The following is a 255,699-nucleotide window of genomic DNA, read 5'->3' as shown; positions in this document are numbered from 1 at the left end:
GTACTTTAAATATATCCTGCCATTGCCTTCTGGCCTGCAGAGTTTCTGCTGAAAGATCAGCCATTAAATGTATGGGGTTTCCTATGTATGTTACTTGTTGCTTTTCCCTTGCTGCTTTTAATATTCTTTCTTTGTGTTTAATTTTTGTTAGTTTGATTAGTATGTGTCTTGGCATGTTTCTCCTTGGGTTTATCCTGTATAGTACTCTCTAAACTTCTTGGACTTTATTGACTATTTCCTTTCCGATGTTGGGAAAATTTTCTACTATGAGCGCTTCAAAAATTTTCTCATACCCTTTCTTTTTCTCTTCTTCTAGGACCCCTATAATTTGAATGTTTGTGTTTAATATTGTCCCAGAGGTCTCTGAGATTATCCTCAGTTCTTTTCATTCTTTTTACTTTATACTGCTCTTCAGCGGTTATTTCCACCAGTCTATCTTCCAGCTCACTTATCCATTCTTCTGCCTTGGATATTCTGCTATTGATTCCCTCTAGAGTATTTAAAATTTCAGTAATTGTGTTGTTTGTCTCTATTTATTTATTCCAGGTCTTTGTTAAATGTGTTTATTGATTCTTGCATTTTCTCCATTCTATTTTCGATGTCTTTGGATCATTCATACTATCATTACTTTGAATTCTTTTACAGGTAGTTTGCCTATCAGTTCAGTTCAGTTCAGTCGCTCAGTCGTGTCTGACTATTTGCAACCCCATGAATCGCAGCACGCCAAGCCTCCCTGTCCATCACCAACTCCTGGAGTTCACTCAGACTCACGTTCATCGAGTCCGTGATGCCATCCAGCCATCTCATCCTCTGTCGCTCCCTTCTCCTCCTGCCCCCAATCCCTCCCAGCATCAGAGTCTTTTCCAATGAGTCAACTCTTCGCATGAGGTGTCCAAAGTACCAGAGTTTCAGCTTTAGCATCATTCCTTCCAAAGAAATCCCAGGGTTGATCTCCTTCAGAAGGGACTGGTTGGATCTCCTTGCAGTCCAAGGGACTCTCAAGAGTCTTCTCCAACACCACAGTTCAAAAGCCTCAATTCTTCGGCGCTCAGCCTTCTTCACAGTCCAACTCTCACATCCATACATGACCACTGGAAAAACCATAGCCTTGACTATATGGACCTTAGTCGGCAGAGTAATGTCTCTGCTTTTGAATATGCTATCTAGGTTGGTCATAACTTTTCTTCCAAGGAGTAAGTGTCTTTTAATTTCATGGCTGCAATCACCATCTGCAGTGATTTTGGAGCCCAAAAAAATAAAGTCTGACACTGTTTCTGCTGCTTCCCCATCTATTTCCCATGAAGTGATGGGACCGGATGCCATGATCTTCGTTTTCTGAATGTTGAGCTTTAAGCCAACTTTTTCATTCTCCTCTTTCACTTTCATCAAGAGGCTTTTTAGTTCCTCTTCACTTTCTGCCATAAGGGTGGTGTCATCTGCATATCTGAAGAAAGCCTTCTTCAGCGATCAATGCAAAGAAATAGAGGAAAAGAACAGAATGGGAAAGACTAGAGATCTCTTCAAGATAATTAGAGATACCAAGGGAACATTTCATGCAAAGATGGGCTTGATAAAGGACAGAAATGGTATGGACCTAACAGAAGCAGAAGATATTAAGAAGAGATGGCAAGAATACACAGAAGAACTGTACAAAAAGTATCTTCATGACCCAGATAATCATGATGGTGTGATCACTCATCTAGAGCCAGACATCCTGGAACGTGAAGTCAAGTGGGCCTTAGAAAGCATCACTACGAACAAAGCTAGTGGAGGTGATGGAATTCCAGTTGAGCTATTTCAAATCCTGAAAGATGATGCTGTGAATGTGCTGCACTCAATATGCCAGCAAATTTGGAAAACTCAGTAGTGGCCACAGGACTGGAAAAGGTCAGTTTTCATTCCAATCCCAAAGAAAGCCAATGCCAAAGAATGCTCAAACTACCACACAATTGCACTCATCTCACACACTAGTAAAGTAATGCTCAAAATTCTCCAAGCCAGGCTTCAGCAACTTCCTGATGTTCAAGCTGGTTTTAGAAAAGCAGAGGAACCACAGATCAAATTGCCAACATCCACTGGATCATGGAAAAAGCAAGAGAGTTCCAGAAAAACATCTAGTTCTGCTTTATTGATTATGCCAAAGCCTTTGACAGTGTGGATCACAATAAACTGTGGAAAATTCTGAAAGAGATGGGAATACCAGGCCACCTAACCTGCCTCTTGAGAAATCTGTATGCAGGTCAGGAAGCAACAGTTAGATCTGGACATGGAACAACAGACTGGTTCCAAATAGGAAAAGGAGTACGTCAAGGCTGTATATTGTCACCCTGCTTATTTAACTTATATGCAGAGTACATCATGAGAAATGCTGGACTGGAAGAAACACAAGCTGGAGTCAAGATTGCCAGGAGAAATATCAATAACCTCAGTTTGCCTATATCCTTCATTTATTTGGACTTGTGTGTTTCTAGGTTGTTCCTTCATTTACACAACATTTCTCTGTCTTTTTTTTTTTTTTTTTTTTAATGTACTGTGTTTGAGGTCTCCTTTTCTTAGGCTTCAAGGTTGAATCCTTTCTTCCTTTTGGTTTCTGCCCTCAGTGAGTATGGTTGGTCCAGTTTTGTGGTTGGACAAGTTTTGTGGTCCAGCTTTTTTTGTGGTCCAGTTTTGTGTAGGATGTGACTTGTGTTTGCATTCTGGTGGGAGGAAGTGAGTTTTTCTCTGATGTGCATGTCTGTGTGAGGTTGTAGTCCTGTCTGCTGATGATTTGGTTTGTATTTTTGTCTTGTTTGTTGTTTGGATGAGGCATCCTGCACAGGATGCTGCTGGCAGTTGGGTGATGCCAAGTCTTGTATATAGATGGTTGCCTGTGTGGGAGTTCTCACTAATTAATACTTCCTAGGGTTAGGAATTCTCTGGTCGTCTAGGGTCTTGGCATCAGCGCTCCCACTCCACAGGCTCAGAGTTTGATCTCGAGTTTCGCATGGTTCTGTGTATTCTTTCCCAGTGCTCAGGTATTCCTGCCTGCTCTCAGCTGGTGTTCTGCAAGATCTTCTGTGTCTGACGGTGTATTCCTGATGTACCCATGGAGAGAGATGTACTCCATGTTCACCTACTCCCCCGCCATTCTGTTCTCCATTATTTCTCTTTTCTTCCTTTGACAGCTGTATGGTATTTGAAGTTACGATATAGCAAGTCAAGGTGCTGATTTGCTGTTGCTGCTGTGACAAATCACCACGAATGTTGCGCCTTAAGATAGCATCCATTTATTCTTGAAATTTAGAGATCAAAAGTCTGAAATGAGTCTTGATGCACTGAAATAAAGGTGTCGATGGGGCTGATTCCTTCTAGAGGTTTCACAGAAGAACCCATTTCTTACCTCTTCCAGCTCTAGAGGCTTCCAGTATTTCTTGGTTTACAGCCACCTCATTCAATCTTTGCTTCCATCATCACATTGTCTTTTCTCTCTGACCTCTTTCCTCTCTTGTGTAAAAACTCTTGTGATGACATTGGGTCCACCTGGATAATCTAGAATCACCTCATCTTAAAATCATTGTTAATCATATCTGCAAATTCCGTTTTTCCACGTAAGGTTAACATTCAGGGGATTAGGACATGAACCTCTTTGGGGAATCATAATTCAGCCTACCATGGTATATAGTATGTATTTGTAAAATAATATAGCTTAATTCATATTTGTAATTAGGTAAGTACATGCCACACCAACCAACCAGAAAATTAATCATCTCTTGTTGATATTATTTATCTACTGCTTACTTTCACTGTCTTATCACCTGAATACTTAGCAGTTAAGAGAAGATGTGAACTTAAAAGCAAGAGGTCAATTTCCAGTACAGAATCCTGTGTTGATTCATGATATCTGCTCAAGTAAGTGCTTTTGACTCCATTGGAAAGGAGGAAAGTTGAGTGTAGCCTGGTATCTGGCATTTTTCTGAGAGGCATCATGACCACTTCTTGAGTAATAATGTGGATCAGCTCTAAACAGGGTAAAACCACTGTCAAGGGACATCCAAGTCATAGCTGTGGGGTTATGTCTAAAAAACTGTAGACTCTCATGCAGTTCTATGAAATAAAAGAACCTGTGTGCCTTTTACCCAATTTCTCCCAATAGTAACATTTTACAGAACAATATTACAACCAGCATATTGATACTGATACAGTTAAGATAGGAGACATTTCCATCACCCTCAGAAGCCTTCCTGTTGCCCTTTTGATGCCACATGCTTAATCCCTGGCAAATGGTTATATGTTCTCCATTTCTGGAAGCCTGTCATTGTAAGAGTGCTACACAAATGGAATCATACAGAATGTAACCTTTTGGGACTGGCTTTCTTCTCACAGCATAATTCTCTGGAGATTGATCTAGGTTGTTCTATATATTTAAAATATGTTCCTTTTTGAGTGCTGAGGAGTATTCTCTAGTATGATTCCAAATTTGGCTTGGTTAACCATTCATCTGTTAATATCTTGGTTGTTTCCATTTGAGACCTATTACAAATGGAGCTCATGTGAACTGAACACTTGTGTACAACCTTGTGTGTAAATTTAAGTTGTCGCTTAAATTCAGGAGTGCAAGTATTGAATTGTTTAGTAGTTGCACGTTTAGTTTTTGCCAAGTTAGTTTCCAGAGTAGTTGCACCATTTTTTGTTCCCATGAGGAGGGTATGAGTGATCTTGTTTCTTGCTCTACTTGCCAGTATTTGGGGTTCTGATAGGTGTTCAGTGATACCTCATGGTTTTCACCTGAATTTCCTTAATGGTTAGTGATGGTGAGCATCTTTGAATATGCTTATTTTAGCAGCTGTCTTCAGAGCATACTTGGTGTCACTATGGGGTGGACATGACAGATAAGAGAGCTAGGCGCAGGCCCCCCTCCTCTGCTTCTGCCAAAGCTGCTCCATTTTTTAAAAAACTCATTTTATTCATAGGGCTTTTAAGAAAGATTTTATTTAAATAAGGTTTCCTTTGTTAAAGAAAAAAAGTGTGAAATCAACTTCACTTCAGTTCAGTTCAGTCGCTCAGTCGTGTCCGACTCTTTGCGACCGCACGAATAGCAGCATGCCAGGCCTCCCTGTCCACCACCAACTCCTGGAATTCACTCAGACTCACGTCCATTGAGTCCGTGATGCCATCCAGCCATCTCATCCTCTGTTGTCCCCTTCTTCTCCTGCCCCCAATCCCTCCCAGCATCAAAGTCTTTTCCAATGAGTCAACTCTTCGCATGAGGTGGCCAAAGTACTGGAGTTTCAGCTTTAGCATCATTCCTTCCAAAGAAATCCCAGGGTTGATCTCCTTCAGAATGGACTGGTTGGATCTCCTTGCAGTCCAAGGGACTCTCAAGAGTCTTCTCCAACACCACAGTTCAAAAGCCTCAATTCTTTGGCGCTCAGCCTTCTTCACAGTCCAACTCTCACATCCATACATGACTACTGGAAAAACCATAGCCTTGACTAGATGGACCTTAGTCAGCAGAGTAATGTCTCTGCTTTTGAATATGCTATCTAGGATGGTCATAACTTTTCTTCCAAGGAGTAAGCATCTTGTAATTTCATGGCTGCCTTCATCGATTTTACTGATTATTTTGTAGAAAATAACTTGACTTCCCACTATCCTAGGCAAAATTTAAATTCAGAATTAGAAATAAATTTGTTCAAATACATAAAATATATTCAGAAGCCAACCATTTAAGCCAATATGTACTCTTTTTGAACTTTCTAGTGAATCATTGCAAGCTGACACTAATTTTTTAAAATGAATATTGTGTCTTTCACTAATTTAAAAAAGGCTAAAACATCTCTCATTAATAGTTTGGAAGACAATTTCCTTTCCTGCAGGAGCAGCATATTAATTATCTTTCTACATGTCAGGCAGGAAGGGCACTAGTATGGAAGAATGAAAAGTGAAGGCTCTCATAGTTTGGTTGTAATATCTTAGATAAAATATACTTATAACACCTAACGATGATGGCAAATGCATGCAAAATGCTTGCATGTGGTCTGACTTTGTGATTCTATAGATTTGTTCTTAGAAAATAAAACATCCCAGAGAGTGTGAGTCATGCTCACTGTGTTCTTCTGGAGGAAAGTTTCTCTGGACATAGTATATTTTAGCCTGCCTTTGCATATTCAGGTCCTCTTGCTTTTTCCTCAAGGGGAGATCTCTTTTGAGCAAGGCCAAAAAACTTGTCACGTTAAGACAAACAAGCACAAAAACAGCGCTCTCCCTGCCCCACTTTTCCTAGTAATTTCACAGCCCTGTCGTGGGAGTGTCAAGAGTTGGCCTTCTTGGAAGGAGGCACAAGAGGGCATTATGTAGCCAGCTGATGCTAATTGGCAGGAACTTGGCTGGCCTCAGTGAGGCCATGTGAGGTGACAGGCTGCACTGGACAGAGGCCAGAATGAGCTGCATCCTCCTGGAGGATGGAGAGACAGAGGTCACTCCATCCCCACTCCTGGGGAGCAGCACGACCTCCCCAGCCACTGTGGGAGGCAACTGAGTCTCTTGGCTGCCTGTCCATGTGCATGTGAATGGCTCTCTGGAGGAACAGGAACTGGCCACAGTGGAGCATTTTTCTCTCATGTCATCATCCACCCTGATCTTCTGCTGGGAAATCTGTGAAAAGTCAAGGATAGGCCTGGTGAAAAGAAAATTGAAACAAAACACATTCATGCATCTTTCTTCTGCGCCCGTACCTTCCCCAAATACTGAGGTCCCCATGGCTCTATTTGAGGCCTGCACACATGGTGGTCAGAAGGCTCTCTGGAGAAGTTCCATGCTGTTGGCTTGATTTTCCTTGTCTCTGTGTGTGGTAGAAGGAATTAGTTGAGGGGTGGGAATAATCTCTTTTGGAATAATGTTTTATGACCCCATTGGACCTTGCATTCCCTAGCACAAGTTAAATGTTGAGTGCTTGCATCAAGGTAGAACAGAGGCCTGTTGGCTACTACACTTTGTGGAAAAACTGCAACCTCAGCTCATGCCTCATTGGATTCTCCTGCCCAGGCCCAGTCAGAACCCCAGCAAAACTGGGAGGTAGAAACTGGGTGCTGGCCAATTCCACCTCTCCCATGAAGAAGTTAATGGTGTTCCCACCAAACTGACTTTAGCACCAGCCAGAGGACCCAGGACTGGCGACTGGCAAAGCATTCATTCTCTTTCCTAGAGAAAGTAGAAGGCCCTAGTGCCTAAGAGAATGTGAAACTTGAGCCCATCCCTAAATACCTTTGGAATCAAGGCAGTTACAGTACCTGTCTGGTCCTGGCCTTTCCAAGTAAATGTGGTTGTAAGTTTTAGCATAAGAGCGTTGTTATTCTTTAGTAGTACACTACCAGTTTCTGTCTTGGTTTCAAAATAATCTACATGTATCAACAGTCAGAAGTGAGATACTTTGAAAAGAATGATTGAAAACTAAGAATGAGCTTTTATAACTATTATCTCATTTAATCTTCATAACCATCTGTCAGGAAGGTACTATTACAGGCTCCAGTTTACATATGTGGGAACTGAGGGCTGTTAAGCTTGAATGATTTTTCCCAGAGTCACAGACAGCAAGATGAAGTGATAGAAACTGAATATGGAGTTGGCTCCAGTGGGCTCAAGTTTAACCTTTCCGTAACACCACCAAGAAGCATGCCGGGAAGGGTTACGAGGGCTCATGGGAGAGACAGCAACAGACTAGGGGGGTGAGCGTGGGGGCTGAGACTGGGAGAATTCTCCTAGGACTCAGCACCTTGCTCAGTCCTGAAGGATGGAAAGAAGTTAGAAAGGCAAGAAGGGTCAGAGGTGGGAAATATGATTAACCAGAAAGGGGAAGGGGATGTTCAAGTGCTCAAAGGCCAGGGGGATCACAGCCGGGCATAGGAATGCAGAGTGGTACTGTACACGCGGGTCCTTGAATTCTGGTTGGACTGAGGGGTAAGGTGGTGGGCAGAAGTCGAGATGAGAATTAAAACAGGAGAGCTTTCTAATGCATGCCAGAGAGCGTTTCATTTAGAAGGTTAAGGGTAGCCAGTAAAGGATTTTAAGCAGAGGTCAGGGTGGTAAGCTGTGCATTTCAGAAAGACCACTGTTTGTTTAGGGAATCTGCAGCGAATGAGAGCCCAGGGTGTGGCAACAGGGTCAAATGTGAGACGTAGGACTAGTTCTGTGAAAAGCGAAACTGTTAGTCACTCAATCCTGTCAGACTCTTTGCAAGCCCATGGATTGCAGCCCGCCAGGCTCCTCTGTTCATGGAATGCTCCAGACAAGAATACTGGAGTGGGTAGCCATTCCCTTCTCCAAGGGATCTTCCCAATCCAAAGATCGAATCTGGGTCTCCTGCATTGCAGGTGAATTCTTTACCATCTGAGCCACGAGACTAGTTAGGAGACAGTGCTTGATAATCCAGTAAGAAACGAGGGCACAGGTGAAGAATGGCCAATGGAGGTGGAGAGGAGGGAATGGATTTGAGAGCTGTTACAGTGAGTGGAAGGACTGACTGAGTCGGGAGAGTGAAGGACAGGGAGTGTAGGGAGTGCTCATGGTGAAATTATACTTACACGTATCATTACGATGTGGTGGGGCAGGGGAAAAGGGGGCAGGGCTGGGAAGGAGATGGAGAAGGGTAATGAGAGCAACTTAGAACATCATAGAGTTTGAAGTAACAATGGGACATCCAGATAAACGTTCCAGTAGGGAGAGAGGATTGGCTAAATGAGTCTATGGCTCTAGAGAGAGGCTTGGGGTGGGGAAATAGGTTTTATATTTTAATCCCCCTGTGGTATTTGAGGCTCTGGGGTCATGCCAGTTTTCCTCTCTTGATCCAAATTCACTCTCTCCGCCCATTTTCAGATGCTGAAGTTGGGACTCTGCAAACCACGTTTCTGCTTTGCCAGTTGCCTTTTCTGCAGACTTTGCCACCAGAGGGCAGCTGTGGGGCTGAGAAGGGAGAGCTGAGGCTCCCTTCTTCACTCCAGCAGTTGCAGTTCATGCCAGGAGTTGTCGGGCCCGTATACAGTTTTTCTAACACTTGCAGAACCAGCTTCCTGTCGCTTGCCTTTGAGGCATTCCAGCCCCCAGCTCTGACCCTTTCCCCATAGTCCAAGTCCCACCTCATGGGGCCTCTTCTCTAAATGCTACCTCTTCCTTTTGTACTTTCAGTCCTAGAGGTAGGATTTCTTCCTGCTATACCATTAGAGTTCTCTTTTTACCCTTTCGGTTAACTAGTTAACAACTTTATGCCTAGTTAACAACTCTATATATTAATGTATCTCAGTTAAAGTAACCGATGTGGTTCTGTCTCCTCACTGGACCCTGACTTTGTAGGTGAATATGGGGAAACCCTAGGAAAGTGTGGAAGGTAATGAAGAGAGCTTTGCAAAGGACCCTGGAGCCACCTATATTTAAGGGCTGCCAGCCCTTAAGGAGTGGACCAGGGAGATGCTGGAGAACCCAGAAGATTCTGTGTCTAATGGGAAAAAATCAACCAAGGAAAGAGAGAACATTCAGACTAAGAGAATTATTAATGGGGCAAGGTTCCTGAGAAGGTGGAGGGAGTAGGCTTTTTCCTGGAAGGGAAAGGAAAGGAATGAAGGCGAGTGAAGGGCGGATGGGGAGGTCATGGACTGAGAGTGCAGGATGTGGAGAGGAGGTTTGCAATAGCCTCTGAAGAGGATGGAAAAGAGGGCCAAGGATTTCCTGGGGGACAGCGCCGAGGGTCGGTGGGAGGGGGGGTAGTCAGAGAACAGGAAGTTGACATGATTCTAATCCACATCACTGTGTGTGTGTGTGCTGTTAGGACATAGCAGCCTTTTGTAGGGTGTTAACAGTGAGATTAACTCAAGGGAAGGAGTTTGCGCCCGGTGCTCAAGAGATGTGGGTACGAGCATGAGGGGGATTGCGTGAAAGACCCTGGGCCTTGGCTGGCTGGAAAACAAAGTGAAGCTCACGGGGGCTGATGCACAAAACCACAACTGTGTTTGAGCTTGTGAGCGTGTGCATAGGGTTGAACTCCCTTTAAAGCCATAAAAGGAAAAGTTTCCAAATATACTCTGGCCAGGCAGAAGAAAATCCCCCACAGAGACGGGACACTAGTTTTAATAAAACGTGGTGGTTCATTTTTAGTTCCAACCTAATTTACAAATTACCCAAGTCAAACAGCTTATAAATCTGTATATTTAAAGTCCTTATTTATTTAGGAAAGGAGCTGTTTTTGAGAAGTAGTGTAATAAAAAGCTTAGAAAACTTTAGAACACCTCAAATATGAAGAACCAGGGATATTGTTGGAATGAACACTACTTTTTCTTTTACTATTTAAACTTTCTTGTGGCTGAGATCAAGTCCGATAAGCACTTTAACTCGGGCAAATAACGACAGTAATAAAATACTATGTCACTGCAAAATATACTAAATGCCTAGGCTTCCGAACTTTTCCAATAATTTTCTTGTAAATGCATTTGTATGGGGATAGTTTCCCCCTAGGACAGACTATAATTTAAAAAGCTTGAATTCACTACAGCCCAATAAATTACTATTTCCCCTTAATGTTGGCAACTAGTGATTTATTTTAGTCAAATTGCAGACCTCACTAGGCATGCTTTACTGTATATGTACTTAGGGAAGTACATATAAAAGGAAGACTTTATAGTGTATTATTTGGAGGAAACATAAAAGCTATTAAATTCATAAATTAATTTGCACTTGAATTCCTAGTTGCTCTGATTTGTAGAATGTTTTGTACAAAATGGCTGTTATACTTGCATTATCCACAAGCAACTAAAATATACAACTATTAGTAATTCTTACTTTCTTAGAACTTTGTCGTTGCTAAATATTTTCAAACGTGTCTTCTTCATTTTTGCAATCCTGATTATGGAAAGCTATTTATATAATTTATATCTGAGATTCACTTTTTCATTGACACAAAATCTATTTTAATGCTTCTCTTATCACAGGTTTATCTAAGAAGGGTGTAGGAAAAACATTTAAGCCGAAAAAGGTGTAGTTTTCTTTCATTCAGTCATAGAGGCACTTGAGAATAAAATGTATCCAGAAAAATGTATGAAAAGGTGAATGTAGTTTAAAATGATGGAATACTAAACAATTTAGGGTAGGGAGGATCCAATGCCAGGAAGCACAGCTATGCCATCACCTAGACAGTATGAGTATTACTGCATTGGGGACCACGGTGGTGAACAGTGTAGGGATCTTCACACACCTGACAGAAAAGAAATTACTTACAAGAAAAAACACGAGTTCGATAAATATACGTTCAGCTTATAGCTCAGCCACTAAGTAGCCTTTGACTTTGGTCAGCTTTAACTTAGTCACCATTTGTTTGTCTGAAAATTGGAGACAAAGGATCTCACAAGGATCTCTCAAGGTCCTTGTGAAAAACCATTGTGATTACAGGAGTTGAGTGCTAGCAGCTGGAAAACTTGAGGGCACAGTGGCCTCCTGTCTTTCTGGGCCCTACCCCCCTCTAGCCTCAGGTTCTGACCAAATGAATCTGGGGAGACATGGAGTAAGATTTTGCTAGAAATTAAAAGGCAGATGGTGATTGCAGCCATGAAATTAAAAGACGCTTACTCCTTGGAAGGAAAGTTATGACCAACCTAGATAGCATATTCAAAAGCAGAGACATTACTTTGCCGACTAAGGTCCATCTAGTCAAGGCTATGGTTTTTCCTGTGGTCATGTATGGATGTGAGAGTTGGACTGTGAAGAAGGCTGAGCACTGAAGAATTGATGCTTTTGAACTGTGGTGTTGGAGAAGACTCTTGAGAGTCCCTTGGACTGCAAGGAGATGCAACCAGTCCATTCTGAAGGAGGTCAACCCTGGGATTTCTTTGGAAGGAATGATGCTAAAGCTGAAACTCCAGTACTTTGGCTACCTCATGCGAAGAGTTGACTCATTGGAAAAGACTCTGATGCTGGGAGGGATTGGGGGCAGGAGAAGAAGGGGACGACAGAGGATGAGATGGCTGGATGGCATCACTGACTCGATGGACGTGAGTTTGAGTGAACTCCGGGAATTGGTGTTGGACAGGGAGGCCTGGTGTGCTGTGATTCATGGGGTCGCAAAGAGTCGGTCATGACTGAGCGACTGAACTGAAAAGGCAGATGTCACCAACAGACCATCATCCTTTGACTGACTGCAAACTTTCAAATGTGGAACTATTTATATTTTGAAGATGTGATGCAAAATGTGTGATGGAGAAAAGTTTGTTCTAGAAATTGTCTCCTTCAAAGGGACAGTGGATGGCACTCTCGATTCCTCCACCAGTGCCTTGTCATAGAAGCCCCCCAAGAATTGTCACTCTAATTTGGAAGCATGACTGAAAATGCAGACTTAAAATGCAGTTGGAATAATCAGGAAAGTTGGACCGATCAACCTGGTTATTTGAGGCATAGAGGAGAAAATCTCTTGTCAAAAATAGCTTGGCTTAATGGCTCCTTTGTTACCGTATCCTTTCCAAGGACTAGCAGTGTGATTATTTCATTTGACTGTTTCTCAGAACCATCAAAAACTCAATCCCACTTGCACCACTGGTTGACCTTCTCCACAGCAGCTGTTCATTCTTCTGTTTCTCATCAATTTGAGTCTTTGCAGAACTTGACAGCTGGAAAGGATTTCCCTGTTAGCAACCTCCTTAGGCATGTGAGACAGGTTTCATCCATCTCTCCTCAGTTCTTGTCCTTCGCTTCTTGATGGCAATTTCAACCCTCCCATGAAGGTCTGTCACCTACCGAGTCCCCCACATTCTTGGCAGGTACTGATACCTCCAGAACCTCTCGCCTGCACCCTTTCATGGTTAGTCCCCATTTCTACTTGTCTGCTCAACACCTTCACACTCGTGTCTCACAGGTGCCTCTGACCCCTCTGAGCCAAAGATGAACTTATCTTTTCTCTTAACCGTTTTTCCTTGTTAATGACATCACTGTTCTCTTGGGTATAGGCTTAAAAGCTTCAGCTTCTCTTTTGCCTTCAAAATTTAAGCAGTCTCTGTGTTCTATATAGGCTGCCTTTATAGAAAGACTTCCAAATAGGCTCCTCACTTAAATGTTTATGCTTTCTGCTTTATCTCAGACCCTTATTACCTTCTCCCAGGACTCCTGCGATAGCCTTCTGAAGAGCAGCCCAACTTTATCCCCTTCTACAGGCTCTTGCCAACACTCAGCTCTAACGCTGGTGCTCCCCTACACCAGCATCTTTGTGATTCCTTACTGCTTAGAGATCTAACATTCAACTTCTCATTGCCCACATGACGTCTCTATGCATTATGAGTCCAACTTACCTTCTGCTCCCTATCTCTACTTGTATTCCAACCAAACCACTTGAAAGCAGCTTTTTATTGATCACTTACTATGTTTTAGATACAATGATAAACGTTTAAAAATACTTCATTTAATCCATGTACTGTATGGTGATATTATTTTGTCCATATTACAAATGAGGAAATTGAGAATGCCTAAAGTGTTATGGTTAGTAAGGAACATTGAGAAAATTTAAATCTGAACTCCCCAAATAGACCCTATCCTTTCTTGTCTTTCTATAAGTCAAAGATGAGTTATTACTCAGTTCTTATCTTGGCCAGAGAATTATGTAGTGATATTGGTAAAAAAGTGGACTGTTTCCTGTGTGCATGGACACAGCATTAACCAGTATCTTCCCCTCTGTTAATTAGTTATGAAATCTGAGAGTGTTCAACATGGAAAAGCACTCAAAATGATAGAACCTAGCAATTGGACGCCATAGAAAATGTATGAAAACACATGTTCATACAAAACCTTGTGCAGTATTATTCATAACAGCCAAAATGTGGAAACAGTTCAATGTCTGTCAACCAGTGAATGGATAAGCAAAATAGGTGTATAAATACCTATACAATTGAGTTCCTCAGAAATAGGAATGAAATTCTGATGCATACTATAACATGGATGGACTCTGAAAATATGCTAAGTAAAAGAAGCCAGTCATGGAGGACTGTATATTGTATAATTCCATTGATAGAAAACGTCAAGAACAGGAAAATCCATAAACACAGAGTTGATTAGTGGTTGCCTAGGGCTGGAGGGGAGAGAATGAGGGGAAATAGGGAGTGACAGTTAAAGGGTGTGGGGTTTCTTTTTGGAATAATGAAAATATTCTAAAATTGATTGTGGTGATGGTTACACAATCTAGTAAATATACTAAAAGCCATTGAATTGTACACTTCAACTGAGTGGATTATGTTGTGTGAATTACATTTCAATAATGATATTATTTTAAAAGGCTGCTGCTGCTGCTAGTAAGTCACTTCAGTCATGTCCAACTATGTGGGACCCCATAGACAGCAGCCCAGTAGGCTCCCCCGTCCCTGGGATTCTCCAGGCAAGAACACTGGAGTGGGTTGCCATTTCCTTCTCCAATGCATGAAAGTGAAAAGTCAAAGTGAAGTCGCTCAGTCGTGTCCGACTCTTCGCGACGCCATGGACTGCAGCCCACCAGGCTCCTCCGTCCGTGGGATCTTCCAGGCAAGAGTACTGGAGTGGGGTGCCATTGCCTTCTCCTTAAAAGGCTGCTAAATGATATAAAAGATTATTATGGAATTAAGAGATATGCTAGTCAATTTTTAAATAAGGTATTAAAAATTCTGTATGGAAAAGAAATTCAACATTTGAATAGGCAACTACCAAACTTCGTTATTCTTGAAGTAGATTATAAGGAAGCAGAAGAGATGAAAGGGAAAAGGTATTTGGTTCTTTGCACAGAGCCCTAGGATATTTTACTTTGAGCAAAGATTATGCTTTGGTTTAGATCAGACAGGAAATACATTTTCAGAAATACTTTTTACTCTTCTATACTTGAAAAGGCAAAAATGAATATTTTACCATTTGGATAATGATGAACTTTTATTTTTAGCTTTGGTATTTTAATTTTAAAAGACGCTTAACACAAATGAGCATTTTTACCCAGCTAGATATGTGTTTTAACACAGTTTTAAACTTATCTAAGAATATTTAACAACTGAGCTATACATGGAAGCTATTAAAAAGAAAAAAAAACCAGCTGTGGTGTTAATGACTATTGCGTACTCCTAGCCAACTGAGATTTGACAGAACATTGGACTCCAGAAGCTCTATAAGTGAATAACATGGGAAATAGTTATAAATAGGAAGAGTATCAGATATTCGCCAAAACACACAGATTCTGGTGTGACCACACAGAAAGGAGTAGGAACAGCATCAGAGTTTCTGACAAGCTGACTGAACCTTGGACACACAGACAGCAATAAAGATATTATGTTCTCCTGAGCAGATGTTAGGGGCTAGCTCAGTCCTCCTCTCTTACTTGGCTCCTTTCCATCTCCCCAGAAGGGAAAGCCAAGCGTGGGAAGATGAAATGGGGGACTTGGGTTCTGATGCTGGCCTCCCTGTATTCTTAAAAGCCCAGGCACTAGAGCTGGAATCGCAGGGCCCATCCGCGTGCTGCAGACATGCTGAAAGAGTCTGGGGGCCTGGAGGACCCCGGACCAATGTGCTCACAGCCAAGTGGTTTTGTCCTGCCCACCATCCTGGCGATGGTGCCTGTGGCCCTTTGGGTTTCTCCCAACAATCTTATTTATACTCCAGCTCTGCTGAGGTTCTCATCATTTCCAAACGCACTTGATCTGATACTGCTGCGTCTGGACACATACCATTCCATTTAGTCAGAATTTCCTTCTTCTTCATCTGCAAACCTCCTACTCATCCTTTCAAACTCACCTTCTCTTTGGAGCCTCCTCAGCTCCCTCAAGCAAAATTCGTCATCTCCACCTCTGTCCTCCCAAAGCTCGTTCCATCACAGCCCTTAGACCGAGCATCATTCTCCCTCCCCAGACAGTCAGTGTCTCAAATACCAGGGTCACATCTATATTTTACAGTATTTATCACTTAGCTTGTCTGGCATATAGTTAGTACTTAATAAATGTTTTTTGAATTCCACTAGATTGAGACTCTGATATGCAGTCTGAGAATAGAGATGAGTAAACCAGCTGCCTGGCTCAGAAGGAGCTACAAGTGTGTGTGTTTAATGTTGAGAGATTACTAAACTGAATAGCCAAAGCCAGAGGACCAACTGCCTCTCATGGTAATATTCTGGGTATCAAGAGGAGAGAGAGTTGTTCAAATCATACTATAGTGAGCGTATCAGTTTGCCAGGATTGCCCCAACCAAGTACTACAGACTACAGTCACTTAAACAACAGAACCAGTTTTTCCTTCTGATTTTAGAGGTCAGGAGTCCGAGACCCCAGCCTCCACAGGGTTCATTTCATTCTGAGGCCTCTTCTAGGCAGCTGTCTTCTCTCTCCGTCTTCACAGGGCCTTTCCTCCATGCGCATCTGTGTCCTAATTGCCTCTTCTTACCAATCATATTGGATTAGGGCCCACCCTAGTGACGTCATCTAACCTCAGTTACCTCTTACTCTTTAAAGATCGTATTTCCAAAGGTAGTCATACTCTGAGGTGCCAGGGATGGGGTCTCCCACATATGAATTTTGTTGTTCAGCCCCTCAGTCGTATCTGAATCTTTGTGACCCCATGGACTGCAGCACGCCAGGCTTCCCTGTCCATCACCATCTCCCGGAGCTTGCTCAAACTCATGTCCATTGAGTCGTGATGCCATCCAGCCATCTCATCCTCTGTCATCCCCTTGTCCTCCTGCCTTCAATCTTTCCCAGCAGCAGTGTCTTCTCCAATGAGTTGGCTCTTTGCATCAGGTGGTCAAAGTATTGGAGCTTCAGCTTCAGCATCAGTCCTTCCAATGTATATTCAGGGTTGATTACCTTTAGGATTGACTGGTTTGATCTCCTTGTTGTCCAAGGGACTCCTGTGAATTTTGAAGGGATGCAATTCAGCCCACAGATGTGGGTAACCACCTACTTTGCCTGAGGTTAAGGTGTACCTGTACTTCAGATCTGCAAACTCTTTTTATCTCCCTTGAACTTGAATTCAGATCTAAGCAGTATTGACAGAGACCCTTCAAGCACACATTGAGATGGTAACTGGAACTGGCAAATGGGAATCCTGGATGCTAATGCAGATTTTCTCCTCACTGTTGTCCAGGCTGAGGTGCTTTGCCTCAGAGCCCTTTCCTGGGATGGCGGGAGGTTCCTGGGCTATGACTCTACTACAGCCTTTATTTCACAAGCTGCTTTTACGCCACAGAGGGTTGTGCCATCACAAGTGTTTGCCTGCATTTGCTCTCATTTCTTTCTGGCGAGCACTACTCAGCACCAAACCAGCTTTAGTTCAGTTCAGTTCAGTCGCTCAGTCGTGTCTGACTCTTTGCGACCCCATGAATCGTGGCACATCAGGCCTCCCTGTCCATCACCAACTCCCGGAGTTCGCTCAGACTCACGTCCATCGAGTCCGTGATGCCATCCAGCCATCTCATCCTCTGTCATCCCCTTCTCCTCCTGCCCCCAATCCCTCCCAGCATCAGAGTCTTTTCCAATGAGTCAACTCTTCACATGAGGTGGCCAAAGTACTGGAGTTTCAGCTTTAGCAAACCAGCTTAGTCTCAGGAATGAGGCTGGAGGAGGAAAGATGACCTGATAAGCTACCTCTGTAATAGTTAAAGACACTGAGCCCTGGGGGTGGACCGAAAGCTAGGTGAGTTGGAGTAGCACATCATTCAAGGACAGGTGTCTCTTTTAATGTAGAGCAGGGGTCCCCAACGCCCAGGCCACAGTGCACCACGTAGCAGGAGGTAAGTGGCAGGTGAGCAAGTGAAGCTTCATCTGTATTTACAGCTGCTCATCACCTACATTACCAGCTGGGCTAGTTCAGCAGCCACAGAGTATGTGTAATGCACTTGAATCATCCCCAAGCCCTCTACCCCTGCCCTCCACCTTTGGTCGATGGGAAAATTGCCTTCTGTGAAACTGGTCCCTGGTACCAAAAACACTGGGGCCCTCTGATACAGAGCAAAAGAATCATCATAATATTGTGAAGCTGCTCGGAATGGATTCCTCTTGGAAAGAACAATACTGGAATGATTTCCTGAGATAAGTTTGTGTTTATACGGTTGGCCCTCCAGAGATGATCTTCCCCTCCTTTAGTTAAATATTTCTCCAAGTGAGGTGCCAGGCCCACTGATGGTAGACTCACATCGGGATCATAACAAAACAGTTTCCTCTGTACCTCGTGATGACTGAATTGGGATCTCTGGGTGGATGTAGGAAATTCTAATTTTGCCAGTGTTATTCTTACCCAAACATGTGCGGACCACTGATTAACTGCCTGGAAATGTAGGAGAGGCACTGCCAGGTGAGTGGTTCTGCTTGGCTTGTGGCCTTAGGATCCATTCAGCCTTCCTATGGGTGTGGTTCACAGAGAGACTCAGACAGACTGACAGTCGCAAAGTCCAGGTTCCAAGGCCCCAGCTCCTGAATCACACTCTGGGACTCTGCCCACAGCTCCAATTGATCTCTCTTCCTTATCCCCTTATTCTTTGAAGTCACAGCTTGGATCATCCCTCATTTAAAAAAAGAAAAGTGACTGAAAGTTTCCTAATCCTGAAATGACTCAATATTGGTGGTGGTGCAGTCAGTAGAAGGGAACTATCACACCCAGCCTCTGGGAACGTTAACTGGTACGATTTCTTCCAGAGGGCATTTTGGCAGTGTGCAGTGAGAAACTCTGAATTCTATTTCCAGAAATGAATCCCAAGGGCAAGCAGAGAGATTCTGTCAAAGACTATATACAAGAATATTCACCACAGCCTTATTTGTGATGGTGACACGTGTTCAACAGATAGGAAACTTGTCAAAAAACTTGTCATAAAATTAAAATATTAAGTAATCACTTAAAATTCTATTGTCACAAAATACTTAACAGGTTGGAAAATACATTTGATTAAGTTTTTTAAAGTAGGGCAAAAATCTCTCCACGTATATAATTCCAGTTCTCCCGCCCCCTGCCATAGACACACACACACACACAATTGTCTAGCTCCACCTGAAAAGAAATATACACAGTTGTTAAAAATGATTATCAGGGGCTTTCACAGGTAGATAAGAGGGCAGGAACCCTGAGGATTCCATCACCCAAGTATTCCATAAACTTACATTAATCTTTTGCTGTCATCTACACTTGAGCTGAGAGCAGTGAGCTGGAGTGAACAGAAACTTGGATTTGGGGTGGAGGTGAAAGTAGGCAGTTGGAAAGCAAAACACTCAGGACAGCAGGTCTCAAACCTCAGTGTGCCAAATGATCAGCTGGGGAGCCAGTTAAAATGCAGAGACCTTCTAGGAATTCACTCATAGACATTTCTGTGTAAGAGATAGGGCTTAGTAATTTTCATTTTAATAAGCCTCTGGTGTAATTTTGCTGCAGGTGACCTGAGGGTAGTAGCACCTGGAGGAAGTATAAAGCCAGAGAGAGGGCCCCAGAGGAGATTTAGGGAAGCAAAGGGTGCTGGGAAGCTAGGGTGAGGGGTAAAGAAAGAGGTATCAGGTTTCAGCAAGTTCCTCTCTGTACCATGTGAACCAGGACTATTTACTGTAGTGTCAGGACTCAGGATAGTCTGAAAGCCCTTTGTAGGATAACTTTTAGGCTACAGTTATCATTTTAAATATGATTTCCAATGGAAAATATGTTTCAAGTTTTAAAAACAAACTTCCATCTGAACTTTTGGAATTCAATTTGTTCCTGTCCTGAGGACTATGTATTCCAACCACCATTGCCATAAACCTCCCAACCCTGATATAGCTCTTTAGATGCCCTTCAATTGTTCACATTGCTTTTTAGCTCATTTATAAAAATAGAAAAGAGGAGAAATCTATTTTTGACCAAAAAACCCCAGATATTCACTGCTAAACATAAGATTGCATTTCATCTCAAGCCAAAAAAACTGAATTAGGTTTGAGCCTCTGTTTTTCTCTTTTCACAAGGAGCTTTAGATTTTTGCCTTTTTGGAAAGTGATAGTATGAAGAATAGGGAGAAACGTAGCTTAAAAATTCTGATCAACTTCTTTAGATTTGGTCTTGTATTTGGAAGGTCCCTTAAAATTTTATAAATTTCAGATTCAATAGCTCTAAAGAAGAAATTATTGAGCAAATCTCTTTTGACAGGCATGGAGTAGGAAATAAGAAAAACTGCCAACATTGAATGTGTATACAAAGAATGTGCTGTCGTACAGTTTGCTGGTTATAATAAGTCGTTTAAAGGAAAGTTCAGACGTGATTTGGAAGCAAGTTTGAAAGTGTTGGCAGCGGGGTGTGTTGGGGCAGCAGTTGTTCCCGTCTGTCTTGACTGTGTACAGAGGATGGTGAGATTAAAGGGGCTCCTAAGGTGCCACCCTCTCCTTATGTATTTTTTTTCTTTTGCAATTTATTTTTTAATTTTAATATAAATTTATTTATTTTAATTGGAGGCTAATTACAATACTGCATTGGTTTTGCCATACATCACCATGAATCTGCCATGGGTGTACATGTGTTCCCCATCCTAAACCCCCCTCCCACCTCCCTCCCTATACCGTCCCTCTGGGTCATCCCAGTGCACTAGCCCCGAGCATCCTGTATCCTGCATCGAACCTGGACTGGCGATTCATTTCACATATGATACTCATTTGTAAAATGTGCTGTGTGTTCAGTCACTCAGTCCTGTTCCCGTATTTTTGGCCCCGTGAACTGTATCCCACCAGGCTCCTCTGCCCACGGAATTTCCCAGGCAAGAATACTGGAGCGGGTTGCTCTTTCCTACTCCAGGGGATATCCCAGGGATAGACCCCTGGTCTCTTGCATTGGCAGGTATATCTTTTATCACTAGTGCCGCCTGGGAAGCCCCCATTTGCAAAATAAAAATTACAGGCCCCAAGAACTGAGCTAGACGGTCACAGTTTAAACTGTCAAGGACAAAGGGTACAGAAGCAGAGTCTGGCCCCTCAGTCCTTTGAACACCCCAGATTAGACATTTGTAGGATCCTTCAGTTCCAAGCAGCAGAATCTGACTCTGGCCCATACTCAGAATTGCTGGGAAAGCTGAAGAGCTAAGCTTCAGAAAGGACTAGAAGCTCCTGAGTTCTGGACAGCAAGAGCTAATGGCAGTCTCTTCAGGGCCTGTCACTGGAACCAGATTTGGCGTCCCTCAGCTCTGTGTGCCTTGCTTGGGTCACTTGTCCGTTCTTTGATTTAGGAGTGTGGGAACCTTCTGATTGACCCCACACTGATGGCAGAGGACGGTTAGCAGAGGAAAGAGGAGGTGATAGGAAACTGAACCTTGTGTGTTTGCTACAGTAGCCCTTTGATGTCTCCCCAGCCTCCAGATTCCAGGATTACTGTTCTACCATCAGAAAATGCCCACTTGCAACAGTGAGTCAAAATGGCCTCAAGCTCTGTTCTAGTTTCAATTTTTAATCTCAGAGAATAGCATCATCAACATAGAAGTGAAAAGAAGTATTAGGTGGGCAGTTCAGTGTCTTTTGCAAATTTTTAAGATTGAATATTTATAAGGGCTCAGACTTTTTGGTCAGATTATGTTTGAAATTTGTGTGCCCTTGGGTAAATTTTTCTTACTTTTCCTGAGCCTCAGTTTCCTCCTCTGCAAAATATGAGTCACTGGGTTTTTATTGGGTTGTTTTATGACAAATGCTTATTGTAGTGCCTAGCCTTATTAAATGATACTTATTATTCTAAAATGAAATTGCCTCTGAAATGTTAAGCATGCAAATTTATACAGCCATATTTTAATGAGTTCATTTTCATAAATTTATTAAAACTTGAAGATAGGGTAAACAGATAGTTCTTGATTCTCAACTACCAAGCCCAGAGGGATTAAGGAAGTGAATGGTAGCAATTCACTGATTCACTAAAGCTGCAGATCTGAGGTCTATGAGCACAGACATGCCAGAGGGATTATGTCCAGGTACACAGCTGGTATTTATATTTGACAGCAACTGAGGCAACATGATGGAAATATTACAAATCCTCACCCCAAAGACTCACCTGGCTTTTCCTGAAAAGGTTTCCTCCCCAGTGCCTTCCACATAGTGGCATGGATACCATATTTCTATAGAATATTATAGAATCAAAATCCCATACATCCTCTGTCCTTTGGCAAATGGGAGAGGTTGCTGTGACTCTTTGAAACATCATTGTGATGACTAAACTACAGATGTGTTCCAGGCCAACACTGCATCTTGGGAGTTACGAAACCACAGGCTTCCGGCAGCAGCTCACTAAAGGATTTTAAAACAAAGAGGGGCTGAAGTCTGGGGAGAGAATTCCACTCACTTAGTTCATCACAAGCACCTTATTAGGAATGGGAAATGGGGAAAGGAACTGCTTCTAATGCAGATTTACAAATTATCCTGGTGTGACCAGAATTATGTCAGAGAAAGAGAGAGGGATTCCGTCCCCTCCACTGAACACACTTCCTTCCCGTGGAGAGTGTGAGTTGGAAAGTTACCCCTTCCCTCTCACAAATGCTCGTGTTCAAAAGTTCAGTGTTAACCCTCCACGCTGCCGCCTTGAGCTCTCAGAAGAAACAGGTGATTCAGCACCTGTAGTCTCCTTGGGGGGCCATGGAAACCCAAGAAATACTAAGACCAAGCAGGAATCGGTATGAGATAAAAACTCATTTCTGCAGCTCGCAGGCCCATGGGGATGGACAGCTTTGTGAACTTTCTGCACATGTGGCCAAACCCCTTGCTCAGCTAGAGGAGATTTCAATCAACAAGCTTATCTGCACTTAATGGAACTGTGTCCAAATTTGTCACCAGGCCATGTTCGAAGGAACAAGCAATTGGTTGAAGTCATTTCGGATGCAGGAAATCCTGTGTTTACTACCTAGGAAATGCTACATAAAGGTTGGGATTTTTTTCCCGTTGTAATGTTCTTTCGAACTGAAATTTTACAGCAGGGCCACCACTGATAAGAAGAATATGGCTTGGGAAATGACCATATGGTGATAACCAATCATACACAATAGGCCTTACTTCTTTGTCCCCATCCTGGTTCTCAAAGTTGGTTGATACAATTGTTTCCTTCAGGGAGTCCAGTCACTTACAGGTGCATGTGTTGAGTGCCCATGCCATCAGGGAGGTGTTGCCATCTCCCTGTTGTAGTTCAGTCACTAAGTCATGTCCGACTCTTTGCAACCCTGTGGACTGCACTGCACCGGGCTCCTCTGTCCCTCACTATTTCCTGGAGTTTGCTCAGACTCATGTCCATTGCGTTGATAGTGCTATCTAACCATCTCATCCTGAATGTGTCTAAAAGGATGTAGCAGAGAAATGCCTTGAAAATACTGAACTCATCTGTAGAGATAATGATGGAGAGAGACAATGAGAATCACTCAATCTCAGTTAATCCAACTGAATCAACTAAATGGACACAAAGTAGGCCTTTTCTGAAGTCACCAGGTTATGCAATGATGTCCATACTTGTGACTAAAGAGCTTCCTCTAGTCAAAAGATCAAATGCTGCAGATAAAATCTTACGGACATTACATAGCACAGCAAAGACATGTGGTTGTATATCTAAAGAAAAAAGATACCAACAGAAGACAGAGATAGGGCACCCAGAAAAGGGCTGAGTAGATGTAGAGTCATCAGAATGTATTCAGCACTCCCCAAGAATCCAGTGTCTCCAAGTATTAGTCTTACCGTCAAGGCTGTAACTAGAGTGGGCAAGAGTTCCTCTTTCAATTAACTTAGCTGTGAGACATTCCTTTATATTACTAATTTTGTTTTCTTTCAGTTTATTTTGTGCTTTTCTCATTGTTTAAACTTTTAGTTAATTTTTAGTCATTTCTCTTGTTAAGAAATGAAAGCATCGACATACATAACTTTGCCTTTGAATTTGGGCTGTACTATATATTGTAGCTGTATTTTTTTAGGTAACAACGTATATACTCATTATTTTATAGAGTTGCCACATTTAGCAAGTAACATATCAAACTCTGCAGTTAAATTTCAATTTCAGATAAACAACAGATAAATTTTTTGGTGTAAATGTGTCTGAAATATTGCATGGGACATACTTACACTAAAAAATTATTATCTGAAATTATAATTTAATTGGGTATCCTGTATTTTATCTGGCAACCCTATTTAAACAGATCTTAGATGTAGTTTTGGTTAACTTTTGACCCAGTATTTCTTGGAAAATCTTCTTCCCAAATGATGGTGATATTTTTTGTTTAAACTTTTATTATTAAGTTCTGCTCTTTTTGTGCATGTATGGCTTAATTTTAGGAACATAAGCATAGATGGAAGGGTGTCAACTGGGAGAGATACTACTCCCCAGGGGACCCTTAGCAGTGTCTGGAAACATTTTTGGTTGTTACAACTTGGGAAGGTAGAGGCCAGAGCCACTGCTAAATATCCTATGATGCACACAATAGTCCCTACAACAAAGATTTATTTTGTAGAAAATGTATTGGTAATTGCCTCATCGTTGGGAGCCAGCGTGAGGAACTCCGCCCATGGCAAAGGTCATGAGGAAGGAAGCTTGGCATACGCAAAGTCATGATCAAGCCTCAGGAAACCCCCTGTTCCCGAGCATCTACCCCCAAACCAGAGTACTTTATGGGGAGCTCTCCCCCATAACCATTTCTCTCAGAGAAGGTGTTAACTTGCAGCTCCAGTTAATAAAAATTCCTGGGTGTGACAAGAGTGTTTCAACTTACGAACTCTGAAGGTTCTCTGGCCTGCCTGATCAGGCTCGTCCGGCCGCATGTGATTGTTTACAGCCTCCCAACTGTGAAAGGCACGGGATGTTTTAAAACTTTCTAAATACAGACTCTTTTGAGAAGTTAGAAGATCATTAGTATAGTATAGTGGGTTGATTAGGAATTATATTGGTGAAGGGTTTTTTCATTTGTCCTGCCAATAATTACTGCTAATTCCCTGCCCTGGGAGTGACAAGGATGTCTTAGGTCAAACCCCTCTGCTGACAGACTAGCTCGTGTGTGTGTGACAACCTCTCAACCATAAACAGCACAGAGAGTTTGGAGTATTAGCATAGGGCTGTTTTCATTGATGAGTCAATGATTGCCATCAGGCCTCCATATCCTTAGGCACCTGGGAATATATTAATCAATGATTTGGAATATAGAAAAGGAAATATAGTAGTTTTTGATGTTAGCAATACTAGACTTTTTGAGTTAATGAATTCTCTCTTTTATTATAGATCACTGTACTTTGTTATAAATCACTATGCTATGTAACTTTATCACTATCTTAAAACAAAATAGATCTTAAGGGGAACATTGGTGAAGGGTTTACATTTGTTGAGCCAATATTTGCTGCTAAATCTCCATATTCCTGCCCTTATAATGAATATAACTAGCATATAGGAGAAATAAGTATTAACCTTTAAGATTAATCATGTTAAACCTTAGGTTAAGTAAATTCCTTTCTTGATTGTAGCTCACTACACCCTCACCCTATAGGAATGCAACTTTATTTGGAGGGTGGCGCCTGATTTAAGAAAAAATCATCCCTGGAAAAATAAGTTTTCTGGTTAACTGACCAGTATCAGAAAGGGCCATAAAATGTCAGCAGACCTCATGGCTAAAAGATGATGAAACTCATAAGACCTTTATATAATTTTATATGAAGCACCTGATTGTGACAAGGGTCAGGTCTGCTGACCCCCACGTGACTCTGTATTCGTCCCCATGTATAACAAAAAGGTATATAAACAAACCTGAAAAATAAAGAAATCGGATCAGTTTCTGGAAAGACTGATTCCCCCGTGTCGTTTCTTCCTCGCTCCCCGTTTTCCTGGCTGAATTCCCATCTGAAATGTGGGTACTCACCAAGCCTGCTAATTCTGCCTGGGCTTCTGAGATCGGACCAGGGAGGCCTCAGTTCCTCCTCTCCTTTGGGAGAATGGAAAGACGCCTGTGGCCTACATAGGTGGTGATTGGTATTCCATGTAAACCAGTTGTTCAGCCTCTTTTCTCCACTAATTCTCCTACTACACTATCTGTTTCTAATCTCCCTCTATATCTGTAATTAAATAAGTTTTTTCCAGGATGCCGACTCCGTCCCCACCTTCGAATCACCCTGGATCCACCGGGGCTGGACCCCGGCACCTCATCAATTGCATTAATCACAAAATCATCTCTGTTTTTTGCATATTTGATCTATCAAAGAGAATGGGATATTGAAGTCAGTCACTCAATTTAACACACACTGTGAGATCCTCTAGTATGTCAGACCTTGTTTCAGGTGCTGGGAATCCTCAGTGAACAAAGCAGAGTAATATCGCTGACTTCATGGAGCTTTTATTTTAATGGGTGGGGTTGGAGCAGGAGACATAATAAAAAAAAATAGTATGTAAAATATGTGATAAGTGTTATGAAGGAGAGCAGAGAGCAGGGATGGTTGCTGGGATATGTGTGGATTGTAATTGTAAATTGAGTGGCAAGAAGGTTACATTAGGAAAACCTCAGGGAATTCCATGGCGGCCCAGTGGTTAGCACTCCACATCTTTATTGCCTGGGGCCTGGACTCAATCCCTGGTCAGGGAACTAAGATCCTGCAAGCCATATGACATAGCCAAAAAAAAAGAAAATTACTCTCAAGAAGATGACAGAGAAAGTGATGTGGTAGCTTAGGGAAGTGGGTTTTAGGCAAAGGAAACAGAAGTGCAAAGACTCTGATGTAGGTCAGCATTTGGTATGATCAAGAAAGAAGAGGAAGCAAAGGAAGAAAGAGGGAAAGTAACAGGGACAGATGAAGTCAGAGGGGTGATGGAACCAGGCTGGCATCCAGACCGTTTAGGACCAAAGATACTGTTGTGAGAATTGCTGCCTTTATTCTAAGTGAGATAGCTAGGCAGGGCTTCAGCAGACTGCAGCGATTTTACATACACCTTGAAAATATCACTTTATCTGTTGTGTTGGGAATAGATTATGGAGGGAAAAGGCTGAAACAGAGAGACTACTTAGGAAGCCATTGCCATAGTCCAGAGAAGAGATGACGGTGCTTTGTTGCCGGTGAGGGCGGGTAACAGTAGAAATTGTAAGAACTGATTGAATCCATTAGGCTCACCAACACATTGCTGGAAGGCAAGCAATATGGTACAACCCCCCTGAGGGGAATTTAACGATCTTTAATAAAATGACCTAGGTATTTACTCTTCAACCTAGTGATCCCATTTCTAGGAATTTATACTGGAAATAAACCTCTAACAATAATTAATAGAGAAGCACAAGGTTATTTATTGCAATGATATATGTAACTGGAAAATTTTGGAGATTGGTTGAATAAACTATGTTTAATCAGGGGCCTCCCAGGTGGTGCTAAGGAATCGACCTGCCAAGGCAGGAGACATAAGAGATGCGGGTTTGATCCCTGGGTCAGGAAGATCCCCTGTAGGAGGGCATGGCAACCAACTCCAGTATTCTTGCTTGAAGAATCCCATGGACAGAGGAGTCTGGGAGGGTACAGTTCATACAGTCGCTGAGTCAGACATGACTGAAGCAACTTAATACACACACACACACACACATTCAGTACACACAATGGGATACAATGCAGCTGCAAACTTTAATGAAGTTGAAGATCTATGTGAATCAATATGGAGTAATTTCCAGCAGATTTTAAGTGTAAAAGGCTCACTGCAAAAGAGCATACTACCTTTTGTGCAAAAAAGAAGGAAAAATAAGTGAACACTTACATTTATCATTATAAAAGAAAGTGTTCAAGTTGAGTATCTACAGCTTTGTTGTTGTTGTTCAGTCGCTCAGTCATGTCTGACATTTGCAACCCCAAGGACTGCAACATGCAGGCTTCCCTGTCCTCCACCATCTCCTAGAGTTTGCTCAAACTCATGTCCACTGAGTTAATGATGTCATCCAACCATCTCATTCAGTGTCATTCTCTTCTCCTCCTGCCTTCAATCTTTCCCAGCATGAGGGTCTTTTCCAATGAGTCGGCTCTTTGCATCAGATGGCCAAAGTACTGGAATTTCAGCTTTAGCATCAGTCCTTCTGATGAGTATTCTGGGTTGATTTCCTTTAGGATTGACTGGTTTGATCTCCTTGCAGTCCAGTGACTCTCAAGAGTCTTCTCCCGCACTGCAGTTCAAAAGCATCAATTATTTGGCGCTTGGCCTTCTTTATAGCCCAACTCTCCTGTCCGTACATGACTACTAGAAAAACCATAGCTTTGACTAATCAGAAATCAGCAAAGTGATGTCTCTGCTTTTTATTATGCTGTCTAGGTTCGTCATAGCTTTTCTTCCAAGGAGCAAGCGTCTTTTAATTTCATGGCTGCAGTCACTGTCTGCAGTGATTTTGGAACCCCCAAAAATAAAGTCTCTCACTGTTTCCATTGTTTCCCCATATATTTGTCATGAAGTGATGGGATTGGATGGCATGATCTTAGTTTTTTGAATGTTGAATTTTAAGCCAGCTTCTTTTTCACTCTCCTCTTTCACTTTCATCAAGAGGCTCTTTAATTCCTCTTTGCTTTCTGCCATTACGGTGGTATCATCTGCATATCTGAGGTTATTGATACTTCTCCCAAAAAACTTGATTTCAGCTTGTGCTTCATCCAGCCCTATGTTTTGCATGATGTACTCTGCATATAAATTAAATGAGCAGGATGACAGCATATAGCCTCGATGTACACATTACCCAATTTTGAAACCAGTCTTTTGTTCCATGTCTAATTCTAACTGTTGCTTCTTGACTTGCATACAGGTTTCTCAGAAGGCAGGTAAGGTGGTCTGGTATTCCTGTCTCTTTTAGAATTTTCTACAGTTTGTTGTGATCCACACAATCAAAGGCTTTACCATACTCAATAAAGCAGAAGTTTTTCTGGAACTCTCTTGCTTTTTTGATGATCCGGTGGATGTTGGCAATTGGCTCTCTGGCTCCCCCCTTTTCTAAATCCAGCTTGTATATCTAGAAGTTCTCTGTTCACATCCTACTGAAGCCTAACTTGAAGGATTGTGAGCATTACCTTGCTACCATGTGAAAAACTGCAGTTGTGCGGTAGTATAAACATTCTTTGTCATTACCCTTCTTTGGGATTGGAATGAAAACTGACCTTTTCTAGTCCTGTGGCTACTGCTGACTTTTCCAAATTTGCTGGCATATTGAGGGCAGCACTTTAACAGATTCATCTTTTAGGATTTGAAATAACTCAGCTGGAATTCCGTTGTCTCCACTAGCTTTGTTTATAGAAATGCTTCCTAACACCCACTTGACTTGACACTCCAGGATGTCTGGCTCTAGGTGAGTGACCACACCATCATGGTTAACTGGGTCATTAAGATCTTTTTGTATAGTTCTTCTGTGATTCTTGCCACCTCTTCTTAATCTCTTCTGCTTCTGTTAAGTCCTTAGCACTTCTGACCTTTACTGTGCCCATCTTTGAATGAAATGTTGCCTTGGTTTCTCTGATTTTCTTGAAGAGATCTCTAGTCTTTCCCATTCTATCATTTTTCTCTATTTCTTTGCATTGTTCACTTAAGTCTTATCTCTTTTTGCTATTCTTTAGAACTCTGCATTCAGATGGGTTTATCTTTCCTTTTCTCCTGTGCCTTTCACTTCTCTTCTTTTCTCACCTATTTGTAAGGCCTCCTCAGACAACCATTTTGCCTTGTTGCATTTCTTTTTCTTGGGGTTGGTTTTGGTCACTGCTTCCTACAATGTTATGAACCTCCGTCCATAGTTGTTCAGGTACTCTCTCAGATCTAATCTCTAATCCATTTCTCACTTCCACTGTATAATCATAAGGGATTTGATTCAGGTCATACTTGAATGGCCTAGTAGTTTTCCCTACTTTCTTCAATTTAAGTCTGAATTTTGCAATAAGGAGCTGATGATCTGAGCCACAGTCAGCTCCTGGTCTTATCTTTGCTGACTGTATAGAGCTTCTCCATCTTTGGCTGCAAAGAATATAGTCAATCTGATTTCGGCGTTGACCATCTCGTTATGTACATGTGTAGAGTCATCTCTTGTGTTGTTGGAAGAGGGTGTTTCCTATGACCAGTTCGTTCTCTTGGCAAATCTCTGTTTGCCTTTGCCCTGCTTCAGTTTGTACTCTAAGGCCAGACTTGCCTGTTACTCCAGGTATCTCTGACTTCCTACTTTTGCATTCCAGTTCCCTATGATGAAAAGTGAAAAGTGAAAGTGAAGTCGCTCAGTCGTGTCCAACTCTTTATGACCCTGTGGACTGTAGCCTACCAGGCTCCTCCCGCCATGGGATTCTGCAGGCAAGAATACTGGAGTGGGTCACCATTTCCTTCTCCGGGGAATCTTTGTGATCCAGGTATCAAACCCGGGTCTTGCACATTGCAGGCAGATGCTTTAACCTCTGAGCCACCAAGGGCATCTTTTTTTTTTTTTTTTTTTGGTTTTAGTTCTAGAAGGTCTTGTAGGTCTTAGAACCATTCAGCTTCTTTGGCATTAGCGGTTGGGACATACACTTGGATTACTGTGATGCTGAATCGTTTCCTTTGTCAGTGAATCAAGATCACTCTGTCGTTTTTGAGATTGCACCCAAGTGCTGCGTTTCAGACTCTTTTGTAGACTGTGAGAATTATTCCATTTCTTTTAAGAGATTCTTTCCCACAATAGTAGATATAATGGTCATCTGAACTAAGTTCATCCATTCCTCTTCATTTTAGTTCACCGATTCCTAAAATGTCGATGTTCACTCTTGCTGTCTCCTGTTTGACCACATCCCATTTATCTTTAATCATGGACCAAACATTCCAGGTTCCTATGCAATATTGTTCTTTGTAGCATTGGACTTTACTTTCACTACCAGACACATCCACAACCAGGCATCATTTCCACTGAATGTTAGTGTTGAGTACCTACAACTTCAGAGTTGAGTGAAAGGGACACAGGAGAGTCTATGTATATCTTTTTCATAGAGTTTTGACTTTGAAAGGATGTTAGTTGACTGCATATTTAAAACATAAAATTAGTAAGATTAAGAAGGGGACAAAACCTAACCAAAACTGAAAGAAAATGGAAACAAAAAAAGTAGTGTATTTCATGGAGAAGGAAATGGCAACCCACTCCAGTATGCTTGCCCGGAGAATCGCATGGACGGAGGAGCTTACCTACAGTCCACGGGGTCACCAAGAGTCGGACACGACTTTCATGCATTGGAGAAGGAAACAGCAACCCACTCCAGTGCTCTTGCCTGGAGAATCCCAGGGACAGCGGAGCCTGGTGGGCTGCCATCTATGTGGTCGCACAGAGTCGGACACGACTGAAGCAACTTAGCAGCAGCAGCAGCAGTGTACTTCAAAACATTACTATAACCTGGTGGCTCACATAGTAAAGAATCTGCCTGCAATGCAGAGACCCGAGTTCAATTCCTGGGTCAGGAAGATCACCTGCAGAAGGGAAGGCTACGGTCCATGGAGCTGCAAAGAGTCGGACAGGACTGAGCAACTAACACGTAACACTTACGAAAGGGGGAGGAAAAAAGAGCCAATCCAAGTAATTTTATGCACACATTTTTCGATTATCTTTCTTAGTCTGGAAGAGAGTGGAATGTGGGGAGGGGAAGTAGAGAAAACTGTATACAAATTCTGTGCTCTTAAGTAGATTAATTTTCAGTAGTGTTGTGTAAGAAGCAATTCAGAAGCTCTTTTATATTCAGTATAGGAGTGAGCAAATGAGTAAATGTGTCGATGTGGTTAGGACTTGCAGTTTTCACTCTGGAAGGAGAGACATACAAATACAGAAGAGGAGACAAGAAGGACCCTGTGGGGATAGAGTAGAATTTGAGGAATTGGCGTGAGTTATCATTTCTAAAACATCTTATGGGTATGTTTGTTTTCATGCACATGTATATTTCTGTGCTTCTCTGGTGGCTCAGACAGTGAAGAATCTGCCTGCAATGCAGGAGTCCTGGGTTCAATCCCTGGGTTAGGAAGATCCCCTGGAGGAGAGTATGGCAGCCCACTCCAGTATTCTTGCCTGGAGAATCCCCATGGACAGAGGAGCCTGGTGGGCTACAGTCCATGGGGTCACACAGAGTCGGACACGACTGAGCAACTAAGCATAGCACAGATTTCTGTGTATGTGTGTTATATGGATATATACAGGTATATGTTTCCTCACTATGTGGAAAGGGTCAAGAAGCAAAATAAATCTTGATCTCTAATAACATGCCCACTGAAAGGCATCAGAAGTCCTTGGAGAGATGTCTCACTCCAAGGCTGAGGCAGGGTAGGTACAAGGTAAACCTGGAAACTTTAGTTTTGTTAGAAAATCACAATGCTTTTTAAAAATATGATATGTTACAAGGACACAGGAGCAAGCTTGAGAGGGCTCATTCTGGTCAAATCTAGAACACTCTGAGCATAAAAAAAATTACTGAGAAAACAAGACTGTATGAGCCCATATTAATCATAGATAATTAACAGTGGAAGAGGTAGGTGGAATCTTGCTTACAGTAGAACATTGAGACCAACTGGTAAATGCAGAGAGAATGTTGGAACTGAACTATATCATTACTTTGTAATTATTATAAAGATTGTTTCAGCCAAAAACCACTGATGAATGCCAAACCTATGGGGATATTTTGGTGAGGAGCAGACTGCTTATTAATTTCGAAAAAGAACAAAACCCTGTAATTAATTACACAGAGAAGAAATTGGGTGACACCTTGACTGGGTGATCAGCACTTATGTCACCTATGAGGGACAGACAAAAGTGTGTTGAGATGTGATTTCTTGACACCATGTGTGGTGTCTTCCAGCTGAGAATATATTACCTAATTCTAAACAAACAAACAAACAACAAAAAAAGTGAAAACCATGAAAGAAGTAGGTGGGGTGGGTACTTGTTTTCCTTGGCTTACGGCCCCCTTCCATCTTCAAAGGCAAAAGTCACACTACCTCTGCTTCTGTTCTCACATCTTCTCTGATCCTCCTGCATCTTTCTCGTAAGGACCCTTATAAGATTACACTGGGTCCACCTAGATGATGCTGGAAAGACTTTCTATCTCAGGATCCGTAATCACATCTGCACAGCCCTCTTTGCCATGTAAGGTAACATATTACATATTCACAGGCTCTGGGGACTAAACACGGTCATCTTTGTGGTGGCCATTCTCCATCCACAGGATTAGTGTTAAAAAATGTCAATGTCATGAAAGACAAAGGCTGATAAGAGGCTAAAGAGATATGACAACTAAATGCAATATCTGCATCTTGGACTAGATCCTTTTCTGGAGGGGTGAAATGATGTAAAGGGCATTCATTCTTATGTCAGCTGACAAAACTGGAACATGGATGGTTGATCAGACACACATATCAGTATAAATTTATAAAGTTGATAAATGTGAAATAATTTATGAATGTAGCCCTGTTCTTAGGAAATGCATACTGTGGTATTCAGGAATTAACGGCCATGATACATGCAATTGGGATTTCCTTGGTGACTCAGACAGTAAAGAATCTGTTTATAATGCAGGAGAACTGGGTTCGATCCCTGGGTTGGGAAGATCCTCTGGAGGAGGGCATGGCAACCCACTCAAGCATTCTTGCCTGGAGAATCCCCGTGGACAGAGGAGCCTGGCTGGCTAGTCCATGGGGTTGCAAAGAGTCTAAGCACAGCACACATACATGTGATTTACCCTCAAATCTTTCAGGGAAAAAAAATACATGTACACACATACATACAAGAACAAGAGAAAAAATGAGGCAAATGGGGTGAGATGTTAATAGTAAGTGAATCTGGGAAACGGAGATAGGATGTTCATGATATTTTTGCAGTTTTTTTTTTTTTAAGTTTGAAATCATTTCCCCAAAAAAGTTTTAAAAAATCCTTTATCCAACCTGCCATTTAGTCCTAAACTGCTGACTCCATCCCTGATGGGATGGATGGCCATTTTCTAGAGATTTGAATGCCTCTAAGGATGGGTGGACTCAGTGTCTTATGAGGCAGCTTGTCTAGTTGCTGTTAGTTTAAGGAGCTGGGAGCATCTCTACAGGTTAGGGTGGCTCAGTGGTAAAGAACCCGTCTGCCAACTCAAGAGCCTCAGGAGACGCCGGTTCGATCCCTGGGTCCGGAAGATCCCCTGAAGGAAGACATGTCAACCCACTCATGTATTCTTGCCTGGAGAATCCTATGGACAGAGGAGCCTGGTCTACAGTCCATGGGATCACAAAGAGTTGTACATGACTGAGCGACTTAGGTTAGGAGAAGTGAAATCAGTGTGCAGGTGATTTTAACCCATGGTTGCAGCCCTGCCTTCTAGGGAAATAGAGGATAAATCTCCCTCTTCAAATGTGTGAGGCCCACTGCCGTGTCTCCTTCATAATTTGTGAGCTAAAAGATTCTTGTCAGTGGATGCCTCTGAGAGTTTTGAAGCCTCCTCATTGGGAAGCATTTCGGTTGCATATAAAATGCAGTGTCTGCTCAAACAGCGCCTCCAGCTGTGGCCACCCAGTGATGAGAGCAGAAGGCCCATCCAGTGAGTTAGATTTTCTCCTTCCTCCTCTTACAACTTCGCTCTGCCCAGGTCACTGAAATCTGTACAGGGAAAAGCTGTGTCAGATTTTTTGACTAAATCAATGCATGCGTTTTCAGTGCAGCTCCCACTGGGCTCTGAGGATCCGTGTTACCACGGTTGCCTGGAAAACAAAAGGAAACCCAGGAATGAGCCTCTTTGCTCCTGAAACGTAATCTGCTCTAAGCAATTGTGTGACTGCTGGACAATGCCATCAGGACAGTGTGTTTAATGCAAGTTAGTCAGTGGGCTGCAGTGACTCCCTGGTACCCAGAGACCTCTGAGGCAGAACCATGACATCCTTTGATGGAAAGTGATAGAACTGCTCTGCCCAGCTCCCAAAAAGGGAAGTGAAACTACTATGGAAGCCTGCGTGGGTCCCAGTTCATGTACGCCAGAAACAGACAACTCAAGGATGAGCAGGTTCCAGTGTGCCGCATGGAAATCAGGACAAGGCAGCTTGGGAACAGTCATCTGTGGGGAGGATTTTAATGTTTTGGTTTTCATGGGGATAGTTTCAGGACTGGTCAGGGTCACCTGCGCCACATGCTCATGAGGGCAAGTCTATGCCAGTTGCCCTGGAAGCACCATTTCTCCAGATTGCGTGGTAGAGACTCCTTCCCCTTTGCGTTAACCCTTCTGCAGCACCCCAGTGAAACAGGGCCAGCCTGACCTCTCCTAGCAGTGCTGCTAGCCGACTCGGAAGGCCAAGTTCTTGGTGTGAACTCACCAGCCATAAAAATGTCAGGGCACTAAACAGCTGGTGCATTTCAGGGTCAAATATCTCACATTCAAGGCGATAGGAGAGAACTGTTTTTCTGCAAAAGGCTTTTAAGACAATTCCAAATAATGAGGTCTTTATGATGGTGGAGTAACTAATGAGGGAAGGGAGAGAGCAGGAGGGAGGGAGCGACGGGGAAACGCAGGCCCTTCCTGTGTGCCTTCCAATGACAGTCAACCTGCAGAAACTCTCAGTCTGGAAACCCTAAAAGTTTATCATCTGAACTGCCTAAGTGTCACTAGCTCACTAGTGACCAATGTTGCCTTTGTTTCTGCTTCCTCTCCTCCAGTGTCACCCCCCCCAGATAAAGTAAAGAGCTGAGACATGGAGCAAGGTCCTATTGGTCTTAGAGTTAATCCTGAGCTTTTAGAGGCTGGGCTGAAGTCTCAAAGGGTGTTGTTGTTTTTTAATACGCCCAGATGTGAATAAACTGAGAAAGTCAAAGGGCACCCTTAGTTAACAAAGAGAGTTTTAGTCAAGTGGGTGTGTGCGAGAAAGGAGGGCAGCCTCGGCCGGTTTGGTAGGGAAGTGTCTGGCCAGGCGCACACGAGCTTTTCTCTTTTAATTTTTATTGGAGTATAGCTGCTTTACAATATTGTTAGTTTCTGCTCTACAGCAAAATGAGTCAGCCATACATATCCATAAATCCCCGCCCTTTTGGACTCCCTTCCTGTTCCTGTCACCACAGAGCGCTGAGTAGAGTTCCCTGTGCCATACAGCAGGTTCTCACTAGTCACCTCTTTTATACATGGTGAGGTATATGTGTCAGTCTCAAATCTCTCAGCTCATCCCACCACCCTCCCCTTTTCCCTCTTGGTATCCATGTTTCTTCTCTACATCTGTGTCTGTATTTCTGCTTTGCAAATAAGAGCCACGAAATTAAAAGATGCTTACTCCTTGGAAGAAAAGTTATGACCAACCTTGATAGCATATTGAAAAGCAGAGACATTACTTTGCCAACAAAGGTCCATCTAGTCAAGGCTATGGTTTTTCCAATGGTCATGTATGGATGTGAGAGTTGGACTGTGAAGAAGGCTGAGCACCGAAGAATTGATGCTTTTGAACTATGGTGTTGGAGAAGACTCTTGAGAGTCCATTGGACTGCAAGGAGACCCAACCAGTCCATTCTGAAGGAGATCAGCCCTGGGATTACTTTGGAAAGAATAATGCTAAAGCTGAAACTCCAGTACTTTGGCCACCTCATGCGAAGAGTTGACTCATTGGAAAAGACTCTGATGCTGGGAGGGATTGGAGCAAGGAGGAAGAGGGAACGACAGAGGATGAGATGGCTGGATGGCATCACTGACTCAATGGGCGTGAGTTTGGGTGAACTCCAGGAGTTGATGATGGACAGGGAGGCCTGATGTGCTGCGATTCATGGGGTTGCAAAGAGCCAGACACGACTGAGCAACTGAACTGAACTGATATCATTTTATTAGATTCCAAAAATATAAGATGCTTCATGAATTTGTGTTATCATCCTTTCACAGGTCCATGATAATCTTCTCTTTATTATTCCTATTTTAGTACATGAACTGCTGAAGGAAACAGGACTTTTCTCTCTTTAAGCATCTGGTAGACACCTCCTTCTCCCTGCTACTGTCTTCCTGCATCATTGCTTGGCACCACAATCACCTCCTCTCTTGGCACTCTTCCTATCCCTGAGTCAGGGTGGCCCCTCAATCTCACTTGACTTAGGAAAGTATTTTTACATTGGAAGTGAGATGGGAGGATGGGGGTAAGGATGCTAAGAGATGCTTACCATTGATGGGGGAATTAATTGCAGCTTCCTTTGCCACAGGAATATCCACCCATGACCATAAAGGGTGTAAATTAAGTGGGAGATGGTAAGATCAATACAGAACTATTGCCTTTCTTCTTCCTCCCAATGAAAGAAACCACAGGCAGAGAAGCAGAGAGAACACATGCTTTATTTAAATGGCACGGGAAAATTTTCTTTTTCCCATAAAAAACACAAACATACCCAGGTTTGATTAAAATAACGATCTCCATTGTCAAAACCCCTTAGTGTACAATCTCCTGTTCGTGCTGTTTGTTTGATACCATGGAAACACACAGCTGATTGCAGTAGACAGAAGCATGTCAGAGAAGAGGCCAAAGGTTAGATCTGATGTTTTCCCTACAAGACAAATAAAAAGTAAGTGGTCTTTGCTATGGAAAATATACCATTTCTCTCCTTTCTTGTGCTCATTTTGCATGAAATGTTCCCTTGGTATCTCTAATTTTCTTGAAGAGATCTCTAGTCTTTTCCATTTTGTTGCTTTCCTCTATATCTTTGCATTGATCGCTGAGGAAGGCTTTCTTATCTCTCCTTGCTATTCTTTGGAACTCTGCATTCAGATGTTTATATCTTTCCTTTTTTCCTTTGCTTTTCACTTCTCTTCTTTTCACAGCTATTTGTAAGGCCTCCTCAGGCAGCCATTTTGCTTTTTTGCATTTCTTTTCCATGGGGATGGTCTTGATCTCTGTCTCCTGTACAATGTCATGAACCTCCGTCCATAGTTCATCAGGCACTCTATCTATCAGATATAGTCCCTTAAGTCTATTTCTCACTTCCACTGTATAATCATAAGGGATTTGATTTAGGTCATACCTGAATGGTCTAGTGGTTTTCCCTGCTTTCTTCAATTTAAGTCTGAATTTGGCAATGATCTGAGTCACAGTCAGCTCCTGGTCTTATTTTTGCTGACTGCATAGAGCTTCTCCATTTTTGGCTGCAAAGAATATAATCAATCTGATTTCGGTGTTGACCATCTGGTGATGCCCATGGGTAGAGTCTTCTCTTGTGTTGTTGGAAGAGGGTGTTTTCTATGACCAGTGCGTTCTCTTGGGAAAACTCTATTAGTCTTTGCCCTGCTTCACTCCGTATTCCAAGGCCAAATTTGCCTGTTACCCCAGGTGTTTCTTGACTTCCTACTTTTGCATTCCAGTCCCCTATAATAAAAAGGACATCTTTTGGGAGTGTTAGTTCTAAAAGGTCTTCTTGTAGGTCTTCATAGAACCATTCAACTTCAGCTTCTTCAGTGTTACTGGTTGGGGCCTAGACTTGGATTACTGTGATACTGAATGGTTTGCCTTGGAAATGAACAGAGGTCATTCTGTCGTTTTTGAGATTGCATTCAAGTACTGCATTTCAGACTCTTTTGTTGACCATGATGGCTACTCCATTTCTTCTGAGGGATTCCTGTCCACAGTAGTAGATATAATGGTCATCTGAGTTAAATCCACACATTCCAGTCCATTTTAGTTTGCTGATTCCTATAATGTCGACGTTCACTCTTGCCATCTCCTGTTTGACCACTTCCAATTTGCCTTGATTTGTGGACCTAATATTCCAGGTTCCTATGCAATATTGCTCTTTACAGCATCGGACCTTGCTTCTATCACCAGTCACATCCACAACTGGGTATTGTTTTTGCTTTGGCTCCATCCCTTCATTCTTTCTGGAGTTATTTCTCCACTGACCTCCAGTAGTATATTGGGCATGTACCGACCTGGGGAGTTCCTCTTTCAATATCCTATTTTGCCTTTTCATACTGTTCATGGGGTTCTCAAGGCAAGAATACTGAAGTGGTTTGCCATTCCCTTCTCCAGTGGACCACATTCTGTCAGACCTCTCCACCACGACCCACCCATCTTGGGTGGCCCCATGGGCATGGCTTAGTTTCACTGAGTTAGACAAGGCTGTGGTCCTAGTGTGATTAGATTGACTAGTTCTCTGTGATTATGGTTTCAGTGTATCTGCCCTCTGATGCCCTCTCGCAACACCTACAGTCTTACTTGGGTTTCTCTTACCTTGGACGTGGGGTATCTCTTCACAGCTGCTCCAGCAAAGCGCAGCCACTGCTCCTTACCTTGGACAAGGGGTATCTCCTCATGGCCGCCCCTCCTGATCTTAACTGTGGAGTAGCTCCTCTCGGCCCTCCTGGGCCCACACAGCTGCTCCTTGGATGTGGGGTTGCTTCTCTCAACCGCCACCCCTGACCTCGGACATGGTAATTAGAGATACCAAGGAAACATTTCATGCAAAGATGGGCTTGATAAAGGACAGAAATGGTATGGACCTAACAGAAGCAGAAGATATTAAGAAGAGATGGCAAGAATACACAGAAGAACTGTACAAAAAAGATCTTCATGACCCAGATAATCACCTTGGTGTGATCACTCACCTAGAGCCAGACATCCTGGAATGTGAAATCAAGTGGGCCTTAGGAAGCATCACTATGAACAAAGCTAGTGGAGGTGATGGAATTCCAGTTGAGCTATTTCAAATCCTGAAAGATGATGCTGTGAAAGTGCTGCACTCAATATGCCAGCAAATTTGGAAAACTCAGCAGTGGCCACAGGACTGGAAAAGATCAGTTTTCATTCCAATCCCGAAGAAAGGCAATGCCAAAGAATGCTCAAACTACCACACAATTGCACTCATCTCACACGCTAGTAAAGTAATGCTCAAAATTCTCCAAGCCAGGCTTCAGCAATACGTGAACCGTGAACTTCCAGATGTTCAAGCTGGTTTTAGAAAAGGTAGAGGAACCAGAGATCAAATTGCCAACATCTGCTGGACCATCAAAAAAGCGAGAGAGTTCCAGAAAAACATCTATTTCTGCTTTATTGGCTATGCCAAAGCCTTTGACTGTGTGGATCACAATAAACTGTGGAAAATTCTGAAAGAGATGGGAATACCAGACTACCTGACCTGCCTCTTGAGAAACCTATATGCAGGTCAGGAAGCAAATTCCCTTTTAGAACTTAATCTATTAAATAATTGTGTCCAAACTAGTTTATTAACGATTATCCATGTTATGTTATAGAAAAAGGGCATAATCCTGGAGGGTCTGAATAGCTTCATCCCCTGACAGAAGCACATTTTCCCTAGTGATGATTTTCTGGGGAAAACTGAAGACATACAAGTAGGCATAATGATCTCAAAGTTTCAGGCTTTCCCCCGTTTCTTTCAATACCCCAGGGCAGCTGAGGTTCTAGGTGGTTCTGTATGTAGCTCCACACTCAAATGTGTAAAGAGGAAATGGTATATTCTATTTGTAGGGAGGAATATAAAATTTCCCTACCATGGAGAAGGATCTCTCCCATCTGAATGCCAGTGCAAAAGAACAAAAAACTTTTGGGTATTATGCAGTATCCAGGAGCTAAATAAAAAGATAGTAATTATAAGAATATCATGAGTCCATTCCCAAGATCAGAAGTGCTTGAATTCTCAAGCAACCACTACTAGGATAATTTGTTTTCAGCTTGATTTTACATTGGGTAGAGGATGGCCAGGAAGCCAAAGTGACATGGGGCCAAGAGAGAGTCCCAGTTTTCAGAGGATATAATGCACATTCCTTCTTCTGTACAAGTGACACTTTCCATATTGACCAATATCATAAATTAATTTTTTTAAAGGAAATGCTTCAAAATGAAAAAGATTGATTCTAGAGATTAGAGATTCTTTTGTATACCTCCAGTTAAATAATTTTACCAGTAGTTAACACGGTAAAGCATCTGCCTACAATGAAGGAGACCCGGGTTAGATCCCTGGGAGGGGAAGATTCTCTGGAGAAGGAAATGGCAACCCACTCCAGTACTCTTGCCTGGAAAATCCCATGGATGGAGGAGCCTGGAAGGCTGCAGTCCATGGGGTCGCAAAGAGTCGGACACGACTGAGCGACTTCACTTTCACTATCAAACTATTTAACTCATACAGAGTTACACAAAAAGGTTAATTTCAGAAAAAGGTAGTATCTGGCGGTCTGTAGATGTGCTGAATGCTGCCACAGCAGAAAACTATAGTTTTCCAGGTCCAGTATGAACAAGTTTGTATTATTCCTAATTAACCAACAAATTGCAATATTTAAATTTAATGGTGCAAAGAAGTTTGTTTTAATAACTCAAAGCATATACATACATGTAATGAATTCATTTCTTTATTGCATATTGCTATTTAAAAAAAATGTACAGTCTCATAACACATACAACATTTTTTTCTTGGTACTATAACAAGTCTTGCACCTAAAGACTAAGTGGTTCCAACTACTAAACTAATAAGATACAAGACATATAATTAAGTTTACAAATTATAATGCTTTGTCTTTTTGGCATTAATTTAAAAAAACAAACAAAAACTTTTAAAATACACACCCAAGAGAGAAAAAGTGGCTACTTACACCAGCACCAATCTAAAAAGTAGGTGTTTTTTTTTTTCTTTTTTCCAACAATGGCACATGGAATGACCTGCACACAGCTTTCGGGGAAAGAAACAAAAAACGGAAATGGCAAAGGAGGCCTACCAGGATGGCCATATCAAAACGAGGATGATTACAAAGGGCGAGAGGAACATGCTACACAAACTTGCTCCTTTATGTGACTCCCTCCACTTGCCCATTCCTTAAACTGGAAAACAAAGCCATTTTCAAAAGTCAGTCCCAAACTCAAGCCAGATCAAATTTCTCCTGCTCTAAATAGAAAAGAATATATATAGAGGCACTTTAGTTAAGGAATAGACAAACCCCACTAGCGTACCCCACTTCTCCTCACCTCCAAGCTTTTCTGAGCGAAGTCTCAGTCTGCATCTTCAACACAGTATACTTGCAGACTTTGATACCTAGGAGCTGGGGGAGCGCGACGTCTGCTATATATTTGTGACTGTTTTATCTGCTAGTCATTTACTTCTGTGTAATATGTAGAAAGTCGCTAAGTTTGCAATGAGGGGGAAGAACGTAAAACCACGGCTCTTGCCAACTCTTAGAGCACTATTTCACAGCTTTCACATAGTGCAGAGACCTTGCCCTCTGCACTAAGCATTATAGTTTATACAAATTATTTTTAAATAGCATGATTCCTATACAGCACACACATTGGTACTCTGTTTGCCCCTTAACTGTCCCCGTTACAGCATAAGCTCCCTAGGGGCAGGGGCTCTGTCTTGCTTACCACTGTAGCCCTACAATGCCTGGCACATAGTAGGTGTTTCAATAAATATTCGTTAATTGACTGAAACTCAATTTAGTGCGTAAATAATGTTCTAGTGCAATAGGACAAACTACTCTCCACAGGAAACCCAACCACACAGGATTGATGGAAAGAAAATAGAGAACCTTAGCCCCCCTCCCCTACTACAAATAAATAAAGCAAAGCAAAAAAAAAAAAAAAAAAAAGTAACAGTCCTCTGTATATATCATATAATTTAAGGATATTAAGAGTTGGTAGGTTAATGGTAAGCATCTATATTTTATTTTCTAATGTTCATTGTTTTTATTCATTTCTCCCTGAGAGCTTTATCTTTTGGACTGAAATTTTACAGGTAGCGTTACTGACACACAATTTAAAATGACAACATATAAACAGCAAACCACTTCAAACATACTTAGAGATAAATAGATCTTGGCATCTCTGTTGGTGGTGGTGGTGACATTTTGTGCATTCACTAAGTGTTCTTTAGTTCAGAAACATTTACAGAAGATGCAGCTTGTCCTACAGAACAGAAAATACCAAAAAAAAAAAAAAAAAGGCACCCCATAAATTTTTTTTTTTTTAATCATTTTTATCCTTTCAGAGAATTCTTTCTTTTAGGTCTTGGGTGGGAAATTTGAAAGTTGATAGTTCTATACTGTTAGGAAAACAAGCACAATATGGTAATTTTGTTCTTTAACAAGAGCATGGATTGCATTTAGATAAAGTAGTGTTCTTTCCAAAAGCAATGTAAAGAAATCATCATGAGTGAGTGCTTGGCAGAGAACTCGATGAAATTAAGGAGGGAAACTGATGTCCAGGTTTTAAACATATAAAAGAACTCTGATTGACATTCTATAAAATTCAGATTGTGCGCAAGATGTTCTCCATAAACATTTACAGACTGCATCCCCACACCAACGTCAGAAATTCTAAGCTGGTCCTGTCAATTACTGATGCAATGCACCAGCATCGTACTTGTCAACTATCAAAAACCATTTGAAATCTATATTTTTCCAATACCAGTTTCACCAATGAAAATAATTTCAAAGTATATCAAGCTTGGAAACCATAAAATATTTCTCAAGCTATATTTATTTATTTTTTGTTTTTCTTTTTACTCTAGGGAATGTCTCCGTATCTCTTTCAGGAGACAGTATTGTGCTTCTGAACAGTCATGGTGTTCGGGGAAAGAAGATGAGCCACACTCAATACGAATGCACACACAAAGGGGTTCTGAGCACATACATAGACATAGACTTTTTTTCTTTTTTAACCAAACATATAGGTCTCCAGACAACACTCAGACTTCTATATACACTTCTTAATATATACACACACATACATACACACATGTTCACACATTCACCCACAGATGAAAGGAGAAATTGCCACTGTTTGGATTGCAAGGCAGTGTAATGAAAAGTTCTAGTCACTTCAAAGGGCTGCTAATGAGCTTTCTAAAAAAGTATTCAAGGGAAATTAGAAGTTAAGTTTTGTGACCGGTCTCTCCCGGCTGCTGTCCGTCATCTGATTGGTGATGCGCTTGCGATTCCGTTTCAGTTTGGAAAGGTCTTTGTCAAACACTTCTCCTGAGCGTAAAGCGGAAACCAGGTCATCAAACTCTCCGCCTTCTTCACTGTTCTCTTTTGCTTTCCTCATTTTCCGTTCCCTTTCACGTTGTTCTTTGAGCTGCAAGATGGAAAGCAACCGCTTAGAGAAGTGTCAAGATAATACTGCATTTTGTATTCAGTGGAGACGAACACTGGATAGGGCAGTGCTGCAGTCACGCATGTCTGTCAATAGCTGCCAATCCCTTGCCTGTCATAAGTGACTGGGATGTGAGGGGAATCAGGAGCAATGAAAAAAATGACCACCACTTTGTAATTAGACTCTCACTGTCTAGAATCTGGGTAAACCTCATGATATCCTAATTTAAAATATTGGTTTCTTTGATGGTATAGACAGATGAAAGCAAATGCTCATCAGGCCACATTCCTGACATCAAAGGCTTATTAGCCTCTCTCTACCATGGATGCCTAGAACCCACTATGCAAGAGTTACAATTATTAAGATCCAAATAATATGCATACATTATATAAAATGTATATATTCAGATAAAAAGGGAAAAATTATCCTAATTCTACCAAGAAATAACCATTATGAACCTTCTGGGGGTATATCTCACCACTATCAACACTTACTTTACACAAAAATGTTTCATGTGGAAACCACTCAGTAAGCTTTCTCACATGAGAAAGACATGATTTTGAGGACTGCATAAATAGTCCATTATGTAGCTATTACATCATTTAGGTTACTTTGCCAACAAAGGTCTGTTTAGTCAAAGCTTTGGTTTTTCCAGTGGTCATGTATGGATGTGAGAGTTGGACTATAAAGAAAGCTGAGTGCTGAAGAATTGATGCTTTTGAACTGTGGTGTTGGATCAGACTCTTGACTGTAAGGAGACTGGACTGTAGGAGATTCCTTACAGTCTTGGAGTGTAAGGAGATCCAACCAGTCCATCCTAAAGGAAATCAGTCCTGAATATTCACTGGAAGGACTGATGCTGAAGCTGAAACTCCAATACTTTGGTCACCTGATGTGAAGAACTGATTCATTTGAAAAGACCTTGATGCTGGGAAAGATTGAAGGTGGGAGAAGGGGACAACAGAGGATGAGATGGTTGGATGGCATCACTAACTCAATGGACATGAGTCTGAGTAAACTCTGGGAGTTGGTGATGGACTGGGAGGCCTGGTGAGCTGCGGTTCACGGGGTCACAAAGAGTCAGACATGACTGACTGAACCGTACTGAACTGAACATCATTTAGAACCAGTGCCCAGCTGGTAAACATTTAGGCTGTCCCAGGTTGAGGCTTTATTATAAAGAGTGCTGTTCTCTCTGTGGAAATGTAGAATTATTTCTTTAGAAAGACTTCTAAAAGGTGGAACTCCAGATCAAAGGATGTGAATATATATTTTTAGGCTTTGCATATAGACTGCCACGTTGCTGAAGAGAAACTTTCTACTGACTCAACTCCCAGCAGCACTCTCGAGAGGGCTTTGATGCCCTCCTCCGTGCCCGCACATCGGAGTGCTTCCTACGCACCAAGGAGATGTAGCAGGAGCACTTCCGGGAGGTGGGACTGGCCCATCACCTGCCCTCTTACCTGAGCCTCCATGCGAGCTCGGCGCTCCTCCTCCTCCTTCTTCTTTCTCATGTTTTCATTCTCTTGTTTGGCTTCTGACACAGCCTGAAGAAACTGATCAAAAATGCCAAAGAACTCATCCGGTTGTATTTTTCCAGCCTCTTCCCCAAAGTGTTTCACTGCTTTAGTAAACTGGGAAAAAGAAGGTTTTAAGAAGTTCAGTGTTTCAAGACAATGTCATGATCACATAAACATCAATCTCTCTTGAGGGGCTGAAGCTCCAACTGAGTCAAATATAACTCGCTGGATTTACCTTTGGCTGCTAAACATATCTAATCGTTTCTAAAGGAAAAAATTTAATACTCCAGCATCTTAGGAAACCATTTATTCTTGTCCACCTCATTTCAGCTTAACATCTGTGATTACATCCTATGACTTCTTATTAACTGAACAGTAGTAAAAAACAAGAAAGCAGAATACCAGAGGACAGAGAGCTCAGGATATAAAGCTAATAGCAAACTCAGCAGGGGTAAGGAAACTCACCCCTTTTAACTTTTCTTTGAAGTAGTTTAATATTTATTGATGCCATATGGTTAATATCAAAATCAGCTGCTTTTCCTAATCATAAATAATGCTGGTATTACTCTATTTCCTGGGCCTCAATTAGAAAACAATCACCGATTACAGAATCATTGAGGCAACCCAAAATTCATGACTGAGAATACAATTTTATTCCAAAACCTTTGTTTTAGTGCCCTCTTCAAGGCAAATCTTTTAGAAACAGCTAAAATGCAAAATATTAAGGGATAATTTTTTTAAAATTAAATGAAAAAATATATACAGTAACGAAACAGCACAGCCAGTGTTTAACATTTCCATTTTTAGCTCTTTTGGCACTTATCTTCGTAATTCGAGATAGTATGCTTTCAAGTGTCTTAGCGTTATTTTGGCCATCCAAATACTGTTCAGTGCCAGTCAAGTTGTTTTATAAGAACTATACCTCCTTCTCTAAGGACCTCATGCTATTAAGCCTAAGCTACAAAGGATGGTGTTTCTAGCTTCAAGGTCAAATGAATTCTCACTCCTTATGCCTTATCAACTACTAAAAAATTTCCAGCTCTTTCATTTTCTTCATAGTGGGAAACTCAGGTTGGGGAGGACTACATAAATACTTCACGGTCTAATTGCTTTTATTTTTCTTGCATTGCTTGCCTTTAATATATAAGTTTCTCTGATGTTTTGGCGATACTATCTACATAAAGGAAATATTTTCTACATTTATGCTTAAGACAATTTTCAATTATACATATATTTTGTATCTTTAAATTTATAATAATATTCACTTTTCACTGAGGCATCCTCAATCTTTTACTTATTTGGAGCTATTGTATTAGAAACTAAGCTCTTTAGGGAAAAACACAACATTCTTCACACACCACACACAGTGCTTTAGCTTGCTCCATGATTTTTACAAGCTAATTTCTTAAAGTTCTGGTATGAACAAAACAGCAATAGATAGCCTACAACTGCATTTCAAAAGCACTCAAGTTCATGCACTTCAAGCCATCCTGAATGATCTTTTTATCTAGGAATTCTAGTGATGATGAAGTCATGTATATTTTGGTCTTGGAAATCTGAAGAAAACTCGTCCCAGACTAAAGTTCCCACACTAAAACATAAAAAAAAAGTAGGGTGTGTGTAAATAAAAAATTAACTGTTCACTGGATTCTTAGGAAAATGTCTGAGCCCTTGATGAAGTAGGTACTGTACTGTCTGGTTTGGGGTGGGGGCCATCACAGTGGAGGCTGCTAACACCAGCTCACTGGTTTCAGTCAGGGGTATCAGGTAACAGCAGTCATTCAAACATATATCGTCATCTGTTTATTATTTAATAACATTGGAGGTGGGGTTTCATGCTGAAATGAGCCAGTGTATCTTAACACAGTCTGCTTCTGAACTTTAGCCAGTGTGTATGTATACTTAAAAACAAAATCATCCATATCTACAACTGAAAAATGAGAATCATTACTCAAGTTTCAAGGGCAAGAGTCAAGTTTCAAGCAAAGAGTGTTGTCACAGCTGAAAAATGGGCATTGTGGACACACTCAATACGGTAGGTGGGTAGCTGCTTGCTGTCATTTATTAACAAGAAGAGGATGAGAGAATGTGCATGTGAATATGAATGTGTGTGAATTCTGGAAAAGGAAATAACGAGAGAGAGACTGTGAGATGGGGTAGTGGGATTTTAAGGTGTTGACTTTTTGTCAATGAAAACTTTTCCTTTATAGGAAAACAAGATTTTATAATAGCAAAATTCATTTAAAAAGTCCTATTTATACCTTTTGCGATGAGGCTGTGAGTTAAAGTGCCTATCATTTAGTAAGTTCTTCTAGAGATTTAAAGAGGGAACACCCTGTTCTCCTAAGTCTCTTATCTCTCTTGTAAGGAGAGCATCTTACACGTTTCTGAAGCACAAGGCCTTGGCCCAATAATAACCAAGAAAAAGCTATCACAGTATTCACTGGTTTAACACCGTTCAGATACTCCAAGTTCTTACTAACCTAAAGACACGTAGGCCAGTTAGAAAGTGTGTGTTTCAATCGGTCACAGTCCTAGAAATGAAAGAGTAATTGTCATACCTGAAAGTACCAGCCCTGTCAAGCAATACTCAGTGCGCAAGGGAAAACTTACCAAGTCTTTAGCTTCTGCTAGAAGGTCTTCAACGTCAGAGAAGCTGAAGCTGGCTACAGTGATGAACTGACTGACAACAGACACAAACTTATCTCCGGGCTGTGAGGGCTGAGACTTCTGATATTCCAGCTCCTTAAACACAGGGAATGGATAATGTCAACGCAGGCTTCAGATGCAGATGCACCTTGTTTCATTTCCCTTATGCCTCAAATTTAATAAAAGTCAGAATGGCAAACACATCAAAATTACTGCAGAAACATCTTATGATAGTTCATGTCCTGCTCTGCTTCTGCCCACCCTGCCAGAGTCATGCCCATGTGTGCAAACACATTTGCAAAATGCAATTTAACCAGTCATCTGAGTACTTTATTGGTGTGGTTTTTGTATACTGGCTTTAGAATGTAAGTAGATTAACATTTGGATAAAATTCATAGAAGTTAAATAATGGAAAGCAAGTTGGATTAAAAGGGTTTGTGACTGAAAGCAAGAGAATTTGTAGATATTCTGTGCTCAGAACTCTGGTGTCTTGATTTTTTCCCTTTTTTCTGTATCTGCCAAGTCTACTTATTTCCTAAGCTATGCTATCTAGGTCAGTAGAATTTCAGCTGTAGCGTTTGGCACCATAATGCCATTTTTCTTCTCATCCATACCATTCGGGTTTTATGAACAGGCAGGTAGAGGTATTAGTGTCGTGTTAATTAGCCATCCTCTCCATTACCATGGTGATGGACACAGCTTATTCAAATTTCATTTCAATAATAACAACTTAAACCATTGCCAGATGCATTTTCCTATTTCATTCCACTAAACCTCTATGAGTGTTCAATTATTATGCCAATTGTATTGACACATAACTTGAGGTTCGGAGGCATTCTTTGCTCAAAGTCAAGTAGCTGATAAGTGATTCAGCCAAAATTTGAACTCAACATCTGTCTAATTCCAGGGTCTTCTGTGTATCTATTGACTTATTCTGGATCTCTATTTTCTTCCATACCTTCTATGGCAGAGAGTCTAACAAGCAGGAGAGTAGAGGTCACAAGCGGTTTCAGCTCAACCACTGACTTGATTTTTATCTATGTCAAGTAGCCTGGGCCTTAGTTTCTTTACTCATAAAAGGAGGGCAATATACATATTACCAGGGGAATCAAGTGAAATGAAAGTGGAAACTTTTATGGAACTTGCTCTGATGAAAAGAAATTGCCACAATTCTAGTACTTGGGCTGGTAAGGGAGTTTTGTGTGTGTGAGGTGCAGAGATGTGAAAGCAATTTTAACGTGTTTCATGAATATATAATTTCATGAGAATTCCACCTTTGATACCTTTCCAACAGTACGACTGACTTGTGCAAAGCACAGTTGGGACACATGAATATTTGGACAGGTTAAAGTCTGCCCCCAGTATTTCCTCCCTCTTGACATTTAAGCTGCCGGGGGTAGGGGGAAGCTGCTGTAGGCCCTTCCTATGAAGAGTGTGTTACAGTGTACATGACCCAAGGGCTAGGGAGATTTCAGCAAAATGACCTTTAATAAATCCCTCAAACACACAACTTCCTTGGGACTCCTGTCTTATGCCTTGTTCTGAGCTAGCTCAGATGCAGGGCTCGGAGCATCCATTATCAGACTTTAGGGCTGTCATAGCTGCCATGCTAGTCTCAAGAAAGCTTTCCACTGGGAGGAAATACAGCAGAGTGAAGGCTATAAACAAGCTTTGTCCCAAACCGCCCTTGTCCTGTTCGGCCTGTGAAAGCCTAGGACCATGTGCCACGTTCCTTCATAGCCTCCCAGCTGCAGGGGCTGGGAAAACAGTGCACTCAGTTCATCTCCTGCACTTTTTAAACAGTGGCCTACCCACCACGTCTTTCTTCTCCCTCCCCCCAAAAAAGGGAAAAAGAGAAAACCTCACATGCTCCTTAATTTATTAAAAACAGAAAAGATTAGCGTCGTGACTTTAATTTGTATTAGAGCTTCTTTAATGATGCCAACTACTTTCTATGGCAGTTTTACAAGCAGGAGGAGGGTCCCTTTGGTGTTACGCGTTAAGTTGATCTGTGGGGAACCTTCCCGAGCTGCCTGTAAACCAGCCTCCTGCACCAAGGGCCAGGCCAGAGCCCTGTCTGCTCTTGGGAGCGAGGCTTCCAACCCTAATCTGTCTCCATCTTGGTGACAGTCCCCGTGTGGTACCCATGGGGCACTGCACCCTCAAATCAGGGTTAAGGCCAGGGGCTCCTCTTCCTCCAGCACTCTGACCTGCTTTCCTTCTATGGAGCCCGGGCTCAGGTCATCTCGTAGACTTGGGACGGCTTCCCTCCTCTGTACCTAAACTCACTCTCTCTCCTTCTAAGCCACAGCTCGAAGTTCATCTCATCTAGAAGAGATACTTCCTCTCACACACGCCAGCTATTCCCTAAGGCCCAGGCTAACCTAAATCACCACCTTCCTTCGAAAGGCACCTTTGTCGTCACTTTACAGGAGGTAAACTGGGATGCCTGCTCCTGGCCACTGTAACATGTGGAGGGCAAGCATTCTGAGTCATTGTGATCCCCTCACCTTGAGAATGGACTGTACCCTCAAAGTGCTCACTGCATACTCCCCAAAGGGCCAACGCCAAGATGACAAAGTTCCACTGCTCTACTGAGAGTGAACATTTACCAAGAGAACAGGAGCACTGAGTAAACCCTGAGGAGTCTCTAGCCCAATCCACTGTCACAAGTCCTACGTCACAGACGGGAAAGTGGTAGAACTCTGGTCCAGGGTCCCAGCTCCCGTGATGCCCGCTGCTGTGTCGCCAGGCTGAACACAGTCTGCCTTTGCTTCTCTGTTTTTGCATTTTATTTTTAATAGTAAACGTTTATCCCGAGCATACCAGCATGCCAAGGCAACTGGCAACTCCTCCGCTGGACACCAGTAGTGACAAGACTAGGAATTAGAACAAGAAACAGGTACTCACCATCTCTACTGCTTTCAGGCCACTTCTCAACATGCTTATTTCTTTGTCCAGCTCAGTCATGCTGTTGTAAATGGCAGCATTTTAGTAACTAACATGGGACTTATACTTGTGAATTAACTGTACGATGAATTTAAATATTTCATTCTTGGTCATCCACACTATTTTAAGTGTTTTAAAATTCATTTTAAATGCTTAAAATTCTCTTCAGCATTCGGATCTCACAGAAAGACAGCAACATTTTAAACTTATATGCGATTATGTTTCTTGTTTTCCATAGCCAGCAGGTATGAGATATATATATGTATGTGTATGTGTATATATATATGTATGTATATATATGTGTGTATATACACATATATATATGTATGTATATGTATATATCGGTTAAAAAGGACAGAATAGAAATATGACGTTTTAATCTCACAAAAATCTCACTTAAGCAAATTACTGTATGTAGAAATAAATTTGCCATGTGTGACTTCCTTTGGACAAGGGAAAGAAAGAGCTGAGGCACAATCATGTGTGTGCTGTGCTCATCATTACTGTATTGCTTTTCATGAAAACTCTGATAGTATGAGGGCTTCCCATGTGGCTCAGCTGGTAAAGAATCTGCCTGCAATGCAGGAGACCTGGATTCGATCCCTGGGTTGGGAAGGTCTCCTGGAGAAGGGAAAGACTACCCACTCCAGTATTCTGGCCTGGAGAATTCCATGGACTGTATAGTTCAAGGGGTCGCAAAGAGTCAGACATGACTGAGTGACTTTCACTTTCACCGATAGTATGAATATTACAAGGTGATAGCCTACATTTCAATCAAAAATGATTTTTCTTAAAGTTTCACTAACTAGTTTTCATTTTTGTTGACTTTTTTTTTAAAACAAAGTTTCCTAGACTTTTCTCATAATGCTTTTTATTTGATGGCTTTAAACATGAGAGATTATTACCATTCTCACAGAGAATTCACATGTAACAAATTCACCAATACTTCATTTACCTTCACATTTTAATTTCATGTCTTACATCATGGTACATTTTTCCCAAACTCTAAATTAGGCTGCTCATCAGATTTTTCAAAATGTCTGCATAAAGATGCAGTTTAAAGTATTTTCTTTTAAAGTGGGGAGGGGAGCCGGGTGCAATAGGAAGAGCAGCAAGGAAAAGTGCATGCCCCTCAGGAGGTCTCTGAAAAGTGTGAAGTTTATGGGGAGAACCTGGCGACTTTCCACTTTATTTGTATTCCTTTATTTGCATAAAGACTGCTTTCCATTAAAAGGCTGCTTGGTTTCTGGGAGTGTATGCACCTGGGAAAATTGATACTAGCAACGCCCTGACCTGTAGCACTTCTATTTGCTTAACGACATATCCTTATTTAACTAAGGATGCTCCCACCTGTATTTTGAGAGAACCACCCCTTCCAACTAGTAGTGAAACCACATTTCTTCCCTGTATCTTCATAACTCAGAAAATTAGGTTTTGCAGAAGTTAAAAATTGTATCCAGGAGTATTCCAAAACAGCTAGAACAAGTATACACAACATTTGCTCACAGTATATGTTCAGCAATACCCTGAACAACACAGGTGTGAACTGTGAGGGTCGCTTATACATAATTTTTTTCCAGTGATTATGGACGAAGCGATTTGTGGCTGACTGATTCCTCAGATGTGGAACCATGGATATGGAGGACCTCGTATAGGAAGGATCAACTATAAAGTTATATGTTGTATTTTCAAAGTGTGCAGTGGGACTTAGGGAATGTGTTGACACCCTTAACTCCCTTCAAGAGTTAATCATATATTCAAAATTATGTAATATGTCTGGGTGACTTGGAAATGATGCAAACTACTTCATATACTATTCAGGGGAAAGAAAGACAGAAGGACCCTCTTAAGGTAACACTAACTATCTCAATGGCTAAAGCACAGACCAAGGGATTTGAAAAGCTGAAACAATTCACTGTTAGTACTTACTTTACTTTTGCTGCTTGAGGAATGTCCCGCAGCTCCTCGTTTAGATTGAGAACCCTGGGGTATTTATTTTCCACAATAGTGATGAGATAGTGCAAAAGTGTAATGTTCCTACAGTTAGAGGAGAGAGTATTAAACATGGTTGATATCGGCACATGATTTGCATAGTCAAGTGTCTGATTCCAAAAGAAGGCTATATCCTGCATTACTTTCAAAATTTGGAGGTTCCTGTAAAGCAGGAATTCAAGAGAAAGGGATAAGAGGAGAGTCTTCATGGGATTTACATAAATAGATGTCAAAAGAGGCACACATCTTCTGAAACAGAAGGGTAGGGGATGAGAATTACATTTTTGGCCCATAATGAGGACCCTTCCAAATCTGGGTAATGCAATGAGTGATGAAAATGAGTCTGAACCATTGCCAGTGGGGACATCCCTTCACAGTGCATCCACCCAAAGACGAGACCTGTCCTGCCAACTCAGAACAAAGCAGGGTTGGGTGGGGAGTGAGGATGTCTATATAATGCACCAAAGAAGATAGTTAATTTTGAAGTCTGAAAGTACAGAGCAGTGACCCACTGATGGGAATTACTGAGAATTCTCATTTAAAGTTTCTTTGTTCTGGGGGATAACATTTTCACCTTTCGACTCATTTGTTTTTCTCTTGCCCACTCTGACCTCATCTGTTTTGCTGCTGCAGCAAAAGGTGGCTGGAAAGTTAGGAAGCCACCCCACCATTTCAGGGCAGGGCCTGGAACTGGGCCAGGACTGTGCCATCATGGGTATGATATACTCGCAGCCTAATTTTAGCAACACTTCAGCTCCTAACTGCATAACTGGCTCCCTCTTCAGTGTTGACAGGGCTGAACCCTGACTGACCTGGGCTGAAAAGGCAGGCATCTGATAACTGTATCCATGAGGCCACGCCATAGGAGTCTGGTCCCCTTGTCCCCGACTCCAATGCACACTACAATCACGTGAACCCCAGATGCCCGGGCCAACCTGGGATTCATCAGTTGAAATGAAGCGGGAAGCCAGGCTGAGTATTTTTAAAAACTTCCCATTGAGTCTAACAGCCAAGATCAAGAACCACTTAGTCTGTTGAAAGTTACCATAATTAGGAGGACACAAATACATTACTTAAAAACTATTTCCATAATTTTTAGGCAGTTTGCTAATTCACAAGGCTAAGTCACAACAGTCTCCTCAGCAACTAAAGTGAAGCAAAGTTGGCAAACAATTTTTTTTTCCCCATCAATGCAAATCATTTCAGGTTAACCTTGTAGCTTCCTAGAAGTCAATGCAATCCTATTCCTCTGAGATAACTGGGTCACATGGAAAAAAATTTCCCCTTATTTTTCTTGCTCTCAATAATTAGAGAACCATTGTTCAGCAAAGTAAAACAGTAGCTAATAGTTCTGGTCACTTATTTTGCAGATGTTCAGCTGTATTGTTCCATTTCAATTTGGCCATTCACAGAATCTATGTGTCTGCCATGCGCTGGTTGTGTGAGGGGCAAATTCCAGAGCCCATCATGAGAAAGACTAATGCTGTTTTCCTTCATTATTTCAGAGAAATAAATATTTAATTAATCATATATACCTTTTTTTTGTGTGGAGAAAGACTTAAAACTAGATCAATTTCTATATTTGTCTGTTATCCAAATAACACCTGATTTGAATGAATATAAATTCCTGAATAATAAAAACAATAACTAGACATCACACATTGGATTATTCTTATTCTCTGCTCATTACCATAAACAAGCCTATAATGCAGAGTGAAGAGGGAAAAGAAAAAGATCAGAAATGGTTTTGTGTTTTAATATTTTGAAAAGGCTAATTGTGTACTGGAGGAATTTTTACATTAACTAGTAGATTACCATGTAGTAAGTGCCAGGTTATCAGTAAGCTGGAAGGGTGGGGTGCAAAGGGCATTAAGGGCATGTTATGTGTGCACACACCTGTGTGTGGAGAGGTCCTCCACCTGTGGCTGGTGGTGAGGGTTATCTTCTGCCCCAACCTATAAGCTCAGAGGAAGAGAACTCTCTTCCTTAAAAGATGGCTGCTTTTCACATGCAAGTAAGATGCTGCAGTTATCTACTACAACCTTCAAATAAGATCTGCCTATTGGTAGAGGAAAGCTGTGGGCAGACCACTAGAACAGTTGTCAAATACCTGTAAGGCCAAACACCTTGCTGGCTGTGACCTCAGACAAGCTAAATGAGACACCTGACCCTGACCCTTGCCTCCGTTTCTTTATCTGACAACAGGCGATACAGCACTTGCTCTGGCGATTTCACAGGCTGTTGTGACAACCAAATGTGAAAGGGCTCTGAAAGGATCGAGTGCTTACATTAAAAATAAGGTGGTGGTGATAGAGTGTATCAGCTGCCCTTTGTTAATCTATTTCTACACAATGCAAAAATAAGGCTTAGCTCTACAATTAAACACATTGCTTATTTCTTATAGGATGGATTCAAGGTTGCCATTATGCTATGCTTCACTAACCCTATAGAAAATACAGAGTAAAAAGCTCACTGGTTGGGAATAATTAGGGTGAAGAGCCGTATTTCTAAAATGAATTCAGATTACAGAGAAGTTTACCTTAGAAACAATTCCTTCCAAGACAGTGAGAACTTTAGAGAACCACAGTTCTCAGGGAAGCTAGAGTTAATATGCCTAATGCCTTGCCGGTAAATGACACCAGTGCATTTTCATATCCTGGTGTCTCTAACAAGAATCTGTTCACTTAAGACACACTTTCTAGGAAGCATTTTAATGAGTCTTGGGATGAGCAGCTGAACACCAACAGCCAGAACGCATATATACACTCATCTTTTCATATATCTGCTCGCTTCCAGGTACCAAGGAAAACACAATCTAAAAAGCCAGCAAGCTTCACATTATATCCTCAGCTGTTAGTTTATCTTTGTGGAGGAGTAGCAATTAGGAGAGGTCACGACGAGACTATTAGGAGGCTAGTAATGTTCTGTTTCTTGATCTGGGCACTACTTACACAGATGTGTCCAATTTGGGAAACCTCATCTGGCTGTATATTTCTGGTGTGTGAACTTGCCTTTCACGTATTACACGATACAAAATGTTTCCCTGACAAAACCCCAAACACAAAAGACTTGGACTAGATGATATACTTGTGGAATGAAAATGAAGGATAACTGGCCCAGTGGGAACTTGGGATTCACGTGGTCCTGAGGTAAGAGAGGATCAGTTTCGGAGGAGGACGAGAAGGAGAAAGTGCAGACCAGACACTTGAGTGTCAGGAGGCCCAGAGGTACAAAGCTGAGCCCCGACCCAAGTGCTCACAGGTCCTCCATACTTACTTGTCAATACTGGATTTGGTGTCGGCAATCTTATTTAGGCTGGATATCTTGAATCCATAGGCATTGCCTCTTTGGCCTTTATTCATGTAATTTCCAAATGCCAAAACCACTTCCAGCAACTGCTTCAGGGCACCACTCCTAAACACCTCTTCTGAGCCAGAACGAATTGCTTCAAAACAAAATACACAAAACTATTACAACCAAGACTTTTCAGTGATACTCATCCTAAATCCACACACCCGATAACAGACACCAAAGATGTAAGATGGGGTCATTAGATTAGCTGGGAGCACTTTCTGAACACCGATACCAGAAGCAAGACACAAGGGGGCCAGGAGAGTCAGCTCAGGTTGTTCAAGAGACCCAGAGGCAGCTGCACAATCCCAGCCTTTCTTTTTCTTGGTTGACTCACCAACTGTAAGCAGTTAGGAATACATAGAGCGTCAGCTGCATTTTCCATATTCATTTGCAGACCCTTTCTTGCCTGGTGTGAGTCAGATCACAGGACTATTGATCAATTTCACCAGTAGAAAAACTGGGCAAACGTGTGACATGTCACAGCTGGCAGGTGTCATTAGGGCCCCAAGGCCAGCCTGCACTCTGTGCTGTGCTCATAAGTTGCCCACATTTCAAACAGCTAAAAATTGAACAGCCTCAAAATCAAACCAACTACCAGCCTCAAATCTTCCTTTAGAAAAATCCAGTAAGAATCAAATCAACAAAATTAGAAATGAAAATGGAGAGATCACAACAGACAACACAGAAATACAAAGGATGATAGGAGACTACTATCAGCAACTGTATGCCAATAAAATGGACAACTTGGAAGAAATGGACAAATTCTTAGAAAAGTACAACTTTCCAAAACTGAACCAGGAAGAAATGGAAAATCTTAACAGACCCATCACAAACACAGAAATTGAAACTGTAATCAGAAATCATCCAGCAAAAAAAAGCCTAGGACCAGACAGCTGCACAGCTGAATTCTACCAAAAATTTAGAGAAGAGCTAACACCTATCCTACTCAAACTCTTCCAGAAAATTGCAGAGGAAGGTAAACTTCCAAACCCATTCTATGAGGCCATCGTTACCCTAATACCAAAACCTGACAAAGATGCCACAAAAAAGAGAAAACTGCAGGCCAATCTCACTGATGAACATAGATGCAAAAATCCTTAACAAAATTCTAGCACACAGAATCCAACAACATACTAAAAAGATCATACATCAGGACCAAGGGTGCTTTATCCCAGGGATGCAAGGATTCTTCAATATCCGCAAATCAATCAATGTAATACACCACATTAACAAATTGAAAAATAAAAACCATATGATTATCTCAATAGATGCAGAAAAAGCCTTTGAAAATATTCAACATCCATTTATGATAAAAACCCTCCAGAAAGCAGGAATAGAAGGAACATACCTCAACATAATAAAAGCTATATATGACAAACCCACAGCAAACATTATCCTCAATGGTGAAAAATTGAAAGCATTTCCCCTAAAGTCAGGAACAAGACAAGAGTGCCCACTTTCACCACTACTATTCAACATAGTTTTGGAAGTTTTGGCCACAGCAATCAGAGCAGAAAAAGAAATAAAAGGAATCCAGATAGGAAAAGAAGAAGTAAAACTCTCACTGTTTGCAGATGACATGATCCTCTACATAGAAAACCCTAAAGATTCCACCAGAAATTACTAGAGCTAACTAATGAATATAGTAAAGTTGCATGATATAAAATAAACACACAGAAATCCTTTCCATTCTTATACACTAACAATGAGAAAACAGAAAGAGAAATTAAGGAAACAATTCCATTCACCATTGCAACGAAAAGAATAAAATACTTAGGAATATATCTACCTAAAGAAACAAAAGAACTATATATAGAAAACTATAAAGCACTGGTGAAAGAAATCAAAGAGGACACAAATAGATGGAGAAATATACCATGTTCACAGATCAGAAGAATCAATATAGTGAAAATGAGTATACTACCCAAAGAATCTATAGATTCAATGCAATCCCTATCAAGCTACCAACGGTATTTTTCACAGATCAAATAATTTCATGATTTGTATGGAAATACAAAAAACCTCAAATAGCCAAAGCAATCTTGAGAAAGAAGAATGGAACTGGAGGAATCAACCTGCCTGACTTTGGGCTCTACTACAAAGCCACAGTCATCAAGACAGTATGGTACTGGCACAAAGACAGAAATATAGATCAATGGAACAAAACAGAAAGCCCAGAGATAAATCCACACACCTATGGTCACCTTATCTTTGACAAAGGAGGGGAGAATATACAATGGAGAAAAGACAATCTCTTTAACAAGTGGTGCTGGGAAAACTGGTCAACCACTTGTAAAAAAATGAAATTGGAACACTTTCTACCACCATGCAGAAAAATAAACTCAAAATGGACTGAAGATCTAAACATAAGACCAGAAACTATTAAACTCGTAGAGGAGAATATAAGCAAAACACTCTCCGACATAAATCACAGCAGGATCCTCTATGACCCACCTCCCAGAATATTGGTAAAATAAACAAATGGGACCTAATTAAACTTAAAAGCTTCTGCACAACAAAGGAGACTATAAGCAAGGTGAAAAGACAGCCTTCAGAATGGGAGAAAATAATAGCAAATGAAGCAACTGACAAAGGATTAATCTCAAAAATATACAAGCAACTCCCGCAGCTCAATTCCAGAAAAATAAACCACCCAATCAAAAAATGGGCCAAAGAACTAAACAGACATTTCTCCAAAGAAGACATACAGATGGCTAACAAACACATGAAAAGATGCTCAACATCACTCATTATTAGAGAAATGCAAATCAAAACCACAATGAGGTACCATTTCACGCCAGTCAGAATGGCTGCTATCCAGAAGTCTACAAGCAATAAATGCTGGAGAAGGTGTGGAGAAAAGGGAACCCTCTTAACACTGTTGGTGGGAATGCAAACTAATACAGCCACTATGGAGAACAGTGTGGAGATTCCTTAAAAAACTGGAAATAGAACTGCCTTATGACCCAGCAATCCCACTGCTGGGCATACACACCGAGGAAGCAGAATTGAAAGACACATGTACCCCAATGTTCATTGCAGCAATGTTTATAATAGCCAGGACATGGAAGCAACCTAGATGTCCATCAGCAGACGAATGGATAAGAAAGCTGTGGTACATGTACACAATGGAGTATTACTCAGCCATTAAAAAGAATACATTTGAATCAGTTCTAATGAGGTGGATGAAACTGGAGCCTATTATACAGAGTGAAGTAAGCCAGAAAGAAAGACACCAATACAGTATACTATTGCATATATATGGAATTTAGAAACATGGTAATGATAACCCTGTATGTAAGACAGCAAAAGAGACACAGATGTATAGAAGAGTCTTTTGGACTCTGTGGGAGAGGGCGAGGGTGAGATGATTTGGGAGAATGGCATTGAAACACGTATAATATCATATGTGAAACGGACTGCCAGTCCAGGTTCGATGCATGATACAGGATGCTCGGGGCTGGTGCACTGGGATGACCCAGAGGGATGGGATGAGGAGGGAGGTGGGAGGTGGGAGGGGGGTTCAGGATGGGGAACACATGTACACCCATGGTGGATTCATGTCAATGTATGGCAAAACCAATACAATATTGTAAAATAATTAGCCTCCAAAAAATAAATTAATTAATTAAAAAAAAAGAAAAATCCAGTAAGACCCCATTGTAAGAAAGATAACTGTAGGTTTGGTGTCAGTAGCAAGCAAATTCCTCACCAATACCCAGATAGCAAAAGCCCGGGGGTTGTGTGTGAGCTCCAGAACTCAGGCTAGGCCAGCAAGCTGAATGCAGACCTTAAATAATTATCTGCCAGAATTCCAACAGATTTCAAGGGGAAAAAAAAAATCACCAAAGGGATTCTATTGACTATATGCACTTGCATTGCACTTGTACATGAGCACTTGGGATGAATAGCATTTTCATTCTGAGGGACTTGACTTTACCTTCTACTTTGGGTTTCACTTCTGCTACACGCTCTGCAAACTTCTTTTTGAAGTACAGCGATTGCAGTCTTTGTTGATAATGATTAATTCTGCAAGAGCAAGCATCAACTAATAAACACTTAAGACACCTATATTCCCTCAAAGGTGATGGTACCTTGGAGCACCTGTGCTGCCTTCCCCCCTTCTCCTCCCTCCCACCCCCCTCCCCAGAGAGTTCCTCTCCTGGACAGAAGCACAGGGCCTGAGCACAACTATGTCTGCAGAACCCACTTCCCACTGCCCTACAGGGTGTGTTCCAGCATCCAGAAAGGGCAGCAGGTCCTCAGCTCCAATCAGCTTAGGCAGTTGCTAAAAGAAACTGAGCTAACTGCTGTTGACTAAAGCCCCTTTCTCTTCCTCAGAGTCCCAGCAGCTCTTGAGAGCAGAAAAGAGATAAAAAGGAATGAAAATGTAAAGACTCCCCTCTGCTGCTGCAGATAAGAGGCTGTTGCCTGCCCTCCTCCTGTGCTGCCTCACTTTCTACAAAGTTTGCCTTTGGCAGAACTGTAGGGTAAAACTTGTCTCCAGGCTTCTTTCCTTACACCGTCTCTCCCCACACCTTCCTCTTTCTTCACAGCTGGCTCCCTATCTGTGCCCCTCAGAACTGGAAAGCTCTGCCTTCCAGGAGAGCAACTAGCACCTTGAGATAACAGGGAACTGGGCTCCGACCGCCACCAGGACAGGCTGCCTGGTGTTTCTGAGTGGGTGAGAGTGGGCACTTCAGCCAGACCTTCTGAAATCACTGCTTGATCTGCTCTTCAGTGGAAACTTCAGTTTAGGAGGACCAGGGATCAGCTCTCATCCAAAACTATGCCATGTAATCAGACAGATGCAGCCCAGGTTCTGTTCTTATTCAGTGACCTTGAGCAGGAACCTTAACTCCTCCATTAGCTGGCAGAAAATATTTCCCTGCCTGACAGCCCTCCTGGCAGTGCTGATAGAAGGATTAAGATGCATGCAAAGACCTAGACAGTTACTAAGTGGCAGCTACTGTGGTCATGTATTTGTCCACACAATAGGACAAATGCACACCTGTCAAAATTTCAAAACCATCCTTTATTCTACAGTAATATACGAAATGGCAAGTTGAGATGACACAAAAATAAGTTCAGACACAGCAGAAACATAGAGTGAGAGGCACGTTCACCTTGGCCACCATGTAGGCCATCGGCACTCAGGGGAGGCGCTCTGTCCTGAGGTTGACTGAGAGTTTCAGGACCACTGGTTCTTGCCTAATGCAGAATCAATTCGCTAGGCCTGGGATGGCAAATCGACTCAGCTCACATGCCAAATTCAATTACGGAGCAGAGGCTGCTGCGGGGCTTTCTGGAGAAGGGCTGAGAAAGCTTGCCAAGGCTCCGTGGGAAGAGTGCCATGATTGATTAGTGATGTCTGCATGTGTCATGATTTGACATCTAGGCCCTGGCTATTTTGTTATGTGGGCTCCAGGCTGTTACCTTTGAGTCTGTCCACTGTTTTCTATTTTACAACAACCTTGAGATGTTGAAGTACAAGGAAGAGTGAGCTAGAATCCCAGGAGATCAAAATGGTGAGAAGAATGATGCTGACTGGAACCAGGAAAAGTTATGACTTGATTAGGTCAAAGTCAGAGGCCCAGAGATAGAGATAATTGTGAAGAAACCCTGACCCTGGCTTACCCATGGGCAAGAATGCACAAAAACGGAACAGTCAAGTTCCACACAACTCAGATTTGAGGAGGTGTGGGGGATTTAAAAAGACTTCAAGTTAATCCAGGTTAATTGGCCCAGATAATTCAACAGGAATCTAAAGTTTCACTTCCTTAGAAAGGCCAGGGGTGTCTTTGCTTTCGAAACATTTTCAAACTCACCTGCTCATCTCAAAAAGGAATCTGTCAGCCTTGGCCATCCGATCCAGTTCATGCTTATGTTCCTCCAACAGGTCAATATCACTTTTTTCAGGAACAAATTTCAAGAGCTAGAAAGTACACACAAATATTAAAACTGAGGTTTATAATTTAAATTATTGTCCTAATTCTTCACCCTTTCAGTTAAATTTGTCCCACGATGAAATTTCAATTTTTATTTTATAAGCTCTCCTCATAGGTGACTGTTACGATACAATAGAAGTGATAAAATCTTTCCATTTAGGTGGCCGAAAGGTACAAACTTCCAGTTACAAGATAAACCGGTACTGGGGGTGTAATGTACAACCTGATGGTTATAATTAACACTGCTTCTTGATATGTATGAAAGCTATTAACACAGTAAATCCTGAAAGTTCTCATCACAAAGGAAGAAAAACTTTCGCTTTAAAAAAATTTTGTCTATATGAAATGACAGGTGCTAACTTAACATTATGGAAACCATTTCAGATTTGTTAGTCAAACCATTATGCCATACACCTTAAATTTACAGTGATGTATATATTTCAATCAAAATGAGGGGAAAAAACCTTTCTATTTTTACTTGAAAGTAGTTAAACTGGTGTAAGATTCACTTCTGGTACCTATCTGTTCTTTAATGCCTCTCAGTCAGAATTGAGAAGTTCTTTCCCAGACTTACTTTACAGAGACCATTTAGAGGGACCTTGGAGATTCAATACTCTCATGAGAAGATGATACATCAGTGTTCCAGAGAGATTAGGCCACTTCTCCAGCATTATAAAACAAGTGCATATGATCTTCAGAAATAGAACCTGGGTCTCGACTTCCAGCTGTCTTTTTTTTTTCTTCTATACATCATGCTGGAATGAGTAATTCTATGTGTATTTTCCAATCAATTTGCTTATTTCTTTGGCTCATCTAATTCCATCTCCTTGTTTGCTCTATGTAGAGCTGGGTGAGAGGGACACAGAGGGACTTGAAGTTTTTGATTCCATATTTTATTTTGGAGGAAGAAATGAGCATGGAATGTAGAAGAGAGAGTGATAATACTTCAAGTTGAAAAAGCACTTCTGTATGTGTCTAATTTCCTTTAAAAGCACAAACATGTATGTCAATGCCCAGGCCTGTGTGTAGTGTGTGCTATTTTCTAGATCAAATATTCTCAGACTTTAAAAGAAAAAATTTACACTGAGCCTCTGGGCCCCAAGGTCCTCCCTGTAACTCAGTGCTGGCACTGGGTGGTCCACTTAGCAGACTTTCAAATGTTTGTTCGGTTTAACTAAGGGACCTCAGAAAAGGCAGTCAGTCTGGGTACTGCCAGCAGAGAAAGAGAAGTGGAACTACAGGGAAGAAGATGAATGACGTGAGGTTGGAAATATATTCCCGGCAGAGTGCTTATCTGGGGTCTGGAATGGGCTGAGGTCTGGAATGGGCAGCGTAGCATTTATAAAGGAGAAAGAGCAGCTGTCATGGCAGTCGGGGAGGGCAGGGGGGAGCAAGGGCTTCATAGGAAATTCAGTCTTTATTTTGAAGGCATGGGATGTAACATAAAATCTTAAGTAGGGGAATGAGTTTGCACTTTAAAAAGATCACTCTGCCTGCAGAATGGAGAAAATCAGACAGGATCCAGAAGTATTGGGGCTTGTTATTAGACTGTTGATGCAGTAATCTAGTGGTGTCCTGGAATAGGTGGTGGACAGGTTCTAGAGCTATTGGGGGTGGGGGGGTGGGGTTTGAATGGGCCTGACTTGTTGACTGTGGTAAACGAGGGTCAAAAGGATGCGATCCAGGCAAGGAGATACATAGAGTGGAACAGGGAGAAGGTTGGAGGAGGGTGGGTGAGGAGAAGATGAATTTAGTGTTTGAAATACTGACAAGGCAACAACGCAATGATTTCTAGTAGTGTGTACGCTCAGTCGCTAAGTCGTGCCTGACTCTTCGCAATCCCATGGACTGTAGCCCACCAGGCTCCTCTGTCCACAGGATTTTCCAGGCAAGAATACTGGACTGGGCTGCCATTTCCTTCTCCAGGGCACCCTCCAGACACCAGGATCGAACCTGCACCTCCTGCATTGGCAAGAGGATTCTTTACCACTGAACCATCTGGGAAGCCCATGATTTTTAGTAGGCAGGTGGATAGATGGTCTGAAATTCCAAAGAAATCTGGAAGACAAAGCTCTGGTGTGGGTTACAACATGCACAGATGTGAGTAAGGTAACCAGGGGTTCCATCAAGTGAAGAAAAGCAGGCCTTGAGAGAAGCCAGCATCGATGGGATGAGGACGAGAAGAAGAGTGACCTTCACAAGAGGCAGTGGAGGGACCCATGTGGAGTTACAGGGCCAATGAACGAGGCGTTTCACATGGGCCAAGCGGCCATCGCTGTGACACCCACCAGTATATCAAGGAAGATAAGGACTGCAAAGTGTCCCCTGGCTCTGGCAACAAGGAAGTACAAATCCTCAGTGAGAACAGCTTTAGGGAGGCGAGGAAAAGTGAACAGGCTTTCAAGAACTGACTGTGTCAAAAGAGAGAGAGCACAGTAGCAAATGGGGATGGGCAGTCTTAAGAGGTCTGTGCATGTGAAGGGCTGGGACTTGAACAAGTTACATGTTGAGAGGGCGAGGTGGAAGACCTCGAGGAGAGGGGCAGGGTCCTCTGATTGGAAGGAAAGGATGGGCCAGAGCAAAGGCCAGGGGTCCCCTCTCCCCTCACAGGGTGGAGGGAAGAGAGGTGGAAGCGGACGCCAGGGAGTCCATAGGTTTGGCAGCCTTAGAGCGTCTAGGCATGGGTGTCCCCTTGTTCCAGTGGTGACACTGGATGGGACACACGTCTTCTTGTGCTTCCTCCATGCAGGAGGGAAGGTGGTAGGGCAAAGGAAGGAAGGAGCAAGGGGGAGCACAAGGCTTGCTTTTTCCCCTGAGTTTGAATTTTTACCTTTTGGAATTCAGTTCTAGTATCAGGGATACCCCATACCTGCCTGCTGAGTCCACGGACACCCCTGTTCAGGATAACACAAGCATTCTCTCTCTCTCTCTCTCTTGTTATTCACAAGGGCAACAGTGAGAGGCTGAGACTAAAGGCCTGGGCCTTCTCAAGGGAGAGTTGAGAACAGACAGTGTATGGACAGTTTTGAAAAGAATGAAGAGTCAGACAAACATCTGGTGATGAGGAGAAAGGTGTGCATCCCAAGAAAGAGTGACCTCATCTGAGATCTGATCTCAGCGACTAAAAGCAGCAGGAGAGGAGGGGATGAACTTGGCTCAGATGCAGACCATATTGAGTCGTAAAGGATGCTGTGTTCAGGCACAGGAAGGAGGGTTAGAGTAAGCAGGAAAAGAAAGAGCCTGGGAGATGAGCAGAGAGCACGACACTCAGAGATCTCAGGAGAGCCAGGTCAGAAGTATCCCACTTGGCCAGAGTCTGCTTCAGTAGACTTCTTTGTCCCCCTGTATTTATCTGAAGTACATTCTATTTGCACTACAAGCTCTTTTGGCAAGCTTTAGAAATCCTTTCCCTCAAGGAGGAATTTTGCTGGATGCAATTTCACAGTAAACAGATCTGGTGGAATATTAAACATACAACCTTGTCGACAGAGGCTGAAGACCTAACGACCAAAGTGCCTTCTGCCTAGTTCTTCACGCTGGGTGAAGCAGTTTCTGGTGCCAGCATTTGCAAAGCAGGGTCACCTGGGGGCCGGGGAGGGACAGAGGGCAGTGGAGCGCCACTCTCGGGGGCAGAGGCTCTGTTTTGAGTGTTCTGAGAGGGAGAGCAGAGTAAGGAGAGGAGCTGCAAAATGCTCGACAAAGGAATTTTCAGTTTAGGAATAGTTTGAAACTATTTATGCACAGAGCATCCTAACAGACTTGGAAACATAGTCATTAACTATTTTGGGAACTAAATCAAACCTTAAAAGGACAGCAGAAAAAGTTTTTCCACTGCTGAGTGTGAGGGTTTTCACCCCGGATGACTGCAGCTGCAGAGGTTTCAGGGAGGGGCGGGCCCACGGAGGTGTGGTGACACCGCACACGTCACTCCTCCCACCTCGAGGCTGAGGCCTTGGGGGAAACCAGTGAAAACAGGAGAGAAGGCACATGCAAACAGGCGCTCCAGCTGAAGCAGCCCACCGCCACCGGATCCCTGTTAGTGGAGCAAAACAGCCTTTTCCCTTACTCCTGGGAGCTGAGGTGATACCTCAGGCTCAGCCTGGAATCGTGATCACCTGTGTCCACCCATGACCTCAGGTGGACCTGGCTCTAAGAAACAGGTGCGGCCTTGTGACCAAACCCTCTTAAAACGTGATTCTGCGGCAGGACAAGGAGACAAGGAGACAGAACAGGATTAGATCACACAGAGACATTCCCACAAAGCACAGGAAAATTTAGGCGCAGACCAAGAGATAGGTAACAATCCCTGGGGTTATCTACCAGCACAATATTACCAACAGTATCATTTGGAAGATGAATGAACCAAGCTGCTGACAACACACAACACGGCTGGAGTGGCTGCACAGAGTGTGTTATGGAAATACTGCATGAAGAGAGGCTAGGGCACCACATCTGACTTGTTGCTTGGCCATAAAAAATTACAAATTATCTCCAGATCTCATGGACAAGGATGATTACTGACTGTGTTTAAGTCTACGCTACACTTGCTAGCCCTGGCATTTGAATTTACTGCCATTTACAACACAAGAAGAGTCTGATACAATTTACAAAGACAGGACCCAGCCCCAAGAAGTGCACACCCTGCCTTATGACACATACGAGTGCCGATGACAGCGCCAGGGGGTTGACCGTGGCTTTTGCGGTTGTGGGAATGGTGAGCCAAGACCAAGACACAAATGTGTCAGGGATTAAGCAGTGATTCAGTTTCTGCAGTGCAGGCCATGATCTCACAATGCTGAGATTCTCAGTATTCCGGTGAAACAGACACTTCCTACTAAAGCCAGTGGATTTATGTGACCTGCTGAGTAGCAACTTGCTGGCAGCAGCGTGAGCGACAGACTCTGGCATCAAGGGTCCTAGGCATTTAACGCTCAGGACCGTAATTCTCACCCATCATTTTGAGGAGCAAGGGGAGGAGCAAGTCCTAGAGCCTCCTAACAGAGCCACGTGGAACCTTGACCTAACCTCCTCTCCTGAGAGGTGAGGAAATTGTGTACTAACAACAACCAGGTCTCCTTAGTATCCCTCCCCGCCGAGTCTGGCATAACCTGTGCTCTGAGTGTTACCCAGCAGCTCACCTGTTCCAACATGTCCTTGGGCAGATCCTCCTGCTCATCCATGGTTAGAATTGCTCGTTTGATTTCATCATTGGATAATTTCAACCTGGAGAAAGAATGTTTTAATTTGTTGTGACTACTCAAGCTGATATTGTTAACAATTTAATACCAGATAACTCATTTTGCTACGCCAGTTGCCAACCTTCAGGTACCATTTTTCTCAAAATCTCTCAAGGAAAAAAATTTTTATTTCCTGACTGTGTTGCACCTAAAAGTAGTATTTTGAAATGGCTTTAACATTCTTTCTGGGCTTTGTAATGCTCTGCTGACACCAAGAACAAAGCTATTAATGTTCTACCATTTAGCTTCCTTAAGCAAGGGATTGGAATATGAGAAGTAGGGAAAACACCCACGTACAACTATTTAATACATAATATTTATGAATGGCAGGTCAAAGAGGAAAATTAACTTTTTAACTTGATTATGTGTCAGGAGTGTTTAAGGTTTGCTCTCAAATTAAAAATGCACGTTGAGAATGTTATTGTTAAAAAATTGAATAGTTGATATACAAAATAACACAGAGGCATGTTCATATATGTTAGTTCGTTTTGGATTCAAAATAACTGTGAAGATTTTTTTTTAATAGAGGGAGAAACTGAGGCTCATAATGGCTGAGTGATTTGCCCAAGGTCAAACGCATACAAAGGCACAGTATCTAACACAAACCCAACACTGTTGATTGCTAATCCCAAATTTTTTTTAACAAATAATGCTTATCTAGTTAATATCTCATAGGGAAGGATTTAAGCAAAAACTCAAATCCGATTTCTGTTTTCCTGTCTACCATTAATTCCTATGATTTACTGATTTATATGAAGGATTTATGTCTTGATTACGGCAGGACAACTAAGTGTTGAATGTGGAAAAAAGATGAAATTAAAACGTGCTTGTAAAAATATGTTTTTATTAGATATAACCAAAAGTCTTAACTGGGGCAAAAAATCTTAATCAGATTATTAGCTGATACAATAGGGTCATTCTTTTGTCCTGCTTATAAGCATCAGACCCAGACATATTTAAAAATTCTTACTTCCTTATAAGCTACCACTAAGGTTTCATATTAACATTATTTGATTCATTCTTGTTTATGACCTTCAAGAAGAATCACATTTAGGACAGAGGATAAAGACATAAACACACAAATATAGAGCAAGGCATATAGCCTTCATGTGTAACATTTGAAGGAAGGGGCTCTGGCATCAGACAGGTTGTAATCATGTCTTGGCTCTGACACTTCCTGGCCAGTGTGACCTTAGAAAATTTTTTTTCTTTAGCCCCAGTTGCTTCATCTATACAACAGAGATAATAACAACTATATATTTTTTAAAAGGATATTTTTGTGTGTATAAAGTGAAATAGCACATGCAAAATGGTTAGCAGTGTCTCACTACAGAAAGAGCACAATGAACTATGTATATTCTGCAAGGCAGATTTTTCCACCCAGGGAAAAAAAAAAGCAGCAATACTTATATAACATTATTATTCAAGTGCAGCTATTTGATCAATAAGTAGGCTTATCATGAAACTTCCCAAAGTGCTCTCAGAGCCATTATTTCACTAGAGTTTTCCTCTCTGTCCATAGCACCCATTAGGCCCAGGAGTATTAAAAAAGAAGTTATGGTGCTTATTTTAAAGGTGCTTATGTTTGAGATGTTTGGATGGCATCACTGACTCAATGGACACAAGTTTGAGCAAACTCCAGGAGAAGGTGAAGGACAGGGAAGCCTGGCTTGTTGCAGTCCATGGGGCGGCAAAGAGTTGGACATGATTGAGCAACTGAAACAAATCTTTGGGAGAATCAGATGATAGGCAGAAACACTCCAAACAAAGGCTACCTATGCTCTCCCAAGAGGGCTGGATGAGTGCACGGGTGGCCACAGAGCCCATGGGGAGGAAAGGACCTGGGCAAGACACAGCTCATTCTGGACATTTCTTGTCTGTCCTTTTCTCTAGATTTTGACATGCTCTTGTTAAAGATCCATCCTGCCATTGATACTGCATGTTGTTTCATGTACCAATAAAGGCCAATAGGAAGGAACAGATTGGGGAATCCTATTGTATAAATACTACTCTATTTTGTGCTTTCAAACCCAACTAGAGCACCTAGGCAACACGCCGATTTGTTCATGTTCTAGAATGAGACCTGTTCTCTTCCCTAGTCCAAGTTGTAGCACCATCATAACTCCTGGGCTATGGACAGAGACTCTGGACCAGACAGACTTCTCCAAGTTGATTTGGTCTGGAGACAATCATTTGCCAGGAACATGGTCACTAGAATATCATGATGTAAAACCATCCAACTTAAATGGCACAAATAAGTTAATTTGGCATGGGTGAAACATACAACAGGGGAAAACTCTATCCTGGCTCAAGATCTCCATCACATGGGCCCTGGGTAGCCCTAGATTTCAGGACACTAAAGACTCTTGAGTCAAGTGAGGGCAAAGACCATGGTGTAGCCAGCAAGGCCAAAGAAGTGGGATGAGGTAAGGTTGAAACTGCCATGAATGAAAACCAGCGGGCTGTGGAAACATCTAAAATTATGAGAAAACCTCCACTTATTTAAAAAAAGATTAGTTCTGTGTCCTTTTCACACCAACTGGGAGAACCACTTTATGGTGTCTTTCTGCTGAGTCCTTCTGTTTTCCATGTAAGAGAAAAGGAGTTGAACATCAAAGTGAGAACAATACTCGACATATCAGATTTGCATTTCATTAGCTCCCCGCATGGAGTGCAGAACTTCTTGCTTTTGAAATTGTATATATTTATGCTTTTCAACCCCCTGAGGCTGTCTGGACTAAACACTGGCACTAATTCATAACAATTTTGGTTTCTCTTAATGTGGCCCACAAAGAGACTTGAGACTTTAATGGCTAGTACTTAAGAAAATCTGCCTGTCAACATCCTGCCTTGCACGTGGCCTGTGGGAGCTGACAAAGCAGCTGTACCTTTGGGGAAAGAGGAGAGGGGTCCGGGGCCCTCTGGGAGGCTTCTCTAGGTTGCCAAAGAGTTCTTAGTATCATCTATCATCCACCGAATGAGCCACTAATCTCTGTAATTGAAGGACCCTACCAATCCTAAACTTTTAATGGCTTTGAGAGCTTGGCAGTGTTCTGGCATGCAGGAGGGTGGCAACTTGTGAGACACCCACTTCAACTTGCTCTGCAAGGCAGGAAACAAACTGGCCATTTAAAACTGGTATTTAACTCCACCTTGCTCCACTCAAGTATTTCAAAAATTCGCCAAGAGACCTGGAACATCCAGGTGCAATTAAACTAAGTTAAGGATGGGTGGCAAGATCAGTCTGAGCTCTGTTTCAGTGGATTTAAGCCAAATCCCTCCACTTTAAAGTAGCTTTTTGTGGTTTACTACACCCTAGCTGTCATGTTACATGAGCATCTGGAAGAAAAAAAAAAAAAAGAATGGCAGAACACGTCATAAAAGTGTATTTTAGGTGGGTTCATTTTGCAATATAAGCCAGCTTCCGAGATTTTTTGTTTTTCTTTTTGAAAGGAGAGGAGAGGTATGTTTAGGGAATAAAGGCGAGGGAACTGTAAGTTGCCACATGTCACCTATACACACACACCAGAGCAGTTGGCTGACTCTGCCAGGGGCCTGAGGAACAATTCTCCAGCATACCACGTCTATTCCACTCACTTCTCAGGTTTATGACAGGTGGGATTTGCAGTGGCCTGAAGCACCCCATCTTCCAGACAGCCTCTTTCTGGGTGATGAGAGACCTTGGCCTCTCATGGTAAGAGCACGTGCACTTTCTCCCCTGCTTGGACCCTGAGATGAGGTGGGCTTTCCTTCCAGTTGACCTTTTTGGCTCCAGCTGAGGGCATGGAACCTATGCCTGGCCAAATGGTCCATCAACTTGTGCAGTGTGTGGGTAAGGAAGAGTTTTTAAAGATAACCAAACACTGCAGACATGTGCACATTACAATACTGCCCACAGAATATGCCATGGGCTTTCGCTGTGGTGGAATCTGGTATAATGACTACATTGCTGGAAATTAAACTCCCAGTCAGCAAGAAAAGACACAGAGAGAGGGTCGCCAGACTTTGAGAATGCAATAAGCAGAAAAGAAGAAAGGCAGTACGTGTGGAAAGGAGATCTTGACATCAGCTTGGAAACACTCCTACTCGTCCCCAGGCACAAAGTCAGTCTCCAAATGCTAGTGACAGTTTTTTTCTCCAGTCCGTTCCTCATCAGGTCTTAGCTGAGCAACAAAAAGAGCTTCCTGTCTGATGGCAGCCTGTGCCTTCAGCTCTTGACCCCTTCCAACCTATCCTGCAAACCCATGAGATCGAACTCAAAACCTTACTGAGACAGTGCTCTTCTCTGGAGCAAAAGGCTCTGGATCCCCTGGGAATATAATCGGCCAGTGACTGAGGAGCTGCCACGTGCAGGCACTCTGTTAGTGCTTCTCGCACGCTGGGTTCTCATTTTTACTAACCTACTACTTTCATTACCTCCATTCTATAGACTGACTCTGGGTGGATTCAGGTTGTTACAAAAGCACCAGACCTGGATCTCAGATGCTCCTGCCTGACCTAGTTTAATCCAAGTGAGAGACTGCAACCACAGAGCTCTCTCTACAGCTCTGCTTGAATGCGCGCCACCTACCCACCCCGCTGCCTCTGCTCCTGCGTACCCTTGGAACTGCCTCCCACCGGCCCCCCCAACCCAAGGCCCACTTTCTCAGGAAAACCCTGCTGCTGTCCCCTCTCTCCCTTGGCTGGGCTCCCCATCTCCTTCCTGCCAGACCAGTCTAAGGCCTGCATTGTTCACAAGTCATCTTGCCTGTGGCATTTTTCTTCTCCAATTAGCCATGTGCTGCCAAAGGCAACAGTGCAATCCTAAGTCTTGGGACATCCTACGGCATCCAGCACAGTGCCAGGCAATTAAACACTCCAAAGTGACAACTCTAAGACAAAAAGCATCAAAGCATCAAAAGCATCTTTCCCATCCTTGAAGCCCCTTGCTCCTTTTGTGTGTAGTCATGCATCGCTGATGAAAAGGAAGAGTGAAAGCTAGGTAAACTGCTGAGTGGTTAAACAACTAAATAAAAAACAAATTAGTTCTGCTTTATTTCTTTTACCTTTAGCTGTCCTGTGCTTTCCTGAAGAGGGAGTAAAACTACTGAGCACTGAGCAGAAAAGCACGTGGTCCCGACTCCTCTGTGGCATAGAAGGTTTTAGACCCTGATCAACAAGGCCCAATTACCATAAGGGTAACTTGGTCTCACAATCAGCTTGTCACACATAATACATTTTCAATGTTATGTGCTCATTGTAATATTTATTCATTAAATTGGATATTAACAGATAACAGACACAAGACAAGTTCTTAGAATAGTCTACTAGAGAGTTCAGGCATATTCACATTATAAGTCACCTTAGCCTTTGACATTTTTGATGTAACAAGGGAATGCTATATGACAAATATGAAACAATCCCTCCAATAATGGGATGGGAAATTTGCCAGAAAGAGTTGTAACCTTATCTATAACTAGTGTAATTACCCTCGGTGGCATCTTGTACTGAGAATGATCTGTTTACGAGGAACTGAGTCACAGTTAGAGCTCTTAAATACTATAAAAATTCAAAGTGATGGCTCTCTTTGCCAAGTTGTTTTTAAAGGGCTCTTCTAAACTGCAAAAGCACAAAATAGAGGGGGAAGTTCTAGGGTTTAAAAAAAAACTCTCTCTAAATTTTCATTTAATTTTGCTATTAAGTAGAAATGTTACTTGTAAAAAGAAGTTGTAATAAAACAAATTGTACAGTCTATAGGGAAAATGTAGACCTTCAAAACTATCTTCAATAGTGTCTTCCTGAATACAAGTGGGGATAAACACAGGGCCTGGCCATTTACACAGCTTCTAGCCAGGTGCAGAAAAGTAAGAGCTAATAGGATGTTTCATATTACCTTACTAGTTGTATTAAAACTCAGGGGGGTCTTGCTGCTGCTGCTAAGTCGCTTCAGTCGTGTCCGACTCTGTGCGACCCCAGAGACGGCAGCCCATCAGGCTCCCCCGTCCCTGGGATTCTCCAGGCAAGAACACTGGAGTGGGTTGCCATTTCCTTCTCCAATGCATGAAAGTGAAAAGTAAAAGGGAAGTCGCTCAGTCGTGTCCAACTCTTTGCGAACCCATGGATTGCAGTCTACCAGGCTCCTCCGTCCATGGGATTTTCCAGGCAAGAGTACTGGAGTGGGGTGCCATTGCCTTCTCCGAAAGTAATATACATCTACCAAGCTTCAATTTCTCTTTCTCTAAAAGAAACATTTTCTCCCTAAAGTAATATACATCTGGCTATTAACCAAGCTTCTATACTGCAAACCAAGCAGCAGTGCTTTGTGTTAAATTTACTCTTAAGGCTATGTGAAAAATAAGAGCTACTACTTTCCATCTTCACTCTTCCTGAAAGAGAAATCACCTTGCGCCAGGCTCGATACAGATTTAACCTTCTTTCCAGAGTGTAACCAATGTGACTTAGATTGTACAGAATGCCCCAAACTTCAGGGTTCTTTACATTTTCCTTCGCCTCGTTAATATTAGGTATCTCTGCCTAATGTGAAAGTCCTTTTTAGAGAAAAGATTCAGAAAAGCTACTTGAAATGCCCAAGACCAGCTGACACATTCCCTGAAGCTATTTATAGTTGGATTCCAGGCTCCCAAATTTCTTTTTTTTCAAGCTCTAGGACCATGATGGTTCATCAATTATGAAAAATACTTTTGAACAGGGCTGAACTGGATAAATTAGCATTTTACTGAAGTTTATTGACATATTTTTAGTCATAAAAATGTTCACAAAGAACATGAAATAATAGAATCTGAAGTATAAAAGGGTGACTTAAGAAGCAAAATGAAACAGAGGCTTCATGGTGGGTACTGAGTCTGTGACAGTGTTACTTCAATGGCCAAAGTATTAATAACTCTAAAGCCAAGAAGCATAAATAACAGTAAAGTCCATTTTACAGGCTCACTGGAATAATCAAGCAAAACATTGATTTGAGATGGTCTGCTTTTTAAACTTTAGGAGTCTGTGGGAATTAAACCCCAAGAAAGTAGGCCCCAACTCTGACATATCCCATGAGGGAAAGTAATCACTAAGAGCCCTCTTCACCTTGGACAGAAGAAACTCGGAGAGCTGACCCTCAGTAGAGTCCAGGTAAAAGAACGAGTCCAATTACGTGGTTTGGGGCCACATGATAGAAAAGCTGGTCCTACCAGAAATGTTGAGAGAATATCAACAATACCTCGAGAGAAGGATGTTGCAATTCTGAGCTCTCCGACCATCGATCACCGAAAGCTCTCTGACTTTAAGTTTGGAGCCCAGTGTGTCATCAATGGCATCTGCTTCTTTCTATAAAGAGCAGGAAAGAAATCCATCAAAGTCAAACAGGGACATTCCGACTTCAGACACACAGTTTTCCTTTATATTTGCTGTTTACACATACACACGCACAGCTGAGATGGTGAGGGGAATTAAGGGGGGTGGTGGGACTGAAACAAAGGCTAAAATCTAGTTGACAAAGGAAAATAACAAGAAAAGCTGACCACCCACATTTGAAAAAGCATTATTTGGAAGAACAAAGTGCTTCTAAGTTGAAGATGCATAAATTATCAATGAGCGCTACCCTCCTCTTGTCCCCCAAATCCCAGTGGAGAGCAGACAGAAGGACTGTCACTATGAATCAAGCTCAGCTGAGGCGTGCCACTGCCGTTCCAGCCATTTGCAGGGCCCATTCACCCCAGAACCATTTGCATCCCGAATACTCAGAAAGCTGAACAATAAAACCTCCCAAACGTCTTCATGTGCAATAGGAAGCTCCCAGGCCCAGATGGTACCTTTCATTACCCTGGAGCCTGACGGACAACAGGGAGTGCGCAGTTCAAGGCATTAGTTCAATTTACTTCAATTAACAATAAAACACGACTTGCACACTCTGCTGCTGTACAGAAAGCTGTGAGCAAGGAAGGCCATAATTTATGGCGGAAGAGGCATAAGGCAATTATACATACAATATCTTTTGAGTAAATAAAGCATCAAGGTAAAAACAGACTGATTTGATATACGGCAAGTCTGATTTTATGAAAGGTCAGGATCAATTTAAAAAATAGATCATGACATTTAAAAAACATAAGGAAACCAAACAGTTCTGGAACTGGATAATAGTTAAGGAAACAAAGGCAATATGGAGTCTATATTAAGAGGCAACATGTGACCAAACTATTTCATATTGTGCAGAGATTTCAGGCATACTTCTAAACATTCAGTGAAGAGTTGAAACACAATGTGGAATTAACTAGACATTGCATTACCCTATCAGAAAAAAACCCAGGAAAACCAAGACATTTTGAGCTATAGTGAACCAAGGAGTTATATTAAGCCAGGTGGAGGTTTTAGCTCACTTACCTGCTTGGAGTTACTGTTCACAAAGAAATCCTACAGCCATGGCAGAGGCATGGAAAAAGCAAATAAGATACAAGCAGTTCAGAAATCACAGCAACACACAGGAAAGTCAAGGAAATGAGTGACACCGGGTAAGAGGTAATTTATGCCCCAGGAGCAGCAATGAGAGTTGATGAAGACGAGAGTCTGGCTGAAGATACACTGACAAGCAGGGTACTAATAAGCATTCAGGTTCAAGAGAGAAGACAGCAGGTGCTATACACAATTTTCAATGGTGGCAAATCAAATTCAGATACGAAAGGACTTAAAACACCCCGAAATGAGTTCAAGTTGGGGAAGGAAAAACAATCCTCCTCTTTGAAAGTACCATTGGGCTCTATGTAGTTAACATGACAACTGAAGCAGAAAATATGGATCAATTCCATCAACTTGAGGAAACCACTTCCAGCAAAAATTTTTTTTGAGTGGATAGAATAATCTTCTGTCTTCTTGTGTCATGAGGAAGAATGAAGAAAAGAAAAAAGACAAGTTCAACAACATAAGTCAGTAAAACCAACCCTCAGTATAGCTTGAAAGTCCAAACAATGCCTGTGCATGCTCTGGGAGGTATGAGGAAAAAGAGAATTTCCAATTAAGAGACAATAAGTAATTCATGGGCTACAGAGTCATTGGTGGTCCTGTCCCCATTGCCTCAGGACTGTTGTTCATGAGACAAGGGCAACAGTCTTTGTTTAAAATAGTTCATAGAAAAGATTTGGAGTGAAGAAGAGGTAGTTGACATGTTATGAGAAAGTCACAGCTTTCTTTGCATATTTTTGCCATGATGGCATGAATAAAGCTTCGGTGTGCAAAATACACCCAGCTTTTGGGCCAACTACTTGCACAACCAGCATTTACTCAGCAGATTCCTGAAGGCCTCATTGGTCCCGGCAGCACTGCCAAGGCCAGTTTCACACAGATGAGCTGTTTCACATCGTTCTTCGAATGGGAAACAACACGTATCCTCCCCTGGCTCCACCCATACAAGGAGGGATTACTCTTATGGAATGGCATTTAAAAAAATAAATTGATAACCACACGAAACCTTTCTTTCCTCTGATGTCACAGTTTTATTTTGTCCCTGTTGTAACTGTCAAGTTTTTTACCCTGAAACTCCTCAGGACTCTTTCCCTGTAAAAGGAGTTTCTCTGTTCAAGAGCAGAAAAAACTCCAGTGTAGTGAACTCCATGAGGTCATCTTACCCTACTTTTCATTCTTAAAGAGACAGGTTGCAAGCTGGATTTATAAACCACTCTCCCTGTCTGGCCTTCAAAGAAGAAACTTGTATGAAGCCCTCTGTAACTCATTCTCCCCAAGTTCCCAATGTCAAGAAATTAAGACCTCTCACTCTACTGTAGTGGGCTACAGAACCAGGCCTCTAGCATTTGCTGGGGATGTGACTTGGGGCTCAGTTTCACTATCTGTACAACGGAGTAAACAACTGGATTACTATTGCGAGGATTAAATGTGATAACGAAGATATGGTATTTTGTATAGTACCTGTCACATATTTATGAGCTCCACACTTGGAAGCTGTCATACATTACAATTATTTTACCTTTCAAGACAAATGATCAAGTCCATGTCTTTGCCTATTGCTCTGCTTCTCAGTTGAGCTGAAGCACAGTTGGTCAAGATCTCCTGTTTATAACCAGCAGCAGCACTAAGTGTAACAGTTAATAGCAAAGTAATTTATCTTATCTTTTGCAAGGTGAGGATGAGGAATGCCATGGGAGAGTTTGGCTAATTGGAGGTCTTGAGATTCCCCCTTTTTAAGAGTCCTTTAATCATCACATTGTAAATAAAATCACAAAGTTGGAAAATGTTAAAAATAATTATGTTTCCTGGCTTATTTCAGATAAGCTGATATTCTCTTTGAAACTAAATGATTCACTAATTGGTTTGGGCCAAACATGACAGGACTGTCTACATTTGGCTCCACCTAACAGGATGCCTGATTTTTCCAGATGATTTTTGGTACAGGGATTAGGATTTGGAAACTAAATAGGAAATTGGAGCTTGTATTTTCAGGAACCAGTGCTGATAAATTCCTAGAGATAGGGTTTCACCATGTAATAATAACTTTATAGACAAGGACAACTTTTACATGAATGGTTCTTAATCTTTCTGAGGCTGAGATCCCTTTGTAATTCTGATAAAAGCTAGAGATCCCTCTCCAGAGAAATGCATGCACTAATATTTAAATAAAACCCTGTATTTGATGAACTCTTACCATGTTGTCCAGCTATAGAACTTCTACCTTCTACTGCGGAACTAAGAAAAACCACTATTTATAGTTTTTACCTTCTGCCTTCATGTGCCATGGCTAAAGATCAAGCTTATTGAATCGATGTCCTAAACCATATAATTGTTCAATGTTAGAAACTAGATATACAGAATAACAAAAAACGTCAAAAGAATAAAAAAGGAAATTTCTTTGCCCATCCATAAGATACATCAGAAGATACCATGGAATATTCCAAATGGGACCCCAAGAATGACCCCAACAACTTGTATATTACACATTAGGGGGAGAGTCAGATTCTAAGCCTAGGAGAGAGGTTATCTTTTGTTCTCTGTCAGAGCAAAAGGCTTTGAAATATTATGTGCTAATAATAGAACTATGAAGAAGGGGTGTCCCCAGGCAGAGTGAAGAAGAGGAATGGAGACAGCAGTTGCTCATTTGTTGTGACAGAAATACGTCTTCCTTTAGACGTAGTAACTTCAGTTCATTTTCACTCCACCAACTGCATAGATAGGGAGAATGAATTTATAACATCTCAAGATGAAATTTCTCACAAAAGGAAGATAAATAGTTCAAATGTATCTGAAATAGTGCAAATATGCCATGTGCTACATTATGTGTTAAAATAAGTCTTTTGTGGCTGGCTTAGAAATCATGTGTAACACAGTTTCAGTGAGGAAAAGAGGTTCTGAGATTTAGGACATTGACTTTTAAATGAACTTCTGGAATGTGAGCAGGGAAGTAACTGCATGCTATTAAATTTCATTTCGTGTGGCACATAAGCTTACATATTCAGTTTTGCACACCTTTGATATCCACACTGGAAAAAAAAAATCCTGAATAGAAATGGTCTTGTTCTTAAAATTGGAGTTAAAGACAGTATAAATATCTGTTCAGTTTTTAATGACTCAATATTTCTCATATGAACAGGGCATATCGTGTGTGTGTGTACATGTATATATATAAAATCTCTCCTATATGCCATTAATCAGTGTTCACCTAAATTATAATAAACTGAAGCTTAAATTATTTTTTCAAAATCTTACTCTGTGTAGTGTTCCTGTTACATGCACACAGACAATGGTATTCATGTACTCTTTGCCTCTCTGAGAAATTTACTTTGTCACACAACTGGCTGAAATCCTGAGAGCTTGGTCAGGGTTATATAACTCTGGAAGGAAGAAAGAGAAGATATTACAGGGAAAAAAAAAAAAAAAGGTTCCCAGTATTCATTTGGGAGTAGAAAAGAGAGCAGTTCCAGTGTGATAACAATTATACAGAGCATTGCCAAGATTAAAATGAAAATGCATAGGTTTTTGACTCTGCCATTAGTTACAAGATTAGGGGACATAATGACAGAAACCCTGTTTCCTTTATCCCGTGTGCTCCTAACTAGACTGCTTTCATCTTTCAATTTTCTGTCTTTCAACATTCAATAAATTCAATGGAATGGTTGAAATTACCTTCACTTGGGAAACACATTTATGGTTTAAAAATTCCCATCTCATATTCTTATACCAAGAGGAGAAACATAACTTGAATCAGCTGAGCAAGTGTGCTGAAAATTTTCTCTGGGAAGCACTCTTGGAAATGTCACAAATGATTCTACTTACCAGTCTACGACTTAGTGTTAACTGCAACTGAAATGTTCTGGTCTAGCCTGACTGGCATGACTACTGATTACTTAAACAGCAATTGGTTGCTAGGAAACAATTACCCAGTTGCTAGGCTTTCTGCAACCCTGTCTCTTGGAGCTCTTGAGAGCTGTCCACATATTTGTCCCAGAGCATTTTGGCAGCATCCTTCTGCACCTTCTGCTGAAAGGCAGTTAATTATGAGTCTTGTAAACTTGGGTCTTTCAACCACCTGCCTTCACAGTAAATGCGATCCACAAGCTCAGACTTGAATAGCATCATTTGAAATAGATGCTGTTTTCTCTTCCTTTTATTTACTTCTCTAAGTTCCCAAACCTTCATCTTAGGCAACCAGAATGGACCAGTATTAATGACTGAAACTGAAGTAGGGAATCAATGGAATGCACGATGAAGTCAGAAGATTTTTTGAATCTACTGGAAACTGGCTAAAATGTCCTGAAGAGCCCAGAATAAACCTTCCTGGGATAGCAGAGAGAGAGAGTGTGAGTGTGAGAGGGCAGAAGAGGCCTGTTGTGACCATTCTGCAGTGAGTCTGGTGCAAGTACCTGCCATGCAAGAGCCCTCGACACATCCTTTGTTTGGCCCTTGAAAGAAAAGGTTGCTTTCAGCTGGACAATGTCCTAGCTTCTTTTTCTTCATTTTCCTTCATTTGGCCTGTATGACATTGCACGAGTTCGCCTTCATACTTTGGTGGAGGCCAGGTTGAGAGCTCCTGTTTTGGAGTCATGCGGTCATGGCAGGCAACCGCCTGCATTTTTATACTTTATTAAAATAGCATAAAGGGTACCACAAGGAAGTGTTCACTCACCTAAGGGAAAATATTCTAGCTAAAAGCCATACTGCTTTTCCTTCTCAATTTTAGTTTCATCAAAGGCCATTTTGAAAAAGAAAACCCTCAGATGTTGTTTCTCTCCAGCCTCAGTCCCTATTCTCCCTCAGGGCTTGGCAGTTCTGTTCTGAGACACTCTTTCTTGGGAACCAGGCCAAGCCTCAGCAGACTAGGAAGTCTGCTGCTTGTCTAAGGATGCTCCACCCTGGGCGTGATTCACGCAGGAGGTAAGGGCCTCCTGGTAAAGCCTGAGGAAAGCCCCTGCACAGACGCCTGGCCTCTGCCTCTTCCTGTTCAAGATGCAGTTTGTGCTCCTCCTCAGCCTTTCTCTCCCCCACTCATTCTTAGAGCTTTTTCCCTTATGCTCTGGGACTCACTTTTCCCCTTCCCAGATCTCCCATTGACTAAGACCCCACTCCACATTTTCCTCGTTTTTCTGAGACTCTTGCTACCAAGCCACTTGGCTGTGAACTCTACTAAGATGCCCTCTCGAGGAATGAGAGGTACCACACAGATGTGACCAGGGCTCACGAAGTGACGCTGCCTACTCGGCCACATCAAATCGCACGTTCTCACAACCATCACATCGCTCACTTTTCAGAAGCACCTCAGGTCCTGTTTGTCCCATTGCCATCTCCACAGCCTTCACGGCCCCGCTTCTGAATTGATCACGCTCCTGACAGAGTAAAAATTTCCCCCTAGGTTCTATCAAGCTGCCAACTCACAGTCACTTCCCATCTCCCAGACTTTTGAAGATTCCTTCTACTCAACAGCCCTACCACAATGTCCTACTGTATAGCGCAGGGAGCATAGTCAATACCCTGTTGCAAACCATAATGGAAAGGAATATAAAAAAGAATAAATATATGCATAACTGAGTCACTCTGCTATACAGTAGAAATGAAACACAACATTGTTAAAAAAACCAAAAAGAAAACAAAAATGTCCTAGAAATAAACAAGGCAGTCCACTTCTGATAATAACCCCTTGAGATATATATGTGTAACTAAAACAGCTTCAGAAATGAACACTGGGAGGTAACACTACAAGTTAGGTGATTCTTCTACTAATATCTTCACCTGGCGACCGCTTTGACTAGCGCAAGTGACAAGAAGATCCAGACTCCTTCCACCAGTGGAGACAAGGTTTAGACACACATCAGAATATGATTCTCTCCAACAAGGAGCTTGTATGCCTTCAACATGTGCACACATGCACACGTGCATGCACACACACACACACACACACACACACACACACACACACACACAGGCACCTAGTCACACATGCAGCCCCAAGTGTTATGCTATTTACAGGAACATTTCAGGGTAGACCAAACGGCCTAGACTTAAGATGCTCATCACAGTATGGTTAAGGCAGATGGCCCAGGGATCATGCACAAGAACATGAACTTCTTAACTATTTTAGCATCTGGAGGGCACAAGCTCTTACCTGTTGTCTTTGATAAGCAGAGAAAGTTCTTTCCAGGTCTTCAAGATCTAGAACTTTGAAGACTTTTGTATCATCAATTTCGGTCCATACTGTTCCTTCCAGTTTGTTCTGCAAACATCAAGTTAATAAGTGCTGGGGTTTATAGTTAGACACAAAAAGAACAGATGCAGTTATTTTTTTAAAAAGTGCTGCGCTCCTAAATTTTTCGCTTACCAGATGCTCAGAATGAGCTGGCTTTAAATAACATGTCATTTATTTCAGAAGCTTTATCACTTAAATATCTGAGCTAGTAAGAACCTCAAGTCTGTGTGAGAAAATGAAACCATTGGACAGCCAAGGCTGTCTCCCTGTCAGGGACAACATGGTAGGCTGCTAATGCTGTCCATGAGATGGCAACTGTGAACAAATGGCTTACCTCAGGCAGCTTCGACCAATTGAAGGATTTCAGGGCATTTGTGGGCTGAGGAATGTTCTTCTTCTTGAGTGCCAGACCCAGGGGGGCACCAGGGGGTGGCATGATTCCCCCCAAAGGAGGAGGCCCTGGGGGAGGAGGGGGGCCTCCTGGGGGGAGGGGAGGAGGTGGAGGAGGAACCATTCCACCTGGCAGAGGTGGGGGTGGTGGGGGAGGGAGGAGAGACCCTGGCACAGAGGAAGGAAAGGGTCCCCCGGGGGCTCCAGGTGAGGATACACCGGGGAGTGAAGCGCAGACAGCCCTCTGAAAAATAAAAGTAGGAAAAGGCAAGATCAATGGGAGAAGTAAATTCACTGGACGATTCTGAGAGTCTGAAACTCTGCCTAACATGTATGTTATAGGGAAATTCACACATCCGAGATTGTGGGCTTTAAGGGGCAGTTGAGTCGAATGGACTTGTACGTGGTGCTCTATGTCTCTCACTACTGGTACCATCCTCCAGTTTGGTTTTCATGATAACAAGTTTTCATTTTAAGAAGCTACCATGATTTTCTCACTCTTGTGAGAGGATCTGCATTGGTGAACGAACACCCCCAACCATCTCTGCTAATGTGCAGGGTGAGCAGAGGCAGCAGGTTGTACAACCACTGTGATGGGTCAGGAGAAGGTTCAGGCTCTCTTCCTGCCCACAGAGCTGACTGCCTAAGGATGGGGCTCCAGGCGGAGTGAGGCACAGCTGCTGCCCAGCCAGGGAGACCTGGCCCTGGGCCTGGGCCTTACCCTGCTGAGCTCGTGCAGCTGGGCCGTGAGGTCCGCCACCTGCTGCTTCACTTGCTTGTGCTCGGTGGTCTCCTTCTCCAGTTTCTCTTTCATTTTATTTAAGGTCTGCATCATCTCTTCCTTCTCCTGGGTCTTGGCATCGCATTCTCGCTCCTTCTTTTCCAACTTCTGTTGTAACTCATTGTGCTCTACACAGGAAAACAATTGGACATGAAAATGGTGTACTCCTCAAAGCTGAAGCATTTTTCTCCAAACAGAAAATTGACTGAGGTTGACTGGGAGGCTCTTTATTAGGCACATATCATTCCTCTTCTCCATCGAAGGGAGCAACTCATGGGCTCAATGGTGCTCGTGCTTGGAGGGGCCTTTGCATGAACAACTTTTATCAACTGCATCTGTAAAAGGTGGAAGAGGCCCTCCAGTCACAGTGTCAAAGAGGGGACACAAGCATGGGCAACTATCTGTGGAGGTGAACACGGCCTGCTTGGTATTTAATTCAGAATTCTGTCCTAGAAATGGCCCTTTAGTCACCTCATGGAAAGTGACTATTAATAGGACTTCTTTTCACAGCTTAAAAATGGGAATGAGAGAAGGCCAGTGTTCATTAGCTAGGTTCGCTGGCTCAGGTCCAACTAGTGGAGGGGCTGAAAGGGAGGATCCTGCTCTGGGAGGAAATGTGGCTGCGGGGTTTGTCCCAATGTGAAGCCATTGCTCCCACTCCCCTCGAGGGCCCCCTGGACTTGAAGTGCCGTATGCTCTGGCATAACAATTATTAAAATTTGGGAGGGCAAATTTTATCATCTCAGCATTAAACACCTTCAGGGCAGGATTACCTGCTGAGCATGAGAAACGTAACAGAAGAAAAATTTTAGCTCTTAGCTGTGGTTCCACTGACTCTTCCAGTCCTGCTATCATGGAACAATGCATCCCATTCCGCATGTTTGCTTATGCTGCCAGCACACCTGCTGACTAGCACTGACAAGAGTGACGCTCTTTGGAAAAGAGGACTAGTGAGGTTTAGGCTGCACATTTTTATTTCAAATACTTGGTCCCAATCCCTAGTCTTTTTATATCAATAAACCCACTAGAGAGAGAACCCACTGGGACAGAGCTATACAGAGTTGGGCTCTGTTTCTGAATTTGATAACACATTTAAATACTTGCTTTCTCTGTCTCTTACTTTCTCTCTTCTGAGTCCTCCAATGTTAAGAGTTTGCAGAGAAGGGTTCAAGTCACTAAACTCCTTGGATTTTACCAGCCTTGGAGTTAAGATAACCATCAACCTACGTCTACCTCTCTACGCATGCTTCCCTAACTTCTTCAGCAACATCTAAAAACTACCCCACTGTATCTCCCTTTCCTCCTCCTATCTCCAGTTCATTCCTCGTTGACAACTGTTTAAGACCTGACTTCCTATCACTGGTCACTAGCCTTTGACAAATCTGACCAAGCCTCAGAACCACTTGAGAAACTAACATTTCAGAACCCCCGGATCCCATTGCAGGAGTCTATTCTATAGATCAGGGACAGGGCTTGGGAACTTTTCTCTGACTGACCTCAGCCATTTCCCCTAGTACCACCTCAACTGCCTAAATCCTACAAAATTTTCTACCATTTATTGGTGGTGGTTTAATTGCTAAGTCATGTCCAAGTCTTCAGATGCCATGGACAGTAGTCAGCCAGGCTCCTCTGTCCATAGAATTTCCCAGGCAAGAACACTGGAGTTAGTTGTCATTTCCTTCTCCAGGGGATCTTCCTGACCCAGAAATCAAACCCGCGTCTCTTGCATTGTAGATGGTCTCCTGCATTGCAACTGTATGCTTTACTACAGAGCCATCAGGGAAGCCCTCTACCATTCATTAGGCAAGTAATAAATGCCAAGCTCTATGCTAAAGTCCTTGTATTTTTCATTTAATCTTCACAACAACCCTATTAGGTTCAAGCTTGACTTTGCAGAGACAGACTGGAGGAGTAAAGGACTTAGCCTACTCACATACCAGTCAGGGGCAGTCTGAGACTCAGACCCAGAGCCCAGTATAGCACCTGACCTGGCAGCCATTCAGGACATTCCTGCCACTTGAGTGACTCCCAAGCTTATGTCCTAAGTACTCTCTTCAACTCACACACCTGAGTCTCCAGGCTTCAGGGTATATCCCCAAAACTTCACTCATTCATTGACCATCTTCTCTGGTGTAACTCTCTCTTTACCCTACAAGTTAGGGTAAACCAGTGCCTCTATTCTTTCGGTATAAGTTTCTGGAATTAACTTATAAAAATGTATGTGCAACCCCACTTATTTAAGACCAATCTGAATTCATATGAGGAACCCATAATAAAACAGAACTTCCTATTCTGTATTTTCCAGCACCAGTGGTGAGACTGCTTTTCTGCTCAATGGACAAAATGTGATATGAGGAAAGGAAATGCTTTAGCATCTGTGGACTAGCTTTTCAACACACTGAATATCGGGGTGAGTGCTACTGTATGTCACTGGTATGAATGCATCACTTGGATAGGGAAAAGGAAGTCCATGTGCCAGCATAATGAAAGAGTAGTGGCCAGGAGTATGACTGTTTTCTCAAAGGGTCCAACTTTAACTTGCTAATTTTGAAGGAGGAGAAAAGTTCCATCCATTCTGTGAGTTGTTGTCATGGTGATGGGCATGACCCCCAAGTTACTTGATGCTAAGTGTTGATATCAAAGACATATTGAGGCACTCATCAATAGCTGGCCTGTTAACATTTCACAACATGTACGTCTACAATGGTCAGTGATTTTCTGCATGATTTCTCTTTTTATAACTGGTGCCAAATTAAGGTCAAATGGAGAATTGGACTGCTGAGACCAAGTGGCTTGAACTTTGCTTTTAAAATTCTGGGTAGTCCCTGGGTGTCCCTTATTATATTTCTTAAAATCCAGTGTGCTTTAAAGAGCAGTTATGAGGAAGGTTGGCATGAACGGTAGTTAAGAAAATCTGAATTAAGGAATACTGAACAGCACATGCTTAAAAAAATGCAGATGATTATAATAAAAGGATAAAATACTGAGGAATCAACATGACAACTAAGATAGTCTGATTCAAGAAAAACTAGGCACTGCCCTTAAGACATGATGGTGGGGAAAGGCTGTTTATGCACCAATGTCAATAAGAAGCATCAATGCAAATTTCTAAAATATACAGTAAGGAGAGCTAGCTGTCCAATAACCAGTAACACAACCTCATCATTTACCTTTTCTCATTTTTTCTGCTTGTTCTTTCCACTGCTTAACTTCATTTTCATTAACCAACCTGTATAATAGTTAAAGGAGCATTCATTACAAAAAGCACAAGACCGACTGCTAACTGCGTGCTCTCTAGGTACAAAAACTGTTTAACACAAAGCAAGTCCTCAGCATGCTTAAGACCCATTTTAACTTCAGAAGTTACACACATATATTACATGTATACATATAGGAACTCATATCTGACCTCCAGAACACTTTAGTTCTCTCAACTGCTATTTTGGAGTAAGATAAAACAAATATCTTACATTGTTGCTGTTATCTCAAGGGCAGCAAAAAGAAGCAACTTACATCCTGACGACATTCTTGATATTAAAGTTTTCCAAAGGTGTGGAGTCAGGGTCTTGACCTTTGTCATTTTGAATAACTATCTGCTGTATAATTCTATCTAGCAGTAGCCAGTACTGAACTGTGTTGCCACTTCTCTTGTCTAAAAAAGAAAAGAACAGTGGAAATACTTCAAGTGGTTTCAAAACTTTAATGAATATTTTTCAACAGGGGTCACCCACCAGAGTCACAGAACCAGACAGATGTTTCCTACCCTTCCCAAATATCTGGAATCTGACACTCAGTGATCATTGATCATTTACATGATTGAGAGGTATTTTTATCCCCTTCTACATGTGTTGCAAGGCATATATTTATTTTTAAAATCAAAGTGAGGTATAATTCATTTTATTCTGAGAGCTTTACAACACCCCTTAAACTGTGCAACAACTTTGCTGGTGTTGTTTAGTCACTAAGTCATGTCCGACTCTGAGACCCCATGGACTGTAGCCCACCAGGCTCCTCTGTCCATGAGAATTCCCAGGCAAGAATACTGGAATGGGTTGCCATTTCCCTCTCCAGGGATCTTCTGATCCAGGGATCGAACTTGTGTCTCCTGCATCGGTAGACCAGTTCTTTACCACTGAGCCACCAGGGAAGCTCGCAGACACACTGGGCTGTCACAAAACCAAGGTTTGGAAACCCTGGTGTGCACCCAACCTAAGCTCCACTGTTCAGATGACAGAGACCTCTGAATGATGTCCCAACATTCACAAACAATGTAAATCACAAACACACTCACAAGGCATTTGGAGGCAGTGGTGCAAGATGGACATGAAGTGAGGGTAAGCTTCACTGTGGGTGAGCCTCTTCCTGGTCAGCTCAAACATCTGAGTAGCACTTTTTGTGTCTATGTGAACCTGTTTCATATAAAAAAGAAATCTAAATCAAGCATTCAAGTTCTTCAATTCCTACAGGGTAAGGTAAGCAAATCCAAGGCAAACAGAACCTAATCCTGCCACTTAGGTAGCAAAACAGAAATGAGATTTTGCTCTTACATTACACAACTCTATGACACACATTACAACAGGGAAATTTATGAGCTGCTGAGTCAAAACAGAATAATTGTAAGTATACGTACCAGTTCAAATCTTTTGGCAAATTCTAGCTCATCTTCATTTCGGAGCATTTCAAAAAAATCTAAATGCCTGAAAGACAGACAGTTTACTAAAAGTAGAACATCCTATAAACACAGGTACATAGGAATCAGGACATAAATACTAAGACCTCTCCTAAAATTTCAGAGATATCTCTAAAAGAAGTATCACAACAGAATTAGAATGCCTTCCCTTAACTATGTGCTAAGGAAAAAAGACATCATGTATCTGAAATGAGATCATTACAAGAGACAAATCTAAAAGCCTAGGAGGCCTGGCATGTAGAAGACAATTCATAAAAGTTTACAATCCAAAAGCAACCAAGTCCAGATTCTACTCACAGAATCTCTTCATGGAAAAATAGATCCATATAAGTAACTTGCTTGACCACTGAATTAAAGATTACAAAGCAATGGTCATGCCTTTCACTTACTCATACAAATATTTACTGAGCCCCTAACTATTGATACTGGGGATGATTAGTTCTGTGGAGACATATACAAGCAGGTAAAGGGAGTGGAGAATACTGGAGGTGCAGTAAGGTAAAGAATGTGAGCACAGCGACTGGAAAAGATCTCGCTGCACTGGAACAAGCAATTTGGACATCTGTGGGACAATGTTTTAATGCTGAGGAAACAGCAGGTGCAAATGCCCTGCGGCAAGTCTACATGATTGTAGCCTATTAAGCAAAGAAGCATGGTGGCGTGCACGAATGAGGGAGAAGAGTGGTAGCAGGAAAGATCTGAAAACGTGTAGGGTATGTTAGGAATCGTAAAGTTTGCAGACAAGCAAATGAACAGGGAAGTGGATATTAACATTCACAGATTGTCTATCAAAGATGCCATGTGGTTCCACATGTTTTACAGGAACATTTCAGAAGAGCCCTTGAAGATAATGTCATCATCATCATCACTATTTCTTCAGATATAGAAACAGTAAGGTTCACAAAAATTAAGTACCTTGATCAGAACCCAGAGCAAGTAGGCAGCAGCACTAGGATACGGATTCCCATTTAATCTCAAAACCTGCACTAAGTTCTCTGCACAATCCGCTGCTTCTTTCATGCAGAAAGTCTTACTAATAAAAACGTCACTACCTGGTCTAACATTCTGGTTCAACTTCCTTAGCTCACAAGTAGTTCAGACTGGCACCACACAGATGGAAAACACATGAACTGTCTCCTGTCGCAACAGTGTGACTTACCTATCTAATGTTGAATTTTCATGTTCCCTTAATTTATCTATTACAGGCTGAATTCCCAACATCAGAAATTCATAGCGAAGATGAAGTCTAAAGTCCAAACTTTCCTGAAAGTAGAAGGGTGATGGAATATATTTTTAAGCTCTTTAGAGAACATACTTGTAAGTTTTCTTTTTAATTGTTCTTTAATAATATGTTTTAGATTGTGACACAGAAGACTCTTACCACTCCTGCGCCTTGGCTTAGCACTGCATTAATGAAGGACATGATGGCAGTCTTAAGACTCACTTCATCTCGATACCGCCCCGTGCTCTTGTCCAAGTCATTAATTAACGTCTACCAAAGATACAAATGTGAAAACAAAGGACTGAATGGTTACTACCTTACACTCATTTTGTTAATTTTTTAATACTCAGAAATTAATTTTTAAAACCTTGTGTTGAGTCAAAATTACATCGATCCATAGAAAGCTATCTTTTTTTCTTAAGATTAGTCCTAAAAACTCTACTTTCAAAATTCTTACATCATATATTTTTATACATACATGTATACAAAGTATTAACACAAAAGGTTGTGCTTCGTTAATTTAACTTGCTTTTTCTGAGTATAAAAAAACGTGGTGACATAATTTCAGTGTTTATATTGATCCTAAATCAAGACTGATAATCTGTTAAATTTTCAGAGAACACCCATTTAGTGGATTGAAAAGTGTATTATATAATGTATAGAAAGGAGGGAGGGCTACATTTTTAAATTCAGTGCAACATTCTTCCCTTCTCCACAAGGGATGTGTTCTAACATCCCCATTGGATGTCTGAAGCCGTGGGTAGTGCTGAGCCCTACATATACTCCTATATAGACTTTGTTTTTTTCCTCCATTAACAGCTGGGTGGTGTATAAATTGTGCATATTCTAGACAAAGGGATGATTCACATCCTGGAAGGGATGGAGCAGGATGGCATGAGATTTCATCACATTACTCACAACAGCTGCACAATTTAAAACTTATGAATTGTTTATTTCTAGAAGTTTCCATTTAATACTTTCAAACAGCAGTTGATCACGGGTCATTAGCACTGTGGAAAGTAAAACTGCAGGTAAGAGGGGAGGACTACTGGAAATCCACAACCCCATATGACCAACTACAGAAAGAATATTCTACTCTTTACCCAAGAGGAGGGAAATACTTGAAGCCACATATGAATGCTCACTACAGGGAGAAATTTCAAGTTAGGCAGCCTCCCCCCCACCACCACCCACAGGCCAGGAAAGGCACCTGTCATGAGGCAGGAATGAAGATGTGGCATGGCAGCACCCACCTGAAAGCGGGTTCTCTCGCTGGCATACTTCTGGTAGTGCAGCATGGCCTGCAGAACCTTCTTGTGGCCCCCGGGAACCAGGCACACAGCGCCCAAGATTTCCAGCACGGCCACCTTCGTCTTAATGTTCTCTGTGCTCAGACTCTGAGCAATAACATTAATACTCTCAGAATGCGCCAGGACATGAGCCCGACCTTGAGAGTTGTTCATTAGCGCCTTTATACATCCAATGAGAGAGGTATGTATTCGAGACTCTGAGGTCTCATAGTCCATGGTCTTTAGAAAGTTGAGAATACAAGACAGGCCATCCAAGTCAATGAATCTGGTTACAAACCTGTCATGAGAAGAAGGTTAGAGTGCATCAGACTTAAGTCTCTTTGAAATTCTTTAATAGCCCTTAAGAGAAAAGTTTAGGGGGGTGGTGGTCAGGAGAAAGTAAGAAGATGTAGGTCCTAAAGTAACAGAAGGTTTACATTGATGAAGTCTTCTTAATTGGAGGCCTCTTCCTTGGCACAGACCCAATGGTCAGGTCTAACCAGAAGTGTGGAAAAAATCTCCATTTGAGTTAGAAAAGATCTTAGTTGATATAAACAACCAATTAACAGACCTTATAACTATAGGAAACGAGGAACAAGAAGACACTCAGATATCTGCCTTAGGTTAAAGTCACCTGCTGATCCTGTGTTAGGATAGCATCCAGTCTCCAGGCACGTTTAAGGGTTGACCACTGACTCAACCATGCTCCGCACCAATGAAAGTCAAAAAGCATCCCTAAACTCCAGGATATTTACTTGCCAAATGATAATCTATTTTCCTAAGGTTTCACAGCAAAGCCCTCCTTTTGTATGACATGCTATATGGAATCCCAATATATAAAACAAATAAAAGCAATACTTGATTACTATATACTAACATTTTTATATTTATAACACTTGTTTAAAGTCAGTCAATGAGAATAATTCACAATGTACATCTGCAGGTTAAGCCTTTTGAAAAGTTCAAAGTAACAAATCCTAGATTACTCCAGAAATTTCCAAACTTATTTAGCCTTGGGCATCCACTAACATTCAGAACACATATACAGAGGAAAACAGTTAGGGTAGGCTAGAAAACTTCTGTCATACAACTGTATATAACTTCTGAGAAATCAGAAGCTTCTTCTTATCATTTTCTAGTCAAATATAGGGAATCTTTATTTTCCAGTCATTTCATCCAACTGTGTGAGCAAGATCTAGCCAAGATCTAGTCAAGCTAGATCTTATTCTAATGAAATGCACCTATAGCACCCCATATCCTACCAAACCTTAACGGTGTTAATAAAGGTGTCGGAGGCATACAGTAGATGATAATCCATCTTTTATAACAGTTTTACTAAGCAAAAACTCACATGCCATAAAATCCATACTTTTAAAATTATAATTCAGTGATTTTTAATATATTCACAGGGTTGTACAATCATGTTCATTATCTGATTTTGGAACATTTTAATTACCCCAAGAAAACCATTACCCCTTCCTAATCAACCCTAGAAGAACATTTCCCTCTCTCCCTAACCCCAGGCAAACACTTATCTTTTTGTCTCTATGGATTGGCCTTTTTGGGATATTTCATGTGAATGGAATTATACAATATGTGGTCTTTTGTGTCTGGCTTCTTTCACTTTGCATAAATATTTTCAAGGCCCATCCATGTTGTAGGATGCATCAGTACTCCACTACTTTTTATGGCTGAAAAGTATTCCATTGCACAGATATATCACATTTTACTCATGAATTCATCAGTTGATAGAATTTGGATAGCTTTCTAGCTATTATAAACAATGCTGAAATTCACATATAAGGTTTTAGGGGACATATTTTTACTTCCCTTGGCTATATATCAAGAAGGAGCAACGCTGTTTGGTTCATATGGCAACATAATGTTTAATATTCCGAGGAACTGTCTAGCTGTTTTCTAACGAGGTTGCACCATTCTATATCCCCACCATCAATGAACGAGGTCACAATTTCTGCACATCTGTACCAACACTTGTCAGACTGCCACTTTTACCTTTAGCCATCTTCATGCCTGTCTACATCTTTTTTAGTTGAAGAAAAATAATTTAGTGAATGTTCAATGTGTAAGGTCTTTCATCCATGGTTTAATTACATGGTTTTATTTTAAGACTACCCCAAAAGTTTGGCTATTACAGAAAAATTAAGAAAAAGGAAGGGAAAAAAGAAAAGAGGAAGAAAGTAGAAAAGAAGAAAAAGAAAAGAGACAGGTAGTACATGCTGCCTAGTAAACCATTACCTCATTGGTTTCGTCCTCAGTGCTGTCTTCAAACTCTCTATCGTTTTACTTCTCTCTTCCTCCTCTTCTCTCTCTAAAGCCAGCAGAGATTTTCTCTATGCAAAGAAAATTATAAAGTAACTTCTTTAAATTATATGTTTTAATTATGGCACAAGCAAAACAAGCCCACAGAGTACATGCTACTATCACTTTTAATACAAACAATCAAATGAGACTGTAACTAAGATTTACTATAAGCCAGCATGTAGAGCAAAAGCACCAAGAATTCCACAAAATCATTCTCTCTATTACAAGTTAGTTCTTTCGAATTTTTAAATAAAGTTTTAAGAAACTGTGGAGAAATCTTAGTAGAGATTAAGCTTTCCAAACACGTATATAACTAACTATTCTATAACTAGACTCTGATGAAGATATTACTGTTTATACTCGATAGAAAGATTAGACTTGTAGTTAAATATAACATTCTGACAATGAAATGATACTATCACACTATCAAACAGAGGCAGGCAGTAATCTTCCCATGCTATCTCTCATTCCTCAGCCAAAAAGTGTAATCTTTTACACTTTCTGTTACATCAAATTATTTTTAAGAAGAACGATTAAATTTGACTTGGCACAAAGGTAGACAATTCCTTCAGAGTAAATGCTTAAGTTTTAGAAATGATTCAACATCATTTGGAAATCGGGGGGGGGGGAGAGAGAGAGAGAGAGAGAGAGAGAGAGAGAGAGAGAGAGTGAGTGAGTGTGTGTTCTCTTCCTACCCAGGACTACAGCAGTACTTTTCAAACTTTAACAAGGATACAAATTTCCTGGGGAAGCTAAATGTGGGTCCTGATTTGGCATATCTGAGGTGAAGCCAAAGATGCTGAGCTCCTGACGGAGCTGATGCTGCAGTCTGTAGACCTCACTTCAAAGAGGAAGACCCTAGGAAGCAGATCTCGGTTGGTATCACAAAGTCATGAATGCTAATAAGATTCACAGACTTGTTAAAAAGTTGTTTTCATTCCTTTTACCTCATGGTCACCTACGTGTACTAAAAGTCATTGTTGTTGCGTCACTAAGTGGTGTTCAATTCTTTGCAACCCTATGGACTGTAGCCCAGCAGGCTCCTCTGTCCATGGAATTCTCCAGGCACGAATACTGGAGTGAGATGCCATTTCCTCCTCCAGGGGATCTTCCTGACCCAGGTATTGAACCCGCACCTTCTGCACTGGCAGGTGAATTCTTTATCACTGAGCCACCAGGGAAGCCTGGTACTATAAGTATCCCAAGGCTTAAGGCCCTAGGTACCTCCAGCCACAGAACCACAGGTCCCTTGCCGCCTTCCTACTTTTAACATGTGCTTGTCCAGTCTCAGTGTTTTTACCTGTTACCTGTTCTGATAAAATGCATGGTTGGGAAACAGACTGGGATATTGAAGAAAACATTTGGCTCTTATTCCTATGTCTCAATGGTACAGTCTCTCCCTTTCTTTCAGGACCACACATCATCAAGGGGTGACTTTACTTAATTTTTTTCATGTTAACAGTACAAGCATTAAGTAACTGTTAACTAAAACCTAAATTTGACTTCACACTTAGGGGGGTAAAGCTCAAAGCAAACATATATCAGTATCATTCATAGCAACTGAAATAAAAATCAGTAAAGTCTTGTTTTGTATACTTGAATTATTTCTGCTAAAGCTGTTCCCTTGTTAGAGATGTGCCCTGACAGCTGTCACCAGAGGATGGCAGGGGAAGAGGCTGTGTGTGCAAATAGCCAATGGATTTCTTCATGGCTCTGTGAGACCCATATCCTGGAAAATTTAGCACAAATCTAGCCAAGTATGTTTAATCTCCTGTGGCACAGCTGAATTTGTTTAGACTCTCAAGCAATCACTTTGAATTCACAATCCAGGATCAAGACTTTTATGAACATCATTTCTTGTTCCTAAGCTTAGTCACCCAAACCTCCCAAATTAAAGACTAAATACATTTCTTATTGTGGTTCATTAATACCATACAATGATGCATATATTTATCCTTTTAACAATCTTAGGGAAGGGGGAACTTCCAAATAAAGGCAGACTACGTTAAGTCTCTCCCTAGAGGAGTTGGGAGTTTCATGAAAAGAAATTTAAATTAGAATTTCCTTTCCCAATATAAGAACTATTACTTTCCTCTCAAAACAGAAGACATTATCCTCTTTTCTGTGCATAGTACAATTAGAGTTGAATCTAAGATTGTTTATTGTATCCAGAAAATCGATTCTATGTAGATGAACCTGATACTCTAAAGTGACTTTTCAAAATAAAATAATTTATATGAAGTCTCAAGTTTTCAAGCGTCACATTATGAAGTCTAAATTTGCAGTTTTCCATAGAAAAGGAGGATAGGCTTACATTTCCTAAGATGACTGCTATGCCAAACAGCCAGGATGCACCTTGGCATACACTGGACAGGGCTGTGGTGGCCTCCGTGGGTGTGCAAACCACTTAGGAACTCACTGCTCATCTGAGGAGCGGGCAAAGGACAGGGTCCTAGCAGATGCTCCTCCAGTCAAAGCGCCTGAGGTTTACACTGGAACATGCAAGGTGGAGAAAGATGTACAAACCAGGCACAGAAACCATCCCTGGCTGGGAAAGTCTGGAAGTAAGCTTCTTTTTGAAACATTTCACTGGTGTGAAATCAATAAGCCAACCTGCTAAGCACATAGAACTTCATCACCTCACATCCTTGCTCCCTGAGAGTGCACACAGAAGCCACACACCAAGAAAGTCCAGGCCCTTCTGGAACACGCTCTCCTTTGATTAAACTGTTTTTCACTCTTTAAAAGCCAACAGATCACTCAGGGGTCCTTTAAAGAACAAAGAAGTCTTGTTACTGAGGCTTCCATAAAGTAACTGCGCTTGTTCCACAAAGGGCTTCACAGACCAGTAAGTGCTGCGGTTCTCAACTTGGACTGTTTATCAGACTCTGCAGATGCCTGTCCCACCTCAGAAAAGCTGGGAGGTGGGGCGTGGGATTTCCAGAGTGATAAAGGATTTTAAAAAAATAGCTAGTGAGAGGCAAGCTGGAATGGTGTCTTTGAGCTGATAGGCTTGACTGATAGACTTAAATTCCAGCTCTACCACTTCCAAATGAGATGACCTTGGGCAAGGTAACCTTTCTGAGTCTCAGACTCCTTATCTATAAGTAGCACTTAGAGCAGAGGGTGCTTGTAAGGATTTAAAACAGCATGTAAAGTGCCTGTTAGTCTGCCTGTCACATGGCACACACTAAATAGCAACAGCCGCTGCTGGTGCTGAAGACAATGGACGATGACGATGTGGATAAACACCCCTTCCACAACTCCCAAAGCAGAGCCAGAGAGCTTAGCTGCCCAGCCAGGAAAGGACCAGGAAGAGTCATGTGCCTTTCCAAGTCCCCAGGGATGATGTCTCAGAATTTCCATTGTCAGGAATTCTCCAGAGAGGTTAGTAAGACCTCTAAGGAGGTGGTGGCCACTTAATAGGGTGAGAAAAACAGAAAACTCAGCAAAGGGTTTCTGGTCTCATCAGACCTCCTTGCTCCTTTATAGATGCAGAAGTGTTAAGGCCTGATTATTTCATCAATTGTTATAATGCCTTTACCCTTATCCCTGAAAAGATGCTAGCTTTGTCCTTCAAGGAGCAGAAGGAAGCTTTGCTTGGTGTTTAATGCATTTGTCGTTGTTTAGTCGCTAAGTCCGACTCTTTGCAACCCCCCTTGGAGCCTGCCAGGCTCTTCTGTCCTTCACTGTCTCTCAGAGTTTGTTCACACTCATGTCCATAAAGAAGAGCAAAGTCACTAATATTTAAGGGCCTGGAGATACTCTTGGAGAGGGCTTTAGACTAGGAAGCAAGTATAATTGAAATGTAGATGATGTGTGAATGTAGCCAAAGGTAGTCCAAGGATTTGGATGAAGGAAAAGGGAGGCTCTTGAAGAAGTGCTACAAACTGGCACATCGGGGACCTTCTAGTACAGGAAACAAGCCAGGCCAACTCAAGACAAGGCATGGAGTAAGTCACTAAAGGACAGATTAACTGAACTGCCCTAAAATTTGAAGAAAGGAAAAAACCCAGTTATTTCATACTTCTCCGCTCATAGAAGTGAATACATTAACAAAGGAGCAACTTTCCATGTTAGACATCAAATAAGGCTGACTTAATCAGAAAGAGAGACAGCCTGCCTGACAGCTCTTTTTCCCCCCTAACAGCTAAGAACAAGATTTCAGAAATAACCTTTACGTGCAGGAAATGCAAATAGCTCTGTATTATTATTGCTCAGGCGGATGGAGAGAAAATCCCCCAAGGCCCTCACAAGCCTCATGTTCTGTTAACACATTCATATGAACGCTGAGATCACCCTTTTCTCATCATTGTGTCGGATGCCTGGTAGAAGGATTTAGTGGTTACTTTCTGTTCTTTTCTGCTGTGCTTTTAGAGAAACCCTTGGGGCAAAAAGCTTATGCAGTTTCTTCTATAATTTATACAGCTCTGTTCACATGTGCCAGGCTGTTTATTTTATTCACGGTGTGACAGCAGAAGAAGCCTCATCAAAAGAAAAGCTAGAAAAGAGGAAGTTACAAAAAGTCAAGGCCTCTGAAAGTTTAGCAGAAGTGTGAATGATTCACATATTCTAGTCAGTTTTTAACTTTTTTAGCAGCAGCAAAATATTAGACAATCTAGAATGTTTGCTCCAAATGATAAGAAATGAATTCTCCCCAAGGACCCTGGGGACAGGAGGAAACGGAGAGAGAGAGAAAATACCATGGAAGTTGTCAGCTGCTTGAATGGAATAAACTCAGAGTTGAACCTGACAGATACAGAAGTGTGCCCACAGAGGCAAAGACTGCTCTGCTGTGGGAAACCTCCAACTTTTATTCGCATGGACAGGATTCAAGCTATTAAGACTCAAATGCTGATGATGTGCTTTCTGCTGTGTATCTTTGCTGGATCCCTCAAGCAGCGCAAAACTCTGACATCGCAGAGATATCCATGTGACTGGAATGTGCATTTTAGACATTGAGAACACCTTTTTAGCAATTACTAAATCAAAAATCCACCTACCAAGGATCTCCCAAGGACATCTCAGCATTATTACTATTATGCCTTTTCATTAAACCACCTATTTCATGAATTTTTTTTATTATTTATATGAGTAAAAGAATATTTTGGTACCCTATAAGACCAAGAACCCAAGAAAACCCTCAGTTTAAAAAAAAAAAACAGGGGAGGGGGAAGAGAACAGTGAAGGGACAGTTTCATTGTACTATTTCTAAATGGTATTAGCATTTAGAATAGTGTTGCCCTATCCAAGTTCCACATGATTGATAAGACCAGTTGCAAGTTAAAGCTGAACAGAAGCCAGATTTATGATTACATTTCCTCCAATAACATTAAACTCACTTATATTTTAGTATGTGCTGATTTTACATAAAACATACTGAAAAATAATCATTTTGCCAAGTATCACTCCTGCCTCCCCTTTCTCCCCCAACGCTGAACATTTGGAATGGACTTTGGAGAGATAATGATATTTGGTAGTTCTTACTTAAGTGAATTTATTATGCAACTTCATGCTTTGTACTAAACTTGCATTTTAAACTGCGTCAGAGAACAGAAAGGATACCTACAGCAGCCATGGAATTGAGCTGATCAATGTAGAACTCAGGCCAACTCGTTGCTCCCTTGTTTTCTTCCTGGTCCTAAAGGGACAGGGGAAAAAAAAAAAAAAGTGATATACCACCAGATATACACAATGGTCACAAAAACATCTGACTTCCAGAACCTCCAGACAATGGCCCACACAAACCATTAGAAGACATGGAGATGTAAGATATCTGTCTTTTAATGTTGGCTTTAGATCACCAGACTGTCCCTTTGATCAAGGTGGTACTCCTGATCCAATGTCCACAGATAGTGCTGAAGTCAGGATTAGGTGTGACAAAGGTACGTGTTCTGAACCAGGGAGCAAGGGAAGATGAAATGAGAACTTAGCCACACGCAGTTAAGATGATGCTGTTTTCCTTCAGGGGAGCAGGAACGTTGGGAAGGGGACTGTGTTTGTTGCAAGGACAAAGGACCTCTAGGTTCTGTGTGGCGCTAAAGACACTACTGCCAGATTACATGTCTGGATGAAACTCACAAAACAGGGGAAGTTGTCTTTAAAAATGACCGTGGGATTTCGCCAGTTGTTAACTAGACTTTGGCAGTTGGTTTATTCATGCTCCAGTAGACAGTAAATATTTTGAAGAAGGGTCTCATTTGACGTGACCAAAACTAGGTACTGCTTCAGATGAGGAGGTAAAATAAAGCCCAACATCGGATGGAAAGCAACAAAATGAACACACATTTGTCCCAGGTCCAGCCCTTATGCCATGGCACCTTGTGAGTTTGAGAAAATGTAATGGAAGAAAATATCTGAGCTGAAGAGAACGGAAACCCAAGGAATTCAGGAACCGATTTCTAAATCGTTGCATCTTACAAACTAGGGTGACTTGAAGTCAGCACCAGAGTCCCTAGGGCTTCTGTGGATGGAAGATCTTTGTCAACCTGAGCCCACACCTTCCCCGCAAATCAGGTGACTGTAGCTTCTGTCCCTTCAGAGCCTCAAGTCCACTTGAAGATGGCCTTGTGGTGACAGATTTCCATGCAGACCTGTATGAGTTTAAGTCATTTGTGTGACAAAACAAACCTGAAGGGGAAAATTCCAGCTCTTCTCTAGCTTCACATTCAGAGAGCACCTTAGTACACCTGATACCTCTTGTGTCCATGGAGAAGTGCTGTTCTAGGCACACAGATCTGTACCGGACAATGAAGTGGCTACTACTGCTTACTGTGTCTGGATCCCCATCCTTGGAATAATGGCTTCAAGGCAGGGCTATTAATTTCAGTCCTATACTTTACTTAAAAGAAAAGAAAAGAAACAAACTTTCTCTAAACAAATCTTTGTAGGCAGGTCTACTCTGGTGAGATAAAAGAAACAATTTCAAACCTCTTCTTCAGGTAGTCACAAGAAAGGGGTAAAGTAACTGTTGCTCACAGTGCCTTAAAGGCTGGTAGTAACTGATATCCAAACTCGGGGAGTCGCATGAATTTCATCTGGAGATTGAACAAGCCAGATGACGGGGACAAAGGCTATAGCAGAGGCTTTGAAGTTGGACTGGATTTCACTTTCATGGCTTTTAAAAGCTAAGGAAATTTGATGAGTTTTTAGAACAGCCCCTGATTATTATTTAACATGTTAATAAAATAGCTACAATGGGAGTATAAATGCTGAACCCTTCTCTCCTCTTAAAATCATGTATTAAAGTTAGCAAAACCCTACTGCTACCAAGGTATTCAGCAAGCCAAAACCCACAGTGATATTCAATGGTATTTGAACCTATAAAATGAAATAGAAGGCGCCAGATCTTTCTATTGCCTAAAACTAGGGCAAATTTCCAAAACTACAACAAAATCACGTCCCACGTCTGGGGCCCCATGACAGACTGTTGTAGGTTTAACATTCATGGTTACAGAAGAGAGATCATTTTCGAAGCTTAAGATTAATACACAGAGAAAACTCTCTATACTTTGAAAATGCTTTTAAAATAATGTAAATGGATTAAGAGCAGATCTAGATTCTGCAGTCAAAATTAGGGGAAGAAAGCTTCATTTTATTTTACATGCCTCAGTGCTGAGAAAATCAAATCAGCTAATGTATGTGAAAGCTTCTCGTAAAAATACAAAGTGTTATCACTATATCCCCAGCAGGGTGATCCTCAGAGTCCTTCATTTTAGCAATGCATCTTCAGTTTCCCCTGTGTAATTTCCTGGTGCTCTACAGACGTGTGTGTGCTACAGTAGCCAAGACAAGCTCATACCTGTGAACCAAATCTCCCCCTCCTTTGTGTGGCTGCTGGAATCTCCAGTGATACAGAGACACTGGCCAGAAGGAGCTGAATTTAATTTTTCTCCGAGGTCTCCTAAAGAGCACTGGATGTGAAGACTTGCCAAGGGGGGGACTTTCCCCTCAGAAGTCCATGAAAGGGATCACTGAAGGAAAGGTAACTTGTATAATATTCCTGGAAGGAAACAGTCTCATGCATTACCAGCCTCTAACACATGTTATTCTTTGAGCCATCTGTTTTGGTCCTATATACTTGTTCGAGAGAAACAAGTGGAAAAGTACACAAGCCCGTACAAACTGTATCACTGTATTTGTAATGGAAGCAGCAGCAATATCCTAACACATACAGAGCTTCTTCCCAGGCATCAAACACTGTGCTAAGCACTGCGATCTTCATTTAATCTACCCCATGAGGTAGCTGTCATCACACTCATTTTGCTGAAGAGAAAACAGAGGCAAAGGGAGTACAGATGAGTTGCTAAAGGTCTTCCTGCTGGAAATTCAGAGGCAGTGAGAAGAATCGTGACAACCTCTTTTCCTAAAGCGAGACTTCAGATTAATCGCAAGCAATACACATTGAGTGCAAAGCTGCTCTTCCACTCTTTACCACTTCACTGTAAGAGACTCAAATATGATTAGTGGATGAAAATGAGTTCACCTTTCCCTAAACCTTAGTGCTACTTTTTGCTACATTCAACATTTCTGATATTATTCTAAGGTCTGATGTTTTAACCGGGCTACCTCTGAACCTTCTCTGCAGGCTTTCTGTGGGAACTCTTTTGCTCCTCTGTCAACACCTCATCTGTCTTTATATCTGTGCATGCAGACAACACTAAGAAGCTTTTCCCTAACCTGTTATCCTGTCTGTTATACACTGCATGTTATAGTCTTGTCTTCATGGAGACTTCTCAAGAGCTGCTGAAGATGAGCCCATGGCACTGACCACCTGTAGACACTGAAATTATAAAACCAACCCTAAATGATATACATGTAACCCTACTTTTGGCTACCTACTTCACTGATTCCATTAGAAGTTTTCTAATGGAAAATAAGCAAAAATATTGCCTTCACTCTATTATTTAAAAATACTGCTTTCCCCCTCTCTTTTAAAACAGATAGTAGGTAACTCTTAAAGACACTTAGAGAAGATTGTCCTATGTGAATACAAGTGGTAGCAATCACATTAAATGTTCTTTTTATTCTACATACAGAATGGATAATTCATATTAATATCCAGTTTTGTTTCCTCTTGAAAACATAATAAGCATTTAAGTTATATGTCTATCTTTAGAAGGTCTATTAGATAATCTATTAGATATTGAATTGGTATAAACATTTTATGTTCTTAAATTGTACGCTGATAATTGGTTTCTGAGATTATCTGCAAATATCACTTATATTCAGAGAGATGGTATGGTGGAAAAATGACCAGATAGGCTGGCCATGCAAAGATGAGATTCAAGAACTTACTTGTTGGTTTATTCAATTAGCACCTACCGCTAAGTTTGAAGACCTTCGAGTCTTATTTTTCTTCTGTTCAAATTAAGAGGTGAGACTAGACTTTTCAAAGCACCTACAAGCTCTAAGATTCTACATGACTCTAATAGTGAGATGTTATGTGAAACATCATTTGTTACTATTAATATATTTAGAGCGCTCAATTTCTAAAGTCAATAATTTAAAAAATTATGTTGTTCAGTGACTCAGTTAACCTTTAACTTGCAACAGCTACTTCCTTTCTAAGGTAATTAGAGGGGGAAAATCTCAACATTAATTATTTTATTATCTCTAATCCAACACATCCTATTTCCTTAGTAGCTTGATAGGCATCAATAAGAGCGTATTCATGGACAAAATTTCCTGCTGGATGGACAGTCTGCCTTTGCTTTCAACCTACACTGAATGCAGCTTTACCCTCTTTTCTTGGTTTTCCACTTTGCTCCGACAATCTCAATTTCTAAACAAACCAACCAACCCTTCGCTATGAAAGGGGAACTTGTACAGTGCAAAGGACCTTCAAGAACACTGGATTTTTTCTTTTTTCTTCTTTTTTTTAAATAAATCAGGCTCTAATTAACCAACTCATTTAAAAAGTAAAGAAATACACAGTCTATTTCTAACCTCACTTCATTTCCAACCGGCACATTTTTCACTCCATATCGCTGGTCAGTGGCTACCAAAAATAAAAAAAATTCAAGAGATCCTCCCATCCTCTTTAAATGCTCAACAGTGCATTTGCTTTTCACAGTATCATTTTGCCCATAAGAATAAAATCTGCATTATTTATTTGGTGACACATCTGTCTCTCACTTCACTGTCATCTCTTTCTCAATCCAAGCTGATTGTACTCCACTTCTACGAGCATCAACAGACAGGCATTTGAATCCTCAAACACTACTACCTTAAATGACTTTTGGCAGGAAAGGTAAGTAATTTCTCTGTGTGACTCAGCTTTAGTTTCCTTTTCTGTAAAAGTGGTGCCTACCTCATAGGGTCATTTTAAGGATTTAATAAGTTAATGAAAAAGTGAAAATGAAAGTCGCTCTTTGCCACCACAAGGACTGCACAGTTCATGGAATTCTCCAGGCCAGAATACTGGAGTGGGCAGCTGTTCTCCAGGAAGCTCTTCTCCAGGACATCTCCAGGGGAAGATCTTCTCTAGGGGATCTTCCCAACCCAGGGATTGAACCCCAGTCTCCCACATTGCAGATGGATTCTTTACCAGCTGAGACACCAGGGAAGCCCAAGAATACTGCAGTGGGTAGCCTATCCCTTCTCCAGGGGATCTTCCCAACCCAAGAATTGAACAGGGGTCTCCTGCATTGCAAGCGCGTTCTTTAGCAGCTAAGCTACCAGGGAAGAGCTCTGGGAACCAGACACACAGAAATGTTCAACATATGTTAGCTAGGATGATAAATGATACTGTTTCAGGATCTCTAGCTATGGCAATTCTAAGTCCCGGTTACTAGGGCTACAAAAATTTTTAGCAGTTTGAACATAAATTTTGACAGTAATTGTTCATATTTAAAACACACATAGTCTTTGACTCTGTAAGTCTATTCAGGAACTTAGCCTATGATTACACTTGCACAGATACATATTACAAAGATTTGTTTCACTGCAGAACTATTTGAATTAGCAAATAAAGTTAACAAGTATATGAAACGGGAGTGGTTGAATAAACTACTTTGTAGCAGTAGCAAAGAATGAAGTAGAGTTGACCAAGTAGTGACTTCCCTGATGGTCCAGCAGTTAAAACTTCACTTTCCAGTACATGAGGGTGTGGGTTCAATCCCTGGTCAGAGAGCTAAGATCCCACACACCTTGTGGACAAAAATAAAAAACCAAAACATAAAATATAAACAATATTATAACAAATTCCAAAAAGACTTTAAAAATGAGTCCCCATCAAAAAAAAAAAAAAAAAAAAAGACCAAGTATATTATGAAGGGAAAAGTGATTCAAAATATGATCTCCAATCTATAGAAAAAATATATACACTACACACAAACATTTCTGGAAACAGACAAAATATAACAACGGCTACCCCTGGCTAGCAGGGTAGTAGAAAAAGTCTCTTATTTATAAACTTCTGTACAATTCACACTTTCATTTTACTAAGAACAAGGGCTATTTTCACAATTAAAATAGGAGTTTGAAAGCATCAGTTTGAAAGTTCTGTTAGGACAAGAGCTCTGCTTTTTCTAATGTTCTGTATTATATGAACTATATCCGGTCAAGACTGTGCAACATGTGGGGTGTGTCTGTTCTCCATCACCAGGGCACCCTTCTGCTCCCTACAGAAAATTATTTTACAACATTGCTCTAAGTATTTCTTCTTACTGGATTCTCTATTTCTATTAACCCTAATATCAGCTACAGACAAAGAAACTGTGTGATCTGAGATAAGGTTTGCATACCTGAAGCACGCTAACACATTCTAAAATTTCCACACTTATTATGTTGCAATTTCTTGGTAGCATCAGAAGTTTTTAGTAATATAAGTGGGTCTCAAAGTGCAGTTTAAGTATTAAGTCTTAATGTAAAGAATATTTCTTTTGAAATTACCACAGGACAAATTTTTAAAAGGATCAAGTAACAATATGTAAGAACTGGTATTGTTTTTTCTCTAAGATCCTCTTAGAAGGCCCAAAACAGGCTGTGCAAAGGTCAATCAATTGTAAAGGACACACTCTGTGGTTGTTCCCTAGACCACAAATCACAGACTGGAGCAACATGCACTTGGCCAACTAAAGCCATTAATCTCCATTCAGTTACAAACCCATGAGGTTCTTGGATAATACTTGGTAGGAAAGAAAGACACTCACCATTTAGATTGGCTAAAAATCTTCTAGTGATACACAATAGTACCATCAACTGAAAAACAGTAGGCTATATTAAGGGTTAACTAAATGAATCTCGATAGCAGAAAGGTACTGCTTCATATGATGCAAAGTAAACTTCATTCTGACAATGTTCATTACAGGACAAAGGCAACTACATACTAATAAAACCTGTTCCACTTTTAAAGAAAATGCTATTAGAAAACATGTTCACTATGATCGTACAGGTTCAAGAAATTCTATCCCTTGTTAAGGATCAGAATAGTCACCTGTTGCATTGAATTGTGATTCCTATTCTGGATTTAATGGGCTCAGCCCCATAGACTAATCAATACAACAGCTGTTAAATAAATTCACTCTATACCTTGAATTTTTATAGAAATCTAGGCAGAAAGGGACAGACAGGTCAAAATTTCATTCTTAGGTGTGTCTCCATGGTGTGTGGCATCTATTAAACTCAAATGAATGATAGGAAACAGATACCAACATGGGTGAGAGGAAGAGCAGGTAGGATGGAAGAGGGGAAAATATTTTGTGGACAGCCTTGCTAATAACTTCTGCTATCTGGATAAAACACAAGCTGGAATCAAGATTGTCGGGAGAAATATCAATAACCTCAGATATGCAGATGACAGCACCCTGATGGCAGAAAACGAAGAGGAACTAAAGAGCCTCTCGATGAAGGTGAAACAGGAGAGTGAAAAAGCTGGCTTAAAACTCAACATTCAAAAAACTAAGATCATGGCATCCTGTCCTATCACTTCATGGCAAATAGATAGGGAAACAATGACAGACTTTATTTTCTTGGGCTCCAAAATCACTGCAGATGGTGACTGCAGCCATGAAATTAAAAGACGCTTGCTCCTTGGAAGAAAAGCTATGACAAATCTAGACAGCATATTAAAAAGCAGGGACATTACCTTGCCGATAAAGGTCCATCTAGTCAAAGCTATGTTTTTTCCAGTAGTCATGTACAGATGTGAGAGCTGGACCATACAGAAGGCTAAGTGCCAAATAATCGATGCTTTTGAACTGTGGTGTTGGAGAAAACTCTTGAGAGTCCCTTGGACTGCAAGAAGATCAAACCAGTCAATCCTAAAGGAAATCAGTCTTGCATATTCATTGTAGGGACTGATATTGAGGCTGAAGCTCCAATACTTTGGCCACCTGATACAAAGAGCCAACTCACTGGAAAAGACCCTGATGCTGGGAAAGTTTGAAGGCAGGAAGAGAAGGGGATGACAGAGGATGAGATGGTTGGATGGCATCACCGACTCAATGGATATGAGTTTGAGCAGGCTCTGGGAGATGGTGAAGGACAGAAAAGCTTGGTGTACTGCAGTCCACAGGGTTGCAAAGATTCGGACACAACTGAGTGACTGAACAACAACAATCTTTCCCTTCTAGCTCAACAGTACTAGTATAATTATGTTAAGTCGCTCACTCAGTCGTGTCCGACTCTTTGCGACCCCATGGACTGTAGCCTGCCAGGCTCCTCTGTCCATGGGGTTTCCCAGGCAAGAATACTGGATTGGGTTGCCATTTCCCTCTCCAGGGAATCTTCCTGACGCCGGGACTGAACTCATGTCTCCTGCTTGGCAGGCATCCCAGGTGGCTCAGTGGTAAAGAAAGCAGCTATAGATAACACTTAAAGAGAGTGGGCCCTGCCATGTCTCAGTAACACTTCATTTACAAAAACAAGCTATTGGCCAGATCTGACCCATGGCCATGGTTTGCCAACCTCTGTGCTAGGTTAAGCTCGACTCTCAAGAGGGTGGGAGTACATCAAAATCCTCAAAATTCTTACTTGATCACCAACTGTTTGCCATGCTTTCTTCTCTCCTCGAAGCCACTCTATGTCCAGTAAACCCCAGTTTAAGTTCGGATGAGCACATAAACTATGTGGGATTTGCCCAGTAATGTGCACTTATGCAAGAGATGAAACAGACCCTGAAAAGTCTACCTTCTTAGCAAGCTTGCTGCTTCCTGCAATCTCATTTTTTAAAAATAGCACAGAATCATTGGGTCTTTTAAATCCTGATATTTGCCTCCAACTCCTCCCCTCTTGCTCTTCTTTCATCAGGAAAAGAAAATCCAGTAGGTCCACAAACTTGCATTCCTGAGACAGTTGCTTTACTCAGTCCTTCCAACCCTCACCTCTGACCCCTAGCAGTGGGCTGAAACTATATCCTATGTCTGAAGTTTGCCAAACTCGGGCAGCTGGTTTCAAAAAGTAATTCCCATGTTGTCACAGTTCAAGAGAGTCATGTGGTTCCTGGGACTGCCAACCCTAGTTACATTTTTTGCCCATGGCCACAATTACACATAAAACGTAACTGCTGCCAAAATCCGGTTGGGCCCACACAAGAACGATTACAGAACAGCAGCTTCTTCATCCGCCAGGAAATCCAACACCTCCTCCTGAGCCTCAGAATGTCAGTCATTTTCTAGAAAGACTGGAGGGTGACTAGCCATAGCAGGAGCTTTCGTATTTCGCATTTAGAATCACAGGAGAGGAGCAAACGTTCTTCTTCACTTCTCCTCATGCTATAAAACATCTGCATGTTTGTAAGGCAAGCCATCACGTCATTATATCGCTATGTCTTTGACCCTGGAGACACTCTAGTTTGAGTTTCTCCTCACAGGGATTCCTTTCAGAAGGTCACCGGCAGGTGATCGATCGTGTGTTCTCTGAGAGAAGGCTTCAAGGGCTCAGAGTTGTTTGGAACCAGCATTCTCACTGACTGTCAGAAAACTCACCTCATTCTGAACTGGCAGATGTCTCCTTGTAACTCCAAGAACTTGTTGGCCTTAGTTTTGCCCTTGGGAACTATACGGACTAAGTCTAATTTCTCCTATGAGCAATAACCCAGCAAATATTTAATTGATTCAAAAAAAAGCTATTATGTCCTCCCAGAGTCATCTCCTAACCAGGCCAAAAGTTCTCCAGTGACTGAACAGCAAACGTTTATCTTCCTCAATTCATTAAAAAAAAAAAAAAATCTCAAAATTTCCATATGCTCATCACACTCTCATATCTGCTACTTGGAAAAATAACTCCGATATAAGCCATCTGAATTCCTATGAAAGGAATGTGCTTGCCAGTGATGCTCAACTCTACACAGTCTCTGCTGAGAGGGCTTCTGAGATAGATAACTGGGCAGAACGAATGTCTCTGCAAGAGGAAAGAGAACAAGTTCTTGCTTTCCTGATGGACCACAACAAGTGACCTTTTTGACTTAGAATAAAAGATACATGAAACAAAGGTAAACATGGACAGTCTGTATTTTATCAAGCACACATACTTTAACAAAGTTTGCCATAAACCCAAGAGTAAAATCAGTTTTCTTCTCATAAGATTGAGAACATGTCATCTCTAAAACGTAACTTGACAGAAATGAAGTAGGACCCAGGCTCACTGATTATACATATGCTCCTTTCCTGTACATCCACCTCTTCAAACATCATAGGAACTTCTTCCATGTATGAAGCTTGACCCCTCTTCTGACCTCCTGAGTTCTGCTTCTTCCCTTGCTCTAGGGGATGCAGGTATAAAGTTCAGTAAAACTGATAGGCAAGGCATGCTTTCCCAGACAGGGCTAGACACTATCATATCATGTACTCATTTAAAATATGATTAAAGATCTCAAATTACTTAAAGCAAGGTAGCCCCGTATCAATTCTAAGTTTAAAATTCTGCATTGACAAAGGATGATTTTTTTAAAGTAAAATGGCATGATTTTGGCATGACTCAAGTCAAAGATTTTGTTGAACTCATGGGTAAATGAGAGAGAAACAGTAAGACGTTACAACAGGTTCAAAAGAAAATTTGTTAGCAAAGATATATAGACATTAATTTACAAATAGATGCAAAACTAGACAATAGGGCAATAAGCAACTGCATCAGACACAAAGACATTTCAATGGACAAGAACATTTGCACTGTGATCAGTTTTTTGTTTTTGTTTTTTTTATTAAAAACAATCTGCAGATTTGTTAAATAGCTCAAAAATAGTGAAAAGTAGAGATTACTCTGAAGAGTGCTATAGACAGAACATTCAGTATTTTTTTTTTCTGGCATTTCAATGAAACCACACTTTGGCAAAATAAAAGATGACTAGTACTTCCTGGTTGAAGAGCACACAGTCTACAAAGGTGTAATGTAGAAACCAAGCTGTATGACTAACACCTTGCACCAGACTCACCACATCTAAATTACACAAATGCTTGTGTGTGCATGCCCAGTCATACCCTATGGACTGTAACCTGCCAGGCTCCTCTGTCCATGGGATTCTCCAGGCAAGAATACTGGAGTGGGTTGCCATTTCCTTCTCCAGGGGATCTTCCTGACCCAGGAATTGAACCTGCATCCCTTATATCTCCTGGATTGGCAGGCAAGTTCTTTACCACTTGTGCTACCTGGGAAGTCCAAAGTTTTTGCTGAAGAACATCAACCCCATCCTTACCACTACACTTCAGTTCTGCCTGCTTCCACTGCCTTGCCTAGTCTGTGTGGTATGGTTTCTATTTATGCATCTCTGAGACTGATTTGAAACCGCACAGAGTCTTGGCCACTGGACCACCAGTGAAGTCCCCTGGAATACATCTAGGAAATTTCTTTCACTCCTCACCAAAAACAAGTGGTCAACTCAGTGAGTTTAGACCCACTCCCCAACTCCACAACTCCCACCCCCAGCCAGAAAGAAAACTACACTTGACCACTATTAAAAAAAATAAAAAAATCAGGTTTGTGCTACTTCTCAGCCAGCTATCACTTTTATTCTCTCCAAAATTAAGAGTGCCACTTTAAAGACATCTAGTCTCTCTGTGGGAACAGCAGCAATGAAACAAAGAGTAACAGTGTGACTTCAACAGTAAGGAGACCAGCTGCATTTCTTAAACAGCTCAGGGGCCCAATCTGTTCCAACACCCTCTTCTTTCCTGAAGAAGTCTTGGCTGACCTTACAGAACTGAAATCTTACAAGTCACATGCTGCAGGATCCTTAGGGAAAATGCATTTCATGTGCTAATATAGCTGAGAAAACAGCCACAATCTTCACCTAGAACTAAAAGCTGAGACTTTACAGCCCATTTCCCAAACTACAAGATATTTATTCATTTATTTTAACAAGTCAGTTTTTTGGCAAAGTACTTCATGGCATGGAAAATGACTGGAGCCTAAACATCTCAATCAGTGTAAATCCAACATCTGAAGCCAATTTTAGATGACAATTTCCCTTCATTTTCATGGCATAGAAAAAGAAAAAGGCTCCGATTATTATTTTCAGAAATGACACCAGCCCACACTTCCCTGCTGTCTATGACACAAAGGTGTGCAATGACTTAAAACAAATTACTTCTGTGTAGCTTGTTAAGAGCAGAGTCTTTGACCCACATTTCATCTGGGAGTGCTATAGACCCAAGTACGATTTAGTCCAGCTGGTTGGTAAATTAACATGTGTGGACACACACCACTAAACCCTCATGCAGTGTGGAAATCCAATCAGTGGTGTCAGTGGCCTTTGTTGCCTCACATCTTGCTACCAGATTTGCTACCAGACCAGCCTTTCAGAAAGCTGTAAAGCAGGTTTTGATGTTCTGTAACCTGCTCTTGGGAAAACAATCAAAGTGTGTTTATGATTTACAGTATAACACTTAACACGAGACCATAAAGAGAGGACTTTGGAAAATAGTAATTAAACTATGAAGAGAATTGGGGGAAACAGTGAGCCCATAAAGGCATGTTCCATTCAGCGAAGCATTCTCAGGATGCCTGTGAGAAATGCTATGGCAGGGTTAACTGTCTCCTGGAAGGAGAGTCATAACTGTATTTCTGGATTTAAGTCATCACTGACTCTTTAATTCAGAGTACAACTGAATTAATAACAGCAATTTTGTGGAACAAAATAAAAAGCCCAGAGATAAATCCACACACATATGGACACCTTATCTTTGACAAAGGAGGCAAGAATATACAATGGAGTAAAGACAATCTCTTTAACAAGTGGTGCTGGGAAAACTGGTCAACCACTTGTAAAAGAATGAAACTAGATCACTTTCTAACACCGCACACAAAAATAAACTCAAAATGGATTAAAGATCTAAATGTAAGACCAGAAACTATAAAACTCCTGGAGGAGAATATAGGCAAAACACTCTCTGACATAAATCACAGCAGGATCCTCTATGATCCACCTCCCAGAATACTGGAAATAAAAGCAAAAATAAACAAATGGGATCTAATTAAAATAAAAAGCTTCTGCACAACAAAGGAAAACACAAGCAAGGTGAAAAGACAGCCTTCTGAATGGGAGAAAATAATAGCAAATGAAGCAACTGACAAACAACTAATCTCAAAAATATACAAGCAACTTATGCAGCTCAATTCCAGAAAAATAAACGATCCAATCAAAAAATGGGCCAAAGAACTAAATAGACATTTCTCTAAAGAAGACATACGGATGGCTAACAAACACATGAAAAGATGCTCAACGTCACTCACTATTAGAGAAATGCAAATCAAAACCACAATGAGGTACCACTTCACACCAGTCAGAATGTCTGCGATCCAAAAATCTGCAAGCAATAAATGCTGGAGAGGGTGTGGAGAAAAGGGAACCCTCTTACACTGTTGGTGGGAATGCAAACTAGTACAGCCACTATGGAGAACAGTGTGGAGATTCCTTAAAAAATTGCAAATAGAACTACCTTATGACCCAGCAATCCCACTGCTGGGCATACACATTGAGGAAACCAGAATTGAAAGAGACACGTACCCCAGTGTTCATCGCAGCACTGTTTATAATAGCCAGGACATGGAAACAACCTAGATGTCCATCAGCAGATGAATGGATAAGAAAGCTGTGGTACATATACACAATGGAGTATTACTCAGACGTTAAAAAGAATACATTTGAATCAGTTCTGATGAGATGGATGAAACTGGAGCTGATTATACAGAGTGAAGTAAGCCAGAAAGAAAAACACCAATACAGTATACTAACACATATATATGGAATTTAGAAAGATGGCAATGACGACCCTGTATGCAAGACAGCAAAAAAGACACAGATGTGTATAGTGGACTTTTGGACTCAGAGGGAGAGGGAGAGGGTGGGATGATTTGGGAGAATGGCATTGTAACACGTATACTATCATGTAAGAATCGAATCGCCAGTCTATGCCCGACGCAGGACACAGCATGCTTGGGGCTGGTGCACGGTGATGACCCAGAGAGATGTTATGGGGAGGGAGGTGGGAGGGGGGTTCATGTTTGGGAACGCATGTACACCCGTGGTAGATTGATGTCAATGTATGGCAAAACCAATTAAAAAAAAAAAAAGGCAATTTTGGCAAAGAAAGAGAAAAGCATCCATTGGAAGATGTCACTGTCTCAGAAATGTCTAAATGTGAGGATGTGGGCAAACAGAGCTTAGAAACTGAGGAAACATAAACCGCCTTTCCTTACATATGGGGACAGATGAAAGGATGGCATCCTAAGACTGCTCCAGTCAATGTTGATCCACAGTACACTGAAGAATAACAAGAGAGTTTAAGACACTAACTTAAAGTTGGTATTCTTCAGTAGACTTTCTACTGCAACCCGTTTCTTGTTCCACATGTTACTCAGTTTCTGGAGTGTAAGAATCTGGAGAACCCCACACAGAAGTTATTAGCGGCACATTCTTACACTGGGAGCTCAAAGCTTATTCCTACTTCTCAAGGGGAAGAAGCTCTGAAATGCACCAACCATAACATGGATTTAATAACGTTAGGTGAGCTAGAGCTATTAGTGAAAAGAATGAAATCTATAAGAAACTCAAGAAAAGTGGCTTTCTTCCCTTCTTTGATCTCTCATCCAAAGTTCATACTTTCTTCTACTGATGTCTTTCCTAATCCTGTCTCCTGGAGCTGCTGAAGTCAGGCTGACTTGGGGTGGTGTTTTATGAAAGTAAGTGTCATAGGACCTACAGAATCTGAAGAGAACCAGGGAGAGACCCAAGGGAAAGAAGCATGGTAGGGGACACTTATGTACAACCATAATCTAGGCACAACAGGAACCTTCAAGAGCAAGGAGGGTATATAACTATTACACGTGCTACATTCTCCTATCATGTGTGATGGCAGACAGTGCTAATCAATTACCACACTATTTGTATTGAGGTTATTTATAACCTCCAAATGCTTCTCGAAGCCCTATGGGCTTCAAGCCCTCGTTGTTTATACAGTTGGTAATTAAGATAAATCTTTTTGCCATCTCTGCTTGGAGTTATTCACAGTGAACTCCATTAACCAAGAAGGAAGCCACAGTCCAAAGAAAAACTGACACAGAGGAGGAATGTTGGTCTGGACTGTCTCATGAGCTACATGTCCCTGGGCTGGTGATAACCAGAACAGGAGGCTAGTTCTGGATTCTCATGTGTGAGATATAGTGATACTCCTTTCCAGAGATGCAGTGATTGCTGAGAACACTCGTTCAGTGTGCAATTCTATACTTGTAGATTGCAGAATTTTGGAAACGCAATGGACCAATACCTATGTGCTTCAACACAGAGGCAAGGGGCTCAAAGGGTCTCACAGAGTTGCATTTAGAACCCTGGTTCCACAATGGTACTGTTGACAAGTATTCTATGACAAAGAGTGAGAGCTCCAAGATTGTCATGTATTCCAAACTCTGCAATCAACACATGATGGAATGTGTCCTGCAGCTGAGCTGTCAAAAGGAATCTGCTTAACAATTAAGATTTGGAAGCCAAAGATAGCTGCTCTCTGGTAGCTGAGAACAACTGCTCTCCCAAGATCTCCAGGCAAACCCACAGCTCCAAGTCTCTTCCAGAGACTGGAGCAGAAGCAAGAGTGTTCTTCCCACAGCACAGCACAGATGCAGGCATGAGGGACAAGAACAGAGTGAAAGCTGTGGGGCTTGCTTCTTTAGCCCCCATTCCAGAGGGGAAAATAGAGCTCCACAGGACACACAAGCCCCACACCCCCCATGACTCCATGTTAACTGGTTTGTCCAGCCAAGATACCTTACTTTGTCTCAGCTATATGTTGCCTATTCATTTTCACTGTTGTTTGAAAGACGGTAAGTGAGTGCAAAACACAGGGTCATTCTCTCCCTCTGTCCACCACCCTGGTGTTCTCTAATTAGAGGGGAAGCAAGGCCTTGGATGAAGGGTGTCCCTCACTGAAGAAATATAAGTACGAGGAAGCACAAAAGAGAGATGCTATCCACAGAGCAGATACATATTCACCGTTTTCACAAGGCTGCAAAGAACAAAGCAGAGTGAAGAATCATAGATTGAAGAACCAGCAATCTCCAAATCTGTGAACTGACTTACTTGTACGTGGAAACCACCTCCGACTGTAGGCAGGGAGGACAGACAAATATAGAGTTACCCATCTCACTTTCTCAGTATCTGCAGGAATTGTGGAGTACAAGAAAGGGGAGAGGCTCTTATAATTTGTATGGAGAGATGTCCCAGAAAAGGGTGCTTTGGTTAGAAGAAAAGAGAGAGACCAGTTGTGTGCTTTTCCAGCCACTGAGCCTGTTTGTGCAGACATGCTGGTTTTGCACCTGCACTTCAGTCACCCTCCAGGGAATTGGCGGAGGCCTCAGAGGAACTTCCTGTGCTTGCTGATGGCATATATCAGTCAAGAGCTGGCTAAAGATGGAAACACAGCTTCCCCGGCTCTGGACCTGAGGGTGCTCAGAGGTCTAGAGGAGAGGAAGAGTGAGCCACACACAGAGCGGTTTCCTTTGTAGTCAAACCAAATAAACAGAATGCTGAGGGAACTGTCCATTTTTAGGTACTTGTAACATTTTGTACTTTGGTCCAGCTTTATGGATATTTGAATGGAATGCTTTCATTCTCTAAACTTTGGGTTTTTCTTTTTCAAATGAAATGTTTACTTTCTACTCCAGGAATTTGTACTCTAATTTGATTTGCTAAGCTATACGAGAGAAAACTGAAGAACTTTAATGACAGTATCTTGTACCCAAAACATTCAAACTTATGTAAAGTGATTGATCAGGGTATACAAACACTAGTTCCACCCCCTCCAACAATACCAAGCCCTTGGATGGTTGACGACTATTTGCTTCAGGTAGAAACAATTACAAGCACTTTGGAGAGCAATCAAAGGTGAAAATGTTCAAACCAGGCAACACAGTAATTACATGTCTAGGTGCCTACCCTAGAGAAATTTTTGAACATATACATAAGGATGTTTGTTGCAATTTTCTTTTTAAATAATGAAAACTTGGAAACAGATATTATTCAAAGAGGGATAAAAATAATTAAGCTGTGCCATGTTCATATAATGAAACATTATATGGCAGTTAAAATGAAGACATACCATATATTGTCAATGGATACATACATTCAGAGAAAGAAATATATATGGGCAAAGGAAAACATATCACCTTCAGAATAGAGGTCACCTTTGGGTTTCAACAATGTTTATCACATTTTATTTCTTTCTTAAAAATCCACGGTATTAAAAAACTTAGCATTTGTTAAATGCAGGTGTTTATTATATTTTATATGTTTTTGCATATAAAAACATTTCACACACACACAAGAATAATCAACCAGGATAAACTAGTTTATCACACGACTGAGGAGAAAGTTATTAGAAGTTTGCTAGTTTTCATTTTTTAGAAATTTTAGAGAATATCAATTTATTGCAAGCCAGAAAGTCCACCCTGGTAATTAAGTTTAAGACTTCTAACAGGAGGGAGGTGGGAGGAGGGTTCATGTTTGGGAACGCATATACACCCGTGCTGGATTCATGTCAATGTATGGCAAAACCAATACAGTATTGTAAAGTAAAATAAAGTAAAAATAAAAATTTAAAAAAATAAATTAAAAAAAAAAGACTTCTAACAATAACAGCCACTGTGGAAAACAGTATGGAGTCTTCTCAAAACACTAAAAACAGAACTATCATATCACCCAGCAACTCCATTCTTGCGGATATATCCAAAAGAACCAAACACACGAATTCGAAAAGATACATGCACCTCAATGTTCATGGCAACGTTATTTATAACTTCTAAGATATGGAAACAACTCAAGTGTCCATCAACAGATGAGCAGATAAAGAAGATGTGGTATACACAGCAGAATACTACTCATTCATAAAAAATAATGAAAATCTGCCATTTGCAACAGCATGGATAGAACTTGCAGGGCATTACGCTAAAGTGAAATAGGTCAGACAGAGAAAGACAAATACTGTATGGTATCACTTACATGTGGAATCTAAAAAATACAACAAACTAGTAAATATAACAAAAAAGAAGCAGACTCATAGATGTACAGAACAAACTAGTGGTTACCAGTGGGGAGAGGGAAGGGATAGGGACCAGGCTGGGTAGGAGATTTAGAGGTACAAACTACTATGTATAAAATAAATTATAAGGATATACTGTATATCCCAGGGAATATAGCCAATATTTTATAATAACTATAAATGGAGTATAACCTTTAAGAATTCTGAATCACTACATTGTACACTTGTAACTTCTGTAGTAATACACATCAACTATGCTTCAATAAAAAGACTCCTAATAGTAACAGTATCTGCTACTTTGTTGAAACATTCTTTTATTATTTCCTTAACACTGACATTTTGTTTTATTAGCTTAGTTTCAGAAATCATACAGCTAGAATGCACTATTAGATTATAATGCTGCAACTTTGAACAAAGTTTGCTGCTGAGCAGCGAACTTGTGAATCCGGTTCATTTTGACCTAATAAGTTACTCATTTGTGAATATTGACTCGTTTAATGGAACCTCTTGATGTTGTGTACTACTAAGGGACTTTTCCCCACTGCAAAAATAACAGTTGCAATGTTGTCATCTAAAAATATGCTTTAATTGTTTTATGTTGAAAACTGAAGATATTTACTAACCACTTGCCTTTCCTAGGCCACAAAGAAGGAAGCTTAATTTAACAACACAGCTTGACCCACATACATGTCCACTCCCCAGAGTTTAAGTAGTGTTCACGACTGCTTGCCAGGCAAGCCCAATGATGAGAGCATCTCCACTGGTTACCCAAGGTCAGCAGGGACTGAGTGCTGCAGTGACATGTGGGTGAAAGTAAGAAGGAAGTGGAGTGGAATTTGACTTCCTTTTCGCCTCCATTATCCAAGACATAAATTAAGGATGCTCCTGAAATCAGATTCAAGGTTCTACTCAGAAGTTAAGGGACAGCCCCATTGATCAGTAAGGCAAAAAATCCCTAGAACTTCTTAATTAAATGGGGACCCTCTTTAACAATTTCTGACACTCACAATAAAGACTTTCTTGGTCTTTCCCCTTATCTTCACAATGTACTCTCCTACCTTACTATCTCCACCTTGAGATGTCCTGTAAGAAACTAAGGGAGAGGTGCTGTTCTAAGAAACCCAGGTATCATTATTTATGAATATGGACCTGAATCTCTGGCTAGCATGAGTGTGAACGAACAGAAACTCAGTCCATACCAGTATTTCAATTACTGTCACCATCACTGACATTATCAGCTATAACATTAAGATTGCCATGCCCCAAGTTCTCTGACAACTTCAAAATCGTATTTTCTCAATTTTCACAACAATTTTATGAATCTGACCTCACTGTATAGAGAAGACAGAAATGAGCTGTTAAGAAATATGCCCCAAGTCACACAGCTAGCTAATAAGTGGGGTACCCTGCCTTCTCAGATTACCCTTTAGATGGACTTTAACTATGCAAAGTCTTTCTTACAGTTATTACTTTGCTTCTATTTATGATGGAAAAAACAGTCAGTCACACTATGCTGAAGTTTAGAACAACTGCAAGGGGCAAAATTTAGGAAAACTTCAGGCAGATCCATTAATGGAAAAGCTGTTGGAGGCAATCCACCCCAGGGGAGGTGGGGAGTCCTCTCACTGGTAGTATCTCTAGACTGAAAAACAGAGAACTCTACAGAACTGGAGGGCTACATCCCAACAGAAGAATCCAGAAACTGTTCACTCACTTCACCAAGTACCAAAGAAGAAAGACAGATATGCTTTGGTTCATTCTATGGGCAAGTTTGTTCTCCACTTCTTCGTTGAGCTGAGTCAATGTTAATGACAACGCAAGCTATGAGTTCAGGACCACCTGGCCACCCCACAGCAGGAGTGGTAGTAGGCACAGCTGGGATGGTAGCACTGGTGACACTGGAGGAAAAACTGCACCCCGAATGATATTATTAGACAAAGAGATTACAGGAAGAGGAGATAAGCAAATCCTCAGGAACCACCTGCCTTTGACAGGGACACAACTTTGGTTTAAGGGCTGCCAGACAGAGAGAATTCATGAATTTTGGACTCCAATTCTGAAAACTGGTGCTCATTTTGATACACTGGCTTTTGTAACAAAAAGAAAATAAAGACAGAAAATGGGGCATTGGCTATGAGATTATGCTACTTAGGGAGAAAGGGCCATGAGAAACAGTGTCCCTTCAGCGGACTTCTCGGCAAAAAGCTGAGGCCATTTCATCAGGACCAAGAATCATCACGCTTTCAGTCACCGCTGGAGGAGTAAATAAATAAAGGGCCCCTGAGCTAAAGAAAAAAAGAAAAAAAAAAAAACAATTCCAGAGTTGTCCTGACAACACAAGCACTGGTTATATTTTAAATGATATTTATTTTTCCTCCTAATTTCAAAGAGAAATATGAAGTGGCTTTGCAATGTTCAAGTTGTCTAGGCTGAGCCAATTGCCTACAGGTTTCAGGGAGGGCAAGCCACAAGAGATTCTTATGGGGAAGATGCGCAGGGTGGAAGCGAAGCCGCAGCCATTTTGTAGTTTATAGGCACTGCCCTTTATCAGCTGGCTCACCTCATTGGTGTGAATCAGTAGGCAGGTATACAACTGCTCCACCTTCTCCTGGATCCTCCTCCAGCTTCTCCTTTGCTGGGGTGTGTGTGTGTGTGTGTGTGTGTGTGTGTGTGTGTATGCATGTGCGTGTGTGTGTGCTGACCTCCATGACTAATGGCTCAGGCTTCTGCAGGACACCCAGTCCAGGGTCAGCCAGTGGGACCTGCCACATGAGTCAGTCTGTCCCCGTAGACTCCAGCCTGTGCTTGTTCCCCTCTCTTTACATCCACCCTCCCTTCCAATTGCCTGCTCCAGGGACATAAAGCTCCAGCATTAGAAGCAAAGACAGTAGCTTTACAGGGAGTGCTTAGCTAGTTTCTGTGATTACATAAGGGTTAATCTCTTTGCATGTGATTTCCCCCAGCATGTATTTCTCTTAGGAGCCTCGCTTTTCTGACTGAAACCTGACAAACTATATTATACATATTTTTTAAAAAGAGCAATTTTATTTTTACTATTAAAAAAAAAAACTTATCCTAAGGTAGAAGTGAAAATAATGACTATTGGTACATTTGGGAAATATTTGTATAAAGAAAAAATAAATCAAAATAAACCCCACCCACGATACAACCAAACAACAGTTTCTGTCTGACTACTTCTATAGATATAGAAAGTTTCTTTTGCATATGTTTGATGGTACCAATTACAGTTTTATTTCTCTTGTTAAACCTTCATTTCATCCTGAGCAATTTCCCAGGTCTTCAAAATTTCTTTGAAAGCATGACTTTTCAATGGCAGCAGCAACCATACTGTTAGGGTTGCATCCTATAATATAATCATCCCCCTCCAAGTTGTTGACCATGACTGGCTTTCAGAGACAACACTGCAAAGAACACCCCACACGTAGTTCTTGGCCTGTATCTTTCATCACTACCATGAGATCAACTCCTGGAAAATGCATGTTCCAGGCTCTGGATACATATTATCAAATTATTTTGGTCACCATCTTTAGATCTATCAGCATCTCATACTTAGGCCAATGTTCAAAACATTTATTAACAGTATAACCTGGGTATCAGTGACTTGGAACTAATAATACAATGTGGGAACAGAGTCCTGCTGTCCCCTACCTGTCTTGCCAGGAGTTAGCCCTTGAGTCCCTAAATCATAAAGGAAGACTGGCTGGCCCTTGCGGGGAAGGTCAGATTGTCAGGAGAGTTTTTATTGGGAGGGCTTGAGGCAGCTGCTCTTTACCAACTAGAATTGGCCATATTGTGACCGACTCCACAGTTTCACTGCTATGGACACCAGGTGAATAGCCTGAGTTGGTGTTTTCACCTGACCTCTCTGGGTTGAATAAACCTCAGTTATTTCAATCTTCCCCTCAGCATCTTCATTTTAAGCCTCTCCATTGATTTCCTAACAAGTTCTAGAAACTGTGTTTAGTAAAGACCAGATTACCCAACAGTCTAAACTTGACTTTTAGGCACTGGCAGAAGGGATGAAGAACAAAGTACAAGAGGGAAACTGGACAGTGTGTGTGAACACAGCTCGGCTGCTGGAAGAGGAGCCCGTTCGAGATGATGGGATGAAAGCATGACATCAGCTCCCTTGCTGGCACAGCCCTGGAAGTGGTCACAATGATGAAGGAACTGTGTCTCCGTCACACACGAACACCCCAAGGCTTGGAGGCTCCTTCCTCTGTGCCCTAGGGTCTGCTTACCTTAGAATGGGGCTTATGGAAAGACCTGGCAGTTATTTGATGTCGTCTGCTTCTACCTGGACCATCCACTCCAGGAAATCCGACTTGTTTAATCACCTTCAGAATCACGCTAATATTCTGCCCCAGATACTCAGTACACATCAGGGTGACACACAAACCAACTAGCCCTTTGCCAACGGCACTGCTTCATTGGCTGAAACACCAGATCTGCAAAGCTTGTTGTTTTTTCACTGCTTCAGTCTGGGATTAAACACGCATCCTCACTTCTCACAGCCGGGGAATATGTAAACAAGGCAGGGAGTTTCAGAATCTAGTGATACCCACTCTCCTCCAGTTACTGTGCTTCCCTCATGTATTCTCAGAGAAGCAGAGTCAGAAAGAGAGGCCAGTCTTATTTCTGATCATTTTTAAGTCTGCCACATTCTGTAACCTTTTAGCACTTTAGGAGCACAAAGCCCAACTGGAATCCATTATCAGGCTGAAAACTCAATGGTAGGAGACCAAACCAGGTACTTCTAAAGAAGTCCAGAAACAGTTACAGATACCTAGTTTTCTCTCTCTCCCAAATCTCCAACATCTAGCAAAGTGGGCACCTGAAAACCTAAGGCTCATTCTACTGCATATTCAGATAATTACGGTAAAGAAGGACCATGCTAGTCGCTCAGTTGTGTCCAACTTTGGGACCCCATGGACTGTAGTCCGTCAGGCTCCTCTGTCCATGGGATTCTCCAGGCAAGAATACTGTAGTGGGTTACCATTTTCTTCTCCAGGGAAGAGGAGACCTAACTTATCCCTCTTTGCTTTCCACCAGGAGACTGGGAACAACCAGACCATTAACGTATCAACATTCCACTTCCTTGCTGTACAGCTGGTTTGTTTGACAGTCCTGTAGAAGACCGATGGTTCCTTTGTCTTTAATTCCACTACTAGCATATGTTCCCTTAAATCCCTGTTTTGATCAAACCGCTTCCTCCTTGTGCTCTGAATGCATCTGAAAGATCTTATGACCATTCACAATGCATTGCTTTTTTGTATGTGGTAAAGGAGAATTCCTTCTTGTGGAATAGACTGGGGAAGTGATCCAATAAGGATATGCAAACCAAATAAAGGAAGTGAATGAAAGGTACCAGGAGAATTCTCGGCCAGTTTTCCTTGATGTCTTCTGAACATGCCTAGCACCAGATCAGCACTTCCCACAAAGCTGAAAGGCTCAACTGCAGCCAAGACAAGGTTCTTGAGTGATTTAACTAAACTAGAGTCAAACAAACTCAGCAACACAGCAAAAACTCACCTTCTCCAAAGCTGACTTCAAAAGATACAGAAATGTAATATGGAGAATCCAGAGCCATTTACTTAAGCCTTGGCTTAGGGATCAGAAATACGTGGAGGAAACATTAGGTGCAGTCATCAAATTCTGATCTTTGCCTCAAATATCTGATGTTACTACAGCTCACAGCTTCTAATTCCATCCACTGACTTTGTGAACTCTGAAGCTCATGGAGAGGGGAAAAAGCATTTTCTGGACACTTTTAAGGACTGGTTAAGTGACACAATCACTGCAACTGCTCCTGTGAAGAAGTGTGACTAAAGAAGATTTCTGCCTGGGCTGGTAAGACTGCTGTTGCCATAATACAGTGTGTATCATCTTAGTTTCTCCTCTCTGAAGACCTACTCCTTACTTTTCCCAGGGTTTAACAATCATGTTAACAATAAGCAAATACAGCATGGCCAGATGCCTTTCGTGGTCAGATGGTTCATTGTTTAAAAAGCTTCAGTTTAAAATCCAAAAGATTGTTAACAGATGCAGTTTCTGGCTGAAGACTGGGAAAAACCTCACTTAAACAAAACAGCATGTTGTGATTGGAACTAAAAAGGGAATTACCTTTAAAGATAAGAACCACAAACATTTCCTATTCGAAAATACCCCCAGCTCCAACAGAGCCTTTCCTTGGACCTTTCGTAAAAGTTAAAAAAATTTGACAGTGGACTGCTGCATACGACAAACCATGGCTGACCAAACCACTCTAGTCATTTTTACGGACTTGTTTGGACTTTCAACAAGGCCCCAACATCCATCTCTTGCTCTCCCCCCAGATTACTTAATTAGGCAAAATTCCAATTAATTTCTTTCCAATTCTTTTAGCCCCAGAAACACTTCTGCAGCTTTCGTTTTGGCTTTGGAAATGGGTTTTCAATCAGAGGACTCGGATAAAGCTGTTTGAGAAATGAACACAGAGCTTGATAAGCAGATAGCCACCACTGGGACTCAAGTCTCTATTGGATGGAAAAGAGCCACTTGGCCAAGGAAGGCCAGGCCCCATCTTCAGTTCCCAGTGCCGTTTGTCTCCACAACTGCTGTGCACTTTTATGCAGAAAGCCTGCTTTTCCCCAGCTCTGTTTCTGTTGGCGCTCATGGACCCTTACTCTATGGCTTCACTATGTGTGAGAACATCTATGATGCTCTGAGTTCTAATCTTGAAAGATGGAAAGTCTGAAGGGGCCGTGGGGGTGTAGCTTTCCCTTGGCCTGAGAAATGGATGTGGTCAGGCTTGCTGGTGACAAGTCTGATTTGAAAAGGCTATACCCAAGAGACGGTCCAAGGAAAACAGTCTGTTCTTGGTGGTAAGGATGGCCACCGTGGGCTCCCTTCTGAGAACAGGCAACCCATCCTGAAGGAGGCCAGGTTCTCTGAAGACGGCCAAGCATCAGGCCCTTTTCATGCAAAGGGTTTTGTGTTTTCTTATTGTGTTATTTCTCTATTTATTACAGGGTCCCAAAAGGTCAGTTGTAGACCCAAAGCACAGCATAGTTTTAACAGTCTGAGAAGCTCTAATCAATAAAATCCTCAGTCAAGCCATTTTAAAGTGAGGCAGATCTATAAACTCCCAGGATTCCCCAAAGAGTTAAGATGGCTTTTCCACTCAGTCACACTATTGCTAAGTCATAAAGGGAATCCACGCTGCTGGAATGAAGCTAGCCGGAAAACTGCTTTCCCAAAGATCTGCACAATTGGGCCAGGTACTCGCAGGAAAAACCCATCCGTCAGGAAATGGGATTCCGAGGCCAGTGGCCACATCTACATCCACTCGCCTACAAAAAGCCAACCCCACCACGTACTTAGGAGACAAGCTCTGAAAGAGGATTTGATAGGCCAGGAAATTGAAAAATGAGCAGCAGCTGTGAGGCCAAGGTCGTTTCTATCCTCCAGGGCTTGCCGTTTCTAATCTAAGGGGCAGTAGTTTCCATGATTAACTTTCAATTGCCGTCAAGGGTGTAATAAAATCTGGGAAAGAAGAAAACTTTCCCTTCCGTGAGCTGCTCCCATTCTCCTGCCCCTTCCTCTCCTCTAATGCATATTCTCAATCTCCACTCCACGTTGCTTCCTAATTTTGAGGAAAAAAAATCTGCGCTCGTTTGAGCCAAAATAGACAATGTCCTCTGTGTACTCAGGCACTTAAGGATTTTTCTTTCTCAGTTGTAGGGGCCAGGTCTTGAAGGCAGCTGCCTGAAAAGTTCTCTTGTTTTCAAGACCATTCAACACTATTACTATCAGAACAGAGCACATTTTAATTTTCATTTTAAAATTATTTCCATTTAAAATCTCTTTCCTGAGCGATGACCCATCAGTTTGACAGAAGAGAGGTCTTCCCATTGGTAAGATGTTCACAGAAAGAAGAGGACATACTCATTCACAAACACATCTTACTGGTTACCACTGCATTAGGAACCCTTAATGCTTAACATGATCTTAGTGGCTCAGAAGTCATCTTAAGAGGCTACAGTTGGACACATCTCTCAGCAAAGACCCCTGGAACAAAATCCCACATGTAGTTTTATCAATTACAATAGCTCACATGGAAAATTAAATGTGCTTTAGTTTGTTTGAGAGGTAGGTATAACCAAACAACTCAGCGGTTCATTCATTATACCTTCACTTCCAGGTATCAGATGCTGGTGTTACAAGGGTTATAAAGCCTGGCAGGAGAGGAATATAGGAAGGTTCCCTGCTGTAGAGATGCTTCCAGGAGGGGGCATGCCAATTACACAAGGCAGTGTGGTGGGGTGGAGGGGTGTCGGGGGGTGGGAACCATGGGGGCAAATGGAGGTCCCCAAATGCATCCTAATCCGCTAAGGAAAGGTTTCCCTGGCTGATACTGTATCTTCTCAAGATACTGGATTGTTATAGTTTGTTCCAGTTTCTTTGCTTCCAGAGGTGAGTAATCCAGCACCCACTCTGGTTGGAGAGGTAGCGTTTCCCTTAGGAACCAACCCTGCCCTTCCTGCTTCCCTGTCTTGATGTAAGTCTCCCCTAGAACAGATAGGAAAGTGGCAAAAGCTGGCCATGAACACAAATGGTTCCAAAAATGGGTGAGAGAACAGTTGCAGAATCTGCCACCGGGTTTGAAAGATGGCAGAGTGAGCTTTACTGCGGGAGATATAGTCCATGGGTGGTGCCTAGTGCCACGGAGGCTAGGGAAGAGAGTTTAGTACTTTCTCTACCCCATGAACTCCTTTCTCTCCTCCTCCAAAGGTACCAGAATCCCCAGCTTTTGTGTGTAGATGACCACTCAGAATAAAACAGCATTCCTGGCAGGGGGGTGTGGCCATGTAGCTAACAGTGGGATGTGAGGGAACTCAGGTCTGGGACTCCCGATGTGGCCCTCAGAGCGGGGGTAGGGAGCTGAGCCTTCCCCTTTACTCCAGCCCCAGTTTGGAACGTGTAATGGATGGACAGCCACTTCACACCACGAGGACAAGACCACATCTTAGAGATGGCCAAATGGAAAGTTGTTTGAAGGTAGTCACAGAGAGCAGGGAAAACTACAGCTGTGAAACCACAATGCTGGTCCTCACCTACCTACATACAAACTTTCATGTAAAGGGCAAGTTTTGGAAAAACACTTCAACCTTCTGTAAGCGGATGTTATTTAGGGGTCTCATACACAAGGTTATGAATAATGGTGTGAGGTGAGGGGGTTGCAATGAGTGTTGATAAAATCAACATCCAAGGAGCTAGCCCTTTACCACATGTAGTGTTAAGGCCACAACTGGGCACATTCGATCCAGTTTTTACATTATAAAGAACTGCCCGAAGTCTGGTGGTAAAATGGGAGAGCAAAGAGCATCAAAACAATGATAACTTTCCAGTTAACCATAATCATCATGAATATCTTACCTTTTTCTTGCTACAGTATATCTGCCATTTTTTCTCTGCTGGAAGTGCAAACATGGCTTCCCTGTGTTTGTCTGTGAGGTCAAGTTCATCCTGAGAAGACAAATAATAATAATTATTTTACAAATTAATTATTATTCCTATAAGGGAAGTTTTATCAGCATCATCAGAGTGAGAAAACAAAGCCAACACATATTCAAATGAACTTAGGAAAGACCAAGAAGCTCTAAGTGCCAGTGTCTGTCACCAGCATTAAGAAAGCAGGTCCCTGGCCTTGGGCTGGGCACCCAGCGCAGCCGTACACTTACCGAAGGGTGGGAAAAGCAGGCTGGGCATGGACAGAGTTGTCCTGGGCCAACGTGTACTGCTGCAGAGGGTCCACCGAACATTAAAGGTCTTTAAAGCTCCAGAGTTTGGAAGGATTTACTCATTTTACAGATGAAGGACTGGTAAGGATGGCTCTACAAACACTGACAACTGGGATGGGCCCTGAGGGACATGAAGAGACGGGCAGAAGAAGAAAACCAAGGGTTGGGATGTGGTAGTGAATTAGAGCATCTAGGGGACACTGACCAGTGTAGCTGAAGCACTAGGTTTATGCAAAGAACCATCAGATAAAAGGTTGGGGAGGTAAGCTTCAGGCCAGATTAAGGAGTTTATTTTCTTGACCAAGAAGAGCCAGTGAAGGTTCTGAGAAAGGGAGTGACATCTGTATCACCAATATTTATTCGGTACTTCAAATGTCAAGCACTGTGCAATAATTTTCTTGTTTAGCTCTCACAATAACCCTGAGAGTTCCACTCATGATCACACCCACCTTGTATTAATAATACTTGTTGTAATACAGCTGGGGGAAGTTTTGGCAGAAGGTTGGGTAAGTAACCTGCTCAAAGACCACAAATGCCTGGTAGATGATGGGGCTTCGAGTTTAAGCCTAGAGCTGTCTGACTCCTGAGCCCAGACTCTCAGTCTCTCAGATCAGTGTCTGGAAACATTAATTTTATAGTGGTGTGCAGCTTAGATTGAACACTGAGGGAAGGCAATTTATGAACATCCATAGCTAATGAACAACAATGAGATAATGACTATAAAGTGCATAGGGAACAGTTCTTGGCATTTAATAACTCACTCCATGGTCAACATTATTATTTGTATTGAGCATCTGGTACAATTTTATTCCTATAGGGAAGTTGAATCTAGTTAAGAGCGGCAGATTGATGGGTGTGAGACATATTAAATTACTATAAATTAAGGCACAATAATAAGGTTCAGCCAACTGAGGTATATAATGCAGCTCTACCACTCATGGGCCTCCCATCTTACAGTTCTGCCTCTGCTGGGTCATCAAGTGCTATCATTTCTTCCTTGAAAAAAAGCTCACGTTTTCCCTTTGTTTTGTTTCCAGTGAAGCCACCCAAACTTATGCCCTAATCACCTCTGCCTTGGCTCTGGCACCAGCGTCCCCCAGTTCCTTCTCGCCTTTCTGATACTTTCTACATCATGGCCACTGACGCATTACACCAGTGGTCCTCAGACGAGTGAGCAATGGAATCACCTGGAAGGTTCCTTACATCACTGATTGCCCAGTGTTGAGGACTGAGAAAGTGGGAGGAAGTACAAAATGTCATTAGTTCCACACTACCTGCAAAATTAATTATACATCCCTCAGCCAGTCTTTTGAGGTCTTCCATTTATAACCCCAACTTAACTGCCAGGCTTATTTCTCGTTATCCCTTATGCCCTGATCTTGTTAACCCCTGCACCTCCAGGGCCTAGACACACAAGGTCTGATACATGCCAGCTGCCTAGGAAAATTTTTCATCTCATTAAGCCTTTGTTTCCTCATCTCCAGGATGGGCCTGTAATTTCAGGGCTCTGTGAGGATTTGCAACATCAACTCAGCAGGTAGTAATGTCTGGCACAGGGAGGGGCAAATGTACTGTGGTTAGTTCTCTCATCTTTTAATACAAACCAGGAGCTATTTTAAGAGCAAGGTAAGCAGTTAAGTCACTAAAACACACACTCAGACACTAACCACTAGAAACTAGTTAAGAATTTCAACAATGTAAAACCAAGGAAGGAATAAAAAATATTTACAGGAAATTCCCTTATAAGGGAACATGTTAAAAATGTTAAAATTTTGTTATGCAACTGTTACATATGTGAAATTATTATTTTTTCCCTTTCTTCCTTTTTAAATTTCCTGTAAGTTATACCTGTTCTCATCTCCTGATGAATAGGGGGATATGGCGACATAAAGCACTTCCCAATTAGGGTTTTCTTGGGGTGGGATTGTGGAGTCAGGTCAGTTATTCAAATAGCTCAATAATATTGTGGTTAGTTTGGGGGAAATGGTTGTGATTTGTGAGAGAAAGTGAAACTCGCTCAGTCACGTCCGACTCTTTGAGACTCCATACAGTCCATGGAATTCAGCAGGTCAGAATACAAGAGTGGGTAGCCATTCTCTTCTCTAGGGGATCTTCCCAAACCAGGGATTAAACCCAGGTCTCCCACACTGGAGGCGGATACTTGACCAGCTGAGACACAACAGAAACTCAAGAATACTGGGGTGGGTAGCCTATCCCTTTTCCAGGGGATCTGCCCGACCTAGGAATCAAACTGGGGTCTCCTACATTGGAGGTGGATTCTTTACCAGCTGAAGCCCCGATTTGTGAGAGAACAGTGCTATTAATATTGTATCCTTTACTACGCTGCACTACTGTTTTCCTAACTGAGCAGAGGTGTGAAGAAACATGTGAATCTTAAAAACCTCAAAATTCACAGCAAAAAGTACTAATATTACTATATTTTACTGTTAGAGTTAGAAAACAGCTTCTGCTGAGACACAAATGACCGATTTTGAATTGAGAGGACATGGTTGAATTCGAACTTTAGAGCAGATGGCTTCATGCAAGGAGAGAATTTCCATAAAATAATTAAAAATTGCCATAGGCCCTCTAGGCTTCCCAGGTGACTCACCAGGTAAAGAATTTGCCTGCCAATGCAGGAGATGCGGGTTTGATCCTTGGGTCGGGTGGATCTCCTGGAGGAGGAAATGGCAACCCACTCCAGTATTCTTGCCTGGGAAATCCCATGGACAGAGGAACCTGGCAGGCTACAGTCCATGGGGTCACAGAGTAAGACCCAACTGAGCATGCACACACATAGGCCCTCTGGATGTAATTTGGGATTACAGTAAGACAATAGGAAGGAATACATGGACAGTGGTAATGGTAACAGCTAACAATTACTGAGCACTTTCTGTGTGCTTAGTAGCAATGTTTTTTTATGGATTAATTTAGTTTATCCTCACAATAATCCTATAAACTGGGGTAGTATTATCCCACTTTCCAGGAAACTGAATCAAACAGATTCAATAGCCTGTTCAAGGTAAGACAGCTAGTAAATGGTAGAGGAGGAACTTGAGGCTAGACTGTCTGGTTCCAGATCCCATGTCCTTAACCACTAGCCTGTTCGTTCTGTTGATTACTCAACAAGTAGGTAGAACCATGACACTGACGTCAGTAGGAAAAACGCACCCTTGAGCTGCACTGGCGGCCCCCTGGGCCTGCTGAGTGTCTATTTGCACAAAGAGGGAGACTTTGTTGTCAGATACCCCTGAGTTCCAGGTCTGGTTGTTATGGATTACATAAAATTCAAGCATCCACTAAATTTAGGCATTGTAAGTGCAGGGAATAGAAAGGTATCACAGAGCTCATACGCTTGAAGAGGCAGAATAGAAATCAAATAATCACAGGATCCCAGGGACGAGCACACAGAGTTGAGCTGCCAGAGCCCATTTGCTACGGGGAGTCATGGGGCAGGGAAGGCTGTGATTGAGGTGAGACCTGAGAAATGAATAGAAATTAAATAGGTCAAAAGCACCACAGACAGTGAACAGCAGCCTTGTAGACAGGCCACTGTAAACTTTGGTCTTTATCATAAGAGCAATCAGAGGTCACTGGCAAATCTGAGCAAGGAGGGGTGACATGGATTAAATAATAATTGGGAGTGCCTAGGCACAATGCCCAGAGTGTAATGAGACCCCCACCCCTCCATTCCAAAAGTTTCTTTGCTCTGACTCACTCCGGTTTAATAATACGGCTTGAAACAAGCCTGCAAGACTGGAAGAGACTATCACACAGCCTTACAGATCAATCAACACCTACTCCATGTCCTATCCATTCTAGGACCATGGCCAGACATTACAAAGGATGCAAAGATGAATAACAGACCCCAATCGCATGGAATTTAGATTCCAGTTAGGAAGACAAGATGATAGAAGGCTTCAACAATTCCTCTTCTTCTCAGGATATAGTCCAAATTCCTTAGCTGGGGTAGGGCCCTTCATGATATGGCCTTTGCTGACTTGCCCACCTCACCACCACCTCCACCTCCTCCTCCTCCTCCTCCTCCTCCTCCTCCTCCCCACCCAGCAGCCAACTTTCAGCACTTGGGATCACAAGTTGCCCATTTTTGAAACCTTTTTCCAAAGAGCCTTTCCCACCATGTCTAAGAATGAGTCTCATTTATCTAAGCTTTGGGGGCTTCCCTGATAGCTCAGTTGGTAAAGAATCCGCCTGCAATGCAGGAGACCCCGGCTAGATTCCTGGGTTGGAAGATCCTCTGGAGAAGGGAAAGGCTACCCTACAGTATTCTTGAGCTTCCCTTGTGGCTCAGCTGGTAAAGAATCCGCCTGCAATGTGGGAGACCTGGGTTCGATCCCTGGATTGGGTAGATCCTCTAGAGAAGGGAAAGGTTACCTACTCCAGTATTCTGGCTTTTACAAGGTATCTAAGCTTTTACAAGGGATCAGTTGTCCCCCAGGCAGCCTACCTGACTTACCCTGGGGGGTGGGGGTACCCTTCTCTGCTCTCCTAACCTTTTGGCATTAATCACATTGCCACAGTTGCATTAATCACAATCACATTGGCATGTCTGACTCCCTTCCTAGACTCATCTCCAGATGCAGGAATGAAATTTGCTCTATTTATCTTTGCATTAGTTGCCAGGACCCAAAACAGTATCTGATATATAGTTGGACTGAAGAAAAAACTAAGGTCCTCACCTTAGTGGTGAGGTATCTGAAAAAGAGGGAGAGGGGTTATTATGGGACATAGCGAAGATCAATGCATTTCAATAATTCAAACCCATCCTCCCTTTTTTTTTTTTTTTTTTTGCATAAGATAGCAGCACTAATGGTACAGAGCTCGCCTGCCACTGCAGGAGACATAAGAGACTGTAGCCTGATGTGCTACAGTCCATAGGGTCGCAAAGAGTCGGAAGCGACTTAGCAGGCACGTACGCAGAGTAAGGGTACACTCTTAAGTAAGCAATTTTCGTGTTTTGGCAAAGGTATACGTTGAAGTTTTTTGCACTGTAAGCTTCAGAAACTGGTTGTACCATTTTACTCTCCCACCAGCAACATATAGCAGTTTTGGTTACTCTACACCCTCACAAACATTTGGTACTATATCTTTAAAATTTTAGTCATCCTAGGGCTTTCCACGGAGAAGGCAATGGCACCCCACTCCAGTACTCTTGCCTGGAAAATCCCATGGACGGAGGAGCCTGGTGGGCTGCTGTCTATGGGGTTGCACAGAATCGGACACGACTGAAGCGACTTAGCAGCAGCAGCAGTAGCAGGGCTCTCCAGGTAGTGCAAGTGGTAAAGAACCTGCTTGCAAACGCAGGAGACATAAGAGATGCAGGTTAGATTCCTGAGTCAGGAAGATCCCCTGCAGAAGGGAATGGTTACTTACTCCAGTATTCTTGCCTGGAGAATCCCATGGACAGAGGAGCCTGGTGGGCTATAGTCCACGGGGTCACATAGAGTCAGATGCCACTGAAGTGACAGCACAGCTTATGTGAAGTGGTACCTCAATGCAGTTGTAATTTGCATTTTCCTGATGACATCTGATGCTGAGTATGCCTTTTCACAAGTTCACATGACATTCACACATATTCTTTTTTGAGATATCTATTCCAATCTTTTGCCCACTTATGAATTGCCTGTCTTATTGTTGCAAAACATGTCCTTTGGCAGAGGTATGCACTGCTAGTATTTTGCTTCACCTGTGCCTTTTCATTTTGTTAAGTCTATTTTGATCACTAAGTGTTTTTTATGAAATATAACTTCATAATATTTTTTCTTTTATTAGTGTTTTTTTATTTTCTGTAAGAAATTTTTGCAAGCTGCAGATAAAACAAAACAAAACAAAACTCTATGGTTTCTTATGGAAGCTTCTAGCTTTAGCTTTACCTCCTATGTTTGAATCTATACCCTATTTCACAGACACCACTCCTGAGGTCGTTCTTTGGTTACAAAATGCATGGGCTGCTTTTGGCAACTTTCTTTTTCAGCTACCTGCACTCATTTAGACACACTGCTGGGCAAGCTGGGGAATGAAAGCACAATTCACAAAGGAGGAAAAAGAACAGAGTATAAACTAATTTGAAATCATCTCATACATTAGTTTCTTCAAAGCTATAAAATTACTTCAAAGTAATATTAAAGATTTTTCACTTGGATAATTCAAATACTGAAAGAGGCAATCATGGAAAACAAAACAATTAGGATCACAGCATCTCAGATAGTGTCTCTTTACATGAATTTTTAAAGAAAAAAAAAGTCCATCTATAGAAGCAGAAACCAGATCAGTGGTTGCTTGGGGCTAGAGGTAGCAACAGAGATTAACTGCAAATGGACCCAATAGGAGATAAGGTGATAGAATTATTCTAGAGCTGGATTGTGGTGATGACTGCAAAACTATATAAATTTACTAAAATACATTGAACTTTACACTTACAAGGGGTCAATTCTACCGCATGTAAGTTATATCTCAATAAAGTTCTTTTTAAAAAAAATCAAGCCTGGTTGATGGAGCCCCAGGAAAACAAAAAATTTCAGAGTAGAGAAAATAGGGTATGTACTGTGTGTACATAGTAAGGAAAGATCATTCTGGTTGAACAGTTAACTAAAACAAGGAATCTATTTAGAAAAGAAACATTGGGGGAAAATGTATGAAGAGGCAGGAGAGGGAAAAAGTGAGCCTCTTTAGAGTAAGTGGTTCAGTCTGAGAAATGTTACAACTTTAGATACAGTTTCTGTTTGAAACCATGAGCACTTCCATGAAACATTCTTGTCCTTCCCTTGAACATTATGTAGACTCCAATAGTATGCATTCCATTTAGACCAAGAGATGGGCAATGTTTCCCCCAATGTCCCTTAAGATTAAATTAGGTGATTGGTTAATATAACAATTTAAGTCCTGAAGAAACTTCTCAGTGGTTTTTGTTTCTCCTGAGTAGTGATCTAGGGAAGAGTACTGGCCTTCTGTGGGTTAACAGTCAAGTTTTTCACTTGTTCAATTGCTAAGTCCTGTCCAACTATTTGTGACCCCATGGACTACAGCACTCCAGACTTCCCCTCCTTCACGATCTCCCAGAGTTTGCTCAAACTCAAGTCCATTGAGTCAGTGATGCCATCCAACCATCTCATCCTTTGTCGCCCCCCTTTTTCATTTCCTCTTGCCCTCAATCTTTCTCACTAAGATTAACAAACAAATGTATTTAGCACAACCCCAAGAAGCCTCCTGGTTGCTTCTAGATCACCTTCTAACCTCTCACCTTACTTCCCCCACCCCCAGTTTTTGCAATCTGGCTATGTTAGATATTGCTTTGAGGGCTGGCAATTAATCCAAAGATAAATAGAATAAATTTAGTTCCTGTTACTATACCTTAGATTGAGATGGCCTAGCTCCCTTCGTTGGCCAAAGAATTTTTTTTTTTCCATATTATTCTTTCTTGGATAGGGCTTTAAAAGTTAAAGGAAAATGATTTAGCAAATGGTAAAGAAAGAAACATCTGCACCAAGCAACATTTTTCTCCACAGAAAGTGCAAGTTCTTAAAAATGGAAACCAACAAAAGCTTTTCTTCTGTGGGAAGATACCAATTATGTTTTTCATATCTTTATAAAACACTTATTTCCTATATTTTTATTATCTTGGAGAAAACATAATACTTAGACATTTTTTTATTAAGAAGAAAAGAGCGCTGAAGGAGGTCCAGCTGTGGGAACTAAAATTCTGGCTTCATCTCTCACAAAGCATGTTATAAACTCCACTTGGAAAGATTCTGCACAAAGAAACCCCACCAGTACTACACTCTAGAGTAAGCAGGCAACTCTATAGAGAAATCTATATAAATCAGAAAACAATTGGCACAGTGCAAATAAATCTAAGGAAATGGATTGATTCACTAGATAAAGCAAAGGAAGGAATTTTGAAATAATATACAATAAGGGTTTTGAATGAGTTGAAAAGCTTTTCAGAGATGTGAGTGAGGCTAAAATATGGAATTATTTATAATACCTTCAATGCGATATTTAAAGGACCTATTTTTTGAACATCTACCAAGTCAATAGATTTCAGTGAGCCAACAACACGTGAGTTTTCAGCTAACAAGAGAAATCTCTAATGAAGGAATTCAGGATTTCTATTTCTAATGAGTTAAGCTAACTCTATATCACACAGAAGTAGGAAGACACATGTTGAATGCTGGGGGAAACAGAGATTAAAAACACGAAGAGTGGGAGAGCTAAGACAGACAGGTCCTTGGGGTTACCCTGCCTATCAACCCATGTTCTGTGTATCTTTCTGTTTTGGGGTTGTTTGGCTTTGGTTTTTAAATGGTCCTTGACAAGGTAATCATCCATTTGACTCAATGCACAGAGCTCACAGTATTTTTTAACATTATATTATTCACACGAGGGTAACTTTGCTTCTTCAAATTAAAAACACCAGGTATTTACCCATAGTAAATAGGCCCAAGTTACCCATCCTGATCCCACCCACCAAAAGTCTCCCACATGTCCAGGAGGCAGCAAGCCCCCAGTTTACCTCACATAAACCCAACAGCAGCGGTGCCTTCTCTGGGTTTAGCCCTCTCCCTCATCCACCATCATCTCCCACGTCTAACCTCATCTCCCACCCCACAACTCAACACTACCGCATACAAGACAAACCCTCTTGGAGGGACAAATGGTCAGGCCTTAAGTCACATGACACAGTGCTAAGAACCACACCAAGCAGAAAGGACCAGACAAAGCAGACAGAGGACTGAAGGGTGGCACTTTAACAGCAGCAAAATTAGACTTCTATAAATGTATGGAGAACATGTACCTTTTAGCTGCAATAATTCATTAAATTTATGAACATCCATCCTTCCCACAGCAAACAGCCACCACATCCACGAGTCATGAAATGCCATCACAGCTCTTAAAATTTAACCACCATGACCTTGAGAACAGTATTTTATTTTCATAGGGGTGGTTGGAAACCTGAAAGTTAGATAAGCCCTTTGTTGGTTTAAATAGAGGAGTGTTCAGTGAATTATTACCCGTCCCTAACCAGTCAAGACAGACATAAATGGAAAACAACAGCGAGTGTTAAGTCCCTGAAGAGATGTGTACACATAGAGAACAAGCCTTAAAGGTTGTCAGCCTGTAAGATTTCTGCCAACGTTCTTAGTCATTATACAAAATACCACAATATGACTCACCACCACCTACACAATAATGTTCTCTGTGTCTGACAGATGTGTTTTCATTCGACATATAAAAATAATAACTGAGAAACCCCACAAGCAAAGGCTGACTAACAGAAATAATTTTTAGTTTCTTACTACCCACGGTTAATTGTTTTACACTATTTCCTTTCCTACTCTGAATAGCAGGCAATGCAAACTATAGCCAGTTTGCTAGAAAAAGGCCTGCTGCGAAACCTGTAGGCTTCTTATTTGGCTTCTTGGTGTTACTTCGACTAGAAACTCATGAGACTAACTAACTTTTAATTAGTCTGCATCACCAGCAGTTTTCCAATAACCTAAAGGAAATCATCCTGTTCGAAATATATGCTGAAATCAACTCCCAACAGTAATCCAGCCACCCACATTTCCAGTTTTTATATTTATAATCTAGTACAACTTCTGTTGACAAGGCTTAATTGAGAGGATTTCTAAGCAGTGTTTTCCTGATTGAATGGAGGGACTTTGTCTCCTGAGACACAGAGTCAGCTTGTGGAGTAAGAGATAAGAAAGGTCCTGTGGGCAAGTGTGAAGCCAAGTTACACATGCATCCCTCTTCCACAGTGACACCAGCACTGCTCTCCCCCAAGCCTCTCCCCACCTGCTTAGACTTGCTAAGCAGCTCAGCTGGCACTTCTAAGTTTTAGCTGGGTCAAAAGATATCTAGCACAATGAGTCTCCTCCCACACTGCAGCTATTTACTTATTCTACCGTGTAATATAGGGTGGAGAGACTGCCGAGGACGGAAGATATTTCTTAGACCTGAATGCTGAAGCTCCAATACTTCGGCCACCTGATGCGAAGAACTGACTCACTGGAAAAGACCCTGATGCTGGGAAAGATTGAGGGCAGGAGGAGAATGGGACGACAGAGGATGAGACGGTTGGATGGCATTACTGACTCAATGGACATGAGTTTGAGCAAACTCAGCGAGATAGTGAAGGACAGGGAGGCCTGGAGTGCTGCAGTTCATGGGGTCACAAAGAGTCAGACATGACTGAATAACACCACCACCTCAGCCTTTTAACCTGCTACCCTTAGTGCTCCCATGGTAACTGACATCCAAATGAAGAAGAGTAGAGAGACTGACAAAAGGTGGACATGGATGCAGGAAGGGTACAGGAACCAGCCCAAACCTATCACGACTACTTCAACAATAATTCAGAATAGGAATCCAACTGTTGGATGATCCAGCCATCATTAATTCATGCATGCACACATACATGCAAATCTTCCTGAGCATATCATGTATAAACCTTCACTAGTGAATTATTCATCCAGGCCACAAGCATTTACTGACCATGGACTCAGGACCAGGCACTGCTCGAGGCCCTGGGGATCTTGAGTGAAAATGCCAGATTCGATGCCTGTGCCCTTCTGCTCTCTGACGTTGTAAAGGTGCATGCTCACAGTGGATTTAACATGAGTGTCCATAGGTGAATAAACTAAACTGATTGTTTAAAAGATGGCAAAGGACTTGCTTTTTTCTTCTATACCCAAGAAATGTTCATCTTTCCTGAAAACAACGCAAGTATATATTCTAAGTGACCTTCATTTGGTTCAGTTTAGTTCTTAAATATTACATTGTATAATGAAATAAACAGCTAGCAGCTGTAGGATGTTTCCAGTGGATTTATTTAACACTAGAGAAGAGGTGGAAAATTCCAACTTTTTTAGGAATTTGGTTTTTTAAAATATATGTTATATATATATATTTTTTTTTTCTCCCTTCATCCATGAGCCAGAAAATCGTAACTAAAAGATGTAACTGGTACTGAGCTCCTACAACACAAATCAAGAAACACTTTGAAATTCCAGAGGAACTGCATGTGGAAAAGGGGCGGGGGAGGGGGGGGACTTCAAGCCTAGCAGATAAAAAGAGTTGAGGACAGTTTAGAATTGCAATTCATGATCCATGTATTGGGCATTCACCTCCCGCAGGCTGTGTGACATATGTTTTAAAAGAGCAAATGGTATTTAAATGACTCCCAGTGCATCAATATATATACTTGAGTACATTTATTTGTACAAACTACCAGATTGTTCTAGCCATTACTGAAACACATTTTCAAAATTGCACTTGAAAGCTTACCTAAACCACACCACTTATAGAGATCAAATTATCCTCTCTGTCGTTAAAACCTATACTGGTCTGGATGGGGACATGTAAAGAGTTGGCAAGTAGTGCAATTTGCTGACTGTGTAATTCGCACATGGCAGCCTGAGGATTAAGTTAAATAATCAGATTTTAAATTGAAGCCAAAAGCTAAGTAGATACATACCTCTCAACATCTCTTTAGGACTCAGGGTAATGAAAATAATCAAGGCCAACGGGACTCATAACCATTTTCTCAATAACATTATTAGTTCAGAGATGGTTTTGCAGAATTTGTATTAAAATAAAATAAAGTTTCCATGATTTTTTCCTCCATCTCTCCCTGAGCCCCCATCCCCATTTCAGTCCCTGCTCTAAATTAAGAAGCATCCAGAAATAAATGGATCGATGATAACAAAGTACCTCCAAAATTACTGCAGATGGTGACTGCAGCCATGAAATTAAAAGACGCTTACTCCTTGCAAGAAAAGTTATGATCAACCTAGATAACATATTCAAAAGCAGAGACATTACTTTGCCGACTAAGGTCCATCTAGTCAAGGCTATGGTTTTTCCAGTAGTCATGTATGGATGTGAGAGTTGGACTGTGAAGAAGGCTGAGCACCAAAGAATTGATGCGTTTGAACTGTGGTGTTGGAGAAGACTCTTGAGAGTCCCTTGGACTGCAAGGAGATCCAACCAGTCCATTCTGGAGATCAGCCCTGGGATTTCTTTGGAAAGAATGATGCTAAAGCTGAAACTCCAGTACTTTGGACACCTCATGCGAAGAGTTGACTCGTTGGAAAAGACTTTGATGCTGGGAGGGATTGGGGGCAGGAGGAGAAGGGGACGACAGAGGATGAGATGGCTGGATGGCATCACGGACTCGATGGACGTGAATCTGAGTGAACTCCGGGAGTTGGTGATAGACAGGGAGGCCTGGAGTGCTGCGATTCATGGGGTCGCAAAGAGTCGGACATGATTGAGCGACTGAACTGAACTGAACTGAACATGGAGTAAAAAATGTAAATTTAACAACTTGAATAAAAGGACATTTGGAATGGTCTTGATGAGATAAAATACACATTTAGGACTATAAGGAATAAAATGGTTTACGGTTTTATCTTAAACTTTTCTGTATTTGTTTAGTGAATCAGAAGACAAGATGAAAACTTTGAAGACCACCTTGACCATCTCACTATCTCTAAGCAGATAGGACCTCAAAGAAATGTATACTGTCCATTGAAATGAAGATCTACTGCCAATCCCACTAGATTTCTGGGTGTATTGCAAAGTTCAATTCAAAAACAGAGCATATATAAGCAAGCAAAACCCCCGGTATCAACATCCCTTGGATCACAAACCATCAGTTCTTCTCAGGCCCTAAATAATTTGTTTATAAAGTTCTAGATTTAGGATCATTTTTTGCTCATCTTTAAACTGACTATATACTGGCAATAGCTCACATCTATCCCACAGCAATTTTAGCACTGAACCCATTTAAGCCCATATCTACATTCCCACTTCCTTTTGTGATATACTGCACATTATCATACTGTTCCAACATTTCTTTATGAACTCATCAAGTTAATTTCTTCAAAAATACCACAGTATCAAGGGAATATCTACTCAATATTTTTTTTCTTCTCTGTCAATTAACTATGTCCTTTACATGAACAGAATTTTCTTTTTTGAGTTTTATAAGTTTGTCAATTGAAAAGAATTTTTAAACTCATGGCAACTGAACAATTTTGATATCAATTCCTTCATTAGACTATGATTTTTGGCTTTCAGACAACTGAACACTTTAAGACTATTCTAGATATATCTTTGAAGTCTTTGTGCAGTCTGAGTTCCTCTGCTTAATTACCAAGCAATCCTTTACACTGGAGATCCCCAATCTCCAGGATCTAATGTTTGATGATCTGAAGTAGAGCTCATGCAATAATAATAAAGTGCACAATATATGTAATGTACTTGAATCATCCCCAAACCATCCCACCCTCCACCCCCCAACCCAATCTGTGGAAAAATTGTCTTCCCTGAAACTGGTCCCTGGTGCCAAAAAAGTTGGGGACTCCAGTTAACGTATAAAGTTTACACTCCAGTTAAGAAACAACAGATGACTTCCCAAACTGGCTTAAATCTCAACATTCAAAAACCTAAGATCATGGCATCTGGTCCCATCACTTCATGGCAAATAGACGGGGGAACAATGGAAACAATGAGAGACTTTATTTTTTTGGACTCCAAAATCACTGCAGATGGTGACGTCATCCATGAAATTAAAAGACACTTGCTTCTTGGAAGAAAAGCTATGACCAACCTAAAAAGCAGAGACAGTACTTTGCCAACAAAGGTCCATATAGTCAAAGCTATGGTTTTCCCAGTAGTCATGTATGGAGTTGTACCATAAAGAAAGCTGAGCACTAAAGAATTGATGCTTTTGAACTGTGGTGTTGGAGAAGACTCTTGAGAGTCCCTTGGACTGCAAGGAGATCCAACCAGTCAATCCTGAAGGAAATCAGTCCTGAATATTCATTGGAAGGACTGATGCTGAAGTTGAAGCTCCAATACTTTGGCCACCTCATGCGAGGAACTGACTCACTGGAAAAGACCCTGATGCTGGGAAAGACTGAAGGCAGGAGAAGCGGGCAACAGAGGATAAGATGGTTGGATGGCACCATCAACTCAACAGAAATGAGTTTAAGCAAACTCCGGGAGATAGTGAAGGACAGGGAAGCCTGGTGTGCTGCAGTCCATGGGGTCATAAAGAGTTGGACATGACTGAGCAACTGAACAACAACAAAAAGAACAAAATCTGTACACTGGTATATCATAAGACTAACTTGGATTCCTGTAGCTCTTTTCATACCAAAATGACTTCAGAACATAATGAAACATGAAGAGTTTACTGATGTATGTTCCCAAGGGAATTCATCTGGCACAGTTTGCCTCAACTGTGAATTCATCTAATTCTGATATGTCAACTAAATCCTCTCAGTAACTCTTTAGTAACTAAATCTTACTATCTTCATTTCTCAAAGTCTATACTGGTTACTAATGCTGAGAGTGTCCTCAAGACCTAATAACAATAAAACTGACCTATAGTAAGTGATTATATTTATGAGCACACAAATCTTCTCATTATCCACCAACACTATCTTCCCCATTGAGGTATTAACTTTTGTTGACAATCTTCAATTATATAAATGGTGATCATTAATGAATTTCTTAATAAGTTTCTTTCAAATGTTTTTTATATTTCCTGGAAGGCATAACACTTAAATGATGCTACACAACTAAACTTTTTTAATAGCACTTTTGGAAATCCACTTTTGGAAATCTGTTCTTAAAAAAAAAAGCAACTGTACATTGGTCTTCTAAAGACAACTTTCCACTTGTATCCAACATAACCTTTTCTATCTAAAGATCTAAAGATAGAATGTAAATATGCCAAAATGGGAATTCCAAAAAGTGACTTTTGGCAAACTAAAAGTAGAGTTATTTAAGTCAGACTGCCACGCCACCCACCCCCAACCCACGGATAGAGTTGGGATTGGAAATGAGTTACACAGGAAGACCCTCACCCTGACAATGGATCACCCAGTAACTCCCAATGGGGAGAGGGAACACTGCCACTTGGGATGGGCCACAAACACCAGCAGCACCATTCAGTAACTGCAGCACCTAGAAACTCCCCCTCACATTTCCACCACCTCCAAGTGGTGGAGTATTAAGCTGAGAGCAACACTTGCACCATTTTTATTGAGAATGGTGAAATGCACAGACGTTAGGATAGATGGCTCTAGTGGTAAAGAATCCACCTGCCAATGCAGGGGATGCAAGAGACACGGGTTCAATCTCTGGGTTGGAAAGATCCCCTAGAATAGGAAATGGCAACCCAATCTAGTATTCTTGCCTGAAAAATTCTGTGGACAGAGGAGCCTGGAGGGCTACAGTTCATGGGGTTGCAGAGTTGGATTTGACTGAGCACCCACCCACAAGCACATACAACTGTATAACAAATTATCCCAGAATATTAGACACATTGGTTAAATAAATGGAAGACTAAATACTGAATCTGAAAGAAGGCAGGTTAATAGAAAACAGTATAAATAGAATTGGTAACATGTCAGGCTTAGGAAAACTTGGGTCTATATTGCTTATTATTTCCAACTATCTATAAATTCACAGTGATGCACTCTCTTAGAAAGGAAAGTTTTCCTCTGGTCAGTTAACTGATTCCAAGGATACTTCGAAAATCATGACCAGACTTATCATAAACCTGGTTTCTCATCTACTAATAAAACCTCACCCAGGAAAAGCAGATGTATATTCCGATGTTTCACAAGGCAAGAGAACTGAGGGAATGTGCGAGGAGATGCCATTTCTAATATAACCGCTGCTTACTGACACCTACCCCCAAGCCTCACAGGTACCTAGCATGGAAGGATCTTGGAAGCGTTCCTGGAGGAAGTGATATTTAATGTAAGACTTGAAAAGAAGGAATTATGCAGGCAAAAAGGAGAGGAAAGTGTGTTACAGACAGTGAAAATAGCATGTAAAGGGCTGTGAGGTGAGAGAGAAAATGTGGAAGGCTCAAGAAATTGAAAGTTCAGCGTAGATGGTGTGTGAAATAAGAGCCTGGGTGGATTGGGGTTCTGAGAGCCAGGAAAAAGGGATGAAGAGAGATAGTGTGTTATTATATATTCTCAGATTCTTATTTGAACTAAAGGACAGTACCCCTGCTTTCTTACAGGTTTTCTAAATGAAATATGCTAAAGTACATCAAAACATTTTGCTATCTGGTTATATTTACAAAAATAACCCTTGTTCATTGCAGTCTCTGTGAGGTGTCAGTAAGTTTTAGCAAAATGTGTCATGTCTCCTTGGGTAGATTTTGAATATGTTTTCCTTTGAGTCCAACTGTTGAGGTGAGATGGCTTGTTTCAATGTATATCTCCTGTGGCTACTTGACTTGTGAAATGGAAAGAGAATTGACTATAGGCCCCTTCCGGTTTTCTGGTCAAATACGTGATTCCTGAATATACCAAGAGTTGATGGGCTGAGGGTATCCCACAGAATATTTCACAGCAGCGGTGAGGTTTTATTAGTAGATGAAACTAATTTTATCTCCACAAAGCTGTTACTAAAAACGGGGTGGGGGGTGGGGAATGTGTGCACAGAGTACGGGCCTGGGACCTCCAGAAACCACTACATCCTGAAACTGGAATGCTCTTGCAGCTCGACTATACACTATTAAGAGCATGAGGCACTGCTCAGGGCCCACATTCTTTAAAGATTCACGTGGTCGACCTCCCATCCAGGCTTGCTTTATTTATGAGATGATAAGGTTGCTGTAAGCACTTCTGAAAGCAACCTATTTGGTATCACTTTTAAATACATCAAATGAGTGACTCATCAGAAGATGCAAAGAAAACTAGCTCACAATGATAGGCTCTGATGAGATGCTTTCCATCAGATAGAGGCAAAATGGCCTGCAAGTCAGGACCAACACTGGTGCGCTCACAGCAGGCAGATCAGCTTTCAAAAAAAATGAAAAACCTGGGATATTTGCCTGGGATGATGTGCCCAGAACACACCTGAATTATCTTCCATCCTTCTTGCTATACTAGGATGTGGGGTATGAAGCACCCATGAATAGGCAGCAGTCTTTAAAAAAAAAAAAACGTTGTCTTCTTTAATCTGTGTGTACCAACACATCAGAAAGATGGCATTATCCCCATCTATGGCATTTTACAGGCAAGGAAATAAGCCCAAATTCCAACAGAAAGCATCTCAAAGGAAGTTACCCTACACTGCAGCATGCTCCGCCTCCCCACGTGGCCATCCTCTTCTGTGCATGGGCATAGGCAGAACTGCTCCTGCGACTACTCAAGAGAACCCTGGGCAGAGGTTCCCAATGGCTCTGAGCCCACCTCCCTTGCCCCAGGACACCTTTGGCAGTTGGATGGATTTGTGGGCTAAGTCCCTGAAGTCAAGAGTAGACAAAAATCCATCCATCACTCGCCAGGACAGATACAAACCTCAAGATAATTTGTTTTCCAATGGTTTTGGCTTAAAGTTCTGGTTTGGCATTGGTTTTTTAACAACTAACAGCTGTAGGCAATTTTCACACAGAATAAAGACATCAATAAGGCTGAGAGTGGAATTTTCTCCCTTATGAATACAGAACAATGAGCTGTCTTCAAGATGTACATGGAGCTGCCACCACACGGGCTCTGGCTTGGGTCTCATTTGGGGAGGCTGACAGAATATAATTGAAAGGACCACAGAGGTGGGTGCTCTGAGGGGACTAGCTCTCCACCAGCTTCTCTACCACTGAAGAGGCCTTTGTCTATCAGCAACATCTGTCTCCTTTGGTTGACTTTGGTTTTAAAATACTTCAACTGGGAAATAACGCCAAGCCCATCAATGCATCATTATTGCCTTTCATGACAGCCATCATGATACATGATTCACTGCCCAACCCTGGGAAAGGACGGTGTCCCTCCACCCATCCCAGTGACCTCAGGCTCGGCCATGTGATTTGTGGTGCCAGTCCCTACAGAAGGATGGCACGTCCTTGCCCCTGTGAATTCGGGAGGGGTAATGTGATCTGTGTAGGCCAAAGGAACGTGTGCTGAAGTGACACGTGTCATTTCCAAGCATAAGCTTAGAGCCTGAGAAGTTCACCGTGTCTCTCTTTCCTCTGCCACCAGGCCTGGGCCTTGATCTTGAGTAGATGATGGCACAGTGCAGAACCACAGCTGATCCACAGCAGACATGCAGCATCAATAATACAGAGGCCACTGAGGTTTTGCTATCAGAGGATAAACTAGCTGCAGATGACCAAGACAGCCATTAACACTGAACCCTTCCACTTCTCTTTTCACTTTCAATCCCTCCTGACCACTCACCTCCGCCAAGAGGTCTTCGCTGATCACCCTCCTCATCCATCATATATCCGACAACAGTCACACACAACCTATGCAGAGGTGTGTGTGGTTCTTGCCTTGGTGCATTAAACCTCTCAATTAAACTATGGAAACTGGCAGCAATTTGGGAGCAGGTTCTAATTTTCCATTTTGAACCTCCTCACTAACATCCAGAACAGAGTTCTGCATGCAGTGGAAATGGGAGAGGGTAGAGATTCCTGAAACACTGCAAAATATTCAACATCCTCAACTGTAAACATGCTGCCAGGCATCACCTCTTTCTTTTCCCAACCAAGTTTCATTGGTAATCAGCTCATTAATCCACTCAGGAGGCCAGAACTCCAACATCAGTTTCATAGTATTAATACTCGCCCTTCTTGGTTTATCTCATAAGAGAAGCTTATAGGTGAATTTTGGTTCATCAAAGCTGGGGTGATGCAAGAGTTCAGTTACTATCCCTGGAGGGCAGTGACACAGCCTACAATGTAAAACACGTAAAATGATAGCAGTCCCTAGTATCTGCTGAACAATATAAATGGTCTGATTAGAACTAACTCCATTACAAAATGTCAGATGAGATCAAAGAAGGATAGAATCTCATGTAATATTCATTGAGTACCTAGGAAGGGGCAGGCACTGGGCCATTTCCACTTTGTGTGATTCTCATTTAAACGTTATATCAAACTTAGCAAGTGTTTTTCCCTTCCACTTTCCAGAATATAGGCTCAGAAAAGTCATAAGCTTTTTCCCTACTGATACAGATAATAAAGTCAGAGTAGTAATATGAACCAAAGTCTTCCTGATGTCCACGCCAGTGCCCTTGACCATACCATAATATCCTCTGAAACACAGACTGGAAAGAAACACTACTTTGCAGATGCTTGAGAAGCTAAGTTGCAGAGAGCACCTATATCTCTTGATGAGTGGGCCCTACATAGATACGTCTCTCACTTCAGTATAGTGGATTTTAAAATATGATAGCATCTATAAAAAGTTTCCCACAACAGTTATTATTGCAATCCTATCATTAGGCTAAATAATGATACTCTACTTAAGTAATAATGTCTTTCATCCAAGGATCAAGGACATGAGAGACACTGTGACTAATTTTTTAAAAGACACTAATACTACACACTGGGAGTGGCAGGAAGCATGAGGGAATCCCAGGAGGTGTCAGATGAAGGAAATATTTGTGCACACAAGCATCTCAGGCTGGGACAGGAGGAACTAGAAAGGGCAACTCAGGATGCAGTAGGGCTGCACATTTGAAGAACTAAAGATCTAAATCTCTCCATTTAAGTACCAGCAAACCCTCTGAGGTAGTGATGCTACCCTTTTCTTTCTCCTCTACAGGCTCAGTGCTGACAGTAGGGGTGCAGATGGGGGCCCTTTCACCAAAGATAAGGCAAGACTGTGTCTAACCAAACCGTTCACATCCTCTCCCCTTCCTCCGGCTCCCAACCACCCCCCATCCCGGGATGAAGTCTGAGACTCACCACGAGTTCACTGAACATGACGTCCAGCTCCTCCACAGGGGGCATGGGTAACGCAGGCTCCATGGTCTGAAGCGCAAAGTTGCTATCATTTCGCAGCCGATACGTGATTTCTGGGTGATCATTGTTTCGGAAACAGCAGAAGATGAATGAAATCCCCCGTCCACCTCTCTTCCTTGGGGCCATAGCTGAATTCTGTTTTATTTCTTGACTGATTAAACTCTGTGAAAAGAGGACATAACAGAGTTAAGAATACAAAACTGGATTATATATATATATACATTTCAAGACAGACCAAATCACCAAAGTGCCCCAGGTACTGAAGGCAATGTCAAAAGGAGCTGATAGCTGGAGACAACATCCGCAAGACATAGAGGACAAGCCCAAGAGGGTCTGGGGGCCAGCTGAGCAGGGAGTGCATGTCCTTCTAGTCATATGTTGAATGTTTCCTATGACCCACTGCTGAGCAAAGAGTACCACCCCAGACACCCTACGCCCCAGCACTTGCTCCAATCACACTGGGTCCTGACTACGCTTTGCACATCATCCACTCTTTCTTGCTAACCCATACTGGTATTGTTAACCCCTGCAGGAATGACCTTCTCTTCCTTGCCACCTAGAAGATTTCTTACTCATCCTCTAGGCTTTGATTGCAATTTCTCCTTTACCATCCTCAAGTAGAATTAATACTATATAAGCTAAGGCACATCTACCTATTCCAACTCTTGTCACAGTCTAAGTTTCTCAGCAGTGTGTCTTCATGTTAGACCAGGATAACTAAAAGCAGGAGGGAGGGACTCTGTATCAAGCAAGCTGGGGGCCCTAGTGCTCCACGCAGCACCAGGAAGACAGAAGGCACTTGGTTAATGTTTATTGTGTTGAATAAATTCACAACAAATGGGGAGTGACTTAACATGAGCTAGGAGGGTCAGAGATTTCCAAACAGAAAAGATCAAATAAGTTCACTGATAGAGAGATGGCTGACTAAATTATAGCATACTCACATAAGAGAATCTAACACACTCACTAAAAAGAACGAGGTACCTGTGCACGTAGATATGGAAAAAAAAAATGCTCAAGATGCTGTGTGATACTATATACTACAGGATTGCATATTTTAAAGCACTTATAAATACATGTAAGAAATGTTATCAGCAGTAACCTCCAAAATAAAAAGAGGGGATTGGAGAACTACTTTTCACTTCATATCCTTTCAAATTTGAATTTTTACCATAAAAACACTGCAGAATTTTAATCACTGCACCATCTTTTTTAAGTCACAATTATGTGTATGATCCTAGAAAAATTTCCAAGTTATATTGTCAAGTGAAAAAAAGCAACTCAAAGAATAATGTGTATAATAACATGTCCCATAATGTCTTTTTAAAACGATCTTACACAAAAACCTAAATAATTTACATGTACATACATAGCAAAGGCCTGGAAAAATACGCAGTAATTTCCTAACTCTGAGAGATGAGAGGGATGGGGAATAAGCAAGAATGGAAATATACTTTCTGTGAGATATATATACATATATATGTGTGTGTGTGTGTGTGTGTGTATACACATTTATGATGAGAGCATATTCATGTATAACTCCTGTAGATTTTTAATTTTTAAAGAGAGATGGGGTTGAAAGGGGAAAAAAAAGGTGGACTATGAATTGACCCTTGGTGAGCTGGACGGGCAGAGGAGGAGAGCTACATCTGTGCTGGGAAGATGTGGGCAACACAGGCATGGAGTCCAGGAAGGAGCCACAGGGAATGAGAGCGCAGAGGAGGGCTGGTGTGGAGAAGCTGCAGCCCAGGCTAAGAGTCTGGATTTACCCCATGAGCAATTCCAAGTCATACTTAAATGCCCCACCCGCCCTACTCTACTTTTGTAAAAAAAAAAAAAAAAAGAAAAAAAAAGTAGAGAGAGCAGATGTGGTTGGATCTTGATGACTCTCATAGTTCAGAGCTGTGGGCAGGTGACCTTGCTGGAGAAGCTACAGTGACCGCTGAGCACCAGAGAGTGCACTGCAGATCATCAGACAATGTACTCACGTCCCCGACCAGAAAGAAATTCAGCATTGCTGAGACACAGAGCAGGCACTTCTCGAGATGGAAGAGAAAACCTGAGGGTGAGACAGAGGCCAGCAACTATCCTCTCAGAAGATTTCTAGGGGCAGCTCCATAGCAACAGGATCAGAGCTGTGTCACGCCCCCCACTCCAGACTGAATTTAAAACCAATGGGAAGAAGCTATAAGGAGACACAAGGAAGAATTTTCCAAAGTCTGTGGTTGCAGTAGGTTGGAAGTGAGGAGTCCCTGCCTCCACTGTCTTCAGACTAGAGTTCAGTTCAGTTCAGTCACTCAGTCGTGTCCGACTCTTTGCGACCCCATGAACCGCAGCATGCCAAGCCTCCCTGTCCATCACCAACTCCCAGAGTCCACCCAAACCCATGTCTATTGAGTCCATGATGCCATACAACCATCTCATCCTCTGTCGTCCCCTTCTCCTCCTGCCCTCAATCTTTCCCAGCATCAGGGTCTTTTCAAATGAGTCAGCTCTTCACATCAGGTGGCCAAAATATTGGAGTTTCAGCGTCAAAATCAGTCCTGCCAATGAACACCCAGGACTGATCTCCTTTACGATGGACTGGCTGGATCTCCTTGCAGTCCAAGGGACTCTCAAGAGTCTTCTCCAACACCACAGTTCAAAAGCATCAATTCTTTAGCACTCAGCCTTCTTCACAGTCCAACTCTCACATCCATACATGACTACTGGAAAAACCATAGCCTTGACTAAACGGACCTTTGCTGGCAAAGTAATGTCTCTGCTTTTTAATACACTGTCTAGGTTGGTCATAACTTTCCTTCCAAGGAGGAAGCGTCTTTTAATTTCATGGCTGCAATCACTATCTGCAGTGATTTTTGGAGCCCAGAATAATAAAGTCAGCCACCGTTTCTACTGTTTCCCCATCTATTTGTCGTGAAGTGATGGGACCAGATGCCATGATCTTCGTTTTCTGAACGTTGAGCTTTAAGCCAACTTTTTCACTCTCACTTTCATCAAGAGGCTTTTTAGTTCCTCTTCACTTTCTGCCATCAGGATGGTATCATCTGCATATCTGAGATTATTGATATTTCTCCTGGCAATCTTGATTCCAGCTTGTGCTTCTTCCAGCCCAGCATTTCTCATGATGTACTCTGCATATAAGTTAAATAAGCAGGGTGACAATATACAGCCTTGACGTACTCCTTTTCCTGTTTGGACTAGAGTTACCTGTTAGAAATGCCTAAAGGTAAGGTATCCCAACTCTCAGGTGGGAGAGGGGAGTGAAATCAGAGATTTTCAGTAGGTATGGATTTGAGCTTCTCACTCCAGCTTCAGTTTCAGCAGTTCTGCTTTTATCCTTTTGGATATTGACATATTATCTTATAAAAACATCCTGTGGCTACTCACTGCAATTATAAGAACATGCAAAGGCCACACAGCAGCCTCCAAGGGGCATTACAATCTGGCGTCTGACTACCCCTACCCCCACCCCATCTTGTAGAGCTCTTCGCATGAGTCATTGCCCTTCAACTATACTGGCCATGCTGACTCCTGCCTCAGGGCCTTTGCATCAGCCACGCCCTTGATCCACATCCTTGACAAGCATGTTCTGGCCACACCTGTGCATGGCTGATTCTTCTCATCATTAAGGCCTCAGAGTGAATTTCACTTTCGCAGGAAGCCAACCCAACCACTGTATCTGCCACAGTCCTGTGCAATGCTCCCATCACTCTCTATCTCTTTACCCTGTCTGAAGATCTTCAGGGCAAGTATCACCATTTCAAATTATCCTATGTGGTTATTTCATGGGGCAGGGGCCTTGCACATATTGTTCACTGCTGTGCCCTCAGTACATAATACTACATGGGACATATGTATATGTCTCACATATTTAACTAGAAGAACAGTCAACTTTTACATAAAATTTCATTTAAACAAAGGATATTTTTTTTTTTTTTAATGTTTAAACTATCAGACATGGGGATGCAAGTCAAGGAGTCCTGAAGCTTTATCTGTAAGATTTAAATTAAAAAAAAAAAAACAACAATGTATCCATAATTTGCGCAATTAAAAGTATACACACAAAGACCAGAAGCAAGTGTGCTGACATTTAACAATGGTTAATTTTGCATAACGAAGAAAGGGATGAACTTTGAACTTTGTTCTTGTCCAACTTATGGACTTATGGTGTCTCTTCTAAATTACAGAATCCAATTTCAGAATCTGTCACCAATGTTTCTTGATTGTGTAATTAACACAATGAGGCAAACTTGGGTGAAAATTCTCATCAATAACTATGATTTGTAAACACTTCTAGAGAAAAACCCTCCACTCACTTTAAGGGATAGTGGCACCCAAAAGCTAACAACTGGAAGTCTCTGAGTTCAGAAGGGAGAAAAGAGGTTAAGAGCAAATAATCTGTCACAGAGGCTATATGATGACCTAATAAAGTCTTCACCAAGATACCTAAAATTTCATTCTGTTGAAGCAGACATCTCCTGGCTTAGGGAGTACCTGTACAAGGTCCTATGAGCCATACGTAGTATCTAGGATTCCCTTGGTAAATGTGTATTCAGTTCAGTTGCTCAGTCATGTCCAGCTCTTTGCGACCCCATGAAAGGCAGCACGCCAGACCGCCCTGTCCATCACCAACTCCCTGGGTTCACTCAAACTCACATCCATTGAGTCGGTGATGCCATCCAGCCATCTCATCTTCTGTCATCCCCTTCTCCTCCTGCCCCCAATCCCTCCCAGCATCAGAGTCTTTTCCAGTGAGTCAACTCTTCTCATGAGGTAGCCAAAGTATTGGAGTTTCAGCTTTAGCATCATTCCTTCCAAAGAATATCCAGGGCTGATCTCCTTTAGAATGGACTGGTTGGATCTCCTTGCAGTCCAAGGGACTCTCAAGAGTCTTCTCTAACACCACAGTTCAAAAGCATCAATTCTTCAGCGCTCAGCTTTCTTCACAGTCCAACTCTCCCATCCATACACGATTACTGGAAAAACCATAGCCTTGACTAGACAGACCTTTGTTGGCAAAGTATTGTCTCTGCTTTTCAATATGCCTTCTAGGTTGGTCATAACCTTTATTCCAAAGAGTAAGCGTCTTTTAATTTCATGGCTGCAGTCACCATCTGCAGTGATTATGGAGCCCAGAAAAATAAAGTCTGACACTGTTTCCACTGTTTCCCCATCTATTTGCCATGGAGTGATGGGACCGGATGCCATGATCTTCGTTTTCTGAATGTTGAGCTTTAGGCCAACTTTTTCATTCTCCTCTTTCACTTTCATCAAGAGGCTTTTTAGGTCCTCTTCACTTTCTGCCATAAGGGTGGTGTCATCTGCATATCTGAGGTTAGTGATATTTCTCCCGGCAATCTTGATTCCAGCTTGTGCTTCTTCCAGCCCAGCGTTTCTCATGATGTACTCTGCATAGAAGTTAAATAAGCAGGGTGACAATATACAGCCTTGACATACTCCTTTTCCTATTTGGAACCAGTCTGTTGTTCCATGTCCAGTTCTAACTGTTGCTTCCTGACCTGCATATAGGTTTCTCAAGAGGCAGGTCAGGTGGTCTGGTATTCCCATCTCTTTCAGAATTTTCCACAGTTTATTGTGATCCACGCAGTCAAAGGCTTTGGCATAGTCAATAAAGCAGAAATAGATGTTTCTCTGGAACTCTCTTGCTTTTTCCATAATCCAGTGTATGTTGGCAATTTGATCTCTGGTTCCTCTGCCTTTTCTAAAACCAGCTTGAACATCTGGAAGTTCACGGTTCACGTATTGCTGAAGCCTGGCTTGGAGAATTAATTGGAGTGCAATTAATTGTGAGTTTAATTAATTGAGTGAGTGGAATTGTGCGGTAGTTTGAGCATTCTTTGGCGTTGCCTTTCTTTGGGAATGGAATGAAAACTGACCTTTTCCAGTCCTGTGGCCACTGCTGAGTTTTCCCAATTTGCTGGCATATTGAGTGCAGCACTTTCACAGCATCATCTTTCAGGATTTCAAACAACTCAACTGGAATTCCATCACCTCCACTAGCTTTGTCTGTAGTGATGCTTTCTAAGGCCCACTTGACTTCACACTCCAGGATGTCTGGCTCTAGGTGAATGATACCATCGTGATTATCTTGGTTATGAAGATCTTTTTTGTACAGTTCTTCTGTGTATTCTTGCCACCTCTTCTTAATATCTTCTGCTTCTGTTAGATCCATACCATTTCTGTCCTTTATTGAGCCCATCTTTGCATGAAATATTCCCTTGGTATCTCTAATTTTCTTAAAGAGATCTCTAGTCTTTGCCATTCTGTTGTTTTCCTCTATTTCTTTGCATTGATCACTGAGGAAGGCTTTCTTATCTCTTCTTGCTATTCTTTGGAACTCTGCATTCAGATGGTTATTTCTTTCCTTTTCTCTTTTGCTTTTCACTTCTCTTCTTTTCACAGCTATTTGTAAGCCCTCTCCAGACAGCCATTTTGCTTTTTTGCATTTCTTTTCCATGGGGATGGTCTTGATCCCTGTCTCCTGTACAATGTCACAAACCTCCATCCATAGTTCATCAGGCACTCTATCTATCAGATCTAGTCCCTTAAAGCTGTTTCTCACTTCCACTGTATAATCATAAGGGATTTGATTTAGGTCATACCTGAATGGTCTAGTGGTTTTCCACTAATACTAATGTGTATTAGTATCTACTATATACCAGGCATGACAGTAGGTACCTAAGGATACAGAAGGGAAGTGGTGATTAGGAGCTTCTAATCTGGTGGGAGAGAGAGCTTGAGGGTGCTTAGCTGCTCAGTCATGTACAACTCTTTGCAACCCATGGACTACAGCCCACTAGGCTTCTCTGTCCATGGGATTCTCCCGGCAAGAATAGTAGAGTAGGTTGCCATGCCCTCCTCCAGGGGATCTTCCTGACACAGGGATTGAGCCCACATCTCCTGGGTCTCCTGCACTGCAGAAGGATTCTTTACCCACTGAGCCATTGAGGAAGCCCCAAGAGAGAGTAGTGCGCCAATTAATTATAACAAAATTAATACAACATATCATATAGTACGTGCTATGTAATAAAGGGGAGAAATTGGTCCCTAATGCTTGTGGGGCATTTGGACAGATATTAGAAAGCAAGGCATGAGTTGGGAAGGCGCAAGAAGAACACAGGAAGTGAGGGGTGGTGCACACAGCACAGGTGTAACATCTTCCGAGAGCTGAGGCCTGGAGGGTCTCGTCTCTTTACTCAAAACCTGCCAATGGCTCCCCAACACCATTCCAAATTGCCTTTCAGTGCACCAGCAAATTCAATTCCAACTCACTGCTTCTGTTTTTTGTACGTGCTTAAAAGTATCCTAGGGACTTTCCTGGTGATCCACTGATTAAGACTCCATGCTTCCAATACAGGGGGTGTGGGTTTGATCCCTGGTCAGGTGGGCTGCCGTCTGTGGGATCGCACAGAGTCAGACATGACTGAAGTGACTTAGCAGCAGCACGGAACTAAGATCCCACACGCCAAAAAAAAAAAAAAAATTAAAACCATAAAAAAATAAGATAAAAAGTATCCTGCACTTAGCCAACAGACAACTTTCCATGCCCCATAAATATCTCACCCTCCCACTGTCTTCTATCCAGGTGGTCCACTCACTTCCTCTGCCCTTCTCTTTGTCAACTGTGTCCCCAGGCTGACAGTACCAGTCCTGAGAGCACTCAATGCAGTAAGCCTCATCCACTGCTGGTGGCAGATGAAATCTGGTTCAACATTTCCAAAGGGCAATTTACCAAGGACTTAAAATGGTCACAATTTTTGACCGAGAGTTTCTACTTCTGGAAATATATTCTAAGGATATATTTAAAGATACGGTCAAAGGTGTTTTCACAAAAATTATCAAATCATGATCTTTAACAGCAAATAAACAAGGGCATAGAATAGATGCTAGTGATAGAGAACTATGTAAAGAGTAAATAAGTTATGGTACAACTAGTTGGTAGACCACAATCCAGTCCTTTGAAACAGAATATTTAATACAAGGATATATCATACAGCACAGGGGATATAGCCAATATTTTATAAAAACTATGAAAGGAATATAATCTATAAAAATTCTGAATCACTGTTATATACCACAACTAATACTGCAAATCTACTATAACTTAAAAAATTTTAAAGTATGTTTAATGACATGCAAATACTTAGAATATATGAAATAAAGAATTAGGTAGGCATACACTGTCTATGTACAAAAAAGAAATATATATATTTAATTATATACATATATATATTTATAAATATATATATATAGGAGCACAGGGCAAGGACAAGAGAAATACACCAAAATATGAGCTGCAGTTAGCTCATGTCAGCTGTATGGATTACTTTTAAAAAACCCAAAAAGTCTTGTATTCTCCAGTTGTTCTCACAATTAAGATATACTACTTTCATAATTGATAAAACAGGATAAGATTTTTTTAAACCACTTTATATGACTATTTATGTGACAGAGGAGGGGAATATGTGAATACAAAAATGTTCCTATCAAAAACTTCTAAGTTATGGTGATCTACATACCAGCTTCTCAAACTATCTCTGGTGAAGGATGGTTTTCTCACCAAACTGTTACAAACATATTTTTGTAAAATATGGTACAATATTTCAGCAATGTCAAATTGCTCTAAGGCTCCCTCAAAGACTCCTTGGAAAGAAAGTTATGACCAACCTAGATAGCATATTCAAAAGCAGAGACATTACTTTGCCAACAAAGGTCCATCTAGTCCAGGCTATGGTTTTTCCAGTGGTCATGTATGGATGTGAGAGTTGGACTGTGAAGAAAGCTGAGTGCTGAAGAATTGATGCTTTTGAACTGTGGTGTTGGAGAAGAGTCTTGAGAGTCCCTTGGACTGCAAGGAGATCCAACCAGTCCATTCTAAAGGAGATCAGCCCTGGGTGTTCTTTGGAAGGAATGATGCTAAAGCTGAAATTCCAATACTTTGGCCACCTGATGCGAAGAGTTGACTCATTGGAAAAGACCCTGATCCTGGGAGGGATTGGGGGCAGGAGGAGAAGGGAACAAGAGAGGATGAGATGGCTGGATGGCATCACCGACTCGATGGATATGAATTTGAGTGAACTCTGGGAGTTGGTGATTGACAGGGAGGCCTGGCGTGCTGCAATTCATGGGGTTGCAAAGAGTCGGACACAACTAGCGACTGAACTGAACTCGCTCAAAGTGTGCAATTCTTGCACTTTGTTAACCAGCACGGGTAGGCAGCAATGGCACTGATGTACACCAGGAGATGGGAAATGACTTATTAAACTGTTAGTGTTCATGTTTGTCTCTTGTGTGTGTCTTCAGGGTAGGAATCACATCCCATTCAAGTGTCCTACATACCCTACCACTCCCAGTCCATAAACTGAAGACAGTTCGGAGGCTCCTGTCCAGGTCTGACTATACACACATGTGTGTATGAGGGACTGTGGGAGGCAGTGTTCAGGCTATTCAGAGACAAGGTTAAGAAACAAAAGCAGGTGAAGACCAACTCATGAAGGGCCACAGGACCAGGCTCAGCCCTCAAGTTCACTGGCAGGCAGTCTTGCTAACCTACCCATTTGAACACAATCTTGGCCCTGTTAGCATTTTGAGATCTCCACGATGGACAATCAACAGGTAAGGTAATTCATGGTCTGGGTCGGTCTTTCTTTCCCCACTGAAAAGTCAACTCCATAGGGGATAGTGCCCATGGTGTGTGCTGCGCCTCACATGGATAGGAGGGCAACCACTGTATTTGAGAAATGAATAAAGAGGGCAGTTACTTTACTTGAGCATTTTACAAGTTGTTTCACTTAAACCTAAATTATGTCAATAATACATTCTGGCGATATTGAAGAGGGGCGCAGAGGAAACATTAAGATCTAAAAAAAGTCTGTCCAAAGCATTTTTCAAGTAAAAAAAAAATGCCAACAGTTCTATAAACAAAAGAATATTAAGGAGTCTTGGCTAGTTTCTAAGATGAGTAATAAGATATAGCGCCTATTACATCTAAGGACTTAGTTGAAGTCATTTTAATAAGGACAAATACTGCCTTTGATAGGTGATTTGTGTTTAAAAGTCTCAGTAAAACCCAAAGACCAAGTTTTTATGCTGGCTCCTCTGTGGAAAGAAAAAGGGATGAAAGTAAGAGAAAATGCCTTTAGAGAGCTTATTTGATTTGAAGAAAGCAGGGGGGGTGGAAATCACGCAAAGTAAAACATACTTACTAATTTTGATTAGTATTATAGGGGATGCCAGAAGAAAATGAAAGAAAATGGTGGTGATGGTGTTGGTGGGAGGGGACAGCTACTTTAGCAACTGTGATCTGAGAGGGGGCATTTAAACTGAGGCCTGATGGATAAATGGGACCAGCTCTGTAATGTGTCAGGGAAGAGGACTCCAGGCTGCAAGAGTGTGAGCAGATACCCAAGGCACGTGGAGACCTTGGCACATTTGAGTCAGGAAGGAAGATAAGTGGGGCTGGAGCATAGTGGGTAACAGGAGTGCCGCTGGGAGAGACTAGGCTGCAAGGGGCAGGGGCCCAGACCCTAGGGCTTCGCACAGCAGAGTCAGGGGTCTGGGATTTATTCTCAGCACATCATAAATCCGACTTGTCATTTAGCTCTGTGGTGTCTCCTGGATGTGGTCCAACCTCCTGGGCTGGCCCACAGGACCCTCCATGGCCTGCCATTGCCTCCTCTATTTCTACCTCTCCTCCCACATTCTGAACGCTGTGCACCCCACGCCCAGCCCACTGTCCACAGCAGCAGTTTCACCTTCAAGCCCATCTCTCCACAGTCCCATTAGCCTAGCTGTTCTCTTCCTTCTTTACCTATTCTCCACTTAACAGTCACGACCTAATCCAGTACTGCTACTTTTACGAGTCTTAAATGTCCCAGAGGCAATCACACATTTCTTTACACACCCCCAGCATCATATACATAGTTGAGTCTTTTTCTGTTGTTGCTTTTTTAAAAAATTCATGTCTGTTTCCCCCATGAAACTATGAGATCCTGAAGACAGGGACCAAGTTTCGTTCAGTCCCTGGCACACAGTATATTCGCAATGTTTGTCGAATGCAAAAGCACAAATGCCTAAGTGAACAGATGGTCTCATCTCTGAACTTCAGTAGGGTGCGACTGGGTGTTCTTCCCACAGTTGCCTCTAGATCTGCTTTTCACCACTGCTGAAGTATTGGAAGGCAATCAGATCACCAAGTGCTTTTTAGCTACTTGTCAAGATTTTTTATGCTGACAGTAGCCCCACAAACAGACTTCATCCTCGGGGGGAGGTGTTTACAGCTTCCTTCGGGTAAGAAATTTCTCTCTGGCTGAACTAGCTGGTACTTGGTTTTTCTCCCCATCCTCAAGTAAGCTCCACTGGAAACAGACCTGCTGATAGAATCTTACAGACATTTTCCACACGCCTTACTTTCAGTGAACACTTCACCGAAGATGTATGCACTTACTCAGCTCTCATACATGAACCTCGTCAACAGGCCAGACTCATCGTGAGGTGTTCAAGAAACAGATGAAAAACCCTCAGAGATCAGGGAGGTCACACCTAGTTGGGACATATAGAGAGCAGTGAAGTCGGTCTTTCTGTCTACTGAAGAGAAAATGTGCAGTTAATGAAACCAGGGATCTGTGTTTGTACATCTTGGCCCCCTTTTAATCAGATCAGCCTGAGGGAAAGGACTAATTCCACCATTTCAGCTGGGCCCTCAACCAGAACACATCTTCTCATCTTAGCTTCTGGCACTGCTGCAGAGGGGAAGAGGGCACTTCTGGGACATCCAATGTACAATCCATCGATAACATTACAGATGACTATTGCTATGCCATGCACAAGGAAGCAATTAAAAAGCTACTTAAGATTCTGGAGCAGGTGCATTTTGCTTAGCAAAGAATCAGAAATGCAATCCATCTGTGGCCTAGCTCAGAGTCATTTGTACTGTTCTTTACCAAAACAAACAAAACTCTCCATGTGATAACAGGCAAAAAATGAGGGCCAAATTTTCAGGAATGTTGATGATGATTATGATGACTGAAAAAAACAAAACCACTAGAGAACAAAAACAGTCCACAAGAAAACCTCCTTCAGTAGTTTTCCTTTGATAATGCCAAGTCACAATACACACGTAACATGGAAAGTGTTTTCCACGAAGCTGTGCATGAATAGTACCCAACATATGGGGGAAACTGGAAGGTCATGTTGACAAATAGATTTACACTGTTACACACATCATTCTGGGCTTCCCCGGTAGCTCAGGTGGTAAAGAATCTGCCTGCAATGTGGGAGACGCGGGTTCAATCTCTGGGTCAGGAAGATCCCCTGGAGAAGGGAATGCAACCCACTGCAGTATTTTTGCCTAAAGAGTTCCATGGACAAAGGAGTGTGGTGAACTGCAGTCTACGAGGTCACAAAGAGTCAGACATGACTGAGCAACTAATACTTTCACACTTTCATACATCATTCTAACTGGCTCATCAGGACATGTGCCACACATTTATAAGATGGCTGAGGTTACCACTAGCTAAGTTACCAACGTTTTCCTCTAATCAAAGTGGTCACAAGGGAAATAGCTTACCTGCTCAAGGAAGGGAAAAAAAGGAGATGGTGAGCTCCTGTCTTCCATCAACTTGGTTAAACAGTTGAGAGTGTCTGCATGCACACATGAAACACAGTGGAGACTATGTATTTGAGCCCCATGTCTATTATTTTAATCAAGAGGGACAGTATTTCACATTTAATTCTCCAATTAGTCTTTCCCCAATAAAATATTGTCATTGTTTATTACAAATGGTTTCTGGAATTTCAGAAACAATGTCACAGGCATAAAAAAAAGGACAAGAAAAAATGAAATTATGCCCCAAGAGCATTTTAAAGAGAAAAGTTAAGAAAACCCTCAGTTTTAATCATCGAACCTATTATTTTCAGAGCTGCAGTTTACCTCACATTTTGCAGAGGGCCCTAACATATGACTTGGGTTTCAGCAACATGTTAATGTTAACCCAGATTCTCTTATCAACAAGAATGTGAAAGGGAAAAATGGCTTTGCTTCTTCCCTTGGCCATCTCTCTCCTCTCTCACATTCCTCATGTCTGGTTTCATTTCCCAAGAACACCAGATGCCAAGTACTATTTGGAGCTTTAAAAAATAATGAGAGGCAGTCTAAAGGTTGTAGGAGAAACCTTTGAGAGAGAATGTGTTTTCCCTGTAAGTTTCAACATCCTCTGCACCAGGAAACGGAAAGGGTGTTTCTAGTGTGTCCAGTGGAGGGACAGCCCTTCCCACACACTTGGTCCCAAAAGGATGTTCTAATAGGCCACTTCTTGGATGGCTCCTGGAAATTCACCCAGCAGTCAGTCCTCCCAGTGACTTTTCTGAGACAAGAGAAGAACAATGAGGGCACCCTACCATGGATGGAGAAACCACAATCCAAACATTCAAATACGGCACAGGGAGCCTGAAAATTCTTCCTGTCCACTGGGTAAGCAGGGCAGCAGAAGCCAGCACATTCCCTCCTCTGTTTGCCTGCATCAGCATAGGTGTTGGGGTGGGGGTGGTGGGGGGCGGTAGTAATTGCAAAGTGGAAGCCAGAACCAGTCCCCTTCCTTCCCTACTTCCTCCCGAGATAAGGGAGGAAGGAACCCAAATGAAGTCCATGCACACCCTCAAGCCAGACCAAGCTTCAACCAGCACATAATTAACAGCCTTATTCCAGGCCCAAGCCATGGACTCCTGCCAGAAAACCACCCCTCTTCGTGTAAAGAGCAAAGGGAAGGACCTCCAGGTCTTCACCCTGAAAAGCTGGCAGTAACTACTCTGTCATGACTCAATACTTTAACCATGGGTTAGAGCATAAATCCCTAAAGCCCATATAACACATATCTCAAGCTAGGAAGTTTGTGCTGGTCACGTGGCAGAAACTAGTCTGGAAGCCAGGACATCTCGTCTAGATCATCTGGGAGAAGAGCCAAACCAAGTGTCATAAGAGCTCCCCATCAAACAAAGCACAGCCTCGGTGGAGGGCCTGTGCCCGTGGGCCTGCTGACCTGTCGCTAGTCTGTGAGTGGAGTCAATAAACAAATTTAAATCCAAGCTGTAAGAAATGCAAATCATTTTCCAGCCATGAGTTTCTATCTCCCTGCCTCTCAGGGACCCACTTAGAGTCTATAAAGACAAATTTAAATGTAGGGGTTATACACAAGAAGCTACAACTCAACAGCCAGCTTTATCACATCAAAGCTCTCTACTATTCCATGAGGCCAAGTTTTGCTTTCAGCGAATATGTAGAAGAATGCAACTTTCCTAAATCACCTAGCAGCTCTTTCAGCAACAGGATGACAGTAAGCTATCACTGTCACCAGAAAGAGTACTTGTGCATTTCAGGACACCAGCAATCACCTGCTGTCTATATGCTCTGGTCCTCTGCTGATCCAACTGAAATAACCCCCAAAGGTCAGAGTCCTCACCACTACAGGTCAATCTTGTTATTTAGTTGCTCAGTCATGTCCACCTCTTTGGGACCCCATGGCCTATAGCCCGCCAGGCTCCTCTGTTCATGGAATTTCCCAGGCAAGAATACTGGAGTCGGTTGCCATTTCCTTTTCCAGGGGATCTTTCTGACGTAAGGATTGAACCAGCATCTCCTGCATTGGCAGGTGGTTTCTTTACTGCTGAGCCACCAGGGAAGCCCCACAGGTCAGCAAAGAACCTCTTAATGTGTCTCCCCACTGAAATGATCATACTTTAGGTAGTTATGGTTTCAGACTTTCTCAAACAAGTAGCCAACCCTTTGGTGCCATCTACACAGAAAATGCAAATGACATTAAAAAAAGACACCGTGCTAAAAGAACAACAATACTAGGCATTTTTGGAAACAACTGAAATAATTCCAGTAAATTTTGAGAGAGAAGAGGGTGGATAGATATATACAGTTGACTCTTGGACAACAAACGGGTGAGGGGCTCTGATCCTCCACTCTGTCGAAATTCCAAGTGTTATTTACAGTCGGCCCTCTGTATACTCGGCTCCCCCTGCATCCACAGTTCTGCACACGAGCATCCAACTAACTGCAGATCATCTTAACACTGTAGTATTTACTGCTTAAACAACTCCATGGACAAGTAGACCTGCGCAGTTCAAACCTGTGTTGTTTGAGGGTCAACTGCATTTGGTTTGAACAATTATGTTTTCCAAATCTTCAAGCAAAGTTTCATGTGATTTAGAGAGGATAAACTAGGGGTACTCTAAGCCAAGAATTCATGACACATCCTCTCAGTAATGTTAAGTCCTTTTCCCCAGCGAAGCTGTAAGATGTGGTCCTCTGGAAAAGTGACTATTGCTACTGACCCTCATAGCCCCAAACCAGACGCTGTTCAATATCACTCCTTCTCAAACTACATTTTACCATCAAGGCCAAGTATGGGTATAATTTTTATTTCTATATAAACCTTCATGGAAAATAACATCTCTTGGCATCGTAGGGAAACTACAGGTCTCTGGACTAAAAATTAAGAAATAAAAACTCGCCTAAAGGGTTTACATGTTTTCATGTTTCCTGAAAGCAAATCTGAAAACTCACTGATTACATTTCGTCTTTTCATGTTCTTCTAACTACTTTTATGCCAAGATCACAAGTGCTACAAGAGGAAATAAAACAAAACACCATGCAGAACAAAAGTTCTTGGTTAAAATTAGCCTCACTCTCTGTTAACTATTAAGAAACTCTCATCTTTTTCATGGTAAACGTAGCTTTCCAGTTAGGGGAAAACATTTGGCAGATACAATATGACAGGCAGCTGTGGAGGCATGACCTGGGTTCAGATACCAGCTCAAACACTTTTTTTGGTGAGTGACTTTAAAAAAGACTTCAGCATCCTGAAGCCCTCTATAAATGTTTGATGGATTTTAAATGGACATCACAAAAGGAAGTGAGAACTACATTAAAAAGTTGGAAAGTGGGTTTATATTTGTTAGCTACTGTTTGGTGGAAATATGTTAACCAGATTCCTCTCCCTGACATTCCTGTGTGTATCAGCAGAACAAATTCCTGGAATGAGATGGATTTAATCTCTATAGGGTAGTTGTCACCACTAAATCAAGCGCTCTGCAGGTTAGTCAGCTTATCTGCAAATTGTGGGAAAGTCTCTGAGGGTTTGGGGGCTGCGTAGAAAAGGCATTAAAAAAATTAGCCCTCTTGTATATTTTGAAGCACTCAACAGGTTTAATATTTCAATCTAACCACATACACAAAAGTTACCACACAGCACACCCAGCTGAGTCACTGCAACGATGCTGACATTTACAACACTGACCTGATTCCTCTTCACATTTTCTTCAGTCACTGATCTCATCTATTTATGATTCTACTTGCGACATCTGAAGGCAGCCTGTCGGCCCAGGTAAGTCATTGTGAACTGGTCACCAAGGTAGAAAATCTACTGCAAGCACCTGGGAAGAATGGCTTTCCCAGTGTTGTCTCAGAAAGAACATTCTGAACAAGTGTGAACACAGCCACAGTTTGCCACTATAGGTGTGAAAAATGTTTATGGAAAGCTAAGTACACGGTGATTCTTGGGTTCCCGATTACAGTGTGGTGAGCTGTTTACTAGATAGATGTTGAGTCTCTCCACACCCCTGCTGCTCTGAGGGGCTCATTTTGGGCCAGGCCAGCACCACACCTATGCTCCGGCTGTTCCTAATGAGTCCTGTTCATGATGAGGAGACAGCAGCCACCCAGAAACAACGAATCAGATGATGGAATCACATTATGAAAACTGAAACTCCCTTCAAAAGAAGTACCCTACCCTTCATAAAAATTCTACCTATAAATTTTACATAATAATTCTTCAAGAGAGGTTTATGGAAAGATGATCATAAAAGCTTCCATGGAAGGCAAGTTCAGGTGTAGAAAGAAGATAGTAAAGAGGCACTCTGGCCTCCAAGTGTTCAGGTCTTGTGTGGTTCTGGTGTGTGTGTGTGCATGTGTGTGTTAGTCACTCAATCATGTCCAATTGTTTGAAACCCCCTGGGCTGTATGTAGTCCGCCAGGCTCCTCCATCCATGGGATTTCCCAGGCAAGAACACTGGAGTGGGTTGCCATTTCCTTTTCCAGGGGATCTTCCCAACCCAGGGAACGAACCTGGGTCTCCTGCACTGCAGGCAGATTTTTTACCATCTGAGCCACCAGGGAAGCCTGGCTCTGGTGAGTGTTGTTCTTAAATCAGAACTGCCCAGCCCTTTGAGAGACACGCATGCTTCTAACAATGAGAAGTAAAGGCAGGAATTTCATGTCAGCCTATGAAACTAATGTCCAAAGACACAGTACTCAAAACACCTAGAGAAAAAAAGCTTTGACACAGATTTCCCCAGTCTCCCTTCATGATAGGAACCTCCAAAAGCACTTAGATGTACAACCTTCCAAAATCAGAACAAACATTTTTTTATGACTGGGGTGGGAACAAGGCAGGTGAGGGAGAAGACCAGTTTAAAAAAAAAGGGGGGGGGCGGGCAACAAAAAACCCTCTGCCCAACAATGGGCCATCTAATAATCAGAGAAGGGGGAAATCAATTGTATCATGATCTGGCGATATCTATTGTTGTTTCAAATGCACTTGCCCATTGATCCACAACTAAGAAGTCCTAGATTCCATCCCTTCATTTCAGTTCAGTCACTCAGTCATGCCCAACTCTTGGCGACCCCATGGACTGCAGCACTGCACCTAGATTCCACATGTAGGAATTAACCTACCGAGATACTTACACACAACACAGAGAAATATTAACAAGAATGTTCACTGTAACATTATGACAGAAAGAAAACAGGGTTCATTACTTGTAATAGAGAATATCTAATATCCTTCAAAGGGGGATTATTTCAATAAATGTTGGAGCATCCACAGTATAAATCACTGGTTCTCATACTCTGATACCCAGGCTTTATACTACACCAATCATATGAAACTCTCCAGCACTGGGGGCTTGGGTAATTTTTCAAATTTCACAGGTGATTCCAACATGCAGGCAATTTTGAGAACTAGTATTATAGAATCTGGCTTCCCTTGTAGCTCAGACAGTGAAGAATCTGCCTGCAATGCAGGAGACCGGGGTTTGGTCCCTAGGTAAGGAAGGGTCCCTGGGTAAGGAAGAGGCCCTGGAGAAGGAAATGGCAACCCACACCAGCATTCTTGCCTAGAGAATTCATTCATGGACAGACCATGGGGTCACAAAGAGTCGGACATGACTGAGCAACTAACACACACATTATAGAATCCTATGCCTGGTTTCAAAGAATTTGCTAGGTCCACAAATACTGACAGGGAAATATCTAACTTATTCAGAGTGGGGAAAAAAGAAATTAAGTTGAATAATACACATACATCACCATTTATGTCAAAACTGCGTTTGTGGCTACACATAAGCACATATGCATACACACATACGCCTCTAACCCTACATATGTGAATGCATAGAAATGCTTCCAGAATTGGAAGTATTAATCTTAAAGTAGCTGAAGTATTTAGCCAAATGCTTGGCATATAGAAGATGCTCAATAAATGGTGGCTATTACTTTCACACGTGTCCAAGTTTGGGGGAGCCTACTTGGAATAGTTTCATGTGGATAATGAACTCATAAATGCATCAAGCAAATTCAAGTTTTCTATTAAAAGTAGAAAGTCTGCAAGACTTCTCAATAAAACTCCATCAAAATTTTAAGTATACACCTGAATAACTTGTTAACAGTTATACCTATTCTTTTATTAAAAATCACAACTTGCTTTCTGCATACCTTCAACCCATGCCCCAAAATGAGACAGCTTCATTGTCAACATTATATTGATTTGGAGTCGTTCTATGTCAGCCAACAAATCTGAAAATGTCAATGTATTGCTAGATGCAACTTTGATGAACACATAGCAGAAGAATATTCCCAAGCCTGCAAGCACCAGCTATAGGAATAACAACGTTACAAATTAAAAAAAAAAAAAAAAGTTTTGCTATCAATTCTGCAGACTGCAAGAGGAAACTGGAGAATTTCTGGTTCACTAAAGTCATTATGCTGAAACTTCATTTGGTCACAGGGCTGGTTAGAAGAGAGGGTGGGAAGTTCTATTATTTGTTCCTTTTATTTGCCTCTGTTGCAATTATACTTCTATTGTAGATTGGAAATCACAAGGTATCACAAATACAGCCAGGAGACTTCAGAAGGAAGAAAACTTAGTACTTGGTATGTTTTTAAGATGCAATCAAATATACTTTAAATTTTTTTTAAAGGTAATAAATTCAGTACGATTTTCAAAATTCTTTTCTACTTTTAGGTACTTTGAAAAGGTATACATATTCCATATTTACTTGGGTGCCGAATATTTGGCTACAACAACTTTAAAGTTGGTTTCTGGAAATATTCTCTCAAGGACATGTTTCTGAGGTTCCACTTTTAAAAAGTGAAATGGCTGGGGTCCTTCTTATCGATCAATGAAAAATGGAATCACATTGCTTGTAGAACCAAATGAAAACATGGTGACCGTATGAATGTATAAGGCAAGAGATGGTCTTTCCAGGACCACATTAAGATTTTATCAAGGAATGTTATGAAACTGAGGTCTGTATGCTGACAACAGTCCTCTAAGATAAGATTTTATTTCCTGGTCACACTTTCCAAAAGTTTATGTCATTGAAACCTGAGTTCTTCAAATATCACTAAATATGATTCATTGCAAACAGCTGGGAAGAAAATAAATCATTCTGAAGAACAGCAAAATGATTACCAGTATACTAGTATCATTCCCAGGGAAATAAAGTTACCATTACTTTGGAAGCAAATGCCTACTGTAAAAGTGAAAGTAAAATGGATTTTTCTGAGGTCATTAGAAGACACTAAAATGTAAGCATGCACAGCTCACAGACAATGATGACAAGGTCTGAACAAATCAGCATCCATCAATATGACATGCCTATCAAGCTTTGGGAAAATGGCAAAGACAAGAGACACTTATTCTGATATCTGTTAATAGGCTGCTCTGGCAACTGAGTTCCAAGTCACTTCCAGAAATCTCAGCTGGCCTGGGAGAACTGGATAATGATGCCATTTCTGGGTGCTAAGAAGCCATCCAAAAGCAGAGCCTTGAAGAAGTACAAAGACAAGGAACACGCTCTCAGAAAACCAGTGTTTTCCCTTCAATATGCACTTCAGAACAGTCTAACCTGTACACAAAGCAATGAAGAGAGACCTTGAGGATGAGGGAAAAGGTAAAGTGAGAGCTAAGTAGGAATATACCAAGGACACAAGAGCACATGTGCTGGTGAGTGAACTGATGAATACATATCACTTCTTTTCATTAAAACAAAGCTAAAAGTCAACCCAAATAGAAATTACCAGCAGCTACAATAGAGTGTGTCTTCTTACTTTCTCTCTGTGTGATAAATATCCTTGGGAAGTTATGCACATAGCCAAATAAACAATTCTGAAACTGTAGGAGTCAAGCAAATAGTGAGGAAAGTTCCTTATTAAATTTTCATCATTAGTTACTATACATGGATGACCACACTCCTGATTTAAACCCAGGACAAAAAGACAGTTCTCCTACCATCATCAAAAGGAAAGTGTGAAGGAAGTTGATACCATCCAATATGCCCCCGCCACCCAACTCTGTAATTTTCTGCATAATTAGGTGAAAGTAGTAATTGTTTTATTGGGTAATTTAAGAAGACTAGACACTAGAGACTGCTTCTCTTGCAAAATTTGTTCTCAATTAAATAACAAGAAGAGCTCTGTTTTAAACTGTTACTTCTTCTCAAGTACCAAGCCTGGAGTAGTTGGACTGAGGTTAATATTTGGACTTCATAGTCTGTAAAATAATACTAAACAGCCAAAAGATATCATATGGTTAAATACGGGAAGCTATCACTAAAAGACTGGTTAAAAGATTTAGAGTACCTCTCAATGTAATGAAATACATTACAGCCATTAAAAAGAATGAGCCATCTGTCTGATGTTCAGAGGTATAAAATATATTAAATAAAAAGTCTGATTTGCATAATAACTATAGTGAGTGGGAGTGAAGTCACTCAGTCGTGTCCGACTCTATGCGACCCCATGGACACCAGGCTCCTCCGTCCATGGGATTTTCTAGGCAAGAGTACTGGAGTGGGTTGCCATTTCCTTCTCCAGGGAACTTCCCGACCCAGGGATGGAACCCAGTTCTCCCACATTGTAGACAGACGCTTTACCGTCTGAGCCACCAGGGAAGTCTTATAATAACTATGGTATATCATAAACATAGGAAGGCTATGCTTATTTAAACATGCACATGATAAAATAGCTGATACAAAAGCCCAAATGAAGAGTAGCTCTTTGGAGAATAAAATGAAGACTGGAGAAGAAGAGGGCTTGCTTGTATTTGAAAAGTGAAAGTCACTGAGTTGTGTCTGACTCTTTGTGACCCCATGGACTAGGGGTCCATTCTCCAGGCCAGAATACTGGAGTGGGCAGCCGTTTGCTCCTCCAGGGGATCTTCCCAACCCAGGGATTGAACCCAGGTCTCCCGCATTGCAGGCAGACATGTGTCTGACTCTGCAACCCCATAGACTGCAGAACGCCAGACTATCCTGTCCAGCACCAACTCCCTGAGTTCACTCAAACTCATATCCATCGAGTCAGTGATGCCATCCAACCATCTCATCCTCTGTTGTCCCCTTCTCCTGACTTCAATCTTGTCCAGCATCAGGGTCTTTTCAAACGAGTCAGTTCTTTGCATCAGGTGGCCAAAATACTGGAGTTTCAGCTTTAGCATTAGTCCTTCCAATGAATATTCAGGACTGATTTCCTTCAGGATGGACTCATTGGATCTCCTTGCCATTCAAAGGACTCCCAAGAGACTTCTGCAACACCACAGTTCAAAAGCATCAGTGCTTCGGTACTCAGCTTTCTTTATAGTCCAACTCTCACACACATTCATGACTACTGGAAAAACCATAGCTTTCACTAGATAGACCTTTGCTGGCAAAGTAATGTCTCTGCTTTTTAATATGCTATCAAGGTTGGTCATAATTTTTCTTCCAAGGAGCAGGTGTCTTTTAATTTCATGGCTGCAGTCACCATCTGCAGTGATTTTGGAGCCCAGAAAAATAAAGTTTGTCACTCTTGCCACTGTTTCTCCATATATTTGCCATGAAGTGATGGGACCAGATGCCATGATCTTCCTTTTCTGAATGTTGAGCTTTAAGCCACCTTTTTCAATCTCCTCTTTCACTTTCATCAAGAGGCTCTTTAGTTCTTCACTTTCTGCCATCAGGGTGATGTCATCTGCAAATCTGAGATTATTGGTATTTCTCCCGGCAATCTTGATTCCAGCCTGTGCTTCATCCAGCCCAGCATTTCTCATGATGTACTCTGCATATAAGTTAAATAAGCAGGGTGACAATATACAGCCTTGACATACTCCTTTTCCTATTTGGAACAAGTCTGTTGTTCCATGTCCAGTTCTAACTGTTGCTTCCTGACCTGCATACAGATTTCTCAAGAGGCAGGTCAGGTGGTCTGGTATTCCCATCTCTTTCAGAATCTTCCACAGTTTATTGGGATCCACACTGTCAAAGGCTTTGGCATAGTCAATAAGGCAGAAATAGATGTTTTTCTGGAGCTCTCTCTCTTTTTCAATGATCCCACGGATGTTGGCAATTTGATCTCTGGTTCCTCTGCCTTTTCTAAAACCAGCTTAGTGAAAGTTCACTGTTCACGTACTGGTGAAGCCTGGCTTGGAGAATTTGGGGCATTACTTCACTAGCATATGAGATGAGCACAACTGTGCAGTAATTTGAACATTCTTTGGTGTTGCCTTTCTTTGGGATTGGAATGAAAACTGACCTTTTCCAGTCCTGTGGCCACTGCTGAGTTTTCCAAATTTGCTGGCATATTGAGTGAAGTACTTTCACAGCATCATCTTTTAGGATTTGAGATAGCTCAACTGGAATTCCATCACCTCCGCTAGCTTTGTTCATAGTGATGCTTCCTAAGGCCCACCTGACTTTGCATCCCAGGATGTCTGGCTCTGGGTGAGTGACCACACCATCGTGGTTATCTGGGTCATGACGATCTTTTTTGTATAGTTCTGTGTATTCTTGCCACCTCTTCTGAATATCTTCTGCTTCTGTTAGGTCCATATCATTTCTGTCCTTTTTTGTGCCCATCTTTGCATGAAATGTTCCCTTGGTATCTCCAATTTTCTTGAAGAGATCTCTAGTCTTTCCCATTCTATTGTTTGGGACCACAGCCCATTGTCAATGAATATCTATGCTCTGGCCCTGGCTCACAGAGTGCTTTCATTTCTGCACTTTTTCACTTTACCACACCCACCCCTACAATTGTTAGTTCTCCAAATGAAAACAATCTGTTCAACTGTAAAACATCAATATGAACAATGGCTTTTTTCCTTTAAACTTATAATTAATTTAGAATGGTGGGGGGAGTGAAGGGGAAACTATCAAAGAGAAGACTGTATCTCATCACCATAGCAACAGAATGCATAGCTATTCACTTTTACCAAAATTGTATAATTGAGAATCTTCTTTAAGATTTTTTATAATCTTCAGGATTTTCTGGTTTTGTTTTTTTTTTTTTTTTTGCTACAAAAATAAATATTGCTACCTTTATCTTTAGAACATATACTCCCTAGACAGCAGGTCCAGAAACATTATATAAAAAACTAAAAGTGTCTAATTAAGGAATTTTTTGTTAGGTATTTATTGGCAAGTTTGACCCAAACGGAAAGAATTTGCTTAGTAATACAAAACTCCACCTCCTAAAGCTCAGTTCTAAAACTATGGAAAGAGCAGTACAGTGTATCCTGTTACATTCATGGCTTCTGACCAACCTTAAATAAGCAAGCAAATACAGTAATGGAAAGAATAAACTACAAAAGGCCACCAATGGAAGCATAATAGCCAATCCCCAAAAAATGAAGGCAAACATTGGTAAGTTTTTAAAGAAAGATGAGAAAATTAATGCCAAAACAAGAGGTTGTTGGTATTTAGTGCTAAGTCAAGTCCAATTCCCTTGAGACCCCATGGACTGTAAGCCCGCCAGGTCCCTCTGTCCATTGGACTTCCCAGGCAAGGAAACAGGAGGCAGTACAACACCAAAAGAGATCTAAAAATAGTCCAGAAAGTTAGGCTTCACATTTCCAGGGAGCATTCGATTTACTTGAAGACATAACAGAAAAACGTTCAACCCTTACTTACACACGACTGCTACATATATGCCATCACCTTTCCCCTACACTCAGTGTCTTTTTTTTTCCCTCCTAAAATCATCACTTACCTTATCTTACACTCTCCATTCCATGAAAATAATCCACCAAGACAGTCTGTTTTTGTTAGATCTCCCTCCTCCTCATCAGCAGTAACCAGAGCTGTGGCCAGTGTTCTTGCTAACCTGGCTACTGGCTCCTCCGTGGTTCCTCCCCTTCCACCACCCCACCTCACTGGGTGGTGGCAAGTGTGAGGGAAGAGCCAAGTCATTTGTGGAAAAACATGCTGGTTAACAACCATACTTGCTCATACTGGAAAAGTCATAGGACAGAGATGCCCATAGATAATCAACCTACACACACACACACACGTTAAACTGGTTTTGCCTCACAGACAATTCACAAGCAGTCAAGACTCACCCCCTCCCCACACAGGTACACACCAACCCCAAATTCACAATTCTGCATGTGTGATCACTTATACATTTTCATCCATTCATTCATGGGCCAACGGTGTGCCCAATTCCTTGTTGTGGGTTGGGATATGAGCGTGAACAAAGCAGATGTGGACCTTGCCCTCGCAGAGCTGGTCCACTGGCACCTGACCCCTGGCTGTTCAAGCCATTGCCACATTTCAGACTCTGGCTCAGAGAAGACAGATGGGGAGTGAGTGGAGGGAGGGGTCAGTTTGTCAGCCTATCTTCAGGATAAATATTTTGCTTGCTTCAAATAGCAATTCACTTTTACTGGAAACTTTCATGTTTCCTGAAATATGGAGCACCCAGGAGAGGAGGGAGTAGGAAGTAGAGGGTGATGTGTATGTTCCTGAGGAACAGGGGACAAAGAGCTACCCCTGGAGGGCTAATGTTCAGAACTTCTAATAAGACCCTGGACTCCCACTTCCCCCATGAAAGATTAACTGCTATGGGAGTCACACTACCCACAACTACAAAAATATATCAAACTGAGAAAATGAAATTCCTGGTGAGGTGAGCCCTACTAACCACCCCACCTTGTTCCAGACAGTAGTGCAGGAAGAGGAAACCCAAGCCACGTTCAGGGGTCTTGCTGAGATGCAGAGTCAAAGTTGGGGGAGGTCGAGACAACTAGAACTCTGGAAATCTGCCAAGGGGTCCTCTCAAAGCTTCAGCTGAGGACTGCTTTGCACATGGACCTAGGATCCACACAGGGACTGCGAATGATTTGCATTCCCATCAGCCTCACAAGACAGAGCTCAGACTACCTAAAACAACATTTTGGGGGAGTCACCAAAATGGTCCTAGGTTCAGGCTGCTCTGGAAAAAGCTTGACAGCAACCTTAAAAGGGTCATTGAGGAACTTAACTGTGTGCCAGAACAAAGGCCAACACTCTTCAAAGGAAGCCCTTCAGGCAGGGAGAAATTGATATCAGACAGAAATGTGGATCCGCATGGAGCATCGAAGAATGCCGGAAATGGACAGCCTGGGGGCAAACAGAAAACCAGACGCTGCCTCAGAGTTTCCAGAGCTACTGACCAGGAGGATGTGCTTTTGTATAAATCGACTGATGATACCAATGGGGTCAGAAGGTCAGGATCAAAGAAGTTCCCAAGTTGCTACTTATTGCTATTGTTCAGTCACTAGGTCATGTCTGACCCTTTGTAACCCTATGGATTATAGCACATCAGGCTCCCCTGTTCTTCACTATCTCCTGGAGTTTGCTCAAACTCATGCCATTGAGTCAGTGATCCTTCTCATCCTCTGCCTTCAATCTTACTCAGCATCAAGGTCTTTTCCAATGAGTCAGTTCTTCACATCAGATGGCCAAAGTATTGGAGCTTCAGCATCAGTCCTTCTAATGAATATTCAGGACTGATTTCCTGTAGGATTGACTGGTTTGATCTTGCTGTCCAATGGACTCTCAAGAGACTTCTCCAGCACAGTTTGAAAGCATCAGCTCTTCAGTGCTCAGCCTTCTTTATGGTCCAATGCTCATATCCATACATGACAAGAGTACTACTCACTACTTCTAACCTCAGTCATGCTCCTGATGCTCTCAGGCCACGACGTCCTAAGGATGAAACTCTACCTTGAACCATCCTCACAGTAGATAATGACCGATTATCTAATGACTGTGCTTTGGAAACTTTAAGGATTCATCAAATAATTACTGAGTGCTTTCTATGTACATTTCTAAGCCAAACCCTATATGTCTGGGCCTCAGTTTGCTCACCGTAAAATAAAGATAATAATAGTAGCCAGGCTGCAGGGTAGATGCTTGAATTAAATAGGTAACTATATATGTAAGTACAAAGAATAATGTCTGGCCATAGAAAGTCCTTATAGATGTATTTTTATTATCATTATTATTACTGATATTATACTATACTGCTACTACTAATTAACGTTATTAGGCACATGATGATGAAAGGGATCAATTCGGTTCTTGACCTCCAAGTTTATATTTGAGCTGTGTCCTAAGGAAAACAATGTTCTGGAGAAAATATGTTAAAAATTTTGCCTGAAAAAAACTATGAACACAGCTGAGGTGTGGTGGCGGTGGGGGTGAGGGGGCAGATACTAGTAAGAAGGGAGACCTAGGCCTAATCCCAGCACTGCCCCTTAAGTAACTGTGACTCTGGTTATTTAGCCTGTTAGAGCCTTAGTCAATCCTTAAAGAGGCAGGATGACAATCTTTAAGATGACTTCCGGTTCCAGCATCTGAGGAAGTAAACCAGAGGATCCACTTTAGACGCACATTTTTCCTGCCTTTTGAGCAATTTAAGGTCTTTATATGGATGGATGCTGTAGATGAGAGGAGTGTTCTTTCCTAGAATCACAAGATAAAAGGACCACATACACCTGGAATTTACACTAGCTGCTTTTTCCACCAGGTGTTAGAAAGTACCTAAGAACAAAGGCAGCATAGACAAAAGCAGAAATGAGAGAACAGGATGAGGGGCTTAGGGAGAGAAGGAGGGTTTAATGACATCACTGAACTGCTAGATCCAGCTGAACCTCAAGTCAAATATCCCTTGACCTTTTGCATGATTCAGTGAAGCTCCCTGCCCCATTCCCTGAGGCCAATTTAAGTGGGATTTCTCTCCCTTAACAATGCAAAGAACACTGATTCCTGCTCCACTTGACTAAATAAAATGGAAACTGCCAATTACTAAGTGCCCCCAAAGTGTGAGAGATCACATGATACTTCAACATGCATCATTTCAGCTCATTTTTATGGCCACGCTAGGAAGCAGGTATCACAGTTTTAGATACCAAGAACATCCAGAAAACTAGGAGACATCAGAAAGGGTTTAAACCCTGTCTCACGTCAGCCTATTCTCTTTCTACATACAACACCCCCTCAAACCACAAACTCTTTCAAGCATTACTATTTTCCAAGAATCAACCTAATAGTCAACCTAACAATCAAGTCACAAATCCAAACACAAATGTCTCATTTTAGAAAAGGCTCCAAAGAATTTGCTGCTCACAAATCAGTATGACTAATGTAACACCTCTTTTCTCAAAGGGCTCCTATTTTAGAAACAAATTTTGCAAGAATGACTTTCTAAGAATCTTAAATAAGTCTATGAGGGACTTGTTCCTTGAAGCTGGAAAAGTATATAGTGCTGAAATGACACAGTTACTAGAATATAAAAGTCATCATCATTGCCAGGTAGGGAACATTCAGAAGTCAACACCACTATTTCCCTTTTTCAAATAGGCCACAATCCCATTTCAGCCATTCATCTCTACCTCTGTAGCTAGCAGTAGAGTCTGAGAGAGAAGCTGCATGCCAGAGAAGGAATATAACAAGGGCAAGGAGAGAAGAAAAAAAAAAAAAAAAGCATGAGGCAAAATTTAAGAAAAGTGTAACGAATATGAAAAGTTCACCATTGAGCCTGCAAAAGAAAATGTCACAGGGAAAGGTATCAAAGCAGTTGCACACAGTGAGAAAGAATAGACGACAGAAACCGGAAAAGGCCAGGGGTGTAAGTGAAATATAGTGTCCCGCACTGGGTAGAAAATTCATTTAGTTATCTCTTTCTACCTAGAAAAAGAACTATCAAGGCAATAAAGAAACTGTGTTTAACTATTAGGCCTCACTACATGATATTTTACTTATATTATTAAGATACTCTTGATTGTATTCATCTGTAATACATAATACACTTACATGTTACTGTATATGAATTATTTTTCTTGTCCTAATTACATATGCAGTATCGAATTTTCAGAGTTAGTTGCACTGACCCTCTTGTCTTTTCCTCCCAGTCTCTCTAGATTCATTATTTAATCTATTAACAACTTACATTTTCCAATATTTTATTCTTATTCTAAACTATCCCTCATGATATAATGAATGTATTTTCACTTTATTAGGCTTTATCATTACAGGGTAATAATCCTTATTATTAATGTAATAATGTAATAATGTCTTAACATTTGGAAATTTCTATTATTAAATTAGTGGTGATTTGAGGAACACTTTTTCTGGGTGGGGGAAGAGTTGCTTTGTATTTTGTTTCTTGTTTTGGGGAGGTTTCTTGATCTTCAACACTACACTCTCGACAAATGGACATATTCATACTTATGATGAATAAAGTGAATTAAAATTTAAAAAAAAAACAACCTAGTAGGCTTACTTTTTGCAGGATTTGGGTGGAACAGGTAAGACCTTGAGGCCCTTACTTGGGTAGTAGTCAATGGTCCTAATTATAGGTTGGACTACTTATTTCATAGAGCCACAAAAAATCTTAAGTGTTAAAACCATAGGGTGCAATCCTCCTTTTATAACATGTAATACATTCCCTTAGTAATTTACAGTCTTCTAAGTATGTGAATATGCACAGTATCATTTGATTTTCCCAACAAATTCTTCCTGAAAGAGGAAGAGAGAGGCATAGGCAATCATATATTATCTTTATATCTACTTTACAGCTGAGAAACTTCTTTGAGCATTAACGGGACCTCCACAAAGTCAAGAGTCTTAAGCAGCAGAGCAGGGACTGGAATTCGGGCTTCCTTTCCCCCAACACTCTGCACTGCCATCCTGCCCATCCTACAATCATCTCAGAAAGAGTCACCTGAGGCTTTCACTGAAAGGCTCTGATGGAAAAAAAACATCATTTAAATTATGTGTGAAATAGATGATGACTATGTGTCATCAAAACATTTGATGTTTTAGAGGGTAATACATTGTATACCCAGGAGGTGTCTAGATCAGCAAAAATCATACAAATGTAAATATTCCAGTGTTTTCTTGGGTCAACTACAGCTTTACTCCCTCTTCCATTAAGAAGCTATCTGTCAGGGGTTATATGAAAAGGATTAGGAATACAACATTGAACAAGCCATCCTCTGTGCCTTTTAGAAGTCAAGTAGATAAAAATGAGCGGCTGCCCTGCAGATGTGCATGGAGAACACAGGGGAAGGATAAACTATACCCATGACTGTCTGCATAGGATAGGAGACAATGAGAGAAACCACACTTGGTTCCAGGCATTCCAAAGCTTCTAGTCTGACAGAAGAGAGCCTCATGAACACAGCAAAATACACAGCACTAGATATAACTGCCACAAAAGAGATATTAAGTATTTCAGAGATTCCGAGGACCTTAGGGCACTTCCAATTAGGATGACCTCAGAAATGTTTGTAACAGATGAAATATGAATGGGCCTTCAGAGAACTGTTACATCTTAGCAGAACAGAAGGAAAGGGCCTCAAACACCAGCTGCCTGCTCCCTGTAGAGAGGCATCCTGAGAAGCTCTGGGTTCTATGTGGGGCTATGACAGCCATCTAGCTGTGGACACAGGTGCTGCTGGGCTTCTTGGAGCTTTCTCTCATTCACAAGGTCATAAAGGCCTCTCATAAGACAGATGGACAAAATTGATAAAAGACAACACCCAAGACACTCATCTTATGGACCTAATGAACCTGAGCCATTAGGTAAGAACACGCATGAATTACTTGTGCTTCCACTATTTCTCTCTACGTAGCCTTCGTGCTTACTGATGGAAAGATCTCAACATAAAAAACAAATATCCTACTCTGCAAAACCGTCAACTATATCCTCACAAATCATTCCAAATAAATCATTTAGTTCTGAAGGAGAAGCAAGTTGTAAATATATCATCTAAAAGCACTCTAACAGCTTCAAAGGGATATATAAGCTTCACTAATACTTCCAGTTTCAGCAACACTGGAGCCAGCATATGTGCTCAACTAAAAATCACCCCAAATTATCAAAGAGACTTGAGAGATCATCTTCATTTTATAGATACTGAGGCTTTAGGAGATTTATGATTTATGATTTCCTCAAGGCCACAGTCATTTAAGACATAGCAATTAACTAGACTCAATGAGTGATTCTAAATAGACTCTTGATAAACAGACAGCCTGACCTAGCAAATGAATCTCAAAATCCTGTATGATTGTTTTGTTTGGTTACCAAAATTAAAAGCAAACTAAAAATCTATATGAATATTCCTGGTTTATAGCGATGCTGTTTTAAACAGTTTGAAATTTCATCAAGATCTGTATACTCTAATTAGTAGAATGAGTCAACTTCGGTTGCATTCTTGCAAACATTTTCAGTCAAAGAAGAAAACTAGAAACCTAGCTCCAGAGGCAAAGTATGGCGCATATCATTTGTGAATCTGTGATCCTTCAAATAACTGAAAAAGCCTGTTCAGAGACACTTCCCACTGACCAGCTGGTTCCTGCTCTGGGGAGCCATGTGGGAAGAAGGGACTAAGAGCTCAGCCACGTGGTGGTGTCTTATTAGAGACTGTGCCAATCCTAATACAAACTGTTTGATAGATGCAAGTTTTCTAAAGTATGCTTGATGGCATTTAGTTATCTTTGAGTTTATTCCTCCTTCAGAAGAAAAGTACATAAAGTGCTCCATAATTTCAGATCAATCCATTCCCTAAATCTGCTGCATTAGCCTAAACTAAATCCTATATTGGCTAAGCTTGGCCAAGGGTAGTCAAAACAAACTTCTTCAGCTTCTAATTCTTATCAACATATCTCCTGGTATTTCCACTGCCAATGCTAGATCAGTAGCTAACTTTTCTGTTACAACACTCTCTAACATGTATTCCACCACATACATATGGGATGTCTCTGATAATGTTCTTCTCATGCTTTGGATAATTTTCACTACACATTCCCTTCTAACATCACATTCCTATTCCATGTGAACAGGAATAGATGTTCACATGTTCCTAGTTGTAACTAGGAACTCAGCTGAACTGAGTGAGCTTCTGATTAAAATAGCTACTCTTTAAATCCCACACTCTTTCACATAACATTGCAGAATGTGTAGGTTAAAACCAATGGACTCTACATGTATGAAGGGCAAACTGCAGCCCGTAGATCACTGTGGTACCCCTCCCCTCAACAACTTTTTGTAAATAAAGTTTTACTGGGTCACAGTCACAACCATGTCTACAGACTCGCTATGGCTGCTTTCTGAGTAGTTGTCAGGGGAGGTATTTTCGTCCCCCAAATCTAGAACATTTACTATCCAAACCTTATAGAAAAAGTCTGCTGACCTCTGGTCTACACTAAGCACAAGAAACAGAATTTGGGGAAGGTTTTCAAAAACATTTATATTAAAAATAAATTAATTCATTCATTTACAAAGCATATGGTGACCACCTCTGGGAACTCTTCTAGGTGCCAGAGACCCATCAATGAACCAAGAAGATGTGACTCCCGTGTTCATGGACATCATATTCTAGTAAGAGGGGACAAACATAACTCCTCTAATTTCAGATAGATAAAATAAGATATTTCGAGAGAGTGGCCAAGGATTCTGAAGGGGGAGCGATTCTTTAGAAGATGCAAAGTCATGAAGATGACAGTTGAGAAGATGTCACTGGAACTGATATCTGAATGATGAAAATAAACCAGCCATCCAAGAACCTAAAGAAAGACTGTCCCAAGCTGAGAGAACAGCAGAGGCTGGAGGGGAGGACACACTAAGCTGCTTGAGAAACAAAAAGGTAGCTGATGTACCTGCGGCATGGTAGACTAGAGGAAGAAGCACAAGGCAGGGTCAAAGTGCTCAGCAGGTGCCAGACCACGTGTGAGGAGCAAGGAGCAGAATCACGTTTCTAACACATGCCCACCTTCAGATCCTTAGCTACTAAAAAGCACGACTAGACAGAAAGCTAATCATGGTGTAAGGATCACTTTGGCAACTCCATTTTGCCATAACGTCTTTCTTCTGATCTGCCGAAAATTACCTGATGTTTCAAAGGTCGAGCAACTCAAGAAAGAACACTTTGTTAGAGGCAGTTTCTGCTAAGGAAGTGATTATTCACTCCCTGTGGGAAAAAAGTCAAAACTGCCTTCCTCATTGTAAAGATCATTTTATGTCATTTAAAATGGGATTTTTTTTTAAAGAAAGGGAATTTCCCATTATTAAGCATAATTAAGCCTATTTCCCCCAAGTCTAACAGGGTATTCATTGGATGAAATGAGTTCTGTCCCCTTGACACCTCTGCATACCAACTGTGTGCATGTCCCAACAGAAAGCTTTCAAAGCAGTTGGCTGGTCTGGACAAAATGCAGTATTCCTCAAAACCCTGCAAAGATGTACCATGTTGGTTTACCATCTCCAGACTAAATGGAGGGCTGTTTCAAAGGCAGAGAACCTCAATATGTTGGTGCTGCTGCTGCTGTCACTTCAGTCATGTCCAACTCAGTGTGACCCTATGGACTGCTGCCCGCCAGGCTCCTCTGTCCAGGGGATTCTCTAGGCAAGAGTACTGGGGTGGGTTGCCATGCTCTGCTCAATATGTTGGTGAACAGCCACCAAATCAGTCTACTTTGCAAATGGCCTTTCCTTTCCAATTTTGTAGAGTTATTTATGGATCTGAAAAGACAACTTTCTACTTTTAGATCCAAAAATAAAAGAAATCAAGGGCATTCGGAAGAAAGGTCAAGTCAGGTGCTCTGATAAAACCGTGACTTTCAACCAACAATGTAAATTTAGAAAGAATGAGTAGTTATGAAATATTCTAGAAGTATGACATCCAACTGGTTTTCTTAAGACTTGACAATGCACAGATCTGCAGTACAGGCTCTCCTCATGGTGAACGCAATGAAGTGACAGGTATGGATGTTTATGAGCACACATGAACAGGCTATCAAAGAACATAGTGAAACGTATGCAGAAGCATGGGGCTTTCCTGCTGGCTTAGCAGTCAAGAATCTGCCTGCAATGCAGGAAACCTGGGTTCAGTCCCTGGGTTGGGAAGATCCCCTGGAGAAGAAAATGGCAACCCACTCCAGTATTCTTGTCTGGGAAATCCCATGGACAGAGGCGCCTCATGGGTTATAGTCCACGGGGTTGCAAGAGTCAGACACAACTTCGTGACTAAACCATACCACACACACACAGAGCAGAGCGTAAACCTTCCAGCAGCACTGCTGAGAACAGCCAGTGCACAGCTTCCCAAAGGAATTAACTTGCAATCAGTTTCCTCCCCTGTGAAGTGGGGATAAAACAGTACTAACCTTCAGTCTGGTGCAGTCTTTACCAAATGCTCAATTAACAGTATATTTATCAAATATGCCAATCACTTCACATGCCTTATCTTACTGAATACTCATTAAGCCCAGAAGTTAATCCTATTGTGCCACTTTTACAGGTGATTAGAAACAAAGGCTCAGAAGAGTCACATAAGTTGCCCAGAGATAATCAGCTAGTAAACGGTAGCACCTAGACTCAAAGCTGGCTAGCTCTAAAGTCTGTGTAGCACCTAGACTCAAAGCTGGCTAGCTCTAAAGTCTATGCTATTAAACCCATGTTGCATATTGGTGGTTTGTTCACACATTTTCTTAGACCCACTTGCTGCTGACTGATAATATAGCAGTAGCTAAGGTTTGTTAAGCACTTAGCTACATGTCAGTCACTGAGTTCTTCTAATGGACTCTCATCAAGTTCTAACTACAAGCCTATGACGGGGTTTTATTATAGGCATTGTTTTTCAGCGAGGATCTGGGGCTCAGGGATTAAGTATACTGCTCAAGGTCACACAACTAATAAACAGCACAACTGGCCATTTGAACTCTGGCTGTCTGGCTCCAGAGCCAAATTCTTAACCACTGGACCAAACAGCATCCTTAAAAATTAATGTTTTAAAATGTAGTTTTATTAATTGCCAAATAGCTGGGCATTCTATTAACACAGTACTTTCATTCCCAAGCAGCAATAACCTGATGCAGTTTGCCATGATCCCACCAAACCTACCTCTTCTCCAACACCAAGGCCAGGAGTCAGTTGCCATTTTTCATCATTTTCACTTGCACATAAATAAGAAGATGGTAAAATAATTCCTGAGCTTACGTTTCCATCAAAAGTGGGAAAACAGAGTACAGTGTGCCACATGTCCAAAGACAAATGAGAGACAAGTGGAAAGGAATATTCTTGTGTTTAATATGCAAAATGGATGACTGTTTTCCTTCCTGTGCTGAGTTACATCACCCACCTGCTAGAAACATTTGAATTTGATCCATCTTACGCCTCAGCAGTAAAGAATCCGTCTGCCAATGCAGGAGATGCAGGTTCCAACCCTGGGTCAGGAAGATCCCCTGGAGAAGGAAATGGCAACCCACTCCAGTCTTCCTGCCTGGGAAATCCCATGAACAGAGGAGCCTGGCTACAACCCAGGGGGTCTCAAAGAGCCAGGCATGACTTTGCAACTAAACAACAACAAACAACAATCTCCACATCACTGCAAGCAGCAGAAGACATGCTGATAGTGTACAGCTGTTCAAAAGAGAAATCTTTAATTCTGACAACAGGATGATGAAAGGAGTCCCACGCGCCATGGAATTCAAATGGTCAGTTTGTTTCAGATCTTTTTTGTTTTTTAAGTGTTTAATTTGCTTGGATAGAAAGAAATTCAGGCACAGGCAGAGGCTCCATGTTACCCTGTGGAAGACTACTGCCTCCCTGGGTAAGGACCCCTGTTTGTAACAAAAGGGCTCTAAGCATCTTTGTTCCCCAAACCACCACAACCATGATCACGACCACAACCACCACCACCACCACCACCAGCCTGCTTGCTCAGCTGCAATGTCTGCATCCAGTTACACCAGTCTCTGCGCCACCTAGTCAGACTTCCAGTTGGCAAAGGCTCCAAGAGTCAAGTCCCATTATGGTCACCTCTGGGGACCATTTCTAAGTAAGCAGCAAAAGGCCCACCCAGATACCATTATTCCACAAAGAAACAGTGGACTTGTCATGTGGCTTGCCTCATCTGCATCATAGCTGAAATTCCCTTTGTAAGGGGAAGAGAGCTAATAACAGGCCTTAAATTTAAAATCAACTAAGGTTTACACCAGTAAGTAGACAGTGCTAAATCTACCCCATCACTGTCCCATTCTTTCAAACATTCTACTAGTAAAATGGGTGTTAGTGGGAAAAACTTACTTGACATTCTTTGCAACCCACTGAACTATTTATAGGAAGGACAATAGCCCAGGCCACCCACCAAGATGGAAACACTATCCAGAATGATGGTTTCACTAAAGGGCCTTCTGAGAGCTTGCTAAGAAGAAAAGCTGACCCACAAGGCAGCAGGAGTCTCCTTCCTTTGAATTTCAATCAAGAAGCATATCAAGCAAGTTTTATGCAACCTATTTAGTTTTTTTTTTCTTTTTTAACTTTTTATTTTTACTTTATTTTACTTTATAATACTGTATTGGTTTTGCCATACATTGACATGAATCTATCACGGGTGTACATGCGATCCCAAACATGAACCCTCCTCCCACCTCCCTCCCCACAACATCCCTCTGGGTCATCCCCATGCACCAGCCCCAAGCATGCTGTATCCTGCATCGGACATAGACTGGTGGGTTGTTAGGACTACACTGTTGACCACCCGTTACATGGTAAGTGAATAGAGAAACATTTCAACTGTATTTACTTCAAAACTGAGAGCAGAATGAAACACAAAGGGCCCAGGGAGATTACAAATAAATCAGGGTCTTCCTTTTAATCTTATTTGCATATTTTAAACCTTGGTTTTATGTCTCTTTAAAAACCATGTGAAGTGAGTTTTTAAATCAAACTCAAAAAAACCCAAATGGTAAGTGATACTCTGGTGTCAGGAAGATCTCCTTCAAACAATATACAGAAAGCATCCCCTGCTCAGTGAAAACCAGGAGTGTCTTTGGCAAACGTGCTAAATCAATACCTTCTACTGCTGGTGTGTAAGGCTGGGCAAAGTGACCTACACAGAGGAAACACCCACAGAAGACACCTTCCAATTTGGTCCACTAAGCTTCTCAGCTTCAATGAAATGAAGTGAAGTCACTCAGTCGTGTCCAACTCTTTGTGACCCCATGGACTGTATTGGAGTGATTTGCCATTTTCTTCTCCAGGGGATCTTCCCAACCCAGGGATCGAACCCAGGTCTCCTGCATTGCAAGCAGACGCTTTACTGTGTGAGCCACCAGGGAAGCTTGCTGGCTAATCAGAACTACAAATATTCAGTCAAACCTTTAAAAAAGTAATTCATTAGACTACTTCTCTACATTTTCTAAATATCGTATCAGTGTAAAAGAAAATCAGTGGGAAAATCGAGGTGTTTGAGAACTCAAGGGGAAAAGAGAAAACATTCATTCTATCCATGGATGGCCCCTGGAGAAATAAATTACTTGAAACTAGAGGTAAATCTGAAACAAAGTAACCTTTCGATCTACAAGGCTTGGGGGACTGTAGAAGGGAAGAGGCAGGCAAGGGAGGACACACGGTTTATTCATAACTGCAGACTGACATGCGTACAGAGTGTGCTGGCCTCCAGGTGGTTCTGGGCAAAGAAGAATAAGGAAAAGCCATCAAGCACAGTACACATGAATATGAACCCGGCCCTGGGGGAAAAAATCTGAGTAATGAAGCCCAAATATAGGCGTAAAGTCTAAAAATAACTCTTCTGCTTCTACAGAGCTATTTCCCTTTTAGCATCCATTCGAAATGTGTGGGAAGACAAAACAGCTTGAGTTAAGTGAATTTCCAGATATCATCAAGTGATGCTCTAAACCATTTTCAGCCAATAGTAAAAACGCAATTTCCCCTTCCTTTAGTTTTCTCTTCTTAAGTAGAGGAGGCAGACAAAGAACAATAGTGGGCAAGAATATCAATTCTAAAGGCTATGAGAAGCTGATTATCTCTAGGTAAAATATCCTAAAATTCAACTTATGTCATGGGAAACCATTAGATCCTTGGAACTGTGTCAGAACCACTGTAATTTTTTTTTTCTCCATAAAGAATGATGAATGGAGGATGACAGAATGTTGACACTGTAATTACATTTTCCTATCATGCCACAAATTCAAAAGACTTCAGTATCACTGCCAGGGTGTTTTCTCTCCCTCAAGATTAAAATAAAATGAAGAATACGGTAAGAAAGACCAACGTATGGGCCAAAATATGTTGTAATCCTAGCATTTCTTCAAAAAATATTTAAGGGGTATCTATGAGTAACCAGGCTCTAGGCTTCATGCTGCTCCCAGATGATGTAAACCTTTTCCCCAATGGAAGTAGGAACAGTCTTACTTCTTTTTCCATACTGCTTAAAATTCTATAACTACAATGGCAATGCAAAAGAGAAAAATAAACAGAGTACCAAAGGATCCCACTACAGTATATAAGAGGGCCTGCCTCAGGAACAGTGAGGAACACTTAGTCTATATCCTGAGTGTGCAGTGGTGTCCAGCAGTGAAGAGCCTTTCCTCTTTAATCTTTCTCAACTTCTGCTTCTCTGGTTAATAAAAGCAGGGAGGTGTAACCCATGCTGGTAGATACACAGACAGAGCATGTTAAGTGGCCCCTCTAATTTCAGAGAACTGAGAATCCTGCTGAAACCTACTGTTCTTTTTGCCGGTCTAGCATATTGATTTTACAGGGAATGATCCACCCCTATTCCTTAAACCCTTGGTGTCTTGCCTCCACCCTGCCAACCCTGCCAAAAATGTGCCAATGCTGAGCAAAGATTTAAAGGAGGCCAAGTAGACTTTCTCTCTGGAACTCTAAATCTCCAGAGCCATCTGTGCTTTCCAGCTTTCATTAGGGCTACCCCATATTCTTCTGGCAAATTCTTTTTGCTTAAGTTTAGCTTCTCTTGCTTGCAATCAAAATAATTCTGATGCATAGCCTGAAAGGAAAAGAACAAAGAAATAGCCACTTTGGTACCTACTTGATGCCTCCCCTCTATGATCTTGTGGTGCGGCAGTAGTGCTTAGTCACTCAGCTGTGTCCAGCTCTCTGTGACCCCATGGGCTGTAGTCTGCCCAGGCTCCTCTGTCCATGGAATTCTCCAGGCAAGGGTACTGGAGTGGGTAGCCATTCCCTTCTTCAGGGGAATCTTCCCAACCCAGGGATCAAACCCAGTTCCCCTGCAATGCAGGCAGATTCTTTACCATCTGAGCCACCAGGGAAGCCTCTCTATGATCCTACAGAGATACAAACCAAGTCAGCCAAGAGAATAACACACAAGGAAGCAGACATCAGTTCAATCCTCCTCCGCTTAGTTGAATGTTCTAGAAAACAGTAGTCTACACCCATTTTAAAATAAGTGGTACCAAGTTGACCTTTCAAATGCAAAAAGAAAAAAATAAATCATGCTCACACAACAAAAACATATTTTGAGCATATGTTCCATTAGATTCTCAGCAGTTGTTCTTAGTCGCCCCAATGTCTTAAGATTTGAGTTTCTTGACACATAAACAAGAGGACTCGATGGGTATAAACATCAATCCACAGATATACATGGGCTATGTATCACTCTTTTAGTAGCAAAATCTTACACTTTATAACACTGTGAAAAATGATTCTGTGTACTCTTTCTCTTTGATCTTCATAAGCCCCTCTAAGTAGACAGGGAAGCCAGGCATCAAAATACTCATTTCATTCAAGGGGAAATTAAATCAGAACTCCCCAGATTTGGAGCTAATGGTGGCAAAGCTGACCCAAGAACAGACTCAAATCAAGATTTCTGCTCAACAAACCCAGCATTCTGCTGCATTCAGAATCGTACAACCATACTGCACTTAGTTCCAGGGGTCCTCACTGCCTAATGGAATAAATGGGGCCACATAAACAGAGCTAAGACCTATTTTGTGTTAGAGGCAAGAACATTGTTTCATCAGTGATGCCTCACTAACCACATTCATTCTTTGGCTTCACCAAGAGAGCTATTAATTATCACTAATAGAGTCATAGTAAGTACTGTTGGAAGCAATGATGAGTGTGGTGCATGAGGAAAGCATGTATCAATAATAAACCAGTTCATTGTTCAAAACTAGACAAACTTATTTTCAATGTAGAATGTTCAATTTCAGCAGATTTAAATATTAACAAAAATTAAAACAAAAAACCACATTGAGCAAGTCTGCTCCAGAGTTAATCAATCAGCCAATCACTGTTTAAGTATTAATACTATAAGTACTTATAGGTAAAGAACAGGTGAGAAAATATATTGCCTTTGCCTTTAAGAGCTTTAAATTTAGTTATGTTCCATGACATTTAGAGAAGAGAGCCACCAATTCTCTGACTTCCTCAGATCATTCTGTCTCCTGCCAGCAGCTTCTGGGAAAACAAAATCTCAGGAGGAGAAGCCTGTGAAACTCAAGCCAGACGCTTAAAACAAGAAATGAAGTCAAGACAAGACTCTTCGTTGTGGTTCAGTGATTGGCAATGGATGTTATTCTGGAAAATCTGTGTTTTCAAAACAAATAACTACATCCATAGCAGGAACCACTCTTGAGTCCAACATAATCGATGGCTGGCACTCAGGCAAGGTAACTGTATACATTTGGAGCAAGGTAGTTAACAACAAATTAAGGCATGGCTAAATGCAGTTATCATAGTCCCTGAGGCAAAGGAGCAGACACCAAAGGAATACTAGAAAGGAAGGATTCTGAGAACAAGAAGCCAGGGTAAGCAAGGACTGGATGAATCAGAATGCATGACGGGCAAGTTCATGTTCAAAACAAATCTTATATTTATATGTACGTGAACCTATAACTGGTCATAGCAAACACCCTCTTCCAACAACACACAAGAAGACTCTACACATGGACATCACCAGATGGTCAACACCGAAATCAAACTGATTATATTCTTTGCAGCCAAAGATGGAGAAGCTCCAGTCAGGCAGCAAAAACAAGACCGGGAGCTGACTGTAGCTGACCTCCTTATTGTATGACCTCCTTATTGCAAAATTCAGACTTAAATTGAAGAAAGTAAGAAAAACCACTAGACCATTCAGGTGTGACCTGAATCAAATCCCTTATGATTATACAGTGGAAGTGAGAAATAGACTTAAGGGACTAGATCTAATAGATAGAGTGCCTGATGAACTATGGACTGAGGTTCGGGACATTGTGCAGGAGACAGAGATCAAGACCATCCCCATGGAAAAGAAATGCCAAAAAGCAAAATGGCTGTCTGGAGAGGCCTTACAAATAGCTGTGAAAAGAAAAGAAGTGAAAAGCAAAGGAGGAAAGGAAAAATATAAGCATCTGAATGCAGAGTTCCAAAGAATAGCAAGAAGAGATAAGAAAGCCTTCTTCAGCGATCAATGCAAAGAAACAGAGGAAAACAACAGAATGGCAAAGACTAGAGATCTCTTCAAGAAAATTAGAGATACAAAGGGAACATCTCATGCAAAGATGGGCTCAATAAAGGACAGAAATAGTATGGACCTAACAGAAGCAGAAGATATTCAGAACAGGTGGCAAGAATACACAGAAGAACTGTGCAAAAAAGATCTTCACGACCAAGATAATCACGATGGTATGATCACTCACCTAGAGCCAGACATCCTGGAATGCAAAGTCAAGTGGGCCTTAGAAAGCATCACTACAGACAAAGCTAGTGGAGGTGATGGCATTCCAGTTGAGCTATTTCAAATCCTGAAAGATGATGCTGTGAAAGTGCTGCACTCAATATGCCAGCAAATTTGGAAAACTCAGCAGTGGCCACAGGACTGGAAAAGGTCAGTTTTCATTCCAATCCCAAAGAAAGGCAATGCCAAAGAATGCTCAAACTACCGCACAATTGCACTCATCTCACATGCTAGTAAAATAATGCTCAAAATTCTCCAAGCCAGGCTTCAGCAATATGTGAACCATGAACTTCCAGATGTTCAAGCTACTTTTAGAAAAGGCAGACGAACCACAGATCAAATTGCAAATGTCTACTGGATCATGGAAAAAGCAAGAGAGTTCCAGAGAAACATCTATTTCTGCTTTATTGACTATGCCAAAGCCTTTGACTGTGTGGATCACAATAAACTGTGGACAATTCTGAAAGAGATGGGAATACCAGACCACCTGACCTGCCTCTTGAGAAACCTATATGCAGGTCAGGAAGCAACAGTTAGAACTGGACATGGAACAACAGACTGGTTCCAAATAGGAAAAGGAGGACGTCAAGGTTGTATACTGTCACCCTGCTTATTTAACTTCTATGCAGAGTACATCATGAGAAACGCTGCACTGGAAGAAGCACAAGCTGGAATCAAGATTGCCGGGAGAAATATCAATAACCTCAGATATGCAGATGACACCACCCTTATGGCAGAAAGTGAAGAGGAACTAAAGAGCCTCTTGATGAAAGTAAAAGAAGAGAGTGAAAAAGTTGGCTTAAAGCTCAACATTCAGAAAACGAAGATCATGGTATCCGGTCCCATCACTTCATGGCAAATAGATGGGGAAACAGTGGAAACAGTGTCAGACTTTATGTTTTGGGGCTCCAAAATCACTGCAGATGGTGACTGCAGCCATGAAATTAAAAGACACTTACTCCTTGGAAGAAAAGTTATGACCAACCTAGATAGCATATTGAAAAGCAGAGACATTACTTTGCTGACTAAGTTCCATCTAGTCAAGGCTATGGTTTTTCCAGTAATCGTGTATGGATGTGAGAGTTGGGCTGTGAAGAAAGCTGAGTGCTGAAGAATTGATGCTTTTGAACTATGGTGTTGGAGAAGACTCTTGAGAGTCCCTTGGACTGCAAGGAGATCCAACCAGTCCATTCTGACGGAGATCAGCCCTGGGATTTCTTTGGAAGGAATGATGCTAAAGCTGAAACTCCAGTACTTTGGCCACCTCATGCGAAGAGTTGACTCATTGGAAAAGACTCTGATGCTGGGAGGGATTGGGGGCAGGAGGAAAAGGGGACAACAGAGGATGAGATGGCTGGATGGCATCACCAACTCGATGGACGTGAGTTTGAGTGAACTCCAGGAGTTGGTGATGGATAGCGAGGCCTGGCATGCACTATTCATGGGGTCGCAAAGAGTCGGACATGACTGAGTGACTGAACTGAACCGAACCTATAAAATACAGTGGCATTAAGTCTTAGGTAAATCTAACAGCCAGTTCCGGGGAGCAGAAAATCCAATTCCCTAGACTTTAGTTTTACTCTTGGAGGAAATATTACACAGCAGTCTGCATACAAAGTTACTGCAGGCTAAAAAAAAAAAGCCAATGAACAGCCATCCTGCTATGACAATGGATATGTTATCTCTACAATGTCTAACAGAGCAGCCATTAGCCACATGTGGCTAACGAGGATCTGAAATGTGGTAGTGATGGTGCCTACATCCAAATTATAACTAAATTCCTCTCCAAACTTAGGCCAAGTGTGTGACGCTGAAGAGAAATTTAACACACTCCACTACCACCCCAATCACCAGCCTATCTTCAGAAACTTTCTGGGTGAAGTTGTGTGAGTTTGGTGGGGTGTTTTGTTCTAGTTGCTGTTTTAAATAATCTTTTCCTGCAGGCTGGAAAAACTTACTCCATAACACTCTCCAGTTTCTGGCATGAGCCCCGGTGGAGACCACCAACATGCTGGGAGCACCCTGGTCCTTGTACTCTGCTGTCCTCTGGAACAACCAGGAGCGCAAAGAATGCTTCTCACAGCATATCAAGAAGCAGCTTTCTATTTTCTCCTTTGTGGAGGGTCACTCATTCTTTGTCTTTTGTTATGTTTCACACCTGTTTATAAACAGCCACATACAGCTGGTCGCTACCCTACTGGACATCATACAACATGCTTATTTAGAAGAAAATCAGATCTCAGACTTCCACTGGTAACTCCAGTTATAAGCCACAATAATACAGTCAGAATCCCCATCAAAGGTGAAAAATGTCACAAAGAGATAAAAGGATGATGTTTTGTGGATAAGTTGTAATGGCAGATAAATCCACTACCCTGCTAAACATGAAAGTAACTGTATGAAGTGTTATGGTGGCTGATGGTTGATCAATCCTTACTGCCTTAAAAATTGGTCAGATACATTCACAGGGAGCTCATCCTGAGGCCTGGCATGTCACACAGGCTGCCTCTCTGGGTCTACTGTGTTTAGTAACAAAAAAAGGCATATATATGGATTAAGAAGAACTCAGTTCTCCACCCCTACCTGCATGAGAAACAGCGTTTTTCAGACAGTTCTCTTTATCCCAAGACCAGGTCAAACACAATGTCAGACGAACAAATGTATAGCAAAGGTCTGTTTTAAAAATTCTTTTAACTGCTGGAAACTCCTATTTGGGGGATTTGGGAAAGGCATTATGAACTCTCAGTCCAGTCAAAGTATGGGCTGGTCAAAAAAAAAGTCAAAAGAAATATATATATAGTATATATTTAGAATTCAACTCTTTATAGCTCCAGTTGAAGCCATTAAGCCAGATACATTAATTACTACAGAAATTGCAAAATGGGCTAGCCAACAGATAATACATCAACAGTTATTTTTACATTAAAATAGTCTAAGGCTTCATGGAGATGTGAAATTGACCCTTGAAATGAATGTAGTTTAAAACAACATTTTTTGCCCATCAATGACATATAGGCTTAATAAAATGGGTAGACAGTTTGCATGGGTACAGTCAATAGAAAGAAAGATAGCAAGCACTAAGTCATGTCTGACTCTTGTGACCCCATGAACTCTAGCCCAACAGGCTCCTCTGTCTATGGGATTTTCCAGGCAAGAATACTGGAGTGGGTAGCCATTTCCTTCTCCAGGGGAACTTCCCACCCCAGGAATTGAACCCAGGTCTCCCACATTGCAGGCAGATGCTTTAGCGACTGAGCTATGCAGGAAGCCCATAATCAATAGACAGCTGTTCAAAATCCATATACCCACACATATACATAGACACACACAACCCAATCTCATTTTAATGGAAACAAGATACTGATTTGACAGAGGTAATACAGGTCGTTGGAAGAATGTGCCTGAGACGGACAATTTTTACTGGAGAGGAGAAAGGAACATGGGGTCCTGTCCTGATGTGAGCAAGGCATTTCAGGGAAGGACTCTGGGAAGTCAAAGGAGGTTTGGCTAGAGAGTGAATGATCAAGGAGGAGAGGCCTTAGAGACAACACTTACCTGCTAGACACTACCTATGTGTAGTGACCCCCACCCACAAGGACAGTGAAAGGTACACAATTAGGGTGTCAATGAAAACCTGGAGGGAATCTACCCCTGTAACCATCATGCATAAGTTCTGCTCTGCAAGAAGATAAATGTGGGAGATGGGATGGGTAGCTATTATCTGAGCCTGTCCCCCCCTCCCAACTAGATTCCTATTTGAGTTACTTGAATAAAGGAAATACATCCTTTTCTGGGGGAAAAAAATAGGGGGATTGTGAGAAAGGCAGTCATAAGGGGTGAGTCTTCTCTGTTACAGTTTGGTTTCAGCAGGCAAAATAATCTGGTTGCTTCCTGTCAATATATGACCAAAAGTAACCAACAGTGGCCAGAAGACCATGGGAGCTGTCAGATCTATGTACCAGAATTTAGAGATAGTATTCCTTGGTATTCCCTTGCCTGCCTACTCAAGTCTGCCACATGGGGCAAAGGAGCTGGGATCCTGTCTTTGGCTGGTGTACTGGGCCATTTTCAAGATCTTCAGACTTACCTGTTCACTGCCCTGGTGGATTATGGAAGGTCTTGTTATCCTGAGCTCAGACAAGGCAAATGCAAACACCACTGCCTGGTGCAGGCCAGTAACACCCCTGAGAGGCTGCAGCTGACAGAAAGCACAGTCGGGGGCAGGCCTTCCAGCAGCCCAAGCCACTGGACTAGCATCCAGTCATCACTTCTTTTCCAAATATTGATTCAACAAACCTTGACTCAGCTCTTGTGTGACACTCTGGTGGAGAACAGTAGAGAGGAAGCACCAAGATCAAACATTTTATAGGCTATTCTGGGCACAGACCAAGTACATGTTCTCGTGGGATTGTTAATAACTCAGGGGTCCTTTATGTTCGTTTCAACCTTCCATGTCTGGTGAGGAAAAGACATATTGCTTTTCTTCTCCTCAGGGAGAATAAAAGCAGCAAAGTAAAATTCCTGGTAATGTCATATCCAGTCAAACAGGAAGGTTTGTAGGCTCTGGGCAGAAAGGTTTCCAGAGCTACACTCCGCCAATCTGAAATTAATTTATTTGATTTTTATTGGTTGCATTTCCTCCAATGTTACTAGTCAGCTCCCTACTCCCACGGCCCCCAAGACAAGAGGAAACATTTAGTAAACACAACAAAAACACCGGTGTTTCAGAAACACCTGAGGTGTGAAAAACTGGAAACTTCATTCACTGCTGGTGGGAATATAAAATGGTACAGCCATTCGGAAAATAGTTCGGCAGTTCCTCAAAATACAAGCATAGACTCTCCTTATGACCCAGCGATTCCATACTTAGGTATTTACCCAAGAGAACTAAAAACATATGTTCACACAAAACTGTGTACATGAATGCTGACAGAAACATTATTCATAACAACCACAGAATGAAAACAGTCTAAATGGCCACGAATAAACAAAATGTGGTGTATCCATAAAATGGACTATTATTTGGTAACAAAAAAGGAGTGATGATATAGGCTGTGACGTGAATGAAGTCTTAAAAAACATCAAAATGAAAGAAGCCAGTCACACAAAGTCACATACTGTATGACCTCATTTAAATGTCCAGAACAAGACAATCCCTACAGCCAGAAAGCAAACCCATGGCTTTCTGGGATGAAGATGGCGGGGACGGGGCGAGGATTGGAGAGGGTACACAGATAACTGCTGATGCCTCTGGAGGCCCTTTTCGGAGAGTTGAAAATGTTCTAAACTAGGATTAGATTGTGGTGATGGTTATACTACTCTGTGGGTAAATAATGAACTGTGGAAAAAACCAATTAACTGTACTCTAAAAGAGATGGTGTAAATATGTGAAATGTATCTCAGTAAAACTGAGGAAAGACAGGAGGGAGGGAGGCAAGGAAGGAATGAAAGATATTAGATCTGAAATGAAATGTCTTACCTGGAATGGTAATTCTTCCTCTCAGGGTATTTTTAACTTTTGACTCTTGCCATAACCTTAGTCTCCTAAGGAAGGAGAAGGAGCAGGAAGAGGAGGACGAGAAGGAGACGAAGAGAGAGGCAGAGGGGGAATAGAATGGGAGGAGAGGAGAAGAGAAAAAAATCTCCTGCTTCCCCCATCAGTAATACCTTACACAACTATGACACATTATCAAACCCAGGAAATTGACACTGACACAGTGCATTCAGATATTACTCATTTCTAGGGATGCCTTTAAAAAACACCTCCTGGATAACAATCCTTGACGTTTCATTCCTACTCGAAACAGCAGTCACTCTGTTGTGATTACAACAAGCTAATCAATAATTCCAGTGACGCAGATATGAGCAGTGGATATTTTAACACTTCTGAGATTCCAATTTGCCTTGGGAAGAAAATGAAGTTACCATTAGTGAACTGTCTCCACCAAAGCACATTAACTTTGTATAAATCTCGAGGGCCCTTCAAATTCATCATCAAACTCCTTCCCACCTCACAAAGGAAACTGGTAAGCCTCTAGAACATTGCTGATGAGCTATGAGAACTAAAGTTCCTCCACAGAGTCTTCCCTTAGGCAATTCAAGAACTTGCAGTTAGCCATCCTAACTTATTCTGAAAGAAAACAGACTTGCTAAATGGCTGATAGATGAGAAGGACATATCGCCTGTTAAAGACAGCAGATAGCTTCAGTTTTCTGACCTACGAGGCTTTCACTGTTTGTTTCCTTCCTCCTTCCTTTTATTTCCTAACTCTGAACTTAACTGTTGTTATTTAGTCACTCAGTGACGTCTGACTCTTTGCAACCCCAAGGACTATAGCCCACCAGGCTCCTCTGTCCATGGATTTTCCAGGCAAGAACACTGGAGTGAAGTGCCATTTCCCAACCCAGGGATCAAACCCACATCTCCTGCACTGCAGGCGGATTCTTTACCACTGAGTCACCATGAGCGGGTCCAGAGAGAGCCATTTCAGTTTCTCAGTATCAGATCTGTTTAAACATATGGGAAGAGAGGAGGGTGAAACTACTAACTGAAGTGAAATGGTCGGCTTTGCCACAGTTACCAGAAAAGCAACTCTGCTCAGGAGATGACCTTCCCAAGGAGGGCGAGGCAGTGAGCTGCCCATCAGGAGTCTGCCGGAGCAGCCAAGCTACAAGAGTCTGAAGGAAAACACTGAACACCCCCCACAGGCATGGGACTGGGATTCACTCAGTGCCCTCTACAAAGTGTCACCAGACACATGTTCCAGAAATTCTAGATCACCTGCAGCCTCAAATGGGTAAGGTAAACTGAGTTAGTTGCCAAATTCAGACTTAAATAGAAGAAAGTAGGGAAAGCCACTAGACCATTCAGGTGTGACCTAAATCAAATCCCTTATGACTGATTACACAGTGGAAGTGAGAAATAGATTTAAGGGCCTAGATCTGATAGGCAGAATGCCTGATGAACTATGGACGGAGGTTCGTGACACAGTACAGGAGACAGGGATCAAGACCATCCCCAAGAAAAAGAAATGCAAAGAAGCTAAATGGCTGCCTGAGAAGGCCTTACAAACAGCTGTAAAAAGAAGAGAAGCAAAAAGCAAAGGAGAAAAGGAAAGATATACCCATATGAATGCAGAGTTCCAAAGAAGAGCAAGGAGAGATAAGAAAGCCTTCCTCAGCGATCAGTGCAAAGAAATAGAGGAAAACAACAGAATGGGAAAGACTAGAGATCTCTTCAAGAAAATTAGAGATACCAAGGCAACATTTCATGCAAAGATGGGCTCGATAAAGGACAGAAATGGTATGGACCTAACAGAAGCAGAAGATATTCAGAAGAGGGGGCAAGAATACACAAAAGAACTGTACAAAAAAGATCTTCATGACCCAGATAATCATGATGGTTTGATCACTCACCTAGTGCCAGACATCCTGGAATGCAAAATCAAGTGGGCCTTAGGAAGCATCACTACAAACAAAGCTAGTGGAGGTGATGGCATTCCAGTTGAGCTATTTCAAATCCTGAAAGATGATGCTGTGAAAGTGCTGCACTCAATATGCCAGCAAATTTGGAAAACTCAGCAGTGGCCACAGGACTGGAAAAGGTCAGTTTTCATTTCAGTCCCAAAGAAAGGCAATGCCAAAGAATGCTCAAACTACCGCACAATTGCACTCATCTCACATGCTAGTAAAGTAATGCTCAAAATTCTCCAAGCTAAGCTTCAGCAATACGAGAACCATGAACTTCCAGATGTTCAAGCTACTTTTAGAAGAGGCAGAGGAACCAGAGATCAAATTGCCAACATCCGCTGGATCATGGAAAAAGCAAGAGAGTTCAAAAAAACATCTGCTTTATTGACTACGCCAAAGCCTTTGACTGTGTGGATCACAATAAACTGTGGAAAATTCTGAAAGAAATGGGAATACCAGATCACCTAACCTGCCTCTTGAGAAACCTGTATGCACGTCAGGAAGCAACAGTTAGAACTGGACATGGAACAACAGACTGGTTCCAAATCGAGAAAGGAGTACGTCAAGGCACTATACTGTCACCCTGCTTATTTAACTTCTATGCAGAGTACATAATGAGAAACGCTGAGCTGGAAGAAGCACAAGCTGGAATCAAGATTGCCGGGAGAAATATCAATAACCTCAGATATGCAGAAGACTCTATGCTTATGGCAGAAAGTAAAGAGGAGCTAAAGAGCCTCCTGATGAAAATGAAAGACGAGAGTGAAAAAGTTGGCTTAAAGCTCAACATTCAGAAAACTAAGATTACGGCATCCAGTCCCATCACTTCATGGCAAATGGAGAAACAGTGAAAACAGTGGCAGAGTTTATTCTTTGGGTCTCCAAAGTCACTGCAAATGGTGATTGCAGCCATGAAATTAAAAGATGCTTACTCCTTGGAAGGAAAGCTATGACCAACCTAAAATGCAGAGATATTACTTTGCCGACAAAGGTCCGTCTAGTCAAAGCTATGGTTTTTCCAATAGTCATGTATGGATGTGACAGCTGGACCATAATGAAAGCTGAGCGCCAAAGAATTGATGCATTTGAACTGTGGTGTTGGAGAAGACTCTTGAGAGTCCCTTGGACTGCAAGGAGATCCAACCAGTCCATTCTAAAGGAGATCAGTCCTGGGTGTTCACTGGAAGGACTGATGTTGAAGCTGAAACTCCAATACTTTGGCCACCTCATGAGAAGTGTTGACTCATTGGAAAAGAGTGATGCTGGGAGAGATTGGGGGCAGGAGGAAAAGGGGACGACAGAGGATGAGATGGCTGGATGGCATCACCAACTCAAAGGACATGAGTTTGAGTAAACTCCAGGAGTTGGTGATGGGACATGAAGGCCTGGTGTGCTGCAGTCCCTGGGGTCGCAAAGAGTCAGACATGACTGAGCAGCTGAACTGAACTGAAACTGAGGTAAGCAAGTCCTAAAAACCAATGAGTTTTACAGGGACATTTGAGGCAAAAAGAAAAAGACAGCCCAAACAAAGTATGTTAAGTATCCTTTTGGCCAATATCTTGATGGCATGTTGATTTGTCCTGATAGACAGGAAATCTAGGAAAGCGACAAGAGAGTCTGCTTAGACAACGGTTAAATTCAGGACAAGGTAAATCATGCCACAAGCTCCGCATGGGGAAGGGGCACAACACAGGGAAAAAGAGAAGAGAAACTGTCTTCTGCCTAGAGCATCACTTGTTACTGTTTCAAATAAAATTAAGCTTTAAAAAAGCTTCACCATCCCTCCACCCACCCCAAACTAACAAATACATACACCACATAACCTTTTATTCAGGGTGGAAACAGATTTCAGGCCCCTGGTAACACGGTAAACAATTTTTCTTTCCACTTAAGTATGTGCACTCAGAGCTGGCAGTGGTGTCTGCTTACCTCCTCCACCGCCTCCTGCACAGGACAAGGGGATGAAGAAAGAGTGGCCTGGCTCCAGTTTTAACCAACACGATAACCTCGAAATACTATGTGAAATGGGCATGTAGGATTATCAGTCCTTTTCAATTTTAAAAAGATGTGAAACCCATTATCTGAATGATATCTCATGGAGAATCCCAATATCCAGAAGAGTTTGAAGTAGACAGGCTGGTTAAAGCTGGAAGGGGTGTAAGGCAGTAGGGTGGGGGTGGGGGGTGTCTCTTGAGGCACCTCCTGGAAATGGGACTTCACAGCATACAGAATGGAAACCACTGAAGAGGTCACTTCAAACAAAAATTAAATCCTACTTAACTTAAACTAAAACTAAGAAAAAAAGACAAAATAGTATAGAATAATGACTTTTAATGCCTAACTCTTGGTGGTAGGGATTGCGGGCAGTAGGTGGAGGGTGGGAATTACCACAAGGAGCCTTTCATTCATAAGCATGTAAATGTTTTGTATATATATGCATGCCCATTTCTCCAAATGGATTTATATATTGTGATTAATGAAACTGAAATTCATTGATGGTGTCATTGAATTGTCATGTGGTAATCTATAAATTATCTTAATTAAAAAGAAATCATCATATTGGGAACCACTGCTAAAAAGAAAGCAACAACATTCCACATGAATTAAACAATATAAGTAAATTTCCTTTAAAAAATTTGCAGTGGCCCTTTTTTAAAGATTCAACTATGTACAATGCCAAACTCATTAGAATTTCTTGCCTATTAGCTGTAGCTATTAGAATGTTGCTTTGAGATGGATTCTGAAGCCATGTCCAGGCTGTGTAGGAAAGAAATGTCACATTAGATAAGCATTGGATAAACACTCTCCGCCATAATTGTGGACAGTGAGGAAGTGGGGGAAGGGATGTGTATTTGACATCTGGGGCTGTCAGATAACCATCTAGGATGTGTTGGTAGTGGAGACTTGAGCTCTAACCCTGATTCTGTCATTACACTAAATTTATTAGTATGCAAATTACTCATTCCAGGTTTCAGTTTTGCCAGATCCTGACTTGTGGTGCAGGACACTCAGGGTCAACTCAGATAGTGAATGTTGCACGCCTTTCAAAGCCACTGGAGACAAATCTGTCACAGAAATGGTGAGCTAATCCAAACCTCTGCGTTTCACATATCTGAAATTGAAGGAAACTGAAACCCAAGAGACTGTCAGCCAAAGTGACAGAGTAGACAGCAGGCTAAAGAAACTGCATTCCCTTACTAGAGAGTTTTGTATAACGTGAGCCATAATGTATGGTTTGAAATTTTGACTTAAGATTTGTATTAGTTCTCTTTGGGACAATTGATAATTTCAAGGTTTTCTGTCTGAGATTATTTTTAAAACTTCTCACTTCAAAAAAGTTCATGCCACCAACTAGATGATTATACTAAAAAAAAAAAAAAAATTACAGCATCATGGTTATAACATGGACCTACACTTTGTCACTTAGGTACTAAACACTAGGAATTAAAACTTTCTTCAACAGAGCAAGACAGTAAATATATTTGAAAATCTAAGTAAACACAAACCAAATAACAACTGTTTGCCAATCTCAGTAGAAAATTAATGACAGTATCTGTTAAAGTTTGACCCACTTAGGAGTAGCCTCTTTTAAAAAATGAAACCTACATAGAAAGTTACAAAATGTGAGTCCATCAATTATACAGTCCACCCAAAAATTTTATAAGAGGAATTAACAGGAAATGGCTGAATCAGAAGATAACAGAGTAATATTTTATATTTTAAATCATTTTTTGTGAATTCATAAAATATGGAACTCTTTATCATTAAGTAGAAAAATATATTTGAATAATTTTAGCCTAGGATTTTACCAGGCAAAGACTAAAAGACTATAAACTCTATTCTGTTTCATATTAAAGATTTTTCACAAGATTTTACCATTGCAAATCAATGAAATATTATAGAAAATTAAAGCAAAACATCTCAAGGTCCATTTACATTAGAGGTGCCATTTGTCCACAGAATGTGGGAATGCAGTGTCTGATTCTTTACTCAGAAAGGCATTTGGTACTCTCAGAAATTCTGTTTCATCAGTCAATTTATAATGAATCAAGTGAAAGTGAAAGTCGCTGTCATGTCTGACTCTTTACAACCCATGGACTATACACAGTCCATGGAATTCTTCATGCCAGGATACTGGAGTGGGTAGCCTTTCCCTTCAGCAGAGGATCTTCCCAACCCAGGGATCAGAACCCAGGTCTCCCACATTGCAAGTGGATTCTTTACCAGCAGAGCCACAAAGGAAGTCCAAGAATACTGGAGTGGGTAGCTGAGCCCTTCTCCAAGGGATCTTCCCCACCCAGGAATCAAACTGGGGTTTCCTATATAGAAGGTGGATTCTTTACCAACGGAGATATCAGGGAAGGCCTCACTACTTGTGATCTGAATGGTGCCTGCTGCTGCTAAGTCACTTCAGTCGTGTCTGAATCTGTGCAACCCCATAGATGGCAGCCCACCAGGCTCCCCCGTCCCTGGGATTCTCCAGGCAAGAACACTGGAGTGCGTTGCCATTTCCTTCTCCAATGCATGAAAGTGAAAAGTCAAAGCGAAGTCACTCAGTCATGTCTGACTCTTTGCGACCCCATGGACTGCAGCCTGCCAGGCTCCTCCGCCCATGGGATTTTCCAGGCAAGACTACTGGAATGGTGCCTAGGAACTAATAGATCAGCTGGGGAGAAATATCTTTTTCTAGGCCAGGAAGACATGAATTGATGACTCAGAAAGAAGAATGCAGAAGTGACCTTCTCCCCTGGATCGTGGTCCTTATTCCAGAGAATACTTTCATAATAACCTCTCCACCCGGCTTCCCACATGGCACTAGCAGTAAAGAACCCACCTGCCAATGAAGAGATGCAGGTTTGATTCCTGGGTCAGGAAGATCCCCCAGAGTAGGAAATGGCAACCCATTCCAGTATTCTAGCCTGGAGAATCCCATGGACAGAGGAGCTGGGTGGGCTATTGTGGTCCATAAGGTCACAGTCGGACATGACTGAAGCAACCTCTCCACCACTGGATCAAACTATGTCCCCCAAACACACAAGGACTATCTGCCAATGCCTTATCAGAAAGTTCCACATTTTGCATTTTGTTTGTTACTTCTTGAACAAGGACAGCAGCCATAGTGTCTCAAAGTAGAGTTCCAGAAAAAATGTCAACAGAAACATGATAATTCTGAATAAAGTGGTCTTCTCTAAAGCATGCTGGAATACACTGCCTTATATTCTATTATGGGTTGCCATAACTATCTAAAATTAATTTCAAAACACAAACCTCTCTCTCAATGCTTGGAAGATTTGTTGGTTTTTGTTCTTTCTGTTTAAATTAGAACAAACCTGAAGTGCTTAAAGTAGGAGAAAAGTTACATCCCGACAATATTGATTTATGATATATTGACACAAAGACAATCAGACTGTGATGAGTACAGCATTATCATAATATTAGTACTGCATAGGCAATGCCTTAAAAGTTTTAGCTAAGTACTTGAGTATCTGCTTTGAGATACCATTTATAAACAAAAAGAACTGGGTATAACATTTCCTTTATCATATAAACCATTCTAATATAAACTTCTGCCTCTTTCTTCATAATATTTGGATTATTTCATTGTTCTACCTCCTATTTTTCCAAACATCTTCAGTCCAATGGAAAAAACCACTTATCATCTCCCTGTTCTCTCTGATTCCAGAAAAACCTGTAGCAGTCTCGCTATCAGCAGAAAAATCACTTAAAGTAAGAAACCACTGAGCCAAAAGTTCCAGGAAATGCAAATTGGCCATAAGATGGCAGGAGCTGACCTAAGGTTTCCCTCCAGATAATGAGGAAAAGGCTTGTTAACATAATTAATTATGCAAATCTGTAGCCAGAGACCCTTAAAGTCATTTTAAAATGTGCCTGCAGACCTCATAACTTTTCTGCTAAGAGGTTCCATGACTATTTAAACATTTGTGAAAAGTCTGGTAACTTCATATTTGCATTGCTAATTAATCTCTTTTATGATCCATTCAAAACATTGGGATTCAAATAAATAAACAGGCAAATAACCATTTGAGAAAGGAAAAATACAAATAGCCTAGAGAAAACGGTTCTATTTTAACAAATTTGGGGGCTTCCCTGGTGGCTCAGACAGTAAAGAATCTGCCTGCAAAGCAGGAGACCTGGGTTCAATCTCTGGGTCAGGAAAATCCCCTGGAGAAGGGAACGGCTACCTACTCCAGTTATTCTTGCCTGGAGAATTCCACGAAAAGAGGAGCCTGACAGGTTACAGTCCATGGAGTAGCAAAAGAGTCGGACACAACTGAGCAACTAATAAATTTTGAAACATAAATTAAAACACAATGTGATAGCATTTATCGGTTGTTGAATCACAGATAATTGTAAGATAATAATATTTACACCACAGACATGAAATGAAAGATGTGTTAGTGTCAACTGATTCAGTGTCAACTGGCAAAACCTTTCTTGAGAACAATTTTGCAGTACTTAACAAAAAATTTTAAAATTATACACATTTTGATCCATTTATTTCATTTCTAATAAATATATTCAAAGAAAATAGTGTGAAAAAGAAAAAGATGTTCATAACAGTTTTTAGTGGGAAATATTAGGAAAATGATTACCCTATACTGCACATAAAATGGAAATAAATACTGTCATCTAAGTTTATTAGATGAATAAATTCATTCATTTGAATAATCATTGGAAGGACTGATGCTGAAGCTCTAATACTTTGGCCACCTGATGCGAAGAGCTGACTCATTGGAAAAGATCCTGATGCTGGGAAAGATCAAAGGCAGGAGGAGAAGGGGACGACAGAGGATGAGATGTCTGGACGGCATCACCGACTCAATGGACATGAGTTTGAGCAAGCTCCGGGAGACAGTGATAGAGAAGTCTGGTGTGCCGCAGTCCATGGGGCTGCAAAGAATTGTACAGAACTGAGTGACTGAACAATAACAAAGTTTATTAAAAGTTTTAATAATCTCTCATTTATTAGGATGGCTATTCAAAAAAACAAATATTGCAAAGATGTGCACTTTTGTTGGTGGGAATGTAAAATGGTAGAGCTGCTACAGAAGAGAATATGACAGTTTCTCAAAACTACTAAAAACAGAACTACCATATGATTCAGGCTCTGGTTATATCCCACCTTTGGGTATATATTCAAAAAAACTGAAAGCATGGTTTCACACTGATACTTGCACACCATGTTCACAGCAACGTTATTTACAATAGCCAAAAGTTGGAAGCAACCCAAATGTCCACCAATGGGACAAATGGATAAACAAAATGTGGTATATAGATGCCCTGAAGTATCACACAGCTTTAAAGGAGGACATCTGGCCAGATGCTACAAAATGGGAGAAGCTTGAGGACGTTATGCTAAGTGAAGTAAGTCAGCCATAAGAAAACAAATACTGTGATTCCACTTATACAAGGCATCTAAAGTAGTCAACTCATAGACAAAGAGTATAGAATGATGGTTACCAGGGGCTAGGGGAGAGGCAAAGCAGAGTTGTTTAATTGGTATAGAGTTTCAGTTCTACAAGATGAAAAAGTTCTGGAGATCTGTTCCATAACAATGTAAATATACTGTAAATATACTGAACACTACTAAACTGTGGATTTTTAAAATGGTTAAGATTGCTTCTTGGCCTTTTGGCTAAGAGCAAGTGTAAAAATGGTTAAGATGGTAAATTTTTTATGTGTTTTCTACCACAATAGAAGATAAAAAATGAGAAATGCTTTGACAACATTTAGTTGGAAGAAGAATGTAAAACAGGACATATAATATATAATCAAAAATATTTTTAAAACTACATAAAGATACTTTCCCATAATGTTAACATTACTTGCCTTTATAAGATTTTTCTTTGTTTATTACTTTCCTATATTTTCTCATTTTTCACATGGTAACCTGTATTAAAATTTTTAACCTGTATTAATTTTACAATCAAAAAATAACCTTTGACTTAATAGTTTGGAATAGCCTTGAAAATTCCCCCTGCTGTGAAGGACATTTGTCAAAGAAGGGACTCCTGTTCAGAAAAAAATCAAAATTCAGAAATGGTCAAAAGAGATTACTGCATTATCTTTTCAGTGGAGTGTCATTTGTGGTCTAGCAGGTCCTCCAGGGATTATCTTTGATTTTTTTTTTTTTTTTTTTTCCTTCTAAATAGGCCAATGATTCTCAAAAGGGTGGCTTGGGAAGCCGGGAGAGCATTGAGATCTTGTCAGGATGTTTATAAATTCAAAAATATTTTCATGATAATATTAAGATGTTATTTGCCATTTTGTCTCTCATTCTCTCAACAAGTATATCATGGAATTTTTCAAAAGTTTCAGCACCCAAGATGAAGTCATCAGTCAGATAATATGAATTAGGTTTCATTGTTGCTTTTTTTTTTTTAATGAAAGAACAAAGTGTTTCACTTCTGATTTCCAATTTAATTTGTATATTAAACAAATTTTCTTGGAGTCTTCAATATTTAATAGGATCAAAGTGTCCTGAAATGAAAAGTCTCAGAATGTGCTGGGTCAGACAATTTCACAACTCTGTAGAGGTAGGAATTAACTTGTAAAAAACACACAACAATGTAATGACTTTTATCTATAAGGAAGCAAATGGATTTTGTCTGGCAGAGATACAACTGATTTACGTAAATATATAAAGGAAAACATTACATTGTATAGCCCTTTAGAATATCAATAAGTTTTGCATCCACAAGCAAATTCATTTCAGCATTTCTGACTGTGGCTAGATAAACAGACATATATATGTTCTTAAAATTCTCCTTTGAACTGGTCTTGACAGCTTACTGATTCCTTCACTGATTAATAAGCTAAATACAAATTGTTGACATGTTTATTTTATAACTGAGAATCTTCTTTTTAAACTAATTATTCATTAACATAAACTATCTACAAATACATCAGTTTCTGAATTTACAGGCCATAAGACTAACAAAACCAGAGAGTTTAATAACCTTCTAAAACAGAAAGCACCAGATTCAGATGGATTCACAGGTGAATTGTACCAAATATTTAGGGGAAAAATCATACATATTCTCTGCAATCTCTTTTGGAAGATATACAAAGAGGGAATACTTTCTAACTCTTTTTATGAGACCAGCATTACGCTAACAGCAAAACTAGACAAAAACATTACAAGGAAACTATAAGCCAATGCTGCTTAGGAACGTAACAAAATCCTCAATAACATATTAGCAAACTGAATCCAACACAAATGTAGAATTATACACCGAAAGGAAGCGAGATTTATCTCAGGTAAGCAAATCACATGATATCAACAGATGCAGAAAAAGTATTTGGTAAAGTTCAATACCCATTTATGATTAAAAACTCCCAGTGAACAAGGCATAGAGGACTTTCTCGACTTAATTAAAAAAAAAAAAAATCTACAAAAAATCTCCAAGATACAAGGTTAATAGTAAAAGTCAATTTCTTTCTTGTATATCAACAATAAATGAGTGGAAGATGCAATTAAGAACACGACACAACTTAGCACTCCAGAAATGAAATACTTAGGTATAAAACTAACAAAACACGTACAAGATCTATAGGCAGAAACTGCAAAAGCCTAGCGAATGAAATGAGAGAAGTAAATGGAGAGCTATTCCATGTCCACGGGTAAGACAGTATCGTCAAGACGCCAGTTCTTCCTAACTTGCCACCCCCATGTGTTTACATACTGTCTGCAGCTGCTTTTCCGACAACAATGAGTCGAACAGTTGTCAGGACCAGCATGGCCTACCAAGACTAAAATATTTAATATCTAGCCCTTTACAGAAAAAGTTTTATATCCCCCATGCTAACTTGCTATGCTCTCAATCAAGCTTTGCTATGCTCTCAATCAAGCTTTTATCAGTACTTCTCTCAAGCCAATTCTATTTTTTCCTTCAAAATAAAATTTAAACTGGAAAGCCTCTTCTACTTTCCTTCAATGGTAGTCATATAAAGTTATTCTCTCAAAACAATATTAAATATTGCAGTTTTTAAAATAGAATATTCCAATGGTTAGGATTTAAAATATATATCACCTTCTTTGAGGCCACAGGACACACCTCTGGAGAGCCTACAGATATGGAATAACTAGCAAAGTCCTATTATAGAAAACCAATTATTTTGTGATCAGCACAATTTTAATAATCTGGTTATTTTCCAAAACTGAAACATCTTCCTCCTCAAAAAAAATTTTTTTTTCTTTTATGGAAGATAAACTCTATTTAACAAAAAACACTTAAGCTAAAGGACTACTAAATAAATCTAAGTATCACTTAGTGCATCTGTATGTGATATATTTTTCACAAGAATTTAAACTGAGTAGGTAACTCTTAGACTGCTCTCAATAATAAGAATTTGAAAAACCTAACATATTTGCTTTACTCTCAGATATATCTCTAAATACCTATACATACAAGGACAGTAAACCATATGGATGCATTGTGTTTACCAACTGAGCTTTTACCAAATAGTTTACATTCTAGTAAACAACATGTATGCATTCTGTTTATCAAATGAGCTTTTCTGCCTCTAGGAACAAGAGACATAAGTCCATGGTATCGATTATTTTCATCTTAACTAACTTAAAGGAAACAGGGGAAATAGAGGTATTTTGCCATGAGGTCCAGACTAGAAAATGCTATAGGACAAATAATCCAGTTCTTCTCACAAGTAAATGGCAAGGAAAAACACTACCTGAGATTTAAAGAGGCTTAAGGGACATTTTTTTTTAAAAATTGCAGTGTATGAACCTTACTGGAATCCTGAGTTCAATAAACTTTTTAAAAAGTTAACAGTAAATTTGAAAACTGCTGAAATGTTTTGTAACTTTAAAGGTATAATATAAATTATTTTAGATATAAGAGATTTTAGTTATGTTTTTAAAAGAGAGTCCCAATTTTTTTGGACATAAACTAAATACTAAAATATTTACAGATGAGATTATAAAATGTCCAGAATTTACTTTAAAATAATCCCAGAGCTGATAAAAAGTAATTGGAGATAGAAATGAAAGATTAAACATGAACTGATAACTGATGTAACAGCTCCATATAAATATACTTAGAAATATACAGGTTTAATACATTAAACCTATATTAATCATTCTTTGCATTTGTGTTTTTGTGTAGGAAATTTTAATAACAAAATTTTTTTGATTGTCATTTTCATTGTACTTGAAATAAGAAAAGTAGCAATGGAAAGCAATAAGTTTGAGGGGGAGATATTTTTAAAAGATGGGGTAGGTGGGAGGGGGGCAGTGGGAGAGGTCCTAAAGCATACCTTGTGAAACATCATTCATTTTGGGATTTTGGAGTTTTCACCTTAACAATCATCAGCAATACACTAGCATAATTTCTGTTATCCGGTATGAAAGGCAGAACTTGAAATGATGCCCCATAATCTTTAGAGGGTGAGTGGAACCTATAAATATGATGAGCTATCAATCCTATGATTATGTTACATTATATGGTCAAAGAGAGATTATATTGGGTGGGCCTGACCAATTCAGGTGAGACCCCAAAATCAGCCCTTTCTCTGGCTGATGGCAGAAAAGAAGTGACCTAGAAGAAGAAACTAAAAATCCTCTTGTGAACTTCCGATGTAGGCCATGGAAATGTAGGTCTCTAGCTAGGAGCTAAAAGCAGGCAGTTCCTGGCCAGCAGTTAGTTTTCAGTCCTTATGTGCTTAGTCATGTCTGATTCTTTGTGACCCCACGGACTGTAGCCCTCCATGCTCCTCTGTCCATGGGTTTCTCCAGGCAAGAATACTGGAGTGGGTTGCCATTCCCTACTCCAGGGGATCTTCCCAACCCAGGGAGTGAACCTGCATCTCCTGTGTCTCCTGCATTAGCAGGCAGATTCTTTACCACTAGCACCACCTGGGAAGCCCTCAGTCCTACAGACACAAGGTAATAAATTCTGGATCCTGAATATTCATTAGAAGGACTGATGCTGAAGCTGAAGCTCCAATACTGTGGCCACCTGATACAAAAAGCCAACTCATTGGAAAAGACCCTGATATTAGGAAACACTGATGGCAAGAGGAGAAGGGGTGGCAGAGGATAAGATGGTTGGATGTCATCACTGACTCAATGAACATGAGTTTGAGCAAACTCCCGAAGAGAGAGGACAGGGAAGCCTGGCATGCTGCAGTTCATGGGGTCTCAAAGATTCAGACATGACTTAGCAACTGACCAACAACAACTACCACCAGACAGCTTGGAGGAATCCCCTGAGCCCCAGATGAGAACTGTGGCTTTGGCTGACACATTAGTTTTAGCCTGATGAGACTGTGAGCAGAGAATCCTAGCCACAGCATGCCTAGACTTCTGACCCGGTGGGGTTTTAAGCCACTAAATTTGTGGTAGTTCATTATGCAGCAATACAACTAATATGTCTGGAAAACCATCTTATACCCAAATAGAACCTCAAAGTCTACCGCTACACGAGTTTTTGATCCCAATGGCATCAAATGAGTACCTCAAAATTCAGCAATTTAACTTTTAATGCAGTGTTTCTCAAATGATCATGAATCCAAATCTGAGAAACCCCGAGTTACATAATCCCTTATAAATGAAATATTCCTTTCCAACATAAACAGTATTACAGACAAGATTATAAACTTGAGTACTTTTTACAGTGTGACGGCTTCTACAGCAGAAAAATTCTGCAAAATAATCGAACAGAACAAGTTTAAAGCAAATTGCAACTAAGCCAAAATCTTAGCTTATCATCACACCAGGTATAAAATTTTGCAAACCTGTCTAACCTTTCATGCCCTAGCTCACAATTAAGAGGGATGAGAAAAATATGAGCCATATTTCATTACAATAAAAATGTCATTGTAACAAAGTTTCCCATGATTCAGGTGGTCCTGAGGAATGATCATAATTATTCTTTGTCCATGTTATCTATTTAGAGAAAAAATTGAGGTGTACATGAAGAAAAGAGATAGAAAAGTAAGGCCGAGATATTATCCCTAAGGTCTAAATTCTAAGGTTTTACTTAGTCTGATTCTTTTTAGTCTTTTTTTAATATATGTAACAGCTTTATTTTGATATAATTCACACACCATAAAACTCATTCATTTAAAGTGTACAGTTTAGAGGGGTTTTGTATAATTATAGACTGTGTAACCATTATAAGTAATTTTAGAACATTTTCATCAACCCTAAAAAAAAAATCTGTATTCTGCCTTTTGCCATTCTTTCTTTAATATCATGTCATGCTAACAAATTTTTTTCTAATACAAAACATGGTCATCTGAGACTCAAGATTGGCATTTAGGAGAGAAAAGAGCTGAGGATAAAAGATTTGATCTACAGGAATAACATACTGGAAAAACTGATTTGAGATTGTAGAGCATTGCTTCCTATAACTGATGCTGGTTACATTCCTTTGAAAATGTGGACATGATCCAAATAAGCAAAACATGAAATTACTTGCCAGTGGAAGCAAAGAATCTTTCATTGGGGAGAGTCTTCACCTATTGCACAATGCAATTTTTTATTTCAGAAGCTGAAGACAGAGGATAATCTAAGCTTTATTTAGTAAAACAAGAGTTCTGCATTCCAAAGGGGGAAAGCTGGGATATAAAACAGCATTCTGATATGTTCACATCCACTATCAAAACATTCTTTACCTGCCAAATGAATAAACATATGATGCTTTAAGGGGACACTTCCATAGCTTATGAGATAGGCCATACAAGGCTCAGGTACAATATTTTCTCCTTAAACTTATTTACTTGCCTCTGCTATGCTTGATAGATATTTGGATCTAATCTGATTATTCTAAGTAAAATGCAAGTAAAATGAGCCACGATTTTACTGTTATTTCCCACCTTTGATAGTTTACAATGCAGGACTTTAAAGTCCTGAATGATGGCCCATGGCATAGGCCGAGGAAGGAAACTTGCAACAAATAAATCTGCCTCAATTTTATGAAGTCAGAGACGAGTCTGACAGAAACCTGAGTTTAACTTTGCTGTGAAATACCTAGATGCCGCCTGTTCTAGATTTTTGTAGAACAAAGGCTAATAAGAGCTTTTACTCCCACTCTCCCACCCAGTTTATCCAAGGGCACTCACGGTATTGGGCATTGGGTGCTTTTTGTCTCCTTTGCTTTAAAAAAAAAAAAAAAGATTAATATGCATATTCAATCACCCCAGGGAGGCATCTTGAAAAGGAGAGAATAACTTTCACAAGTTATCTCAGTACAGTCTACCAATATATAAAAACTCTCTACATTATGAGAATTCAGTTCAGTTGCTCAGTCGTGTCCAACTCTTTGTAACCCCATGAATTGCAGCACGCCAGGCTTCCCTGTTCATCACCAACTCCTGGAGTTCACCCAAACTCATGTGCATCGAGTCGGTGATACCATCCAGCCACCTCATTCTCTGTTGTCTCCTTCTCCTCCTGCCCCCAATCACTCCCAGCATCAGTCTTTTCCAATGAGTCAACTCTTTGCACGAGATGGCCAAAGTATTGGAGTTTCAGCTTCAACATCAGTCCTTCCAATGAACACCCAGGACTGGTCTCCTTTAGAATGGACTGGTTGGATCTCCTTGCAGTCCAAGGGACTCGCAAGAGTCTTCTCCAACACCACAGTTCAAAAGCATCAATTCTTCTGCACTCAGCTTTCTTCACAGTCCAACTCTCACATCCATACATGACCACTGGAAAAACCATAGCCTTGACTAGACAGGCCTTTGTTGGCAAAGTATGTCTCTGCTTTTCAGTATGCTATCTAGGTTGGTCATAACTTTCCTTCCAAGGAAATTTCTTAATTTCATGGCTGCAATCACCATCTGCAGTGATTTTGGAGCCCAGAAAAATAAAGTCTAACACTGTTTCCACTGTTTCCCCATCTATTTGCCATGAAGTAATGGGACCAGATGCCATGATCTTTGTTTTCTGAATGTTGAGCTTTAAGCCAACTTTTTCACTCTCCTCTTTCACTTTCACTAGGTTCCATGTATTAAGTAATGCACACTATACCACATATAAAAGAGTTATCCTTTCCACAAATTCAAAGTTCTAGAAAACAAAATATTCATATCAAAATGGATACACACAAAAAAATGAAAAAAGAGCAGTGCATTTAACCACCTAGCCATCCAGGCCAGCACACCTTTGCAACTATAACCACATTTCCCAAACACAAGGATCTTGTGTTCCTAGTGGTTTTCAGTCCTGGCTAAATATCAGAATTATCATGGGAGATTTAAGAATCCTGAAGATTGGGCCCAAATCTTAAATCTACTGAATGAGAATCACTGGGCATCTCACTTTTTTAAAAAATACAGTTTTAAAGGTTACATTCCATTTACAGTTATTACAAAATACTGGCTATATTCCCCATGTTGGACATACATCCTTGCAGCCTATCTTACACCCAGTAGTTTGTACCTAATACCCACCCCCCACCTTTATATTGCCCCTCTATCCCTCTCCCCACTGGCAATCACTTGTTTGTTCTCTACGAGTCTTGCTTCTTTTTTGTTATATTCAGTAGTTTGTTGTATTTTTTACAGTCCACAAATAAAGTGATATCACAGAATATCTTTCTCTGACTTAGCATACTACTCTCTTCCAAGTCATCCATGTTGCTGCAAATGGCAAGTTTTCTTTTTTATAGCTGAGTAGTATTCCATTATATATATATATATATATATATATATATATATATACACACATCTTCTTTATCCATGTCCATCTGTTGATGGACACTTAGGTAGCTTCTCTATATCGGCAGTTCTGAACAATGCTGCTACAAACACTGGGATACATGTATCTTTTCAAATTAGTGTTTTTGATTTTTTTGATATATACCTAGGGGTGGAATTTCTGGGTCATATGGTAGTTCTCTTTGGTTTTTTTTTTGAGAAACTTCCATACAGTTTTCCACAGTGGCTGCATCAATTCACATTCCCACTAACAGTGTACGAGAGAGTTCCTTTTTCTCCATATCCTCGCCAACATTTGTTTTTGTGGTCTTTCTGATGACAGCCATTCTGAAGGATGAGAGGTGATACCAAGGCATTTCTTTAAACCACCGTGGAGAATTATGATTCCCAACCAGGATACAGAACCAACAGTGTTTAGGAAGAGGCATGGATCCCTTTAGAAGTCCACCTACCCCTCTAAGAAGAGACTTGATGGTTTATGTTTTAACTGAAACTGTGCGCTTCCCTAAGCATTATTGCTGGATTAGTTGCTCAAGGATTGAGCTTGGATTGGTTAATTAAAACTTCACAGCACTCTCCCTCTGTACACTGAAACTTGGCCAATGTTTTTCTGGGAGGCAAGGCCAGTTTTAAGTGTTGCCAAAGCCCATTTTTGAGTCAAGTTTTACAAACATTCTTTTTTGAGGGAGAGGGAAAAAAGAGGGGAGGGGGGCATCAGTCTGCTGCTAGTTCTTCTCAGAGCTCTTTCCTCACTGCTTATTTGAGATACACTGTTATTTTTTAAAAGCTTTTTTTTTTTTTGAGCATTTTAGTCTTTGACTCTTTCTTTCCCCAAAGCCTCATGGTCTTCACACACAGATCACTTTACTGATCCACCAACACAAGCTATGTATTTCAGAGTTGTTTGCCTGCTACCTCTTGTGGGCTTGCCCCGACTCAGCATGAGCGCCTCAGAGCCCCCTGTTGTGACCAAGGACATGTCCTTAAACTATGGCTGGCCTCCCAGGCAGTGGTCATGGAAGAATGAAGAAGCGACCTCGAAGGGTCTAATTCACTGACCTTTACCCTGTTCTAACCAACTACCCCCACTTCTGGGAAAAAAAAAAAAAATACGGTAGCTCAGTTTCCCAGATGAATTCTAATTTATCCTTAAATATCCAAGCCTGGTCCAATGTTTAAACTTCCCAGGCCATCCAAAATCTGTCAACTGGCTCTCAACCAGACCCAGTTTTGCTCCCCAGGGGACATTTGGCAACATCTGAAGACATTTTTGGTGTCATAACTGGGAGGAAGGTTGCTACTAGTGAGTAGAGGCCCAGGACACTAATGAACATCCTTCACACACAGTATAGCCCCCAACAACAAAGAAGGATCCTGCCTAAAATGCCAATAGTGCTGAGATTAAGAAACCCTGGATTGGGTCGTTAGCCAGCCCACTGCTGGGTAAATGGTCGAAGAGCCTCTTACTGCAGTTTAATTTGGTTTAAAATGGGGATTGAAAACTCAAATGCCTTCAGGGTCCAAGGAGGTTAAGAAGGATCACATAAACAAAGCAGTTGTGTATGAGGCACTAGGGTTTGGTGAGGTCAGTGACAAATCAGAATATAAATGTTAACTAGAGTTAACGTTGTGCTGGCCAAATAAAATATGACTGTTGGCTGCATCCATCCTGTGTGCCAACAGTGGTAATCAAATTCTAGTTCAGAGAGATGATCGACTTAAAGAGACCTTGATGGTCACTCCAAGACACCACAGTCTGGCCTCATCCCTTATTATGGAATTTTCTAAGCCCCCGGCCTAGGGAAGACTAGAAGCTGCTCAGTTAAGGAGATTAGACTAGAGATCAGACCTTGAGGGTTTAGCTTCCAGCCAAGAAAGAAGAGGGTTTCAGAAACATTGTGCTAAGGACAGGGACCAAGGTTGGAAACTCTGAAAGTAAGAAAACAGAGGTCCCCCTCGCTGATCTCCATTCTAGGGGAACCCAGTAGACATTATATCAACATCACACAACACCATGTGAGGTCATTGTGTTAGGATGAAATTGTTCTCATAAGATTTTAGAATTTTCACACTGTTTCACAGATGAGGAAACAGGGGCCCAGGAAAGTTTAAAGGAACTACCAAGATTACCCAAACCTGAACCTAAAATCAAATGGTGTTTCTTTTTCCTCTGTGCAATTGCCAAGCAGCAACCAAAAGAAGAAAAGATTTCATTCAAGGTGTCTAACAAGTGTTTCTAAACTCGCAACCAACATAAAGTTACACATAGGTGTTAAACTTTCTCAGCATCATCTCCTTTCCCCATTAGAAAAATCATTAATCCTTTCACCCGCAAGCCATCATTTTAAGATCTCTTTTCCCTGTAATGGAAGAATTTAAAGCAGGTTAAATCATTCCAGCCCTCCTTTCAGATCAAATTGGAGAGAGGACAGCCAAGTCAGCAATTCAAGCACAAGAAGGAAGCCCCAATCTCAACAACCCCGTGTGGATGCATGCTTTCTGCTGGAGGAATTCCTGACCTGAGGAGACAGTATAAACAAAGGCAATCCAGAGGGAAACAAACGATAAGATAAGTGAAGCCCAATAACTCTCTCTATCCTCCCTTCCACCTACTTCCCCCAACTTGTTCCATCAGAAAAACAATCTGAGCTTGGGAGAATTACAACGTAAGCCATCTCCTCTCTGCCACACAGCTCCCTATTCTAAGTAGGAGGCTAACGGGCAAGACCCTTTATGAGGTCGATGAATGTGTCTCCCCTGGCCACAAAGGATCACGGTCTCCCCCTTAGCCCACAGGGAAGCTGTGAGAGAAAAAACTGGCAAGGAAGTAGGTCACTGGTCCTTCAGATTCAAATTACAATCCAAGGAGTATAGTGGAAAAAGGTGGCGTACGGAAGAAAGGTAGCTTTAGTCACAGTCTGAAAAGAAACTGGGTCAAACTAAAAAAAATGAAAAAAAATACATGCACACACACATATATTCCTTAGCAGAAAATGTGAACCAAGGCAGTTTCACGCCACAGTTCCCGTAACTGTAGTTGCAAATGTCACCTCCTCAATGAGGGTCAAGCCCTAAATGGGTCATAGAGGTTTTCTGCTGCTAACTCGCTTTAGTCATGTCTGACTCAGTGCGACCCCATAGATGGCAGTCCACCAGGCTCCCCTGTCCCTGGGATTCTCCAGGCAAGAACACTGGACCAATCCAATTTCTATTCTTGATTTTAAAATACAAAAATATAATAAAAGGCCTTTGATTCAACATTCTGAGGATACAATGCAGCCTTAGCTACTGGCTTCAATTCCAGCAAGATTCATTCCAGACTCTCTCTGACTTTAAGTCTGAATGACCATTGAGTGCTGAGCAGGGAAAAGAGTACCTCTAATGCAAACAAGGTTGCCACACACAAATGGGATGGAAGCAGAAATGTTGTTGTTTCTTTTCCCGCCATCATCCTAAATCAAACAGCCACCACTAATACAGAGTAACTGTAGCAGCATTTATTTTTTAATTCCTAAATTCTTTACCTTGACCCAAACCATATATTACATTTTCTATATCCACAATTTCACCAACTTTCAAGAATAAGAGAATGCACCAATGACCTTTAAATGGTCTAATTTGTCCATTTCGTTTCCTTTTTACAATAAGTTTTGTAGTAAACTCTCAAGATTTAGAAGAGTCCCTAGCCTAACCCTTTGTCACAGAACTAGGATCTAATTTAACTTGTGTCTAGACATCTCACTGCTCAATTTTACCAAAACTCTATGCAATAAATATAAATTTGAGCCTAGACGCATGTGAACAATCTAGTTCACCAGGTGAATGATTCTGGCCATGATCCTTCACTCTTCTTTCAGGGTACAAATCTGCAAAAGCTTTATGGGAGAAGAGCGAAGCCCGGAAAGGGCACCAAAGCACGCACTAATGACTGTGGGCACACCCCTAAGAAAGGGAAAAGATGATGGCTGTGTTTTAGAAAGCTGCCCCTATTCCTCACCCACTCTTCACAGGAGGACACCTGTCAGAAGCAGAAACATAGTTCCTTGGCAAACTGCCAGTGAAGCCCTGCCTCTAACTTATGGGGTCTGAAAAAAAACTAAAACCCTAATCAGTTCATTTTCTGATATGGCACCATCTTCGCCCCTAGTGATGAGGGCTATATGCTGATATATCCACAGGGTCTATCCACTGTCTAGTCTCCTATGTGATCAGGAGCACAAAGAATTAAAAAAAAAAAAAAAAGTTACTAGGATTAGAGGTGCAGTTGGTGGCTCCAAGACCAGGCAAAACTAACTCATGCCCTTGACCTGGCTTGTATGTCACTAACAAAATGAGCTTAGCCAGTAAGCCAGAATATGAGAACTTATTTCAAAAAAACAGAAGATGGGCATCTGCACTGCCCAGATAATACGCAAAGCTCAGATCTAGACTACCTACACTTGGAAATCTAAATTCAGACACTCCATCGGATGGGCAATGTTTGCCAATCATACAGGAGGTTTGTTTCCCACCCCCCCAGAAATAAAGATGACAAAGACCAGTTTAATAGGTGACCCTAACTGTGTGCCCGGCAGAAACACGGGAACCTTAAACTCTGATCCTGGTGCAATTTATGGAACAGAAAGAGCTCAGGCTATTAGTAAAGGTGAATGACATACTTAGGAAACCTAACAAGATGAATTTTAAAAATTCTCCTGAAATTAATGTCTGTTGAATGAAAATTATGTTTGAGCAGCTTAAGGGCTAACAAGTCTTTTGTTTTCATTTTCCTTTCCTGGCAATATGCTGTTAGGGCATAACTTTCCTATTATTTCCCTAAATGACACAATTTGTATTTTATTCAATAGTCTTCATTAAATATTGTCAACGTGGCAAAATATCCAGTGTTAAGCCAGAAGTAAAAGATCTATTGTAATTCAGGAAATCACACCAACATTGGAAATTGAACTTACTTCCCTAGTTTTTCCACATTTAATTCACAATAGTGGCTACGGTTTAAAAGAACTGCAATTGTATATTTGGCACCAAATTTGCTCCACTGTAAAAATAAGCCTCTTTTCTAAGGTGAGGGTTCGGAAAAAGGCTTATTTTAATATCTAAGCATGTGTGCTAAGTTGCTTCAGTCATGCCTGACTCTGTGACTCCATGGGCTGTAGCCCGCCAGGCTCCTCTGTCCATGGGATTCTCCAGGCAAGAACACTGGACTGGGTTGCCATGCCCTCCAGGGGATCTTCCTGACCCAGGGACTGAACCCACGTCTCTTATATCTCCTGCACTAGCCGGCAGGTTCTTTACCACTAGCACCACCTGGGAAACCCATCTAAGGATAACCAACATCAGATGACATGTTTGACTACTGCTCAAGTTTTCATTATTTTCCAAAAGAGCTTTCACCATAAATATTAAAAGACAACAGGGAGTTGGGAAGCTAAGAAATTATGGGAGTCTTAAATCTCAAAACAGGTTCCTGTGGCCCTGCTCTGAGTGAGAAGGGCTTTCTTCAGATAAAAGATTCAACCCACTGAAAAGTTATCTCAGTTAACAAGAGGATTTAACGCAAATAGATTCAGAGATGGCAGGTAAAAGCATTTCCTTTTTCAAGTAATTTGCCTATCATTCACAAAGTAAAAAGGAGAGAGTTCAAAAATTCTTATCATTCAAATACACAAATGCAACATTCCTAATCTCATGTAACATTTTTTGTTCCAGAAAATCAGACTCTAAGAAACTTTTAAGTCAATAAGCATTTTTAGTCTCAATCGACCTTATTTACTGTCATTGACCCCACACTGTTTCTAAATCAAAAGACACAAAGGAAGTTGTGATTCCTCGGACTCAGGAGGCAAGGCAATAATGTGTTTGTGTGCGTGTGTGGGTGCATGGGGGGAGGGGAGGAGGTGAAGAATTAGAAGCCTGGGTCCCTAATCGGGTCTGGCAGCTACTAGCTATGTGAGTTCAGTGAGTTTGTTAACTTCTTCATGCCTCAGTTTCCTCAACTATAACATGGTGATAACAGTACCTACCCCCTCCAGCTGTGAAAGAGGCCATGGTAAAGCTCAAGAAAAGTATGAGCAAAGGCCTGACCCCAGCTTAGCACCTCACATTGCTTGACTATTAGTATCACATTAGCTGTGAGTATTTGGCTGTGTGGTCAGGCTGAGGGCTCTTGAGGAAGGTGCCACACATGGTTGTGAAAATGGAAGGAGAGGCAGGGAAGGCTTCCCAGAAGCTGGAACTGAGAGGGCAAGGAGAATTTAGATGCTCAGATGAGGAGAGCCATCATTGCAGAAAGTCATAGATGGGATAAAAGCCAGGAGTACTTAAATATCCACAGGGACAATAAGCTCACCAAGGCTGAGGATGTATTTGGTGACCTCAGATTAATGGGCAGGGGTGGGGCAGGCTCTATGTGCTCATTGCTATGCTCCTAGGACTTAATCAAATCATTTTTAGACGTGTGTACCGTGAATGCAAACTCATTCCAAAATGCTTATTTCTCTGTTTTTGGAACAGTGGAGATGCCAGAAAATACAAAGGTAAACACTTTTTTTTTTGCTGTGGAAATAGTCTGCTAGAGTGGAATGTAGGTCACCCAGATCCACTTGCATCTCATCTTCATCTGTCCCTCTTTCAGTGGGGCCACGGAGTGGCAGCTTGAAGGGAGGGAGAAGAGGGGCACTTCAGATCCATCCTTCAACTCCAATCTCATCAGCCCCTCAACCACTCCAAGCACATCCTTCAAGAGAGGTATCCTGGGACAGCCAGCCCCAGCCTGTCCCACCAACCTACAGACACAGTCCTCCTTACAAGTTCTGAAATATTATCTAATCAGCAGTTGCCTCTAAACCGGGCCCTCAAATAGACGAAACCACTATGATCTGATGTTCTAAGTGTTTAAGATACGTATATTCACTTAAAAGATTCCCTCTATTACCAAGTTAGAAATTTTGACACCAAAATAAGTGACAGTAGCCACATTCCTTATCCAAAGAAGAAAAAAACCCACAAAACAGAACAATTTTTGTTTTGACTGAGGCCACCTCTAGAGATTAAACAAGTTTGCTATCCTAAATGGGCAAAGTTGCTTTGTTTCCTGCAATACTAGAATAGATTTAACACTTAGAAATGCCAGGGGCAGGACACGAAGGCAGGGAGGGCCCCCACAGAAGTTACCACCTCTGTGATTATTTCCTGAACCAAACACCTAAGGCTATCAGTAGTACCACGTTTTGTTGGAAAAGCTTGTTTCCCCTGATCCAACAGCTGTAAGTTTTTAAATAATTTCACAGCAGATCTCAAGATTCTCAAGCCAAAGCCACTCTTTATACAATCCCCCAAATATTTACAAAATGAAACACTTTCAGTCTTAACTATGTTCTATTTGTAAACATCTTATTTGTTCTGATGACCACAGTATCAACACTAAAAGCAGCCTTTTAAGCAAAGTAGCTCAAATAAAACCACACACAGAGACACACCAATTCTTAACACCCAGAGGCGTGTCCACAAAGCAAGAAAGTCAGGATTCAAATTCCTTGGCACCTATTCACTGAGCTCCTGTAAGCACCACCCAAGCACATGACCCACTGCAACCTCTTTGCTATCACGTCTCCTCACTCATTTGCACTTCTGAAAACTCACAGAATACAAGTTACTGGACGATAACTGAATGCTACAAATATTGGGAAAATGTCTTTACCCTGTTCTCCTCTCATATCAGCAGTCTGAATAACTTACCCTGTTTATAGAATAACCCCACCCCAGATGAGAGTGCTATTGTCCACCTTTCTACCCAATGGTGCTTCTGGGGGGCCACTCATGGCCTGGTCGAAGTCTCTTGGTATCTGCCTTGGTCTCTCTCCCTATTCTCCTGTTGAACACCTCCTGGGAAAGTTATCTGGGCCAAGGACAGTACAACAGAGAGAAATTGAGAAATGTCTAGTTTGGGGTAATAAGAAGTGTATTAAGAACTATGGGAGTGGGGGGGTAGGCTGTGAGAGAATCTATTCCAAAAGCAAAGTTACAATTCGATTATTTCAAACACGTGGAAGGCCTTTTATGCCTCAAGTTGCATGCTGCACAGGAGTTCTGGTTTATGCTGAGATGAAACTGCTTGACAGAAAACTAAGGACTGTTACAATTGATGACAAAACTATCAGTGGAAAGAATACAGATCTTGGATCTCCAATCATGTTTCTACTAGTTAATAGTGATTCTACAAATACTTATAAAACACCTGCCAATGGCCAAACACTGCTTTAATTGCTGGATAGGCAGGGACAGATTAGACAAAAACTCTGCTCTCAAAAGACCCTCCGAGTGGGAAAAACCCACAAACGGTGGGATTGTTAACAGCATTACAGGGAATCAAGAAGTGAGATAATGGAAGGCAATTCTAGTTTGCAGTGAAATATCAGTGCAGTGAAATTTCTGATACTCTTTCCTCATGGGGATGTAACCACCTACTTAAAACAAGATGATGAATGTCAACCGCCGGGCACACAGCATCCCCAAGCATTTACCTGCACATGATGCACTGACGCTAACAGACATACACTTACCCCTTAATTGCAATATCTGTGATAATACACTTCGGTATGAAATGAAAGCAGAAGGTAAGCAAAATGTATAGCTCAATTACTCTTAATGCAATTACCAATAACTGCATTCCACGAGAATCTAAAAAGTTAAAACCTAAACAACCCTACAATAAAAAGATAAACAGATGTCCAGGTACTGGGATAATAGTAGTAAGGATAGAACTAATATCATAAATACTATTATAGCTGCTTTGCCCACTTTGAAGGATTACCATGAGACTCAGGCTATTTTGCCATACAAGTAGGGCTCAGATATTAACCTGATGTCACAGTGTCAAAAGCTGGGCTTAAACTCTCATCTTCAGATTTGAGAAAAATAAAACACGACGAACAACTCCTTAGAATCACAAGATTTTATACTGAAATCAACTTTAGGAAACACTCTATGCTGCTTTCCCCAGGTCACCAATGACTGAGGTCCCAAAGGCAGAGGGTTCACCCCAGAAGGGGAAGCCAGTAATGCTGGAGCAGGACCCACGCTTCCTAGATCCCAACCCTCTCAAGGATCTGAATCCTCTAGGCAGGCTTTTAGATGTTATTAGAAACACATGGGATAGCAGTAACTTCCTGAACTCAATTTCAGTCATTACTTGTCCCTAGAATTGCACTTAGGGCAAATTAAGGACCTTTACTGGTAGCCAGGGAGTTCACTTCACGCATGACAGAGAACTCCCTCCTTGAGAAAGAAAGCTGTTTCCAACACTATTACATATGTTATTAGGAAAATGAAGCAGCTAGGTGGCTCAGAGGTTAAGGCGTCTGCCTGCAATGCAGGAGACCTGGGTTTGATCCCTGGGTTGGGAAGATCCCCTGGAGAAGGAAATGGCAACCCACTCCAGTATTCTTGCCTGGAGAATCCCATGGATGGAGGAGCCTGGTGGGCTACAGTCCACCGGGTCGCTAAGAGTCGGACACGACTGAGCGACTTCACATAACATACATAACATAAGCGTGAAAGAGGAAAGAGATCTCTTGGTTCTAATTTTCGGAGTCTGCCTCAGGACAAAGGCTCTTAACAGCTTTTTCTGGGGATGGAGCTGGGGAGACCAGGTATGGGCTTCACAGAGGGAAAGGGGTCTAAAAATTGTATTCAAGCTATTTACAGGGAATGGAGAGAGCCCGGGACTGTGAAACCGGTGACCAGGAGGGAGCAGCTGGGCCCTGGGCGAGCATCTGACCACACCTACTGGCCACGCCCTCCCAGCTGCCCGCAGGGCCACGACGAATTGAAACAGCAGTGGGAGCAGTTAAGATTCCGACGACAGGAGTCGCCATGGCAACAGGATTCATCTTGCAGGCAAACTCCGCTTCAATTCACTAGGTCCTTCCCGAGCCTGGGGAAACTACTAGCTCAAAGGGAGCAAAACGGTCATGGGAGGCATTTACTCTTAATACTCTCCTTGAACATCCTGGAGATGGGGGCGAAGGGTGAGGGGCTCGGTAGTGAACGACGGTTGGAGTGTATTCGATTCCTGGGTCCACTAAAATATTTTATAGGAACGAGAGGCAGAATACCCCAATCGCAGGCTGAGAGCAACTTGAGAACAGAGCCTTTAGCAAAGGTTTGATGAATGAGTAAGAGAAAGGATAAGGGTGCTAGGGAAAGGATATCCAGAGGACTTTATTATATAGAGTTCATGGGCCTCACACACGTCTCAATGCGGATCACAAGCAGTTGGATTTTCACCACTAGCTGTGAAAACCGATTACCCAGCCCTTCTGTTCCACTGCGACTCGTATCGTTAGATTATTCAACTCTCCCCACCGCTTTACCACCGCCCAGCCAGCGCTCCGGGCAGACGCTTCGTCCTAGCTCAAGCGCTCCTGGTCAAGTGAGCCATCAGTGCAAGGGGCACCAAGGTGTGCCCTACCCAAAGGGACGGGAGGCTGGATCGCCCTGTGGCGCCTCGAACCCGGTCCGCAGGCTGCGCAGCCTCCCCTCACCGCTGTCCGCAAACAACCCCTCGCTCTTTCCGCAACGTGGGTTTCCCTCCTCTTTCTCATTTGAGACCTTGAACTTCCAACTTCGCCTAAATTACAGTCACCCCATCCCTTTCGAATGAGTCTTGAGGCGAGGGTACCCGGGATAGCGGGGGTTCTGCTGGGACACGAACGAGTAAATGAGTCCCGCCTCTTCGGTTACCACTCTAACAAGCCTACCTCGGGATTCTCCCTTCCAGAGCCTCCCGGGCCAGCAACTCCCGACAGTAGCAGTGCCCGCAGCACCCAGCAGAGGCCAAGAGCCCCAGAGCCCCAGCGTGTCATCAGCAAGGCGGCGAGTGGTACCCTGCTGGCTCTCTTGGCGTCCAAGCGCCTCAGAAAGAAAGAAGGGAGGCAACTCTGTCCTCGGGGCGCCTTCCCCCGGACTCGCCTTGCTTTGAGCCGCGCTTGCAGCCATTTTCCCAAACCCAGCTTGGCAGCTGGGAGCTGTCTAGGTCCTGTTCCCACCCAGACCCAACCTGAAGGACGGGTTTAATATTTACCTACTGGCCCGGGAGCTCCGGGAAGACAGCGGGAGGGCGTGCTGCGAACCCAGCACCGGGCCGCGAAGAAGCGCGCCCACCCCCGCGCCACCGCGCGGTGCCTCTTAATGAATGAGTGCGGCGGGCGACGCGGCACGTCCCCCTTACCTGAGCAGCCCCTGCATGCTGAAAAGGCGGCTCTGCGCTCCGGGTACAATGGGATCCGGTTAAACAGTTTCCTTCACAGCCGCTCGTAGGTTACCAACTCGCAGGTGACATCACCCTCTCCTCGCCTGATAGGATACAATGTGGCGCCCACTGCGCATGGACTCCCGGGCCGGGCCCGTGTACTCCTGGGAATCGTAGTTAACACTCCACAAGCAGAGCCTGGATAGCTACGCTTCTGAGGTTCTGAAAACTACACTTCCCAACAAACTTCGGAGCCTCTTCGTCCCCGCCCCTATTCCCGCCCCCTCCGCGACCCGCCCCCTCCCCGCCCTCCAGCCTTGCAGTAGTAGCGGTGGTCGTTCAGGAGCCGAGTTGCGGACTGCGCGGGCAAGAGTTGGGGGGGAAGCTCCCTGAGGTCGTGCCCTTTGACTTGACCTCCTCTAGGCCCCGTGCGGTCTCTGAGGGACCAGCAGGGTCCAGGCTACTGCACATCAGCCAGGCAACTCTGACCAACCCAGCTCTATTGGCCCCAGCTGGGAAGAGATTAAGCCTTTCACTGTCTTCCCTCTGCGCAGCAACTAACGAATAGGACACTCTGGTTTCTGGGTTAAATGCGATCCTGGAATTCCCCAAGTCCCGGACGATGAAGGACGCTGACCCCGAAGGAAAGAAATCTCCCCGTGCCCCAGTTGGTACAAATCACCTGCTTTCTCTTTCCTTCTCCCATTTAACGGAGTCAGGGTGACCAGCCAGAACTCGGGGAACAGCTTAGTCGGCTGAGCTGACAGAATAGCGCAGGGTGTCAGTAATAAAAATGCAGTGTAACAGACTAGATAGTCGCCGCAGCCCTTCGTCAGGGAGCCTGCTGCTGCTGCAGAGATAATACTATCGCGCAGCCATGCTTTTGTTCTTCTCTGCAGCAGACTTCCCGCTCTCAGGGCTCTGAATTCGCAGGAAGACAACATCCTTGCCTGAAGTTTTAATAAATAACACATATGTTTACATGTACTCTTAAATGCACACACTTTCCGCTCAATGTATATACCATACTCTTCAAATTTTTGTATGACTTCAGCCAAACAACACATCATGCTGTTCAGGAATTACTGTGATATTAATAACTTATATGTTTAATTAAAAGTAAGCAAAAGGTATGTGGAATTCCGAACCTTCAGGAAAATTTTATTTTTAATATGTATATTTTTCCCATGGCACTTTATATTACTCAATGATCACCAAACGTTATGAAAAAGTAACATTGAGAGTAAATCTCTAGGTGTCTTTTTAAATGAAAAAAAAATCAATACATCCAGTTATTCCGGTTGTAAAGGTAAATTGTAATGGCATTCAATATCTTAGTCACATTTAAGGATTAATTCACACCCCTGTTTCCACTAGCAGAATGTCTAGAAGACCACAGTTTGTGGGGAGGGGGCGGGGAATCACAAAATTTCAAACAATTCTCCACCTAATTGTTGGTGAAAGTCTTATCACTCTTATTTTCTCATATCATTGTGCAAGAATAATGGGGTTCAAGAGAAAAATATTCATGGAACTAACTGAGGCTCTCAGGAAAGAGAGAAATGTTTTGTTTTTCTGAGGGAGAGATTTTAGCACTAAATTCTGATTTTCTTTTAACAAGCCAGTTTCTTACAGCCAGACACATTTTTCTCCACTGAAGGAAGATGACTTTGAGTATTGCTCTCCGATTCTGAGCTATTCCACCCATTCCAAATATTGTTTTAAAAGGAACCTAGACAATACAAATGTTTCACTGGCCAACAGATCAAGAGTACAATCAGTGATATTCTAGCTAACGGGTAGACTTAATGTATTGAAGTTCATTGTGGGGAAATATTCAGAAAGAAACTTGACCTGGGATGATTCTTAAAGCTCTTCCAATCTTGTCACTGTGTAAAGCTTTTAGATGGAAATATAATCATTGAGCCTGAAATTTATTGAGTCAAATTGGATGTGGAGATTCTTTAAAAGGCAAGACTTAGCCTTACAGATAAAAGTCTATTACAGTATTGAGATATACTCTGAGGAGTAACTCTACAGGGTAAATCACCCTTCAGCAAGTTCTCTTTGGTCTTCAGTAATGAAGGGGAGGATGAAAGAAAAAATTCCATTCTCTATAGCAATTAATATTATAGGGATGTGCTGTATTACATATATCATTTTTCTATATAAAGGACATCATACACACTAGAATATAAGCACAGAAATGTGTGGATATACACATGAGCTGCCCTTACTATTAAACAGATATAAATATAGATAATAAATACTGAAAGTAAGCCATTGTGTTTGGAAGCATTTTGCTATGCGTGATGAATTTGAACTGATTCCTGCACACTATTACATTGGTAACCAGGGGAAACAAAGATGGCTTTTCAGCATCAGAAATGCAATCTGTGGATCTGGAACCAGAGGAAGCTTAACAGCATCTATGCAGTCAGAAAGGAACCACCCCTGCCCCCCAACACACACAAACACACATTCACACAAACTCATTGTGTGTGTTTGTATTTCTTTCTAGACCATTAAATAGTCTCATCAGCCATCAGAAACACCCACTCTGTGTAGCTTAATTTATACTCTCAAATGAGTTTTTTAAACTTTTTTCTTTTCTTTTTAAAGGACTGCTATTATTCCAGAATGATCTTATGAAAGGCCGCGTCTTGTCCAATAATCATTACCTATTAATTAAGAACCCACAGGACCACTGAGAATAGATTTAATTGACCATCTACAGAAGAAGGTAAGGGAAAGGCACCATGGTATGTTTTGCTCATCATTCAAAATATTTTCTCTCAGTAATGGTTACAAGGTTTTATTCTAGATGCTGGGTTTTAGATAAGGGAGGAAGTGAGATATCAACAGAGAAAGAATTTGAAGTTTGTAGCCCTGCAATGTGTTTTCACACAATAGCTTGGTGTTTTGCAACAATTGAGGTTGTGTACTAAGTCCAGGTTTGGGATCTTGCCATTTTGCCAGTTTTGAGCCATGTGACTTTATTTCATGTTGCTATTTTCTCTGACTTTCAGTTTCCTTATTTTTCAAACGGAGCTAACGGTAAATTTACTTCACAAGGTTTTTCTGTAGGGATTAGGATTTTACACCAAGAGCCATGAGAAGTTCCTGGCAGTGACTCTGGTTTATGTTGTAAAGATCACCGGCAGCTGTGCACAGGATAAATTTGAAAAGGATTAGAGTGGAAGCAAGGAGGTGACTGGAGAAGGCAATGGCACCCCACTCCAGTACTCTTGCCTGGCAAATCCCATGGACGGAGGAGCCTGGTGGGCTGCAGTCCATGGGGTCGCTAAGAGTCGGACACGACTGAGCAACTTCCCTTTCACTTTTCACTTTCATGCATTGGAGAAGGAAATGGCAACCCACTCCAGTGTTCTTGCCTGGAGAATCCCAGGGACGGGGGAGCCTGGTGGGCTGCCATCTATGGGGTCACACAGAGTCGGACACAACTGAAGTGACTTAGCAGCAGCAGCAAGACAGATTAAAAACACTTTTCAAATTGAAAAGAACTATACAAATGCCAGTTCTTGTTATTATTTGCAGTTTTCTCCTGAAGATTATCTCAGAAATGTCAGCCCTAATTATGGAACAAGTTAATAAGAACCTAGTTAAATTATTAGAAATTATACAGTGTGCACATATTATTTCAGTAATTTGCAAGTTGGCAAAATGTTCTTTGAGCAAAAAAATGAGAAATCCACATTAAACAGTGCTAGCCCTCAGCTTGCTTACTTACACACACCTTGTTCTTACACAGCATCCAGCTAACTTCAGTATCCCAGGTCATCTTCCCCGAACTTCCCAGCCAGGAGAAGCACTGCTGGGAGACCGAAGGTAGGAGGAAGGGAGAAGACAGGGTGTTTCGCTACCACCACGAAGTTGCACTTGGGTGATGTTTCTGGCAGCTGCAGCAGCATTTTCCACTTCGGACTGGTTCACCGTGGTTCCAGCTTCTTCCAGGTCACTGTGGCATTTGTTAATGCCATCTTCTCCAGTTGTACCTCCAGCCTACTGGTGGGGGTAGCTTCCTGCTGTTGCTAATCCTGTTGCCTGTTTGTCTTCTCAGACCTTCTCTCACCAGTGTGGCCAATTCCCTGTACTGTATCATCTGTTTTAAATGCTTAGAATGGTTTTTGTTTTTGTGGTGGGACACAACTCATATACTCATGTCTTAGTTTAAATTCTTTTAGGGGCAGGCAACAGAAACTTGCAAACAGGCCAGTTTGCAAAATAATGAAGGTATTAAGATGTATTCAAAGGATTGAACAACCAAGGCTCCACCGAAGAGCAGGAGCCAGACCAGCTCTGGGAACCCGAACAGTGGTGGTTTTGGACCTTCTTTCCAGAGCACTGCTCTAATAACCCTCAGTCTCTGTGTCTCTTTGTTCCAATTTTCAAATTGCTGAGAAAAACTGGTTGCCCTGTCTCAGAGCGACTATCGCAGACTTAGTTATCTACAGCAGTAATTCTTCAAGGAGGGCCCCAGATCAGCAGCATTAATGTCACCCAAGCACTTGTTAGAAATGCAAATACTATCGCCCCACCCACAGACCTACTGGAAAAGAAACTTTAGGGCTGGGCCCCACAGTCTGTGTTTTGATAAGTCCTCAAGCTTATTCTGACACTCAATGACAGTTTTCAAACCATTTGTCTATAGCAAAGATTACAAGATTGTGTGGCTCAGATGTGATTACTCAGGACCTATCCCTGTGTGTCTGGGAGTCTTCCAGAGAGGAAGAAGTGTTGTGAACTTGGCCACCACCCCTAAGAGGTGTCAGGGGAAGCTGGTAAATCTGTCAAGATCTTAAGGGTAAATTTTGGTTCTTCCTGAGGGAGAGGTCTTTGTAGCATTCTGAACCAACTTAAATCAATTTAGTCACTGCAGAGGCATTTGAAAAAGATTCGTTTCACTCTGAGAATTCAGAAAAGCTGAAAAACCAGCGCTGGGGCAGGACAAGGGGGATGGAATCTTATAAAAAAAATCTAAGAATACTAACAATAACGTCAGGCCACAGTAACAGAAGCTATGAAAATAGTTCCAGTCGCTCAAATTCTCTCCACTCCAGTCTCATCTGAACAGTTACTGAGAATTTAGAAACAAAAACTGTTGTTTGACTATCTTAGCTGCAATCCCTATATCACCTTCTTTATAACTGGTTTACCCTTAGTCCACCTACGAGACCTGCACTCTTCAATTCTGTACCACTGGCCCCATGTGGCTATTTAAATTTATATTAATTAAAAGTAAATAAAATGTAAACGATCAGTTCCTCAGTCACAATAGTCACATTTCAAGCAATGAAGTCACACATGGCTAATGGATATCATATTGGACACTTTGGAAACAGAGCATTCTCATCATTTCAAAAAGTCCTATTGGACATCACTGCCCTAGGCTTTTACCTCATGGATTTTCAGATCATGCTGAAATCTACCCTTCCCCCTATCTTTTCCAGGTCAAATTCCAGGGAGAAAGAAAGAATGAAAAAGTGAAAGAGAAGGGGAAAAAAATCTGATTGTTCCAGTTCACCATTATAAGCCACATCATAGTATAAATCACTGGCCACCATGAAAAAGGCATTTGGCAGAACAGAAAAATGGCCAAAAATCTTGAATAGGCACCACACACAACTACCCCTTTCCCAACATCCAAATGATCAATAAACATATGAAAAGATACTCAAATTAATTACCCACCAGGGAAATATAAAGACCACAATGGGATGCTACTACAGATTCATCAGATTGGTTAAAATTAAAAGCACTAATTATATTAAGGATTGGCAAAGATGAGAAGCAATTTACATCTCACTTAGCCAGTGAAAGTATAAATTTGTATAACTGCTTTGGAAAACTCTTTGTTAGTATTCACCATGAGTGAACACTCACATACTTTATATAGCCCAGCAATCCACTCCTAGAAATATACCCAACAGAATTGCATATGTACATATGTTCACAAAAAGACACATATTTCAATATTCACAGCTATGCTATTCAGCCCATGGTTGCTATGCAATTGGGATATACTTATATTAAAAATATTCTTCATTGTTTGCCTGAAATTGAAATTTAACTGAGAGTTCTGCATTTTTATTTGCTAAATCTGGCAATCCTATTATATAATCTCAAACTAGAAACAGCACATTTGTTCATCAAAAGTAGAATACATAAATACATTGTGGCACAGACACATAATTAATACTACGTAACCGGAGTCAGCAAACTTTTTCTGTAAATGGCTACACAGTAAACACTTTTTAGGCTTTGTGGGCTATACGATCTCTGTTACAACTATCCAACTCTGCCACTGTAGCTTGAAAGCGGCCATAGATGTAAATTAAAGAGCACAGCTGTATTTCAATAAAACTTTATTTACAACAGTCAGGTAGCGTGTAAGAAATAGTTTTACAGGCTATCCAGAAATGATAGTGAATGAGTCCTGTCTCCGTGTAAGAATATGAATGAACATCACAAAACTAACACTGAGTCAAAGAGCATATATTGTATGATTACATTTATATAAAATTCAAAAACAGATATAACTAATAGTGGTGTTAGAGATGAAATACTGATACATTCAGGAGATAGTAAGAGGAAAGAATATGAATAAAGCCTCTGGGATGTTGGTAGTGTTCAAAATTTTTCTGAGTTATATGAGTATTTCACTTTGTGAAAATTCACCATACTGTACACTTACAATTTGTGTGCGTTTTTTTATGTGTATTATATGAAAATAAAATATTAATACTTATATAAATTAAAAACTAGGCCAAATTATCTCAACAGCATGCCCGTAAGAAATTATTTTATGAATTCTGGTACCCATGTTTTTTGCTTGTCCCTAATTATAACAGGAATTCATGTTCTTTGTAGAGAATTTTTAAAATATTGCTACTTAAGGTGATAAAATCTCCCATAGGCCTACAAACTAGTGAGAAAGATTAACATTTCTTTCCCTTGCCCTTCTCTCTCATACTCAAGGTCATTTTATTTTACAATTGGCTTACTTCACTTAAAAAATTATACCTTGGGCATTCTTATGTCATTGATTTTTTATGTTTTATCATGTGAAAGTAACCATTTTTTATTTAATTAATCATCTGTTATAGAATAAATCATTTCCAATTTTTTTAATATTATCAGTAACTGTGATGTACCTAATAGTTCAGTTGTACCCATCCATGATTAAATCTTTAGGAGTAGATATACACCATCAGTTCAGTACAGTCGCTCAGTCGTGTCCGACTCTTTGCGACCCCATGAATTGCAGCATGCCAGGCCTCCCTGTCCGTCACCAACTCCCGGAGTTCACTCAGACTCACGTCCATCGAGTCAGTGATGCCATCCAGCCATCTCATCCTCTGTCGTCCCCTTCTCCTCCTGCCCCCAATCCCTTCCAGCATCAGAGTCTTTTCCAATGAGTCAACTCTTCACATGAGGTGGCCAAAGTACTGGAGCTTCAGCTTTAGCATCATTCCTTCCAAAGAAATCCCAGGGCTGATCTCCTTCAGAATGGACTGGTTGGATCTCCTTGCAGTCAAAGGGACTCTTAAGAGTCTTCTCCAACACCACAGTTCAAAAGCATCAATTCTTCGGCGCTCTGCCTTATTCACAGTCCAACTCTCACATCCATACATGACCACAGGAAAAACCATAGCCTTGACTAGAGGGACCTTAGTCGGCAAAGTAATGTCTCTGCTTTTGAATATACTATCTAGGTTGGTCGTAACTTTTCTTCCAAGGAGTAAGTGTCTTTTAATTTCATGGCTGCAGTCACCATCTGCAGTGATTTTGGCACCCCCCAAAATAAAGTCTGACACTGTTTCCACTGTTTCCCCATGTATTTCCCATGAAGTGATGGGACCGGATGCCGTGATCTTCATTTTCTGAATGTTGAGCTTTAAGCCAACTTTTTTCACTCTCTTCTTTCACTTTCATCAAGAGGCTTTTTAGTTCCTCTTCACTTTCTGCCATAAGGGTGGTGTCATCTTCATATCTGAGGTTATTGATATAAAGACTTTTCATGCTTTTGATGCATATTGCCAAACTGACCAGATACATCTTTTTATTATTTGTTGATATGGTTGATGTAGCCTATGAGCCCACATAGTTCTGGTAAACTCTCTGAAAGACCTCAATCATATCCTGAAAGCAATTTAAACTCTTTGAGACAAAGTCTAATCATGCTAATTGGGTGGTTGAAGGAACTTCCATAGGAATGAATGTCCAAGGGAAAGGGAAGTACTTCTGTGTTCACAGTTAACTGACCTCTAGGATTTGCTAGGTGTATTTATTTGCTCAAGATACATAAGTGAATACCACAGAGTGGGTGGCTTAAACAACAAAAATGTATTGTCCCAGTTCTAGAGGATAGAAGTTTAAAATCAACGTGTGAGAGGTTTAGCTCCCTCTGAGAACCTTGGGCTCCAAAATCACTGCAGACAGTGATTGCAGCCATGAAATTAAAAGATGCTTACTCCTTGGAAGGAAAGTTATGACCAATCTAGACAGCATATTAAAAAGCAGAGACATTACTTTGCCTTCAAAGGTCTGTCTAGTCAAGGCTATGGTTTTTCCAGTAGTCATGTATGGATGTGAGAGTTGGACTATAAAGAAAGCTGAATGCCGAAGAATTGATGCTTTTGAACTGTGGTGTTGGAGAAGACTCTTGAGAGTCCCTTGGACTGCAAGGAGATCCAACCAGTCCATCCTAAACAAGATTAGTCCTGGGTGTTCATCAGAAGGATTGATGTTGAAGCTGAAACTCCAATACTTTGGCCACCTGATGCGAAGAGCTGACTCATTTGAAAAGACCCTGATGCTGGGAAAGACTGAGGGCAGGAAGAGAAGGGGATGACAGAGGATGGGATGGTTGGATGGCATCACCGACTCAATGGACATGGGTTTGGGTGGACTGCAGGAGTTGGTGATGGACAGGGAGGCCTGGCTTGCTGAGGTTCATGGGGTCGCAAAGAGCTGGACACAACTGAGCAACTGAACTGAACTGAACTGAGAACTGTCGGGGGGTAGGGGGGAGGATCTATTCCAGGCCTCTCTCCTAGGCTTGTAGATGGCCATCTTCTCCCCATGCTTCTTCATTTCATCTTTTTCTATGTGTGTCTGTCCCTGTGTCCAAATTTCTCCTTTTCCTAAAGACACCAGTCATATTGGATTATGGGATCACTCTGATAAACTCCCTTTAGCTTGATTACTTCTGTAAAGACCTTACTTATACCCAAGGCCACATGCTAAGATGCTGGGGGTTAGGATTTCAGTGCAAGAACTTTTTTTTTCCCTTTGAGGTGGGGAATGGGAGAACACAGTTCAACCCTTAACACTAGATAAACCCAAATAAGAGAAAACTGGCATTATCAATCTCAACTCTAATGTTATACCCCAGTGTGCTTCCCAGATGGTACTAGTGGTACAGAAACCCCCTGCCAATGCAGGAGACGTGAGACGCAGGTTCAATCGCTGAGTGAGGAAGATCCCCTGGAGGAGGAAATGGTAACTTACTCCAGTATTCTTGCCTGGAGAATCTCATGGACAGAGGAGCCTGGCAGACTATGGTCCATAGGGTTGCAAAGAGTTGGAATGACTGAAGTGACTTAGCACTTAGCACACACATGTTATAGTCACATAAATTTTAAAACAGTTGAACACTTGATTAGGCAATACAGATAGAATCAAAACCCTGAAGACAGCAAACCGAAACTCCTCAAGAATAATAGAAACAGAAAATGCAGAGTGGTTCCTGCATCACATGTGGAAGCCTTGATATTGACTCTTTCTAGTTTTGAAGGCTGACATCTTGCCTCCAGGTACCCAGTCCTGTCACTTTTGATCAAGAATTCTCAGATGAAAATTCACGGACTTTCCATTGGTAAAAATTATCTGGCCATACACTTTAGACAAACCAGCCCAAGTTAGCTTTCAAAATATCCCCTACTGAGTGTGTCATACAATTTTCATTTTCTTTTTCTCTTTAAACATCAAATCTCTGCATGGGCTTTTAAATGGGCAGTTCATGTGTGGCAAATTCTGATCTAAAAGATGGGCTGGGTGTTCCTCGGAGAGAAAGAATTCTGTTTACTTTTATTGGTTTTGTAACTTTCCTCATTGGGAATTATCCTGGCAGATACATTCTTCTTTGTAGCTGAAATATTACAGCTTGCAGGATTTATGTAAGAGCCTTGTTTCACAGCAGGTTGTGCTGGCACTTAGGCACTGGATTTGGAGATTAGGGACGACTTTAGTCCTGCATTACATGAGAACCTTGTGATTTGGAATTTCTCATGGAAAGCCACACTTCAATACAATATGTCATGGCATATTATCTTTGCGAGAGTATTTTCTCTTCACCAAACTGTGATTGTAACCTTTTCTCTCGGGTTGTCTGTGCCCTCTCCCTGTGTCTCAAGCTCCTAAGATAATATTTGGGGTTTTCAGAAGACCAGCCACCCAGTTAAAGGGGGGAAAGGAGATATTGGAATGCTTTATTCTGGCTTTGCTTTCCTGCAAGTGACAGGTTTTCTTCTCTGGGATTTATGTTCTTGTTTCAGAAAATTATACTGATTTGAACCTAAACATAGTTAAAGCAAGTAAAATATGACCCTGTTACTTTTCAGTTGTAGAACAGTGATTCTGAATAACCATATATTCTCTGTCATATGCATGTTAACTATGTTGGAAACTCTTTCACCTCTGACTACAAACCCACTAGTTTTGCAAGCTGAGTAGCTTTGAGTAAGGTCAATGCAAGGATGGGAACTTCCAAAGAAAATACAGATGTCTCAGAGATGAATGCAGGATTTAACCTAAGGTTTTTTGTGCCACTAATACACTAGTCCAAGATACCCCACTAGATACCCCATGTCCAAGGTAAGAGAAACCCAAGGAAGATGGTAGGTGTTGTGAGAGGGCTTCAGAGGGCAGACACATTGAAACCATAATCACAGAAAACTAGTCAATCTGATCACATGGACCACAGCCTTGTCTAACTCATTGAAACTAAGCCATGCCGTGCAGGGCCACCCAAGATGGACCGGTCATGGTGGAGAGGTCTGACAGAATGTGGTCCACTGGAGAAGAGAATGGCAAACCACTTCAGTATTCTTGCCTTGAGAACCCCATGAACAGTATGAAAAGGCAAAATGATAGGATACTGAAAGAGGAACTCCCCAGCTCAGTAGGTGCCCAATATGCTACTGGAGATCAGTGGAGAAATAACTCCAGTAAGAATGAAGGGATGGAAACAAAGCAAAAACAATACCCAGTTGTGGATGTGATTGGTGAGAGAAGCAAGGTCCAATGCTGTAAAGAGCAATATTGCACAGGAACCTGGAATGTTAGGTCCATAAATGAAGGCAAATTAGAAGTGGTTAAACAGGATGGCAAGAGTGAACGTCGACATTCTAGGAATCAGTGAACTAAAATGGACTGGAATGGGTCGATTTAACTCAGATGACCATTATATCTACTACTGTGGGCAGGAATCCCTTAGAAGAAATGGAGTAGCCATCATGGTCAACAAAAGAGTCCAAAATGCAGTACTTGGATGCAATCTCAAAAACGACAGAATGATCCCTGTTCGTTTCCAAGGCAAACCATTCAATATCACAGTAATCCAAGCCTATGCCCCAACCAGTAACGCTGAAGAACCTGAAGTTGAACGTTTCTATGAAGACTTACAACACCTTTTAGAACTAACACCCAAAAAAGATGTCCTTTTCATTATAGGGGACTGGAATGCAAAAGTAAGAAGTCAAGAAATACCTGGAGTAACAGGCAAATTGGCGTTGGAGTACGGAATGAAGCAGGGTAAAGGCTAATAGAGTTTTGCCAAGAAAATGCACTGGTCATAGCAAACACCCTCTTCCAGCAACACAAGAGAAGACTCTACACATGGACATCACCAAATGGTCAACACCAAAATCACATTAATTATATTCTTTGCAGCCAAAGATGGAGAAGCTCTATGCAGTCAGCAAAAACAAGACCGGGAGCTGACTGTGGCTCAGATCATGAACTCCTTATTGCCAAATTCAGACTTAAATTGAAGAAAGTAGGGAAAACTACTAGACCATTCAGGTATGACCTAAATCAAATCCCTTATGATTATACAGTGGAAGTGAGAAATAGATTTAAGGGCCTAGATCTGATAGATAGAGTGCCTGATGAACTATGGACTGAGGTTCATGACATTGTACAGGAGACAGGGATCAAGACCATCCCCATGGAAAAGAAATGCAAAAAAGCAAAATGGCTGCCTGAGAAGGCCTTACAAATAGCTGTAAAAAGAAGAGAAGCAAAAAGCAAAGGAGAAAAGGAAAGATATACCCATATGAATGCAGAGTTCCAAAGAATAGCAAGAAGAGATAAGAAAGCCTTCTTCAGCGATCAATGCAAAGAAATAGAGGAAAACAACAGAATGGCAAAGACTAGAGATCTCTTCAAAAAAATTAGAGATACCAAGGGAACATTTCATGCAAAGATGGGCACAATAAAGGACAGAGATGGTAGGGACCTAACAGAAGCAGAAGATATTCAGAAGAGGGGGCAAGAATACACAAAAGAACTGTACAAAAAAGATCTTCACGACCCAGATAATCATGATGGTGTGATCACTCACCTAGAGCCAGACATCCTGGAGTGTGAAGTCAAGTGGGCCTTAGAAAGCATCACTACGAACAAAGCTAGTGGAGGTGATGGAATTCCAGTGGAGCTGTTTCAAATCCTGAAAGATGATGCTGTGAAAGTGCTGCACTCAATATGCCAGCAAATTTGGAAAACTCAGCAGTGGCCACAGGACTGGAAAAGGTCAGTTTTCATTCCAATCTCAAAGAAAGGCAATGCCAAAGAATGCTCAAACTACCGCACAATTGCACTCATCTCACACGCTAGCAAAGTAATGTTCAAAATTCTCCAAGCCAGGCTTCAGCAATACGTGAACTGTGAACTTCCAGATGTTCAAGCTGGTTTTAGAAAAGACAGAGGAACCGCAGATCAAATTGCCAATATCCGCTGCAGCATCGAAAAAGCAAGAGATTTCCAGAGAAACATCTATTTCTGCTTTATTGACTATGCTAAAGCCTTTGACTGTGTGGATCACAATAAACTGTGGACAATTCTGAAAGAGATGGGAATACCAGACCACCTGACCTGCCTCTTGAGAAACCTATATGCAGGTCAGGAAGCAACAGTTAGAACTGGACATGGAACAACAGACTGGTTCCAAATAGGAAAAGGAGTACGTCAAGGCTGTATACTGTCACCCTGCTTATTTAACTTATATGCAGAGAAATATATATCATGAGAAATGTTGGGCTGGAAGAAGCACAAGCTGGAATCAAGATTGCTGGGAGAAATATCACTAACCTCAGATATGCAGATGACACCACCATTATGGCAGAAAGTGAAGAGGAGCTAAAGAGCCTCTTGATGAAAGTGAAAGAGGAGAGTGAAAATGTTGGCTTAAGCTCAACATTCAAAAAACAAAGATCATGGTATCTGGTCCCATCACTTCATGGGAAATAGATGGGGAAACAGTGGAAGCAGTGTCAGACTTTATTTTTTGGGGCTCCAAAATCACTGCAGATGGTGACTGCAGCCATAAATTAAAAGATGCTTACTCTTTGGAAGGAAAGTTATGACCAACCTAGACAGCATATTAAAAAGCAGAGACATTACTTTGCCGACTAAGGTCCCTCTAGTCAAGGCTATGGTTTTTCCAGTGGTCATGTATGGATGTGAGAGTTGGACTGTGAAGAAAGCTGAGCATGGAAGAATTGATGCTTTTGAACTGTGGTGTTGGAGAAGACTCTTGAGAGTCCCTTGGACTGCAAGGAGATTCAGCCAGCCCATTCTAAGGAAATCAGTCCTGGGTGTTCAAAGGACTGATGCTGAAGCGAAACTCCAATACTTTGGCCACCTGATGCGAAGAGTTGACTCACTGGAAAAGACTCTGATGCTGGGAGGGACTGGGGGCAAGAGGAAGAGGGGACAACAGAGGATGAGATGGCTGGATGGCATCACCAACTTGATGGACATGAGTCTGAGTAAACTCCAGGAGTTGGTGATGGACAGGGGGGCTGGTGTGCTGCAATTCATGGGGTCGCAGAGAGTTGGACATGACTGAGCGACTGAACTGAACTGAATAGACTAGTCTCAGATCCCTGTGACGCTCATATCGTTTCAGGAAGCCTTTTCACTAGCACAGCCCAATTTTAAATGTGCAGGAGAAGAATCCCTGCTCCACGCAGAATCTACATTACTGGTGCAGAGGAGTCCAAGGCACTGCCTCACAAAAACCCATTGTGAAATTTCAGGAATTTTGTGAGACAGTTGTTAAGCATAATTAATATTAAAAGTTGAAGTACATAAAATTACAGTTACATAAAATTACAGTTACATAAATTGTATTGATAACCCATTACTGAGTAATTGTTATATTTTATTATTATCTGATCTTGAGGTTCCACCTGAATCTGATTGCTGAAATACTACATCATGGTTTACTTCTGCAGATCTTTTCCCAACTCCATGTTCAGTGACTTCATACTGGGGGCTTGAAGTCAGTCATGATGGAATAGTTACATCATGGAAACCTACAAATGCTACAAAGTGGTGCTTACCCTGCCCATCCAGCTGGCATCTTCCTCCCCCTGCATTCGTTGTAGAAGAACCATCCTCTAACTCCTATGCAGTTCCATATTTTTCTCTCCTCACTTCATTCCACTGTTGGGTCCTAGAAGTGGAATACATGGGTCATCACACTCAACTTGGATAGAAGTGTGGCATCAGATCCTGAGTTGAGAAGAGCCCAGTTCCTGATTGGCTGAGCAGGGAGCTGAGCAGTTTTGCTCTGGGAGCAAAGCAGGGAGCTGAGCAGTTTTGCTCCAACAGGAAAGAGGAACTTGGTGATAGGTTTAGTAGCGGGGTAGTGGTTTTAAACCAGGAAGAGAAGGAAGTCAACTTGGCATTATTGTAGGTATCAAAGCAAATGCAGAGAAAACTCTAGAATAACGACATCAGCACTGATGCTGGGTCACTCTGCAGCAGCTTAGCACAAAGTCCAAATACTGTCTTTAAAAAAATTCTCACAAGTCTACAAAATAACAATAAAAATAATCTTAGAAAAACAACTTGGAGAATTTTTTATAAAATGAAATTTTTCATGAAAGAACAGTTCTTTATTCAGGGATCATAGGTTAATATATCAAGAATAATAAAAAGAACTCTATTAGAAGCATGAGGCTCTTATATATGTACAATATATATATAAACACATATAGTATTTATCTTATGAATTATTTTGTCCCCAAAGTCCATTCTGTACCCATTTTTACCTGCTTGTATTAGAAAGTACTTTTAAAAAAATAATAAATTAATGTTATAAATGGTGATCAGGTTTCCAGGCTAGACCAAAAAAGTATATATTTCCCAGTATTCTGGTAGTTGAGTCATAGCATTCATCTTGAAAACCTGAAGTCTGAATGGTAGGGAAAAGGGTAGTCTTAGCAGGGTTAAAGAAGGACAAAAGAGAAGAAAAAAGCATGTCTTTTCCTTCTCCAGAGCCAATGGATGGTGCACTAGGAAAATCAAAACCAGTTAAGTTTGTCCCCTCACCCCTCTTCATGCCTTGCTCTCATAGAATCTGATATCCCTTCTCACTGGCTCCCTTTCCCATATATTCTGCATTCTCCACCATGGTACATCCAAAGGTCTGAACTGCTAAAATGCTCCAACTGTCAAACACAACTTGCTCCTTCCTTCCCAGTCATAGCCCATCATCCATTTTCCAGCACAGCTGGTCTCAAGTGTCATTGGACAAGTTTATACAAATGTGTAAATGGTTGAGAGTCCCTAATTTTCCAGAACCATGTGAATTTTTATGAGTGGATTTTGAAAACATAAGTTACCTCTAATTGGCAGTATATTGTGAAATATAAAAAACAAACACAAACTATAAAAAAACCAACAGAGTAAGAGTCAGTGGAAGAGTGTTGGAGTGGGCAGGAACAGAGTGCGGAGCACACTGCAAGCTAGTTGCTTAATCCTTTAAAATGTGTTTGTGATTTTCACAAAGTCCTCCCTTTGACCTACAGATTTTCCAGAACTGGCCAAACTTGGATTTGAACTAATCCTTGTTCTGGTAATTACCCACTGGTACAAGCAGCCCCAGAATAACAAATGTTCCAAGATTAAATGTTACAATTCTCTACATTTTTTTTCAGATTCATACTTGAAAAACTTCACATTCCCCACAAGGGTTTTTTATGGGAACTATGGCGTGTTCAGCCATAGAAGGGGGATGGTATGAGTTTTTGTGTGATGCACACACGTGTGCTGGAGTAGGCTGCAGATGTATGGATGCATACACAAACTGTTTATCATTTTGCAAGAAGACTTCAATATATATTGATAATTAAACATGCAACAACTTCTAGCCTTGCTCAGTTTAGGAGACATCTTCATCAGCTCTAACATCCAAACTCACATCTATAATTCCCTCTGTTGAGCTATTCCCTTCTCAGACCACAATATTCTTGCTGTGCTTACTATGTATATTCTATTTACAACTATAATCTCATTGCTGTTTTTTCCTAGTTAAAAATATACCTAATCCCCATGCTCTGCAAAAAACAGGTGTCTTCTGGTCTTGAATTGCCTTTCAATCTAATATTCAGAGTTAACCTTCACAATTGATTCCCATGTCTATATCAGCCATATTGATTAGCAATAAATGCTCACCAATTAGCTAATGTTGTTCATCTACTGATATAACCCTAAATACGAATGAACCACCACAAATGATAAACAACCACCAGGTGTAAACAGTAGAAGGGAGCTTGCACAGACCGTGGGCACTGTGGGTCAGATCTTTGTCCTGCATCCACAGTGGGCGAGGAGCCACACAAAACACAAAGCAACGTGGCCTCTGCCCTAAAGTGAAGTGAAGTCACTCAGTCGTGTCCGACTCTTTGTGACCCCGTGGACTGTAGCCTGCCAGGCTTCTCCGTCCATGGGATTCTCCAGGCAAGAATACTGGAGTGGGTTGCCATTTCCTTCTCCAGGGGATCTTCCCAACCCAGGGATTGAACCCAGGTCTCCCACATTGCAGGCAGACGCTTGAACCTCTGAGCCACCAGGGAAGCCTCTGCCCTGAGAAACTGAGAAATAAAATAATAAGAGCGCTTCTCTCATTTCACAACAGGGAACCTCACCAGAGAAAGGGGGAAAACCTCAGTCATTTGAGCAAAAGTCAGAGATGAGTGTTTTTGAAATGGAAATTATGCTTCTGTTTGGGATGGGTCAAAAGGTTATAGAATAACTACTTGTCATTTATATTTTCATCTAGGCTGCACCTGCTTACTTTTTCAATCTAGAAAACGGTTGTCTGATAGAGTTATTACATGAGCCACATATGTACTTTAAGATGTTCTAGTATCCACATTAAAAAAGTACAAAGAAACAGGTGAAGCAAATATTAATGATGTATTTTTAACCAAATGTATTAAAAATATTGAGCTTCTCCAATGTCTCAGTGGGTAAAGAATCTGCTTGCAATGCAGGAAACACATGAGATATTTGTTCAACTCCTGGGTTGGGAAGATCCCCTGGAGAAGGAAATGGCAAGCCACTCCAGTATTCTTGCCTGAAAAATCCCATGGACAGAGCAGCCTGGCAGGCTGCAGTCAAAAGGGTCGCAAAGAGTCAGACATGACTAAATGACTGAGCACAAGCACGATTCAAAATCTCTTTTCAACAGATAATCAAAGAAAAAGTATTGTTGATTGGATAGCTTACATCCTTTTTTTTTCACACTAAGTCTACAAAACCACTGTGTTTTACATAGACAATACACCCCAACTCAGGACAGCCACATTTCAAGTGCTCAATAGCACACGTGTCCAGTGGCTACCTACCAGACAATGCAGGACTAGAACATTCCACTCCAGAGGAAGGGACACTTCACTTCCTGGTTCTATTTCCACCTCCTACAGTCGAACTTGGTTGGAGGCAGGAAAGGAATACAGCAAATCATTTCTGAAGTTTTTTGTGGAGCAGTTTAGCAATGCTTGTTATCATCCCAAGGTATTTAGGGATTGAAAAGCGTCTTTAGTTAAAAGCAGACTCTCTTTGTGATGTATCAGAAGAATTCCCTGCATTCTAGGGAGTCTGATTTATGACTGCAGGCTCACCACCCAGAGGCCTGGCCCTGCCTTTTTGCTCAGTCTCCTCTGTGGTTTGGGTTGAGAGGAATTCCCTGATCCATATTATCTTTCCTATCTGGGACTACCCAAAGATAATTCACCCTGGAAGCATTTCCTTTTGTCTCTGGTCTTCTTTAAAATGCCAAGGCTCTGGCTCCAAGGGACTGTGACTGATATCAACAGCTTCCATCTCTCTGATGTTTGGACCATTCAAAGCCATCTCAAAGATGCTGTGGTGCCTTATCCTCACCTACCTTTGTTAGGACTGACACTTCAAATCCACATTTCTGAAAAAAAAATCACACTGGCTTTGTGATTAGTCTCTGGCAAATGTTTTCAAATTTTAAGGTGCATGGGAAGCTTTGAGGGTGTTTGTTTCTGTTGATGCCAGGGCTCCTTGTCTTGAGGGTCAGGTCTGTGCAGAGCTCCATTTTGTCAATCAGAAGCACTACAAGTAATTCTGAATCATGTGGCTTGGTGCTCCAAAGTTTTGAAACACCGGATGGTATTTGAGCCCAGGTTGGCTCAGACGGTAAAAGCATCTGCCTACAATGTGGGAGACCCAAGTTCAATCCCTGGGTCAGGTAGATCCCCTGGAGAAGGAAATGGCAACCCACTCCAGTACCCTTGCCTGGAAAATCCCATGGACGGAGGAGCCTGGTAGGCTACAGTCCACGGGGTTGCAGAGAGTCAGACACGACTGAGCGAATTCACTTCACTTTACTGTACATGGAGGTCACTGTTCTGTGTACTTAGTTGTACCACGTCAAGAGGTAAGGCAATAAATCACTTGCATTTACATATGAAATTATATTGCAAATCCTTTTTGCCCATCGGGTTTCCCTGGCGGCATAAAATTCTGGGTCCTGGGGAAAGGAGCTGCTTGACAGGTTTTTTTTTTTCTTCCCCAAGACAATAAAAGGGATGTACAGAAGCTAAATAAAAATTGAGTATAACCTAAGGTGATACTAGGTTTGCCACTGACTTACTTTTCTTCCCCATCTTTGCTAGGCTTTTTTCTTTTATTAATTTCATTACTTGATTAGTAAGGCTTTCTTTAGATACATGTGAAAATACATATTAAAATGAAAGGAAAGTTACTCACAGATCCATCATTCAAAAATGTTTGCTTCTTTTCCAGAAAACAAATTCCTAAATAAATATGAATTGTTTGTATCTGCCTAACCTTATCATTCATTTTAAGTTTTAAAAGGTCTTCATCCATATTGTTTTTAATGATAGTTTCTTCTCTAGTATGCCCTAATTTCATCAACCCTCTACACTGGAAGTTTCACTTTTTTTTTTTCTTAATAGAGTTTATTGTTTAGAACAGTTTTAGATTCACAGCTAAATTCAGAGGAAGGATTCCCAAATACCCCCACGCCCACACATGCATCGCCTCGGCCATTCTCAACATTCCTCCCAGTGGTGCATTTGTTACAACTGATGAAACTACTTTGACACATAGTGACCACTCAAAGCCCACATTAGGCTTCACACTTGCAACTGTATACTCTTTAGGTTTGGGCACATGTATAATAACATGTATTCACTATTACAGGCATCATACAGAGTGGTTTCACTGCCCTAAAAATCCTCTATGCCCTCCTATTCATCCTTCTCTCACCTAGTCTCTAGCAACACCTGATCTTTTTTACTGTCTCCACAGTTCTGATTTTTCCGAATGTCATATAATTGGAGTCATACATTATGTAGCCTTTCAGGTTTTTCTTTCTCTTCCTCCTCCTTCCTCCCCTTTTTTTCTTTCACAAAACTGTGGCAAAAATTCTTTATATCCTTCTTTTGGGGAGAAGGGCTTGAATTGTTAATAAATGAAAACATAGAAGGTGAAACTAACACCCATTTTCCACTATCCAGAATTCACTATTATTTAATGTTTCAATACATTATTTCCCAGCCTTTCTGCATATATAAATATCTGGAAGATATACAAACATTCTTCTTTTTTGTAAAAAAAAAAAAGATAAGACTGTTCTAAGTAAAATGAAAAGCCCCTCTGGCTATCCCTTTCTAATCTGGTCCCTTCCTTCCTTTGCAGATGAAATAACCATGGTGAGTTTGGTGCATATTGTAATCCATTTTTGTTTATAACTTATCTATCTAAAAGGGCTTCCTGGTGGCTCAGTGGTAAAGAATCCACCTGCCAGCGCAGGAGATATGGATGCGATCCCTGAGTCAGGAAGATGCCCTGGAGGTGGAAACGGCAACCCGCTCCAGTACTCTTGCCTGGAAAATTCCACGGACAGAGGAACCTGGAGGGCTACAGTTCCAGGGGTTGCAAAAGAGTCAGACATAACACAGTAACTAAACAACAATAAATATTTATCTAAAACAATCTAGTAACATCTTGTTGTGCACTTATACATAAATAATATTGCCCTGCATGCATTGTCCTGCAGCTCATTTTTCTCAGGCAGAAATATATACTTGATATCTGTTCCCATGTTGTTTAGTTGCTAAGTAAATTGTGTCAGACTCCTTGCGACCCCATGGATTGTAGCGCACCAGGCTCCTCTGTCCGTGGAACTTCCCAGGCGAGAATATTGGGAAAAGGTCTTAATGACCCAGATAATCACAATGGTGTGGTCACTTACCTAGAGCCAGACATCCTGGAATGTGAAGTCAAGTGGGCCTTAGAAAGCCTTGTCATGAACAAAGCTAGTGGAGGTGACTGAATTTCAGATGAGCTACTTAAAATTCTAAGAGATGATGCTGTTAAAGTGCTGCACTCAATATGCTAGCAAATTTGGAAAACTCAGCAGTAGCCACAGGACTAGAAAAGGTCAGTTTTCATTCCAATCCCAAAGAAGGGCAATGCCAAAGAATGTTCAAACTACATTGCAATTGTGTTATTTCACATATTAGCAAGGTAATACTCAAAATCCTTCAAGCCAGGATTCAACAGTATGTGAACTGAGAACTTCCAGATGTACAAGCTGGATTTAGAAAAGGCAGAGAGGAAGCAGAGATCGAATTGCTAGTATCCATTGGATCATAGGCAAGAGAATTCCAGAAAAACTTCTGCTTCTGCTTTATTTACTATGCTAAAGCCTTTGACTGCGTGGATCACAACAAACTGTGGAAAATTCTTAAAGAGATGGGAATACAAGACCACCTTACCTGCCTCCTGAGTAACCTATGTAGGTTAAGAAGCAACAGTTCAAACCAGACATGGAATGACTAGTTCAAAATTGGGAAAGGAGTATGTCAAGGCTGTGTATTGTCACCCTGCTTATTTAACTTATATGCAGAGAACATCATGCAAAATGCCAGCTGCATAAATCACAATCTGTAATCAAGATTGCTGGGAGCAATATCAACAACCTCAGATATGTAGATGATACCACCCTAATAGCAGAAAGCGAACAGGAACTAAAGAGCCTCTTGATGAAGGTGAAAGAGAAGAGTGAAAAAGCTAGGTTAAAACTCAACATTCAAAAAACTAAGATCATAACATCCAGTCCCGTCACTTCATGGCAAGTAGATGGGGAAAAAATGGAAACAGTGAGACTTTCTTTTCTTGGGCTCCAAAATCACTGCAGAGGGTGACTACAACCGTGAAATCGAAAGATTCTTGCCCCATGGAAGAATAGCTATAACCTAGACAGCTTATTAAAAAAGCAGAGACATCTTTGCTGTCTAGTCAAAGCTATGGTTTTTCCAGTAGTCATGTACGGATGTGAGAACTGGATCATAAAGAAAGCTGAGCGCAGAAAAACTGATGCTTTCAAAGTGTGGTGCTAGAGAAGACTCTTGACAGTCCCTTGGACTGTAAGGAGATCTAACCAGTCCATCCTAAAGAAAATCAACCCTGAATATTCATTGGAAGGACTGATGCTGAAGCTCCAATACTGTGGTCACCTGATGCGAAGAGCTGACTCATTGGAAAAGACCCTGATAACGGGAAAGACTGAAGGCAGAGGGGAAGTGGGCGACAGAAGATGAAATGGTTGATGGCATCACTGACTCAACGGACATGAGTTTGAGCCAACTACGAGAGATAATGAAGGACAGGGAAGCCTGGTGTGCTGCAGCCCATGGTCTCCAAGAGTCAGACGTGACTTAGTAAATGAATAACACAACAATCATAACCTCACTATCTCTTATCTGTTCCCTATGTACGGAAATTTAGACTTGTCCCACTTCTTTCTTTTGGTTTACCTGTTTCTCTTGGTGGATGTGTATCTTTTGTCTCTAGGTTAAACCCTGAAAAGTAGAATCATTGGGTCATAGTATAAACATAGTATATTTTTTAAAGAGACAGTGTCAAATTTGTCTTCCAAAGTGGGTATACCAAGTTAGCTTCCTATCAGCAACACATATCTGTATTTTCAGAAACTTGGCAACACATAACATTAGAAAAATTTTTTAATTTGGGGTTTCATGAATGAAAACCAGTACACAGTTTTGAATTCTCAGGGAAGTAGTGAGCTTAAGTATCTTTTCAATGTTTATTAGCTAAACATGTACTTATGTTTGACTATTTGATTATATTCTCAGGAAAAATTCCTATCTGGTCAAAGACTATATTTTAAAGCTTTTGGAACATATTTTCAAATAAAATTTTTGTAACTATTTATATTCTTGTCAAAACCATGATAAAATATCCATTTTACACACTGACAAAACTGGATTATTCATTTTAATCTTTGCCAGTCAAACAAAAAGTATACCTTGTTTTAATTTTTCTTTTTTTACTGGCAAAGTTGAATATTTTTTCTTTTTAAAAAATAAAATCATATTTACTTTATAGATCAGAGTTTATGACTTTAGCCAACTTTTATACTGAATTTTGTTTTTTCTATTAACCCACTAGTATATAATTTAGAGATATCTCCTCATTTTTGTATCTCTTTTAACTTTATGGTAATTTATTTATATTCACATATTTTTAATATTTTCAGTATTTAAATATAAAAATATTTTCATTATATTTTCTGCTTTCTCTTTTAAGTAAGAACTTTAATTTCTAATCTCAAAATTCATGTCAGTATGGAAAATTGTTAAAGTGGAAGTAAATTAAAAGAAGAAAGTAAAATCCATGTAATTTTACCACCTAGAGATAAGAATTATTATTTGAAGTATAGCCCTCCAGATTATCTCTATGTGTACATAAATAACATTAGCATAATTTTTTAAAAGAATAATTTAGAACACACCATTGCCATTTTAAAAATTTAAATGAAATTAAATATTCTTAATAATTATAAATTATAATGCTCTAAGGTATTACATTTGAGATGTACCCTCAGAAAGAAATGGCAACCCACTGCAGTGCTCTTGCCTGGAGAATCCCATGGACAGAGGAGTCTGATGGGCTACAGTCCATGGGGTCACAAAGAGCCAGACACGACTGAAGCAACTTAGCACACACGCACCCTCAGCTATTTAGCCAATCTTCTACCTTTAAATATTTAGATTGTTTCCAAATTACTTGCAAAAGAGATTCTCTCTGTTTCCTTCATAGGATAAGCAATCTTTCACATATAGTCCCTTTTCAAGGGGAGAAGTCACACTCTTTCCACAAGCATCAATTTATTCTAGGACTGAAGATGTACATTACTCTGCTACACAGGATTATTATACTTTCTTCCCTTTAGGCTCACACTTGCTCCTGGAAATCCTAATCAGTAAGGTAAGCATGAGGGCTGCCCCACATACTCTCCAGACCTCGGTTAGCAGAGTCCTGGCCATCTACCTGAATGGTGGCTCTAGACATGCACACTGCCAACCAATCTGCACAGTCATAAGTGCTTGTCCAGCATAGATATGGCTTGTCCATTGGACCATCAGGCCTAGGGATCGAAGCACATGGGATCTGCACCTTTCCATAAACCTACTGAACATGTGATTCAGGGATAATGTTCTAGACCCGTGGTCCCCCAACTTCATACACATCAGGATCGCCTGAAGGCACTTGTTAAAACAGAGGTGGTTGGACCCTACTCCCACAGTTTCTTGCTCAGTAGGTCTGTGAGAGGACCTGAGAATTTGCATTTCTGACAAGTTCCCTCTCAGGTGATGTGGATGCTGCTGGCCTGGGGACCACACTTTGAGAAGCAACGTTAGGCTCGCTGTCTCTCCAAACCATCACACTGCAGGCACTTCGCTACTTAAACCCCTTTTATGGTTTCCTTCTGTCTACAGGACAAAGTCCAGACTGCTTGCAAGGCACATGCCTCCGTTATGATCTGGCCCTGAGCTGTTCCCTGTCCAGGTTCTCACTTCGTATGTGGCCCGGCTCTCCACCCCAGGAAGCTGACCGGGGTAGACGCTATCAGAAGGTCTGTGCTCTGTTTGGCCTAACAGGAGACTGGAGGGTGGGAAGAGAAGGTCTCAGCGCTCTCTCCCTGAGTTTCTTCCCTCCAAGGTTTGTCAGTGACTCCATTCCTCCACCCAAAGTCCACACCGACTGTGCTCCTTCCTACAGCGGCAGTTCTCACTGAGTTCTGGTAACTTTTCCCTCCAGCAGACTGTTAGGCCCAGGGGTCATAATGAATTCCAGCTGTGGTTGGTCCCAGGGGAGCTTCGCCTTCCCTTGGGGTTCCTTTAACTTCGCACACACTCCTGCGGACAATTTCTCTGTCACGTTCTCTTTCGTTGCCCTCTTTTGATTACTCCTTCTCTTTTCTGCTGAGACTCTGGCTGATTCAGACCCGCGTTTTACTTTCCAGTCTCATTTCCCACTAACCTCCTTCGAGGTATGCACTGACCACACATTCCCCAAATACCACGTCGTTCACAAATCCTTGCTTGTCCCTCTGGCTGGTAAGTCTCTTTACCTTTCTCTATGTAGAAAACTCATCCTTTAATCCATAAATTAAATGTCATTTTCTTCATAAAGCTGTTCCCTTCTCATTCAAACCTACCCCATGTTTCTGAGACTTTTAAAATACATACAGATATATCGAGAGATAAACATTACATACCATAACATTCATTCACTTAAAGTGTATAGTTCAGTGGCTTTTAGAATATTCCTAGAGTTATGCACCCATCACCACAACCTGATCTCAGGACATTACAACATCCCTGAACGAACCCCTGTGCACATAAGCAGTCACCCCTCACTCCTCTCAGCCCACTACTTTCTTTCTCTATGGCTTTTCCTATTCTGGACATTTCATATAAATGGAATCATACAGTAAATGATCTTGGGTGGATATCAAAGGGGAGAGGGAAAGGGGGAGAGATAAATAGAGATATGGAGTTAATATACACAACCTACTGCATATAAAGTAAGCAGTGAAGATATACTGTATACCATAAGAAATTATACCCACTATTTTATAATAACCAATAAGGAGTATAATCTGCAAAGATACTGAATCACTGTGCTATCCACCTGAAACTAACATAGTATTATAAATCAGCTATACTTCAATAAAATAAATTTTTAAAATATGTAGAAAATAACACAAAAAGAACCACATCTCTATCATAAATGAGGAATCCTTTTTTTTTTTGGCCTTCAATAACAAAGGATAAAATAAAGTCAACATGAAGCAAAAAAAATTTTCTGGTAAGGCACAGAATTTTTATTATCTAGACGGATTACACTTAAAGAATGATCCTTCATGTTTTAGGTAAAGGTATTAATTATTTTTTAAAAAATAAGAAAGAGCAAGACCATCAAAATTGAACAGTTATTACTAAGAAGTTTTTTAACACAGTTCATAGCTTATTTTTAGACCCAAGTATTAAAAAATACAGCAAATAAAATTCAGTTTCTAGGTTTTGGCCTTCAAATTCATTCCAGCATTCATTTTCTCACTATAAATGTGTGGTGCTTTGAGTTCTCTTCTGAATGAATTACAGTATCTTACTGATTCCCTCATCATTAGTGACTTAAATAAAACTTGTGATATGTGTTTATATTTGTATGAGTTATTATTTAATTCTCTTGTAAAAATAATTCTTTAACAGATGAGACTTTAGGATCAGAGTCTCAAAACTTTTTGCCACATGATTTTCTGACCAACACCTCTTACAGGATGGGAGATAGTAATTTGCCTTTCTAGACTGAAGAATAGAAATTAAATGTTTTCACTCTGAGAACAGCAACCCCTTCACCTTTAGGGTATCATCATCTATCTCCAAGTCAGCTGTTTTGGGTATTAGACACAATTCCAGTACAGACTTTTATGAAGTAAGTTACTCTGCTTTGTCCATATTAAAAGTCAGATTGTTTTATTTTTTCTCTGTTTTTTCCTCTGCATCTCAGCTACCTTGATCTTGCTTTCAAGATTTTCACTTCTAAGGGCTTTTTTTGCTTTTGTTGTTGTTTTTTTTTTAATAGCATTCTGTTCTTGTTTTATGGATATGATATCTCCCCTCATCTTGATGAAGATATTAATATTGATTTTTAAAAGAGTTCTTTTTATCTTCTTTTCATTTACTCAAAGTGTTGTCTTGTGGTTTTTGGTTGGTTGTTTTTAGTTCTGGGTTCAGTCTTTCATCTTCATGTTAGGAGTTTTCCTCAGAGAGTGGCACTCCCTGACTACATAGGTCTGAAAGTAGAAACTAGCAAAGTGCCCTTCTTCCTTCCTTTTTTTTCCCCCTTCTTCCTTCCTCATCCCCCCTTTCTATCACACCCTCTCCCCTCTCCCCTACTCCCAAACCCTCTTTCTTTCAAGATTCAGCTTAAGCATTGCCTCCTTTTGGAAATGGTTTTGGTGGCCCGTTCTGCCCCATTACTACTTTCCCATACTCCTAGACCACCCCACATAGACTGGGGGCAATTTGGCTCCCAATCTTAGTGAGGTTGTGCATGGCAAGCAATTGTAGAAAGAATAAATGTATGAATCTCATCTCCAATACATACTTTATAGGCATTACTTCTTTTTGAGATGAGATTTGTTGTTGTTTAGTGGCTAAGTTATATCCAACTCTTTTGTGATCCCATGGGCTGTAGCCCACCAGGCTCCATCACCATGGGATTTCCCAAGCAAGAATACTAGAGTGGGTTGCCAATTCCTCCTCCAGGGGATCTTCCTGACCCAGGGATTGAACCTGCATCTCTTGCACTGGCAGGTGGATTCTTCACCACTGAGCCACCAGGGAAGCCCATGGCTTCTTTCACTCTTCATGATAACTCTGTGCTATTCTTCTCTTTTCATGATTCTTTGAAATTGTGGGAAAATTAGGGGACTGACAACAGATACGATGTTGAGCAAATGAACATATTTGCAAGCAAAAAGAATAGCCTTCATATTGCCATGTAGGTTTAAAGCAGAGAAGTAAGTCGCAGTGGAGTAAGATTAACAAGGAAGAAGGAAGGCCTAATATGTACCTGGAACTGTGCTAAGCAAGCATTTGTATACTTTAAACTATTTCTCAAAACAATACAGTGATTTATAGACAGGAAGCTGGGGCTCAGAGAGACTAAGTAATTTGCCCCAAATCAAACATCTACTATTTAAAATCAGGCCTCTCTGGTCCCTCTCAGCGTAGCTCCAGGGTGTCTCTGGGGGAATCCAGACAGGAAGGATGCTGGCTTTGGTGGAGCTTTTGGTACACTGATGGACATGCCCTGCCCCAGCCCACTCAACTCCCTGGTGTCCACCCTCAGTGTGCTTACATACTCTTTATTTAGAAGGTTGCTGTGATTTTGGACTGAAGTTTTCAACAGCCAGCCAAGCAGCCTTACTAAGTCACTTGTAACCAAAACCCTTGATTGGGTTTCCTGTGTCCAGCTTCATGAATCCCTGAACTGCTTAGGGCATAATGCCTTATAAATGTGAACTCTGTGTTTATCAATACAATTCTTAGTTATAGCAATCAATAGGACATACCCTTCTTTTACTAATGGCTACATTAAATGGCATCTGTCCCTTTGATTAAGAAATCACAGTTTACTTGTCTGCCAATGGACCGAAATGAAAAAGAGCATTCCCAGCAGCTTTTTAACTGCTGCTGCTTTTCTTTGGGGCTTAGTGCTAAAAAGATGAGATGAACAGAATGGGACTCCTGGTTTCCTCGCATTTTCCACCCTTACATGGGCACTGACCACATAACTAATAAAGGAGCTTTTCAGGCCTAAATGACGTATGTAGTACTTCAGACATACATGAAAATTCCAGGACTCTGCCACAAGCCATTTCTCCACTTAGTAGGGTCAGATAACTCGCCCAACAGAAGTGACTGAGCCCAGGGGGCTGACAAAATGGAGCATTTGTGTTATGGGTCATCATTTTTTGTATTTTTTTATTTCCAGATCACTGGACTTAGGTCCAATCTAGTTTGGGTAGGTCCAGGGCCAGATGACACAGTGATAATCTTCATTAGCAAAGCAATATTGTGTATTTTTCCCACATCTGATTAATGGATTATTTCCTTATGCACATTGTAACTTTCTCCATGTTTTTTTTAAGCCATTAATCATTTAATCTTTCCTTCAGGCATGCAACTAGACCTTATTTTTGTGCTTCTTAGGAGTGTTCTTTCAACAAAGTAAGTCATAAAAGATAAGATGTATCCATTCTCTTTTCAATTTGTGGATATAAGCCACCATAAAGCATTCTGACTGCATAAAGAAAGGAACTGTGTACAAAGCAAGAGTTATTAATGTATTACTTCCCCTGGGCACATTTGCCAACCAAAATACTAAGCTCCCTTTAAAGAAATGCTTGGGAATTATTAGTTTACCACTCAGTTAAAGGTTTATGTGTGTAAAAATATTCCAACCAAGCTTAATGTGCTCGGTAATGTAATGTCATGTGTAGTCTTTCAAAAGGGATATTTTGGGGACTGCAGTTTCTCCTGTGGGGTTGTGACCTAATTTTTCTTGATCACTGGAATGCCAGAAAAGCGAGCTTTTAGTGTATAGGCCAGACTTGAATACAACTGTCAGTGTCTCTTTATGTTGAAATTGTAAGTGCCCAAATGGAGTAATTTCTATTTATCACTTTTCTGTTTAAACATGTTGTCCATGTCTGCTACAAAAATAGATGAAATAAACCAAAATGCTTATTTAAATCCAAATAAGAAGGAAATGGCGACCCACTCCAGTACTCTCGCCTGGAAAATCCCATGGGTGGAGGAACCTGGTAGGCTACAGTCCATGGGGTCGCAAAGAATCCGACACGACTGAGTGACTTCGCTTGCTTTCTTTCTAAAAATCATTGGCCCAGTTTGTTCACCATAAGTGATCAGAGTGTTCATTCTAGCTTCGCTTCTTTCTTCTGCTGCCTTCCTTTTTGCTTTGAACGCAACACTTGAAAAATCAACTGTTCTTTTTTGGTGAATTGGAAGCCACGCCCCCATCCCACCCCCTGCACCAGCAAGGTTCCGGCGAGCTTGTGGCTGAGCAAGTGGGGCCTGACCCCATCTGTGCTCCTGGAGGAGCTGGACAAACACCGCTCACAACAATGTAGCAGCTGTCGCAGACCAACCCCTTTCCTTCCCAGCTGAGCGAGCAGGGCGCTGAGTCTCACTAACTGCACTGGACATCGACTTTATTTTTCTCTAAAAGGGCAGGTGGCCGTAATGGAGCCTGTCTCCAGCCCACCGTTTCCCCCTTCGCTTGCCCATTTGCAAGCAGTAAGGTAGTTACTTGAGGCTTTGGAGGTGAAATCTGATACAAGGGCAGGCAGGGAAATCTTAGACAAGAAACAAAGCCGTTTGAGAAGGGCATCAGCCCAGCACTCTGATTTTGTGTTTGCCTCTTAAATGCTAGTTACTATAGCAACCATGAGCAACAGATAGGAAGGTGATAATGGAACCAGTCAGTGGCTTTTCAGGAGCAGTGTGTATCACACTTTCTTTTTGAGCTTTGCTTGCATTGAATGTTAAGTCAAGGATACCTACTTTAATTAATGGTTAAATTGGAATAGAAAATGAATCATAATTAGCCACTTGACACTGATCATCTGAAGCCTCAGATTAAGACTTCCAGTATTCCAATTTTCTGCCAGATATAGAAGTATGCATGTTATAGAGCTAATCAGGAAGAAAGTCTCAGAAGCCCACTTTAAGGCTTATTAATACTGTTATTTATTCTGATTCAAAGGCCCAGTGTCAGATTTATCCGGTTAACTTTAAATTATAGAAACAGGGGCTTCCCTGGTGGCTCAGTGGTAAAGAATTTGCCTGCCAATGCAGGAGATACAGGTTTGATCCCTGGCCGGGGAACATCCCACATACCGCGGGTCCACTAGGCACATGCTTCACAACTACTGAGCCTGTGCCCTAGAGCTTGAGAACAGCAACTACTGAGCTATGTGCCACAACTACTGAAGCCTGATTGCTCTAGAGCCTGGGTTCTGCAACAAAAGAAGCCACTGCAGTGAGAAGCCCATGCACTGCAACTAGAGAGTAGCCCCTGCTCACTGCAACTAAAGAAAAGCCTGGTCAGAAATGAAGTCCCAGCATAGCCAAATACATAAAATTATTTAAAGATAAATTATAGAAGAATTGATAGCAATTTCCCTTCTCTGACTTAAATCACTAGATGAGCATTTTCCGAGGTCATTAGTCATGGCAAAGATTTATGCATATGAACCTCAGAGTCTCACACAGAAGTAAGAAAGACACTATAAAAGCTGAAGACCAAGCTGCACAACTTTATGGTAATATTTCTCCGTTTTATAATCTATTTTCTCTTCAGTGGGCTCCATGTTATCTAAACAGCCATTACAAATTCTCTACTCCCCTTATACTGAATTACCAGCTTTATAGTCAGATGTGAAAGTTTGCTTTGGTAAAGCCTGTACTGCAAAACCAAACAACACAGAGGCTTACAAAAGATCTCCTTGAACTTACCAGAAAAGCAAAAAAGTAAAACCACTTCTCTGCTCCTGATGGAAATGATTATCAATTCAAGATTACCCACAGAGAAGCCTCTCTCCAAGATGCATGGTGAAGTTTCCAGAGCATAATCTAATAACAGCAAAATAAATAGAAATACTAAATAAATAGTCCGACAAACCCATGGCTCACATCACTGATGGAAATTCAGAGTGCTGACAATGTGCAGGTTTTTCCTGTAACCCAGAGCCTGATAAGAGTACATACCTAACCTAGGTGATATCATATGGAGGTGTGGAATGTCACTGTGCTTTTCCATGTGGAAAAAGTGATGTACAGAAAAGGGATATGGCTCACCCAAGGTTACCTTGCACAGGGGTGAGTTTATTAGGGACTCAAGCATCCTGCTGTTCAGCTGAGGCTTGGCCTTCTAATTTGTTGCCTTTTCTAGCACCTAAGCTCTCTTTTCATCATGAAGCCTTATTACGTGTTCCTTAAATCTCATGGAGTGGCAACCTACTCCAGTATTCTTGCCTGGAAAATCTCATGGACAGAGGAGCCTGGCAGGCTAAAATCCATGGGGTGGCAAAGAATTGGACATGACTGAGCACACACACACATAAATCTCATGGAGCCTTGTGTGGTGATCAGAAAATAATTATTTTAACAATAACTTTAAAAATGCATGCCAATAATGCATGTTCATTCAGTATGGAAAAACTGAAACTACAGTCAGGAGAAATGAAGGAAGTAAAACCAACTGTAATTCTATCACTTGCATTTTAGACACTTGTACATTATCCTTTTAGACATTTTCCTTGGCATATTGTATACATATGATAAATATATATAATATACATATAATAAATATCTAGTCTCAATTTTACCAAAATAAGACTGTATAATACGTAGTTTTATAATTTGCCCACATGTAGATTGCTAACATATAAATCTGTTAATAAATATTTTTCTACAACTTCATTTTTAATGGCTAAATAGTGTTCTATTACATAGAGTTCCATAATTGTGAACTTTATGGGTTGGGCATTTATTTTTTTTCCTCCCTTTAAATGAATTTTTTAATGAGAAATTTTATTAAGTAGAAACACTGAAAAATATGGGAGTGAACATTTTTATAATTAATATTTGTACACATTCTTAATTACACATGCATAATTATTAGTTGATCAGTATTAGTCTAATGGAGCTTTCAAACCCAGCAACTGAGAGATCACATGTACCATAAAAGCATGATTCCTCCTGAAGAATTCACATCCTACCTCCCTAAGTCACCACACAAATAGTAATCAGTGAAAGTGACCTTAAACTTTATAGTCATTTTTACCTTGGCAATATAGGTAGGTAGGATTTTAGCATTGGGGAGAGAGGAGAGATGATGAAGTTGAAAACTCTGATTAAAAACAGATTCTTCATTAGTAGAAGAGCTCAGTGTCATCCCATATGGCAAATTTTGAACAGAAATGTTCTCTAAATGCCAGAGTGATAGAAACTATTAATACTATCCATGCAAAGGGACAAATTGTGGGAAATAAACTGTGAAGGTCAGATTATCTTGTAAGAAGCCACATGGAGAACGAAAGCTCCTGATGACAGAATCCTATCAGCCAGCAGATCAGCCTTGAAATATGAACTTTCATGGGATATCATGAATCTTTCTAGGAACTGCAAATCTCCTTGATCTTTCTGCCTGCAGTGTTTTGGAGATGTTTACAGTAAAACTGTAACCTAAGACTTGCCTTTCAGGAAAAGAATAACTGGTAATCCGATCCTAGAAAGCTTTCTGCACATTTTTTTTTTTTTAATAGTCAGCAAGTGGAAGGATTTCCCTCCCACCATGGCGCACAAAGGGAAAGGGAATGGGAACCTAATAAGTTCTCAGTTGTTCTTATGAGCCAGGTGCTATGCTAAATACTCAGTGTGCATCATCTCATTAATCCTCCCAACAACTTCAATAGTGACTCATTATTATTCCATTTCATATATGATTCAGAGTTGGCTAGTGGCAAAGACTAAATTTGTGCATACTTCTGCCAAACTCCAAATCATATGCCTTTTCTACCACACTTGCATATTTTTTTAAAGTATTTACCATGTCTCACCCAGATCTTTGCAATAAAGCTCAGGGAGTTTGATGAGGGTGGTCTTGGAAGTTAAAGTCTGACTGGAGCCAGTGTCCTGAATCTTTGCTTAGATAGATCTCTTCTTAGATATACTGAAAATAGAACTTAATCCAACATGTCCCTTTGGAAGAGAAATAAGATTTGTATATAAAGAACACCAGTTCACAGTTTTAAAACTTATAAAATCTGCAACTATTAAAAAAATCCCACTATGTTGACTTTTTAAAACTCAACTTTATGTTTGTCCCAGTGAGTTCTTTTATAGCTGCACGTTAAAAACCAGCTCTGGGGCTGGTTTTGAATTGTGTTCAACAAGAAACTGACACACGTTTTCAAAGCTGCCTTCTGCTTTCCTTAAAAGTCTTTTAAGGAAGTAATTTGTATATAACTGAAGCTTAGAGAAGGTTGTAATTATTTATATAGTTTTGAATTCCCAAATTACCAACAATACCTAAAGACAGAAAGATCATTCTCTGTAAAGAGAAGACAAAATGAAATAAAAATCAAAGCTTTCTTCTTATAGTCTGTTTGGGTTTTTGAGGGAATACTTCATGGTGGTAGGTGAAAGAGTAATTCTTTCTGAGGTCTACATAAGCTTATCTAAGCATACTCATATTTGAAAGGCTGAGACTAACCAGTCAGAGAAACATGGATTAGAAGTTATATGAGAAGATGGTGAAGATGGGGTATGCAGGTGTCCCTCCTGGCCACCTGTCACAGAGAAGTAGACAGCCATGGAAAGGGCCAGTGAGAACTCTATTTCATTCTCTTTCTTTTCATACTGAATTTAACATGTTCCTCTTTTATAATGTAACATTAATATGAGCTATTTAACCAGCTATGTTTTCATAATCCATAGTTAAGGAAAAATTTTGAAATGGAATGGGGAAATAAGAATGGCAGTATTTTATATCTTTTACTTTACAAGGTACTTGGTGAGGGTGCCGGGGTGTGAAACCTAAGAGGGATTTTAATAAGACTTTGTGCAATAGAGGACA

General features: G+C 41.3%; 1 protein-coding gene and 1 non-coding gene across 2 annotated transcripts; both read right to left on the bottom strand.

Annotated features, from left to right (window-relative positions):
* Positions 1-36,696: 36,696 nt before the first annotated feature.
* On the bottom strand, positions 36,697-36,801 carry LOC128054877 (U6 spliceosomal RNA). The gene has a single exon (XR_008200028.1). It is a non-coding gene; the product is annotated as a U6 spliceosomal RNA (small nuclear RNA).
* A 6,601-nt stretch (positions 36,802-43,402) lies between these two features.
* Positions 43,403-170,575, bottom strand: DAAM1 (dishevelled associated activator of morphogenesis 1). Its single transcript, XM_052646284.1, has 26 exons — positions 170,346-170,575; positions 145,961-146,177; positions 125,846-125,935; positions 98,509-98,580; positions 92,874-92,968; positions 90,582-90,915; positions 89,488-89,598; positions 89,266-89,369; positions 88,047-88,113; positions 87,708-87,825; positions 86,930-87,068; positions 86,587-86,645; positions 83,357-83,544; positions 82,580-82,879; positions 82,165-82,272; positions 75,948-75,977; positions 74,788-74,894; positions 67,485-67,569; positions 62,227-62,333; positions 60,339-60,427; positions 56,321-56,489; positions 52,982-53,089; positions 51,014-51,074; positions 48,068-48,199; positions 45,398-45,568; positions 43,403-43,916 (listed from the first exon to the last, which is right to left on the bottom strand). The coding sequence occupies exons 1-26, from the start codon at positions 170,573-170,575 to the stop codon at positions 43,707-43,709; spliced, it is 3,501 nt and encodes a 1,166-aa protein (XP_052502244.1). The 3' UTR covers positions 43,403-43,706.
* Between the last annotated feature and the right edge of the window lie 85,124 nt (positions 170,576-255,699).

This window comes from Budorcas taxicolor, chromosome 10 (genome assembly GCF_023091745.1).
Source record: "Budorcas taxicolor isolate Tak-1 chromosome 10, Takin1.1, whole genome shotgun sequence".
Classification (NCBI taxonomy): domain Eukaryota; kingdom Metazoa; phylum Chordata; class Mammalia; order Artiodactyla; family Bovidae; genus Budorcas; species Budorcas taxicolor.
The sequence above is the reverse complement of the archived record's forward strand: the minus strand, read 5'-3'. Positions and strand labels throughout refer to the sequence as shown.

Coding starts and splice junctions, on each gene's coding strand:
- DAAM1 (XM_052646284.1), bottom strand. CDS start 170,575: ATGGTTGTTAACCAGCATGTTTTTCCACAAATGACTTGGCTCTTCCCT. Junction 98,581..125,845: donor TATACTGTAGCAAGAAAAAG/GTAAGATATTCA, acceptor CTGTCCCTTTAG/GACCAGGAAGAAAACAAGGG. Junction 87,826..88,046: donor TTGCCAAAAGATTTGAACTG/GTACGTATACTT, acceptor TATATGAAACAG/GTTCACATAGACACAAAAAG.